The sequence below is a fragment of the Homalodisca vitripennis genome, chromosome 5 (assembly GCF_021130785.1).
Source record: "Homalodisca vitripennis isolate AUS2020 chromosome 5, UT_GWSS_2.1, whole genome shotgun sequence".
In the NCBI taxonomy this organism is placed as follows: Eukaryota; Metazoa; Arthropoda; class Insecta; order Hemiptera; family Cicadellidae; genus Homalodisca; species Homalodisca vitripennis.
In genome coordinates this window covers 182,029,983-182,237,125 of record NC_060211.1, presented here as the reverse complement: position 1 = coordinate 182,237,125, position 207,143 = coordinate 182,029,983, and the positions used below count along the sequence as shown (strand labels likewise).

General features: G+C 33.3%; 5 protein-coding genes across 10 annotated transcripts; 2 read left to right on the top strand and 3 right to left on the bottom strand.

Moving 5' to 3' along the window:
• Positions 1 to 5,654: 5,654 nt before the first annotated feature.
• Positions 5,655 to 11,910, bottom strand: LOC124363285 (nucleoporin NDC1). The gene has a single exon (XM_046818503.1). The coding sequence runs from the start codon at positions 11,561 to 11,563 to the stop codon at positions 9,779 to 9,781; it is 1,785 nt and encodes a 594-aa protein (XP_046674459.1). The 5' UTR covers positions 11,564 to 11,910; the 3' UTR covers positions 5,655 to 9,778.
• A 4,165-nt stretch (positions 11,911 to 16,075) lies between these two features.
• On the bottom strand, positions 16,076 to 32,158 carry LOC124363284 (protein Malvolio-like). Its single transcript, XM_046818502.1, has 10 exons — positions 31,449 to 32,158; positions 26,504 to 26,626; positions 25,124 to 25,350; positions 24,866 to 25,004; positions 24,430 to 24,585; positions 22,905 to 23,063; positions 21,453 to 21,500; positions 20,145 to 20,303; positions 18,903 to 19,126; positions 16,076 to 16,385 (listed from the first exon to the last, which is right to left on the bottom strand). The coding sequence occupies exons 1-10, from the start codon at positions 31,542 to 31,544 to the stop codon at positions 16,103 to 16,105; spliced, it is 1,614 nt and encodes a 537-aa protein (XP_046674458.1). The 5' UTR covers positions 31,545 to 32,158; the 3' UTR covers positions 16,076 to 16,102.
• Positions 32,159 to 45,287: 13,129 nt separating this feature from the next.
• On the bottom strand, positions 45,288 to 100,963 carry LOC124363283 (protein Malvolio-like). 5 transcript variants are annotated; one of them, XM_046818499.1, is made up of 10 exons: positions 100,808 to 100,963; positions 90,012 to 90,134; positions 87,010 to 87,236; positions 54,150 to 54,288; positions 53,270 to 53,452; positions 50,751 to 50,909; positions 49,642 to 49,689; positions 49,035 to 49,193; positions 46,597 to 46,820; positions 45,288 to 45,598 (listed from the first exon to the last, which is right to left on the bottom strand). In XM_046818499.1, exons 1-10 carry the CDS (start codon positions 100,865 to 100,867, stop codon positions 45,328 to 45,330), a joined length of 1,593 nt encoding a protein of 530 aa, XP_046674455.1. In that variant the 5' UTR covers positions 100,868 to 100,963; the 3' UTR covers positions 45,288 to 45,327. The 5 variants fall into 5 exon arrangements, with proteins under 5 accessions (XP_046674455.1, XP_046674456.1, XP_046674453.1 ...); XM_046818500.1 differs by lacking the exons at positions 87,010 to 87,236; positions 90,012 to 90,134; positions 100,808 to 100,963 and adding exons at positions 56,932 to 57,158; positions 60,075 to 60,197; positions 69,331 to 69,487; XM_046818497.1 differs by lacking the exon at positions 100,808 to 100,963 and having other exon boundaries at positions 90,012 to 90,299.
• Positions 100,964 to 108,591: 7,628 nt separating this feature from the next.
• LOC124363282 (polypeptide N-acetylgalactosaminyltransferase 1-like) lies at positions 108,592 to 165,958 on the top strand. Its single transcript, XM_046818496.1, has 12 exons — positions 108,592 to 108,751; positions 112,683 to 112,821; positions 114,350 to 114,459; positions 116,286 to 116,466; positions 128,552 to 128,721; positions 130,333 to 130,500; positions 135,757 to 135,967; positions 154,051 to 154,168; positions 156,048 to 156,228; positions 157,666 to 157,808; positions 158,435 to 158,707; positions 161,570 to 165,958. The coding sequence occupies exons 2-12, from the start codon at positions 112,685 to 112,687 to the stop codon at positions 161,708 to 161,710; spliced, it is 1,833 nt and encodes a 610-aa protein (XP_046674452.1). The 5' UTR covers positions 108,592 to 108,751; positions 112,683 to 112,684; the 3' UTR covers positions 161,711 to 165,958.
• Positions 165,959 to 177,389: 11,431 nt separating this feature from the next.
• Positions 177,390 to 200,587, top strand: LOC124363281. Of its 2 annotated transcripts, XM_046818493.1 has the most exons (8): positions 177,390 to 177,839; positions 181,670 to 181,855; positions 183,945 to 184,042; positions 188,743 to 188,767; positions 189,157 to 189,219; positions 196,265 to 196,345; positions 196,767 to 197,009; positions 198,739 to 200,587. In XM_046818493.1, exons 2-8 carry the CDS (start codon positions 181,808 to 181,810, stop codon positions 198,745 to 198,747), a joined length of 567 nt encoding a protein of 188 aa, XP_046674449.1. In that variant the 5' UTR covers positions 177,390 to 177,839; positions 181,670 to 181,807; the 3' UTR covers positions 198,748 to 200,587. The 2 variants fall into 2 exon arrangements, with proteins under 2 accessions (XP_046674449.1, XP_046674450.1); XM_046818494.1 differs by lacking the exons at positions 177,390 to 177,839; positions 181,670 to 181,855; positions 183,945 to 184,042 and adding an exon at positions 188,217 to 188,367.
• The last annotated feature ends 6,556 nt before the right edge of the window (positions 200,588 to 207,143 follow it).

Genomic DNA, 207,143 nt, shown 5'->3' with positions numbered 1-207,143 from the left:
GGATCAATAAAGAATGCAGAGTAAAATTTTTATGTCAAAAAATAATTGTTAACACATGTTTTAATATTTAACTTTTTTAGTGCTACAGAGTTGCTGTGGTAAATTCTATAATTTAGTGAAAATATACGGATCACATCCCTTAACCCTTTCAGTCCCAATCTCCGGGTAACTGGACATTTTGAAAACATGCATAAATTGCCAACGTCTGGTTCACCGGACAAAGTATTGTCATCATAATCATTCTTTCATTGTTCAACCATTACATAAGGAGTTTCACCAGGTTTAACACAAAATTTAATTGAAGTATAACGCTGCTAGTGTTTGTTATTAATTTTTGGAACGCAAATCAAAAACTTGTTTTGGTAGAAGTTTGTTTACAACTCTCATGGCAATAATAAACTAATACTCAATGTTGATCAGCTGTTTGGCTAAACATATGACTACCTATCAGAGTTACAGTGTTGCCACAAAAAAAAAAAACGGTCTCATTCCTTTATTGACAGATTTGTACATACATTTTTAATCTTGGTAGAAACAATTTTTTTACACAAAATAATTTTTCTCGTGGTTAAAAACAGCATGCTGATATATTTGACAGTGTTGCCAACTCGCAAAACAAATTTCCCTTAACAAATAATTATTCAATTTGTGTTTCAAGAGTTTTTTTTTTGTATTTCTTAAAATTAAATTTTGTAGTTATATGATAGTTTTACATAAAAAATTGGTATTTAATTGCTCTGATTTTGTAGATATATCCGTATCTGCCCACGAAGGGTTAAAATACACCATATTTGTATAATGGTACCGATTGTTAAGGATGTTCTTGTTCCGCAACCTTCAATGTGTTAACTCTTTGTACACTATGAGCAATCTGTAAATAATCTAGGACACATCTTCAGTCACGAGTTATTTAATGCTAGAAAGGGTTAATTAATGTATCTGATTTAGTCATTCAATTAGGTAGCTGGTTTTTTTATGTTCAGAAGCCGGTTTTCAATTGTGTTATGTTAACTATTTTGTTATTAGGTGTGATATTGAATTTATTATATAAGTCATACAGTTGTGTGAGTAATATGTATTATCATTGATACTTTACTTCTTACCCATTAGATGCTTGGTGTGAATGAATATAAACTACTGTTTTTCCCTTTTACTATTATAATTTGATTTCAGATCAGTTATATAACGGTGTACTTAGTTTCATATTAGTATGTTTTGAATATATTAACAAATCTTATCACAAAATGTTGCAACGGTTTACTAAACATTCCAAATTTGGTTACATTTGTGGCACCAGTAGTGATATCATTTTTTCATTGGGAGTGGCGATGGCCAAGTTCAGATCCTGTCTGTGATCTTTGCACTTTTTATCAGCACCATCGACCTTGTACTGTATCGACTTTCCCCCTTTTATGTTTGGTAAGATCCTCACACAGGCCAGTGGCTCATGAGGATAGACAGAATAAGGTTTAAAAGGGGATTGGCCTCTCCTTAAAAAAAAATGTTCCTGGTATGGCCATTGAATCACGCTGCAAGTGTTAGAATGAGACTCCTCTCCTTCTGTGCTCTGGTGACATCTGTTCATGATCTATTTATTACATTTTGCTTAGCTTGTTTGTTTATCTGAGAATTTCCAAACAGTATGTTAATCCAGGCAGGTTGTGTTTGCTCTGCTTGAGACAACTACTGGAGATATACCGAAAACATTCATTTAAATGGGGTTTTGTACTTAATCTCAATGTGTGTTATATGGTTTTGGGGTCTTGAATCAATTACTACCTGAATCCTGAGCAGTATTTATGACATCAGAAAATGCCAGTGCTGAACTTGCATTCCGTGACCTAATACGGTACAGAGGAAATCATCATAATGCGGCCAACGGTTCTGATGCACCAGAAAAAGAAAGTCTTATTAACCATAACGTGAAATGTTTTTGTGTATAAACTATAAATTTCTACATTTTATGGTCTGTTTTGAAATTGAATGGTGGAACATTATGTATGAGTGCACACGTTACTCAAATTTTCTCCAGATGATGAATATACAAAAAGTCATCCAATGTCTTGCTTAGTTCATATAACGATAATGTTATAGTTTTCTACACATAACGTAGCAACGGTGGGAAGGGTTTATTTAATTTGAAGGTTGAATATGGAATCTGACACTGTCACAGACAACCCTGGAATTTAGAGTCATGTTCATCTGAAGATCCAAAAAAGTTGGTGACGAAGAAGACCAAAATGGATTTCAGACACTGAACTAAGAGGAAGGTGGACTGGAGTTAAAGTAAACATTCACATTGAATCAACCCTTCCCACCATAGCTATGTTGTGTGAAGAATACTTGATTGCTCCACCGTGCTTAGAGATGTCTATCACATCGTAGTGCACTCAATTTTATACCTGACGAGACAATGAGAATACCTCTTCACCTAGATTACAATATGTTTTGTAGTCTGGGTGTCTCTGATGTCAAAACGATGTAAAGGTTATTTTGAGCTTTTTCATCACCGCCTCTTTTTGGATCTCTTCAGACGAACATGACTCCACATTCCAGATGCTGCACTAAGAGGAAGGTGGACTGCAGTTAAACTCAACACTTACAAAGTTACGGTGTTGCAATTTGGCATGAATATCTCAAAATGGTGTTCAAAGTAAAAAATGTTTGTAATAGTTTCAAAAAGGTGGATGTTTTAAGAATTTCATACTAAATTGTACAAAATTCAATTTAAAAAAAAGTGATATCGAAAGAGAAGATGTAAAACCTTTATCTCAACAGAAAAAGTGTTGTAATTATTAAATAACTAAGCTAATACATTTTACTTCATATAATAACCTCCAGAATGATGTATAGGAAAAAACAAATTAATAGCAGGTTAAAAACCACGTGTTTTGAAAAAATATGAGTTTTATGACAAATTTCAGAGATCAAGAAAACAATTATATTTTGCCTTACAAATCAATACTGAAAACACTGCATTTAACAAACACTACCTATAGCTATATTAAATATCTCTGAGATCATTTTTCTGTTATAAATGGACCCATCAATAATGTTGAATTTAACCATGGTCAAGAATTCAGTTTAAGTCTAGGATGTGAGAACCAGTTAGCACTGTATAAATAAGCATACAACCTGGTTGTTCTTGAAATTGATCGTCAGCTACGTTTATTATGGTAGGAGGTTGAAATGAGAGCGTATGAAAAGGATTTAAAAATATGAAACGATAATTTTTTCTCTGATTATATTTGTCCTAGCTTGGTACTCTTAAAACAAACTGTCAGACACATAGTTACATCATTGTCAGACTAGATAAAGTAACTGAAAGTCGCCACCTTATTGATCAGCTGGTGCCAATTTAACATTTATTTAGATCTCCGACGGTTGGTTTAAAGTGAATCAAACTAAGAGAAATATGATCGGAGAAAAAGATTTTTATTTCACATTTTGAACCCTTTTTATACCTCTCGTTCCGACCTCTACCAAAGCTAGTACAGCTAGCTGATGATAGAATTTTTCTTGATGGCTATACTGATTTCAAGAAAACCCAGGTTGTATGCAATACAAATTAGCTCTTGCCCTATTTGGTTTCTACCTTATAGTAGTATTAGCAAATAGAGCCAGGTAGTCATACCGCAAGCAAACACTTACAAACTTACGAGCGTAGAGGGTTGGAGCCACTTCAGCATCTGCCGTTTTCTGCCTCAGGTTATTCAGTTATGTCTAAGACTAATGACTAACCAATACTTTATGATAATTTCTGTGTATTTTACGTTGTTAGGTATCATTTTTCTAGCTATGATGCTTACAATTTATATATACAGGGTGTTCACAAAATGGTGTCACAAACTTCTGTAAGTGATAGTACTCATAATTTCAAACAAAAATGTCATATAAATATAGGCCGAAAAATGTCTCGTTTAGCCGCCATTTTGTATTAAAAAATTAGATCTCCAAAACTAGTTAAGCTAAAGAAACCAATTTTGGCATATAGGTTTGGATAGGTAAGAGAAAAATTAAACAAATAATTGTACTATTTACTTTAATATTAAAAAATGGAATCTTTTGAAAATGTTTAGAGTCAAATAACAAAAAGTATAGTTATAAAAGATTGACTAGACGGTAACTCTTTGAAAAATGTTATTACAATTCCAACGGTACTTGTTTCAATGCAAAATCCGTCACTACATAAGCGAGCACAACTACTTTAAATGTACACTTACACAAGCCGGGAGCAGCAAACATTTTGTTTTATGATGGACATTAGCTGCTGTTTTACATAGGTTATACAATTCTACAACAAAATCCGTCAACGCATAAGTGAGCACTGTCACTTTAAAGATACGCTTGCACAAGCCAGGAGCACCAAACAACTGATACCTCTCAACTGTGACTGTGAATAGAGCTCATACTTTTTATAATTCAATTCGTAATATTTATGTGTATGTATTACATAGGTACTTTATTATCTTCTGATATCTAACAATAATTAGATAATGTTATGCAATAACAGATCAAGTACCAGTTTTACCAAAGTGCCAGTTATTGGTTCTATCTGATGCAGAATTTTGTGAGCGTTCTAGAAAAACAAATTTTAATTTTATATTTTTATAAAAAGGAAAATATTTTTTTAATTTAATCACCATATAAGGTTTATTTAGTTTAGACTGTCTTTTTTTGTATTGTATATGTAATTACAAGAATAAAATGTTTTGAAAATGGTGGCTAGTAAATATGTTATTTTCCATTTTACCTCCGCAAATACGTATGTACCAACATTTTGTCTCATCCTTTCTGTATATGGTTTTTTATTGAGAAAAATTGTATAAAATCTTCTTTAAACGGCCAATATTTTGAAACCACTAAAAATGATTTTTTTTCTCCTTAGTTATAATTGAATAAAAGAAATACCCATGTATGGGCATACCTTTAGAGAACTTGTTATTTTTATGTACACCAACAAAATATGCTTACAAAAATATAATCACAAAAAAGATATACAGGCCAGGAATGATCAGTGTTCTGATTGCAATTACAGTATCACAACTGACTGCAATGGTCAGATATACAGATCAGGAATGATCAGTGTTCTGATTGCAATTACAGTATCACAACTGACTGCAATGGTCAGATATACAGATCAGGAATGATCAGTGTTCTGATTGCAATTACAGTATCACAACTGACTGCAATGGTCAGATATACAGATCAGGAATGATCAGTGTTCTGATTGCAATTACAGTATCACAACTGACTGCAATGGTCAGATATACAGATCAGGAATGATCAGTTTTCTGATTGCAATTACAGTATCACAACTGACTGCAATGGTCAGATATAGATCAGGAATGATCAGTTTTCTGATTGCAATTACAGTATCACAACTGACTGCAATGGTCAGATATACAGACCAGGAATGATCAGTTTTCTGATTGCAATTACAGTATCACAACTGACTGCAATGGTCAGATATACAGATCAGGAATGATCAGTTTTCTGATTGCAATTACAGTATCACAACTGACTGCAATGGTCAGATATACAGATCACGGAATGATCAGTTTTCTGATTGCAATTACAGTATCACAACTGACTGCAATGTTCTGATACATAGGCCAGAAATGATCAGGGAAGCAAAAATTAAACAGTAAACATTAAAGGAATAAAAAGGTTTATTTTACAAAAGTAATAATACATAGCAAAGTCGCCACACATTACAGGCTAAACAGTACTGGCTGATAAAATTTCCAAATATGAATAAATTATATAAAATACATGATTCATTCAATTCACATCAATAAACCAACATCCTACTATGTAAATGTCAAAGTTTCATACTTTCATTAGGCCTATATTAGTTTCTTAATGTCAACACTAAGGAACTAATGTTTATACTGGTTATATTTTAAAACAAAGTATATTTTCAATGACACAACCGTAGAAAAGTTACTGAATTTATTCATTTTATTAACCATTTACCATCAGTTGTACATTTAAGTAGTCTACAGTGAAATAAAAGAATTCTCCAGAAACTGAAAAGCACAAGAGCCTTTGTGAACAGAATGAATGAACAGTACTTGATGGCTAATGCTTACAAAATAACTGAGTTTACGTATGTCTTTTCAAGAAGTGCCTGGACTTATTTCTTATCTTAGTGATAAATCACAAAAAAATAAACTTTGTGGATTATATACTTTGCCTGGCACCTAATATTTTTTGATTATTTTATATATTCCCCAACAAAAATGCTTTCTTTCCATTTGTTTCAATGGCTTAATCACACATCAAAATTATCATCCAAATTGTAAACGTATCCGATTTTTTTATAAATATCGGGAGAAATTTTTAAGGTTAAATAGTATTTTTAACACAAGTTTCCGATGATAAATTTATAAGTTGTACATAAGTTTATGAGGGATTTATAAGCATTTTTAAGATCACAGAAATGTTGAAAACCACGAGCGGTGTGAAAAACCCACTACCGGCAAAAGAAACCTACACAAATTAAACAAGTTATGCAGAATACAAGACGATATTTGTTACAAAAAACTAAGTATTTAATCACATTGACACTGACACCTCCATATTACTTCAAGTTTTACATTGCTTAAAATATGCCACTTGTCACCAAAGGACCTCGTCAAAGTAGAAACTGATGACTATACTGTACAGAAATTTTACTTCGCTTGTAAACAAAAAATACCGTTTGTAGCAAGAGACCATCAATTTATCAAAGTGGGAAATAATTCCGTACTATAGCAAAGTTTTACTTTGGTTACAAGATAACCAAAGTGAAGGAGTAACCTTTCCGTTCCTAAATCTTTTGACATCTAAACCCTGCTCATACATGGTAATGCAAACAACACGACATAGAGTATCTTGTTACCAGAAAGCATTCAAAGCAGTAATTAAAATTGTTCATTTGGGTCCAAACTGAATACTCTTAATAGCCATCATGTCTCACCAATAATCCAAACTGTCAAATGTACTTTGTTTTACAACAGGAATATTTGTTCGTAACTTACAACTATTACAAAACCAAAATTATGAAAACTGGTATAAATGTATATTTTAATAAATTTCTTTAAAAACAGCTCACTCTGAATGCCATGGGAACACCATGGGAGTGTTACTGATTTCTTGTTTCACTGAACGATGGCAAATGTCCGGAAAAATCCTGTTTCCTTCACAATCCTTCCATCGTCAAAAATAACCTTCAAACAAAGAACCATGGGAAAATCTAATAATCAACAGATATAAGAGACAAAATTCAAAAGTTTAAAATATTTTTATATAAACTCAAGAGGCATTCAAACACAAAAACACAACAGATTTTGTTTGCTTCAGAGTAACTGACCTGTTATCCAAATAAATAGAAACTATACAAACTATTTTATGATTGAATCACAATAAGTACAGGTCATTATTAATACAGATATTTTTGTTTATGATATATAATTACCGAAGATTGAACATGTTTCTTAAATCATTCAATGAGTAAAGGTTATTATACAAGGTTAGGCCTAATTAAATGATTATTGATAAGACATTAACCGCAACTAACATGTGTTATAACAAAATAACAATTACACAAATAACATTTAGTTCACAATAACAATTATCGGTATCAACAAAGTTAAGATCACCAAGTTTTGAACTACAGAACTTTGTATAAACATTTGGAATTTTGATGAAGTAGTTCATCTCTCTACCATAAAATATGTATCTCTGATCTTGTTTACAGCAAATATTAGAATACAAGATCTTTTTAGGAATTATGGAAACCCAAGTAACACTTAAAATACCAAAGACTAAGTATTTAAAAATGTATGTTGCCCATTAAAATTTTTTTTGTTGCCTATAAGTAAATTTGTTTTAAATGTTTAAACTTATAATGCATTGTATATTATTAACCCTTTAAGTCCCATGTAATAATGTGGTAAGGGCTTATTCAGACCCTGCAGTATCATTACTGGAGTGTTACGGAACAAAATATCTTTGTCGTCACAAATTCAATCAGTAAAAGAAATGGTATGCATTTACCTATTAATTGACCATTTAGGTTATCGTTATTATAATACACTTCATTAAAAATACAAAGAAATTATTAAATAACTAATCACTGAGGAGTTTTGGTGAACATATTATATTGAAGTATTGTAAATAATATAGGCATAACACATTAAACAATAGGTAGGCTATTGTGTTTTCTTAATTACACCACCAAGTTGAAATTCTAATGAACATTGTTTAGTTATAACCTATCTAGAGAAAATAAATTTAAAACAAATTTATATATTTATTAAAAACAACAGTATCCTAGTATATGTCAGACTAAATAAACGGTAATATAAAACTCGTATCAATAACAACTTTTATAAAATCAAGTATCTCTGTTGTTTTAGAAGAATAAATCCGTACGGAAAAATAAACATTTTAAAACACTTTGAGATTTTACTAAGCAGGGGACAATTTTAAAATTTATTAAGACTGATAGCATGAGTATGGATATATTTGGTTTTTTATTGGACCTGTAATAAGATTAAATGTATCTTTCATCTGGTACTGAATTGTTATAGCCTTAACATGTAGTTTTTTAAGAAGTTTTTTTTTTCAAAAATTCAATTACTCAAGAAGAATAAAGAAGGTGTTAATCAGTTAGTTTTATTAACGACAAGGCAAAAATAAAAATATAATATGATGAGGCTTACATTTAAAAAATCGCCACTAAATTGCATGGTAGACTTTTGTTATTAAATACTAGTAACTAGAGTATGAATTAGGCTAATTAAAGATTAAGTAGAGAAAGTTGATTCTGGAAGTTTATTAAAAATTGAAAGTAATATCTAAATAAGATAGGGAAAAAATCACTGAAGTCTATATTCAGCAATTTAAGTTGCTCTGTACATAATTACTTTAGCCTACTATTTTCAATTAACCAGACTATATCTATATACACTCAACCCAAGGTTTCTACAAAGAGGAATTTTCTTCACTTCACTTCTTTAATCCTAGGAAAGCTTAAATCAATATTTTAGTATCTACGATCATATATGGTACAAGGAAAACGAATGTCACGATTACTTATGGTAACAGTTTTGTAGACTAGGTTCACATAATTGTAAAAATTTCATGAGTTTATTACAGCCTAGGAGTTTTTTTAGGGATTTATAATACATACCGTACCACATAGCAGCTCATTTGGCTGCAGATTATTAAAATCAGATACAAACTTTAGATATAGTAATACCAAGAATTAGATTCTCAAGCTAATGTTTTTAGCTAAAACCCATACTTACATATTCAGAACAGTTACTAGTGTCTGGACTTTGTTTATAATTTGTGTAATTAATTTTATACCAAACACAAATTTCAAATAATTTACAGTGTACAATCGATATAAAATGATTTTTCGGCTAAACTGAGCATAAATGAACACATTCTTTGGGACATATAATTAAATTACAACAAAATTTATACTCAGTTTTGAATTTTCACAATATATGAGTTTTAATAATTAGCTTTCAATAAATGGATGTTTAACTGCTTAAGATTAATAATAAATTGCAATACAGTACTTACATTATTTACCTATGTAGTGAACACTTCAAAATTGGAAGAGAAAATCTTTATAGCTAAACCAAAATAAATTAAACAAGTAGTATGGTAATCTTCATATTATTTAAAACAACATTTTGCTATAATAAAGTTAATTTGTAGTTGAATATAAAACAAACAAAACCAGATATGTTGTTTAGACAACTTAAAATTAACTTTTTCATACCTCCTTGAATGCTATGAAATGGTTCATTTGAACTTCGACATCAACTGGTAATTTAAGGTCTCTGATATAGGGACCAAAATTGACAGAAATCCTATATAAACTTCTCTTTACAGACGACCTTAAGAGGTATTTCATTTGAACATCTAGTGGATCATTTGGAAATGACTTCTTAACAATAAGATTTTGTTTAAAAAGTTTGTCGAGAACTTGTTTTAGGGTAATAATTAAGGTAATTATTTCTGATAAGTCTTGCTGTACAATTCCATACCGGTCTTCAGTCAGAGACGCAGCAGCAAGAAATGCTAAACTCTCCACTGCCCAGATCACTGGTTGGCACTGACACAACAGGTAGTTTATACGAGACGTTGGCGATTCCAAAAAGAAATAGGCTACATAAGGTTTCTTGTACAGTTGCTGCAACTTGGTAATCAACCAATTTTGGACATGAAGGAATGCGATTTCAACACCACTTTGATATTCTTTTGGCTTTACATTGACAATGTCCGTGTTCCCCATGGGAGAAGCAAGTTTCCTCATATTATGGGAATGAAAATGAAAATTTGTGACTTCTTCAGCGAGTGGTTTGGCTACTTCTTTTTCAGTACTTGTTGCTTCCTTCAATGTTTGGTTAAGATCACTTGTAAACTGTTTTACTAAATTTGTACACTCCAGGAAAATACCATTCCACGAATGTGGATGACCACCTGGGTGACTTAAAGTAAAAATTTCTTCTCTTTTCTGCTGGCATTTTGCTGATAGTATAAACAAATCCAGATAACCAAGATGGTGCACTATGGGGATGTTTGATTTTTTCAAAGCATCTATCAAGCTCATACAGTTTTGTGAAGGTGACGTGGCCAAGGTAATAGGAAAGCTACAGTGTTCAGTTAAGTAAACATTGAAAAGCAACTCCATCATTTGTAGTGCTACGATGAAAATTGAAGAAAACAGCCACAGTGAAAGTACAAGATTAATATTCATTAGGCCCGTAATTGAATCAATAGGTTCACTGTCCAGCCTATACAAAGTCAATTCAATGAACTTATTTCGAACATAACCTCCATATAAATAGTACAAAATTAGAAATGTAACAGTAGGTAAAATTGACTCTTTCACAGACTTTTGAATGTTTTGTTTCAATGCAGCCTTCATTCTGTAGAATTTATACTGTTGAATTAATGGAAATGTTAAAGCTCTTGATCCAAACATATAGTCATTTGCAAAGTAATACATTCCTAGCCAAATTCCTCCCAACATCAAGAAGAATTTTCTCTCTACCAGGCAAGTTTCAGAGTTTTTATTCATCGTACTTTCATAACACTGTTTTGTAAGGGATTCGTAAGATTTTCCTGATATGGTAATATAGATCCAAAATATAGTAGCACCAATAACCATGTGTAATAACAACAACAACAAATTTCTAACAGAAAACACTTTACATATCTTTTGGAATCGTGTTGAGTGGTAAATTGGGCCAGTTACGTAGTCCTTTTTGCATACCTCCCCTTGAATGTAAATAACAACGACTAGAGTTAGGAGTTTCAACCAAATACTTAATGAAATGAAAGTTCGGAAACAATTTGCAATCCAAGTAAAAGGATGGAATATATCTAAATTCGTGAAAAGAATAAAAACAAACAGTAAAATGAATTGCATAGCTAGGCTCCATAATACTGCCATTCTCATTCTCCAAACATGAGTTTCAGGATTCTTACTATTCTCCGGCCTCATTGAACTAATAACTGCAGTTTCTTGAATCTGTTTCATGGTATTTAGCATGTTATATACAGAATATTTCAGGCAGAGTTCTTTAACCCAAATACGGAAATATATTTGTATACTTTGTAATTTTAATCACGATACCGGTGGGTTTTCAATGTAGGACATGATTCATAACCTACCTTCTTGAAAAGCACACTTTACAACAATAACCTGTACAACCATTTGAATTGAACTTAAGTTAAATGTTGCTTGTAAAATTCTTTCAGAATAACAGCACACGAAAATATAAAAAAATGTTAGTAAATACGTTTCACAAAACACGCCAACAACAATGTATAAATAACGTTGCCACACGATTCCATACTACTTGCATGATCGACGACGACGATACAGTTCAACGAGAAAGATTCAACGGCCTATATTCCCGCCAGCCAGGCAGCCAGCGTCAGGCGACCGTTACAAAAACATGTGATGTGATTATGATAACTACCAACCATTAGAATTTAATTTGTGAATACTAAAATGCTATATACACTACAATGTAATACTTCTACTATATGTGTGATGACAAATATGGGATCATAGGGAAGTTCATGAATTAGTAAACCTCAAAAGATGGAAAATGACAGAAATTAGTTAGAAAAATATAACAAGACTACGTATTGATACACTATTAGACAATAGGCTTTATTTGTACATTCTTAAAGAATTAAAATTGCGTCAAAACAAAAGTATAATTCAGGGATAATACATGAGTATAGTTTTAAGTGTCAAGATTTCATTGCGTTTTCCAATTTAAGAACTCTTCAATTGTGTAAAATGGATGATGCAGCAACCATCTTCTTAGCTCTGTCTCAATGGAATCGCTACTGCTCTGTGATTTGATGTCTTCAGGCAGGACATTAAAAAGCTTGGATTCCATGTACGATGGGTTCTCTGAAAACAGTGCCGTTCTGTGTACTGGTAAGGTAAAATCTGCAGCCCGGTGGGTGTTGTGTGTGTGCAGGTCCCTACCCCGTGTCAAGTTTTTATTGTATGCGAACATTATCACGAAGCATGTATAGAGATACCACAGTGACTATGTAGAGCTCAATAAAGGCATATTTACAAGTTTCTCTAGGCTGTAGACCAGCTAAAATGCGGACACACTTTTTTAAGAATAAGGGTTATTTGTAGATTTGCTTTACTAGAGTTGCCCTATGCTGAAAGACAGTAGCTGAGGTGAGACTCAAAAACGGCATAGTAAGCGGTAGTAGCTGTTTTTAGATCATTTATAGACTTAATTCCCCCTTTACAACATAAAGTCCTGTGGCCAGCTTTTTGCAGATTGCCAACATGTCTAGTCCAATTCAGGCTGTTGTCAATTGTAATACCCAAGTATTTGGCTCGATTATTCAATGTTTGGCAGCATTCCCACCTCCTGTTTTCTGCGACCCATGACGAGCTGCTTACATTTACTCTCATTTACAACTAGATTGTTATTATGGCAGTACTTAACAGCCATCTCCATTGCTAAATGGACTGAGACTTCTAGGCTACCCTAGGTGGAGTCACCGAGGAGGAGTGCTGTATCGTCCGCATACATTATGGTTGTTGAATATTCTTCCAAGTATTTAGGGAGGTCTTTAGTAAATAAAATAAGAAGGATAGGTCCTAAGACGGATCCCTGTGGTGCACCTCTTAAGACTGGAAGCGGTTTGGATCTCACTATTCAATTAAAGCCCTTCTCTGTGTATTTTAGTTCAACCAGCTGTTGCCTGTTTGACAGATATCTATCGAACCATCTAGCTGACATGTCATGTACCGACTGCTTCTAATTTATTCAGCACCTGCACATGGTCAAGACAATCAAATGCCTTACTGAAGTCTAATAGTGTAGTAGTAGTTGGGTTTCCATCCTCCAATTGATCGATTATAAACTCTACAAGGTCCATCACAGCAGTAGTTGCAGAACGCCCTTTTATGAATCCATGCTGATACTTTGTAAGTAGATCGTGCTTAAAAAGGTGATTCGTGAGTCTGGATACGACCACCTTTTCAATTACCTTGGGGAATGTTGATATTAACGATATTGGACGGTAGTTACCCACTTCCCTAGGACTACCTTGCTTGAGAAGGGGTATAACTTTGGCTAGTTTAAGCTGTGCTGAAAACTTTCCTTCTCTAAAAGACATGCTGATAATTAGAGTTAGTGGGTAGGCAAGTTCATTACAATAAACTTTAAGGATCTTAGCAGATACATTATCTTCTTTGGATATGTAAAAAAACAAAACTGGAGTCTCTTGGTATGGGACAATTGTCATAGGGTTTGGTTTAGGATTAGCAGCAAAAGCAGCATTATCCGCTAATTCTATGAACACAGAGTTAAAAAAGTTAGCCATTAATTGAGAGTCACTGATAACCTCACCCATTGGATCGAGCAGTTATATAGCATCTTTTGAAGTTTTCGCTTTCTCTCCTGGTTTACTACTGCCCATATAGCTTTTGATTTAGTGTCAGAGCGAGCAATTTGATTGATAGCTTTCTGGCACCTCAGTGTTTTTAGTTTTAGATCATAGTTCTTTTATCATATTTAGATCATATTTTACCGCCTATACTATGTATGTTATTACGAACTAAACTTTCAGTTCAGGATACCAAAAACTGTTTTTAAAATTAAACATTTTCAGCAACAATTTTAAAAATGTATTGAGGGTTTATAACTGAATGCGATTGAAGGTATATAAAGTAATATGAGTGAATCATAAGCAATTTTTATTTAATAAAATGCTATGTCTTGTCATCAGAATTATTAATAATGCAGTACATACATTCGTATATTGTATATTTAATATAATGGTTAGTTTACACACACACACACACACACACACACACACACACACACACACACACACACACACACACACACACACACACACACACACACACACAATATTAGTTTACGTAATCAATAAAAAGGATGATGATTTTTAAAACAATATATTTACGTAAAATTTACAACACATTTACATATTGAAATTATTTTCTCCTTACTTAAAATGTTAAGCGCTGTTTGGTCAACAGTTAAATGACTATCTTCCGCAGAATATTTAAAGCAACTTATTATGTGAATAAGAGCGGTATGTTGACTTTTAGTAAAGTTCCTACATTGGCTGACTTCTTTGAATTATCTCTTCCATCCTTCAGAAAAGTTCACACAAGATCCTGTACACTAGAACTGCTAATGGTGAACCTCTATAACGGCAAGGCAGTTTTGGCGTAAAGACGATATTTTTTTAAATTTCATAAAAATATAATTGTTATACTTCTACCATCATATTGCACACTGTTTTATCCACAAGGACATGCTCTTTTATATTATATTAAATCATATTACAATCACTTGTTTTTTAATTTTTTTAATTAAGCGGTCTCACAGGAAATATAAAAGTCGGTATTTAAAATGGCAACTTCAATATTGGTTTAAACAAAATGCTCTTAACCCTGGAGCTTTATAGCCTTGACTCTTAAAGTTTGTTAAAAATAGAACATCCATGTCGAATGTTTTTGTTTCAAATAAGTTAAGTAGAGCAGTTATCCAGAAACAGGTTTTGAGCCGGAGCTTAAGTTTTTCATTCAAAGTGCGATCAAAAACCACTCTGGGTTACCATTTATTCCATAGAAAATTCAAACATTGTAGTAGAGGAATGATGATTTTTTTTATAGCTCTATGCATTGAAATTTTTTGCTACTTCATAAGTACGTCGTATTTGGTTCTATTTTTATTCTTATATAAATAAAATTATAAATGGAATAAAATCAACTGGTTTAAATGAGAATTAACAAAACTGGTCATACACATCAGGAACAATTTCAATGATTCTTAGAGCAGCCTTTGAAATATGGTCTCCTAGAACCTAACAGAATATAGAATTTCCCAGCGCCTAGGAATACCCAATATCTGGGATCTCCTAACACTAGGAATATTCAATTTTTTATAAGTGAAAGGTCTTGGTCTTTTTGATCAGGTTTCTGTCATCTGAAATGCTTTAGTACTGGAAGCTTTTGGCTTGGGAGTAGGTTCATGACTTAGAAGTGTCTGACATCTGAAATATCCCAGCCTTCTGAATTTCCAGAAATACGGGAAGTTCCAGTACCAAGTAGTGAGCTCCCTTACCCTGTATGTTTCTGCCATTGGAATTTGTTACATCTAGGATCTTTTCATTTTTGGAAGGTCGCATAATTGTCTCTGAAAATTTTCAGCCTTAAAACTACACAGATACTCGCAGCTTCCGGTTTTTGAAAACGTCCAGATTCTAAGTTGCCAGTCACTGGGAAATCCCGATCTCTATAAGCTTCATACCTCAAGAATTTCCTAGATTCTGGAAACCACTCAAAATTCGGAAGATTTCTACATTGAAATTAAACAGGAAAGGAAGAGATCTTCAGCTTCAAATGTTGAACATGTACAAATCTACCGTCAGATTTTCTAATTCATTCATCTTTAAAGTCTGGATCCTTAAAGATATTTTCTTTTCTGTACATAAACAACAAAATATTGACAGAGGTTGTGGAGGAGCAATAAAGGAATAAAAAACCCAAAGTTATTTATTAAACTTAATCTTTAGTGTCATGAGGAATCCATAGATCTATGTTTTTATTTTTCCACGTTGCATCGTGCAACAAAAGTCTATAGAGAACGGAGTCAGAGGTAGACATGTTGGCCATCATGTGTAGTACCAGGTATGTGCACATGGTGAAGTAGAGAAGAGAGTAGAGGATGAGGAAAGCGAGTAATCTGTAGTCTTGCATGGCCACTTCTAACCACGCGGAGGAGACGAAGTAGACATTGATGGCGATCACTACCGCAGACACTAATGATGTCACAATCTTGCTGGTCCTTGAAAATCAATGCAATAAAATTTAAAGCAATTGCAATTACTATCAATCTAAGAGCTTAAATAACGTTTTAAAGTCGTCACAAAAGGTTTGTCATAAAATATTGCCTATATTTAAAAGTGTAAATCTGCACAGTATGACATATACTCTTTAAAACATTAAGAAATTTAATTTTTATTCATATTTTATATTGAGATATATTCTTTGTAAAGTATTTTTTTTATTAAAACTTGCTGTATCCGTGGCTTCCCACGCAATGTTTTTCGTCCTTAGTCTTTAGTCTACTTGGATATAGCACTTGATTTAATATTATGGTGGCCTATGTATTTTTTTAAACATAAGTGAGTATACATTAGTTAAGTATTATTTGCAGCGTTCATGCTTAAGACGATCTGTGGTTAAGGGACTGAGTCTTATATCAGGTTATGCTCGTATATGAGTTTTTCGGTATCGAATGAATTACATTACTGACGCCACAGGTAATTTGCCTTTTTGTCCGGATCGAGAAAATATAAGCTTGAGACTCATAACCCCACTTCGGTCAAAAAACGTTTATTTTTAGCCCTTTTAATCTACTTTCGTTTTAAGATATTTTTAGTACGATATTTGAGTTTGTCTTTTTGTCCGATGTAGAACGTACATGTACATCTATAGGACTGAGAAGCCTTCTTCGGTAAAAAAGTGTCTAATTTTGGCAGGTTGAATTCACCTCTAGTCTAATGTATTTACGGTGCCAAATTTGAGTTTTCTTCTTTGTCCCGATCAAGACAATATATGCATACGTAGGTCTCAGAAACCTACTTCGATCAAAAAGGATCTACTTCCAGCTCATGGATTCTTCATTCAGTCTAAGATAATTCCAGTGCCGTAGTAGAGTTAAATGAAGAAAGTATACATGCATAAGTAGGACTGAAAAACCTACTACGGTCCAAAAAAATCTACTCTTGATACAAAGAGGAAATTCTTATTAAGTTAATGAATCATTTTAAAATAATAGTATATCATAGATTTTGCGTTTTAGAAGATTTGCTGTTTTACCTACAATTCTGGGAAAGAATGGTTCGATGTGGCACATTAGTGTTGATTAATTTGTTTTTCTTAAAGCCGCTTTAAAAATGCCATGTTACAATGTCAAAGAAGCCAATAATCTTTTATTGTCTTGTGTGCAAACATTCAAAGCTTTTTCGTTAAGGTGGGTTTTATAACAGTGTTTGAATAACAATTTCTAAAACAAACTTTAAACAAACTATTACCATTGCATTAGATGTTTCTGATTCGTCATTGGCGCAGACAGGAATAAAATGTATAAGATAACTTTGTCCCTGTTATCAGCATTCTACCACTGATCAATCACGGTGTACTTAATATTTTCTAAAATTAAAATGTTAAAAATGTTTCAGCAACTTTGACGAACTTCAGCTGAAACATGAAAGAAAGTTTACAAGTGTCAACAGCTGTTTAATGTAAATTAAATTTCTATTGTGAAACATTAATATTATCATTATTTTACCAAATTTTCAGGAAAATCTCGTGATCTTTCTATTCTTGAACTTCAACATATACTAAAAAAAAGCAAAATTGGTCCAGCCGTTCCTAAGATTTGCGCTTAACAACACATTTTGCGATCCTTTTTATTTATAGCATTATTTAAGCAAATTATTGATGATCAAACTTTTAAACAGAGGAGTAAATATAAGGGGCACGATACATGCGATTTTGTCGAGATGTTAGACAATTTTTTTTAAATAGAGATATTTGACTGAATAGACTATTCCTAGACCTAACCTAGACTTTTCACTGAAATTAATAAATAGGATCCGTCAAGATTACTCACTAAGTCTGCGCAGTTCATGTCGACTGGGAAAGGAAGGAAGGAATAAAGCTAGAAAAACTGACAAAGGTAACATGATGAGGTATATACTGACAAATTGGCAAAAAACGCATTTTTAGATCTGAACTAGCTTTTGGAGTATTCAAGTTAAGTGCTTACCAAGCCATTAAGAAATAGTATAGAGATAGACACTGTCACTGGCGACATAGTTTCTCTATGCCATTATTTGGCAAGAATCTCATTAGGGACACAACAACCAGTTCACGAATTGGCTGATGAAGCTAAGTAAAATCCCTTTAAACCAGGTTATCTCCTGTAGGACCTGGTTCATTCAGGGAAAAATTTTACACTTTAGGGCTTTATGGTTGTACTAGGAGTAGATTATGCTATACATCTGAGGTGGCTGCTAAACTTCTTATTTTGGATTGTGAGAGGTTTGAGGTTAGGAGAAGGATCTTATTTGGAACATCACGCCAGGTGATGAACTTGATGCCAATATTGGGCATAATGTCTTAGATATCGTTGAAGGTACAAGGGTTGGCAGCCTTTATTAACAGAACCTAGGATGCCTAACAAGTTTAGTTTGACATGCTAGGGACTAGGAATTCTCTTAACCCCCTTAAACCTAATCTAGGTTCTATCACAAGAAATGTTTAACAATAAAACAAATAAGTGGAGCATCCTTACATGCCATTCACAAACTGGCCCATGAGTCGTGGGTTACTGGTGAACGCCACAAGAGGCAGAGTAGCGAATGGTATCTGAATGCTCATAACAGCATTGAGCAAATCGTTCAAGCCGTTCAGGTCCCCGATGGTGCTGAAGTAGGCTATGAAGAATGTTGGTACGATCGCAAAGGATCGAGTGAACAACACTCTCTTCCACCTGCTCCATCTTAGGTGAAGAAACCCCTACAACATTTATAATCCATTAACATTTCATGAAACACTGACACATTTGGTGTTGTGATTCAATATAAGCACATTGTTATTTATTATGGTATAAGTCACTTCAAAATTAATCTCACTGATGGGTACTTCTTGATAGAAAGATATGTTTACAATTCATTGAGAATCGTATTATTTACTAACACTTTTTAAACACGGATTCACTTAAAGGAAGGTCATTAACTCTACACTCATCAACATTGTGAAGCTCTCGTAGACAGGTTAGAAGAGGTGAACGTAACAACCATAATGCATTGTAGCAAACTTTGACTGACTCTTCTACATTGTAATTATTTATAAAACTTGGAAGTTGAAAGTTGTAAATGAGATTTATCTTGTTCCTTAGAGGGACTAAGTCAAGTGACAAATTAAACCATGAAAAATTAAATAAATTAATGTGTGAGATCTTGTCTGTAGGTTTGTAAGAGGCATTCCACAAGATTCAATACTAGGTCCAGTATTTTATTTTTTACTACTGATTTGCCTCAATATATAGATTAGACATGATGAATTATTTCGTTTGCTGTAAACATAATCTTGATATTTAATAAAGCTTAAGCTTAAACTCTGCCAGTTACACCATAATTTATAAATACTCCATTTTACTTCACAAAAGAATGTTTAAAGTCAACATATTTCACATTTGAATGTTAAACCATATTATTTTATTACTTATCAAACAAATGTTGAATTTTAAAACCTCTTTTGTAGTTATGGTGAATTTTTCTCGATTAATTAGTTATAAGTGTTTTGTCTACAGGATACAGCTGATTTAACAGGTTTACATTAATTTTCAGAAGATGTATTGCAGCAAAACAAAGTTCTTATCTTTCAATTGAACTTAATAAATCTGACTTTAATTGATCCCATGATCTATGCCACTTAGTGCTAAGAGGTTTGCTACTTGATTTGTCATTCAACAAGATCTAACAAACCTCAGTGAATTGTTCAACTTTAAATGCTTAACAATAAGGAAACTAACCTCCATGGCGAGTTGTCCAGCATAGCAGCCTGTCATGGTTGTACCTTCCCCTGCCGCCAACACACCCACTCCCCAAATGTACATTGCCAACAGTCCGTACTGGCAGCCAAGAAATATCCCGCTCTTGTAGATGTTTAATTCCACCACCTCCGTGTTGTTCTAACAATCCATCTAGTATTAGTCACGTCTAATTTATTATCATTTTGGTCAGATAAAAAATTTAAGACTGCCTATATTTTTGAGATGTGAGTTTTAATGCCTCAACGTCCAAAATTTAGAAGCTAAAATAAAAAATGGTAATGATATGCAAAATATTTAGACTTACTTTTGGAATTCAAGTTTGAAAAATTGAATACTGGCAAGGAAATGGCAGGATCTTGCATTTCAACATAGCTACAGAAGGTAACAGTTACTTTTTCGGAATGTTTCAATGTTTATACTTGATTTAAATACTTCAATGAATAACATAATCTATTTACTGTAGGGTTTTCTTCCTAACGTTTAAGTAAAACTTAAATTTTGTCATGAGTTTAGTTTAGTTTTACCCATTAAATCAAATTTTCATTTCTTCCACTTATTAAAAAGCATAGGAGAAACAATAAACTTTCACAATGGTGGGAATATTCAAGTGTCGGTTTTGAATGAAAAGCTGTTTTTTCATCCGTTTAAAATGAAAATAGGTTTTGGAAAACATGTATGTGCCTGTTGACCATAAGTAAAAGAACATACAAAAATATTACAGCTGATAAACGTAATGAATAACCCATTTCATTTGAATTTTATTTTAATGTAATATACAAAAACCTATGTCAGCATTAAACAAGTAATTTTTACTGATATTTAAAAACCATAAGCCATGTTTTAACAAAAGAATTGAATTTTTGTTCAAGAAAAATTTGGCAATAACAGCAATTTGTAATACATTTTTACCATTTAACTGCTTTAACAATTTTAAAATGGCAGAAACCAGCTCTATAATAACATACGTATATATATCTATCATAATAATTGTGCCATGAAAAATTAATTTTAATTTTGTGTGGAAGTAAAATTTTAAAAACATGAAAACCAAACAACGCCTCACTTAAATTTTCCAGAACAACGCCAAAGGACTAGTGATGTACGTTGGCATTTTATTAATCTAAACGCGTGTTGCATATTTACATTAACACAAAAATTAAATTGCTTTAATTTAAGTGATCAGGTACCAAATTTATTCTTTTAATTGCTGTGAAAGTGATTTTAAATGACTTGAAAAAAGCTTTGTTTGTATGAATTGTATTCTATGAATTAAGATTTTCTACTTACTGGAAAAACGTTGGAATAGGGTATTTCACTGCCTAAGCAGATGTTCGCCTGAAATAAAAATGGTTGTTTAGATATAATCATACCAATATTCATAATGTTAAGAATGGCATCTTAATCTAATAGACACAGATTAATAAAAATTAAAAGTTTAATAAACAACAGTTGTTAACAAATGGGAAACCATGCAGAAGTATTGATTGGCTAGATAATGTAGAGAACTCCCCTAAAGAAATTTGTCTCCATTTCTTGATTTGGTTCCCCCAGTGAACAATAATAAAATAAAAATATTTAATGTGTTCAAGGAAATTCGAGATGAGTTACTCTCAGCTTCTGAAGAGTTAGGTATAATTATGTAATTCTCAGGATAACATAAAGTTGAGAGACCTTGAATGAAATATCTTTATTTAAGCATTGTTAATGTACATCATATTATGTTGCTGGAGGTCAATGCTCAATTCTTTACTGGGAAAATCATTTTTTGAAGACATTATCGTAACCTCTTTTTGGACGGGTTTTTGTTTTTGATCAATTATATCTTTAAAATGTAACTAAATCGGTTTATTCAGTAATTAATGTACAGTACTTTTTATTTTTTGAATTCTAAAAGTTCTTTATAAAAACTCAATATTTTGATGAATTAACAGGCAGAGGTATTTAAAAAGATTAGAGGATATAAGTACGGTTTAATTTTAAAATAGAGCACCCCACACCAAAATAGTCCGATGACGTATGAGGCGGTGTTGCCAAGTAGCTGCTGACCATCAGCTGTTCCTGTTATGACAAGCTATGATCACTACTGCCTGTTCGATTTAAATGTTATCTGGAAAACAGATGAATGAAATCAAATGTACGTATACTAGTTTATGGCAACACTTAATGGTGCTTATTGCAACAGATGAGTATCAGTAATTTTTCATGCACTTAGAGTTGGCAACAGTGTTGGTCGTGGCGTGTAAAGGGAGAATGAAATGCAACATCCAACGTTGGACTATTTTTGGGTGGGCTGCTGTAGTGTATATTGTAAATAACTATTGATAACTTTGTTAATTTATAATTATTTAGCATCTACTCAGAAATTCTTTTTCATTTATTATTATTATTACTATTGTTATAATTTATAAAGAATTTCCGATTAAATACTAAATAGCCATAAACTAATAAAGTTATTACAGTTGCAACATTAATCTTGTCCAAAATACAGTGAATTAGTATCAAAAAAATTTCTTTTACCCCAAGAGGGTTTACTTTTAGCTGATTTATTCATGTCAGTTGAACCTAGACTAGGTACAGCTGACAACCTATTAATATTTCTTTTCTGTAATATGTTTTCCTTCCTTCATTAAGATCAAAATAAAACTAATCTCTTCACTTTACTGCAAAATAATAAAGTTTTTCGTAGGGTTCAAGTGAGTATTATTAAAACACACAACAAAGCTATTTTACTATACTCACAACATCAACATTAGTTTTCTGGTATAGTCCATGGGCGAACACTGCCACAATGATGGTATTGATAGTCAGAGACATGGTCAGACCTACAAAACACTCCCAGAAGAAGTAGCTGTTTGCCTCTTTCACTTTTTTGGCCTTTGATCTGTCCACTGCACGAGACTGCAAATTAATTTCATCATCTTTTGTAAGCAGTTTGGAACCTTACATCAACTATGAGTAGCCTAGTGTAAAACAGCAATGTCAAACTTCAGTGGCTTTTGAATAAGTGATGTTCAATAATCAGAACAGTGATGCTTGATTAAATCATTTTTAATATGTATTCTTATACATTGATACAGATAGTTGTATTGTTAACAACAGACACCATCCTGAGTATAATTAATATTTTTTTTAGTTCTGTACTACCTTTTGTAGAAGATATTATTGTATTATACATGATATTGTCTGATGTAAAAGACAATTCCCAGCTGGTGACCAATCATTGCTGTTTTAACTGGACAGATGCTCACAGACTAGTGATTAAGGATAAATATGTAGTTTAACAAGCCATTGGAAAAAACACCAAGACCTTGTTCAAAGCATTAACAACTTACTGGTAGAAGAATATCATGGATTTATATCTGGGATATTTACATTAACTCTCAACATTATATGAAACCTTTTAAAATCTTTAGAATAAGGATGTACAACAATGCTATTAAACTCAATTTTAGATTTTCAAGTATTTGTTTTTAGAGTAAGAACATCACATCACCCACATATATAAATAAGTGGTTTTCAATACCCATAGAGGTAGCTTGATAAATCACTTACACATAGTATATAATGAATAAAATCAGTGTTAGGATGCATCCTTGTGGGACTCCCTTCTGATGGCTGCTGCTTAAGCCATGAAATGGTACTAAATAAGCTGACAATATTTGAATAAGATAACATAAATTAAAATGTTTTATGAACTATTTATCTAAGCAGTTCCAGGCAGTGGAAATTGCAACAATATGAAACTCAGAGCTCAAAATATTAAATGGTTACTAAATATTAATATGGCTGTATTAAGGGAGTCCCACAAGGATACATCTTAAGACTGATTTTATTTATTATTTGTGATTTTACAAGCTACCTCTACAGATATTGAAAGTCACTCATGTATATAATATGTGGATGATATGCATTAACTCCTCCTCTAAAAAAGACTTCTGAAACTCTGGCAGTTGAATCTTATGTATAATCAACAATATACAGGATTTGTCCAAAAAGTTATCTGACCTTCATTTGCTGGGTTATTATAATATGGTGTATTTTTAGGATGTTCTAATAATTTAAAACTGAAAAATCTTTATGAGGGTTTTATTATATCAATAATGTTGACTCTTGTACCTTTAAATATATGATACAAAATCTAATATCTGGTCAAGTAATGATAAAGATGTCTGTTCAACCCTAGAACCACACAAGATCATGAATATGTAATATGTACAGAGTTAGTACTAGTAAAAAGACAAGGTGATTTTCATAACTTCAATACCTTAACAAGTCCGGAATGCAGATAAAGATTGTGAGGCATGATGGTAGAACCGATGATGCCAATGGCTTGCAAAGACACAGAACTGTCACAGTCCTCGCACCAGGGGTACACCAGGCCCTTGACGAGTTCACCCCCTTCTGGCATCGCTTCTAGAAACTGTGTACAATCAAACAAATGAGAGAGAAAGAACGTAAACAAATAATTTCATCATATTTTGAAAGATACAATAATGTTCATCTGACAGATTTAAATCTTGGATCTTCCCATTAGGTATAAACTTATCAAAAAACCCTTTTTATACGATAATATATTAGTAATAATCATATTGGACTACCTTTAAGATTTATTTATTTTTGTGTCAATCTCTTTGTCTTTTCAATTTTATCATGCATATCATTATCTTAAGTCAGAATATATGCAGAATTTTTCAATGTACCTCATATCCAAAAGTGACGACCATGACACCAACTAGGGTTAAAAAGAATAATTCCACCTTGCGCAGACCGTACTTGTCTAGTAGTAAGAACATGAAGGAGTCAACGATGGTTATGACTACTCCCAGCCACAGAGGGATTCTATAACAGAAGTGGTTTAGTGCCGGAAATCGAAATGCCTAGATGAACGATAAAACAATTACACCAAAGCGCATATAAATAATTTATGACTTTTGTTGGACTAAGAAAATGAAACGTACAGTCTGTTGGAGAGCAGGTAGAGTGCGATGGCTGTGCCGATGACCTCCTGCATGTCAGAGCCGATGATGGCCACCTCCATCATGACCCAGAGGAAGAGCCGGGGCAGAGGTGGATACTGCAGGTAACACATCTCAGCCAGGTGCTGACCCGTCACCACTCCCAGGCGCAGAGACAGTCGCTGCATCACCAGTCCAAGAATTGTCGACCCCAGCAGCACCCACAGAATCTACATATGTAAAAAATTTTATTTTCTTGACAACCATAAGTAAGACCTCTATGATATAAAACTGAAGGGAGACTCTTTAAAGGTGAGCTCCAGTTTACCTTCCCCTTAATGCAGCGTCTGGAATTTGACGCTATCATAGACTTGACCCCTGGAATCTGGAGTCATGTTCATCTGAAGAAATCCACAAAAGGTCGGCGACAAAGAAGCTCAAAATGAACTTTTTTCATTGTTTTGTTTAACATCTGTTAGCTGCCAATCCACAACTGAGTAATCACAGTATGACAGCTCTTTTGTCACTCATGGGAGACATTTTAATTTGATCTTTATTTGCACAATTGAGCGTAAAAGTCTCTTTTGTGCATGTAAATATTAGCAGTGAATAAAATTTCAAATAATTAATAACAATGTTAAACTATTAAAATTACACAAACTAACAAGATAACATCCATAGAAAACAAAACATTTAGAAAATAATTAAACAAATGGAACTATTCAATTCTGATTAATTTCTAATTGCCCATTGTATCACATCGTGATCTTCCTTAGGGCTTCCAGAAGGTCACAGAAAGCTCTTTCAAGCATATGCTCTTTTCAATAGGCGTTTAGTGTTTTAATAATATATTGTTTTTTTTAATGTAGTAAAAAAGTGATTTTTGTAATAAGATAATCTGAATTTATTGATTGCTAGGTTTCATTTGTGTCTTGTATAGTAAGGTTGATCTAAAACATTGAAGTTACTTATGAACCAAAATATAAACCAGAACAGTAAATCAAAAGGCTTACCAATGTGAGAATACCACTTGATTGGAAGAACTTCCTACAGCTCTCCCATTGATCTAGTCCCCTAATTCATAGATAGACAAAGATATTGTCTATGCCATGCCCAATTCTTCACCCAAATAACTCACTGTAACCCGGTCTGAGAGTTTTCTTTGAGGCAAATGAAGTATCCACCTCAGGGCAAAACTCGCCAAGATTTTAAGCTGTTTCATAAAATAAAATGGTTTTATACTAAGTATTTTCTCAAATTTGACACTGCAAATAAAATATGACATAGCACATCATTCAATGTATTATTTTATATATTAAATATTATGTCAACATATATTGCATGTATAATGATGAATAAATGTTGATTGATTGATGCTCCTACCTTATACTTAGCCTTGACTCCAGACTGCAGATCTGCCTCGATGTTTCCAGGGTCCATGTAGGCGATACACAGTAACAGTCCAGGTCCTGTGAATGCCCATAGTTTCCGAAACGAGAAGCCATCCTGTACACAAATATCAAATTGAGTTTTAAACATGACAGAGCCATTGCGTATACAAATATCAAATTGTGTATTAAATATGACATAGAGCCATTGCGTATACAAATATCAAATTGTGTTTTAAACATGACATAGAGCCATTGCGTATACAAATATCAAATTGTGTTTTAAACATGACATAGAACCATTGCGTACACAAATATCAAATTGTGTTTTAAACATGACATAGAGCCATTGCGTATACAAATATCAAATTGTGTTTTAAACATGATGACATAGAGCCATTGCGTATACAAATATCAAATTGTGTTTTAAACATGACATAGAGCCATTGCGTATACAAATATCAAATTGTACATTTTAAACATGACATAGAGCCATTGCGTATACAAATATCAAATTGTATTTTAAACGTGACATAGAGCCATTGCGTATACAAATATCAAATTGTACTTTAAACATGACATAGAGCCATTGCGTATACAAATATCAAATTGTATTTTAAACATGACATAGAGCCATTGCTGTACACAAATATCAAATTGTGTTTTAAACATGACATAGAGCCATTGTGTATACAAATATCAATTAATTGTATTTAAATACAGTAAGGTTTGCTGGTTACTAGCAGCAGCATCTCTTGCATGTACAATCACATATGGAGTTAAATCTTCAAGAACATGCCTTTGACTTGGTACAATCAAATATATTTTAAAACACTTAATTTTGCAAAAATATTGGCCAATATAATGTGGGGGGGGGGAGCTTGGTGATCACAAATATATTAATTTAGAAAAGTGTTAAGGGCATTTTCATATTCAGAAGGAAAAATAAATACCATAATTGGATACTTGTATTAACTGGATTTGAAGAAAAATGTGAAAACATATTTCTAAAATATTGTGGTTTTTTTTTTTTTTTTTTTTTTTGCCTGATATAACCATAGTTTAGAATACCAACTCTATGTATGTATCTGTTGTTCATAAGATGTATGTAAAAATATATGGGAACTCTTTTACCTCCAATATACGCTATTAAAAATTGAATTAAAAGTGCTAGAAGTGGGACTGATTTCGAATTTTTCTAATTTTAAAAACCCAAATTCCTTTAATCTTCAGAATTTTCCTTCTTAACTCACTATTTTGTACTCAGTCAGCCAATAGTTCAGTTTAATGTTTGGAATTTAGTAGAGTAACTACATGTTTGTATATAAACAATGTAAACTCCCTGGCAAAAATCTGGGGTAATTATGTTGTTTTTCAAAGTTATCTGGTAGGCAAATTCTACAAATGTTTTTATAGTACAAATTAATTTATATGATTAATTTTACTCTTCCTTTGTAATTTTGGGTTCCCTTATGAGTACTCATGGAAGGTTGTAATCCTCATAACCTCCCTTTGGCTATACCACTGGGGTAATAAAATAGAGTAATTCAAAATTTTCAAATCGTAACTTGATTTTGTTTTTACAAAAATATTTTATCTCATCCTTGAATAATATATTGAAAGTTTAAAGTTTATGATTTCATATCTGATTATAATAATAAATACCACCTTTCCAAAATATAGGTTTTAAATTTTCAATTAAATGCTTCTGGGAATAATAGCAGTATCACAGGATTTTATTTGATCTAATTACTATAAGATCTCTAAAACTTATTTTCAGTTCTTAAAAGATGAGAAAGGTGTACTTTTATTTTAAACCTGCACCAGAAATAAAATAACAATAAAGTGTTATGCATTAGGGATACAACCCACAAAAGTTGGATTTTCTGTTCTCTGTTTCTCTATGTTCATTGCTTCATATGTATATATGTACAATATAAATATGCAGTGTTTTCCAAAATCAATGAAGTGTATTATACAAATTATCATAAATATGGTAGTTATATAGAAAAAGTTCATGTTACAAATATTTCTTTTGAAAGAAGTATTTTTCAGATCACTAATAAAGTAGGGCATCCTGTTAACCTTAAGTTCTGGTACAATATGATAAATCACACCTTATCTTGTAACAGCTGAAGGAGGATAATTCATAGAAAACCATTTTTTGGCTGAGCTTTAGAGAACCTATCACTCGTGGAGCTAAAAACTATTCTTTCTGTCTGTCTATCTGCACAATATCTTGAAAACGATCTTACCTGTAGACTTGAAATTGTGCAGGAGGCTTCATTTCTATAAGGAACACTGAGTTCAATGAAGGGTGCATGTCACTCCATGGGATTTGGCTGAGCATTAGCGAATATTCTTACATTGGTCTTATGGGTAACCATGATGGGAATGAGGAAAAACAGAATAAATAAATTTGTAAACAAACTCAATACACCCATAAGAGATTAAAAACTGTAAAATACTAACACATGTGGCTTAACTATCCCAACACACACAATATAATTTTATAATAACTTGGTGAGAAGACTTTTATTATCTAAACACATATGAAAACCAATTTAATGAACAAAAATGTGAATTTATCATGTAGCAAGATACAACGAGAAATGTTTCTTTAAATTTTTCATGAAACTACAAGAACGAGTTTTATGATGTGTCATTTTTTGTCAAGTTCTTTTTTGAATGATTATTTTTCTGTCTGTCTGTCCATAGGACAACTTGGAAATTAAATAAGTTATAGATTTGAAATTTCACACACAATCTCAGCGAAACCTGTTATGACACCTGTTGTGGCGTACTCCTACTTTTTAGTAAATATATTTCACTAGAAATATCAGCTTTTAAATCTGTGCTCTATACCTCTCTTGAGCCTAATATCTATGACTAACAATATCTTGAGAACTCTGTACTGATAGTGCATATTAACCTATTACAACTCAATTGCCAGTTATCTAGAAATTTACTTAAAATATCAGTACTATACTATGATAAAGAAGATAACTGTTACTTTGTAAAAATATTTTTAATAATACAAATAATGTTGGCTCTAAAATATGAAGAGGAATTTTGTTTACAAATCATTGTCTATCATGCACTATAATATCCTGTTATTGATGTCACAGAAGTTAAAATCTATGATTTCAGGTGATTAAATAAAACTTAAAAAACTGGTATTTTTTAGATTGAAATTTAGAAAAAACTTGGTAGAGCTAGCAGTCCATATTTAATATTTTTATCACTACAGAAAAGATTATCCAGATTTATTTTTATAATTTTGTTTGATTCTGAGTGAATGATTCTCTGATTAACCTTTCAGGACCTGTCCTAATGGTGTTGTGTATCATTGAAACATTAAAGTCGATCTACTATGCACGTATACATCCTCATTTATCTTACAAGTTGGCCATTTATGGTGGGACATCTAAACACATTTAGACAAAATTTTGATACTTAAAAAAAAAAAAAAACACTAAGAATCATTTTAAATTGAGAAGAGTGACTACCCGTAAAAGACTAATTTTCTATTTTAGAAATTCCAACAATACATGGTCAATACATCTTAGAGTCCATTATGTGTGTAGGAAGTAAACTCAACAATCTGGATGCGTGCAGTAATATTCATTCTTATTAGACACAAAAACAACCTAGATTTACCCCAGCACAAACTCTGCTTTTACAAAAAGAAAGCCACATATGCTTGCTAAATTTTTAAATCATTTGCCATCAAATATAAAGAGCAATATTCTGGTGTTTTTAACAAAATATTTGCTGCAGCATTACTGCTACTCACTGGAAAATTTTTCTTAAATCTCAATAAAATATTTACATTTGAGATGCTCAGTAGGCCAAAAATAGATATAAACAATTATAACTTGGACGTCATTTTTAGAAATTAGGTTAAATAATCTGAAATTTAGATTAAATAATATGTACTTTTAAATGTGTTGATACGTGTATATGACATTATTCTTGTAGTACAGACTGAATAAATAAATTTGATTTCAATTCTGAACCATAGTTTCTAGACCACTGCTTCCAATACCAGTGCCCGAGTTTATTGTTGATATAACTATGACTACAAAACACTCAATTTATTATTTAAGTAGGTGAAACCACAGGAAATATAAAACGTAGAAGTCCTACCAGAGCCCTGACCTGGACACTGTGCACCACTAGCGCATTCTGTTGAAAGGCTCTAGCTATTAATTTATGGTAAACGGTGTTGACAAAACGGATAATTTAAATCTATTAATGCATAATAATTTATTTAAAAAGTGGTATACATACAATTTATTTTATAAAATCTGGTAATAGTTTGACATAAAATTGAAAAAATTATTCTTAATTTCAAAATATTTTATTTTAAGTAATAAAACAATATAAAAACAATGCCAATATTGTGGTTAATATATTTTTCTGTTACCCAAATATTTTAATACTATTTAAAAATATTAGTACTATGGAAAACCATCGGTGAAGCCGTGGATTACTGATGATGGTGCATTTATTTGAGAACCCTCTCAAACATGGGACAAATAATTATTTTTCATACTATTTTCACTTCTAACAAAATTGAGACAGTCAGTTTAAACACATAATGTCTTGTTACAGACTGAAAATTTAATATGTCATTTCGAATCATGTTGTTAGAGACTATGTACAGCCACCCCCTCCCCCCAAAAACCGTCAAATTATATTTAAATACAACAGCATCAACAACAAGTTTATAATTTTTAAATTTCTGATAGCTGTACTTTTCAAAACTTTGTTCTCTTTTGAAATTTGAACAGTCGATGACTGCAAAAGTATCTCCGAAAACATTCCAAAACCAACTTTGTATTAGACACTCTATACCTATATAGAGTGTCTAATTTACAAAAACGATCATCATGGACAACAAAGGGGAAAGGTGTAAAGAAAGCATTGTAACTTACATCAGAGTCTGGAATTAAAACTTTGCCACTGTCGTTGCTGCAGCCATCATCGTAATCGTTGGGGGTGTTATCGTCAATGTTATCAGAGACAGTCATGGTCCTTGCGTACTTGCCTGTCTGCACGTAGGCCACTTTCCACTTGACAGTCGACGACTCTTCACTCGTAGAGTCTGCGGCAGGTCTGCTCAATACTTATAACACTCTCAAAGCACCGAGATAAGAAAAGAACTTGGGGAAATAAGAATTATAATCTTTCACATCCAATCGTTAATGCTCAAATAACCATCAGACTTATCGTTCATGACCTGGATTAACTCTCTAAGTTTACAATAGAAGAGACGGTGAAACGGTAAACCAGGCAATCAGTCCGTTGTGTGTACTAAGTGTTATTACTGCCACTCTTCTGCCAGTAATTCCAAATTAAGAATTGCCAGCTTCAATTGGCTGATATGCTGCTATAATTGCAAACCCATTACAGTGCAATAGCAAAAGTTAATTAATCAATATAAATTAATGTAATCAAAATTCCAACAATAACTGAATTGTTTGGAAGGCTCAATAAAATTTTAAGCTGATTATGGCTCTAAAACTGAATGTAAAAATTAAAAAATAAAGGCTCAAAAGCAGTCCTTGATTTTAAAATTTATAGAACTATCCAAAATCCTTTCTAATAAAATGAACAGAGATATTCATTTATTTCTTCGCCTGGAACAAAAATAAAGATCAACTTTAATAAAATATCAATACAGCATACACATCTTAATTATTTTAGAGTACACAACAGAGATTTTAAATTTAAATATTTTCTAGCTGATGCTAAATAAAGTTGAAAGTTCTTTATTTCAAATATTAAGTTTAACAACGAGGTCAGAAATTATAAATATAATCTTGAAATTTATAGATCATAACATGTTTTTTATCATGTTTTTTTATCAAATATATACTTCAAACCTTTTTTAAATTTATCATGGTTTTCAACTATTTAATTACAATACTATAAAAACTTGTTTGTTACAATGGTTTTATTTTTTTCATGTTGTTATCGAAACATGGAACAAAGTTAGATGTATTACCTACAAAAAATTTAAATATGTATAAAAAATCTTTTACACTTACGCGACATCCAAAATTATCGTACTTTTAAAAATAATGATGCAATTTCGACCAAAAAAATTAAAAAATATTATTTTAAATTAAAATATTCTGGAGTGTCTATGAACATATTTTCAATGTTTAAAATACTGCCGGATAATATTGAGAGACTATTAGAAAACCGTAGTTGCATGACTCACCAGTGGGGTATGACTCGTTTTTCTAATAGACAGTGTGACCCACCGGTGAGCCACTCCATTTATAAAGAAAGGCATGTGATCCACCGGTGAGTCACGCTATCATGAACATGTTAATACTTTCTGAGAAAAGTGTACCTTTGTGTAAAAGACACGAAAATAAGCATCAAAGTCACAATTGACTAAACCAGTAATCACTATTATAGTTATAAATCAATCAGAACATTCCTCCACCACATTCATTCAGTCTGTTGTTGCGCTCTTCAGTGTTCCTCAGCAAATATTCTTTTTGTTCTAACAATCCCAGCCTCTCACGTTTTGTGCATCTAGCTAACAAAGCACATTTTTGAGATACTAATTAACTTATATCAAACCTACTACAAAAGGTTACCCTGCTAAAAAATCCATGACTGAAACTCAAAACTGAATAAAATAAAAACCAAGTTCCAAAGTATTCATTCTTACATAAACGTTCTTTGGAATTATTGTCCAAACAATGGAATTTAAACTTTCATTGGAGTTTTGAATTTTGTGACCAAGGACCTTTTGGAAGAGATTGAGGTACACCAAGTTTTTATCATTTATTTTTATGGCAACAACATTATACCTCATGTAGGCTGGCAATTCAACAATAATTGAACAGTCAGTATTACCGCGTATGATTTATATGCAGGCCGGTACTCGTTTAACAATTCTACCAGGGCCTGGGCCCTGCCGGTGCCTGGTCCGGGCCCAGCCACACATCTATTTAAAGGGGCCTTTTCGATAGACGAGGTAACTCAATCTAATAAGTGATTGTAATTTACTACTAAATCTTACTATTGTTAACAAAATAATAAGATTTTGTCAATTGGATAAGTTGTGGTGGGGGGAACCCGACCAAATATTTTTTCCTGGCTGCCAAAGCTGAGAACGGCCGTGATTATATGTCAGTGGTACCAACATAAAAATGGTAATCACATGTGTGACTTGCTTTGGTTTTATTTCTGGTTTGAAATCCATAAAATTGTTTAAATTATATATTTAATATTTATTTTTCATTTTATCACTTCTTGCTTCTCTTTTATTTCTTGTAATAATGATAAGTTTTGTTTAAAACTACTGCAGCTCAGAAAAGACTAAAAATATCTTTCTGCTTGGTCTTGGTCTGTAAATAATCTTTATCGTATCCTATTATAATTTGAAATGCCAATACAAAAAGTAAACAAATACTTGTTAGTTATCACTCTATAGTTTATTCCCTGAATTGATGTAAGATCTAAACAATCGTGTGCTGTAAAATTCAATGAACCAAGTTTCATCTAATGCTTGGAAAATTTATATAAACAAGAACAGTTAGATTAGTTTTGTTGTGAAAAGAATATTCAAGTATCACCTCAAATAGCATCACTTGAAGGCAATCAATCAAATTTGAACATTAATATCAGTAACTACCAGTACAATAATAAATTTGGTACATAATGTAAACATTAATGTATTTTCTGTTGGCATTATAAAAAGGCACTTGTCCGTTTGTTGCACATTATTCCTTTTTGGCAATTAGTTTTATAACTAAGAAGAAGATTTATCTGTCAATTAATTGTTTTGAAATTAAATAAAAATCTCTTTTCATTTAAATTTGAAAACACTGAGTTGTTCTTGCATGTCTAATTCCATTATGTCCTAGGGAGCAAATCTCTATTCCCTTTTATACATATTGACCTTCATATCCATTGTCAAAGGGTTAGTTTTCTAATATTCCTCAATATGGGAGTGTTTTAAGATCAAAAGATAATACGAGGGGTATTAGAAAAATAAGGTTCCCTATGCCGCCGAGACAGAATGCGATATTTTGGGAGAAATCTGGCAACACTGTCTTACTCATCAACTGTCCCTCTCTCTATCCATACCACTCGCGCCTCGCTACGTCCAACAGTGCCGGCATAGCTGCCTTCGAAGATGGAGTTACCTATCGTTGTTACCGCCAGTTGCGAAATTCGTGCTGTGATACGTTTTTAAATGCAAAACTGATTTCATCTATTGAAATTCATCGCCAGTTAATCAAAGTTTATGGGGAAAACTGCATATCTGTTCAACACGTTCGGAAATGGTGTAGAGAATTCAGTGAAGGCCGCATGGAAATTCACAATGAAAACCGAAGTGGACGGCCTTCAGTTTCAGATGGAGTTGTTGAAAAAGTTTAGACAATACTGCTCTACTACTCTTGAAGATCGGAGAATCACCATTCACAGGAACAACAGTAAACTCTGACAGATATTGTGACACATTAAGAAAACTGAGACGCGCGATCCAGAACCGCCGGAGAGGAAGATTGTCCAGTGGTGTGAGGCTTCTCCATGACAACGCTCGACCTCATGTCTCACGTCAAACTCAAGAACTGCTTACAAATTTTGGCTGGACTATTGTGCCCCATCCCCCTTACAGCCCAAACCTAGCCCCAAGTGATTATCACTTATTCTCAAAATTAAAGGACCACTTGGGTGGCCAACGCTTCAGTACCAATGATGAAGTCAAGGAAGAAGTTACTCAAAGGATTGGCGGCAGAATTCTACACATGGGGATAGAAAAGTTGGAGTATCGTCTACAAAAGTGTTTGGACAGAAACGGTGATTATGTGGAAAAATAGCTTAACTTTTACGTGTTAAATTGATGTATAACACTAAGTAGAAATATAGAGCTGTCTATTTAAAAAAATCATGGGAACCTTATTTTTCTAATAACCCTCGTATATACCCACCATTAAGCAATAGGTCTGAAATAAATTGGTTTTAAGACCAAAAACACTAAATAGTTGATTGTGGTTTTGACATGTTCTCGTAACGAAGTCCAACAATCTGGTCAACCAAACCAATTATTGCTAATTTAAGTTGGGCCTTCCACTGATTCTGACTAACCAGGTGACTCTTTATCTAGCTGACTTATGTAAGTCAAGGAACACATTCTTTTAGTACTAGGAACAACATTTGAATCCACCACCTACGGATTTCAGCCTAACAGACTATGCCTTAGGCCGCGGAGACAAAAATTCAAGTAGTGTTTAGTTATTGCAAGGGAACAGGAAGTACTCCAAACAGAGTAAAATGGACAAAGTTGAACACCAAGCTAACACTAGAAGAAATAAAACAACAGGTGATTCAATGTGACATATTGAAAAAAGAAATAAAAATTGAAGATTAACTAAACCAAGAAAAGACTGAAAAATGTATTAAATCTAGTCACCAGGCAGTTTTTATAAATTAGTTATTACATTACCGTCATTGTTGGTTGAGTGGTAGAGAGGGCTAAATAGCCCTAACTCCGCCTCTTGAATAAAGGCATATTTCATTTTCATTTCATTTCATTTCATTTCATTTCATTTCATTGTTAGTTTCTAGTATTATAGTTTGCACCTAGTTCTATTTGTTTGTATTTAGTTTGAAGTGAGTTGTTCACAAACCAGTTATAATGTACTGAGGAACACTAAAAATAAAAGGCATTTTTATTTATTAGGTGTGTTAGGATATGTCAGAGACTGAATCAACAAGGCGTTGAGCTAAGAAAATATTGTGCGTGAAAATATTTGGCATTTTAAACGCTTTTTCTATTTTCTCATTCTACTTCACAGAAAGGCTGTCTTCTTATAGAGTACATATTAGGTCATGTCTTCCGGACTATGAAGTGAATTCTCATCTAGAATTAAAATTTTGAAAATCTTCGATTATCAAGGAGCATTTGTCTTCTCAGTCCAAGGATATCAGAGAACCCAACATTTGATAGGTCCTTTCAGGACTGTGGAGACTTTACCTCTAGGCAAAAAAAGGAGCATTTGGCCTTTTAGAGTTTGAAAGGATAACAGAATTTCTGACGTTTACCTTTGTTATATGTTACAAAACATATAACCCAACTCTTCTTACCTTATGAAGAGGATAGATTTCAATCCTCGAAATGTGTTATATATTTTGTAACATATAACAATTGAAAATATCCAAACCCCTATTATCCTTTTAAACCTTCCATCGTCATTAACACATAGATGTAGCCAGCGAGGGAGTCCACAGTGGTCCAGACCACCCCCCCAAAATTTTCAATTTTTTCAATTACTTTTTTAGTAAACGATCATTATTATTATTGAACTAATCAGTATTACTGACATGTACTGCTGAAATATAGTTCTCAACAAAGAAATGGGTCAAGAACTTTTTAAGGACCAAAATGGTGCCTTACTCTCTGTCCACTACGGGAAAATATCAGTTATCAAAATTTTTCCTAACTACATTCTTTCATTAACTAAACTTAAAAAAAATTCAAGAGTTACTATTGAGCTGTTATAAATGATTCCCTAATGTTTACAAACTTATGAAAATATTATGAAGACAACTGCTAAGCTATCACTGAAAAAATATTTTTAGCCTAGAAAATAATAATGATTTAGTTAAAGAACTCCACACTTATAGATTATAATATGCTTGCTACTTTTGCAACAACAGTGATCTGTTTAACTAGAACGTACTGTTATCAGTTAATGAAGTGATGGATAAGTTAGCAAAGAATTCATTAAGAACTCTTTTATACTAGTGATAAAATCAATAAACTGACATTTACTTGTTTTAAACCGTAAAAAAAGTTTGTTTGGTTTGAAAATCCTCATGCTATGGATTTAGTTTTTAAGTTTTCTTATAAGTTGTGTAACAACAAACCATTATATTTATCAGTTTAACGAGTTAAATGTGGAAGGTGCATCTAGGTACTATTCTGCTATACTAGTTCTCTTCAGGACAGTATTTATCTCACTGAAGGTTTTTAATAAATTGTATATTTTTCTAGCTGTTCTATATTCCATTAAGATAACTATATTTTATAAAATAAAATAGATCTAAAAAAGGAAAAAATGAAAGTTTGAGTTTTACAATATATCTGTTTGTAAATTAAACAACACTATAATATTTCTTAAAACTGTGTCTATATTTAGATATTGATGTCCAAATTTCCAGGGAAGGACTTCCTGACCTAGTGGTTATTTTTTATTTTATTTGTCATCTCCCATCTCTTAAAAAAATGTGTCAGGCACTCAAAACAAGGCATAGTTATTGTATTCTTATAACTGAACAAATACATTATTTTAGTTTGTAAAAACCTTAACTATTATTAAGCAGATTTCCTCGGTATTTATATTTTATTTGCATAAAAAGAGATTTGTATGTTTTACTACTACTAGAGAGCACCTTATTTGCTGTACTCACCAATTCCCTTATGTTTATGTTAATATTAGTTTGATTAAATTATATTAATATGAATTAAAATATATTAATTAATATTAATAATACTAAAAGATATTATAAATAGTATTTAATATTAATATAATATACAACCAGGAAGTAATTTAATTTCTATAAAAATTTAAATGGGTTTTTTATTACAAAAGATTATTTTACTTCTTTCCACTTCCTTTGAGTTATTACATAATGTTCTAACTATTTTACAGGTAAATAATTACAAATTAATTCAATGTGTATATATTTTAATAACAATCCATATTAGTCATTACCAAATTCTCAAAAAGTTAGGAGAAACATCTTCAATATACCATACAGACCAATTTAAACAAAATACTAGGTAAATATAAAAAATAATCTAAAATTTATTTTGCTTAATTTAATTTTTAATGCATAGATGTATAATTACAATTATAGTGGCTATTTAATGACTGGTTAAGTAGTTACCTATAATGATTTGATAGTAACTGTTCTGACTAAATCTAACAAATACCAAGTTATTATGCAAGTTGTAAGTTGGTAAACCTGAAATAATGATTGCAGAGCTGGAATGATCACATCAATCACAGATGACAATACATGATGTGTAGTTCTCTGCTGTGAGTGGAATGGCATACAACTGAGTATGTAATGGTTTAATGAAAGGTAAAATGAGAGAGTAGTGCTAACAAAGAGAAATTAGCAGTGATCCATAAACCATTTAATCTAACACATAACCTCAAAGATCTTTCTCTTTTAAAATACTACATATTTTTATTTTTATAGTTTATTAAATCATACAGTATTATCATGTTAATGTAAAAATACTTAATTATCATACAAAATTAACATAAGTTGACATACAATTATCACAGTATTGGTGGTAAATAAATATGTTCCTTACATATTATATATATATATATATATATATATATGCTCTCAGCTCGTTCAAGCACAACTTTAGTGCTTGTCAAATACTCACTTACGCGTTGATGGATTTTGTTTAAAAAAAAAATACTATTAGAATTGATAAAAATAAAAATAAAAAGTACTAAATACTTGGTATCTTGGACATTTTTTATAACTATACTGATTTGGTTTAAAAAAATTGGTTTTTAATGTTCTACAACTATTTTTTTAGTTTTCGCTTACTTTTCATAACCAATGTTCAAAGTTTGGTATCTGTAGCTTTACTAGTTCTAGAGATAATAATTTTTATAAACAATGGCGGCTAGAGGCTAAACTACCCATTTCTCGACCTATGTTTACAGGACTCTTTATGTTTGAAATCATGAGTACTATCAGGTCACAGAAGTTTGTGACACTATTTTCTGAACACCCTGTATAAACAGAGTACTAGATTTCAGGTGGAACGCACTGAAACCGTGTTTCAGGACATCTCTGAAAAGATAAGCATTTTTGATTTGCACAGGAAACTTTGCTCCTTATAAACGCAACAAACAGTTTTGAGATACCATATTTTCAAACATTTTCTGGAGAAGTCACCCCTTTTCCATTTCTTCTGAGACGATGGAGTACTTCCAGACCCTCAGGGATCACAGTTCTGTCACCTCTATGTTTATAAATCAAGCACTGTATTATGTATAATTTTATTATATACATTTATTTCCTGACTATATATGTCCCATTATAGACATAGAATGGTAGTGTTGTTCTGTCACATCATGTAGTTAAAACTAATTTAGTCCTCTTCTGTAGACTAATAGATATAGTCTTGGCTCTTTAAGAGTTCACGGGTTCAAATCGGGTCCTAACATGAATAGACATGAAATTCAGTGAATATGCTTTAAGCCAGCACAGCTAAGGATTCAAAGGTAGAAAAAGACTTTTTAAATAAAACTAGAAGGCTGTTGATATGTCTTTACTGTACCTGACCCTTGCTTACTTACCTGTGGGATTTCCTTTCCTTCCTGCAACTTTCACATCAACTTGGATTTATCAAATTCCTTGTTGTCCGTATTGCTAAAGTTCATTACTTGCTCGTTAGTTTTATCGGCCACATGTACCTTTTTTCTACTAGTTGAGATATTTATTCCATGGCTCAAGGTCACAAATAGCAATTTTCTATGTAACTATTTCCTTCTAGTATATTTTCCTTCCTCACTGTTACAGTCAATATTATAACTGCAAATAATCTGGCTGCCATTTTTTGTACAAATTGAAATTTACTCAAAATTAAAAATTAATTGTTTTCTCTACAGCTACAGAGCTACAAAACTTAGGACAGACTTACTGAACAAAACATTTAATTTAACACATATAAAGTGACTCGCTACTTCCTTAGGGGGATGGCCCACATGGGGTGAGAAGAAATTTTTAAATTTAAGCATAGGTTGGTATGTACATCAAATTAAAGGTCTTTATTTGTAGAGTACAATGACGCAAACCTCACCTCAAACTGACAACTGAGCCAGAAATGGGAGCCGTTCAAAGATGAATTGAATTTACAATTATTAGGTAACTATAACCAAGGTCATGGTAAATTAATTTATTCAGAAGCAAAACTAGAGCAGTTTATGATTACTGAATCCCATTACAATGGTTTAATCTAGGGATAAAATGACAATGATTCAAGCATCAGTAGTTTATTGTTTACAACGCTTAACAGAAAATTCAAGCCATTTTTGAATCGATCCTATTCCCGACTTGGTTGTCCGTTTGAGGTCAGGTTTGCGGCATTGTACTCTATTAATAAAGATCTTTAATTTTATGTTCATAGCAAATTATGCTTAGATTTAATATTTTCCTCCGACTCTTTGTGGGCCATACCCCCGAAGGAAGTACCAGGTCACTGGAAACGTTTTAAATTAGATTTTTATTCAGTAAGTCTGTACCAAGTTTGATAGCTCTATTTTTAATCGTTTCAAAAATATATAACTGTCCTGGGACTTTTTAGACACCCTGTATAGTCCAAATTTTCATCCCAAAGCAAAACAAACATACACAGATTTTCTGTACTTTTATTATCTAAACTTTGGGTAGTCTTGCTTGATACAAAATCTGTCCGTCCACTCACATTGATCATATCACCATGGTCAAGGCTTTAACACCTTGGAAGAACACAGACACGTTTTTTGTCTTTGCACTCCAGCAAAAAAAGAAATTGTGAGAGAAAAGATTGGACATTGGGTGATTGAAGAGTGTGTGTGTGAGAGAGAGCACTTGTAAAGTAGAGAGGAGGATATCAGTTTATTGTAATAATATACTGTGAAGAAACTATTTTTAGATTCATAACTGAGTAAAACAGTCTTTGTACCTGTTAGGGCCTGCAATAAGAAATCACACTTGACAAAAGCTGCATGTGAAACTCTTAATTTTGGCCCTAAAACTCCAGCCCTTCTATGCTCATAGTAATTGATCCCAGTTAACATTTAAAGTCAATGTAAATTTTGATCATAATCATTGAATTAGATGTTCATAATACATAATACGTTGTTGCTATGCAGATCAACAATCTTTGCTCAAACATGCTTGCAATAATAATTATTGTTATCACCCTAATCATCATAACCATGATCTATAAAAGTTTGATTACGATTACATAAAAACAGTGCAGTAAATAGATTATAAATCTAACCAAAATTTAACTTTGACAAAAATTATATTTTTTACTGGGCCATTTGTGCTATAATGAAAACATGAAATAATAATTAATTACAAAGTTACTTCTTATAAATGTGTAACAAGTTACTTTAAACACTAGTAACTTCATTGATTAAAAAATCTAAAATATCCAAGAATTCAATATTTTTTATTTTAATTAAGATATATCTCAACTTTTTTAAGAAAACGCTATTTTATTTTTGATATTTTCAAATTGCCTGCCATCTTGAAAATGGTAGGAAATTCGTTAGATTTGTAATACCGTAATTTAGAATTTAGAAGGTGAAGTTTCTGATCAAAAGTTGTTTCTATATCTCCTAGTTTACAAGAAACCGATGATGGTGCAGTTTAAAAAACTGCTAGAACAAATAAATGACACAGCAATTAAAGTATGCTCAATTCTATTATAGTGCAAACTTTAAAAACTGATGGATTTTAAATATCAGCAAAACTATCACTCATCACTTTAACCGTTTCCATTTGGCTCATCCTGATGAGTGGATAGTGGATGATCACTTTACAAACTAACATAACTGGGGATTAACTCAAGAGTGTTCTTTGCATTAATTTGTTGTACATACAAAACTCTTGATAACCAAATTTTTTTATTTATCTGGTTTGTGTCGAGATAGCGTTTTTAAAATGGAACTTGTTTACTGTCAGAAACCTTCGGTCTGAAGTGGCTCGTTATGAATTTTATGTAATACACATAAACCTGTTCGTGATGCAACAAAACGAAAATATATCTTTTATTTTTCACAGAAACAAGATTAGTTCAACGACTCGTTCAACAAAGTGATATTATTTGCAGACGATCATGTACAGTACAAATTTCTGCACATTTGATACTTTAGGTTATACATCTGTAGCACAATGCATTTGTATGATGAAATCATTAAAACTCTAATTAAAAATTAAATACGATAAAAAACTTGTCTATAATAAAACATAATGAGTCATATTGTCTATAATTTGTCAGGGCCTTTAAGAATATTTGGGATGCCATAAATAAATCAGTTAATTTAAATTATAACAAATTAAGTATTTGTACCTTGAAATTCTTTATTGTGCCAACCTTTCTACTCATGCATTGTCAATATTATTCTACCATATAATGCAAGAGCCATGTTCTTTGATCAATATAGTAAACATACTAAAATAAATTAAGGATAAAAATACAGTGTTACAGATCTTGTGGTTCTGTATACAGCTGTGATTGTATATGGTTATCCACAATATATACTTGTTGGCTGAGCTTTAGCGAAGCTTATTACTCGTGGGGTGGAAAAATTTCATTTCTGTCTCTCTGTCAGCTTGATATTTCGAAAATTAACGATTTGTAGACTTGAAATTGTGCATGAAGCTTAATTTTTTTAGTAGAAACACCGAGTTTGATGATGATGCATGTCACTCCATGGGATTAGGCTGAGCATTAGCAAATATTTTTGCATTGGTCTTATGGGTAACCAAAGTCAAGTCGGAGCTTCAAGAGTTGTACAGATCGAGGTAGTTTGTTCATTATATTTATTTACTTTGTACAATTTTATTCCATAATTGGGAATTATCTTTTGACTACGCCACTTAGGTGTATTTATGACTTTGTCAATGCATTTTGTAAAATGACAATAAACATTATTCTATTCTATTCTAAGGCAGAATTTTGAGCTCTTTTTTGCAAATCACAATAACCATAATTACAATACAGGAAATAGAGATCTGTTGCACTTTCCAATTCATAGATTTTGTTTGTTTGAGCGTTCACCACAATATTTTGGACGAAAATTATACAATAAGTTGCCAAATAGATTGAAATCAATACAAAAATACAATGAATTTAAAATAAAAGTTTCAGATATGTTACAAGAAAAATAATATCACTCTATTGAAGAGTATATATGTGATAAAATAATTTAGTAACATTATGAATATAAATAAATGCATAAATTTAAACATTTTATTTTATTTTTCTTACTTTTATAATTATAATAACATTGTACACATTTAATTGTATAACATTATACTTAATTAATTAAACTTTTTGACTTTGACAATGTTTCATAACTGATAGTAATATTAAGTCCTTTTTTATATCTTTAAATGTTACCCGTTCTTACAGCTGTGCTGGATTTAAAGAATGTATGTTATGTAAACTGTGACAATAAAGAATTTGAACTTGAATTTGAATATCAATGCCATTGTGATACAAGTCAACCATGTGTGCTGTGTATATCTAGTTTCTCAAGTGATTCATTTTACTGCCTATAGATAGCAGCAGCACTGTAGTGAGAGCTCTGTTCTAAATTTTCTAGGTTATATGCACTGGATTTGATTGGTTCTTCCTCATTGGTCGAAAGCCTTTGCAAGTTGATTCACATTGAAGCCTGCAGTTTGAAGACTGAAGATTGAATCGCTGACTTCAAATGTGTTGCTACTGAGATATTTTGTTTTCAATTTATTTTATTAGAAACTTTTATCATGTTTTAGAGTTAGGTTATTATCTACATAAATATTATTTATAGTTTTTATTTTTCTTGATTTTCTTGAGGGGGTGTTCTGGCCAGAATCCCAGTGGAAGAGCCGCCACTGGGTTTGGTCATCAGTCAGATTACAAAAAACATAAAGCTGTCACCTTTCGTGTGACAATCAAGTATTTAATAAACTAACTGGTAATGCTAGGGGAAGTGTTAATAAGACTTTGTTACTTAACAGTTATTTTGTGTCTAAGTTATTTAATGAGAATATTGAGTTTGTCTCCATTTCTCAACATTTAGTTCAGCTGAAACTAAAAAATTTACATTGAATCGACACTTAGCTACCCCCCAGCTAAGTGTCAATCGACACTTAGCTACCCCCCAGCTAAGTGTTGATTGTGCAGAGAACTTGCGACTCAGTTGCTCTGCCTGGTTTTGGGATAATTCTAAAACATTGCAGTGCACTCTATTGAGCACCTGATGAGACATTGAGAACACTTCTTTATCTAGATTACACTGGATGACTACTAGGAAACCAGACAGAGCTGTTTTAGGTCTACGTGCCCCTGATGTCAAAATAATGCAAAGAATGTTCGTTTTGAACATCACCAAGTTTTTTATCTCTTTAGACGGACGTGAATTTCGATTCCAGGAGTCGAGTCTGTGGCAATTTCACTGCACTAAGAGGAAGGTGAACTAGAGCCAAATTCAACATTCATATTGAATCAACCCCTCCCGCCATAGCTACGTTATTTGTAAATCATTTAGATCTGGATGTTCATGTATCAAAACTATGGTGTTTTTTAATTTTGTTTTATTACTTTTATATAATATTTTCTACTCTTGTGTTGGCTATGTTTATTGCATCATTGTAAGAATTTGTCTAATACCAATTAACTTCTGATTTTTTAAATTATAACAAACAAAACAAAGTTAGTAATTTATTTTGATTATTAATTTTAATAGGTAAATTAGGAATTTATTGTATTAAAATCTGTTTTCACTTCCAAAACAGACAAAACTAAATTAGTGTAGGTAATTTAATTTTATTATTAACATTAATAGATACATTATGAATTTATCGTACTTTGATTGTTTGTGTCTATTTATGTTACTGGCTAAGTACAAAATATTAAATTGAATTGAAAACCATTGCTCTGCTAAATATTAAGGCACTATAACTATATGGATAAATAAAGGTGAAACTTTAAAATCAAAATCATATTTAATTCTACTTAACGTATAGTCATTTATTAAGTCTTATTTACATGGTCCACAACTGCATATTCCGATTCGTCCATGTTGTTTTGCAGAGAAGCGCACGTGAGAGTGCCGTGTTGTCAGCTGCTGTCATGTTGGCAATCATGTGTAGCACAAGGTAGCCACACATGGAGAAGTAGACGAGGCAGTAGAGGGAAAGAGCTGCCAGCAGCCAGTAGTTCAAGAGAGCAGTTGAGAGCCATGAGGAAAGTACGAAGAACACGTTGATACAGATTACTACCACAGATACCACGCTCGTAAAGATCTTGATGAATCTGAGACAGTAACGACCGATCATGTCTTATTGTTATGATTATGAATTATGTACAGGATTAGAAGATAAAAAATAAAGAGGTGTAAGATAGAAATGGAGACTGAAAACTTTGACTGTTGGTAGCATTCAGTTCAATTTCTCAAAAGTTGAAAAAGTTTTTTTAATAGAAGTATAATGAAGTTGTAACTGAAACGTAACATTTTCCAAACATGTTTCCGACTAAATTACAAATTATGTTTCATAAAAACTTTCACAACTAATCTTATTAGAATTCTACTTATATATACCTCCATTCCATCGTCTAAGATATTTCAGAAAAAAATTGTAAAATAAAAAGAAAATATAAAGGGAATCTCCATACTGAACAGTACTAATACTTACATGCCATTAACGAACTGGCCCATGAGTTGAGGGTTACTTGTGAAGGAAATGTGTGGGAGAGTGGCGAAGGGGATCTGTATACTGAACAGTACTAATACTTACATGCCATTAATGAACTGGCCCATGAGTTGAGGGTTACTTGTAAAGGCAATGAGTGGCAGATCTCTATACTGTGGGGATCTCTATACTGAATAGTACTAATACTTACATGCCATTAACGAACTGGCCCATGAGTTGAGGGTTACTTGTTAAGGCAATGAGCGGGAGAGTGGCGCAGGGGATCTGTATACTGAACAGTACTAATACTTACAAGCCATTAACAAACTGGCCCATGAGTTGAGGGTTACTTGTGAAGGCAATGAGTGGGAGAGTGGCGCAGGGGATCTGTATACTGAACAGTACTAATACTTACATGCCATTAACGAACTGGCCCATGAGTTGAGGGTTACTTGTTAAGGCAATGAGTGTGGGAGAGTGGCGCAGGGGATCTGTATACTGAATAGTACTAATACTTACAAGCCATTAACAAACTGGCCTATGAGTTGAGGGTTACTTGTGAAGGCAATGAGTGGCAGAGTGGTGAAGGGGACCTGTATACTGAATAGTACTAATACTTACATGCCATTAACGAACTGGCCCATGAGTTGAGGGTTACTTGTGAAGGCAATGAGTGGCAGAGTGGCGAAGGGGATCTGTATACTGAACATGGCGTTGAGTAGGTCATTGAGCCCACTGAGCTCGGGCAGGGTGCTGTAGAATGCTATCATGAATGTTGGCAAGATGGCAACTGAACGTGTGAACAGTACTCTCTTCCACTTGGTCCATTTCAGGTGGAGAAACCCCTACGTAAAAACAAACTCTTAACTTGCAGATTTCGTAGAATAAAAATAAAAAGTATTTACTTGAGAATTAAGTTGTCTGTTAACTAGAGAAAATAACTTTTTCTAGTATATTAACTTGTAAAATTCAATAATATATTGTTAATTTAAATTAAATCAAAAGATTACAGAGTATCATCGATGATTTCTAAATAAGTAATCGAGCCTTTACTTTTTAAGGTTCGATTATTTTGCACTTTGGCTGTATTTGTCATACATGCATTTAAATAACCGAACAAACATATGACCAGAATACCAAATACCTGTCAAATGACTTGCCATTCATACAAATTTAATTAATGTAAATATAAGTGACAGATACGGCCAAGTACAAAATAATTGAATTGTAATAATTAAGGGCTCTGTGGTGTAGTGGTAACGTATTCACCCAGCAACTGAGAGATCCGGGTTCGAGTTCTGGCGGAGCAAGTACTTTTTGTGATTGATTGTTTATTGAACTTATATTAGACTATTGCCATTTATACAATTTTAATGAATGTAAATCAGTAATCGGTGATGCTAAGCAATCATGCTGTCAAGTTTAGGCAAATAATTTTGTTGTTAAAGCCATTTTAGTTCCATGTGTCTCCTCATTGAGAAATTCACACAAATCAAAAGTGGATGAAAACATTAAGTAAAATAAAACAAAGGTCTAGTCAAAAGTATTGTTAGGGCAGTGGTGTTTGTTTATGTGCCTCCACATTAGTTAAACTCATATTAAATCAAAAAATTATAAATGATTATAAAAGATTTGTTAATATATGAAAGGTGATGGCTAGAGTTATGCTCTCAAAGCTAGGCCAATTATTTTGCTGTGGCAGACATTTTGGTTCATGTGTCTCCTTATTGGTTAATTCACACAAATCACAGTTCATAAAATAAAACCTAGAACTAGTCTTTGTTTTGCTAGGGCAGTTGTATTTGCTCTTGTGTCTAAACATTGGCTAATGGCTGAAATTCGGAGTAGGCCTACTTGTGTAATAAAATCTCGATAAATAACAAAAATGTACTAACTTCTTGAATGTAATGAAAGGTTCCGATTAAACAAATAAGTTTTTTCAGTTTCAATCAAGTAGAACACCATGCAATGAAAATAAGATAATTAACCCCTTCAAATGTATTGTTCTATTATGATTGGTCTGTTCATACTATGGGAATTCCACAAGGGTCTAAATTAGATACTTTGTTATTTTCATAAAAATAATAAATTAGTTTATTTGTCGTAAAACATGTTACATGTATTGACAAAGTCTTGAAACAATCATGAAAAGTCTATTTTGTTAACAGAAAAAAACTCATCAATATTATAGGAAGGGTTCTGTAACAGCCATTCATAAAGTTTATTTAATACATTTTAAGAGAGTGTTTTTCAAGTAAATGTTTCAATTTGTTATGCACTTTTAAGTCAACTACAACATGACAATTCAAAGATTTACTCAGTCAACAATAGTCAATTAAAATGTTTCTGTTTCTGGTGTTGTAATTATGTCTTTTTGTATGGTTTATTAAGTCCTCATTATTTAAAATGTAAACAGAAAAATCAAACAAAAATCAATTAACTATTGTAAGAATTCCTTGGTTAATAAAAACAGGTTTACAATGAGCGAGATATTCAGCTTTACCAACAATTCTAACAGCTTTCTTTTGAAGCACCAGTATTTCCTGAACTCTAGCACTATTTCCCCACAGTATTAATCTATATATCACAACTGACTGAAAGTAGCCAAAATATGCAGTCCGAACATAATTTTCACTTATGCAGCAAGATAAACGTCTCAATAAAAAAATAATTCTAGATAATTTAGTGGACAGAAAATCAATTTGAGATCCCCATCTTATCAATATGAATTCTCAACATTTTTATTACACTACTTTATTCAAGATTAAAACTATTTTCCGGAATTGATTTTAAAGTAAACAAAATGTTTTGAGTTTTAGATTCATTCATTAAAAAAACCTTTTCTTTAAACCATTTTGATGCTTTGTTTATGTTGGTGTTGGTTAATTTCTTTAGTTTATTCAGAATGAAAAAAGTTGTACCGTGAGCGTAGAGAAGCGTATTAGCATAACAGTCAATGTTATGTCATTGATATATATATGATCAAAAGTAAGGGTCCATACTCTGTTAACCTTAAAGTTACGTTAAGTTATATTTTTAAGTAGATTAGTTACCAGTACCTCCATGGTTAGTTGTCCAGCATAGCAACCCATCATGGTAGAGCCTTCCCCTGCCGCCAAAACTCCTAATCCCCAGATGTACATTGCCAGTACCCCATACTGGCAACCCAGAAATATCCCACTTTTGTAGATGTCCAGTTCTACTATCTCTGTGTTGTTCTACACTCGAAACAAAAAGAATTCATATGCAAATAAACTTCAATATTGATTAATGAAATGAGTTATCATTATTTAGGTTATATCAACACTATTCTCTTTTCAAAAATTTGCTAGATTTGTTACAAAAACTGAAACGCTAGGTTTTGGGAACCACCATAAAAATTTATCTTATAAAAAGTATTAGTTCTTAAAAACAATTTTGTGGTGGAAAATGCAACAAAGGATTGTTATTTTCTCCTGAAATGATTGAAAATTTGAACTTTTTGTTTTCACAGAGTTACATTTGATCAGGAATGCTAAAAAAATATTGATGAGTTGTGATAGAAAAATATTTGAGCTATCAAGAAATTAATATTAATGAGATTTAAGCCATTCATTTATGCTGTAAATATTAATAATATATAATATATGTTTATAATATGTTGTATGACATCTATTATATACTTACAGTAAAAATGTTATGGTGAGGAACATCACTGTTAAGACAGAGGTTCATCTGGAAAAATATACGCTTTTAGATTTATTTTCTTGCAAAAATAAATATCTGAAAAGTAGTCTGAGAGTTGCTTCAGGCCTATTAATGTTTTAATTAAATTCCAGCTACACTTTTCTTTTCTTTGAATGGTTTGAAAAATGATGTGAGTTATAATTTCAAATTTGTTTTAAAAATACTTCAAAACCAACTATACAGTATGGCCTTGTTACCGTCAAAGAATTCCACACTGGGTCAGAAAAGTACTAACAAAATCATTAAATATTTTGACCTTACATCTTAAACCAAAACATCTATAGAAAACAGATTGCTCTCCCCCACAAGGCCAAAATATCCCAAGATTTTAGTTTTGTTAAAAATGTTTCAACATGATGAATCAATAAATGAATCAATTTTTGTATAAAAAACATATTTTGTACAGACATTACTATTTTAAAATTCTATATACAAATATGTTTGATTGTATTAGTTACACAGGAGATAAGTCATTCAAACGAAGGAGTTACTCTGAGGTCCAAGGGATTATTTAAGATAATTCTGAGGTCTGACACTAGAACTGTTCCACATAACTTAGACTGTTACAGTTCAAGTATTTACTACCTCAGCTCTACAGAGCACAGTCCTAGCGCTTACTTAGTTCATGCCTCAATTTATAGTGTTGTACGAGACTACGAGTTATCTCTACAACAATTACAATTAATACAATCAAAGCTTAAACTACATACTACAACTAGTATAAAATTCTATTGTTAATTTATTTCGTAGATTTCCAAAATGAATAATAGATAAGTCTAATAGTTATAATTTTCTAAATCCATTAAATTTCTCTTGAGGAAAAGAAGTTAGGCTCTAATTTTTAAGATTAGTGCCTTATAAATAAAAAAAAATTAGATTTTAACCATGAGACCACCGTTTAAATCTAAGAACCAAAATTCATGTAGTCTTATGAACACTTTCCAAGGTTTATTTTACTTTATTTTCATTATTAGACAGGTTGAGATAAGGAGGTCCAATTTCCTTCACCTTACGAATTCAAATTTAAAAATCTGTACATCTAAACTTACAACGTCAGCATTGGTCTTCTGGTAGAGTCCATGGCCGAACACAGAGACCACGATGATGTTGATGGTGAGGGACACAGACAGACCCATCATACACTCCCAGAAGAAGTACAGGTTGGCTTCCTTGATCTTTGATACTTTGGAACGATCCACTGCACGAGACTGTGGGAACATTAATAACAATAAATATCAGTCTTCTGGTAGAGTCCATGGCCAAAGACAGAGACCACGATGATGTTGATGGTGAGGGACACACACAGACCCATCATACACTCCCAGAAGAAGTACAGGTTGGCTTCCTTGATTTTTGATACTTTGGAGCAATCCACTGCACGAGACTGTGGGAACATCAACAACAATAATATTAGTCTTCTGGTAGAGTCCATGGCCGAACACAGAGACCACGATGATGTTGATTGTGAGGGACACAGACAGACCCATCATACACTCCCAGAAGAAGTACAGGTTGGCTTCCTTGATCTTTGATACTTTGGAGCGATCCACTGCACGAGACTGTGGGAACATTAATAACAATAAATATCAGTCTTCTGGTAGAGTCCATGGCCAAAGACAGAGACCACGATGATGTTGATGGTGAGGGACACGGACATCCCATCATACACTCCCAGAAGAAGTACAGGTTGGCTTCCTTGATTTTTGATACTTTGGAGCAATCCACTGCACGAGACTGTGGGAACATCAACAACAATAAATATCAGTCTTCTGGTAGAGTCCATGGCCAAAGACAGAGAGACCACGATGATGTTGATGGTGAGGGACACGGACATCCCATCATACACTCCCAGAAGAAGTACAGGTTGGCTTCCTTGATCTTTGATACTTTGGAGCAATCCACTGCACGAGACTGTGGGAACATTAATAACAATAAATATCAGTCTTCTGGTAGAGTCCATGGCCAAAGACAGAGACCACGATGATGTTGATGGTGAGGGACACGGACATCCCATCATACACTCCCAGAAGAAGTACAGGTTGGCTTCCTTGATCTTTGATACTTTGGAGCGATCCACTGCACGAGACTGTGGGAACATTAATAACAATAAATATCAGTCTTCTGGTAGAGTCCATGGCCAAACACAGAGACCATGATGTTGATAGTGAGGGACACGGACATCCCATCATACACTCCCAGAAGAAGTACAGGTTGGCTTCCTTGATCCTTAATACCTTGGAGCGATCCACTGCACGAGACTGTAGGTACATCAATAACAATAAATATCAGTCCTCTGGTAGAGTCTAGTGAGGGACATCATCCAAAATGTGGACAACAATTGTGGTTGGTGCTAATCATGAATGATATCAGTACGAGTGTGGATACAGTTAATGTGTTTACTTATTATCATATAAGTCATTGCTCAGACTAATGTCACATCCAGATTTGGAAGCGAATAAAACAATCTGATTTGCATTGAAATGTGATATTATGCATTTTTGTATTACAATTCAACCATGAAAACATAGAGTCAAGTCAAAGCAAACTTTATTCGTGAACGTAGAGTACAGAATATGTGTCAATACATAAAAGTAATTATAAATTAGGTTGTCAAATCTCTCCAATTTGAAAATTCTTCAACGGAGTAGAATGTCTTGTCGGCCAGCCAGGTGGTGAGACGTGTCCTGAATGGGAATAGTCTCTTCTCTTCTTTGAGATTTCTTGGCAGTAGATTGAAAAATTTTGCTCCTGCATAGGAAGGTTTTTTGGCAAACACTGCAAGTCTGTGAGATTGAAGGTTGAAATTGACTGCGTTTCTGGTGTTGAGGGTATGGATGTCAATGAATCGTTCAGCATTGCTTGTGAGAATGTGAATGATGGACTGAAAGATAAACAAGGCAGTAACAGTTTGGATACCAAGGTCTTTAAAGGCACTTCTACAAGTGTCTCTTGGTCCCAAGCTTGCTAGCACTCTCACAGCCTTTTTCTGCATTATTAGGACTCTATTCAGATTTCCTGCAGTTGATCCACCCCAAACAAGCAGTCCATATCTTATGTGGGATTCAAATAGTGAGAAATAAGCAACTTTAGCTGTTTGCGAGGTCTGTGACAGCTCTAACTCTTTTGAGCACATACAGGGCAGTACTCAATTTGTTGCAGACCAAATCAACATGAGGTGTCCAAGATAGAGCACTGTCTACAATAATTCCCAAGTACTTAGTTTCTTCCTCCACCTCTAACATCGGGAGCCCAACATTTTCATTTTGTGCTCTACTAAACAGTACTTGCTTTGTTTTTCCTTCGTTTAGAGTAGATGTTGTTCTTACTATTTATTGACTCTTTAATTCAGCACTGTACTGTTGTCAATAATTTGCAGTACTATAAAACAAGTGTCCTTATTAAAGTTAGCATTATCTAAAAATTACAGATAACAGTTCAGTATGGAAGAATTAGTACGATAAAAAACGCAAGTTTGTATTAATATTTCCGGTGACGGCTTGTCCAAAGTTTTAAAACACTAACAAATCCTTATGGAAGCAAATGTAATACTAGTATTCAGTAAGGTTACCTTAACAAGGCCTGAGTGCAAGTAGAGGTTATGAGGTGTGATGGTTGCTCCAATGATGCCGATGGCTTGAAGTGCCACTGATCCATCACAGTCCTCGCACCATGGGGTCACCAGACCTTGCAGTATCTCAGAGCCATCAGGTTTGGCTATCCAGAACTGCAAATCGTCTTGGTTTGAATACATCTGATGGTAAACAGTTACTTTTATTTTAAATACCTACAGCTACCCTACATAAACTGTAAGGTAATGTAAGAATTTGACCTTAGTAAAATACTTTGTGATTACAGATTTTCGGACATTTGCCGTTGTTATAGGTTAAAAAAGGTATAATACAACGTTTCGAGGATTGGAATCTATCCTCTTCGTCAGATAGGAGAGGTATAAATACACATAAAATACCTCTCCCACCTGACAAAGAGGATAGATTTCAATCCTCGAAATATTGTGTTATACATTTTATAACCTATAAAAATGGTAAAAATGTCCAAAATCCTGTTATCCTTTCAAACCTTCCATCGTCAATAATAAACTTCAAACAAAGGACACTGTGATATTTAAATTACTGCTAGTTTTTTGTAAGTTAAGTCTGCTAATCGACAAATATTCAAAGATATTATTCATTAATATTTTACAAGTTAAAAGGTTAGTTATTTTGAAACTACGTTGTTTCGAAACAGATATGTTTCAGTTATCTGATTAAGGGACTTAAAAATATACGGGTAAGTAAAATAGTTACAGTTTCTCAATTTCACAAACAAATCCAGAATAAAAAATTATTAGATATGTTTCAAATCTAAACAATGGCATTCAGAGATGAAATCTAGCACTCTATCAATTTATGAATCTTCTGCAGTGGAAACAAATCTGCAGACACGCTTACCTCGTATCCGAAAGTAAAGATCATAACAGCAACAAGGGTTGCGAAGAATATCTCGAGTTTGCGTAAACCGTATCTGTCCAGCAACAGAAACATGAAGGTGTCCACAACAGTGAGCACAACCCCTACCCAGAGTGGGATACTGGAACATAGCCAAAGCAAGATACTGCAAAAAAGGCTGACTTTAATGACGACTAAATAAAAAACTATCCCTAAGGAACTACGTAATTGATTGCATAACTGAAATTCGTCATTTTTCACATGTATAAAGTAATGTTAATTGCTTGTTAGCTTAACCTAAATACTTTGGAACTGAGTGGATTTGACTGAATTCCTAAAAATAGTCTGGCAATGAGATTGACCATAATAATTTACAGAAGTTTGGAATGCCTTGGTTCTCTTCAATAATGTTAATAAGTCAGTGAAATCAATTCAATATCTAAGAGATTTTGTAGTCTCACAGCTGATTTGAACCAATTACTAAAAATTAAATTGAGAACAATGTTAAAAAATTTAAATACAAACTCTTACCATTTACTTTTTTATTTATTTACTAACAGAATTTGTATAACATAACACAAACAACATTTTCAATAAAAACAATAACAGCAATAATAATAGAATTAATTAATAGATTTAACACTAATCATTTGATCTAACTATAACAAAAATAAATAAAATTAATGAATAATACTGTGACCATTCTTTGAAGCTGAGACAAATCTACAAATAGTGTTTTTTTTTTTAATAAAATAGCAAATAATACAACAATAACCTAGTAAATGTAATATGACAAGCAGTGAAAGTATACTTCTTCTAAACCCACTAAACTTTGACATACTCTTTTTAGGGCATACTGGTTGTCATAAAAGAAGTTGAACTGATAACATAGTTGGTTACCAAGTCGACAACAGTTTTGGAGGAGAGCCTTGCATCTCTTAGTGAAAATGGCATAAGAATAAGTTGGGAGAACAGTTAGATCTTGAAACATGAATGTAAATACGGTTGAGAAGTTCTTAGCAGTTCTTCCAGTTTCCTTGTTACCTGAAGGCCTATTGCCTTCTGGTAAACAAGGAAGAAGAACAAGAGACGCCTCAACGAGGTGGACAGGAACATCAAGGTAGTATCCTATAAAACACCTCTGGATCTTTTCAAGGTATTCAATATGACTTTGTTGATTAGGAAACTATAAGGCACAATAATAGTCAAGAGTAGACTTTGGCCAGGGACTTGTGAAGACCAATTAATTCCTCAATACCATTCTTCTTTGAAGCTTTGAGAATAAATCCATTACTTCTGTTTTCTAGTCAAAAATGGAACCCATATTCCATTTAGGTGGAGAAAGGGACTCATCTCTTAAACCATCTTGCCTAGAGTTTTATTTGAAATAGTATTTATTAATTTTAAGTCCAATGACAGAATCTATCCAGCTAGTCTGGCCAAAGATGCAGTATTCAATTATTCTTAAGTTATACTTCTAAGCACTTAAAAAACCAAATTAAATTTCACAATAGTCAACAAAATTCCAGGAATAATTGTTCTAACAATTCATATCTGCAAACATAGGCGTATCCAGGATTGTAACCTTCCCCATTGATTGAAATATTCAAGGTATTTTTTAACTTGCATTCAACTGAACGTAAACTTGTAGTTGAACCATGTTTCATAGTTGAGTTTTGTTTTTATTTGTTTTGATATTTAACTGTAATAGATGACAAGCAGTGAAACACAAGACTCGTGCGCAACTGTTTGTACGACAGACAACAGACCCAGTTTGAGGGGCGCAATTCTTTGAAAAGCCTAGGGTGCCAGTAAAGTTAAAAACAGGTTTAAAATTATACAGGTTTTTATACAGGTTATTTATTTAAAATTATAATTTTTATACAGGTTTTTATATAGATTATTTATTTATCTATACAAAACATGCTTGTTTTAATAGACTGGTTCAGTCATAATTTTGAAAATGTACATGAATTAATTATTGTTAAAATAGCTTTCCAACTAAACAGGAAATACTCTTACTGCATTATTAAAAAATTAAATACAATACAATTTCCGAAAGTGATTTTTCCCCCTGCAATTGTAAATGAAATAAACTTACACGACTGAAAGCTTACACACAATACATACATTTCTTATATGACTGTTTGTCTTGCCTTCTTTCTGACTAAAATATCAATCACGACGTCAAAAATTAAAAACTTCACAATGTCATACTCCATACTCAACATAACAACAAGATCACATTCTTTGTATTAGAGCCATTTAGCTAAAGGCTTGCCTTCCTGATGTGACTGAATTAGATAAATGGCAAGGAGCATGAGACAAACAAAAACCACAGATGTGGTTTTATATTATCATGTCCCTTTTTTGAAATTTTATTTAGTATGGTGACATTGGAATTGAAACCTCTGTCTCCTTAAAAATTAAACAAGGAACTTCTCATTAATATGAAATAGATCCTAATACAGCCACTGTCGCTTCCACAATTCCCGCCCTTAGGACAAGAGAAACAGCGAGTAATGGCCATGAAATCCTTCAGTCATCTCTTTGAATGGCAAATTTGTAATAGTCTTAACGTAGTTCTCATCGCTTTTATTGCTGACATTAGTCGCACTGTAGCTAAACTCAACATTCACAATTCATATCCTGTAATGGTATTAAAAATGTTACTTCCTTATCCTCTCAAAATTGTACATTTACGAGTTTATAGACTTTATTATCTCAAAAATAAATAAATATTACTGATAAAAAACAACAATTCAGTAAGTTATCCTTCACCTACAGTCTGTTGGAGAGCAGATAGAGCGCGATGGCTGTGCCGATGACCTCCTGCATGTCAGAGCCGATGATGGCCACCTCCATCATGACCCAGAGGAAGAGCCGGGGCAGAGGTGGATACTGCAGGTAACACATCTCAGCCAGGTGCTGACCCGTCACCACTCCCAGGCGCAGAGACAGCCGCTGCATCAGCAACGCAAGCAGAGTCGACAGCAGCACTATCCATAGAATCTGGCAAGGTAATAAATGAAAAAGTAGAAAAGACCAAGGTAAAATGGATGAAAAAGAAGGAAGACCGTGTGAAAAATCTTAAAAATTCAGATGTCTTCAATAAAAATATATTTGTAGATCAATGAATTATTGAATGATCAATTTAATTACATTTTTTGTATTTTAAAAGGCTTAGAGGTTGTTGTAACTGTTTTCTTCTTTGGGAGTGCCTTATGCCATGAATTTAATTATAAAAAATGTTACGATACTGTCATTGATAATACCACTGTCAGCCAGAAAGCTAAAAGCATCGCTGACTTGAGCTTAATGATGATCAAATGAATTTTTCTCTTCTTGACATTCCAAACCATTACAAATCACAATTCAAAGATTTCATCAAATTGTTCTCAATAAGTTAATTAATTGAACCCCTTGTACAACCACCCCACCATAACTTTTGAACAGTTGAGAATTTTACCAACCAACCATTGGCCATTGGGCCATTGGTGGTGGTTCGGAAGTCACCTTTAAGCCGTTGGTCCCCAGGTTAAGTGTTAGAGAGGGCTTCTTAGCCCTAACTTCGCCTGGTAAAATAAGACATTCTTTACTTTACTTTTACTTTTTAATTTTCACATCTTCATTGTGATGTATTATAACATCACACAAAGATGTTTTTGATAGAATTAAAAAGTACCTCACCACCATAATAGGGATGGTGGTTAACTCAACATTTTCAATGTTGTGTTCCCTCGTATATCAAATGAAATGTCTTGATAAGATAAAATCAACACCAAGGATACAAATTTCTGGCTACTCTATCCAAAACAAAAACAGTTCGAAAGGAAATAAAATTCTAACTTCAATTAGAGGCTGAGTTGGATGAAGTCAACTTACAGATCTCTAATTTTCACCTTTTTTCCTGTTTTTGTCTTGTTCTTCTTCATTTATAAAGGCCTTTTAAAATTCATCACAAGATGTCAAAAACAGGATTAATACTCAAAAAATGATATCCCTCCCAAAAATATGGATTTGTTGGGGTTAGTAAAACTTTTTTAACAGTAATACTATGGTGTGACATCTTGTTTTACATTTTAAAGATCTTGATAAAATAAAACTTTGCATATTAAAATAAATTTCATCATAACAATTATTAATTCTTTGATAATTTAATTGATAGAGTTTTCTATAAAGCATTAAAAAAATATTAATTCTTTACTGATTGCTTGTACTGTGAACAGTTTTTAAACATTTTGCTTAACATGGATATTTGCCGTTATTTATTTATGTATCCATTCATAAGAAATGTGACGCCATCATAATTTTATGACCAAATTACATTAAAATCCTTAAAATATAAATTAAAATCAAATAACAATAAGTATAACAAATGAAAGAACAATTTTAAAATATGATATATCATAGATTACTATATTAAGGGCTGTACATTCAATAATTTTGATTGTTGAGTTAAATAATACAATGGAACAATAAATTAAAATATGTCAAATACAAACGATATGTCAATAACAATAAATAATAAATATAATAATTAAAACTTATTACTCTATTAATTATATTGAGTATAACGATTTCCTTAATGGTATTCTATCGATTCTGTTAGAGAGTAGAATGTCCTTTGCTCAAGCCACTTATGTAGATTTTTTTTCTGAATTTACTGGGGGAAGTAATGTTCCGAAGATGTATAGGTAACCTGTTGTAAACTTTCGTCCCCACATACTGAGGTGAACGTTCAAACAAAGTTAGTCTATGCTGTACTAGTTTTATAACAGGTTTATGTCTTGTGTTATGGCTGTGGACTGTTTAATTCTCCATGAACGTATTAATTTTTGATTTTACTGAACATGCTATCTCCAAGATATAGTGGCTTTAAAGTGTTACAATTTTTATACTGACAAAACAGGTTTTTCAATGAACACGTGGAGGTATGCCTGCTAGAATTCTCACAGCATTCTTTTGCAGGATGAAGACGTTATCAACATGTCTAGAGACACCCCATACTTATAAACCGTAATTCATATGTGAGGAGAAGTAAGTATGGTAAACAGCAAGTTAAGTTTTTAATGTTGTTGTTTATTTAAGCATTCTTAAAAAACATTATGGCATTATGGAAGAAAGTTCTTTTGTTAAATTTTAAATGTGTGAATACAAATTTAATTTATAATGAATTTCAATACCAAGAAATTTTACTGATTCTTGGACTGATATTTGAATTCCAGTAGAGTGTATAGATTTTAAGACATTGTTAGGATTAGGGTTTTTAATTCAATTACTTGGGTCTTAGACACATTCATGCAGACCTCATTGACAGAGAACCAATCCTTCAAACAATCGAGTTCTACTAACTGGCTCTACAATGTTTTACATAGAGGCAGTGCTGTCAGCCTTAAAAATCAATGTTGTGTCATCAGCATACTGGTAAACACCCATTTGTGTTCCATCAACTAAATCATTAGCATTTAATACGAAAAGAGAGGGTCCAAGAATGGAACCCTGTGGTACACCATATTTAAAAATAACCCAGTTTAATTTACAATTTTTACCAAATTTTTAAAAATTATTCTTTGTTTTCTGGATTTTAAATAAGAGATAAACCAACCCAAATCTGTATTTTTTATCCCAATGCTTGATAACCTGTATTGTGGGATTCCATAACTGGCACAGTCAAAGACTTTATACACACAGTCAATCAGATCTGAGAACGTTTGACTGAGAACCTTTGTCAACCGGTGCTGACATTTTTACGAAAGCCATTTTGTGTTCTATTTAAATCCATTACGGCTGTAATCCTGTTATCTTGTAATCATTTATTATCAGTAATGAATTTCAAACAAATGATTTTGATTTAAGTTTTAAGGAATATTTGCTTAAAACAGGAAATCTGATATAGTGCAATTGAATAATTGCTAAAGTACATACCTTATACTTAGCCTTCACCCCACATTGAAGGTCATTCTCGATATTTCCTGGGTCCATGTAAGGGATACAGAGCAGGAATCCTGGACCGGTGAAGGCCCACAGCTTGCGTAAAGAGAAGCCATCCTGAACAGAAGCATCAGAGGGGTCAGAATCAGGAACCGCTACGAGACGTTTTCCTTCCTGTCGTGACTTGTCTGATGCTGACATGATAACAAAACTGACTAGAGCGCAACATTCCTGCCTGTTGTCGCGTTAGCTTACTTCAGACAAAGCAAACTCTTGCGTCACTATCTCGATACCAATACGACTCAAGGTCACAAATTAGGCTTTAAGATAGCGTGAAAACCATAAAGTTTTCCTTATAATTTAATGGCTTGCATTGTAACACTATCTACTCTTGAGATGAAAAAGGAAAGTGTTCATTCTCAAATAAAGTGCACCCTTTATTATTTGACTTATTTTGTTTGAGATGGGAATTGAATATTCAATTATGTCAAAATTTAGATCAATCAACATATAGGTATTGTTTATTGAAAAGTAAAGATATAAATTATTTTTTCTATTGCTTAATCATGCATATTTCTGCTTAACATGGTTTAAATATACTCATACAATCCAAACATTTGTAACTTGTCTATAAAGACTGAATTTTTCAAAATATATGAAGGACATTTTATCACCCATCACTTTAAGGGTTATCAGAAATTGTCTTGTTAAATGGCTAAAGCAATTCCTCCTAGGTTTCTATTGAGTAGACAAATATTTTTACATATTTAAGTTTTAATGTTAATAATCCAATGTTTCTGTTTTTAACAATTTGTTATATATATATATATATATATATATATATATATATATATATATATATATATATATTGTTATTTGTTATTGTTATTGGTTTTGTTACTTGTTATTATTATTTGTTGTTATTATTTATTTTAGCATTACGTTTTAATTCACTGCTAAACATAATTTAGAAAATGTTTTAATTTTATATTTATTTGCATTTCTCTAGAAAAAGGTGGTGTTTTGGACTGTAAAAGTAATGGTAGCGTTTTTTAAACCTTATCTGACATTGTCACTGCATATAACATGTGGAACGGCAATAAATGTTTCTTGACTCCACATAAAGCTCTTGAAACATTGGGCTGAAAATATAAAGCTTATTTAAACATATGTGTTACTCCCTCTCTGTCAACTATTTTTATTCCCCAAATTTGATTTTTTTCAGTTCTATGTTATGACAAATGTTTTTTGTAAGGATGATTTTGTTTGAAGTTTTTCTCTTTAAGCCATACTAGTAGGACTTAAAGGCGATTATTATCACCTACCATCTGCTAGTGTGACCTTCAATCGAAAGCCAATAATAATGAAGCATGCTTTGGTTCATGTTGAAAATTTATGCCAAAACCATTTGTCTCATTCCTGACTTGTTCTCTAAAATTAACGCTATCTAATTTTTCTCAAGTATTTTTTACACGCACAAAATTTAACAGAGTAAGATTTAAAGGCATTCAGCTCTGTTAACCTTGCTCAAAGCAATAAATAATCTTATGTAGACAACATGACTCACAAAAGTGACACAAAGATTATAAACAATATAGTCACGGGTTAGTGAGCCTGAAGGGGAGGTTGTTTGATCATCGTAACTGATCATATTTCCAGTAAGTGTAGTTTTTTAATAATATATGTAACAATAGTATAATGAGATTATTTCCATGTTAGTTTTGAGAAATCCAATTGATTTAAACGCAAGAGTAACGATTTATTATGGTATTTTGTATTCAATAATGAAGTATAGAATTTTATGCCAGCAAAGCAGATTTAAGTTTTTTATTCAAAAAAGTGCACAAGATACAAAACTTTTTCTGAAAAAGAGTCTCATGTATGCTCTTATTCCAGAAACTTCAAATTTTCACTGTTCCTTCTTTATATATTTTAAATTGTATTTGACATAAAACAAAATTTAAATTCTGTGTGTAAAAACCAGCATGTTAACTGCTCCTGAAAATGAACTGGTTTTCAATATCCAATCCACAGATTGAAGTTAACTGAGAAATTATCTCATTACTCTGAGAAAACTTTGTACAATAATCTGCGTGAATATATTACGTTATAAATAATATAAATTCATTTAAAGAATCGCTAAAGACTTATTCGTCTAATAAAGTATTGTATAATATTGACGAGTTCCTGTTTAAATCATAGCTGAAAGTCTTTGGGCTATATATTGTAAATTATATTAATATTTTTAGATTGTACAAAATAGATTGATTGTAAAAACTAAAACTCCATTTAGTTTTTAAGATTTAGATTGAAATAACTTGATACCAGTTTCGTATCTTTACTGTACATGTAAGACAAAAATGTGACAATAAAGAATTTGAATTTTAACGAACAAAATAAAAATAATATCGCTAATAGAACGAGTAAAATATTCAAATTCATAATCCCATTCAGATTGTACTTAGAAATGTGTATTGGTAATTTTTAGAGACATGAAAATAATTGTAAAATTCAAAACAATAAACAACCAATAAAGGATAATTGATGTATGAATAATTACCAGCCATGTGCCGCATGTTCTTTGTAGCTGATGCTTGCTGATTATTCATGCACCAATTATCTTACTAACCAAGCATGCCCTTGGTTTAGTATTTGTTCATTCAAACAAATTCACTGCCGTTTACTAATTTGTTTCTTTCTATTCAAAACTATTGTTTACTGTGTGATTACCTTGTAACTGGTTGGTTAACGTTTGGTTTTGTAAGCAAATTCTGCATTAGATTACGGTTTATGAAATACTACGAAAAAGTAAACAAATTCAATAATAAAGAAGAGTAGAAGACCATAATGGTTTTTCTCATTTACCATTTGATGAGACAATATAAAATGTACCATCGAAGATCCTTCCTAATACCGCAGGAGGATTTCTATGTGCTGTCCTTTGGAAGATTCAGGTAATATCGATGATAATAATTGACTACCTGAGGTTAATACTACTTTGTCTCAGCCCTCTAAAGAGAATATTGCCGGGGTCCAGAAAACATAGCAATGAAAAAAGAGGCTTTGTATAAGTTGTTGCATACATACAATATGAGAAAAATAATGTTTTTATTTAATTATAACTCCAATTGTAAAATATGTAAGAGATGCTGCAGAATATGAAAATTATTTTACATTAAGATTGGATTCTAATTTGTGTACAAAATCAACAGTAATATTCTTGAACCGACCCTAGTATTTGTAAAAGTGACTTTTTCCTTGTAAATACTGTATTTACAAAATATTTGCCTACATGGAAATTAATTAATAATTCATACTTGGATATAGTGTTGCTGAAAGATTTGACAAGTAGGTGGGGTCAAGACAATGTGTTACAACTTATAAAAGAAATTATATTTAATTACATTCAATAGAGTAAAAATTGTTAAAATGAGCAAGTCCCAATGTATTCCGTGAAAGTGACATATTTTGAAACAATTATAATGTGTTCAGAACAGCTTATTATTTGTCCAAGAATAACAGGCTCTAATCAGATGAAATTGATGTCTTAAAACTGCAAAAACGTATAGTGGAGTCGGGTTATGTATAAGAATATGCAGCGACCTGTACTAATCTTCTGAGTATATTTCAGATGAATAAAGGTAAGAATTGTCAAAGAATGTTTTTTATTAAGGGAAAATATTTGGTTTTATCAACAAATCAATTACTATGGGTTCAAAACTTATTGTAAAACAGTTGTTACATCAGTAATGGATGAGACATGACTTACTTTGCAATCTAGTTCGCAGGCTTGGTCTTTACAAACAAGGGACTCATTATACTGCACTAAGACTGTATAATAGGCTCCCCAATTAATTGTAAACCATTCGGGTATTGAAACGATTCAGATTATCCCTACAACATTGCCTTCTAGACCGGCCTTTTTATTTTGTTGTTGAATTTGTTTAAATTCAGACAATTTTAACACTTAATTTGAAAAATTATTTCAATTTAAATTTTAAGGCAAATTATGTAATTATTGCTATAATTCTCTTTCTTTTTTTATATTTAATTCATTCATAGTTATTTTAGAATTAGTATGTTTCAACACTTAAGAAATGCTTTAAATTGATTTGACAAATCATATGTTAACTAAGCTAAGTGTTATGTATAGATCTATGTGAGTAAATAAATCAAATCTATTCTGATAAATTATTTAAAATGTAAACTTGGTAAAGAAAATTCCAACCACTCTTTTAATTCCTAGTTCTAATCGAACTGAGCAGGGAAACATCTGGAGTTGTTGCAGGCAACTTATTGACTGTTTAATAAAACATGTCTTTCATGAAAACAGTTATTTGAAGGAAAACATGATTTCTTTCACAAGTCAGAAAGCAAGCGTTTTCTTGGAGAAATAAAAATCAGGCATGGCTAAAAATTTGCTTAAAATGTACCCAGAGATTCCTCCAGGCTAGAACAAAAAATAAAGAAAATAGGGAAGGTTTTAGAAAAAAGATGTGATATGAGTTCCTTCTGACCTCTTTCATTTATACGATACTAGCTGTATCCTGTGGCTTTGCACACTTTTTCGTAAGCTTTGCTCTTGTATGAGCACTTCTGGTTCAAGTTAATTATATTTCCAACGCCGATGTAGAGTTTGCCTTAATTGCCACGATCAAGAAAATCTGTTTTTTTTTTTTACAGCCATTGTACACAAACATGTATTTTATTATAAAGTGGTCTAACACTCAAGCTTTAAGTTCAACCAGAAATATATCTTAAAGACAAATATACAGAACATCATAATTTAGCGCCTTCAAACAAGTGTTTGTTTATTTGATGTACGTAACTGTCTCCTAATTGCAGTTTATAATGTGCAGGTGCTTTGAAAACTTTATTTTGTGCAGCACTGCCTGGTGGTGAATTACATCAATGGGCATAGCATATAAACCTTCTACGTGTAAAATACGTATACAAATTTTTCATAATGATGTCAAATAGTTTACAATTCTAGAAAGGACATACAAACATTCATATATAATATATATATATATATATATATATATATATATATATATATATATATATATATATACCTATATACATATTTACTATTACCATGTAACCATTTTGAGAATGATTAAAACTGAAATAGAAATAAATTGAACAGAACAAATTATACACAATGGCTTTTCAAGGAAGTTTCCATCATTTCAGTTCCTGCTAAATGTAGATTATGAATTAAATTTGGCTGAAATATCCACTGCTGCTGGGTTATTTTTTTCAAAAACATTTTCTTATTCTTTGCATTGTCTAAATTTTAGTTCCTAGTCACTCTATAAGTCTTCATAAGTTTTGAAAACAGAGATCCATGCTCTGCTACTCTAATTGACTTGTCAAAAGCATTTGATAGTATACCACACAAGCTTCTTGTTAAAAAAATTACACAGCTACGGATTAGGGGTAAAGAACTTTTCTTGTTATCATCATATTTAACAAACAGAAGTCAAATTGTTGATTCAGGGTTTTCCGATTTCTCAGATTAACAAAAATGTGCAAGTTTGGTGTACCACAAGGATCGGTACTTGGTCCTTTTTTGTTTATTATAGCCATTAATGATTTTGCCAATAGTATACCCTGTGGCATCAGTTTTATACGCGGACGACACAACTTTATTCAATTTCAAGCAAACACCTTAATGACTTAGTTACATTGCAAAATCAATCTTTACAAATAGCGCTTGAATGGTTCAAAAACAATATGTTGACTGTAAATGCTGGTAAAAACCGAAGAAATATTTTTCTCTTTGGACAACAATAGCACAAAGAGTTCTGTTAAACTTTTAGGAATTCACCTGGATAGCAAACTAAGCTGGGATAATCATACTAGTCAATTATGTGTTAAGTTATCTAGAGTTTATATATTTGTTACGTAAATTAAGTGTCTGTGTTAGTAAAAAAAAATGTTCATTATGTCATATTATGCTTTTATTCATTCTATTATTATCATATGGTATAAATCTATGGGGGAACAGCTGTGGGGTTCAGAGAGTTTTGATATGGCCAAAAAATGGCACTAAGGGTTATCAAAAATACTGGTAGTAGAGAACACTGTCGTCCTATTTTTAAAGAATATAAAAATAATGACTGTTATAAACATGTATAATTTTTCTCCGCTCTAGTCAATGTTAGGGAAAATATTGATAATTATCAGCTAAGACAGGACGTACACAATTATAATACGAGATCTAAGTATAAGCTAGAATTACCATTTGTAAGGCTCAAGAAAGCCCAGGTCACCCATTATTCCATGAACATTTGCACTTTTAATAAACTGCCAAAGGAATGTTGGTACCTTGAACTAAATAAATTTAGATTATTACTCAAGGGTTGGTTGGCAGAAAATCCATTTTATAATATTGAGGAGTACATGACGTGTGACACGAACGCTTTAGCAGGATCAATTTTACAAACTTGATAATAACTGTTAAATTTATTTTATGTAATATTTTATAATGTCTGTGTTATATGTGCTATTTATTTTTGTGTGTATCTATATGTTTATTTATGTATATTGAACAATCTTGTTGTAGATAATAACAAAATGTAACTGACGATGCCTATTGTAATCACTGTATTATTTAATGGAAAATAAACGATCTTTGTATCTTGACCTAAAAGGGGGTTACCAATAGAGATTTTCCGTACCTCTCAGGTAAGCTTAAGTAAGGGAGCCCCCCCCCCCACCCAGAGTATGTTAAATACTGGTAATATTAAAAATTGTAAGTTTGGCAGCCTGAGAACATTATTATTATTCTTATTTTATGCTCTACAAGAATGGCTGTAACATAAGTGAAAATGTACCCTTATGGAGACTGCCTGATAACACAAAAGAATTTCAAGAAAATGAAAATGACACTGCATTAATGAGAATAACAAAGGCGTGGGAAAATGACTATATCTTAAGAACTAAAAGACACTTCCTCCGTCTTTTATCTAGAATTTATACGTGAACAAGAGAATTAACAAATTCAGCCTAGAAGAAAAATTACCAAATGGGTCTTCAAACGGTAAGGAAGAATAAGGTTAACTCTGAGAAATGGTGAGGAAAGGCCAGCACAACAAACCAAACTGGAAAATTGATTTCAAGACTATTGAGAACAGTGCAAGATCGCCAAAAGATTGAATTACTCTGTTATAGTGAGTGCACTGATAAATTATTTGTTAAAACATCTCCAACACACCACCAACTTTATTGAAACTGACAGTTGTGTCAATAAATAATTTAAAGCTGATACATTGTCATGAAATATAAAAGTTCAACACTGACATTAACACATATTGCTATATAAACAGTAACACTCCTATTACTATATAATAATTACCTAAAAATGTATATTATTGCTAAGACACAAATTATTTACATCAGACAAAAGACACAATTCTGTGAAAAACCTCATGTTACACTCAACAAGGAAATTGTAAATTAAATACCAAACACAAAAATCTTAAAATAAATTAATATTATTATTCTGGACCTGTATTATACTACATCATATAGGAATAATTAAATAGATACAAACTTAATATTAGAAATAAATAACACATTTAAAAAGTTTATAAAATAATTGGGTCATCAGTACATTAAAATACTATTGCACTTATTTTTATTATATTATCTATGTTATTGTTTATATTCACTATTATCACATTTATATATTTATTGTAATAATAAACATAATATTTATTAATTCAAGACTTTTTATTGTTATCCTAAAATATTGTCAGTAGATAAAAAAACTTTTAACACAGGTACCAATATTTGAATTTCTACAGCTGTACAAAACAAAATATTTCAACTTTTACCGTGAGCAAGCACACATAAGATTTATCTTCGTACCGCAAATTCCACAAAAATTTCACTGTTCGACCTACGAACACTCATTATAATTGACTAACTTGAAAAACGGTACAAAAATTACAGCTGAGCAAACCGTTCAGAAAGATACAAAGTGGAATAAATCATACTCACGAGAGATAACACCAAAACTAAAACTGTAAACCATATTTTCCTTAAAGGCACCTACTGTTGTGAGAGAAATGTGCTTTATTGATTATCAAGAAATCATCGTATGTTACCTCTTAGTTTGAATGATGAAAACTCTTTGTCTGTTAATAGCATTAAATACACAATGTATAAAGATAAAACATCATCATCTATGTTGTCTACGACCGTAGTCGGTTATATTATTACTATCCGAACATACCATGTATCTTGTTAATAATCTTCTTTAACTCTACACATTCCTAAAACACTGGAAATAGAAAAAATCCATTTACACAATTAGAAATACTCCATATAGTATAAATAGTTATTATTTTTCCTAGAATTCTCAACCAGCAATCAAGAACGTAGCCAGGAAAAAATTTTGGGGGGTCCAGGCAACTGATATTTTCCCATAGTGGACAGAGAGTAAGCCCCCTTTTTGTTCCTTAAAAAGTTCTTGGCCTGTTTCTTTGGCTGAGAACGATCTTTCAGCAGTACATTTCAGTAATACAGATTTATTTAAATAATAATAATTGTTTACTAAAAACTTAATTGAAAAAGTTAAAAATTTGAGGGGGTCCGGACCCCTTGGGCTCCCCTCGCTGGCTACGTAAGGACAGCAATTAAAGGAAAAACACATTAAATTAATTTTAAAATGCTCTACTTTATTTTCTATTGAATAAATGAATTTTTAACATTTTATTTTAGCTAGATTTTATGAAGCATAAGTTTGAATTACTATACTAAACACTATGTATAATATTATATGTATGTATTATTTTATTCATATATATATAATATATATATATATATATATATATATATATATATATATATATATAATAAACATTAACAAATATAATGAACAGAGGCATTTTACATTGATTGCTGATAGTCTGGGGTGTTAAACAAAACAACAAATAATAACTCAATTTATTTATTTTTTTAAGTAGCACTAATTTTATGAACATAAATAAAATAATGGAGTAACCTTAATGGGACAATATTTCCTTATAGTTACAATAAAGGTGGTGAAAACCATAAAACACCCACATTTTAGTAAAAAATATAAAAAAATGAATGTATAAATCTATTTTATATTTTTGTAAATAATATTGATATGATGTTACAAACTACATCAGTCAATACTTTACAATTCACACTATATAGTAATAATTTTGTAAATATCATCATGTTGCAATCAATTAATTCTGTAAATACTTACATTTTTACTGACAGGTATACTAACTGTGCCATCCTCATCTGTGTCAATTGCTGACGCCATGCTGGCGTGTACTCGCGATAATCCTCGGGCAGTTGTTAACTCTCACCAATTTAACTGACAATAGCTCACAAATGTGAGACTTCCTTACATTGTATAGTGCAACAACAATTTACATCTAGAGATGTGAGAGAATTCTCTCCCACGTGGTTATTTGGTTTTGCTAAGAATGATAATAACACGTGTCGTTCAGTTCTGCAATAATGTAAAATAGCTTTATCTATAATTAAGTTTGACACAGACAAGGATGTCACCAAGGGGGGGGGGGGCAGGGCAGCTGCCCCCCCTAGAGATTTTAAAAAATTTACCAAATGTAAAGCATTTAAAGTCTTTGACTTGACTGGTCTTTGAAGTGGTCGAGAAGTTTACAAAAACCCTTGAGAATTATGTTTTAATTAACCGAATCAAAAAAGAATCTGTCGACCACTATCATACTTTTCTCATTCTTCATATCAGCTTGCCCCCCCCCTGGGCCATCGGCTGGTGACGCCCCTGAACACAGACTATCATTCGTATTGAGATAAAGTGCAGTAAATACTTAAAGTTTGATACATAGATGAACTGAAACAACAAGAAAAATACGTACTTTGCCATTTTTTATTTTCAGGCACTGCCTCCAAAATACTGCCGTAAAGTAAATTAATAGCAACACTCAAAATATGGCGTGATTATCTGAAAATATTATTTACATTGTTTATGAACTCTCCGATAATATTTTGGAAATTAGTTCTTCGTACAAAGATAAACAAAAAATTTAATATGATCGTGGGTCAGAAATACTTGGCTTACCATCTGTCATCTGTCTGTACGTGTTTTTGTTATATATTTAGATTTTATTTCAGTAACCATTAAAGATTGAAATCTCAAATTTTGCACAATAAATTATGGTAGTTTTAGTCATAATTAATTAGTAAAGTACATTAATAAAAGTAATAATTTTGAAGATCTAGAACCAATTGTTTATATAGTATAGTGATGATATTTTTAATATTTAGAGTTTACGGTTGGGCTGTATGATACTAGAAACAGCCTTTTTTTATTTAATTTTCACCACTACTTACGGCATAAGCAACATTTTAAAATATCACCTTCATTAGGATATTGACCTATTTAATTATAAAATTGTTTGATGTTGTTTTTTATCGTGTTAAGGATTTGATTTGGATCCATCCAAATGTTCTTTGTATAATGGACTAAAAAGTAGGTTTTTGTAACTTTTTTCAAAACAGTTGAAGAAAATTCTGCCTTGGGGAAAACTATGAGAAAAATTTACACTTTGCTAACTGAACCACACATTTGAAGGATTGTTGAAGAAGCCAAAATAACGATAACATTAATGTAATGGGCAAGAGAATAAAAATTATATAAATATTATTAAAATGAAATAAATTTGTTAAGAATCTTGCAGAATTGACCAGGGGTGTACCCAGGGGGTAATGGGGGAACAATCACCCCCAGATTCTATTTTTTTATAAGTTTTTTAGTCATACAGTATATAACTAAATTAATTCCAAATTATAACAATATGTTAACACATACATGTATACTGTATTTTTTATCCATTTTACTTTCTTTTATTCTGAATAGAAAACAAAAATTAATAATCCTCTGAATGATCCTCTGTTTTTGTTGGAAAATTTTACCGGGCCCGGGCTCTTAGGAGAGCGTGGACAGCCCTGCAACACTTGTACGGTGGCGGGTGGTGGTACATGACAGGGTCCGCCAAAGCTGAGTACGGCTCTGACTAGGAACATTCGGAAAGTGCTGGAAATTAATGGAGAGTCTTTTAGCTCAAATCTCTTCAGTAATTATTAAAATACACTGCAGTTATTTAACCAAGGAACTGAGTTAATTCGGTAAAACAAACATTCAACTAATGTGGAGTCTATACTATTCAAAGAATTTTTAAATTTTGGTATCTAAAATTATTTTTTAACATACACATTTGTTATCAATTAAAAGCTCTACCACTCTAAATGTGTCTTTTGAGGATTTGAAATACGTACATCTGACAACAGACATCTGCTTCACGGGCTTCAGAAGTTCTAATTTTATTCTTATGAGACAAAACACATGTGTTTCTCTGTCTATTAACCGACTTAATGTCAGCTAATTTGTTATAAAAAACTTACCCATTATTTTAAAAAAGAAATCAGTTGGCCCAAGTATACTCTTGTGACGAAACTCTTCCTTTTTACAGCAAATACCTGTGTTAGAAAACATTGATTATAAATATATTACACAATAAGTTACTATTAAACACATGTATATCAAGAAAACTCTGACAATAACAAAAAATACTCAACATTTTAAATTTAATTCATAACAATGAGGTAATTACGACTATGAGATTAAAATGGGTTAAAACTGAACAAAAGATTTAGTATAGTAGTGATATATACTTTTAAGAACTAGTTTTACTGAACAAAACTTATGCCACACAATCTCCACATAAATGCAACTTCTATTCTTTGGAAAGTCAAAACTATAGGTTTTAATGTTTATATTGCAGTTGATTTTATTAACTACTAAAATATTAGATTCCAGCTGCTAGCTGATAAGGTGATTGCAATAGCTTATTAAAAACTATTTTTGAATTTGACATTTCATTTCTTACACTTGCAATTTACACAGAAATTAATTTGAGCTGTTGATGTTAAAAATGTAATTGTTTACAAGTTTGTATTTCATCAAACAATTTTGTACAAAAGGCTTGTTTATTTTTCACATTAGTCTCTGCAGTTTATGAAATTAAAATTGTAAAAACCAAATTATTTTATAAATTTTAATTTTTACTGGCTGTATATAGTTTTTTGTGATTTAATTCAGTAAAATAAGGCAAAATAAGGATGCAACCTCGGAATGAAAGATAATAAGCTAAAAATTTGCATACATCTTTATTTTTATGGTATAAAACTTACCTCAAAAGTCTCATATAATCACGTGTACGCGACTTAAGATATTTAAGGTCAAAAGTCAGTTCTTCTTAATTGTTCCATTGCTTTAATGTTCTTAGTGTAGTCTGAGTAACCATTAAATACAACAACGATACTTCACGCATAATGTGTTTGTAAATATTTGACGTATTTATTTAAAATACTATCAGAGATAGTATCATCTTTATTCCATACAACGCGATGCAAGAGAAATCCACCATCGATGATATACTAAATAAAATAAGTATTATTTAGAGAATATATAATGTATAATTATTATCTATAAATATGGTATATTAAATAATAAACATTTTATAATAATGATAATAATAATAACAATAATAATAGTATTAAGTAATAATAATAATAATAGTAAGTGAATAATTAACAATATAACTCATTTATTTATTGTATTCTACTGGCTGACCTCGTATTATCGTATATACAGGTAAGCCCCTACTCTTTGCGCTGTATCTCAAAAAGGGGTTGAACGTACATAAAATTACTTCAGACAAAAGTTGAAGAGAATTTTCCGTTCTACAATTTCTCTAACCACCTTCAAAGTCATTTAGCGTAAGTGAAACAAGATATTTGCAAAACACTGATTTTTGCGACCTTTGACCTTAATTATCTTAAGACGCGTACACGTGATTATAGGAGACTTTTTAGGTAAGTTTTATACCATAAAAATAAAGACGTATGCAAATTTTTAGCTTATTATCTTTCATTCCGAGGTTGCATCCTTATTTTACCGGACTAATTCACAATGTTTAAGTGTGTAAACATTAATGAAATTACATATAGTAGAAATGGGGGGACAAAACATTGGGAATTGTAGGTACCTATAACATTATCAAACGATTTGATTCTATGATTGATATATTATTTAAAATCCAATAAAAATGTTTTCCAATACAGTACTTAATTATCAAAATATTTCTGAGAGGGGGTCACCCTCGAACCCCCCCCCCTCCTTAAAATGGTAGGCTCATCAATATTACCTTGGAAAACCAAATTAACTTGACGTTGACATTTACTTGTAGAACGTCTACGTAGTTTTTTTTTGAATGTACATTAAAAATTGAGATCGCAATTTGTGACAATGCATAGATAGAGATTTGTTTACATTCAACCATAACAATAGGTATATTAGAAACTTGCCTAATAATAATTGGTTAATTATAATAATTGACCAGGGTTTCCCGCGATTAAAGAAGACTGATCTCTAGACCAAGAAGCGGACTAGATCAAATGATCACTCTGTTTGAAATGGAGACAGTCCTATGGGCGTAAACCAAATGTAGGCTTTAGTCTGAAGTAAATGTGAAAAATAATCTTAGGTTAGTTCCTTAGAGTAGTAGAGATTTCTAGTACTCTTTTTAGTAATCCGTAAGCTCCATCCCTCCACTTGGAGGAGAATCATACTACATGCTGACAATCTATGTGCATAAAGCATTTTTCCGCCTCTACAAAAAAAGTATAATAGGCTGACTGGCGCGAGAATTACCTCTTGGATTTTAAATTTTGAGATGGACCATGGGATGTTCAAAGCCGGCAAGAGCGTTACATAAACCATAGCATAGTCTGGACAATTCCTTATTACTTGAATTAGCAATATTAAACATTTTGTATTATGTATAAATAATTAATTTCTAATAAAAGACAACAAGTCAAATCATAAAAAGTATTACAAATACGAAATAAGACAAAATTATACTTTTGAATCGTAACATTTGGAATTATGTAACAAACTTAAATGCTGAGAGAAATCCAGAAGGTATCAAAAAGGATGGGAATCGACAAAACTTCAAAGCAAGGTAAAACATATTTATTAGATTTGACATTATACTCAATAGAGGAATAAGTATTTTAAATATGACAACGAAGAATATAATTTTAGTACCAGGATTATAATTTGTGTGAATATACGTAACACTTTACAATGCACAATTAGTACTTGGAAACAAATTAATGAATAACGACAGGTTATCTGTTGTCTATTAGCGAAAATTTATAGCTAACTGATAATCTATTTTAGAAAGGAATAATTAAACATGAAATAATTGATGTGGTTGTTATATAAATACTGTCTTTTTCTAATTGAATATTATTGATTCATTTATCGTTGCATCATATTTTGCTATTCGAAATATTTTGATGTCAACAAAGTTAAGCTGGATTTATTTATAAATATAGCTTTGGTAGATTAATATACTACAAAACTAGATTGAATATGAATATTCAGTTTAGCTCCAGTTCACCTTCATCTTAATACAGCGTATGAAATCCGACGCTGTCACATACTTGATTCCTGATTGATCTCCGGGATCTTTCAAACGCCGCACTAAGAGGAAGGCGAACAGGAGCTAAACTCAACATTCTCATTGAATAAACCCTTCCCACCAGATCTACGCTATGTGTAGATTGAATAACCAACTCTTTAAAGCAATCATTTAAAATGTAAAATCTATGGACGAAATATATTAACTATGTCATAATTGCCAATAGTATGTTTGGAGATTCTTACGTACAGTGTTCCCTCCCTGGTCTTCTTGAAAGCAAAATCAAGTTGGTATTTTTACACAATGAAGACATCATGAGCCAAATGTACGAGGCTAGACCGATTATGTAGCTGGTTTATTTCCCTATCGTTGTGTAACGCTTTAGTTGTACCCCAAGTGCTTCGGTCTTGAGATCTAGTAAGTAAGATACAGTACTAGTTTTACTTCTGTAATAAAGCAAGAGGCGTTTTACAAATCCTAAATTTGATTAAAGCCTTGTTACAAGCTGGAACCCGGGTTTTCGGATTTGTTGACAAGTACGCCCAGATACGTCTTCTCTCTTTAGTTTTACAGAGTAGGTTAACCGGTAATGCTGGATCGTGTAGCTAATTCTCTGGAGAACATGTACCAAGGCCACCGTCAAGAGTCCACAAAAATTTGTATGGATTTCCAATCAATTCTTCATTATACAATAAAAGTTTCAGTTCAGAGAAGTCCCAATCGGGGCATTGGCAGTCGAAATGTGAATGTTGGAGTTGGATGAACAAAGTACGGTAAGATTTGAGATTGGTTGTTTCTCTATTAACAGCGGTCTGCATGATCGCTCTAGAGCTCCTGTATAAAGTAATTTTAAAGGAGCCATCAGGAGCAATATCCCAGGAGTTATTTGAAAGACTAAACCACGGACTCTCCTGTCAAAACAGTGTGATTTCCAAGGTCAGAGTAGAGGGCAACATCCAAGGAGGTAATGTTTTGACGTACTAAATATATTTCAAGAGCTCTGGTTGAAAATTGTTCTTACAAAAGCATTTACTCGTAATCTACTACTCTTAGTAAAACACATACACACAATACTAGATTAATTTGTGTATATTTTATATTGTTATTTTGAACTACACTTAGAGGAAATGTAAATTATGTACGCATTGTTATTTGTTAACAATCAGTGATCTTTTATGTTAAGTTATTTATTTTTCAAATCATATTTATAGATTCTTCCAATTTGTGACTACTCCTAGTAGTTGTTAAAGCACTTTTCCAATATTTATTTGTGGTCTCCTGAAGATGACAACTTTGGTTTCGAAAGACCTAGTCCAAAAGTAAACAAATTTCCAATTGCTCATGAGTCTTTATTGATTGTTTTTCTTATTGTTCTTATTGTTGCAGTGTTATTGTAAGTTTTTTGTTTACCTGATTTGTCAAGTTGTTACTTTTATCCAATTTAATTATATTACTTTTTAAAATGGTTTAACAGTTTGAGTTATTAAATTAAATTCCATGCGTCTATCTAAATATTTACCTGTACATTTAGAATTGAAGCGTACTCTTGGACACTCAAGTCTCTGCAGAAGAGGTCTAAATTCCCGAATGCACTAAGGTGGGGCCTTCTTTGTCTCTGGTTCTTGTTGCTCCTGGATTAACAAACTATGAAAATGTAAGTATTGTCTGACAGCGTTTATTTGTGTTGACAATATAGTGAAAACAACAGTAATTATACATATGTTACAGACTAGTTTTATCATGCTATATGTAACAAAATCTGACAATAATAAATACCCCACATTTTAAGTTTGCCAAACTAAGCATTACTAGAAAAATAAAATGAAATACAAGTCTACATAAGATTTGGCATGTTAACACTGACTACAAATTACCGAAAAAATTCTATTCAAACGCCAACAAGTTTAATATAACCTTAGCTAAGTACCTAAAAAAGTAGTTTTGTAGTTAGTTGTATCAACAAAAGTTGCACCCAACTAAATCCAGAAAGCATTTTGTATAGTAAGATATGATGAATTGACTACTTGCTGTGCGGATACCGTTCAACATTCATCAGCTGTTTGTGTTTCTGCTTCTGCTACAAGAGAAGAAACAGAACAAAAGATCAACAAGTTGTTGAACCTTGAACAGTGCATTCGAAACTTGTTTGTTTTTGGATAGATTAGAAAGAATTGCATTTTTTATTCTGATTTACTTGTTCAGATTAATTGAGATAAAAATAGCCTAAATGTATCTTTGAAGTTGTAGTTCCAATTTGAATAATTTTAGTTTGTGATGGCAATGCTAACATTTTGTATAACAAATGCTGTATGTTGCTTTAGCAAAATAAAATATAAGTAAAATTATGTGGTAGGTTAGGTTGAAATTTAGTAGAAATAATTAGCGAAAATTTGAGGCTTATTAAGCAGCTGTCTCAAACAGGCGATTATTTGATACAAGTGTTATGTAGTAACCTATTATTTCAACATATTTGAAATTGTTATTTAATTTTAAATTCTAATGTTGCTGCAAGTTTTAATATTAGTGACTCTCTATTTTCATTTGTTTTAAATGAGTTAGGATAAAATTTAGGTATATTTTTCTCACAGTGATTTGGGTTATCGGTAAGTAATAGAGAGTATTAAAAGTTTGCAAAACTGGATACTTTTAATTTATTTTGTGGTTTTAGTGATATTGGGGAGGGGTACGGTCCAATAAGCGGACCCGGTTTTTTTATATCGAAGAATATAATCATCGATACCTAATATTCGCATATCGAATCATAGACTATCAATCGATATAAAAGTAATAACAATCATATGTTTAAATTAAAATGTGAATTAAATGATAACAAATAAATAATAAATGAACATAACCAAAATCAGGGAAAACTCCTAACTTTAACTAAATGAAACAGAACGAAAACTTTTTTACTAAAGTTGTGTCCACCATTACCTTCTTTTTTTGCATCTGAAGACGACCATGTTAGCTCCTCTGACAGTTACATTTGTTACCTTTCCACAAATATTACATAATGGATTCTTAGGTACTAACCCAACATTCTGAAGCATAAAAAAACATATTTTATCGTCTTTTTAAAGCAATTTCGTGAAGCTTCCTAAGATTGACGGCCATTTTAATACACAATGTTACGTGAAATTGAAAATATTACCTTAATTGTATTATTTGAAAGTGTTTACAGCTGTTCATATAGTTATTTAAGTTGTTAAAAATAATTCATCAGTATCGATTGATTATATCGATGGTTATGATTAAGTAATATCGTTTGCCAATTTCGATATAAAAAAACCGGGTCCGCTTATTGGACCGTACCCTTGGGGAGACTTTAATAAGCGACTTACACTCGTTATTCGATTGTTGTTATCGAACAATTCGATATACTATCCCACTTTTATATGTAAACATCACATACAATAAGAGTTATAAATAACTGTAACAAGAAGAATCTCTTGTATTACAATTTTAAAAACAAATTTAACTAGCCTATAACATTACTAAACAACAAAACTAACTGTGCTCTAGACTTAGACATCAAACTATCAATATTACAACTTATCCAGCTTGATATCAACGAGTAACCGCTTTTGTAAAATGGAGGAAATAATTCTCCCCATGTGTTACCAGGCGCCAAATCCAGATGTTGAAGCCACTTAAACCGTTGTGAGAAATATCTCGCATATTTTCCTCATATTAATCGCTATTTTCAAAGTTTACAAATTTTAGTTACTTCTTGCTGTTTATTGTTTACATTAATATTACTATAACTAATGAGTTCAAATCATATGCTAAGTTAAATCAATTGTAATATCGAATTATTCCTTCGGATAAAAACAATCGAACCATTCGATAACAGCAATTGAATAACAAGTGTAGGCCGCTTGTCTAACCGTAGTATTTGTTATTAAAATATTAACTCCTAAAGTAAGAATGGTTTTGTTTTTATTTACTTCTGATTGAATGCACAAATCTCCACATAAATACATAAATCTTTTAGCATTTCTCCTCGGTTGAGGGATTGTGCTGAATTGTTCATAGTCTAAAGCTCGGTTTACACTATGTAGCAGAGCTATACAGCAGAGCTACATGTAGCACAGCTATATAGCTCTGCTACAAGTACAAAAAGTGACACTGGGGATCTGCTATATAGCAAATTTAAGCCTATTTTCTCTGCTATATAGCAGAAAACGTGCTATCCAAAAGTTTCGGTAAACATCAAAGGGATTCTGAGCTATATCTAGCTCTGCTACACGTGCATTTTTGTTTTAGCAGAGCTAGATGTAGCTGCCCCCTCCCTAGAGGCTGCCGCGGCATCTTTGATGTCACATGTTTTTACTGTGATCTACTCATTTTGTAGTCAGAGTGCTTCTTGTGCAGGCTGTGTTCACATGTTTTTTTGTGCGTGTACGATTGTGCAGTAATGGAGAATCTTTTATCCAATATCTTCTTTATCTTCTTTGCCTTGAAAATATCACAGTAGCTGCGGCAAAAGCAGCGGCTGCTGCAAGAACTACCTTCTTCTTCGGCATCTGGCTGGGAAATGAGAACTACGGTTTCTCCCAAGCTAGATGTAGCTTTGCTACAAGGAATGGCATAAAATTTTTACTTGTAGCAGAGTTACATCTAGCAGAGCTATATATAGCTCATGGAGCTATATATAGCTAATTTTTAATATAGCTCTGCTATATAGCTCTCCAGCTACATAGTGTAAACCGAGCTTAAGGATTGTCTAAAGGATTTTTGAGCTCATAAAATGTGTGCTACAGAAAATGTTTGTACTTAAGATTACTTTTTCTCGTTATAAGTTAAAAATTTTAAAGACCATACTTTTGTATTATATGAAATAGAATGGTAGGATTCACTGGTTAATTTCAAACCAATATTTGAACCACTTGTTGGTAAATTACGATTATAATAAATATTTATCTTAAATATTTATTTCAATTTATAAAATTGTAAAACTTTTCCTTCTAAACCAATATGACGTTTTGAAATATATTAAGACTACAGTTAATTAACCATGTCACTGAAAACAGTATCTTGGAAGAAAAATCAGGATTGACAAATCAGTAGCATGTGCTGGGAGATATCACTATATTTTTATAAATTGTAAAATATCCCTAAAACCCAATATAAAATTCCTGGTCTCAGGGAGTTGATTGGTTTAGTTATATATCTCCTGGATTTTGAGGTGTCATTAGTAAATAAGAAGGTTTGCACATTGTTTTTTTCTAAAATCCAAGATGGTATGAAATTGTGATACTTTGGTATTATTAAGAGGCCTTTATTTTTGAGCTTAATAACAATTGATAAATAGAGAAAAAGTGGACTAGGCCTACTTCTCACCAACATTGCTTCCTTTTGAGATCAGAAAACAAGAACTGATTGTCATAATGACGTGTAATTTTCAAAGTAAGTAAAATAAAATCTGTTTTTTCTAATAATGTAGTCTTTTTAGGTTCCCAGTAAAAAAAAATTCCAAAAAAGTGATCTTCGGATAATACCAAAGTACTGAAATTGTTTTAAAACCCGATGAATGCTAGTGTTCCAAAGAATATCACATTGACTAACTTTTGAACGAGATTCTTGTAGGAATTAAGTCAATTAAGGTATTTTGGAAATGTTGAAGATTCTGTAAAGAAAACTGAAGTATTAAAGAAAATTATTGATTAAGTAAAAGGTAGCTTTAATGTTAAAAGAAAAATAGACTTATCGCGATATTTAAATTTTGAGGTATCCTACTTGAGATTCAAACATTTCCATCTACTTCTTTTCCCCAAAATTTCAATTTCCAATTTTTCGTTCTATACATTGCCATGTATCTATATCCATTTCTAAACCTTTTTTTAATAAAACCATCTGTGCAGTTAATAAAGTACTTTATGTATTGCTGTATTGTACTATGTAAGTGAAATAAGTATCCCAGAACACCTCTTATTACAGCACTTTTTAAAGATGTTTTGTAGTAAAATTATGTTGTAAATGGGTGAAAAGGTACTGTACATTTAATTTTAGGCCCTAATGGACTGAGTTTTACTTTTGCTAGAATGTACAGTAAAATTATGTATTTCCTCTTTTGACAGAAAGTTGTAATATTCTATGTTTGATCAGTTTAAGGGTTTAAGTGTAATTGTAAATGGTTGTATTAAAATGACAAAAAAAATGAAAAATTCTTTATTTTTACAGGTAAAGTTAGGGCCGCATGGCCCTTTCTTACACCTTACCTGCCATCTAAAATACCATATTATATCTTCATATTAAATACCATCCAAAATGTATTACCATAACTGGAACATAATCAAATACCAAAGAGACAATTTCCTAATTTAGTCCTAAATGTCTTGATGTAATTTCAAAACTAGAAATGCATAAGTTGTGTTGATGATAACATTTCACCAAATTACATTGTATGGAGCTCAGCCACATGCAACAACATATCAATACAAGCTCTGAAATTTCTTATCAGCTTTATCTGTATCTAAGCTGTAAATATCAATTAATTTATAGTACTTTTTGGTGCTGAAAACATGTCATCTTGTCCGATTACAGAGATGGTGTCAAGGAGGATGTTTAGACGAGCTGGGGTCTTCATTGTGGCTGGGACAACAGTTGCCATTCTGTTGCTGTGGCACAACCGGGAGCGGGGCCCACCGAGTGAAACACTCAGAGATGACTGGATAGCAGTCAGGTAATAAAACTTGCCCAAATGGGTTCATTTAAACATGCCACTCAGTAATTCTACTGTATATACTAATTTTGCTTTTCTTATTTTTTCTAAAACAACTGTTTCAAAGATTAGTAATGAAAACGCTGTGAAAAAAAAAATTTATTCTATCTTGCAAACTTACAAGTTTCTTTTTTAAGTAATCACCCTTGGTTCTTATTCGCTTTTGCCATCTCTGCCACTTTTCAATCATGAATGCCAGGCCATCTTTCTTGTAGCGTGCTCTCCACAGCATCTGGAGTGGAGTGTTGAGTTCAGGGAACATCCCAATGTCATAAGGAGCCAAATCTACTGCAGGGTGGGGAGGTGGGATGTCTCACCAAACCACAGTAACAGGTCTTGGCACATGGAGACAATGTTGTATTTGCTCCACTGTAATCAGCCGCAGGATCCATCTGATTGACATGCCTCACGTGGTCAAATCATTGTGCTTAATTAAAAACTGATCTAAACATATGGTAAGCTCTCCAACAGTCATTTGTTCAACTTCGTGAACAAAAGCGGCAGCTTTATTCTTTACAACTTTGGTGTGAGACGAAGGTTGAAACTAACGAGATAAAAAGAGAATAATAAACCTCTAAAGCGCTATAATATTTAATACTACTGATTTGCAGCAATAAATAAACCAATACAACAGAGTATTAAAGGACCTAACTTAAAGAAAGTCTTACTGATCTATCCATCAAAATAACTTGATCGCATGTGTTCTTCTTCTATGGAGCAGCCTACTGCCATGCACTTAAGCCTCAAGGGCCTTTTGCGCATCCCGGAAGCACATCATGAGGCCTATCAGTCTATGATTTCCACAAACCGCTGAAAACAACCTATCAGGTCTTCTTGGGGAAATTCATCACCCTTGTCCAAATTACCAAACATGGCATACCGCTCCCTTGCTATTGAAGAGCAATCAAAGAACAAGTGTTCGGCAGTTTTATCCTGCTCATCACACATTCTACAGAGCAGATCCTCCTGAAGGATGCCGACCCTGTGAAGATGCTTCCTCAGGTGACCATGTCCCGTGATCAGACCTATAGCCCGAGAGGGTGGGTTACTATGTCATATGATTGGTTACAAATTTCTTTATTTTGTGACCTTTTTCCTTGCCATCAGGTTACTCAATAGACCAAATGTAAAAAGGTTGTAATTTTATTTTTTAAAACTTTTGACTCCTAGACTACAGTTCTTCCTAGAACCAAGAGGATCCTATGTATCAAGTTTAAATTATCTAGAACCTTTCTATCAAGAATCACTGTGTGGAGTGACAGATGGACAGACAACACGATTTTAAGAAGGCCCTGTTGGGTCCTTAATAAAATGCCAACAGAATCAATTTTCTGCATCTTTTATCTATATTTGTCTATAGCCTACTTTTGTTTGAATCTATGGTAATGGTAAAGGTTATGTCTCTTGAAGCCTTAAATTGTTTGCAAATTATAAGAAACTATTCTGTAACTAACAAATTATTAAAATGAACTATTACTCTGTTCCAGGCTACAGAAGGACCAGCAGGAATATGTGGACCGAAGGGGGGTTCACGTAGTGGTGGGTCATTACATGGGGGACACCAGCAGTTCCAGACATCCTCCTAACCTCACCGACGGTTGGTAGCATGATTTGGTGTTGACAACATTCAGTGACAGAATTGTGGATTTGGAAGTTTTGGTATTAAATACCCGACATAGCACAAAGTACTTTAATATCTGTAGATGATACTCTTTGCTTGCTCTGATCATACTTTGACTGTCGCAAAAAGGGAACAAAAATAACTGTAGATAATATTACTCATTACTCTGACTGGAGTGAGGTTCGGTTTGGGGTTCCACAGGGATCTATATTTGGCCCTCTCTTGTTTCTTGCCTATATTAAGCTATGAAATTCCTAGAAATCTATTTTATATGCAGATTACAAAACCTTACTGACACAAGAAGACAAATCATTACATGACTTGTTCATAAAACTTAAATATCACTTGCACATTTAGAATCATGGTTTAAAAAACAAATCTTAATTACCTAAAACTAATGTCACACACTATTTTAAAAATTTAGTGATACTTTACTGGTCTATCGTACACTGAGGAAGTTTTATCAGTTTGGACCAGGAGCAAGGAGTGTGGCGAGGGTATGGAGGGTTAGGTGAGATGATCAGGCCCCACTGATAAGCATTTAATAAAGAAACAAGCAGGATTTCTACTGCCGGAATTTTCTGCGATACTTGATAGATAAGTCGTTACCGGACTCCAACAAAGGGCCAATTGTCATTAAAACTTTTACTCTACAGTATAGAACTCACATCCAACGAGGTTCTTCTCAGTAATTATTTTTCATCCTGGGAGCATCCAAAATACTCGAGGATCACTCTGAAGCTCTCACTTTCAAGAGAGATCTGTAGAAGTCAGTTAGAAAGTTAAAGAGTAAGGTTAACACCTTATAATAGTCAGCAGGATCAACTTTGGGAGTGAACACAGAAGTCTTGTATACAACAACTGTGTACCTAGTCTAGTCTATTGTGCCTCTTTCTGGTGAAATTGTGTTCATGAGAGAGAAGTCAATGTTCTACTAAACAGAGCAATGAAAATGCAAAATGATACATCCATATGGCTGCCCCCTACTTCAATGACTCGTCCCAGTTCTAGGCAGTATAGCCTCTCTGGATACAAGTAAAATTTAGTACGGGAATTTTGTAAGATCTCGTTCATTTCCAATCCTCCTATTTTACAAGACCTTCCAACTCCAGTAAGCCAGTTAAATTAAGCCACTTCTAGATCAACCTCTAGTTCGATGCCGGCAGCTTTTCTGTTAACTCCAACGGAACATAACTTGTGATTTACTAGAAGACTTGCTAATTTTAGTGACTTACAATTTTAAACTTTTTAACATAGATATAGATTGTATTTATTTTAGGCTCTGTAGGCCTACATAGTGATATTTTTAATATCATATTTGACTTTGTCAATAGAATTTTGTAATTGTTGGACGACAATAAAATGATTCTGATTCTGAAGAGCAAAAACAACATCCTGATGACTGGCCCAACGTAAGAATATGATAGAAAGAGCCTTCCAAGTTGAGAGTCTTTTCATTAATCACTTAATTATTAGAGTTAATGCAGAAATTGAAATGGGGAAAACGGAAAATCGTTCTGAAATTGTAAAGAGTCATATCATGAGTGTCTTTTGTGATCCTTTTCTGAAGGAATAACAGAATTCAATTTGATTAGTCGGGAAGATGTATATTAGCTTAGATTTTAGTAACTAAGGGTACGGGAGATGTTTTTCTGACTTTACTTGATATTAAAACACTAATGTGTTGTGTTCTTATACACAAATATAAAAAATACCTTAGTTCCTTATGTCCGTTAACTTACATTACATAAAATGAGCAGTGGCCATTTTCAACGTAAGCTATAACGTGTTCTAGATACTGATGAACACGAATATGTTCGACCCTAAGCCGAATGAAGGGCGGGATGGGCAGCCCTGTGATCATACCACCTCACCTGGCAGGTCGCATGCAACAACTCTATCACATCAATCGCTTCAAACCTGATTGGCCAGCGATCGCATTCCGCTCAACCGCTCCCTGCCCGACGTGCGCTACGAAGAAGAAGTGAGTTTCTGTGGAATAGTTCACCTGTTTTATCTCGTGTTAGTGTGTCTGTTTTTTTATTGATTTGTCCGTAAATTTTCTTCTGCTTGGTATAATAATTTATTTTTATCTTGTATTTTCTTTATGTTAGGTGAAATCAAAAACATATTCATAAAATAATTTTGTAGAGAGCAATAGCGTTATTTACTTTTAACCACCACAAAACCACTTTTAACCACCACAAAACCACTTTTAAACAAACCACTTTTAACCACCACAAAACAACTTTTAAACCACCACAAAACCACTTTTTTTAACCACCACAAACAATTTTAAACCGCCACAAAACCACTTTTAATCCACCACGAATTTAGGTTTGTGGCAAAAACCTAAACACCAGATTAGTTGCATACTAAAATGCACCAATGCTGTTTATTTCTATGATTTTTTATATAATTATTTAGAGTAAACAATTATCAACTGGGGGGGGGGGGGGTGGGGGGGGGGGGGGGTGGGGGGGGGGGGGGGTGGGGGGGGGGGGGGGTGGGGGGGGGGGGGGGTGGGGGGGGGGGGGGGTGGGGAATTACTTCTGTTTTCTAGTCAAAAATGGAACCCATATTCCATTTAGGTGGAGAAAGGGACTCATCTCTTAAACCATCTTGCCTAGAGTTTTATTTGAAATAGTATTTATTAATTTTAAGTCCAATGACAGAATCTATCCAGCTAGTCTGGCCAAAGATGCAGTATTCAATTATTCTTAAGTTATACTTCTAAGCACTTATAAAACCAAATTAAATTTCACAATAGTCAACAAAATTCCAGGAATAATTGTTCTAAGAATTCATATCTGCAAACATAGGTGTATCCAGGATTATAAACCTTCCCCATTGATCGAAATATTCAAGGTATTTTTTAACTTGCATTCAAACTGAACGTAAACTTGTAGTTTGAACCATGTTTCATAGTTGAGTTTTGTTTTTATTTGTTTTGATATTTAACTGTAATAGATGACATGTAGTGAAACACAAGACTCGTGCGCAACTGTTTGTACGACAGACAACAGACCCAGTATGAGGGGTGCAGTTGTTTGAAAAGCCTAGGGTGCCAGTAAAGTTAAAAACAGGTTTAAAATTATACAGGTTTTTATACAGGTTATTTATTTAAAATTATAATTTATACAGGTTTTTATATAGATTATTTATTCATCCATTCAAAAACATGCTTGTTTTAATTAGACTGGTTCAGTCATAATTTTGAAAATGTACATGAATTAATAATTGTTAAAATAGCTTTCCAACTAAACAGGAAATACTCTTACTGCATTATGAAAAAAATTAAATACAATACAATTTACGTAAGTGATTTTTTCCCCCTGCAATTGTAAATGAAATAAACTTACAAGACTGAAAGCTTACACACAATACATACATTTCTTATATGACTGTTTGTCTTGCCTTCTTTCTGACTAAAATATCAATCACAACGTCAAAAATTAAAAACTTCACAATGTCATACTCCATACTCAACATAATCAAAAGGTTCAACCGAAAATCACATTCTTTGTATTAGAGCCATTTAGCTAAAGGCTTGCCTTCCTGATGTGACTGAATTAGATAAATGGCAAGGAGCATGAGACAAAGACAAACCACAGATGTGGTTTTTATATTATCATGTCCCTTTTTTGAAATTTCGTTTAGTATGGTGACAGAATTGAAACCTCTGTCTCCTTAAAAATTCAACAAGAAACTTCTCATTTAATATGAAATAGATCCTAATACAGCCACTGTCGCTTCCACAATTTCCACGTTTAGGGTGAGAGAGAACAGCGAGTAATGGCCATGAAATCCTCCAGTCATCTCTTTGAATGGCAAATTTGTAATAGTCTTAACGTAGTTATCATCGCTTTTATTGCTGACACTAGTCGCACTGTAGCTAAACTTAACATTCACAATTCATATCCTGTAATGGTATTAAAAATGTTACTTCCTTATACTATCCAAAATTGTATATTTACAAGTTTATAGACTTTATTGTCTAAAAAATAAATAAATATTACTGATAAAAAACAACAATTCAGTAAGTTATCCTTCACCTACAGTCTGTTGGAGAGCAGATAGAGTGCGATGGCTGTGCCGATGACCTCCTGCATGTCAGAGCCGATGATGGCCACCTCCATCATGATCCAGAGGAAGAGCCGGGGCAGAGGTGGATACTGCAGGTAACACATCTCAGCCAGGTGCTGACCCGTCACCACTCCCAGGCGCAGAGACAGCCGCTGCATCAGCAACGCAAGCAGAGTCGACAGCAGCACTATCCATAGAATCTGGCAAGGTAATAATGAAAAAGTAGAAAAAGACCAAGGTAAAATGGATGAAAAAGAAGGAAGAACGTGAGAAAAATCTTCAACATTCAGATTTCTTCAATATAAGTATATTTGTAGATCAATGAATTATTGAATGGTCAATTTAATTAGATTTTTTGTATTTTAAAAAGACTTACAAGTTATGTTAACTGTTTTCTTCGTTTGGGAATGCCTTATGCCATGAATTTGATTCTAAAAAATGTTACAGATACTGTCATTGATAATACCACTGTCAGCCAGAAAGCTAAGAGCATCGCTGACTTGAGCTTAATAATGATCAAATGAATGTTTCTATTCTTGACATTCCAAACCAGTACAGATCACAATTCAAAGATTTCATCAAATTGTTCTCAATAAGTTAATTAATTGAACCCCTTGTACAACCACCCTACCAATAACTTTTGAACAGTTGAGAATTTTTCCATTCCCATTCTTCATTGTGATGTATTATAATATCACACAAAGATGTTTTTGATAGAATTAAAAAGTACCTCACCATCATAATAGGGATGGTGGGTAACTCAACATTTTCAATGTTGTGTTCCCTTGTACATCAAACGAAATGTCTTGATAAGATAAAATCAAACACCAAGAAAACAAATTTCTGGCTAACTTTATCCAAAACAAACACAGTTTGAAAGGAAATAAAATTCTAACTTCAATTAGAGGCTGAGTTGGTTGAAGTCAACTTATAGATCTCTAATTTTCACCTTTTTCCTGTTTTTGTCTTGTCCTTCTTCAATTATAAAGGCCTTTTTAAAATTCATCACAAGATGTCAAAAACAGGATTAATGCTAAGAAAATTATATCCCTCCCAAAAATATGGATTTGTTGGGGTTAGTAAAACTTTTTTAACAGTAATACTATGGTGTGACATCTTGTTTTACATTTTAAAGATCTTGATAAAATAAAACTTTGCATATTAAAATAAATTTCATTATAACAATTATTAATTCTTTGATAATTTAATTGATAGAGTTTTCTATAAAGCATTAAAAAAATGTTAATTCTTTACTGATTGCTTGTACTGTGAACAGTTTTTAAACATTTTGCTTAACATGGATAATTGCCGTTATTTATTTATGTATTCATTCATAAGCAATGTGATGCCATCATAATTTTATGAACTTAATTACATTAAAATCCTTAAAATATAAATTAAAATCAAATAACAATAAGTATAACAAATGAAAGAACAATTTTAAAATTATATTGAGTATGAAAATGTTCTTCATGGTATTCTATCGATTCTGTTAAAGAGTAGAATATTGGCCTTTGCTCAAGCCACTTATGTAGGTTTTTTTTCTGAATTTACTTGGGCAAGTAATGTTCCGAAGATGTATAGGTTAAACTTTAGTCCCCACATACTGAGGTGAACGTTCAAACAAAGTTAGTCTATGCTGTACTAGCTTTATAACATGTTTATGTCTTGTGTTATGGCTGTGGACTGTTTTGATTCTCCATGAACTTGTTAAGTTTTAATTTTACTGAACATGCTATCTACAAGATGTAGTGGCTGTAAAGTGTTACAAGTGTTACAGTATTTTTAGATACTGACAAAACAGGTTTTTCAATGGGCTCGTGGAGGTATGCCTGCTAGAATTCTCACAGCTTTCTTTTGCAGGATGAAGACATTATGGGAGTGCTGATGGCCGAGTGGTCTAAGACGTTGGACTTAGAGTCTGAGTTTAGAGATAGCGCAGGTTCGAAACCTGTCTGTGACAGTTGCACTTTTTATCAGTACCATCGACCTTGTACTGTATCGACTCTCCCCCTTATTCTGTTTGATACGATCCTCGCACAGACCAGTGGCCCATGAGGACGGGCAGAATAAGGCATAAAAGAAGGATCGGCTTCTCCTTTAAAAAAAAAAAGAAATAAGAATGGTAAACAGCAAGTTGAGTTTTTTAATGTTGTTGTATATTTAAGCATTCTTAAAAAACATTATGGAAGAAAGTTCTTTTGTTAAATTTGAAATGTGTGAATACAAATTTAATTTATAATGAATTTCAATACCAAGAAATTTTACTGATTCTTGGACTGATATTTGAATTCCAGTAGAGTGTATAGATTTTAAGACATTGTTAGGATTAGGGTTTTTTAATTCAATTACTTGGGTCTTAGACACATTCATGCAGACCTCATTGACAGAGAACCAATCCTTCAAACAATCGAGTTCTACTAACTGGCTCTACAATGTTTTACATAGAGGCAGTGCTGTCAGCCTTAAAAATCAATGTTGTGTCATCAGCATACTGGTAAACACCCATTTGTGTTCCATCAACTAAATCATTAGCATTTAATACGAAAAGAGAGGGTCCAAGAATGGAAACCCTGTGGTACACCGTATTCAAGGCTACTCCAGTTTTGATTTACAATTTTGACCAAATTTTTTTTATAATTATTCTTAGTTATTTGGATTTTCAATATGAAATAAACCAACCCAAATCTGTATTTTTTATCCCAATGATTGATAACTTGCATTGTGGGATTCCATAATTGGCACAGTCAAAATTGGCAGATCTGAGAATGCTCTGCTTGTGCTGAAATTTTTACGAAATCCGTATTGTGATGGATTTAAATCCATTACGATTGTAATCCTGTTTATTATTTCAAATAATATTTTATAAATAGTGAATTTTAAAACAAATGATTTTGGTTCGAGTTTTAGAGAATATTTGCTTAAAACAGGAAAAACTTATATAGAGCAATTGGAATAATTGCTACAGTACATACCTTATACTTGGCCTTCACCCCACATTGAAGGTCATTCTCGATATTTCCTGGGTCCATGTAAGGGATACAGAGCAGGAATCCTGGACCAGTGAAGGCCCACAGCTTGCGTAAAGAGAAGCCATCCTGAACAGAAGCATCAGAGGGGTCAGAATCAGGAACCGCTACGAGACGTTTTCCTTCCTGTTGTGACTTGTCTGATGCTGACATGATAACAAAACTGACTAGAGTGCAACATTCCTGCCTGTTGTCGTGTTAGCTTACTTCAGACAAAGCAAACTCTTGCGTCACTATCTCGATACCAATTACGACTCAAGGTCACAAATTAGGCTTTAAGATAGCGTGAAAACCATAAAGTTTTCCTTATAATTTAATGGCTTGCATTGTAAACACTATCTACTCTTGAGATGAAAAAAGGAAAGTGTTCATTTCCCAAATAAAGTGCACCCTTTACTATTTGACTTATTTTGTTTGAGATGGGAATTGAATATTCAATTATGTCAAAATTTAGATCAATCAACATATAGGTATTGTTTATTGAAAAGTAAAGATAGAAATTATTTTTTCTATTGCTTAATCATGCATATTTCTGCTTAACATGGTTTAAATTATACTCATACAATCCAAACATTTGTAACTTGTCTATAAAGACTGAATTTTTTCCAAATATATTGAAGGACATTTTATCACCCATCACTTTATTTTATCACCCATCACTATAAGGGTTATCAGAAATTGTCTTGTTAAATGGCTAAAGCAATTCTTCCTAGGTTTCTATTGAGTAGACAAATATTTTTACATATTTAAGTTTTAATGTTAATAATCCAATGTTTCTGTTTTTAACAATTTGTTATATATATATATATATATATAATATATATATATATATATATATATATATATTGTTATTTGTTATTGTTATTGGTTTTGTTACTTGTTATTATTATTTGTTGTTATTATTTATTTTAGCATTACGTTTTAATTCACTGCTAAACATAATTTAGAAAATGTTTTAATTTTATATTTATTTGCATTTCTCTAAAAAAAAGGTGGTGTTTTGGACTGTAAACGTAGTGGTAGCGTTTTTTAAAACCTTATCTGACATTGTCACTGCATATAACATGTGGAATGGCAATAAATGTTTCTTGGCTCCACATAAAGCTCTTGAAACATTGGGCTGAAAATATAAAGCTTATTTAAAAATATATGTGTTACTCCCTCTCTGTCAACTATTTTTATTCCCCATATTTGATTTTTTCAGTTCTATGTTATTACAAATGTTTTTTGTAAGGATGATTTTGTTTTGAAGTTTTTCTCTTTAAAGCCAATCTAGTAGGACTTAAAGGTGATTATTATCACCTACCATCTGCTAGTGTGACCTTCAATCGAAAGCCAATAATAATGAAGCATGCTTTTGGTTCATGTTGAAAAATTTATGCCAAAACCATTTGTCTCATTCCTGACTTGTTCTCTAAAATTAACGCTATCTAATTTTTTCTCAAGTATTTTTTACACGCACAAAATTTAACAGAGTAAGATTTAAAGGCATTCAGCTCTGTTAACCTTGCTCAAAGCAATAAATAATCTTATGTAGACAAACATGACTCACAAAAGTGACACAAAGATTATAAACAATATAGTCACGGTTAGTGAGCCTGAAGGGGAGGTTGTTTGATCATCGTAACTGATCATATTTCCAGTAAGTGTAGTTTTTTTAATAATATATGTAACAATAGTATAATGAGATTATTTCCATGTTAGTTTTGAGAAATCCAATTGATTTAAACGCAAGAGTAACGATTTATTATGGTATTTTGTATTCAATAATGAAGTATAGAATTTTATGCCAGCAAAGCAGATTTAAGTTTTTTATTCAAAAAAGTGCACAAGATACAAAACTTTTTCTGAAAAAGAGTCTCATGTATGCTCTTATTCCAGAAACTTCAAATTTTCACTGTTCCTTCTTTATATATTTTAAATTGTATTTGACATAAAACAAAATTTAAATTCTGTGTGTAAAAACCAGCATGTTTAACTGCTCCTGAAAATGAACTGGTTTTCAATATCCAATCCCACAGATTGAAGTTAACTGAGAAATTATCTCATTACTCTGAGAAAACTTTGTACAATAATCTGCGTGAATATATTACGTTATAAATAATATAAATTCATTTTAAAGAATCGCTAAAGACTTATTCGTCTAATAAAGTATTGTATAATATTGACGAGTTCCTGTTTAAATCATAGCTGAAAGTCTTTGGGCTATATATTGTAAATTATATTAATATTTTTAGATTGTACAAAATAGATTGATTGTAAAAACTAAAACTCCATTTAGTTTTTAAGATTTAGATTGAGATAACTTGATACCAGTTTCGTATCTTTACTGTACATGTAAGACAAAAATGTGACAATAAAGAATTTGAATTTTAACGAACAAAATAAAAATAATATCGCTAATAGAACGAGTAAAATATTCAAATTCATAATCCATTCAGATTGTACTTAGAAATGTGTACTGGTAATTTTTAGAGACATGAAAATAATTGTAAAATTCAAAACAATAAACAAGCAATGGATAATTGATGCGTGAATAATTACCAGCCATGTGCCGCATGTTCTTTTGTAGCTGATGCTTGCTGATTATTCATGCACCAATTATCTTACTAACCAAGCATGCCCTTGGTTTAGTATTTGTTCATTCAAACAAATTCACTGCCGTTTACTAATTTGTTTCTTTCTATTCAAAACTATTGTTTACTGTGTGATTACCTTGTAACTGGTTGGTTAACGTTTGTTTTTGTAAGCAAATTCTGCATTAGATTACGGTTTATGAAATACTACGAAAAAGTAAACAAATTCAATAATAAAGAAGAGTAGAAGACCATAATGGTTTTTTCTCATTTACCATTTGATGAGACAATATAAAATGTACCATCGAAGATCCTTCCTAATACCGCAGGAGGATTTCTATGTGCTGTCCCTTTGGAAGATTTCAGGTAATATCGATGATAATAATTGACTACCTGAGGTTAATACTACTTTGTCACAGCCCTCTAAAGAGGATATCGCCAGGGTCCAGAAAACATAGCAATGACAAAAAAGAGGCTTTGTATAAGTGTTGCATACATATAATATGAGAAAAATAATGTTTTTATTTAATTATAACTCCAATTGTGAAATATGCAAGAGATGCTGCAGAATATGAAAATTATTTTACATTAAGATTGGATTCTAATTTGTGTACAAAATCAACAGTAATATTCTTGAACCGAACCCTAGTATTTGTAAAAGTGACTTTTTCCTTGTAAATACTGTATTTACAAAATATTTGCCTACATGGAAATTAATTAATAATTCATACTTGGATATAGTGTTGCTGAAAGATTTTACAAGTAGGTGGGGTCAAGACAATGTGTTACAACATACAAAAGAAATTATATTTAATTACATTCAGTAGAGTAAAACTTTTTTAAATGGGCAAGTCCCAATGAATTCCATGAAAGTGACATATTTTGAAAACAATTATAATGTGTTCAGAACAGCTTATTATTTTCCAAGAATAACAGGCTCTAATCAGATGAAATTAATGTCTTAAAACTGCAAAAACGTATAGTGGAGTCGGGTTATGTATAAGAATATGCAGCTACTTATCTTCTGAGTATATTTCAGATGAATAAAGGTAAGAATGTCTTTTTAAGGGAAAATATTTGGTTTTATCAACAGATCAATTACTATGGGTTCAAAACTTATTGTAAAACAGTTGTTACATCAGTAATGGATGAGACATGACTTACTTTGCAATCTAAGTTCGCAGGCTTGGTCTTTACAAACAAGGGACTCATTATACTGCACTAAGACTGTATAATAGGCTCCCCAATTAATTGTAAACCATTCAGGCATTAAAACGATTCAGCAATTTTTAACACTTAATTTATAAAATTATTTCAATTTAAATTGTATAGCAAATTATGTAATTATTTGCTATAATTCTCTTTCTTTTTTATATTTAATTTCATTCTTAGTTATTTTAGAATTAGTATGTTTAACACTTAAGAAATGCTTTAAATTGATTTGACAAATCATATGTTTAACTAAGCTAAGTGTTATCTATTGATCTATGTGAGTAAATAAATAAAATCTATTCTGATAAATTATTTAAAATGAAAACTTGGTAAAAAAAAATTCCAACCACTCTTTTAATTCCTAGATCTAATCGAACTGAGCAGGGAAACATCTGGAGTTGTTGCAGGTAACTTGACTGTTTAATAAAACATGTCTTTTATGAAAACAGTTTATTTGAAGGAAAACACGATTTCTTTCTCAAGTCAGAAAGCAAGCGTTTTCTTGGAGAAATAAAAAATCAGGCATGGCTAAAAATTTGTTTAAAATGTACCCAGAGATTCCTCCAGGCTAGAACAAAAAAATAAAGAAAGAGGGAAGGTTTTAGAAAAAAAGATGTGATATGAGTTCCTTCTGACCTCTTTCATTTATACGATACTAGCTGTATCCTGTGGCTTTGCACACTTTTCGTAAGCTTTGCTCTTGTATGTGCACTTCTGGTTCAAGTTAATTATATTTCCAACGCCGATGTAGAGTTTGCCTTATTGGCACGATCAAGAAAATCTGTGTATTTTAACAGCCATTGTACACAAACATGTATTTTATTATAAAGTGGTCTAACACTCAAGCTTTAAGTTCAACCAGAAATATATCTTAAAGACAAATATACAGAACATCATAATTTAGCGCCTTCAAACAGTGTTTGTTTATTTGATGTACGTAACTGTCTCGTAATTGCAGTTTATAATGTGCAGGTGCTTTGAAAACTTTTATTTTGTGGCAGTACTGCCTGGTGGTGAATTACATCAATGGGCATAGCATATAAACCTTCTACGTACAAAATACATATACATACAAATTTTCATAATGATGTCAAGTAGTTTGCGATTCTAGAAAGGACATACAGACAAACATTCATTTATATATATATATATATATAATATATATATATATATATATATATTTACTATACCATGCAACCATTTTGAGAATGATAAAATTGAAATAGAAATAAATTGAACAGAACAAGTTATACACAATGGCTTTTCAAGGAAGTTTTCCCATCATTTCAGTTCCTGCTAAATTGTAGCTTATGAATTAAATTTGGCTGAAATTCCACTGCTACTGGGTTATTTTTTTCAAAATATTTTCTTATTCTTTGCATTGGTCTAATTAGTTCCTAGTCACTCTATATTGTATAAACGTCTGCTATATGTATTTATTTTGGGTGTAGATTTTTTGTAGTCTTGTGCAGACGTCACGGAGAGCAGTCTGTTGATCTTTTATTTTTTTTATGTGAGAGCAAGCTATAAACTGTTTATTTGTGTTTTGCGTATCTGTTATAATGACCAGCTACTTGTTTTTGGTCAGTGACTTCCTAAGTGTTTCATTTATTTGTAAAACATAAATGTAAATGTTGGAAATAAATATTTATTTATTATTTACAATAGAGCAAAACTATTGTTGTTTATGCTAATAAGTTAACACGTTGACTGCAGCAGATGCCCGTGTGCACTTATTAGAACACTTATCACCACTCAGGATAGAGCCACAGTGAAGGTGTAAAAATATAAGATTTTGCAAAACAACTTAAATAAAAATAAAAAAACAAAGATTGTGCTGAGGTAGAGGGTTTTTTTTTAACTCAAACTCAAAAATTCTTTATTTTTTGACAGTCAAGAAGCCCAGTACAAATCATGCAACCTAAACAAACTTGCCAATAACTGAAAATAGTCTCTCAAATAAACATATAAACAGGCGAAGGTGTATTTAGGATGACCTAAAGGCGATTACCACTAGAAATTTTCCGTACCTCTCAGGTAAGCTTAAATAAGGGAGCCCCCCCCCCACCCGGAGTATGTTAAATACTGGTAATATTAAAAATTGTAAGTTTGGCAGCCTGAGAGCATTATTATTATTCTTATTTTATGCTCTTCAAGAACGGCTATAACATAAGGGAAAATGTACCACTATGGAGACTGCCCGATAACACAAAAGAATTTCAAGAAAATGACGCTGCATTAATGAGAGTAACAAAGGCCCGGGAAAATGACTATATCTTAAGAACTAAAAGACACTTCCTCCGTCTTTTATCTAGAATTTATACGTGAACAAGAGAATTAACAAATTCAGCCTAGAATCGAAATTAGCACATGGGTCTTCAAACAGTAAGGAAGAATAAAGTTAACTCTAGAAATGGTAAGAAAAGGCCAGCACAACAAACCAAACTGGAAAATTTATTTCAAGACTATTGGGAGAACAGTGCAAGATCGCCAAAAGATTGAATTACTCTGTTATGGTGAGTGCACTGATAAATTATTTGTTAAACATCTCCAACACACCACCCACCACTTTTTTATAACTGACAGTTGTGTCAATAAATAATTTAAAGCTGATACATTGTCATGAAATATAAAAGTTTCAACACTGCCATTAACACATATTGCTATATAAACAGTAACACTCCTATTTACTATATAATAATTACCTAAAAAATGTATATTATTGCTAAGACACAAATTATTTATTATTATTATTCTGTGAAGAACCTCATGTTACACTCAACAAGGAAAATTGTAAATTAAATACCAAACACAAAAATCTTAAAATAAATTAATATTATTATTCTGGACTGTACTACAGCATATAGGAATAATTAAATAGATACAAACTTAATATTAGAAATAAATAACACATTTAAAAAGTTGATAAAATAATTGGGTCATCATTACATTAAAATACTATTGCACTTATTTTTATTATATTATCTATGTTATTGTTTATATTCACTATTATCACATTTATAATTTATTGTAATAATAAACATAATATTTATTAATCCAAGATTTTTTATTGTTTATCTCAAATATTGTCAGTAGTTAAACATGTTTTAATATAAGTACCAATATTTAAAATTTCTATAGCTGTACTAAACAAAATATTTCAACTTTTACCGTAAGCAAGCACTAATAAGATTTATCTTCGTACCGCAAATTCCCACAAAAATTTCACTGTTCGACCTACGAATACTCATTATAATTGACTAACTTGAAAAACGGTACAAACATTACAGCTGAGCAAACCGTTCAGAAAGATACAAAGTGGAATAAATCATACTCACGAGAGATAACAGCAAAACTAAAACTGTAAACCATATTTTCCTTAAAGGCACCTACTGTTGTGAGAGAAATGTGCTTTATTGATTATCAAGAAATCATCGTATGTTACCTCTTAGTTTGAATGATGAAAACTTTGTCTGTTAATAGCATTAAATACACAATGTATAAAGATAAAACATCATCATGTATGTTGTCATCATGGTTGTAAATTCAGGGATTTCTGACCACACACAGCCCAAATTTGCACGCTCAATGTTTTTTACAGAAGATACTGGTAATGTTAAAGGACAAAAGAGAAATTTTAATGATGACAATATCCACAATTTAAAACTGGCATTGTCTAATGAAACCTGGGAAAGAGTCATCAACTGTAATGACACTGAAATCGCTTATAAAAATTTCTCTAACATCATTACATCAGCACTGAACCAAACATGTCCTTATAAAAAATATAAGCAATGCAAAGGCAAAGAAAAACTATGGGACCCTGAACTGCACACTTTGAGGCAAGAATTCTTAGGCACCAATGAGCGTTTATCTTCTTATGGGCTCATTAGAACACAAGCAGGAAGTTGCTACTAAGAAAAAGAATTATCACTTGAAGATAAAAGAACTCAGACGTCAGTCAACGGTCGACCGAATAGCACGTTCAGAAAATAAAACTAAAGCCCTTTGGAATATTATAAATAATGAAAGAAGAACCAAGAAATCGTCTGTAGGACTGAAAGAACTTAAAATTGACAATAAAACTATCAACGATCCTCAGCAAATTGTGGAACATTTCAACACTGTTTTTACGACCATGGCTGACTCTGCTATTTTAAACAACAACCCTCTAAAGAACAGAAACTCCAATTCCTATTCAGCAGCTTGACACTCGCTCTTTTTATCTCTTTGACACAAACAATTGAAGAAGTCATCAAAACGATCAACTCACTGCCAGCTAAAGTCTCTGCAGGAATTGACGAAATCTCACCAAAGTTGTTGAAGGCTTGTAAACATGAAATAGCCTACCCTTTAACCACTCTAATAAACATGTCCTTCCAATCTGGTAGATTTCCACATCAACTAAAACTATCTAAAGTAATCCCCATTTTTAAACAAGGTGATCAGTCTGAAGCATCAAACTATCGCTCAATCTCGCAAATTTCAACATTCTCTAAAGTTATTTGAAAGATTGTGCTTAATCGTCTCCTAAACTACATGACATACAATAATCTGCTTACTGATCAACAGCACGGTTTCACCAAAAAATAAATCTACATCGACAGCTTTAATTAGTTTTATTGAATACGTAATACATCAAATAGAAGCTAAAAATACAACAACAGCAATATTCTTAGATTTAAGCAAAGCCTTTGACGCCCTTGACCATGAACAACTGCTGACCAAACTAAATACCATGGGAGTACGGGGCACTGAAGCTGAGTGGTTCAGGAGTTACCTAACCTAACCAATAGAGAACAGGTAGTTGAAATCCGGCATACTCAAAACAATAAAATTGCACACATCAGAGATCCAGTCCACTTCCAGTTCTAAGGGGCGTCCCCAAAGGATCAGTCCTGGGTCCTGTACTCGTTACTCTATTTACGAACGATTTACCTAAGTACTTAGATGAATTTGCTACAACTCTGATGTATGCAGATGATACCGTTCTACTTTTAGCCGATAGAACCCCAGAAAACCTGGAGATAGAGTCATTCACTGCAATGAACATGGCAGTACAGTACTGCCATATTAATAACCTGGTAGTTAATGAAACTAAAACCCAGCAACTCATATTGGGCCCAAAAAAGGAACAAACTGTGCACTTGCCTAACATCCAAGCAGCATCAGAGGCAAAGTACTTGGGAGTGACAATAGATGAAGATCTCAAATGGACAACGCACATTGACAACCTGTGCAGGAAATTAGGTACTGGACTGTATGTCGTTAAAAGAATAAAATCAATAAGTGATGTACCCACTGCAAAAACAGCCTACTTTGCTTTATTTGAATCAAACCTTCGCTATGGTCTCCTGGTCTGGGGTAATTCATCTGCAGGAAATCTCCAACGTGTGCTGGTAACACAGAAAAAAGCAGTGAGAAACACTTGCTGACTTACAGCCTAGAGAGAGAGTTGTCGACCAGCTTTTATCAACCTCTCAATTCTGACGGTTGTATCCTTGTACGTGCTGGAGGCAGTAACCTGTGTGCACGAGAGAGGTTTTCCCAGAGGATGTAACACAACATCATTACAACACACAAGACGAGCGACATATTTTCATCTTCCTGGGCATCAACTTTCTCTATTTGAGCAGAAGCCCTCTTACATGGGTTTAAAAACTATGGAACCACCTGCCAGAAGACCTGAAGGGACATGGTGCGGCAAAATTCAAGAAGGAGGTGAAGTTGTGGCTGCTTCAAAATCCATTCTACTCATTAGAAGAATACCTGAACAGAGAGCAAAACAACCAAACTGGACATTTACCTGTAAATTCATTGTTTGTAAACTACGCAATTGTATTTATATGATCTGTAACAAATTTTGACGAGTTACAATTCTCAAAGAATTTGTAAATAAAGAATTTGTCTATTGTCTACAACCGTAGTCGGTTATATTATTACTATCCGAACATACCATGTATCTTGTTAATAATCTTCTTTAACTCTACACATTCCTAAAACACTGGAAATAGAAAAAATCCATTTACACAATTAGAAATACTCCATATAGTATAAATAGGTATTATTTTTCCTAGAATTCTCAACCAGCAATCAAGAACGTAGCCAGGAAAAAATTTTGGGGGATCCAGGCAACTGATATTTTCCCATAGTGGACAGAGAGTAAGCCCCCTTTTTGTTCCTTAAAAAGTTCTTGGCCTGTTTCTTTGTTGAGAACGATCTTTCAGCAGTACATGTCAGTAATACAGATTTATTTAAATAATAATAATTGTTTACTAAAAAGTAATTGAAAAAGTTAAAAGTTTTGAGGGGGTCCGGACCCCTTGGATTCCCCTCGCTGTCTACGTAAGGACGCAATAAAAAGGAAAACACATTAAATAAATTTTAAAATGCTCTACTTTATTTTCTATTGAATAAATTAATTTTTAAACATTTTATTTTAGCTAGACTTTATGAAGTATAAGTTTGAATTATTATACTAAACACTATGTATAATATTATGTATGTATTATATTATATACATATATATATATATATTATATATATATATATATAATATATATATATATAATAAACATTAACAAATATAATGAACAGAGGCTTTTTACATTGCTGATAGTCAATGGGGTGTTAAACAAAACAACAAATAATACCACAATTAATTTTTTTTTTAAGAAGTAGCACTAATTTTATGAACATAAATAAAATAATGGAGCAATCTTAATGGGACAATATTTTCTTATAGTTACAATAAAGGTGGTAAAAAACCACAAAAAACCCACAATTTAGTAAAAAAATAAAAAAATTAAGGTTGTAATAAATCTACTTAACATTTTTGTAAATAATACTAATACAATGTTACAAACTACATCAGTCAATACTTTACAATTCACATTTAAAGAGTAATAGTTTTTTTAATATCATCATGTTGCAATCAATTCTGTAAATACTTACATTTTTACTGACAGGTATACTAACTGTGCCATCCTCATCTGTGTCAATTGCTGACGCCATGCTGGCGTGTACTCGCAATAATCCTCGGGCAGTTGTTAACTCTCACCAATTTAACTGACAATAGCTCACAAATGTGAGACTTCCTTACATTGTATAGTGCAAAAACAATTTACATCTAGAGATGTGAGAGAATTCTCTCCCACGTGGTTATTTGGTTTTGCTAAGAATGATAATAACACGTGTCGTTCAGTTCTACAATAATGTAAAATAGCTTAGATCTATAATTAGGTTTGACACAGACAAGGATGTCACCAAGGGGGGGGGGGGCAGGGCAGCTGCCCCCCCTAGAGATTTTAAAAAATTTACCAAATGTAAAGCATTTAAAGTCTTTGACTTGACTGGTCTTTGAAGTGGTCGAGAAGTTTTACAAAAACCCTTGAGAATTATGGTTTAATTAACCGAATCAAAAAAGAATCTGTCGACCACTATCATACTTTTCTCATTCTTCATATCAGCTTGCCCCCCCCCCCTGGGCCATCGGCTGGTGACGCCCCTGAACACAGGCTATCATTCGTATTGAGCTAAAGTGCAGTAAAGACTTAAAGTTTGATATATAGATGAACTGAAACAACAAGAAAAATATGTACTTTGCCATTTTTTATTTTCAGGCACTGCCTCCAAAATACTGCCGTAAAGTAAATAGCAACACTCAAAATATGGCGTGATTATCTGAAAATATGATTTACATTGTTTATGAACTCTCCGATAATATTTTGGAAATTAGTTCTTCGTACAAAGATAAATAAAAAATTTAATATGATCGTGGGTCAGAACTACTTGGTTTCACCATCTGTCATCTGTCTGTACGTGTTTTTGTTATATATTTAGATTTTATTTCAGTAACCATTAAAGATTGAAATCTCAAATTTTGCACCATAAATTATGGTAGTTTTAGTCATAATTAATTAGTAAAGTACATTAATAAAAGTAATAATTTTGAAGATCTAGAACTAATTGTTTATATACGTAGTATAGTGATGATATTTTTAATATTTAGAGTTTAACGGTTGGGATCTATGATACTAGAAACAGCCTTTTTTATTTAATTTTCACCACTACTTACGGCATAAGCAACATTTTAAAATATCACCTTCATTAGGATATTGACCTATTTAATTATAAAATTGTTTGATGTTGTTTTTTATCGTGTTAAGGATTTGATTTGGATCCATCCAAATGTTCTTTGTATAATGGACTAAAAAGTAGGTTTTTGTCACTTTTTTCAAAACAGTTGGAAGAAAATTCTGCCTTGGGGAAAAACTATGAGAAAAATTTTACACTTTGCTAACTGAACCACACATTTGAAGGATAGTTGAAGAAGCCAAAATAACAATAACATTAATGTAATGGGCAAGAGAATAAAAATTATATAAATATTATTAAAATTAAATAAATTTGTTAAGAATCTTGCAGAATAGACCAGGGGTGTACCCAGGGGGTAATGGGGGAACAATCATCCCCAGATTCTTTTTTTTTATAAGTTTTTTAGTCATATATAACTAAATTAATTTCCAAATTATAACAATATGTTAACACATACGTGTATACTGTATTTTTTTTTATCCATTTTACTTTCTTTTATTCTGAATAGAAAACAAAATTAATAATCCTCTGAATGATCCTCTGTTTTTGTTGGAAAATTTTTACTGGGCCCGGGCTCTTAGGAGAGCGTGGACAGCCCTGCAACACTTGTACGGTGGCGGGTGGTGGTACATGACGGGGTCCGCCAAAGCTGAGTACGGCTCTGACTAGGAACATTCGGAAAGTGCTGGAAATTAATGGAGAGTCTTTTAGCTCAAATCTCTTCAGTAATTATTAAAATACACTGCAGTTATTTAACCAAGGAACTGAGTTAATTCAGTAAAACAAACATTCAACTAATGTGGAGTCTATACTATTCAAAGAATTTTTAAATTTTGCTATGGAAATTTTATATATCTAAATTATTTTTTAACATACACATTTGTTATCAATTAAAAGCTCTACACCACTCTAAATGTGTCTTTTGGGGATTTTAAATACGTACATCTGACAACAGAGATCTGCTCCACGGGCTTCAGAAGTTCTGATTTTATTCTTATGAAGCAAAACACATGTGTTTCTCTGTCTATTAACTGACTTAATGTCAGCTAATTTGTTATAAAAATACTTAACCCATTATTTTTAAAAATAAATCAATTGACCCAAGTATACTCTTGTGATGAAACTCTTCCTTTTTACAGCAAATACCTGTGTTAGAAAACACTGATTATAAATATATTACACAATAAGTTACTATTAAACACATGTATATCAAGAAAACTCTGACAATAACAAAAAATACTCAACATTTTTAAATTTAATTCATAACAATGAGGTAATTACGACTATGAGATTAAAATGGGTTAAAACTGAACAAAAGATTTAGTATAGTAGTGATATATACTTTTAAGAACTAGTTTTACTGAACAAAACTTATGCCACACAATCTCCACATAAATGCAACTTCTATTCTTTGGAAAGTTCAAAACTATAGGTTTTAATGTTTATATTGCAGTTGATTTTATTAACTACTAAAATATTAGATTCCAGCTGCTAGCTGATAAGGTGATTGCAATAGCTTATTAAAAACTATTTTGAATTTGACATTTCATTTCTTACACTTGCAATTTACACAGAAATTAATTTGAGCTGTTGATGTTAAAAATGTAATTGTTTACAAGTTTGTATTTCATCAAACAATTTTGTACAAAAGGCTTGTTTATTTTTCACATTAGTCTCTGCAGTTTATGAAATTAAAATTGTAAAAACCAAATTATTTTATAAATTTTAATTTTTTACTGGCTGTATATAGTTTTTTGTGATTTAATTCAGTAAAATAAGGCAAAATAAGGATGCAACCTCGGAATGAAAGATAATAAGCTAAAAATTTGCATACATCTTTATTTTTTATGGTATAAAACTTACCTCAAATGTCTCATATAATCACGTGTACGCATCTTAAGATATTTAAGGTCAAAAGTCAGTTCTTCTTAATTGTTCCATTGCTTTAATGTTCTTAGTGTAGTCTGAGTAACCATCAAATACAACAACGATACTTCACCCATAATGTGTTTGTAAATATTTGACGTATTTATTTAAAATACTATCAGAGATAGTATCATCTTTATTCCATACAACGCGATGCAAGAGAAATCCACCATCGATGATATACTAAATAAAATAAGTATTATTTAGAGAATATATAATGTATAATTAATATCTATAAATATGGTATATTAAATAATAAACATTTTATAATAATGATAATAATAATAACAATAATAATAGTATTAAGTAATAATAATAATAGTAAGTGAATAATTAACAATATAACTCATTTATTTATTGTATTCTACTGGCTGACCTCGTATTATCGTATATACAGGTAAGCCCTACTCTTTGCGCTATATCTCAAAAAGGGTTTGAACGTACATAAAATTACTTCAGACAAAAGTTGAAGAGAATTTTCCGTTCTAACAATTTCTCTAACCACCTTCAAAGTCATTTAGCGTAAGTGAAACAAGATATTTGCAAAACACTGATTTTCGTGACCTTTGACCTTAAATTATCTTAAGACGCGTACACGTGATTATATGAGACTTTTTAGGTAAGTTTTATATACCATAAAAATAAAGACGTATGCAAATTTTTAGCTTATTATCTTTCATTCCGAGGTTGCATCCTTATTTTACCGGACTAATTCACAATGTTTAAGTGTGTAAACATTAATGAAATTACATATAGTAGAAATGGGGGGACAAAACATTGGGAATTGTAGGTACCTATAACATTATCAAACGATTTGATTCTATGATTGATATATTATTTAAAATCCAATAAAAATGTTTTCCAATACAGTACTTAATTATCAAAATATTTCTGAGAGGGGGTCACCCTCGAACCCCCCCTCCTTAAAATGGTAGGCTCATCAATATTACCTTGGAAAACCAAATTAACTTGACGTTGACATTTACTTGTAGAACGTCTACATAGTTTTTTTTTTAATGTACATTAAAAATTGAGATAGCAATTGTGACAATGCATAGATAGAGATTTGTTTACATTCAACCATAACAATAGGTATATTAGAAACTTGCCTAATAATAATAGGTTAATTATAATAATTGACCAGGGTTTTCCCGCGATTAAAGAAGACTGATCTCTAGACCAAGAAGCGGACTAGATCAAATGATCACTCTGTTTGAAATGGAGACAGTCCTATGGGCGTAAACCAAATGTAGGCTTTAGTCTGAAGTAATGTAAAAATGAAAAAATAATCCTAGGTTAGTTCCTTAAAGAGTAGAGGAGATTTCTAGTACTCTTTTTAGTAATCCGTAAGCTCCATCCCTCCACTTAGAGGAGAATCGTACTACTACTACAGGCTGACAATCTATGTGCATAAAGCATTTTTTCCGCCTCTACAAAAAAAGTATAATAGGCTGACTGGCGCGAGAATTACCTCTTGGATTTTAAATTTTGAGATGGACCACGGGATGTTCAAAGCCGGCGAGAGCGTTACATAAACCATAGCATAGTCTGGACAATTCCTTATTACTTGAATTAGCAATATTAAACATTTTGTATTATGTATAAATAATTAATTTCTAATAAAAAACAACAAGTCAAATCATAAAAAGTATTACAAATACGAAATAAGACAAAATTATACTTTTGAATCGTAACATTTGGAATTATGTAACAAACTGTATATGCTGGGAAAAATATCTAAGAGAAATCCAGAAGGTATCAAAAAGGATGGGAATCGACAAAACTTCAAAGCAAGATAAAACATATTTATTAGATTTGACATTATACTCAATAGAGGAATAAGTATTTTAAATATGACAACGAAGAATATAATTTTAGTACCAGGATTATAATTTGTGTGAATATACGTAACACTTTACAATGCACAATTAGTACTTGGAAACAAATTAATGAATAACGACAGGTTATCTGTTGTCTATTAGCGAAAGCTTTATAGCTAACTGATCATCTATTTTAGAAAGGAATAATTATTAAACATGAAATAATTGATGTGGTTGTTATATAAATACTGTCTTTTTCTAAATCAGTATTATTGATTCATTTATCGTTGCATCATATTTTGCTATTCGAAATATTTTGATGTCAACAAAGTTAAGCTGGATTTATTTATAAATATAGCTTTGGTAGATTAATATACTACAAAACTAGATTGAATATGAATATTCAGTTTAGCTCCAGTTCACCTTCATCTTAATACAGCGTATGAAATCCGACGCTGTCACATACTTGATTCCTGATTGATCTCCGGGATCTTTCAAACGCCGCACTAAGAGGAAGGCGAACAGGAGCTAAAACTCAACATTCTCATTGAATAAACCCTTCCCACCAGATCTACGCTATGTGTAGATTGAATAACCAACTCTTTAAAGCAATCATTTAAAAATGTAAAATCTATGGACGAAATACGTATTAACTATGTCATAATTGCCAATAGTATGTTTGGAGATTCTTACGTACAGTGTTCCCTCCCTGGTCTTCTTGAAAGCAAAATCAAGTTGGTATTTTTACACAATGAAGACATCATGAGCCAAATGTACGAGGCTAGACCGATTATGTAGCTGGTTTATTTCCCTATCGTTGTGTAACGCTTTAGTTGTACCCCAAGTGCTTCGGTCTTGAGATCTAGTAAGTAAGATACAGTACTAGTTTTACTTCTGTAATAAAGCAAGAGGCGTTTTACAAATCCTAAATTTGATTAAAGCCTTGTTACAAGCTGGAACCCGGGTTTTCGGATTTGTTGACAAGTACGCCAGATACGTCTTCTCTCTTTAGTTTTACAGAGTAGGTTAACCGGTAATGCTGGATCGTGTAGCTAATTCTCTGGAGAACATGTACCAAGGCCACCGTCAAGAGTCCACAAAAATTTGTATGGATTTCCAATCAATTCTTCATTATACAATAAAAGTTTCAGTTCAGAGAAGTCCCAATCGCGGCATTGGCAGTCGAAATGTGAATGTTGGAGTTGGATGAACAAAGTACGGTAAGATTTGAGATTGGTTGTTTCTCTATTAACAGCGGTCTGCATGATCGCTCTAGAGCTCCTGTATAAAGTAATTTTAAAGGAGCCATCAGGAGCAATATCCCAGGAGTTATTTGAGAGACTAAACCACGGACTCTCCTGTCAAAACAGTGTGATTTCCAAGGTCAGAGTAGAGGGCAACATCCAAGGAGGTAATGTTTTGACGTACTAAATATATTTCAAGAGCTCTGGTTGAAAATTGTTCTTACAAAAGCATTTACTCGTAATCTACTACTCTTAGTAAAACACATACACACAATACTAGATTAATTTGTGTATATTTTATATTGTTATTTTGAACTACACTTAGAGGAAATGTAAATTATGTACGCATTGTTATTTGTTAACAATCAGTGATCTTTTATGTTAAGTTATTTATTTTTCAAATCATATTTATAGATTCTTCCAATTTGTGACTACTCCTAGTAGTTGTTAAAGCACTTTTCCAATATTTATTTGTGGTCTCCTGAAGATGACAACTTTGGTTTCGAAAGACCTAGTCCAAAAGTAAACAAATTTCCAATTGCTCAAGAGTCTTTATTGATTGTTTTTCTTATTTTTCTTATTGTTGCAGTGTTATTGTAAGTTTTTTTGTTTACCTGATTTGTCAAGTTGTTACTTTTATCCAATTTAATTATATTACTTTTTAAAATGGTTTAACAGTTTGAGTTATTAAATTAAATTCCATGTGTCTATCTAAATATTTACCTGTACATTTAGAATTGAAGCGTACTCTTGGACACTCAAGTCTCTGCAGAAGAGGTCTAAATTCCCGAGAGCCATGCACTAAGGTGGGGCCTTCTTTGTCTCTGGTTCTTGTTGCTCCTGGATTAACAAACTATGAAAATGTAAGTATTGTCTGACAGCGTTTATTTGTGTTGACAATGTAGTGAAAACAACAGTAATTATACATATGTTACAGACTAGTTTTATCATGCTATATGTAACAAATCTGACAATAATAAATACCCCACATTTTAAGTTTGCCAAACTAGGCATTACTAGAAAAATAAAATGAAATACAAGTCTACATAAGATTTGGCATGTTAACACTGACTACAAATTACCGAAAAAATTCTATTCAAACGCCAACAAGTTTAATATAACCTTAGCTAAGTACCTAAAAAAGTAGTTTTGTAGTTAGTTGTATCAACAAAAGTTGCACCCAACTAAATCCAGAAAGCATTTTGTATAGTAAGATATGATGAATTGACTACTTGCTGTGCGGATACCGTTCAACATTCATCAGCTGTTTGTGTTTCTGCTTCTGCTACAAGAGAAGAAACAGAACAAAAGATCAACAAGTTGTTGAACCTTGAACAGTGCATTCGAAACTTGTTTGTTTTTGGATAGATTAGAAAGAATTGCATTTTTTATTCTGATTTACTTGTTCAGATTAATTGAGATAAAAATAGCCTAAATGTATCTTTGAAGTTGTAGTTCCAATTTGAATAATTTTAGTTTGTGATGGCAATGCTAACATTTTGTATAACAAATGCTGTATGTTGCTTTAGCAAAATAAAATATAAGTAAAATTATGTGGTAGGTTAGGTTGAAATTTAGTAGAAATAATTAGCGAAAATTTGAGGCTTATTAAGCAGCTGTCTCAAACAGGCGATTATTTGACACAAGTGTTATGTAGTAACCTATTATTTCAACATATTTGAAATTGTTATTTAATTTTAAATTCTAATGTTGCTGCAAGTTTTAATATTAGTGACTCTCTATTTTCATTTGTTTTAAATGAGTTAGGATAAAATTTAGGTATATTTTTCTCACAGTGATTTGGGTTATCGGTAAGTAATAGAGAGTATTAAAAGTTTGCAAAACTGGATACTTTTAATTTATTTTGTGGTTTTAGTGATATTGGGGAGGGGTACGGTCCAATAAGCGGACCCGGTTTTTTATATCGAAGAATATAATCATCGATACCTAATATTCGCATATCGAATCATAGACTATCAATCGATATAAAAGTAATAACAATCATATGTTTAAATTAAAATGTGAATTAAATGATAACAAATAAATAATAAATGAACATAACCAAAATCAGGGAAACTCATAACTTTAACTAAATGAAACAGAACGAAAACTTTTTTACTAAAGTTGTGTCCACCATTACCTTCTTTTTTTGCATCTGAAGACGACCATGTTAGCTCCTCTGACAGTTACATTTGTTACCTTTCCACAAATATTACATAATGGATTCTTAGGTACTAACCCAACATTCTGAAGCCATAAAAAACATATTTTATCGTCTTTTAAAGCAATTTCGTGAAGCTTCCTAAGATTGACGGCCATTTTAATACACAATGTTACGTGAAATTGAAAATATTACCTTAATTGTATTATTTGAAAGTGTTTACAGCTGTTCATATAGATTATTTAAGTTGTTAAAAATAATTCATCAGTATCGATTGATTATATCGATGGTTATGATTAAGTAATATCGTTTGCCAATTTCGATATAAAAAACCGGGTCCGCTTATTGGACCGTACCCTTGGGGAGACTTTAATAAGCGACTTACACTCGTTATTCGATTGCTGTTATCGAACAATTCGATATACTATCCCACTTTTATATGTAAACATCACATACAATAAGAGTTATAAATAACTGTAACAAGAAGAATCTCTTGTATTACAATTTTAAAAACAAATTTAACTATAACATTACTAAACAACAAAACTAACTATACTCTAGACTTAGACATCAAACTATCAATATTACAACTTACCCAGCTTGATATCAACGAGTAACCGCTTTTGTAAAATGGAGGAAATAATTCTCCCCATGTGTTACCAGGCGCCAAATCCAGATGTTGAAGCCACTTAAACCGTTGTGAGAAATATCTCGCATATTTTCCTCATATTAATCGCTATTTTCAAAGTTTACAAATTTTAGTTACTTCTTGCTGTTTATTGTTTACATTAATATTACTATAACTAATGAGTTCAAATCATATGCTAAGTTAAATCAATTGTAATATCGAATTATTCCTTCGGATAAAAACAATCGAACCATTCGATAACAGCAATTGAATAACAAGTGTAGGCCGCTTGTCTAACCGTAGTATTTGTTATTAAAATATTAACTCCTAAAGTAAGAATGGTTTTGTTTTTATTTACTTCTGATTGAATGCACAAATCTCCACATAAATACATAAATCTTTTAGCATTTCTCCTCGGTTGAGGGATTGTGCTGAATTGTTCATAGTCTAAAGCTCGGTTTACACTATGTAGCAGAGCTATACAGCAGAGCTACATGTAGCACAGCTATATAGCTCTGCTACAAGTACAAAAAGTGACACTGGGGATCTGCTATATAGCAAATTTAAGCCTATTTTCTCTGCTATATAGCAGAAAACGTGCTATCCAAAAGTTTCGGTAAACATCAAAGGGATTCTGAGCTATATCTAGCTCTGCTACACGTGCATTTTTGTTTTAGCAGAGCTAGATGTAGCTGCCCCCTCCCTAGAGGCTGCCGCGGCATCTTTGATGTCACATGTTTTTACTGTGATCTACTCATTTTGTAGTCAGAGTGCTTCTTGTGCAGGCTGTGTTCACATGTTTTTTTTGTGCGTGTACGATTGTGCAGTAATGGAGAATCTTTTATCCAATATCTTCTTTATCTTCTTTGCCTTGAAAATATCACAGTAGCTGCGGCAAAAGCAGCGGCTGCTGCAAGAACTACCTTCTTCTTCGGCATCTGGCTGGGAAATGAGAACTACGGTTTCTCCCAAGCTAGATGTAGCTTTGCTACAAGGAATGGCATAAAATTTTTACTTGTAGCAGAGTTACATCTAGCAGAGCTATATATAGCTCATGGAGCTATATATAGCTAATTTTTAATATAGCTCTGCTATATAGCTCTCCAGCTACATAGTGTAAACCGAGCTTAAGGATTGTCTAAAGGATTTTTGAGCTCATAAAATGTGTGCTACAGAAAATGTTTGTACTTAAGATTACTTTTTTTCGTTATAAGTTAAAAATTTTAAAGACCATACTTTTGTATTATATGAAATAGAATGGTAGGATTCACTGGGTTAATTTCAAACCAATATTTGAACCACTTGTTGGTAAATTACGATTATAATAAATATTTATCTTAAATATTTATTTCAATTTTATAAAATTGTAAAAACTTTTCCTTCTAAACCAATATGACGTTTTGAAATATATTAAGACTACAGTTAATTAACCATGTCACTGAAAACAGTATCTTGGAAGAAAAATCAGGATTGACAAATCAATAGCATGTGCTGGGAGATATCACTATATTTTTATAAATGGTAAAATATCCCTAAAACCCAATATAAAATTCCTGGTCTCAGAGAGTTGATTGGTTTAGTTATATATCTCCTGGATTTTGAGGCGTCATTAGTAAATAGGAAGGTTTGCACATTGGTTTTTTCTAAAATCCAAGATGGTATAAAATTGTGATACTTATTAGATGGCCTTTATTTTTGAGCTTAATAACAATTGATAAATAGAGAAAAAGTAGACTAGGCCTACTTCTCACCAACATTGCTTCCTCTTGGGATCGGAAAACAAGAACCGATTGTCATAATGACGTGTAATTTTCAAAGTAAGTAAAATAAAATCTGTTTTTTCTAATAATGTAGTCTTTTTAGGTTCCCAGTAAAAAAAAAATTCCAAAAATAGTGATCTTCGGATAATACCAAAGTACTGAAATTGTTTAAACCCGATGAATGCTAGTGTTCCAAAGAATATCACATTGACTAACTTTTGAACGAGATTCTTGTAGGAATTAAGTCAATTAAGGTATTTTGGAAATGTTGAAGATTCTGTAAAGAAAACTGAAGTATTAAAGAAAATTATTGATTAAGTAAAAGGTAGCTTTAATGTTAAAAGAAAAATAGACTTATCGCGATATTTAAATTTTGAGGTATCCTAATTAAGATTCAAACATTTCCATCTACTTCTTTTCCCCAAAATTTCAATTTCCAATTTTTCGTTCTATACATTGCCATGTATCTATATCCATTTCTAAACCTTTTTTTAATAAAACCATCTGTGCAGTTAATAAAGTACTTTATGTATTGCTGTATTGTACTATGTAAGTGAAATAAGTATCCCAGAACACCTCTTATTACAGCACTTTTTAAAGATGTTTTGTAGTAAAATTATGTTGTAAATGGGTGAAAAGGTACTGTACATTTAATTTTAGGCCCTAATGGACTGAGTTTTACTTTTGCTAGAATGTACAGTAAAATTATGTATTTCCTCTTTTGACAGAAAGTTGTAATATTCTATGTTTGGTCAGTTTAAGGGTTTAAGTGTAATTGTAAATGGTTGTATTAAAATGACAAAAAAAATGAAAAATTCTTTATTTTTACAGGTAAAGTTAGGGCCGCATGGCCCTTTCTTACACCTTACCTGCCATCTAAAATACCATATTATATCTTCATATTAAATACCATCCAAAATGTATTACCATAACTGGAACATAATCAAATACCAAAGAGACAATTTCCTAATTTAGTCCTAAATGTCTTGATGTATTTCAAAACTAGAAATGCATAAGTTGTGTTGATGATAACATTTCACCAAATTACATTGTATGGAGCTCAGCCACATGCAACAACATATCAATACAAGCTCTGAAATTTCTTATCAGCTTTATCTGTATCTAAGCTGTAAATATCAATTAATTTATAGTACTTTTTGGTGCTGAAAACATGTCATCTTGTCCGATTACAGAGATGGTGTCAAGGAGGATGTTTAGACGAGCTGGGGTCTTCATTGTGGCTGGGACAACAGTTGCCATTCTGTTGCTGTGGCACAACCGGGAGCGGGGCCCACCGAGTGAAACACTCAGAGATGACTGGATAGCAGTCAGGTAATAAAACTTGCCCAAATGGGTTCATTTAAACATGCCACTCAGTAATTCTACTGTATATACTAATTTTGCTTTTCTTATTTTTTCTAAAACAACTGTTCAAAGATTAGTAATGAAAACGCTGTGAAAAAAAAATGTATTCTATCTTGCAAACTTACAAGTTTCTTTTTTAAGTAATCACCCTTGGTTCTTATTCGCTTTTGCCATCTCTGCCACTTTTCAATCATGAATGCCAGGCCATCTTTCTTGTAGCGTGCTCTCCACAGCATCTGGAGTGGAGTGTTGAGTTCAGGGAACATCCCAATGTCATAAGGAGCCAAATCTACTGCAGGGTGGGGAGGTGGGATGTCTCACCAAACCACAGTAACAGGTCTTGGCACATGGAGACAATGTTGTATTTGCTCCACTGTAATCAGCCGCAGGATCCATCTGATTGACATGCCTCACGTGGTCAAATCATTGTGCTTAATTAAAAACTGATCTAAACATATGGTAAGCTCTCCAACAGTCATTTGTTCAACTTCGTGAACAAAAGCGGCAGCTTTATTCTTTACAACTTTGGTGTGAGACGAAGGTTGAAACTAACGAGATAAAAAGAGAATAATAAACCTCTAAAGCGCTATAATATTTAATACTACTGATTTGCAGCAATAAATAAACCAATACAACAGAGTATTAAAGGACCTAACTTAAAGAAAGTCTTACTGATCTATCCATCAAAATAACTTGATCGCATGTGTTCTTCTTCTTCTATGGAGCAGCCTACTGCCATGCACTTAAGCCTCAAGGGCCTTTTGCGCATCCCGGAAGCACATCATGAGGCCTATCAGTCTATGATTTCCACAAACCGCTGAAAACAACCTATCAGGTCTTCTTGGGGAAATTCATCACCCTTGTCCAAATTACCAAACATGGCATACCGCTCCCTTGCTATTGAAGAGCAATCAAAGAACAAGTGTTCGGCAGTTTTATCCTGCTCATCACACATTCTACAGAGCAGATCCTCCTGAAGGATGCCGACCCTGTGAAGATGCTTCCTCAGGTGACCATGTCCCGTGATCAGACCTATAGCCCGAGAGGGTGGGTTACTATGTCATATGATTGGTTACAAATTTCTTTATTTTGTGACCTTTTTCCTTGCCATCAGGTTACTCAATAGACCAAATGTAAAAAGGTTGTAATTTTATTTTTAACTTTTGACTCCTAGACTACAGTTCTTCCTAGAACCAAGAGGATCCTATGTATCAAGTTTAAATTATCTAGAACCTTTCTATCAAGAATCACTGTGTGGAGTGACAGATGGACAGACAACACGATTTTAAGAAGGCCCTGTTGGGTCCTTAATAAAAAATGCCAACAGAATCAATTTTCTGCATCTTTTATCTATATTTGTCTATAGCCTACTTTTGTTTGAATCTTTATGGTAATGGTAAAGGTTACGTCTCTTGAAGCCTTAAATTGTTTGCAAATTATAAGAAACTATTATACAACTAACAAATTATTAAAATGAACTATTACTCTGTTCCAGGCTACAGAAGGACCAGCAGGAATATGTGGACCGGAGGGGGGTTCACGTAGTGGTGGGTCACTACATGGGGGACACCAGCAGTTCCAGACATCCTCCTAACCTCACCGACGGTAATGATTTGGTGTTGACAACATTCAGTGTCAGAATTGTGGATTTGGAAGTTTTGGTATTAAATACCCGACATAGCACAAAGTACTTTAATATCTGTAGATGATACTCTTTGCTTGCTCTGATCATACTTTGACTGTCGCAAAAAGGGAACAAAAATAACTGTAGATAATATTACTCATTACTCTGACTGGAGTGAGGTTCGGTTTGGGGTTCCACAGGGATCTATATTTGGCCCTCTCTTGTTTCTTGCCTATATTAAGCTATGAAATTCCTAGAAATCTATTTTATATGCAGATTACAAAACCTTACTGACACAAGAAGACAAATCATTACATGACTTGTTCATAAAAACTTAAAATATCACTTGCACATTTAGAATCATGGTTTAAAAACAAATCTTAATTACCTAAAACTAATGTCACACACTATTTTAAAAATTTACTGATACTTTACTGGTCTATCGTACACTGAGGAAGTTTATCAGTTTGGACCAGGAGCAAGGAGTGTGGCGAGGGTATGGAGGGTTAGGTGAGATGATCAGGCCCCACTGATAAGCATTTAATAAAGAAACAAGCAGGATTTCTACCGGCCAGAATTTTCTGCGATACTTGATAGATAAGTCGTTGCCGGACTCCAACAAAGGGTCCTAGTCATGGGCCAATTGTCATTAAAACTTTTACTCTACAGTATAGAACTCACATCCAACGAGGTTCTTCTCAGTAATTATTTTTCATCCTGGGAGCATCCAAAATACTCGAGGATCACTCTGAAGCTCTCACTTTCAAGAGAGATCTGTAGAAGTCAGTTAGAAAGTTAAAGAGTAAGGTTAACACCTTATAATAGTCAGCAGGATCAACTTTGGGAGTGAACACAGAAGTCTTGTATACAACAACTGTGTACCTAGTCTAGTCTATTGTGCCTCTTTCTGGTGAAATTGTGTTCATGAGAGAGAAGTCAATGTTCTACTAAACAGAGCAATGAAAATGCAAAATGATACATCCATATGGCTGCCCTTCTTCAATGACTCCCAGTTCTAGGCAGTATAGCCTCTCTGGATACAAGTAAGTAAAATTTAGTACGGGAATTTTGTAAGATCTCGTTCATTTCCAATCCTCCTATTTTACAAGACCTTCCAACTCCAGTAAGCCAGTTAAATTAAGCCACTTCTAGATCAACCTCTAGTTCGATGCCGGCAGCTTTTCTGTTAACTCCAACGGAACATAACTTGTGATTTACTAGAAGACTTGCTAATTTTAGTGACTTACAATTTTAAACTTTTAACATAGATATAGATTGTATTTATTTTAGGCTCTGTAGGCCTACATAGTGATATTTTTAATATCATATTTGACTTTGTCAATAGAATTTTGTAATTGTTGGACGACAATAAAATGATTCTGATTCTGAAGAGCAAAACAACATCCTGATGACTGGCCCAACGTAAGAATATGATAGAAAGAGCCTTCCAAGTTGAGAGTCTTTCATTAATCACTTAATTATTAGAGTTAATCAATGCAGAAATTGAAATGGGGAAAACGGAAAATCGTTCTGAAATTGCAAAGAGTCATATCATGAGTGTCCTTTGTGATCTTTTTCTGAAGGAATAACAGAATTCAATTTGATTAGTCTGGAAGATGTATATTAGCTTAGATTTAGTAACTAAGGGTACGGGAGATGTTTTTTCTGACTTTACTTGATATTAAAACACTAATGTGTTGTGTTCTTATACACAAATATAAAAAATACCTTAGTTCCTTATGTCGTTAACTTGTACCACATAAAATGAGCAGTGGCCATTTTCAACGTAAGCTATAACGTGTTCTAGAACTGATGAACACGAATATGTTCGACCCTAAGCCGAATGAAGGGCGGGATGGGCAGCCTGTGATCATACCACCTCACCTGGCAGGTCGCATGCAACAACTCTATCACATCAATCGCTTCAACCTGATGGCCAGCGATCGCATTCCGCTCAACCGCTCCCTGCCCGACGTGCGCAAGAAGAAGTGAGTTCTGTGGAATAGTTGTTTATCTCGTGTTAGTGTGTCTGTTTTTTTATTGATTTGTCCGTAAATTTTCTTCTGCTTGGTATAATAATTTATTTTTATCTTGTATTTTCTTTATGTTAGGTGAAATCAAAAACATATTCATAAAATAATTTTGTAGAGAGCAATAGCGTTATTTACTTTTAACCACCACAAAACCACTTTTAACCACCACAAAACCACTTTTAACCTCCACAAAACCACTTTTAACCACCACAAAACAACTTTTAACCACCACAAAACCACTTTTAACCACCACAAACAATTTTAACCGCCACAAAACCACTTTTAATCACCACGAATTTAGGTTTGTGGCAAAACCTAAACACCAGATTAGTTGCATACTAAAATGCACCAATGCTGTTTATTTCTATGATTTTTTATATAATTATTTAGAGTAAACAATTATCAACAATATTCATAAAATTATAACCACTAATTATGGATTGATAGTATAAGTGTTTAGAAGTTCTTTATCCAGTCAACTATCACCAAATAACCGTCAGACAACAGTTTGTAAAACAACGCAAATCCTCACGATACTACAAGCACTTCTAAATAGTTGACAAATATCCATAAGATTACACAACCAGGCAGTTTTCAATCTAATAGACCCAGTTAAACAAATAAATTACAAAATGAAAGCAAATCAGTAAAACATTGAGTAATGTGGACTCGACAGTTGTGGTTAAAAAGTTAATAACCTTTAAAGACATGAATATTATGTAAATTTTAATTGCTAATAATTAAATAAATAACGGTGATAGTTTTTTATAGCTGCTAATGTACTTATTACTACTTTTTAGACCCTTTAAAAACTTTGAACAGTGTCTTCACTTTATTGCAATCACTTGTCGTTTTATTCTTACTTCACAATTTAAAGTATACCAAGATTTAATTGAAACCAAATCAACATATTATGTTTTAACTGCCTTGGTGGCTAAATTTTGTATTTAATTTTTATATGTAATCTATTTATATAATTGAAAAGTCTAAAAAATAATAATTTTGTGTTGAAAATCTTTGTCATTTAATAGTACATTAGAATTAATTGTTAGATTATGTTTTATTTATGCAGAATTATAAAATAATTGTTTTATAAAAAAAATTAATAACGTGAATTAAATCAAAGTCATGCCGTTTTATAGTTAAGTTTAGGAATCAGATTGATATTTATCTTCTATTAATAAAATGATTTTAATTTATTCAATAATTTTGCCGTGTTGTGAAAAAATATTAAATTACTTTTTATAAAAAGTATATTCACATAAATAAATTATTTTAATTATAAATGACAAACGCTGTATTAAAAATCACCCATTTTAACAAGGTAAATAAGCTGTAACCAACTTAGGATTTTGGGACACAATTTGTACAAAAGTAAAACAGTTTAATGATTGTATGATTCATAAACCTTGTAAACACATCTCATTTAAGAACATTACATCGTAACTTTGTCACTGACTACTCCTGAATATTGTTAAAATCTCTTTTTTAAGGTTTATTTAACACATTTTGAGCCTGTCACTGCCAATCACTTAAAATAAGGAGGCACTTCAGTTGTCAGTAGTTTACCGCCTCTCACGTTATTACTAATGAAGGCATACTTTGTTGAAAGTAGGACACATCCAAATACACTTTATCAGTGAAGATTACATGAAGCTTTGTAAAACAAAATTGTGAAGAAATGAAACCAATTCATATTGTTTTGACAGGATTTGTTAAGTTCGAGCTTCAATATTAATTATATGATAGAATGTTAACATCCGTTTTTTGAGGTAATTAGTAGCTATATGTTCAAAAGGCAATGGGTAATGTAGTATTTTGAAAAAAATATTTATTATTTGTATACATTAATGTTGCCATCTTCATATTAGTTTCCATATTATGCACTTGTGCCAGCGCTTCCTCCAATTCTCAAAACACTTCTCAAACTCGAACTTTGGGATTGCCTTTAGCTCTTTTAATGCTGCACTTTTCATGCCATCTATACTTGTAATGCAAAAGGTTCTCTTTATTTTTTGAAATACAAAATGTCGCATGGAGCCATGCCTGGAGAATATGGAGGCTGGGTCATCGTTCCAGTACTTTTTTTGACCAAAAGTTCACGAACAAGCAATGAGTGAGTAGGTGTATTGTCATGGTGCAAAATACATGAATTGTTTTGTTACAAATCCGAGTGTATTTTCAGATTTCTTCACTCAAAAGACATTGAACTTGCAGTTAGTACTCCTTATTGACTGTTTGACATTGTGGCAAGAATTAATGTTGCCACTATACCATTAAAATCGAAGAAAACAGTTAACATAAACATAACCTTCATGTTCGACTGCACTTGTTGAGCGTTTCTTTGGTCTTGGTGATTCAGAATGCCTTCACTGGAATGATAGAGCGTTAGGCAAGGATTGAGTTTAGAGGTCATATCCATTCACCCATGCTTTTTCACCTGTTGTAATACGTTTCAGTAATTTTGCTTTGTCTTTTACTTCATTTAGAGACTCGTGAGCAACTTCCATTCGCCGCTCTTGAAACAATATTGCTGTCACATGTTTCATACCCAAAACATTTGAAAAAATTTCATGGTATGAGACAATTGATATGCCAACATCAGTGACTTCTCTGATTGTAATATGTTGATCGTTCAAAACCATGTCTCCCACTTTTCTAACATTTCCAACGGTTGTTGGTGTGCTGGGGCTTCCTGATCATTCATCACCTTTAATCTCTTGGATGTTAATATTGTATATAATTGTTTGGCCGTCAAGATATATCTTATATTCTATATATTTAGATGTTAAGCCATGTCAATAACAGGGTGGCCACGTTTCTGGAATTCATGGAAAGTCATTGAAATTCAAAAGACGGTCATGGAAAATTTCGCAGTAGCTGTTTGAGTTGATATTCCCGAACAGTCAAATCACAGGTTTTGCTGAGTATTTTCGAGACCTACTGGAAAAGGAAGTCCAGGAATCCAAAACATATTGGCTTATTTTTCAAATTATCAGCAGTGCTAGGTCTGGCTGTGGCATCAGTACGTGGGTATGACAACACATGTCATGTACAAATTTATATGATAAAACTACATTTTATTGCTGTCATAAATTACTATGCTTTGTCATACTGACGCCTTACCTAATCAGAATCCACAGTAACGATGACATGACCTCAATACTACACAAATACATAGCAATCTTTCTTGAACTATTTTGACGACCAAGTGCCAAGGGTAATACGCTGCTGGTATTGAACTTCCAACCTCCTTCATAGATATGTGTTAATCCATATTCTTCCTGATTGAGAAATCGCGGCATCAGCACTTTTTTACTTCTTTATAAAAAACCAATAACATCAGAATATTGGTGTCATGGTATGTAAATAAATTAAAATCTATGCGGTTAAATGGATTTTATATTCCTCTATTTCGGCTTGAGGGTTTAATTTTTGCACTGGAGGTGGTTTTGTCTTAAATAAGTCAATAAAGTTTTAAATTACGTAATCTGTGTTAGGAATATTCCACCAGCAATTTCATCTGTCAGATGTACAAATTTTTTTGAGTATTTTTTATTTTATATATATTTACTCCAGAAAGTATTAAAGTGTTTTGAAGGTATGTGTGTTATATTTACACGATTTAACAAACTGTTACGTATCCATTGGCAATAATCAGACAGCAAGAATGTAAAAAATATTAGTTACACATACTTTTGAATACACTAATTATAGTAATATTTAATTTTTTTTAATTTTTGGTTCATTAAACTCAGATATTTCATTTTTAGTTTCATACTAGTGTTGTAAATAAAAACAAGAAATATTATCAACATTTTTATTTGCGAGCTACCCTCCGCCACCCCCCAAGTACAGGCAATACTTGAGTCCACTAAGCTATTATAGAATTTAAGAATTAGTTATAAACAGTAAATTACCAAAATTTTAGGGGGTTAGCGAAAAGTTTACACTGGGGAAAACATCGTTTGTTGTGCAAGTAATTTGTTAATGATATGAGTTCTGGTGCTTTCATTGAAGTCCGGGCCTAAGGACAGATTTAGAGGGTGAGTTTAAAATCTTCTTTATCAACGGACAATTTCAGCTGCATGGGTTGATGTCCCGGCTGCTCACTGACATTTAGTGTTGGTGTCAGATAAAATCTTCTTTATCAACGGAGAATTTTTGCTGCATGGGTTGATATCCCGGCTGCTCACTGACATTTAGTGTTGGTGTCAGTTAAAATCTTCTTTATCAACGGACAATTTCAGCTGCATGGGTTGATGTCCCAGTCGCTCACTGACATTTAGTGTTGGTGTCAGTTAAAATCTTCTTTATCAACGGAGAATTTTTGCTGCATGGGTTGATGTCCCGGCTGCTCACTGACATTTAGTGTTGGTGTCAGTTAAAATCTTCTTTATCAACGGAGAATTTTTGCTGCATGGGTTGATGTCCCGGCTGCTCACTGACATTTAGTGTTGGTGTCAGTTAAAATCTTTATCAACGGAGAATTTTTGCTGCATGGGTGGATGTCCCGGCTGCTCACTGACATTTAGTGTTGGTGTCAGTTAAAATCTTCTTTATCAACAGAGATTTTTTGCTGCATGGGTTGATGTCCCGGCTGCTCACTGACATTTAGTGTTGGTGTCAGTTAAAATCTTCTTTATCAACGGACAATTTCAGCTGCATGGGTTGATGTCCCAGTCGCTCACTGACATTTAGTGTTGGTGTCAGTTAAAATCTTCTTTATCAACGGAGAATTTTTGCTGCATGGGTTGATATCCCGGCTGCTCACTGACATTTAGTGTTGGTGTCAGTTAAAATCTTCTTTATCAACGGACAATTTCAGCTGCATGGGTTGACGTCCCAGTCGCTCACTGACATTTAGTGTTGGTGTCAGTTAAAATCTTCTTTATCAACAGAGAATTTTTGCTGCATGGGTTGATGTCCCGGCTGCTCACTGACATTTAGTGTTGGTGTCAGTTAAAATCTTCTTTATCAACGGACAATTTCAGCTGCATGGGTTGACGTCCCAGTCGCTCACTGACATTTAGTGTTGGTGTCAGTTAAAATCTTCTTTATCAACAGAGAATTTTTGCTGCATGGGTTGATGTCCCGGCTGCTCACTGACATTTAGTGTTGGTGTCAGTTAAAATCTTCTTTATCAACGGACAATTTCAGCTGCATGGGTTGATGTCCCAGTCGCTCACTGACATTTAGTGTTGGTGTCAGTTAAAATCTTCTTTATCAACAGAGAATTTTTGCTGCATGGGTTGATGTCCCGGCTGCTCACTGACATTTAGTGTTGGTGTCAGTTAAAATCTTCTTTATCAACGGACAATTTCAGCTGCATGAGTTGACGTCCCAGCCGCTCACTGACATTTAGAGTGTTGGTGTCAGTTAAAATCTTCTTTATCAACAGAGAATTTTTGCTGCATGGGTTGATGTCCTGGCCGCTCACTGACATTTAAAGTGTTCGTTTCAGCTTAGCCGATTTTAGAATATTCAAAATATTGAACAAATATCTCAGGCCCGGATGGAACATTTATAGGTGTAGTTTATTTCTTGTAGACTGTAGTTTTTTCCTCCAGTGAATGTTTTACTAATACTTCAGATTTTATGTATAGGTCACACTAACTTGGAATTTAGAATGATATTTTGCTGAATGTGTAATAACCATAGTTACTAATTTCAACAATTACATAATAAACATATTAAATATGAATATTTTACAATGATCTCTGTGGCTGAATTTGGAAGCACATGATTCCGGTGATTTGGTGGACAAAGGCTTTGAAGAAGACAATGTTTTATTTTGATTTGTAGAATAAGTTTCTTAACCCTTCAACGCGTTATTTTTTTTTCATGGTCATACCCCCTTCTGCGTTGATTTTTCTGGCGGTTTTTTAGAGATTTTGTGTTTTATAAATAATATAAGCAAATTACCCTAGTTTATAATTATTTTATTATACTTCTATGTTGTTAGGGTTTAAAATTAGCCAAATGAAACAAAATTAACCTACTTTAGGTTAGTTTATTAACTTTACAGTGTTCCCAAACCATTTCAGAACCAAAAGAAAAACCAGGTAGGCCTAGGCCTACATTTAGGTCTGCATCACCTCCTCCTCTTTCAACAACATTGAACTCATTTTGTACTACAATGTTTTCACCTAGCCTATTTTCAATATCATCATCACTATTTTGTCCAAAGTCTAATACTTCAAACTCAGCTTGAGCAAAGTCATTGTCATATCCATCGTCGTCGAAATCTTCATCTGATTCAAGGTTCAAAAGTCTGTAAATTTCACTGTCTCTTTCCACTAGGTGTCCTTCAAGATTACTCATTTTCAATTGATTTTAAAACATTTTACAAAAACGATAACAGTTTTAAAATAAATTCCCTAAAATATGCTAAAATATTTCCCTAAAAGCTAGCTAACCTACAAACCATTCCCAACTCATGTTTATAAAACACAACAAATTGTTCCTGTCAAAACAGGATTTCCTTCTTCAAAACTATATAGTTAGCTTGTAAAACTAATAATAATAACTAAACAAAGGAACATAAAACACACAAAAATATGTCAGTAGAACATAACCATCACACTAACAATGACTGTAAACAACAACAAACGTAAGCTGACAAACGATCGGCTGCACGGCAATGACGTCGTCTTGAATGCAGCTGATTTCTCAGATATTTGTTCTAAAGATCGATTTTTCGAGATATCGACTCAATTAATCGAAAGTTTGAATCTTCTCCTTTCGATTGGTATAAATTTTTCATTGAAAACATTCGATAGTTGTCTGTTACAGCTACAAAAATAACCGACTACTCCATGACGTACTCAGTACGGCAAAACGCGATCTCAAGTGAAAGTGTCATGACGTACCTAGTACGGCAAAACGCGTTGAAGGGTTAAATATTTCAACTGACTAAGATAAATGCCATATATAAGGCTGTAAACTCTCATAATTAATTATCGATTTTGAAATCGAAGTGATTTGTGGGGAGATCAGTGTGAAGTAAATTGCATTTAACATTACTTTAGTTATGATGCAAGTCTAACTCCAAAACTCTGTCATTATTTAACTCTATCGCAATATACATAAAGGGTGGCCACGCTTCTGGAATTCCTGGAAAGTCATGGAAATAAAGTAGGTCATGGAAAGTCATTGAAATTCAAAAGTTGGTCCTGAAAAATTTTGTGGTAGCTGTTTTAGGCTGGTTTTCCTGCTAGCAGGAGTTGCATCCAAAGTGTTTGAGTCAATGTTTACGGATAGTCAAATCGCAGGAAAAATTTCACTTGAGCGTACTAAAATTGGTTGTTTGGTGAACTTTGGTATTGTTGAGTATTTTCGAGACCTACTGGACAAGGAAGTCCAGGAATCATTTGCCTTTGTTTTCTGTGTTGTGTTTGTTTTGTTGTTGTGTTGTATATTGGACGAAAGCATGAATAAAGTTAGCCAGAACAGTAAATGGGTATTGCACTAAGGTATTGGGATCCTGTAAGTGATGAAGTGACCACAAGATATTTCACCTCTGCTTCTTTGACTAAAAGCACTGGGAGCAATTTGATTTTAAAATTCAGAAGTCAATCAAAGCACATAAATGTAGAAAATACATTTCTCATTGTCTATTGATAGACTTAATGTAAATTTAAAGTTTGTGAATGATCTGGAGTAGGAACTTCAGACTGAGAATAATGATGATGATCCTATATTTTTTATTTATTACCTGTGGTTTGCACATCCTCAACAATGTGTTCAAATCAGGGGCTAAGTGGGATCTAGTTAAATTTCTTAGGGCTCTCTACAATTTTTTTTAAGATGTTCCTGCCAGAAGGGAATGTTGTGTACAAGTAACAAAGTCAGACATCATGCTCCCCAAATTTTGTGCCGTGAGGTGGTTGCTTAGTGGAGAGTGTGCAGCTATCAAAATGGTGCCTCTCATGAATGAATACAAGACCCATTTGGAGAAGGACCCTGGTGTTCCCAAACCACCTGATATAAGGTTCATTGCTATAAGGTTATCGCCAGTACACTAGGTGATAAGTTATTGACTGCTAAACTAGCATTTTTCAGTTACATCTCTAATATTTTCAAGCCATTTTTGACAAAGTACCAAGCCGATGAACCATTGGTACCATTTTTGTACACCGACTTGTCAGTTCTGTTGCACGACTTATTAAGTATAGTTTTTATTAAAAAAACTGCCCTCTCTGAGGTTTCTCCTCCAATCAAAGTAGAATTAAAAAATAAAAACACCTTGATTGAACCAAAAAATTTTGAGTTTAGTTTTGGTGTGAAAGGTGAAGTAAAAAAAGTGAAATGTGATAAGCAAGAGCTACTTAAGTTTAAGTCAGAGTGTGTTGACTTTCTGAAAGCAATGTGCACAAAACTTCAGCTTAAATCTCCGCTGAAAAGTGACCTGTGCCTAGCTGTAACACTTTATGAGCCATCCCTTATGGATCACAAAACCGACACTGCTCTGAAGAGACTGAAAAGTGCTCTTGAAATATCACACAGGAGCAATTGGATCAAGGTAAATACATGTGACCGAATCCTGAAAGAGGTGAAGTCGATGGTTAGTAGGGAACATTCAAAAACTCTTCTCAAAGCTTACGAGCATGCAGACAATTTCTGGAGGAAAAATCTCTTGAAAAACAATGCCTCCGATAAATTTAAAGCGTCAATCAAGAAGATTTTAAGTTATGGAAATGCTTTTGTGGACCGAGGTTTCTCAATTAATAAAGAAATCTTAGATGACAACCTTCTAGAGAGGTAGTTTATTTCCCAATACCATGTCTATGAGGGGATCAAGAGAGCTGGTGGAGCAAATAATATCGACATTGATAAGAAGATAATCATGGAATGTCATCAGACCCAGAGCCGGAATACCTCGCAGACCAAAGGAAGGCAAATGTGGCAGCTGCTGGTAAGGAGGAAACCAGGAAGAGAATTCAGGCTACTATCAACAACCTTATGCAAAAAAGGGCTAAGATAGTAGTGCAAAAACAACAAGAGGCTGAAGCCCTCCGGCTAGAAATTGAAAATCTAAAAAAGCAATTAATGTTGTAGCTAATCAAGCAAGTTCTGCAGAAAATGGCTGTCTTAATTTCTTATATTTTTATTAGATAAGAATAATTGTACCACTTTAGTGTTTTTTTTTGACAAATAGTAACTCCAAAAGAATATTGATTTATCATGCTTAGACTGTTATTTTAGGGGTTAGTAAAAATGTTTCTTGCAGATTGAATGATTTTATTTCACTGTATGTTAAAGTTTTATATTAAATAAACCTTATTTGTCTCAAATCCTAAGTTTATTTATTATTTGAAGATTGAAGTATAACATTGTTAAAATAAAAAATTCAATAACATTTTTAATACAAGTTTAAACTATAATTTTGAAAAAACATTGAACTAGAAACTCATTGTGTTCTGAGAGTTGATCATTTAGCCTTTTTTTTTAAAAAAAAAAACCTTACGGTTGACTTTGAATTACATCATGAAGTCAATTTTCACTAAAAAAAAAAAACTTTTGCACTGTTTTCCTCTGTTGCCTTTGATGATTCTTTCTCGATAGGTTATGTTTCTTTTTATGGTAAGAAATTTACTTATTTCCTATATTGTTCCGTCAAAACTGGATAAAAGTTTTTTTTTTCTGAATTATTGTCATCTGGTATTCTCCTAATTGGTTGGAAACATAAGTTCAATTTACAAGAGTTTTTTTTTTATGTTGGAAACAATTTATGCACGGCAGGAGTGAAATAAAGTTTTATTTGGTGAAGGATATCGTTTACTTTGATATGTCCTATTCGTAGTCTGATTATATTCACTATTTCCCATCTGCTGTCTAGTTTCTTGGTACCATGGCAGTAAAGGACTGATAGGTTGTATACTCCTATACCACCTGGCCTTTGTTGTATTTAGTAACAAGTTGTTTTTTTCTTCAAGTATCTTCCACTTTTAGAACGATTTGATGTCAGATAATGGAAAGGCCACGTCTTGAACAGATATTCCATTCATCACTGCCTCTTTTGCGAGCTTGTCAACCATTTCATTATGTTTGAAACCTGCATGGCTAGGTATCCACTGAAAAGTGATTCTGTTCTTTGAGTCTACACAGTTTTTGATTATTTTTAGGGTGATGTTGTCTTCTATTATGCCATCACTGTAGTGATTTGATGGCAGAAAGAGAATCACTGCAGATTAATATGTCACAGTTGGAGAGGTTATTCTCAAGCAAAGAGCACTTGTACAGAGCAAACAGCTCAGCTGTATGAATGAATAAATGAATATTTATTTATTTCCTTATAGATACAAAGATATCAACATACATGCAAAAACAGGAAATGATCTCCACATGGGCATAGCCTGTGTGTGGAGATCGAGACGCGATCAGCAGCATGAATATGTACTCATCAACATTATAATTAATGTAAATCTTCGTATCGAAAAGCAACGTAATGACAACATGATGCAACTTATGTATACTCGTAATATAAGAAAAAACAAATACATCATAGCTACAACAAGCAAGTCTTTGACAATAAGATGACAACCAGATAACAACTGCAGAAATGATAATGGATGATTAATAAATGATAACAAGAATATAAACTTAATATATGTATCTATGTATAAATCTACGTATTTGGTCAATGTTTATATTTCTTACCCACGTTCATGTGTGGTATCAAAATTGCTTTAGACTCATCTGTAAATATTTTTATTCTGTCTTTTATAGGTTAGGTTGATCATTTGGTTAACTGTTTGTTTGAAAACTTCTGGGAAATTATCTTTCTTACTTACAATTTTGTCATCTATTGTATCATTAATCTGTACTGAAATGTTTGCTAGCTGAGGGTAATTTCCCAATCAGTAGTTCTGATAAAAAAAAAAAATTATTTCAGGGAAGTCTGGGATGAAGTTTACCATAGAATCTATTGGCTTTAATAGATTGGAGTCTTTTTACATTTCCAGTAAGGGTTAATGTTAATCAGTAGTTGTATGTATAAGCATTTCTGTCGATTTTGGTTATCAATATCTGTGATTGTTTTATACAAAAGTCTTTCCATTAAAAACTTTCTTCGCAGGTTATGGTCTGATTTTATAGTAACATTTTCTGCAACATAATGATTGACGTTGGTATCTTCGTTTTCTACATTCAAAGCAGCAACTGCCAGTTGAGTTTCCATTTCCATATTCTGGGACTTGATATCTCCACGAGGGCAGTTGGCTGAACCTGTTATTTTATCATTTCCAGCCTACAGTAATCATTTAATATGTGTGTAAATGTGATGTATATTTTAACACAGATATAAAGGATGGAAATTTGAAGGCTGATAAATATCTAACTTAGCCTAGAGTGGTAGAGACATATCACACACCTCAGTTAAACCATAATTGTTTGAGGTTAATCACATTGAAAATGCAATTAAGGTTATTTTTAAACAGGCAATCACAAGTATAAAATGTAAAATCTCACAATTTGATCTACAACCACTCAATTTTCCGTCTTGATCTCGAATGAAGATTTTCTTGAAAATCACTCAAATATTCAATCTTAGCAACACAACACTACAAAACTTCAATGTGAGCCCATATGTTCAAATTAAACATGGAGTAATTCTTCTGAAGAAAAATTTTATTCTCACTCGTGATTTATTTAGCATATTTGTAATGTTACACCTTTCCAGAAATTGTCACACAGTCTGTGTACAACTAATGTTTTATAATGTTGTTCTTATGGTAATAATCACAAGTATAAAATGTAAAATCTCACAATTTGATCTACAACCACTCAATTTTCCGTCTTGATCTCGAATGAAGATTTTCTTGAAAATCACTCAAATATTCAATCTTAGCAACACAACACTACAAAACATCAATGTGAGCCCATATGTTCAAATTAAACATGGAGTAATTCTTCTGAAGAAAAATTTTATTCTCACTCGTGATTTATTTAGCATATTTGTAATGTTACACCTTTCCAGAAATTGTCACACAGTCTGTGTACAACTAATGTTTTATAATGTTGTTCTTATGGTACACAGGTGCAGATACAAGTACACGGATATTTCCGGCCTGCCCACCACCAGCGTGATCATTGTCTTCCACAACGAGGCCTGGTCCACTCTACTCCGGACCGTACACAGCGTCATCAATCGCTCCCCCTGGACACTGCTGGAGGAGATAATTCTGGTCGATGACGCTAGCACTAGAGGTACTCTCTACTGCAGATATTAAAACTTGTACCAGTTACACTTGGGTTGTGTCTCTCAACCATTCTCATTGTTTCTTCCATCTTAGTTATGACAACTCCATTAGGCTCGTATATACTGCATAATTGGTGCAAAGTCTCTAATGTTGTATTTATTAAGTCTTTAGCCGAAGTGATGAAAATTTTTTCATCCTGTTGTTGTTTATAAGTTAGACAACCTTAGCCATTAATTCTGGATTAATAATTCTTAGGTGGTGAAGACCAGAACAAGCAAGGAGAGGAGCTGGTAAAATCATGGATACTGGAAGCAAAAGAGGCCACAGGACAGATACTTACGTTCACTAGATGACTGTTTCAGGATAAGCAGGCAAAGCTCTGGAAAGGATTGTCGCCATCCAGGAGGTGAAGAACAGGACAGGCAATTTAAAGGGGCTGGTGAGAGCAAGGCTACTAGGAGCAAGAAAGGCAACAGGACAGATACTCACATTTCTTGGTGGCTGTTGCAGCATTCTTGGGCAAGCCACTGGAGGAGTATGTGGCCACCCTGAGGGTGAAGACCAAAGTGCTGAGGACAGGCAAACAAAAGAGGCTGGTGAGAGCAAAGCTACTAGGAGCAAGAAAGGCTACAAGACAGATACTCACGTTTCTTGATGGCTGTTGCAGCATTCTTGGGCAAGCCACTGGAGGAGTATGTGGCCACCCTGAGGGTGAAGACCAGAGTTCTGAGGACAGGCAAACAAAATAGGCTGGTGAGAGCAAAGCTACTAGGAGCAAGAGAGGCTACAGGACAGATACTCACGTTTCTTGATGGCTGTTGCAGCATTCTTGGGCAAGCCACTGGAGGAGTATGTGGCCACCCTCCTGGGGGTGAAGACTAGAGTGCTGAGGACAGGCAAGCGAGAGGGGCTGGTGAGGGCAAGGCTACTAGGAGCAAGAGCGGCTACAAGACAGATACTCACGTTTCTTGATGGCTGTTGCAGCATTCTTGGGCAAGCCACTGGAGGAGTATGTGGCCACCCTGGGGGTGAAGACTAGAGTGCTGAGGACAGGCAAGCGAGAGGGGCTGGTGAGAGCAAGGCTACTTGGAGCAAGAGAGGCTACAGGACAGATACTCACGTTTCTTGATGGCTGTTGCAGCATTCTTGGGCAAGCCACTGGAGGAGTATGTGGCCACCCTGGGGGTGAAGACTAGAGTGCTGAGGACAGGCAAGCGAGAGGGGCTGGTGAGAGCATGGCTACTTGGAGCAAGAGAGGCTACAGGACAGATACTCACGTTTCTTGATGGCTGTTGCAGCATTCTTGGGCAAGCCACTGGAGGAGTATGTGGCCACCCTCCTGGGGGTGAAGACTAGAGTGCTGAGGACAGGCAAGCGAGGGGGGCTGGTGAGAGCAAGGCTACTTGGAGCAAGAGAGGCTACAGGACAGATACTCACGTTTCTTGATGGCTGTTGCAGCATTCTTGGGCAAGCCACTGGAGGAGTATGTGGCCACCCTCCTGGGGGTGAAGACTAGAGTGCTGAGGACAGGCAAGCGAGAGGGGCTGGTGAGAGCAAGGCTACTTGGAGCAAGAGAGGCTACAGGACAGATACTCACGTTTCTTGATGGCTGTTGCAGCATTCTTGGGCAAGCCACTGGAGGAGTATGTGGCCACCCTGGGGGTGAAGACCAGAGTGCTGAGGACAGGCAAGCGAGAGGGGCTGGTGAGAGCAAGGCTACTAGGAGCAAGAGAGGCTACAGGACAGATACTCACGTTTCTTGATGCTCACTGTGAATGTACCACCGGTTAGTTGTTTTTATCTTAGATGCGTGATAATATTATAAATTTATTTAATTAATTATAATTTCAAGGAATGATCAACAGTTTCTGTTTAATAATGTCTGTAATATCTGCATTGAGAGACCTAATTAATATTATACAACAACTATAGATTTGGTTTTGCATTAGTAAAGCATTTCATTCCATGGGGTATCTCGAAAATGAATTGATCTGTATATGTAACCCTTTAATGATTAAGGAGCAATCCGTTGTCCTTAGGGTATTTCTCTTGAGAACTGCTTGGCCAATCTGTTACCAGAATGATTGAGTGGTCTTTGAAAAAAAAAAAACTACAGGGTGATCCGTTGTTAAATTATTTTTTGTTGCCATCCTAAAAATGTTCAAACTGTGTTTTAATTTTTCCTTTTTGTTTACATACAAATTTCACAAAGTATATTTATATCAATATCAATGATTTTTCAAACTGTCTGCAAAACAGCTATTTTGAAAGTGGTATTTTTTCGTATCCCTTTTTATGAGACAATAAATATTTCTGGTACTGTAAAAAATAACTTAAACATGTATAGTCCTTTTATAAAACTATATTTCTATACACCTAAGATTGAGTTTGATGATTGAACTACAATAATATAACTTAAAACTATGATTTTTATTACTTTAACATACAAAGTGTGACAAATATTAAAAAGTTATTTGGTTCCTGCATGCAAAAGCGAATAGGGTAGCTTTGAAATCCATCAGAGAATATTGCTGTGTTTACGGAGAAAACATTATGTGTGATGGTGTTGTACTTGATTGGTGTAGAAAGTTTAAAGATGGCCAAACTGACACGATGAAGGAGGTCAAGAACACAAGTCCGTCAATACAGACGGCCTTGTTGAACAAATTGAGAAAGTGCTTAGAAAAACCGTAAATTCACAATAATTGGAATTCAAGAAGTGTCAAGATCTTCTCTTTACTCTATTGTTACCGAAAATTTAGGCTACAAAAAGATTTGTGCTCTGCTGGATGCCTAAGATGTTGACTGACACACACAAAAATTACCAAATGGCTTCAGCTATTGAATTTGACATTCGGTAATCTTTGAACTATTGATGTGATTCACACACAACACCACCACTCACCTTTCTCCGTAAACATGGTACATTCTCCAATGGATTTCTGCTGCACTATTACCTTTGCTTGCAGGAAACGAATAACACTCCTCAATTTACATTTTGCGGGAGAATCGATAGAGGTGGCCATGTTTATATGACTGTAGCTCAGCACAAACTAGCTACTTGAACTCGGCAGTGCCAAGTGTTGTAGCAGGGAAGATGTGTGATTGACAAATGTGCACATTGCAGACCTTCCACGGGTCTGGTCGTCATGGCGTGAACTCGGAAGTTGAAAAAACGGTCCTTGTATATAAAGTTAGTTATTTTTTTAGAAGGATAGAAATGTTTTGGAAAATCGTGGCAATAACAAAAAACCAACCTATGGTTGACTACCCAGAGGGCTTTAGCTCGTTATTGCAACAAAACACACTAAATAAAAATAATTAATCATAGTCCACTTTTTCTATTTCTTACCAATCTCATAAACAGCCTACCCATGGTACATATAGAAGTGAACCTTATCATGAATAGTTACTGCAGTTCTGAAGTAGGATTGACAAATTTTGGTTTCGTTATTTCTACATCTCGTGGGAAAATAATAAATATCAAATCAAATCAAATCTTTATTCACATAACATTGAGTACAGCGATTGTGTCATTTGAATTACAATTGTTAAGTTCGAATTAGGTAAAAAGTATGTACAGTAAGAGTTTACAGAATTTGTCATTATTCATCTTCATTGCTGAGTTTCTCCAATCCAAAAACTCCTGGTCTGTGTATATTGTTCGTTCCAGCAGCCAGTCCATGAGTCTTCTCTTCAGATTCTTCTCAAGGATTCTCTTCATTCTTCTGGCAGACAGTTGTAGAAGGCAGCTCCTCGATAAGATGGTTTTCTTCTCGAAATAGACAGAGATGATGAGTGTCGAGTGCGAAGTTGTGCCTATGCCTTTGTGTTGTATGTGTGGTGGTCTCCTAATCTGGCTCGGCCTATTTTTACTGCATGCATTACTGTTTCAAGAATATAGAGTGCAGTAACTGTCAAGATCCTGAGGTCCTTGAAGGCTTCTCTACATGTCTCTTGCGGCCTTAGTCCTTTTCAGTGTTCTTAAGGCTCTTTTCTGAATTACCAATACTCTTTGGAGGTTTGAAGCGCTTGTCCCACCCCAGGCCACTAAACCATATCTTAGGTGGGTTTCAAATAAAGAGTAGTAGGCTATGATGGCTGTTCTGTTATCACTGACCTGCTTTAGGCCTTCGTATAGCATAGAGACCCATGTTCAGTTTTTTACAAAGTTGGGTCACATGAGGTGTCCATGAGAGATTGTTGTCAAGGACTATGCCTAGATATTTTATTCGAGTTTAGTGTTGTTAGTTCTGGAAGGCCTTGGTAGTCATTGGGAAGTGATGTGTATATCAGTTGATAGGTTTTACTTTCATTCAGGACCAGATCATTTTGAAGGCAGTATTGTTTTGTTATGTTGTAATGCCACATAGGAGTTTATTTCAAGCTCTTGTTCGATTTTTTGGTGGCAACAAGTGGTGCTGTGTCATCAGCAAACATCACTGTCTCACAAAACTCTGTAAGGTAACTTGGAAAATCATTGGTGAGAAGTATGTAAAGTACAGGGCCAAGGACAGATCCTTGTGGGCACTCCTCTTTTCATTGGGAGGGGTTTCAGATTTTACTGTGAGAAGAGTGTTGTTATTCTTGTAGCTGAGCTCAACCAATTGTTTCCTATCGCTGAGATAACTTGTAAACCAGCTGGCTTCTTTTCCAATTATCCCAAGTGCCTTGAGCTTTCCAATTAACAGGTTGTGGTCCAGGCAGTCGAATGCCTTGCTGAAATCGAGCATGACACTTGTTGCAACACATCCCTGGTCTAGTTTATCAATAATGTATTCAATTAGTTTGTACTACTGCAGTTGTTGTTGATCTGTTCTTGATAAATCCATGTTGTCTAGAGGTCAGGAGGTTGTGTTGCTGCAGATGTGCTATAAGTCTGTTCAATATTACTCGCTCTAGGATCTTAGAAAAATTTGATATCAGAGATATTGGTTGATAGTTAACAGCGTCATTTATTTGGCCACTTTTGTACTTGGGATAGACTTTAGCCACTTTTAGACTGTTAGGGAAAATTCCTTCGTCCAGAGATTTGTTTATAAGAGTTGTCAGTGGGGTTTAAAAGTTCACTTTTACAATGTTTTAATTAGCTTTTGAAAGAAATGTCGTCCTCTCCAGCAGATGTTTTAGCTTTCATTGAGTCAATAATTGTTCCTATTTCTTCTTCAGTAGTGTTGTGCTGCTGCAAGTTTAGTAACAAAGTGAGCCTGAATAACATTTGCTGGTGTAGGATTTTGATTCGGTGTTCTATTTTTGTCAAGTGTCTTCTCTGCTATTCTGAAAAAAAAATTGATTTAAAGCATTGGCAATGCTATTGGGAGAATTGTGTAATTCACCTTCAACAATGAAGCTTGCTGGAATTATGGTTGTGGTGTTTTTGTTTTCTTTCAGAGTTGATTACCCTCCAGACAGCTTTTGATTTATTGTCATCCTGCTCTATGAATTCCGCATTTTGCTTCTTCTTAAGTTCTTTTAGCTTAAGATCATACATCTTCTTCCTAGTTGCTGTTTCCCTTTTATCATTTACATCTCCAGTAAGTATTTCTATGTTCAAGGCTTCCAAATATGTTTTTCGTAGTGTCTCACTTTCAGTATCCCATACTCTTTTTGCGTGATTGGTTTTTAATTTAAAAGTTTTTATGTGGGCAAGATATGTCCATCGCGTATTTCATAACGCTGATAAAGGCTGAAAAAAGCTATTTCTGTGCCTGTTTTTTGAGTAACTTGTGACCAGTCTTGGGAGGCTGGGATTTTCCTCACTTCCTCTATTGTATTGTGATTGATTAGTTCTTTTTTTGGATTTGCTGTATTGTCATTTTTGTAAGTCTGTCTTGATGTAGCAGATTTGTGCTGTGTGGGTCAGATAGTCCTGAGCTGATTACTTCATGTGATAGATGGTCCCTCGTTTCAGATTTGTACAGATACAATCAATAGATGTCTGGCTATGATGTGTAATTCGTGTGGGAGGCAGTTCTAGTCTTTTTATGTTGTATCCCTTCTAGGGCATCTGTCAAATTTTGGTTGTCATTATTGTTCGTCAAGTTGTCCACATTAATATCACCCATAATGACTCTTAGATTGTTTATACAGTGTATTTTGTCCAGTTCAGCTGATAATGCATCCAGTGAGTTTTCTAGCCTGCTGTGTGGTGATCTGTAGATTCCCATTAAGTAAAAGTTGGATTTTCTAAATGTTATTTTGAGTAAAATGGCTTCACAAGATAGCTCAGATGATATGTCAGAGATGGATACTATGCTGATTGTATTTTTTAATTTAGAGCTAACAAATACAGCAACTCCTCCCTTCCTGTGGTGAGTTCTGGAGAAGCCCTCCAATGAATTCGTATTCAGGTATCCTGGTGTTTTTTCAAGTGATCACTATTTAGCCCATGTTCTGTTAGAATTATTATGTGTGGATTGAACTTGTGGAGGAAGTGTGTCAGTCTTTCTATTTTTGTTTTTTAGGCCATCTATATTTTGGTGAGCTATTTGAGATTTGATCCTGGGTTTTTTGTTTCATTCCATTATATTCTCTTGTCGTGTTCCTTCCTCTAAAAAAAGTGTTCTCTGTGCAAGTTGTTGGACTGTTGTCTGTGGAAGCAGTGTAATTTGCAGGAAGCACGATACTGTCGGGCAAGCTGTCGTCAAAAATAGTTGTGTGCAGAGATATTTGGTTTATCTGTGATGGAGCATCTGTTAGTCCCCAGCATAACCGTAGTGTGTCCTCATATGCTTCTTGAAGAAAGCAATATTTTTTAGAAAGAAGTCCTCACAATATCGTCGTCAGTGATGGTGTATTACTGATCAAGATCAAATTTACAGATCAGGTCATCAAATTAATTATTTGGGTTAGTGTTGATTAATGTGTAAATTTGAACATTTTCATTCCATCACCACATTCAAAAGTAATGAAGAAGTGAAAACCAAAATTTTTTTAGGAAGCAAAACCATATATAAAATGTGTAATTACAAGTAAAAGTATGTACTATCAACTGAACTTTCTCAATTCTCCACTGCGGTCACAAAACATGATGTGTCCGTAGGCTGGCTGGAGGCGCTGGTAGTGCGAGTAGCAGAGGACAGGCGTCGCGTGGTTTGTCCTGTCATAGACATCATCAGTGACGAGACATTTGCGTATGTGCGGAGCTTCGAGCTGCACTGGGGTGCCTTCAACTGGGAGTTGCACTTCCGCTGGTACACCTTGGGTGCAACAGAACTCAAGGTGCGCAGGGAGGACATCACGCAACCGTTCAGGTCTGTTGCGCACGATAATATTGTGTTATTCAACCCTCGAACCTTTTTGGCGATATGCAGACTATTTTTTTATAAATGTATAAACACCTTTGTTTACCGCAAACCTATGTATATTTGGTATCATTTTGTTCACAATAAACCAGAGAATACTTTGATATGTCCAAGTTGTAAAAACTGGTTCTAAAAGATAAATTGGAGGTGGGAGTGTACCTAGGAAAAATATTTATGTAAATAAATAAAAAAATTTCAAGATAGTTCAAATGTTATAAATTTAGAAGTAGTTGTAAAAAATGTTTAATTTTTAATTTTTTGTTTGTTTTGAAAAATATGTGACATATAGTACATAAACTATAGAAATACTATGTGAAAATTATAATTTGTTATCGTGGGAACATAAATTTTAACGTGTTTGATGTTATAAAACACATTAATTTATATAACAACTCTTGGCCGCCTAATGTAACTATTTCAGTATAAACAGATAAATTTAGCTCAAAATAATTACGAAACAATACCAAGTGCTGCAAAAATAATCGCTACTGTGGACAGATTAATGAATTGATAATTGCTAGTATTTTGTGACTATCACTGATATTATAGTTAACATAAAAGAACTAATAGGCATAATTTCATTCAGCTGTTAATCATGTTTCTAATGGAATATAAATCACATGGTTTTTTGACCATGTGATCACTGTAATAAGTGACAAGAGTGAGTGATGTGATTCAAGACAAAATATACATTGATTGCCAGTTTGAGGGTTATTAGTCAGTTGAGGGAGACGACTGCTCAACTGTTTTTTTTACAAACAGTGTAAATATACAGAATACTAACAAAAAATTAATAACTGTGTCTAATAGTTGTTGAATTTTCCTTGTATTACTAGATTTGTGTTGTTCAATTCAATTCAATTCAATTCAATAATATCTTTATTCACACATTCATCAAGAATGGTTACAGAGTCAACACATGCAGTAAAGATTGATGTCCATCAAGAAGTAGGTAAACTAGTTTAAAACTATTATAAATGCAAAGAGAAAATATCTTTAAAAATTTGATATCAACTAACATTTCTGTAAAATAAAATATATATGAGGAGAAAATATATGAATGCATATACATACACATACATGTCTTAAATAATAGCATTAACAGAATTAAAAAACTCATTCAAACTATAAATTGTAGAGTTTATCAACAGGCTGTGCAGTCTTTTCTTCAGAGTTTTAAGAGTCACATGTTTTGAAGTTTTCTGGAAGCATGTTAAAGAGTCTTGCTCCGCTATAGGAAGGCTTCTTGGTGTAAAGGGTTGTTCTATGCGCTGGAAGGGATATATCATTTGCCCGTCTTGTTGTGTAGCTGTTGACGTCACCAACCCTTGGTAATCTTTCTCTTGAGGCGTGGGTGATTACCTCGATGATGTTATATGGACACTACTGTGAGTATCTCAAAAGATTTAAAAGCCTCTCTACAAGATTCTTGTGGCTGTAGTCCTGCCATGATCCGCATAACCCGCTTCTGTAATACCAGGACACGATGAAGGTTGCCGGCAGATGAACTTCCCCACAGAGTTTATTCCATATCGAACATGTGATTCGAACAGAGCGTGATATGCGGCTTTCAAAGCGATAGAGATACCAATGGATTTTAATCCTCTTCATTGCAAAGATTGCAGAGCTAAGCCTTGAACACAGTTGGTCGGTGTGATTGCTCCAGGAAAGGCCTTGATCCAGAGTTAGGCCTAAGTGTTTTGTGTTGTCAACTCTCTGAAGATCTGGGGGCTCAGTCAAGCATTCTTTTAATCGTCCAGAAGCGAGATATTTTGTCTTTGCAGCGTTAAAAACTAGGTCGTTATTTGAGCAATATTGTTTGTGCCATACTGACTGATATGAAGGTACGAATGTCCCAGGTCTTCAATGGCATTGCCACTCGTTACAAGAACGGTGTCATCAGCAAACATGACTGGGTAGCTTATATTACCCCAAATACTTAGGTAGGTCTGCAGTAAAAAGAACAAACAGAACCGGGCCCAACACTGAACCCTGGGGAACACCTCTTGTAACAGCCAAGGGCCCAGATCTTGCAGTCCTCTCTGTTTCCATCCAGGTTTTGTTTTATTTCAACGACCTGTTTTCTCTTCCCGTTAAGTAACTCTCAAACCACTTGACTGTAGTCCCTCCAAAACCAAGAGATTTAATTTTGTTGATAATTAAACTATGGCCCAAACAGTCAAACGCCTTACTTAAATCAAGGAAAACACTTGTAACTGTGTTTCCTTCCTCCAAGTTGTCAATGATGTGTTCTATTAAATCGGTAAAAGCACTTGTGGTTGATCTTCCAGGGATAAACCCATGTTGTCTATCAGGCAGGAGATTGTTGAATTTAAGGTGGTTTTGAATTCTGGTTAAAATTATTTTTTCTATGATTTTTGAAATAGTTTGGGATTAGGGATATCGGCCTGAAATTTTGTAGCTTCCTTTTTGCTTCCCTGCTTATGAAGGGGATAAACTTTAGATATTTTGAGTTTGCTAGGAAAAATCCCTTGAGACAAAGACTTGTTGATTATATCTGTAATGGGTAAAAATACTTCACCAATGCAAAACTTTAGCAACTTAGAGCTCACGTCCATCGATACCTGAAGAAGATGTTGACTTCAGTGACATTATAGTGTTAAAAACTTCACTGAAGGAAGTGAGTCTCCATTCCATAAGTGAAGTTCCAAGAAAAGAAGTATCACTCATAACAATGGCTCTTGATTGATTGGTTTATTGCAGTAGAGTTTGCTCGGCTATATATGGAAAAAAAGATATTAAAGTGTTCACACAATTTGTCTGGGTCTTCTTCTACCTTTCCTCCAACATCAATCTGCCATCTTGCCCCTGCACTGTCTTTTCTTAAAATTCTCTCACTATTGATGACATTCCAGATGGCTTTAGATTTATTACTTGACTCAGCAATAAGGCTTTCATTTTCTTCCCGTCTTAGAGTTTTTTAGTTTTATATCATACATTTTTTTTCTTGTTAAACGCATCCACTTTGTCTTGCTCACTTCCAGTTTTTTTTTATATTTGTCAAGCAGCCAGGATGAACTCTTTTCTAAGGCTGTTAGCTTCTGGGTTTGTGTAGGGCTAGAATTTTTCCTCTATTTTTTTTCTGTATGCAAATTTTACGTGGACATGTGATGTCAAGGGCTATTGTCAGGGTATCAATAAAGTTCATGTAAGCCTCGTCTGCTGTGGCTGCCTGATAGACTCTGTCCCATGATTGAAGTGACAGGATGTCCTTGAAGTGCTGGAGGTTGTCAGGATTAAATTGTCTGTGAGTAGTTCTAAAAGCTTCATTTTTCTTTATTGGGGCGTCAACGGTAGCAAAGCTGTCCCATATGATCGGAAAGGCCCGTATTTTCCACTATGACTTTTACTCTGTCAGTGTTAAGATTGGTGCAGACAATGTCAATGGAAGTAGCAGAGGTATTAGTGACTCTTGTAGGAGGCAACGGTATTCTGGTTACATCGAAGGGGGCGAGTGCTTCGCATAATGCTACATTTTCTCTTGATTGGAAGCAAGCAATTTACATTGATATCACCAACAATACAAATTCCACTGTTGTCACAAGGAAGCAAGCTGAGGGTATCAGTTAACAGGCCAAGGCATTGTCCAAGAGGAGCACTGGGTGGTCGATATATCCCAAGAATGTAATAAACATGATTTCCTGTCGAATGTTATCCTGATTGAAGACATTTCACATACGAGTTCTTCTGAATGGTCAGCAATATTAACACTCTCCACCTCATTAGCCATGTCAGTGTGCTTGTAGATGGCAACACCACCTTTCCTGTGACTCTCTCTGCAAAAATGCAGTTACCAGACAGTAGTCCACCAAGCATACATTTTTCAAAGTTAATTCACTTAGTCCCAAGTTCTGTGAGGACAACTAAATCGGGCTTGTGGATGTGTAAAAAGTGATTTAATCTATCGATTTTATTGCACAGCCAATCTATGTTCTGATGGAAGATTTTGAATCTTGTCTTTAAATTTGAATTCAGGAAGATTCTGCATCGAGTTTTGCTTCTTTGAGTTGGGTCTAAAAAAGTCTGGGTTTCTGAAGAGTTTGAATTTTGGAGTGGTGATTTATTTGTTAGTACGGGTTGACGGCATAATTTTGGATCCACCGTGACATTCAGTTTTTTTTACAGGGTTTGGCTGGCTCCCTCAGTGGCAGTTTGATTCAGTTTTTTTGGACAGGGTTTTGGCTGGCTCCCTCAGTGGCGGTTTGATTCAGTTTTTTGGACAGGGTTTTGGCTGGCTCCCTCAGTGGCAGTTTGATTCAGTTTTTTGGACAGGGTTTGGCTGGCTCCCTCAGTTGTATGATCAGCACCGGAATAACAGATTATGAGGCCTGGGTTAAGTTTTTGTGGCGGCCCTTCCTCCGTTTTGTGTTATCTGAATGCAGTGCTTAATTTCTAAAATTTTAGGTGTGGGAACTCTTAAAGCGGGAAGCTCAGACCGGTGGGTTATGGAATACACCCCAGGAAGGAGGGGGGCCCTCACCCAGGAAAACTTTTGAAAATTATAACTGTAAACCTTTGTTTTTAGGCCACCCAGACATAATAATACATTCATTTTTATAAAATACCAAGTGATATTTTAATGCTGTTTATTTTCTTTAAGGTGCTTGATTAGGATGTAAGAAAATAAAAACATGAATTTAAAATTATTGAGTTTACTCTCTACTCTACTCTACTCCATTAACACCCTTGTTTGCCTACTTTAAATTTCCCAGAAATATTTGGTTTGATTTCATTGACCATTTTGTTTGAATCAATGAAGCTCGCCAATATTAATTTTTTAATGAATGGTAAAATAAAAACAAATTGAGCCTTATTCACAGTTTTATTTATACACATTACAGTAGTAATAATAATACATATTAATATGTAAATGGATGTTTTGTTAATATAACAGCTTTTTTTTACAAGTTTGCATATTTTACAAAAAAATTGCATACCTTATGGGTACAAAACAATATTAATACATTCAAAATAAACCAACTTCTTGGAAAGGAAAAGGAAGCGTTTAATTACACACAAAATAAATGACACACAGAGTGGAGTAACAACACGGTTTCATTTTTTAAAATTTAGTGTAGTTTTAAAAAGTTAAGGTTGATTATTTTATTTGCTTATTAGTTTATTATAACAAATATGTACGGATTTTGTAGTATAATATTGTAAGGCAATGCCAAGACTGTTGGTAAACTTAGTTTATTAGTTGTTTGTTAATATTTTAAAGTGAAAACTACAAAAGAAAACAAAAACAACAATAACACAAAACTAACTGTAAGTACAAAAAAGAACTCAGAAACTTGAGTTCAGAACACAACTATAAGTTAGGCATAGGCTAGTTAATTTTAATGAAAACTTAATGTTCTGAAATTCTAAAAGATATTTAAAAAACAGATTTAGGAAAAAAAGTTTCCCACAATGCAATGCTGTCTTCATGGTAAGTTTTCTCTGCCCTCGTTGTTTTGACTTGGTGTCAAGTGCAGAATGGTGTCCCTTCGCCAGCCAGGTTTTGACGTGTCGCTCGGGATTGTATCTAGCCACAGGAGGTCCTAGGAGCCTGATCCGCAATAAATCGCAAACAAGTGCTAATGTAGAGTGAAGATCTAAGAGGGAGACATAATTAGATTCATTGCAGAAAAACCCACGTTCACATTCAGCACTAGACACTGCAATACTATTTATGATGGAAATCAGTTTCTTAAACGACGGCGGTTGCTCTAGAATAGTAGGTTTCTCTCCACTTAACATAGGCTTCAGTCCCTGCTTGAAGTGTCTGAAGTCTCTAATTATATCCTGAGAGCTGCTAATCTTAAATCTATCGCAGATTCGCTGGATCTCACATTCTCCGTAGGTGATGGATAAGTCTTTTGGCAATACATGGGGTGGATCACTTTGATGTCATTCATGATTTTGGTGTAGTGTTCAGCCGCATTTGAAGATGATGATAGCAACCCTTGAAGTCAAGTTGTTAGCGAGGCTCCGATAGAACTGTTTTTCTGGAATACTGGGTATATTTGGATCTTACACAAAGTTTAACATCTTGAAACATCAAATCGTCAATAGCAATTTTAGCTTCCACTGAACGTCTACCCCATGTTTTCAACTCGGTTTTTCAAACACTTTGATTAACAGTGTTACATCACTGTGGGCTTGGATAAGGTTGAGGCTTGATTTTTTGAAGCTGTAAGGACAAATCCGATAACTCTTCTAGAGCATCGAACATCAATGCCATGGTTGTGTACAAAAGTTGTAGAAGATAATGTACTACAAAGCCCTTTGTAAGTTGAACGTTGCTTCGAGTCCCTTTGTTTGTCTTCAGATGCTTCAATGAAATGATTGTACAAAGCTTTAAAATCTGTCCAAACTGCTTTCACCGCCATTAAGCTGGAGGCTACCCAACGAGTATCTAAAACACAGCCGATTTTCAACATTTGCTCCTCTAGTCCTTTAGCAACTTCTGCCAACTCCCTGCTGTTTTTTCGGTGAACAACTAAACATGTTTCTAATTTTATCCATGGATATCTTAAAATGATTGATTCCAGCTACTTCTTCTATGGAATCGTGCACGGCAAGCTCTAAAACAATGTTCAAAACAATGCCAAATGAACAAGTTGGGGAACGTTTCAGTAAGCTGTGTATAGCAAGGCCAGATTTCTTGCCTAGTAGCACTGAAGCACACCATCACAAGTTAGAGCAATCATATGGTCTTTCATGAATTCAAAGCTTAGACCTAAAGCTTGTAACTGATTTAAAAGTTCTTGTAATATACCAGCTGATGTTGTGCTATTTAGCTCAAAAAGTGTTAAGAACACTGTCATAGGTTTTGCATTCCCTTTAGAACAGTTTCTGATATAAAACCACCAAAGCATTTTTGTTTGAAACTGAAGTGGCTTCATCCAAAAGCAGGAAAATTTAGAGTCTGACTTTATTAGGCCATTTATCAAGTCTGATTTCATTTCATCAGAAATATGATGAGTTATATTGGAGCAAGCAACATTTGAATGTAGGATTCGCCCCATATCTAAGCCATTCATTATTTGAAGATCAATTTCAGTTTCAAACTCAAAAAATGGCCTATTTAGTTTAGCTTGCTTATAAGCCGTGCGGAAAATGCGCTCAGTTACAATCTGCTGCTCTTTATGCATAGAAGCAACAGCTTTTTTTCATTGTATCTTTCTTAGCTTCAATGAGTATTTTTTCAGCTAAAGAATGAGCTCGAGACCCATGGTGTAAAAATATCTTTTTCCTAAGAGAGGATTGCTGGTCTTTTTTATTGTTTCCCATAAGCTGTAACAGTTCCTAAAACCCACTCTTCGCTAATCTTTAGGCCCTCGTTTTCCTCTGCACCTAGAGTACTCACACTAACGGCAAACGTTGCAACCTAGTTCTCTGTTCACAAATTAACCATGGATTTTTTAGCTTTAAATTCAACAATTTGTTCTTCAGACCAACAAACTGGCTGTTCACCCCTATTAACAAAATCATTATTTTCATTACTAACCTTAGCTTTCGTCTGCATCAGATCCCAAACCCACCAAACCTGGATACTATTTTGACTGACGAGGAAGTCGAAGGGGAATGGTAATCGCAATTATCCTCATTGATCCCGATTGCGTCTTCTTTTTTATCTTGATCAACAATTGAAGTTGTAGTCAATGCTTCCGAACTGCAGTTCTCATTATTTCGCATAACCTTTTTGTTTCTTAGGGTTAGGTTTAAAGAAATCAACAATTTTTCTGGTAGTCATAGTCAATTAGGAAACTATTTAGCTGCACCAGCACTAATAAGCATAAACACGAACACAATCAACGACCTGCACCTCAAAAACGAACTTAAGCGTGATGGGATGCGATGCAACTTGTAACTTAAACGCGAAACACACCAAGGTCAAGTCAACTAGTCAACACACTTGTGATCACTGGGGCGGTGGCGCGGTGAAGGAATGGAGGGGGACAAGGAAGGGGGTGGGGGTGGGTAATTGCTTTGTTATTGAGAGGCGCAGCCGCGCATGCGCGAACTAGGATGACTCGCCCGTCCCACCTTCCTCCTGCCTGATTCCGTGCAAGACTCATCACAGCACAGCTCACAACTGCTTGTAGTACGGGGCGCTTACTATCTGCTTACGAGTCACTCGCAAACAAAGCAATAGCATAATATTGATCCTACCTACAATTTTTTTTTAACTAAAACTTGTACTCGTAGTTTTAAAAGCGTTCCCATTGCGTTCCCACTGAAATTAACCACTGTCTGAATGTAAAGTTATGATCATTTCATTTATATTTCTTCTCTATTTATATTTATAGAGAGTATATGTTACTCTAAATATAACTTTTTTATATTATAATATATTCACTTTATCGCTGTGCGGTAGACAATGATATTCGAATTCTATATACATGTGTTACACCTCGTACCGCCTAGTGGTAAATCCGGCACTGGTCTAGACCCTAAAATTACACACACATAGGGGTAAGGCAGTGAGAGATCACAGGTTCGATTCCTGAGGAAGTCCTAAAAAGTTTGCGAATGGTTTTGATTGTTTTCCCTTAAAACGTTGATAAAATGCTTTGATGATAAAATGCTCTGGTTCAGAAAGAACGTCCACAAACAATATGTGGGTGAAAAGTAAAGCTCTTCTTCCCACGCATATGATGGAAAATCTCGTAATTTAAGTTTATGTTTTTTTGTGTGAATTGTAGTTTGTAAAACCGGTATAGATGCACTAGGGTGTTGACTGAACATCAGAAAACAGCTGCGCCTTATTTATTGTTATTGGCTTTCTGTTATCGATCCACAACTGGTTTTTGTAGCTACTCTGCCATTTTGGACTGTACACTGTAGCATTTGATAGGTATTTCCGTACTGCAAGTGCAACTCTAGAGACAGACGTGTGAGCTTTGTTTTTGTGTAATATTGCTACTAATAGAAGTTCTATTTCGTGGTTGTATCTGTGTTTGTAGTGAACTCTTTTTAGTTTCATATCCAACTTATAAAAATGGCTAACCCAGATTATGAAAACTTTGATCTATCTGTCAGTGACATTATAAAACATACATAAATTTATAAAAATGTCAGGTTTTACATTTTTTTGTCCAACAATAACATCAGAAACCTAAATTCAAATAGAACATAAAACAAATTTGTTTTATTGTATTAGTATGCTAGGATACAGAAATTTATATTTATTGTTCGAATGGTTAAGTTTTTGTTCATTGTATTCTGAAAAATGTTGTTGTGTGATCTAAAAACTAAAAGAAACATTTTGTCACTTTATTTTTCATTATATCACTCAAGAAGAGGCTTACTGAATAGAACAATAATTGTGTATTGGAATTGGGCAATTTATAGGGTGTCCCGTAACTCTCTGGACAAAGGTATACCACGTTATTGCTCAGGTCAAGACAAACATATTTCACCATATTATGAACATGGGTCTCCGATGCTTAGTTTCCCATCTGTCTGTCTGTATGTGTTTTTTATAAAAAAATAAATATCTAAAAACTAATAAGTTTAATTATACCAAATATGGTTCAAATGTTTATGATAACAAGGCCAATTATCAAAAAAATTTAACATGAAATTATCTGTAGTATTTTCAAAATGGTGGTCATTAAAACTTTTTAACTTTTAATATCTTAAAAACCAGCAGTTTTTTCTCAAGAACTACAAGAATAACAGTTTTTAGAGGACATTATCACAAATGTAATGACCGCAAAATTATTTAAATCGAATAATAAATAATTGATTTAGAGCAGATATTGTACTGTGACGAGACATGGCCCACATTGAGGTTCTCAGCAAATATCCAACAATACAAAAACTGAATAAATGGCAGCTCTCAATAGCTGTCAATGAGAGCTATATAATAACTATCAGTGGTCCTTGATTTTATGACAAAAAAATTATTTTGACTTTGTTGAATTTTGTTATATTAAAAATTATAGATGCATTTAAGGTTTAAATAAGTAATTCCTTTGAATAGCTATCTCACAAATCTACATTTTAAAATATATATCTTATAATATAGATATTAATACAAATATAATATTTTTACAATATTCAATTTGGTTTGTGACAACAATTTTGTTGTTTTTTTTACATTAATTTATTTTATTAACATTAATTGAAAACTCTTTTATTTTTGCAAAAATTAACTTATTTATTTGAAATGTATTCATCTTTTATAAACTTATAAATTGTGTAATGTAAATTAATATTACACGATAAAAAAATATCTGGCTATAAATATCGTACAAGTTTAATCCAGTACAAATATCTTAATCCAGTCAGGAGCAGTTTGTCAAAATCAGTAACAAACTACAGAGGTCTCTCTTGTATCTTATCAGTTGTAGTATACAAGTGATGAAGCAAGACGTGTTTGAACATGTTGTTGTCTTGAACCTGTTTGAATTGGAAGGCACTTATCAATTCCAAGAAATCAGCCCACAGGTAATGGGTAGAACTCAGTTTAAAACCTGATGTGGCCTGAGCAGTAACATCTATGCCAGTCCAGCTCCAAGTAAGTTATTGTATCCATTCAATGTTCTTATTTTGTTGCAAATTTCAATTATATTATTATGACAAGCTGAATATAATAAGGCACACTATAAACAGATTTCGATCATTAAAATACAATTTATATACATGCTTTTGACAGGAAATAGGTGATGATTATGCTCTACCTCAAACGAATATGTCTCAGCCTGCCTATTAAGTTTACTCTAGTAGAGAGCTGTATTTTATTTATTTTGGCCTTAACTTCCATTGTGAGTAAAATTTTAAATCTTAGTTTAATTTGGGTGTAATTTAATTTAACGAGTTTGATGGAATGTTGGTTTAATCGGCCAAATTATTATCCGGTCTTGCTCCATGTCTGGAAGAGGTTGATATGAAGTTATGTACTGCTTGTATTATGTTCATTATTTGTGAATAATTAATTGTAAACATTTTTATTAAAATAGTTATTTTCTTAAAGTTTAAAAAGATTTTTAAAACGTACTTAATTGCATTTTGTTTGAAATTCTCTATAAAAGTTTAAAATTGTTGTACAGGGTTATTCAAAAGAATGGTGCAAAATTAAGGTTACTTAGTTGCTGACAAAGTGTTATAAAATCATTAAACATGCACACAAAAAAACATTTTTTTGCATAAAAGCCCTGTAACACATACGCTTTGAGTTAAAAGTTTCAATAATTATATATTTTTGGATTCAGGACAAAATTTTGAATAAGTTATACATTTACATTTTGATGTAAAGCTTATTGCTAAGCAATTACACAACGGAATATTTAGAAAAATAATGTCCAAAAAACATTTTTCTTACATTTTCTAAATAAAACAAAAATATGTTTCCTGGAAACAATAAGATATTGTTATTATAGTGCTCTCCATATAGTTGTGAATACATTGACATATAATAGTTTATATTTGGACTAACAGTTATGAAATGTGATACATTATAAGAAACGTCTGCGAGGCTGTTAAAATAGAGCCGCCAGTACAGAATGACACCATTGCCAGTTCTAGGGTTAATATTAAGAAGTCAGTGATCATTGTAATATATGAAATGTAAAAAATATTACAAAAATATGTATAACATTAATAGAACATATAAAACTTGTTCATGTTAAAGAATTGAGTGTCTTATGTTATTTTAAAGTATAAAAAATAACCATTTAATAGTTAACAAACATACTTTTTCAAGATATATATTCACAACCCGTTGTTAAGAAGTAGTCACTTCTGTCGGTCAAGACTGCCTTTCCATTTTATATATAAATAAATATGTGTGTGTGTTTTTATAAGGTAGTGTTTTGTCTTAAACATGTTAAACAGTTTATCAATGACTACCACAAAGCAAGAAAAAAATGTTTTGTGTTTTTGAGTTTGCTCAAACTCTTGCTGTTCTTAATGTTCAAAACATAGAATAGAATAGAATAGAATTTATTTTTGAAAATATTTACAATAACACATTATATACATTGGTATACACAATGTAATACATCAATAAAGTAACCTAAACAACCAAATGTATACCACAATGTACAAACCTAATGAGCAAACTTAAATAAAAATGTAAACATTCTTGTAAATAAAATTAAATCAAAAAACACACGTAAATTAAAAGAAATATTTTAAAAAATTAACTAGGGCCTCTAGAGGCAAGTGCCTGTGGAGAGGTTCCTTTTATTACAAAAATATTTTTTAGCTCAAAGAAAAATTTCAATAAAACTTTGATTTTTTTTATAAGCTCCTAAAAAAATTGATTAAAAGTGTGCTTGCTGCAGTTACAAAGCAAATGAAAATCCACTTAAATAAATTCAAACTAAAATTTACTGTTACTTTCTTTAATTAACTAGGAATCTATGCAGAGAAGAAAATATAATTTATCAAAACCCAATAAACCACTTCTTTAATGTTTTTGAAAATAACTTTATATTCTCACAACTAATAATTGAAGAAATTATACTAAATATTTTAGGTCCCAAAAAAACAATAACTATTTGAAAAAAATGCTAAGTTAGGCTTTGGAACTGGTATTGGTTCTTGCTTTCTTAATTTGTTTTTGTAATTATTTTTTAATTCTGGTAAATTGCCACTTATGACATAAAATATTTTTAAAACTTTATAAACAAACATATATTTAAGGGGAAGAATATTTAAATCAACAAAAAGAGGAAAAGATTTCTCCATTCTTCGTTTTCGTTTAATCAACCTTATGAATTTCTTTTGTTGAGTTAGAAGTGGCTTTAGATTTGTTTCATAGACTCCACCCCAACAAAATATTCCGTAGTCAAGCCTACTATTGACCAAAGAGAAGTACAGCATTCTTAACACTTCTTCAGTGCAAATGTATTGTAAAAAATAAAAAAATCTTAAAATATTGTTTAGTTTGCGTTTTAAAATTTCAATATGTGTCTTCCAGTTGATTTCTCTATCTAGCATGACTCCTAAATATTTTAAATTTTCGCACTGGGATACTACAGCACAGTTCTGTTGGCACTGAATGTTACTACACAAACAATTGACACATCGATACAAAATTGAATTACTAAAAATTTGCTGATCTGTTTTTAAAACTAAAATTGATGTACTTAGTTTTCTCTGGGCTTAATAAACATGTTATTTTTTGAAAACCACCCACTGCAGTGCTTTAAGGTCTGAATTCATCTCTTGCTCTATATCATCCCAATTATTTTTTACATACGATAAAGCTGTATCGTCTGCAAAAGATGTAATATTTCCATTTAAAATTTGAATCACAAAGATCATTTATGTAGATTATAAAAAGTACTGGGCCTAAAACTGACCCTTGAGGTACGCCACATTGTATAACCCCGAAGTCATTAAAAGAATTATTAATTTTGACACATTGTTTTCTCTTTGTTAAATAGCTAACAAAACCAAGAATAAATATTCCCCCAAATACCACATCCGTATAACTTTTGTAAGAGAATTGTGTGATCTACAGTATCAAACGCTTTTTTAATATCTAAAAATAAACCACTAACTTTCTGCCCTGAATTTATTCCTGTATACACATTATCTATGAAGCTTTTTAATGCTGCTTCAGTATTTAAACCTTTCCTAAAAACCAAATTGATTGTTGCTGAAAAAATTAGTTTTTTCTAGAAGTTTAATTAGCTTTTTTCTTCATTAACTTTTCAAAACACTTTAGCAAAGGTAGAAAGTAAAGAGATTGGTCTGTAGTTATTACAGTCGGTAATTAGGCCACTCTTATGTAAAGGAATCACTACAGCTGTTTTTAAAAATTTCTGGAAAAATACCTTTTTCAAAAACTTAAATTTACTAAATACAATAAAACGTTTTACTAATTTGGGTATATTAAACTTAATTAAAAATGAATTGATATTATCTATTCCTGGTGAAGTACTGTTTTTTAAATCTTTTATTACTGCACTTAAATCTTCAACAAAGACCATGCCCATAAACATAGAGTTGAAAGAGTATTTTGTTTCAAAACAATTTCTATAAACATAAAGAGTCGAAATTTGCAGGTTTGACTCTCTGTATATTTAATTGATTTTACTATAGATAGAAAGAATGTATTAAACTCATTACAAATAACTTTAGAATCATGTACTAAATTACCATTTATATTTAGAGTTTGTATGGGAGTTCTTTTAGCCTTCTGTCCTGTCACCTCATTTAAAGCTTTCCATGTAGCTTTGGAATTACCACTGCATTTCCTAAAAATATTTTCGTAATAATAGTTTTTTATAATTCTTATTTCCATTTGTAATTTATTTCTGTATTTTTTTAAATGTAATTTCAGCTTTTCATTATTTGGATGATTCTTTACTAATTGATACAGTTTGTTTTTATGTATGATTTTTCTGCAAATGTAGTCGTTCATCCATGGTTTAATTTTAGAAGAATTTTTACGATTTTCGGACGTTTGGATTTTACTTTCTGAAATTGATCTTTGAATAATATTATGAAACGTCTCAAAAGCGGTCGATGGGTTTTGGTCATTATAAACCTCCGCCCAGTCGAGTGAATCGAGCCGCGCTAGCAGATTGTCATAGTCTAAGCGGTATGCCGGTGGGGAGGGGTCGGCAGAATCAGCTGTTCCATGACTACATACAAATGATTTATAGTGCAGATTAAAATGTGTAATGTACTGTACATTAAAACTTATTAATGTAAAAGCATAATTAATATGGTAACATTATTTTATGGGGTTTTGTGATTTTACGATTTTTTGTTTGCAAAATAAATTAAGCTTATTTTTGTGTAATATTTTTTAATAACGCTGTATTATTTTCTTAAAGACAATTCTATAAAACAAATGCAAATATACATACAAACAATGCTTTACCAAACTCCTGTATTTTGTACAGTAAGTCATGTACTGTATCAGTAAGTACTATATCTGATATTCATGAAGTAGTGAAACTAAATTATAGATCTCTCAAGTGGAAGTGTGATCAGTTGCTGTAAACTGATTAACTAATGAGATAGGAGCATATTACACCATGTGGCGCATTACATGTTTTGATGATAATACATTCAAAATTTCAAGTAGCTACATGAATAATTATAATTATAAACATGTTAAAATGTCATATGATTGTACTCAGTTTATTTACAAATTTATTTATTCTGCAATTTTGTTCGTTGCCGTAATGGTTACCAGTAAGAGCGAAGTAAAAATATTTTTCTAATGCTCGCCTAACTCCTGTGGAGGGACATGCACTGTCAAAAATGTTTTGTGTTTTTGGTTGAAAACAAAATTGATCGCAATGTATGTGTTCTACAAACTATTCTCAATAAACCACAGAAAAATAACAAACACCAATTGAATTATTATTTTAGAATAATGACTATGTTCTTAATTTTTTTTCTTTGAAGTAGGTAGAATTTTACTCCTGGTTGCATTACATTTTTAATTATTTCCTAGTAGAAAATTGTATCACATATGGAATTTTGTTAGTTTGTTATTGTCTCTCATGTGGTATAATTTTAAAAATCTAAAAATATACCAAGACGGTTCAAACTTGATTTCCGGAGAAAGTTTAATAAAGCTTTTTCCTAAAACAAAAAATTGTTATATTTGTATTTTGTACAACAGTAATGGAGATATCTGTTATATTATTTACATAATTGCCTTAACAATAATTATTGCAATCTTTTAGATCATTATTTTGCAGTAGTTTTTTTTTTGTCAGTTGCAAATTAAAGCATATGACCCAGTATTTTTTTTTTTTTTTTTTGCCTTTAGACATGGCTGCAATACTGAAAGGATAAAAAAAGTAATAACGTTCGGCAATGTAAATACAAAAAAACTACAGAGAGGGAGAATAAGGAGGTTCTAGAATATCAATGGGTGGTTGTTTAAAATTGTTTTTATTGTATTAATTTATTATAACATAAACTAACATAATAATGTAATAATATACTGTATTATAAGGAGCCTGCTAGCTAATCTGGGTTGATAGCCTGCACCTATTTCTTGAAATCGTACAGCTTGTTCCTTCCATCAGAGTTGTGCATGAAGGTGTCTTTCAGTTGTTTATATTCCCTGTAGATGTATTAGAGCATTTAAGTTAGGGAGCTGCGTTTCCAGTCAACTTCCGAATTAGCAAAAAGTGTGATGGTGTCATCTGAGTACATCACTATTTGACAGAATCCATATAACATTTGTAAAATCTTAAGTGAGAAGAAAGGAAAGTTACTTCTAACACTGAACCTTCTGAACACAGTATGGTGACTTGACTTTAGTTGTCATTCCTTTACAGAGTGAATGTAAAACTTACTGTTTGTGTCCTGTTTTGAAGGCAACTGTTGTAAATTGCTGTTAGTATTTTGTTACAGCTGTAACCACTCAAAAATGTTCAAGTTTCTTTGTGACTGAAACAATCAAAAGCTTTCCTGGGTACAATATGTATACTTGTCACATTCTTGTAGGCTATCTTCAGTTCTCTCTATTTAATTTTTAATCACTTGAATAATGGCTGTAGCAGTGGGATTTTTTTCTCAAAGTGTTGGTGTTGTCAAAAGACACACTCGTTGATCCAAATTTTTCAATTTTCTTAATAAAGTTAGAGAGATTGATATGGGTCTTCAGTTTTGCACTTCACATCTTTCTCCTGCCTTATAATAAAAATTATTTTTGAAGGTTACGATTTTTTTTAAAGACTTGTTGATGCTCGTTAATAGTGTACCTAATGTTTTCTTTTTTACAGTGTTTAACTAGGTTTGAGGATACTTCACCTACTCCAGCAGATATCTTTGTTTTAAGTGAGTCAACAGTTTTTGTAACCTTTTTTACTGAAGATTGAGACATTCGTAATTAAGAATTGGATTTGGTTGTAGTGTGGTTTATGTATTTTAGGAACAGAGGGGCTGTGCTGTTGTTTTTGTCTGCAGTAGTGATAAAAGGCTGTTTAGATAATTAGCTATTTATTACTTGTAGACTTTCCATTCATTTTAGACTTTCCATTCATTTGGTATGACAGCAAAGTTTGCATGGTTGTACGTTTTATCTTAACAGTGTTAATACCAGTGGCGTAACTAGGATTTGGCTTTGGGGGGATAGATGAACCTGCTTGAAGGGCACATTACATTGGGGGTATAGAGTAAATAAAAATAAATCTAAATTAAATAGGCCTCAATAAAAGTAAAAAAAATTAACTGCTGTATTTCAAGCAAGTTAGAGTTCTGTTTTACATATATGTTTTTAAAATTTTGTAGACCTTTTGGGGAGTTCTATCCTCTTTATCCCCCCCTCCCTCTTAGTTACACCACTGTCCAACTTTCTGCTTTGTATATGTGAGTAGCAACTTAATGTCATCATATGTATTTGAGCTTTTGTTAAAATTCGCTTTCCTATTTGCTAATTATTTTAAGCTATTTAAGTGTCCCATTGAAATAGAATTAAATGTCTTTAGGTTGTAATTAATTAAAATTTATATGCTTTGTTAATTTTAACTATTTAATATGGTAGTTTCAATAGTGCCCAGATGATAAAAAAACAACAGAGAAATAAAGCAGATAGATTTGTTTTTATTCCATTTTCCTTAAACGGTTCTTACAACTTTGGGTTTATTTGACATAGAGAAATAATAATAGAAACAGACTGATGTGGATGCCACATAGCAACAAACTTGAATGTGTAACATTTATTCCACATGGTATTTCAGTGAATGTGTTAATGTCACATTACTATATGTTGAATCATATTACATTTGAGACAATAAATAATAATAGTCAGTGGCGTATATAGAAAATTATTTCAGAGGGGGCTGGCACACTGGGGGGTTTAGGAGGTGTAAAATACACTCTAAAACCAGGGGCTCAAGAATCCTCCTCCGGGAATTCGTTAAGGTTTAAGACCTCGTAAATGTTTTCTAGCTTAAAACAAACTACTGTGTAGTTTAAATGATCGTCTTTGAAACTTTTGAGGGGGCTGAAGCCCCCTGAGTAACCCCACTATATACAGCATAATAATAGTTGGTTATTATTAAGTAGTATGTGTTTAATCTTGTTGACAGCACTCCAGCGATGGCCGGGGGTCTGTTCGCTGTCGACAAGAACTACTTTTTTGAAGTTGGAGCTTATGACGATCAGATGGAAGTCTGGGGAGGGGAAAACTTGGAATTATCGTTCAGGGTGAGTTTTTGTTGTGTAAAATAAGGCAAGTTGGGAACAGATGTAAATTTAATATGAATGAGATACAGATATTATATTAAAGACAGGTGATATGAGCAGACAATATTTTAAGGGAGTGTTTTAGTAACTTCATGTCATGTGTAGATTTTATGTACGAATTTCGAACATGACAAGTGTAGCATTACTATTTTTTCTCAATATTTTTAGTAGGATATATCTGAAATAATCAATCAGCTGTTTCATCTTTTATTATTTTATATTTGTGTTTATGAACACCAGTTGTGGTCTAGGCTGAATAAAGTGTGAAATATCAGTAAAACTATGTTTCGAAATCTACAATGTGATCTTTTCCTCAGGAATAACTAACCTAACACATAACTACAATGTAGGTTAAAATAAATACAATAAATCATACATGCATTAATCAGGAATCACAATAACTCCACATACACTATCTTTGATACATACACCTAGTAAAAACGAAACACTAATGTTTAAAACCGAACTGAAGAATATAAGCCACAACAGGTCTGCACTGAACAACCAACCACAGAGAACTGACCAGAGGCCAATAGTAAATGGTGATTGTTAAGCAAAAACAAGATGGAAGCAAAAGGAAATGAGATGACCTTTTTTATTTTGGTTCATTTTAGATGAATTTCTGAGAACCGTGACTCCGCATTGGTTTATTAGAACTCTATATTCTGTTTGATACTTTAGGTTTCCTTATTAATTCATTTTTCCGGACTGGTATCCAAAGCTCTCTAATTTCGACTTATGATTGATAGTTGGTCTGATGATTTAATATATGAAGGACTCAATTAATCCACTTTTAAAGAAATTAGGTTCCAAATGTACTATGTTGGCTTCAACCCAACTCATACGATGATCTTCTGACCAACAATGATGTGCAATGTTTTACTTTTCTGTTTGTCCATTTCTCATGTTTTAGTCGTGTTCCTTTATCCTAATATGTAATGGTCTTTGTGTCTTGCCTATGTTTGTATTGTACATCTTGTAAATGTCACAGCACCGGCTGATGGTTTATCCAATGCTTCGTCTGCGGAAATTTTGGTCTTGAAATGCCTGTACCATCATACTTTCTGGAAGTAGTGTAACAAAGTTAAACAAAAGAGATTGACTGGGTTTTTTTACAACACCGTAAACAATACTTCTCTTTCATTTTTTCTCAATAATTAATCTTTCTGAAACAAAGTAATAATTGGCTCTCTTTTACTATTTTATTTGTAACAAATAAATTATCCTAATTACCTGTAACCTATTAATCCAGATAAATGAGGTTATAGGGTAGTTATAAACATTAGGTTATTAATTTATCATTCTTCAGGTTTTTTTTTTATCATCTACTTAAGTAGATTGTTATGAATGAATGTAAATAAATAAAGAGGTCTTTATTTCTAAGTTTATCTCAATGTTTTATAAGTATCCAGATTAATGGATTTTAATATATTTAAATAAATAAACAAATCAATCAGTTAAAGTAACCAAAAGTATGAGAAGACATTACTAACACAGGATATGATATTGAACATGTTAAAATGCTATCCATTCAATGTCTATAGGACAGGAACAGTTGCACATAAAAATGTATGGAATACCAGTTTCAGAGCCAGTTTTATAATTTTATAATATTGTGAATATCATAATAATCTATTGAATTAAATTTAATGTTATTTTGAATCTGGCATTACAAATTGTATCAATTTAATGACATGATTACAAGTACACGGTCAGCTCATAAATAGATGTGTTGAGCAATAATTACTATTCTCAGAAGACGTTATTTGACATAAACGGTGAAATACGTAATGTAGTAGAGTGATATGTTACACAATGAGTGAGAAGTGGGTGAATACAGGTATGGCAGTGCGGAGGCAGCGTGGAGATTGCACCCTGCTCTCACGTCGGCCATCTGTTCCGCAAGTCCTCTCCCTATACATTCCCGGGCGGCGTGACCGATGTGCTGTTCGGCAACCTCGCTCGCGTGGCACTTGTGTGGATGGACCAGTGGCAAGAGTTCTACTTCAAATTCAACCCAGGTAAGGCGAGAAACATATTTACTTTTACTTTTATAAGCCTCTCACTCAGAAACCCTAAGGCAGGAAAATGTACCATTTTAAATTTTAACTAGTATTGGTATATACAACTTCCATTAAAAAATCCTAAAAGAATTGAGAGACCAACGCTCAAAATAATGTTTTAATTGGTTGACTTAAATTGGAATAACCCACATATACATTGATAAAATCTGTAATTGAATGTAATTATACTTTGATGTATAGTTGACTGTTGTATGTGGGTTATTCCTTGTGTCTGATGAGCCACACAGCAATGCCTTTTTAGTAAGTGTGTACCGTTATTATAGTACATATATTATATGGAGCTATATTATATATCATGGAGCTAATACTTCATAAATCAAAACAACTTTTCGGAAATACTGGATTTATTCCGAATTACAGTTCACTCAGAAATTTGACAAAGTTTACAAACTTTAGATTCGATTTTCTTCAAAACTTCACACAATCGAGCAAATCTAATTAAGAGTCTGATCAAAATGAATTAAAATTAAAATGAAACTAAAAATGTATACTTCTCCAAAAATGGTTTAAATTAACAAAATAAAATAAAAGGTTCTCTTCTCAAAATATTCAAAATCAATATAACACAAAACTTGATATTAAATTTACGAACCAAAATTTAATTCACAATACTTCAAAAAATTGAATTAATTCTCAGACTCTGTAAGATGGGAAACTTTAGAAATTTAATTACAACAGTATAAAAATAAAAGATATTAACTAAACGCTGGTACGGGACTTACTACTTTGAAGACTATGGAGGCTGATAGTAAACTAATACGCACTAAAGAAAACTAATAACTTGAATTAAATTTACACCCGATAAAAAGAATTACTCTAAATCCCAAACTATAGGGTTAGAGGAAGAGCTACTGCTTCTCAACAGGACGTGTGCACCTTCTCGTTGTCACTCAAAGACTGATCCCCCCTCTCTCTCCAGCGAGCCGGGTCGGAACGTATCACCGTAGATATCTTCGATCAGCTGATGTACCGGTCTAACTTAACAAACAATGTCCACGCACCGTGTCTAGTTAACAAAAGAGCCTACTTCCTACCGCGATTCAGCATAAATAATTACAACTACGGTACAAGTGTATGGATCTTGAGGAACTTGATTTTGCACCTCAAAAGCAAATGTGTTCCCAAAACAATGCTAAATGAATTTTCTTGGTACATTAGGTTTATATGCCTGATTTGATTAATAAAACAAATTTTTTCTAGCCATATCTATTTTATTTTTTATAACAAAACTGTTGGAGTAAATATAATTATTGTATGCTGACCATGTACGTAAGTTTGAAATGATCAGCAACATAAGCCTTCTAAAGGTCATTAAAATGAGTGAAAAATGAAAGGGAAGTAGCACAGCAGTCTTACACCTAACTCTGTTACCAGATGCTGAGAGAGTGAGACACAAGCAGAGCGTGAGAGCCAGGCTAGAGCTGAGAGAGAAGCTGCACTGTAAGAGTTTCAAGTGGTATCTGGACAATGTCTGGCCCCAACATTTCATGCCCACCAAGGACAGATTTTTTGGCAAGGTACATGAAAGTGGTAATAGACTTACTTATTCAATGAGACAGAAGTTGAGTTTGCACTCATTTGATTGTATTTTTACATTCTGGGGTGATGGCTTGAATTTGTATCTGACCTTCTCTAAGTCCAATTTCATTTTGTCCTGGCAAGGAAAATGGTTTAAGGGTTAGGCTCGTATACAATACCTTAAATATCATTATCAGATAAGGTAAATATTGATCTAGCCTAACTTATACCTTTATACACACTAACAATTAACTTTAATCCATATTGATATAATGAAAACACTACATTTATACATGCTGGTGGAAAATTGCTAAAGAAAATAGGCACTATGGTAACTAAAAAAAATGTATTAATCTTTTATTTATAATTGAACTGCAAACTACTTACAATAAAATAGTCAAAATACCTAGGTCAAAATCTGAGATTATTTGTAATTATTATATCAAAAGAATCTACAAAAGTTGTACTACATATATTTTTTACAATCCAACTTTCATAGATTTTTTATTCTAGTTCAAAATAACCCGCAAGAATTAATTTGGTCTCTATAATGTTTGTTTACCTAACATATATACTGTTGTTGTAATCGTACTATTTACTAGGTCAGTCTATATTGTTCTTGTAGATAAGACACAAAGTGTTAGACAAGTGCCTGGAGAAGCCGGTGGGCAAGGGGAGTTTGAACCAGCCGATGGGCCCCGCCACGGTGGTGGTATGCCGGGACCCTCCCGCCCTCACACAGATGTTCGTGATGGAACGGGGAACGGAGGCAGCCATCGCCACGGACGAGAGCGTGTGCCTCGACGCCCCTGACAAGGATGATCGCAACCACATCCCTCGAGTAAAGGTGATAGCTTGTAGCGGACACCCTCGGCAGACTTGGCTGTGGGACGAACAAGTAAGCTTGCACATCATCCTCGCAATATTCCTTTACATACAGCTTTAGCAAAAACTCTTTACTACGTACTTGAAACTTAACCTTGGGAAACGTCTATAAAAAATTTTTAAGTCTGCGCTGATTTTTCGGTTGGTTTTGCAGGATTTCTGTAAATTTCATAAAATGTTTTATATGTATTAAAGTATTGAATATAATTTTTCATATTATGAATCAGAGAATAAAACCACATAATTTTCAAATAAAAATAAATACTTTCTACAAACATATATTTTATTTATTATTTGATATTTGATTATAGTAATTCTAAAACATAAGATATTTTTAAAGTGTGAAATAGCCAAATTTTACTAAATTTAGTTGTGAACACAAAAATATGTTGTATTTTGGGGTTCATAATTGAAATAACTTTTGTGTTTACAAAGAAAAGAGCAAAGTGACAAATTTTAACTTTTTTGTTGTAAGTGACATAATTAAATGAGCATAATACACTTATTAATCTGTTTATTTCTGTCTTTTTATGATGTTACATGATTTACAACAAGTTTAAATTTTGTACTTAAAAATTAACAAACAACAAATTTCTACGTGAGACTCAAGAAAGTCAATTGTGTAAGATACCACTGATCCATTGATATTCCTGTCACGAATATCACTTGATTTGCAAGGACCATCCATTCTGAAGTATTATAATCAACAGTGTATTCGAATAAATAAACTTCTGAACAAAAAACTAATTTATGTGTTTACAAAAAACTTCTCCATTGAACAAAAGTTAACAACAAAATCACATCAGGGAAAACCACACAGTTTGTCAACTAGAAAAAGGATAATTTGTTGAATTAATTAATTTTATTTTATTTTTAGTGTATTGGAATTTCTTAACTTTACATGCGTTAATGGTAAAAAAGTGAAAGTGCATATTTGATAACTGTTAAATAGAATGAGTGTTAAAAATTGTATAAACACATCTGCATCAATATTTTTTTTAACAATAAATCCTGGTGATTCTAGTAAGAAGTCACAAACAATCTTTGATCCAGCCCATAGTGTACTGAAGTTTCTGGTAGTTATAGTTTGAACGAATAAATGAATGTTTATTACCATATTACACCTTACAAGATCCAGTTATGCTGATAAGACAGATGACAGTTGGAAGTAGAACAATATTAAATAAATATTATTATTGCTACGTAATATAATCTAATGTTATATGATATTCAAAACGTTATTAACAAGTTGCACGTAAAATTTGTTCGAAGATGTCAGACATTAAAATAGTGAACACTGAAAGTTGTCTAAATTTGGCATAATTAATAATATTAAATAAATAATCTAGTATGAGTATGGTATACAAGGGCTATTCAGAAGGTAAGGAACGTTTTGGAATTTTTAAAAACCAAGTACAAGAAAAATATTATATGTATTATGTGCATGTGAAAGAGGGACCAAAATACTACTTTTCTACATAATCACCATACAAATTCAGGCACTTATCATAGCAGTGGACAAGCTTTGAAATGCCTGTGTCATAGAATTCTGCCGCCTGTGATCTCAGCCACTCAGTGTCACGTACCTGGAGCTCCTGATTGTTGTCAAAACGTTGTGTTGCTAGCCAGGTCTTCACTTTCGGGAATAAGTGAAAATCACTTGGGCAAGAGCAGGACTTTAGGGAGGATGAGGAAAACTTCCCAGTTGAACGAGTTCAAGAGTTCTTGTGTACAGTTTGCTATGAGAGGTCGAGCATTATCATGCAAAAGTAAAATTTTGGATGACGACAATTTTCCTCTGCGCTTGTTTTGGACAGCTCTCCTAAGATTTTACAATGTTTGGCAGTACCCCTCAGAGTTTACTGTTACACCACCCTCGAGAAAATCACTAAGAAGAACCCACCCTCGAGAAAATAAGAAGAACACCTTGCCTGTCCCACAACACTGTTGCCATGATCTTCAGTTTGCAGATATTACCTTAGTTATTTTTAGGGTAATTGTGTGCCCCCACCATGGATTGTAATTTGTCTCACAATTCTCATATTTCACTTCACAGGAGTTTTGTCTCCTGTATCGATTCGATCCAGTAGTGCATCACTATGACTGTCATAAGCCTCCAAAAACGTCAAAGCTCCCTCATTTGTTGTTCTTTATGGTGATCTGTAAGCATTGTTGACACCCCTCTTGCACAAAATTGTGGTAGCCTAGCTTCTTTGAAACAACTTCAAACGATAAAATCCGTGAAACTTGTGGGAAACATAGAGAAAGCTCAGTTATTGTGAGACGGCGGTTTTCATGAATCTTTTGGTCAACTTTGGCGAGCAGATGAAGGGCCACAATGCTCGGACGTCCATTCTTCTCTTGATCATGAACGTTTGTTCTGCCATTTGTAAAACTGAATGCACCGCTTCCTGACAAAACTTTCAGTCTTTACGTTGTTCCTGTACACTTCACACAGTTTCTGATGATTTTTTTTGGTGAACAAAAAACGAATCATATACCACATTTCACAATTGGCAGAATTCTCTATTGCAACACACATTTCAAATTTGAATATAAAAAAAACATGCAGCACAGAGATGTTCCTGTTGTCACGGCAGGACGCTGATTGAAGGGGCCGAGCACAAGCACACCAATATCTATGGGATTGGCGTGCATCTGGCAGCATCAGGTGGAAACGTTCCTTACTTTCTGAATAGCCCTTGGTTTATTTATATTAATATAGTTTGAAATTCAATGTGTAATATTCAAAGAGAAAATCTTTTCTATGTTTTTAGTGCATTTGTTAGATTAGTGGGGCTTAAACTTTTGAAAATAGCTGTAAAGTAATTGTAGATAAATAAAGATGCATAAAGATTTAAAATATTTTTTGCAGGCTGCTGCTCTGAAGCATGTCACAACAGGTCTATGCTTGGATACACCAGAAGATGGTTCCGTGGATATCGGATTGGTGCTAAACTCTTGCAACAGGAACCCAAGCCAACAGTGGATTCTAGAGAATGTGCCATGGCACTAGGTTCTGTTCCAATGGGACATATTGGTTCCTTGTCTGCTGACTTCAGTGAAACTTGAATGGCAGTAGATGATGAACTGGTGTTGATGTAAATGAAAAACGTTACGGATAAGATCTTGGATGAATATTATCTCAAGAACCTTGAAGTAGTATCGCTGAAGTGCCTTTGGAAAGTGCTTATTTATTTCCAAAACTCTTAAAAAACAAATTTTATGAATGTAAAGTAGAAAAATATTTTTATATTGTGGTGTTAAAAACACAGTTTAGAAATGGCCTTTCCCTATAACTCTTGGGTTTACCCATCTTCTCATAGGATGTAAGCCTTAGTATCACACATTAACACAAATCAGTCGTACTGAACCTCTCAATTGTGACGTTCAAACCCACGGGAAGGTCATTGTGACCAACTGGGTTATGAATGTCATTGTAGATTTCCAATGGTAACACCTCACATTTGTGCGAGATGGTGTGTGCGTTGCGCCTCGGACAGTGTTCCGGGAATGGAAGTTTCTCAGAAGCATCGTCTATTGGGGTTGGTAAAGCCACTTGACTACTTTGCTGATTGCTCAAAACTCCTACACAGAGTTCATTTATACCTTTGACAGGAGCACAGACTCCTACCACTATGGTGTCATCATCTTTTTGTTATCTATTACTTGCAACGCTACAGGTGCTGCTTAGGAAATCTTTTGTGCAATCTACCACAATTCACATTGACTTACCAATCTTCTTCTGATCTTTAACCCCCATTGGTTTCATGAGGGTGACCCATGTATGTAGAAAAAGGCTTTTCTCATGTGGAATCCCAAATGTCAATGGTGTTTATTCTTCCATGGGTTTGTTTCCTACAGGCATACCATTACTTTTGGAATGCCATTCTTATGCCTGTGATGTCGATGCATATTTATTTAAAACAAGACAGTCCTTATATTAATGTCCATGCTGTTTTTAATTATATATGTATTATAAATTCTTTAATTGTTTTGTTCCTCTCTTATTCCACTTCTCATTGATTAGCTTAATAGGAGGCTACATCTGGCTAGAGTTGCACTACCTCAGGGGTAGGAAAAGCTTTGGACAGTAGCTGAGTCCTGGATAGGCACTGCCGGTTCTGGTTCTTGGTCAGGTTTTTGCTACGGTCCTGTCTTCACTCCTGATTCCACAATGGTTTCCATTGGTTGTTCTGGTCCACTTTTCATATCTAGGGAATCGTGGCAAGCATATCCACCTATCGGGATAGCACCTAATAAGTGGATATGCTTGCAATATTAAAACTAGCTCTGAATTACGCCTCCTGAAATTCTGGAGGTTCGACCTCTAAGGAATTGTGCCAAGCTGTTGGGATAACACCTGTCATCTGGATATGCTTGCAATATTACAACAGGCCCAGAGTTGCGCCACCTCCGATTCTTGGAGTTCGACCTCTAGGGAATCGTGGCAAGCATATCCAGCCGTTGGGATAACACCTAATGAGTGGATATGGTTGGAATGTTACAACAAGCTCAGAGTTATCCCTTCTCCTATTCTTGGTGCTCAATCTTTAGGGCAAGCATATCCATCTGTTGGGGTAACACTTCACAGATGGATACGCTTGCAATATCACAACTGGCCCAGAGTTGCGCCTCCTTCGATTCTAAGGGTTCAACCTCTAGGGAATCATGGTAATCATATCCAGCTGTCAGGATAACACCTGAAAGCTGCATATGATTGCAATATCACAACTGGCCCAGAGTTGCGCCTCCTTCGATTCTAAGGGTTCAACCTCTAGGGAATCATGGTAATCATATCCAGCTGTCAGGATAACACCTGAAAGCTGCATATGATTGTAATATCATAACTGGCCCAGAGTTGTGCCTCCTTCGATTCTATGGGTACAACCTATAGGGAATCAAGGCAAGCATATCTAGCTGGTGGGATGACACCTATGAGCGGGATATGCTTGCAATATCACAACTGGCCCAGAATTGCGCCTCCTCCGATTCTTGGGGTTCCACCTTTAGGGAATCGGGGCAAGCATATCCAGCCATTGGTATAACACCTAATGTGTGGATATGGTTGCAATGTTACTACAAACTCAGAGTTACGCCTTCTCCTATTCTTGGGGCTCAATCCTTAGAGCAAGCATATCCGTCTATTGGGATAACACTTCATGGATGGATATCATTGCAATGATACAACAAGCTCAGAGTTACGCCTTCTCCTGTTCTTGGGGCTCAATCTTTTGGGCAAGCATATCCATCTGTTGGGGTAACACTTCACAGATGGATACGCTTGCAATATCACAACTGGCCCAGAGTTGAGCCTCTTTCGATTCTGAGGGTTCGACCTTTAGGGAATAGTGGCAAGCATATCCAGCTGTTGGGATGACACCTATCAGCAGGATATGGTTGCAATATCACAACTGCCCCGAGTTGCGCCTCCTTCGATTCTGAGGGTACAACCTATAGGAAATCAAGGCAAGCATATCCAGCTGATGGGATGACACCTATGAGCAGTATATGCTTGTGATATCACAACTGGCCCAGAGTTGCGCCTCCTTCGATTCTGAGGGTACAACCTATAGGAAATCAAGGCAAGCATATCCAGCTGATGGGATGACACCTATGAGCAGTATATGCTTGTGATATCACAACTGGCCCAGAGTTGCGCCTCCTTCGATTCTGAGGGTACAAACCTATAGAGAATCATGGCAAGCATATCCAGCTGTTGGGATGACACCTATGAGCAGTATATGCTTGTGATATTACAACTGGCCCAGAGTTGCGCCTCCTTCGATTCTGAGGGTACAAACCTATAGGGAATCAAGGCAAGCATATCCAGCCGTTGGGATAACACCTAATGAGTGGATATGGTTGCAATATCACAACTGGCCCAGAGTTGCGCCTCCTTCAATTCTGAGGGTACAAACCTATAGGGAATCAAGGCAAGCATATCCAGCCGTTGGGATAACACCTAATGAGTGGATATGGTTGCAATATCACAACTGGCCCAGAGTTGCGCCTCCTTCAATTCTGAGGGTACAAACCTATAGGGAATCAAGGCAAGCATATCCAGCTGTTGGGATAACACCTAATAACCTGGCTATGCTTGTGGTAAACCCAGCTGACGCTGTTGTTGATCAGACCAACGTCCCGTTGTCAAATTCTGATATCGATAAATCTGTTATTATTGACATCTGCAGTAGGCATCAGCACTGTGTCTAGGTACAGACACCGGTACTGTTGTGACCAGTAGGCACAGATGTTGGTGCTTTTCTGCGGTACCATCCTCCTGAAACGAGTCTTTAACAATCTCATCTTTGGAATATTAAGGATATGGACGGTTGTTTCTTCGGTCGTGGTGACCCGGAGGGCAGAAGGTCATGTGGCTGACGGATTGCCTGACATGTCCCTTACACATGCAGCAGTTGAGGGAATGTTTTCTGTGGTGCCAGGTAAACCATTGCTTTTTTGCTTGATTTTAGGTATGGAGTGAGCAAGGGAAGAGATGAGGGTGTGGATGTTGGTGGTGTCTTACTTGCAGGTCACAAGGAGTGGGAATGGAGAAGAGAGAGTGAGGGCATGAAGTGGCAACGTGGTGGCTGTGAGTTTACTTCATCTCTTAATTACGTCACTGAAAGTTTTAGCTGGGGTTCCTTGGCCACGAAACTGTACAGGAGCCTTAGCAAACTGCTCTTTGAGCGAGGTTCTTGGCCACTATGGTCAGTGACATTCACCTGCTTCTTGGGCCGTTCCTCCTTTTGCTTCTAGCTGCCATATCTGAGTGACTGGAATAGAAGTATCAGTTTCTGTCGTGTACGGCTGATTTGTGGTCACGTGTAATATTAAGATGTGGTTGTGTACAGAATTGTTATGTTACAAACATACCACAGCTTACTTCCTGAAGGTGTGCGTTTTCACTAGTTGCAACAGAAGGACATAACTCGATTACCTCATTTTAAATGTATTTATTTTAGAAATATGACACCAATTTAATTTTACTTAGTGTTGTTTTAAGGATTCATGAAATTAAGTGGAACAGCCATAATTATTAATAGTATTTTCATAATTTTCGTCTTCTAAATTAGTACTGTATAGCTTTAATATTAGTGTCTGCGAAAGTTGGTAGTACTGTCATGAATATTGTGCCTTTTTCTATACCCATAAAGTAACCTTCAAGGTGATGAACATCACATTTATGATGACTTGCAATGTAAAATACTCTCTGTGTATTAAACGTTTTGAAAATAAAAACAGGCACTTCACTAGAGAACATTCTGACAATTTGGTTGCTCCTTGTCTGATTATTTTAGTTTTCCCTCTGTATGTGATTACATGTAATTTTATGTAAGGGATTTCAACCTACTAATGCTTTTTTCCAGTGTGCGTTATTAGATACTATTACATTGTACAATTTTTAGGATAGTAGACGGTAAAAACGAGGTTCAACTAGTTAGTATAAAATTTGAAAACTGTTGGAATATCTTCACCAAGCGGGGCCGTCCGTATGATTGGTGGTGCTCAGAACAAGCGTAGCCTTGTCTCCCGCCCCCTCCCCACCAATATAAATATAAGAGTGGAATAAATATTTAATGTTAACATTATATTACGTTTAGTGACATTACAGCACTACAATATTTATTAAGGAGCGTATTTTTATTACAATCACGTATTACAAGTAAGCATAGTCTGTGGCTTACATTACCATGCTTCCTGCTTCAGCCTGAAACCGCAGCGCCTCGTTCCCGTTACTTCACCTTCCAACAGTTCTCTTTCAGTTGCATATAACGGTTTCATGAAACCTTAAATATGGTTGAAAATGTTATAGAGAAACACGAAACTGACTTGAAGGCTAAGAACAGAGAATTTGTGATATATTTTTAGGATTCTGGAAATTGCAACCCTTTTAGGATGAGTGGGCTATTTATAGCCTACAAAGTACTTTGTCGGTGCAGACAAGCAGTCTATCTTGCTTTTGTTTGTATCAGGGAACATTGTGAAATCAAAATTCGACATGCTAATGTATCTCTTGTGACCTTTTTACAAATATTTTGAGCTTTCATGGTAATCATGTAGCCTACATCTTTTTTATTGTACAACATCTGTTGCATCACGTAACTCCAACTGCGTCATCAGACAGGCGATTTTGTTGTGTATTTGAGGTTTTTATCCTTATTTTCCAACCAATCAACATCAAATTCTATACTCTTAAAGAAAATAAAGTAAAAATCTTAATAATTTTGTTTTCCACATAGCAATTATTTCTTGTTCTTATAGTATATAATGTTAAAAAAGTTAAACAAAATTCACAAAATAGACAAATTATTATTTAATTTAATTTTGTAGCCAATAAAACTATTAAAAGAGTTATATGTAGGCAATGTTATTTTGAATAATAGGATAAAATATTATATTTATATCTTTTTTAATACTTTACTGATAGTATATTTACAAAAGTTTGCATTTCCCCTATTTTTACCTTTGTCTTCTTTAGAAAAAAGAAGTATGAATCAGAAAAAATAACAAAAATGTTCATCAACATACAAGAGTTAAAATAACCTGATAGTATATCATCAAAGTATACAGGCAAAGAGGAAATTATGAAAAGAAGTATTGCCTCTATATAAAAATAATCAACAAATTTATTACTCAAAAACTCACAAAATTTAATGAATTAAATAAAAATAAAATATAAATGTGACTGATTTATTCTTAGTAGTAGTAGTAATATATTTTAGATACGTTGTGATAAGGCTTTTTATATGAAATATATATATTGAGATTTTACATGACAAAAATAATAAAATCTTATATAACTTTTATAAAATACTTATTACTCTTATTTCTATCCTACTTGACATGAAGGGAATAATGGCAGTGTATGCTGCGTGTTAATTAGAAAATTCCTAAAATATTAAATCTAAAAGCATTAAGCTTTATTGAAAAAACTATTATTATTTTGTTTAAAAGGTTTTGTTAATTTCTCCTTTGAAATAATGGGTTTTTCTGGTGAAATAAAAAAGCTTGTTTAATGACTAACTATAATACAATCTTTTACAAAAGTATTTGTAATATTCAAAACTTATTTAATCAATGCTCAATTATGTGAATGACAAAACATTTTTCTCCAAAACAATTACAAGTATGATGTTCCAAACAATTTCTTAGTGTTTAAAATAATAATATAAATCAGACTTGATTAATAATAGTTTTTCCACATCAAGTTTACATTTAATAATTTAATATTTGTGCTTATTTATGCAAAAATGTATAGGACGCTTTATACTTAAACGTATTTCATATCGAAGAAAGAAAATTGATGAAAGCTTCTTCATAGGCATTATATATTTAGTCAAATATTGGCCTACTTCAGCTGATAAAAGTACACATATAATATTTCCACTCCGCCATTTCCACCATAATTTGTTTATTTAAGTTTATGTTTACAGACTAAAAAATGTGAAATAACGAACCATCAAAGAGTAATTATATATGCTCTACTTATTCTGTATTATCATCGGGTTGAATTTACAAGGTTTTGTCGCGACACAAAGCCAGTGACTTGCAGAAATCCGAGCGTCTGTGTTATACAAATATCAGCGGCTTATCGAACATTTCCATGTACATACAGTACAGGCTCGGTGAAAAATCACAGACCAACAAGAGTGATTATTTTTCACTCTATACGTCCCCATATCGTGCAAAAGTTTGAAAACTTGTAAAATTTGAACCGATGTTATATAGAAATGCAGTACCAACAGTGGAGGTAAAAGAGTTAAAAAATACGTAGAAAGACTCAGTCTGTGAGGAAAATCTTATGAAAGATTGCCTTGGGAGTTAGATAGATCACATTTAAAAATCATATGCTTTATATAATGCAGATTTGTACATAAAAATGAAACACTTTAACTATATATTTTGTAATACTAATATTAAAATAACTGTAAGTATAGAGAAAACATTTGCTTTAGTTTTAACGCTTGTGATATTTTAAGGCATTTAAAATTTCATTTATAATAATCTGATTCGTTATCTAGAATTTAGTTGTTATTATTTTGTTAATATGCATTAGTTTAGTGTACCAGTAGTTTAATAATAAGCATTGCACATTAGAAAGGTGTTAATGTGCCATCACCTGACTCAGGTGTTCTAGGATTCCTTGCTTTTGTAACGTTATTGTCGCTAGGTTTTCTATTACTCTTACAAGGTTGTATCCGGAATAGAGCTGCGTTGGCTAGAGTTTATGTGTGAGCGAATCGAGCTTCAAACTGAGTCTACTGCAGTTTGAAACATTACCTGAGAAGATTTAATCTTTTTTTTAGTTTGTAATATCAAAAAATATAAAAAGGTACCCTTTCAGATTATTATAAAATTATATTTCAAGTTTTTCAAGGTAAACTCTTCCTATATAAAACTTTTATGTTGATTCACTTAGCGTCTTTGAAAAATATTTCCAAAATCTTTATTTCAGAAGGTGCATGAAATGCATGAAAATACGCATACTTTCTTACGATATTAATAGTTTCCTTGAAGTACTTTCTTACCCTAACTGGATGCAATGGCTGGGGTGTCTAGATGTAAAACTGAATTTTTTTTATCTATTCATTGGATCTAACCCTCAAGAGGGTAAAAATGCCCTCCAGTTCTCTAAATCGCCAGAAAGCTGCCTCTTGGTGTCCGTTTTCATTTGGAGGAACAAACGAAATGCATAGAGTAACATGTTAGAAAGTTAGCCCAAGTTATTATCAATAGGTTACTGGTAATTTTAAAATTCATTTGGTGGCTTTCTCTTAAAAAAAAAGAACTCTGTAGAGCTTTTTTCCACAGCACCACTCAGAAGCTGTTAAAAATTAACAGCAGGCTTTTAAGAGGGGTACGTCACAGTAGTACATTTACTTAAACCTTTCATAAAAAAAACCAGAAAATTATATTTCCGTTTTAATTTAATATTACAAAATAAGCTCTGTCCAGCAAAGTTCTATTCAAGGACTATTTGAGTAACTTCTTTTATTCTTAATTTCTCTTTGTATGGAAACAAATATTAAAGTGTTTATCATAGCACTCTAGTTTTCCAACAGTCCTTATATCGTATGCAGCTTATTTGTCATAAGTCGAGTTCTCAAGAATAAAAACACAATTCCTACGCCTAGGTTAATTTATTTTTAAGATCCAAAAAATGTTTCTTATCGATTTTTTCCTACTCTCCCAGAAGGGTTTTGAACTAATGGGAAGTTGAATCATGTTACGAACTAACTTTAAGGGTAACTGATTAGTGTTAGTAAGAGTCGTAGTTGACTTCAAGAGTTTTGGGTTACATTCCGTTTGCCAAGAGTGAATGAGTGGTTGTGAAATTTTATGAACTCGTAGTGTTTAATTAGTAAAGAAAAAACATTTGCGAGTTATCAGCGTAAGACAACTTCCAGTAAATCAGTTTTTAGTTGCCATAAATGGGGCAATAGCAGCTACATTCAACGCTATTGTTATGATATTAAGTGTTAAACACATCACTGTTTTATTTTATTGTTTATACATCATCATAATGAATGCAATGAGGGAGAAGTGTGTAAAAATAAATAACTGGCATTAATTGTCTGGAAAACATTTTTTAATTCACTACTTCTAAAGTTTCACTGAGCTTTGAATATTAGTTCAAAATATTTTTTTGTATAAAAAATGTGACAACCTTGTTCGTTTCTTTTTTAATAGAAAATAGTTCATCTACTTTGTATGGCACTGTAACAATTACTAAAATAATAGTTACAATTACTTACTTACCATGTTAAAAAGTTATAACTGTGTGTTTTTAAGAAGTTTTTTACTAGTTTTTAGCACAGCTTAGCACTTTACTAAACTTACTCAAATAACAATCCAAAATATACAAAATAAAGACGAATGTGTTACACACACAAAATATATATATATATATACACACAACTTGCCCATTTCATTTTTATAAAAGGGTAAAAATGTGTTGTTTTTGCTTACTGAAAAGCTCTAAAAATCTGGCAATGTCAAACAATTAGATCAGTAGAGTTTTAAGACAGGAAAAATAAAGATACAGTAGCATGTGGATAAATTGATAATGCTGATTTCTAGTTAACTAGTACACAAAATACATTGAGAAAGTAAACATCAACCTAAACTTGCATAGTCCAATGTTAGTACTTTCAGGGTTAAAATATTTTTCAAAATTTTTGTTTTAATAATATAGCCTATTTTACATGTTTATGTATTTTCATTGGAACATTATCATTTATTATAATTACATTCCTTACAGTATTTAGCCAAGGGATGAGAGAAAAATAGTTTACTAATTAGTTAAAATATGTTTTCTATCCATTTTGCACATGTTTTTTTTTACTATTGTGTACTAAAAAATGGCATGTTCTATGGGCACTTTAATGTGTTATTGCAAAAATTAGTCAAGAACAAGGTTCTTTCATTTTGGAAATTTTATTAGTAAAAGGAATATTTTGGTTAGAGTCCGATATAACAAAATTTGGAAAAACTCGATTTTTACACATTTCAGGTAGCTTTTAGAATATTGAATTTAGTAGCAAAGATACAATTATGCAAGTGTTCAATTCAAATTCAGCAATCAAAAAAGAAATGTATTAAATAAAATGTTTTTCAAAACTTTCTAGGAATATTCTATATTGGATTATTATCTGACAGTGTTAATAATTTTTTTACTGAAAACTGTATTTAGAATATTTTAGGACTGATTAATACAAGGGTTCACATATATAGTATATTACAATATTATATTTGAAACTTTGCTACATTTGCGCACGACACTGTGCAATGCTTGCTTTCATTTTTACATATTTACGCATTTATCTAGAAGTAGGTAATTTAACCAATCAGATGACGTTTTAAAATGTGGAAGTGCTTGAAAAGTGTAATTTTAGTTTTAATTTGACTATTGTTATCAATTGCATGCAAAAACAAATGAAGTGTTTATGTACGAGTATTTATTATTTCTGTTGAATAATACTCAAGGTAATACTGTGTTCTTTAATTAAATAAAAATAACTGTGATATATATGTTTTGTTTCATTGTACTACAAGATCTGTCGTAATTTTATATGAGTTTGTATTTCTTAGTAAAAATAAATAAATATACATTTTAATTGTTTTTTTTTTTTTAGAGTAACCTTGTGTTTTACCTACTACCACATGTTAAATGAATGAATGAATGAATGTTTATTGTCATATTACATCTTACAAGATCCAGCTATGCTGGTAAGACAGATAACATAGTCAGAAATTTCCCTTTTTTCGGTCTCCCATCGTTAGTACTAATAGATTTAACAAGATTCTAGCTAAAATGATTTGCTAACAAATAAATAAGCTCTATTATAAATAACAGTATTAATATTTTCAGCTATGAATAAATTAACTATAAACTAATTAACAGTATTAAAACCTATGTCAAACATTTATTTTGTAAAACATTCCTGAGTCAGATAACATTAAAATATTGTAGTACACCATAATGTAATGACAATCATTCGTTATACTAATTAACAAATAAAACAATAAAATTAGTTAAATAATTAACAAATAAAACAATAAATTACTAAAACCATTAACAAATAAAACAATAAAATTAATAAAACCATGAATAAATCAAACAATAAAATTGGTAACAATATAACAATATTCAAATAACAAAATGGAGATCAATTATTGAATTTTGTATTATATTAAATTAAGTTTCTTAGGAGAAAACACTTAATCTTCATAACTAAATTATTATGTTTTTGTCATTTAGAAATTCGGAAATCTTGTAGTAAGCCTTTTTGACAAACATACTTTTTATTCTATCTAAGAATTCAACTTGTGGCATTTGTTTGAAATTGTTAGGCAATTTGTTGTAAAGTTTAATACCCATATAATACAAACTTTTTTCAAATATGGCTGTGGTGTGTACAGGATATATTAACAAATTGGTATTTCTAGTATTGTGTTGATGAATAGTTTTTTCTTTAGAAAACCAGTTCAAATTTTGATGAACTTGACTCAGTACTTCATACATGTACACACAAGGGACAGTAAGATTTTTCAGTTTCTTAAATTTTTCTTTACAAGAACTTCTTCTGGATGAGAATGTCATTATTCTTATAATCTTTTTTTGGATTTTTAACACTTTTTCTGTTATCTCTTTAAGAGCTGGCTGTAATGAAACGACCTTCAGTTTCCCCCATAAGGACAATGTTAAACCTTATGCACCTTCACATCCTTATTGTTGATCTTAGAGTTAAGGTAGATATCTCAGTTTAATAATATAATAAATACACATTCAAAAAATTTGGGTGATTTGTGAATTTTATATTTTTTTATACTTAAACAACGAAGAACAGAAAGGTTTGAACTTTTCTCTATGACCAATAAGATTTATCAAAAGACTAAAACGTGTTTCAGTGTTTATTAATAATATTTCAAATTTGACATCCATACTATTACATAAAAATATATTGGTATTTTGTAAAAATCTTTTTGTGTGTGTGTTTTACTCAATCACGTAAATTGCTGAACAGATTGTAATAAATTTTTACTTGGACATTTTTAGGGTCCCTGGTTAAACTATGTCTATTCCTATTTTGGAAATCTCTCAGGGCTACACCCGACTAATCTTGTGAACTGTCTTAACACTGCATTATCCATTATATTTATGGACTTGTCGTAGTCAGCAGATAGTGAATGTGTTTTTAACCGCCTTTCAAGAACAATGAGTATGTTAACCCATACTTACACATTAAACAGGTGATAGTAAATGTTTGTTGTTGTTCATCTCAAAAATGCAGTTAGTTACCTTTGCAAATGTCATGTTATGTACTGGAGCTTTTCTTTGTTTGGGTTTGTTTGTTTTTTTTTTTTTGGAGGGGGAGTATTTAATCGACTATGGTAAAATGGCATCATTTATGATACATCATAAATGTGTTAACTTAAAAGCTAAGGAATTAGACTTAAGTCTCCCTTTAGAATTAGGAGAGGTATTTATAAAAAAATGATCTCCTCCATCTTTAAGCTTAATTTAAAACCGATCAAGAGATTGGAATATTATTTATCTCAGGGTTGTTTGGAATACCTTATAGAAAGAAAATGCTCAGAGTGTTCCTGTTTTTCAAAATGAAATTGTGTGTGAAGGCGCAGGATATATAATCCTACAATTAATAATCTTTGGAAAAGTCTTGGGGGCTTAGCATTGTTTCTATAGGATAAAATCAAGATGGCGACCAGTATAGGTGGCTCTTAAACCATCCTATCCACCAAGCACGTAATAAATAGCCTTTGTTACATCACTATTGAGGCCATGTTCCATAATTTAATCATACAGGGTGACCCATAATAGGAGACAAATATTTCAAAAATTAGTTCATGGCATCAAAATACGAAAAAATCAAATGAATCATTTTGTCTCTAAATGTTTTGTTTCCCACTTGTATGTTTTATAGAAAAGGGGTTTTTTATTCACAAAAAACTATCTAGGTTACAGCACTACAATTTGGTACACATACTGTGAGTATCCTTAAATGCAATTATTCAAATTAATAATTTTATGCCATTTACTGTCTCAAAATGCAACCGTTTTCATCATTCAACACCAAATTTGATGGCAACTGTGGGTTTTTATTGATACATTATGAATTATAAAATATGTGCAATTTAATCACAAAATCAATGGATGCCTGGTTTGTTTAAATCTGTCAGTTGGCTAGTTGATTTTGTGCAGACCAAGAGATGGAAAACAAAGTTGAGATATATATTTTTTGTTGTTTATGTGTTAATTTTGAAAGTAGCCATCCAATAATACAGAATAAAATATTTTTGATTGGTTACCTCTACTACAGACAAACCTCAGTCTTTGACCCAACTACTGAGATGGAGACTCCTGAAATATTTGCAGTCATCACAAGGGGCGGGGGTGGTATATTTAAAGATTTCATTAATATGTATCCAAATGATTTTTTTAAATATTTTAATTGTAAGTGTATACCTCCTGGTTAATATATAGTTATGTTCTTATTTTAAATATCCTTCTGGGCTACACTCCACTAGTCTCTAAAGTAGAAAAAAATCATATCTTGGTCTCTAAAGTAGTATTGACAGTAAAAAAATTTTTATTAATTGAAAGAACCTGTAATCAACTGTTCGGTGTAAACATTATTTATGATAGCACAACTATAAGTTTAATTGATATAATCGCTATTGTGTACCTATTTGTTTACATTGTTTATAGTCTTGAAAGAAAGGTGTAAGCTTGAATGCTTGATAGTAACTACACTTATTATTCAACCTTTTCGGCAACAGTTGTTGAGTACAGAGTTAATATCCACATTAAAAGTTAAGAGCATTAAGAATATTAAAAGTTTTAGTAAAAATATACATATAACTGTAAATGTGGCAAATGTTAAGTACTGTAATACAGATAGCAAAGGCAAAGTCACTACCTATCTCACTTTTACTATAAATATAAAAACCTTTATAAATCCCATCTTAGTTGCCTTTGACAGAAGTAGATTTTTCAGACGTCTGTTTATAATAGGGGCTAACGTAAACTCCGGGCCGGCGCGACGGGTTCCGATGTGACGTCACAAACGATAGCTGAGAAACTAAACTGCATTGACGAGGCAACAAAATTATATCTATTATGTATAATTACGATTAAGAAACTAATTAATAATTAGAAATTTGTGTCGCAACAAAGCTTTTTTATAAAATTTCTTTTCACATATTATTTTGCAGACATATTTATAGCTTTTCTCTTATACTTTCTGCTAATTATGTAATATAACTTTCACATTCTTTGAATAATTATTGTTTATCAGTATGTTGCAAAGTATGGGCACACACCTGTTAACTAAAATTATATGAGATATTTTACACTGAACATGAATGGTTAAATATACATTGTAGCATTCCTGAAGCATTTCTAAAAAGTCTATGTACAATAATTTTCTTTGTGAATCCTTTTTATGGAAACCTTTTTAGTGTACTTCTATAATACACTTCAATAATTTTAAAGTTCTATGAAAATACTCTCTATTTCAGATTTTGGTTTATTCGAACTACCGAGAAATTAATTTTTTTCTGAATTGCAAACCTACAAACTGGAGGGATATTCTTAATATTTCGTGTAATACTGCCCATTACATACACGGGAAATCACTTTTATTGCTTCCAAGCCAAACAAGTTGATTGTAATCTCAACATCCTTCAAATAAATATTAACTTGTAAAAGTGTATGAAAGCAAATTGACAAACTTACTTTAGGAGGCCCCTTTTTATAAATGTGTTGATTTACAAAAGGCTATTCAATTTTCATTTGTTATTAGAATATAAACAAGGTCCTAATTTTACAAGTTGTTTAAATTCTTACTAAAATTACAACAACTATACATTTTATACTGTTTGAAGTTAATTTCGGATTGTCTTTCTTGTCTGTAACATGAAACTGAGTTGATTTTAAAATAATGTAAGAAAAGATCATCCATTTCTCAATTTTTGATCTGCCATTTTAAAGTTATGAACTTTTCCATCTATTCTTTTGACACAATCTTCTCTAACTATGTCGTTGTGAAGAAAACGATCTCCACAAACTACAATTTTATTATTAATAGGTTCGACATTGTTTTTGATAAATAAATCTAATCCATATTTGCCATAAATCATTATTTATTGGAAATCTAAATACCAACTTTAGTTCTGTTCCGTCATAATTAGAATTGTAGCCTGGAACACAAACACTTCCGCGGCATATTCAATCGAATACTCGTATTTTTACAGTATTCACTGTAAAATGATTGAAACAAGAGTATCGATACCAAATGTACTTTGTTTCGGTACAAAAATATCGATACTTTCCTTGTAATTACTTGTATCGGAACAACCTAGTGTTGGGAGAATCGAATACTTTAAAGAATCGAATACAGTGAATTCGAATTCACCCCTGTATCCGAATATGTATTCGAATACTTTTGCTCAGCTGAGCGTTTCTAACAGACAGCTGGTCTAGACCTGTCTTACTTCTTTCCCGCAATCTATTGTTCCTGGGTTATTTCACTTGTTTGTCACGAATTCACCACTGTATTCGAATATGTATTCGAATACTTTGGATTTTGGTGCCTCGTAAGAAATATCTTTGTTTACCTGCTACTTCAGTTCCGCCTGAAAGACTATTTTCCACAGCAGGTCTTGTCACTAATTACCGTAGAAAATAAACTGAAGCCAGAAAACCTCAATAATATTTTGTTTTTACACAACAATATAAAATAAATATTCATATATTTGTCTTTATTGCTTAGAACTGTAACTCTTAAATAATATGTATTTTTAAATTTAATAATTATACAATTAATTATACATTTTTTCAAGTATTAAAATTTGTAATTATTTTTTCAAATTATGAATCTCCCCTAAATTATTCTTTTCAAAGTCTCCATATATATATTCATTTTAAACCTCATATGAATACGAATACAGCTCTTGGATATTTTATTTGAATACTATTTGTCAGAATAAACGAATACTCCAGGTTTGAATTCAATTCTTCCAGAGAAATTGTATTCATTTCAAAAGTATTCGAATCCATTTTGATGTATTCGAATATGTGAATACTCTGGCTGTATTCGAATACTACCCTTCGATTCTCCCATCACTAGAACAACCCTACTCCTTCCATTCAGTGGGCACTGGGACTGAGAAGTTGGCACTTGGCAGTGGCTTCTAGGTTTCTGAATACTGAATAGTTGCACCTTGTTATGACAGTTCAAAATGTTTGACGTAATTGAATATCCCAGGAGTTGTGAATTGCGGTCGGTAATACGGTTTTTGTTGGCTAGGCACAATAAACCAATTGAGATTCATCGGCAACTTTGTGAAGTTTATGGGAACAATGTAATGAGTGAAGGTGTAGTGCGTAAGTGGTGCGTCCAGTTTAAAAATGGAAGAACCAATGTTCATGATGAGCGTCGCAGTGGTAGGCCTAGTCTTGTTAGTGATGAATTGGTGGCGAAAATCCAAAAAACAATCCGTGAAAATCGTCATTTCACTATTACGGAACTTTCAGAACATTTCCCCCACATTTCACGTTCTCTAGTTCATGAAATTTTGGTTAATAAACTTGGTTATCACAAATTTAGTGCGAGGTGGGTTCTACATTTTTTAGGTGCCTGACAACTATACTTTGGTTGACGTATAATAAGCGGCCACCACCATCAAAATCTATTTAGGGTACCAAAGAAAAACTAAACTAAAAAAACATAGTGTAATGATAGTTTAGAAGTGACTAAACTATCAATACACAAACATTCTAATTTTATTATATTTAATAATAGGGCCTAATTAATATTACCAGCTCATTAATGTATTGTATGACTTGTGTATTGGTTTAACTGCTCTTTAATATCGTTCCAAATTAATTCATAGTAAAATCATGTGTATGTTATTTGAATAAGGGTAGGGTACGATAAGCGGACCCGGTTTTTATATCGAAATTGGCAAACGCTATTACTTAATCATAACCATCGATATAATAAATCGATACTGATTAATTATTTTGAACTATTAACTTAAATTATCTATATCAACAGCTGTAAACACTTTCAAATAATACACGTAGGGTAATATTTCAATTTTACACAAGTAATTTTGAGTATTAAAAATGGCAGTCAATTTTAGAAAACATTGCTTTGAAAGATAATAAGACGTGTTTTTCATGGCTTCAATATGTTGGACTCGTACAGAAAAACCCATTATGTGAAATTTGTGAGAAAGAACAACTGTAACTGTGAGAGGAGCAAATATGGTCGTCTTCAGTTTTCCTAATTTTGTTTATAATAATAATTTGTTTGATCACTGTAAATATTAAATTCATATTGTAATTTAAAACATGATTGTTATTGAGGACTATAGATACTTTTATGCGAATATTAGGTATCGATGACTACATTATTCGATATAAAAAAACCGGGTCCACTTATCGTACCCTACCCTTGAATAATTTTAATAGCCACAAGTACAATGTCAATGTACAAGTGTTATTTATGTTGTGGTAATGCAGCCACTGGCTACAGTATAATAAGAGGCCACCACCACAGTACAATCATGTTTATGATTAAACTATAAAAACAAAAATGTTGACACGAATTACGTGTAGGCCGCTTATTAAAGTCTATTTAAATTATAATATAATTTAGCTGTTTTAAATTTAAAATATTAAAATTTATTGATGAATAAAAAACTATCTATGTTATGTGTATCTATAAAACGTAACAAACAAAACAGTTTAACATTTAGTTACTTTTTACTGTTTTTAAGGATAAATGTGTGTGACAGCTAGTGACACAACACATATACTAGTGGCCATTACTCAAATACCATATAAGCGATAGTGATTATACATTGTTTGAATTAATTTGGAACAATATTGTTATTTAATACATTAAAAAGAGCTGATAAACATTAGTTGTAAATTTTTTAACTGTAATTAAAATGTTTTTGTATTTGATAGTTTAAGTATTTCTAATCGATAATTTGGTACACTGATACGATTGCAGTGGTGGCATCTTACTATACTGCAGCCCAGCCACTATATGTCCAATGTTTTTTTGTTACATTTTATAAATATAGCCTAAATAATTTTTAATCATCATTACATTATTACTTTTTTAGGTATTAAAACAGCTGAACTATACTGTAGTTTGAAATAGGCCTACCTGTAAAGTAATTTGGTTCAATATTTTGGTTTTGGAAGTTTAGATTATCATGAATATTGATAATTCGATTGTGCTGGTGGCCACTTATTATACCGCAGCCATATTTTAAAATGAAACATCTCTAATAAATTTACAGCCTAAGGGTATAAAAGTATTTCAGGCTTAACATTATTCATATGGGGCTAAAATCAAGATGGTCATCAGTAACGCAGTAACTGGTCAATTTTAGAATTAGTCATTTCAAATATTTTAAAACATAAAGTATTTTCAGTTTTGCAAGGAAATTATGATATTAATTAACTGATAGGCATATGTGTTATTGTTGATGTACATTTATGAATTTTCTGAATTTATTTCTATGAAAAATAGTACTAAAACCGGGTAGCGGTTTTTTTATATCGAAGAATGTAATCATCGATACCTAATATTCGCGTCTCAAATCCTAGACTATCAATCTATATAAAGTATCTATAGTTCTCAATAACAATCATATGTTTTAAATTGAATATGAATCTAATATTTACAGTGATCAAACAAATTATTATAACCAAAATTAGGAAAACTGAAGACGGCCATATTTGCTCCTCTCACAGTTACAGTTGTTTCTTTCCCACAAATTTCACATAATGGGTTTTTCCACACGAGTCCAACATGTTGAAGTCATGAAAAACATGTCATCGTCTTTCAAAGCAATGTTGTGTAGTTTTCTAAAATTGACTGTCATTTTTAATAATCAAATGTTACTTATATAAAATTGAAATATTACATTAAGAGTATTATTTGAAAGTGTTTACAGCTATTGATATAGATTATTTAATTTAATCGTTAAAAATAATTAATCAGTATCGATTGATTATATCGATGGTTATGATTAAGTAATATTGTTTGCCAATTTCTATATAAAAAACCGGGTCCGCTTATCGTACCCTACCCCTAAAACAAATAAAATTATACTTTTGTAGCAATAATGCATAAAAAAATTCCTCCAGGATCCATCTTTTTATGAGTTTTAGAAAATGTTATCTTGGGAACTAAGCCAATTTGTATTTGCTTTTTCGTGTTACTTGTGCTAGCTATTAATAGGCTGACTTATCCTTGAATACTATTATTGACTTATGGGACATTCTGAATATGAAACAGTACTTAATGCTTGTGTGTACCTTAAGTTTCTCATACATATGGTATAGGAAATAATTCGGTGGCTGTGTTCAAAATATTAATTTACATAGAAATTAAGGTAAATTAGTGCCACTTAAGTAGAAAACCCATTTGTATTAGCAGGTTATATGGATTAAAGCATCAGTAGCAACCAATGACACATTTTTATTCAATTAGGCATGTACAAGTATTTTAAATAGGCTTTAGTGATATTTATAGCTATTTAAATGGTTACAAATTAAACTCCCAAGTCAACAAAAGAAGCTTATTTAAGAGTCAATTTTGATATGCAAGATTTGAGTTGAGGGGTGGAACCCATAGTTTATAATGGGAGGGGGAAAGGTTATATCTACCTCTTCTTTTATGAATATTAGGCTATACATTAAAAGTACAGGGAGTTTGGAGATTGTAGACTTACTTTAAAAATAATTGAATGGATTTAATCACATAAGACAGTTTTCTCTAGTCTTGTAATATTTATTGTTATTTCAGTTGTAATGATACATAAATTTGTTTCGACCCAGGTGGTGTCCAACACGTGTATGATGAACCCATGAGTGTAACCTGAAGCCAATTTGCATTGTTTAAGCACATGTGAAAAATTCTTTAATTGATGTTGGAATTTCTTCCAAAAAAAGAAAACAAATGTAAATCACACCAGTTTTTTTTGAGGTCGAAATGGAGGATATGAAAAGGGTTAAAAATATGGAACAAATACTTTTTTCTCGGATCTTTTTGTTCTTATCTTTACACACTTAACATTAACCGTCAGACACATAAATAATAGTTACATCACCATCTACTAAAAGTGACCACATTCAGGCAAATCATTTGTTTGTGACGTAGCTGACATCGATTCAGCCTTTTATTTACAGATATCCCCTTTGACTTTGTATATCAAACAAGAAAAATTCAACAATGTGGCCTTATTTATTTAAATATGTCTTAAGGTAAATTATCTTAGAAGGCTGTGACTTTGAAATGAAATAATGATTAACCTTAACCAACGAATGCTCTACTACCTTAAAATAAGACAGTAGAAATCAATTAGTAATACTACAAATATTGCAATGCACATAGCTTTAACTTATAATTCCCTTCAGGTCCAGTGAAGAAGAAGAAGAAGATCTGAACTCAATATTCCTGCTGATGACTACAAGCGCAAGCAAGGAAGTGAAGCATTTTCGATCAAGCCGAAGTCGTCTGTTGACGGTGCAGAAAAGCTGCAGGGAGGAATCTATATGCAGAAAAATGGAATTATAAAGTCCAAGCAAAAGGAAAAACTATATGTGAGTAACTGTAAAATTTAATCTCCGTACTACAATGCGTATTTTAATCATGGTATTAAATTAAAAACATATGCCCTGACAAATTTTATCATTTGGTATTTTAACCCTTTCGTTACCCTTCTGTTTCATACACCCTTTAAAAATGGTGTGACTGATGTTCGATTGACTTCTTAGATGAAATTTCTCTACTGACTCCACGAAAAACATAGTCCTTTTCTCAAACAACAAAAATAGGCTCCCGTTTTTCGGTTTGGATCAATCACTGGCAGTTGGCAGCACTGATTCAGAACGTGTGAAAACGGTCCGGCTTCTGTGCCGTACCTCCACCACTGAACGTCAACCTGCAAACGTGAGACGTATACCATCGCTAAAAGCTAAAACCCAGCAACTCATATTGGGCCCAAAAAAGGAACAAACTGTGCACCTGCCTAACGTCCAAGCAGCATCAGAGGCAAAGTACTTGGGAGTGACAATAGATGAAGATCTCAAATGGACAACGCACATTGACAACCTGTGCAGGAAATTAGGTACTGGACTGTATGTTGTTAAAAGAATAAAATCAATAAGTGATGTACCCTCTGCAAAAACAGCCTACTTTGCTTTATTTGAATCGAACCTTCGCTATGGTCTCCTGGTCTGGGGTAATTCATCTGCAGGAAATCTCCAACATGTGCTGGTAACACAGAAAAAAAGCAGTGAGAACACTTGCTGACTTACAGCCAAGAGAGAGTTGTCGACCAGCTTTTATCAACCTCTCAATTCTGACGGTTGTATCCTTGTACGTGCTGGAGGCAGTAACCTGTGTGCACGAGAGAGGTTTTCCCAGAGGATGTAACACACATCATTACAACACAAGACGAGTGACAGATTTTCATCTTCCTGGGCATCGACTTTCTCTATTTGAGGAGAAGCCCTCTTACATGGGTTTAAAACTGTGGAACCACCTGCCAGAAGACCTGAAGGGACATGGTGCGGCAAAATTCAAGAAGGAGGTGAAGCTGTGGCTGCTGCAAAATCCATTCTACTCGTTAGAAGAATACCTGAACAGAGAGCAAAACTAACAACCAAACTGGACATTTACCTGTAAATTCATTGTTTGTAAACTACGCAATTGTATTTATATGATCTGTAACAAATTTTGACGAGTTACAATTCTCAAAGAATTTGTAAATAAAGAATTTGTCTATTGTCTATTGTCTATCGCTTGTGCTGCCTGCAGTGCTGTGCCTTCCATATTCAGTTATCGCCTAATTCTTTGTTGAAGCAAGATGAGTTTCTCCTGTTGATTTACACGTCACTAAACATTGCTATAGCATATGATGGTTATAACTACTCGCATTGATGGAACTCACGTTCATGTGTAGGTGTTCCATGTGTGCTTGGGTGATTCACGTTGTTTTGTATGCCTCTAGGATGTAGCATACTGAGTTGCAAAAGCAATTACCTAAGTACTCGCATTGTTGGGACTTATGTTTTCTTTTCCAAAAGACGATACCGTAAAGGAAAATGACTATCAGCAATTCATAGACAAGACTTTCTGTCGTCCGAATCATCGACCTGGTTTGTTTTTTTCTCCTATAGTTGCTGTTTCTGATGTTTTTTTTGTGCAATTTTCTTTTTTATGTTGGCAATTTTGAGTGTGAACAGTGTGCAGCTGTGAAATTTTGTTTTCTGCTTGGTAAAAACGTCATTGAAACTGTTTTAATGTTGAACACAGTGTACAAAGATGCCACTGCGGGAAAAACTCAAGTTTACAAGTAGTTATCTGGGTTTAAAAATGGTGACATGTCTATAATTGATGACAAGCTTCATCCCAGATGTACATCGACTGCCTGAACAGATGAAGATGTTCAGAAAATGGAAGAAATTGTGCTTTCAGACCGTCAACAGAAGCAACGGTTGCACAAATTTATAAAGTATAATAAAGAGTACTTTGAAGGGAATACGCTTTTTGAATAAAAAAAAAATTAAATACAGGGTGATTCATGAAGTTCTCCCCCCACTTCTACAGCACATTGTACTAGTAAAAATAATTTCAATTTTTTTGGTACCCCCTCGTATAGTGAGTGACAGTAGTATTTTGTTCCAGGATAATGAAGTGGAAAGCAAGAAGCGGAAGACAACCAAAAGTGATCCTAAAAAAGGTGTTTGGAAGAAAAAGACTACAGCTGCCACAGTTGGAGATAGGTAAGGACAGTGAAGTAGCTGTGCTCACACAAACATATTTTTTTATTTTTTGGTAATACTAAAATTTAATGAGATTTCTTCATTGAATAATAAGTCAAAGTCAAAATCTCTTTATTTACAATTTTCATTGAGAAATGTAATGGCGTCAAAAGTTACAATGGTTATGGATAAAGTAAAGGTACAATATATCATTCGTTTCGGTGTATAGAAATTCTTCCAAGGTGTAGAAAGGTCTGGTCATTCCCGTTCAGTGATGTCTTCAAATTCTTCCCCTTCTGAGCCTTGATGTCGACTGGTAGAGCATTGAACAGCTTTCGTCCCATGTAAGATGGCTTCTTTCCATACAGTGACAGATGGTGCGCTGGCAGGATGTAGTTACCAAGCATGTCGAGTGTTATGGTGGTGTACATCTGTTCCTCGAGGGAGTTCATTCCTATCGGCGAAAAGGACCACTTCCTGTATGTATAGAGCCATAACCGTCATGATTCCAAGATCTTTGAAGCCTTCACGACAGCTGTCCCTGGGCCCCAGACCTTTGAGAGTTCTTATAACTTTTTTTCTGAACAATATGAACTCTTTGTAAGTTGGTAACAGTTGTGCCTCCCCATACAGCAATTCCGTATCTGAGGTGGGATTCGAAAAGGGTATAATAAGCTGTTTTTGCTGTGTTTATGTCGCTGATGTGGTGAATTCTTTTGGTGACAAAGAGGCCGGTGTTTAACTTCTTGCACAGGTTATCAACGTGGTGAGTCCATGAGAGAGTTTCATCTATTGTCAGTCCGAGGAATGTTGTGTGTGATTCTATGTCAACCTCTGGCAATGCAATAAATTAAAGACTCGAGGACTGTAAGTTATGTAATGTATAGAAATTACTAGATTCAGCAACCAACAATACAGTGTTATTTATTGGTTTACAAATTGTCCTGTGTTGGTGGAAAAATGGGCTTATATTGAACTATGATTATGGTTTAAAAAGAAAAAATTATTCTTGACACTATGTCAAAATAATGCACTTATATTATAAAATATGTTGTCCACAGGAGATTTTATGCAAGAAATTCCATTTTAGTAACATGAACATTTAATCAAGTTTGGTATTAGGTTTAGGATTGATTTTTAATTTTGAAGGGTAAATTTTAAAATGCAAAATAGAAAATTTTAGATTTTTATGTATGTATAAAGAGGAGGAAGAAAATAAAAAAGACAATGATCTTATTCAAACTTTTGCCAAACACACTTTACTTGAGATATCTGAGTTTGTTCATTTTAAAACTATTCTGGGTGTACAGTTAATTCCTCCTATTAATAAAAAAAATATTCTCTAACCTCCTATAAAACTTATTAATTTTTTTAATTTTACTAAAATTGAATTTTCTTGGTAGAAACCTGTTGATGAAAAGTTTTGTAATAATAAATGCATAACTTATGACACAGTGATAAAAATCTAATTTTTTGTGTGTAGATTTCTACCCCTATATTATGGCCTGAAATTTTCTATACCCTGTACAGAGTAGGGTAACATGTGTAATACAGTGTGTCCATGTACATTCCTGTACCAGCTATTGTATTAAGGTCAGCATACTAAGTTAAGAACGAAAGCATTCTGTAAGTAAAACTGGAAGTTATCCCTTACCATTTACATTTCTTCATGCATATTCTGATTGTTGCTCAGTTAATTAAGATTTATTTCCCAACATTGGTGTTATCAAGGAAAACTGGATAAAAGTGAGTAAAGATCTAACAAGAGAAAATTATATGGACTGTTTAAAAACAGAGAAGGAGCTAATAGCTACAGTTTCAACTTTCACATGTAAGATGAGTAATGTCCTTCCTATGAATTACATGTCCTGGAGTCATCCAAATAAAAACCAAAGTGACAGCCATAGGCACATGTATTCTTCACAACGTAAAAACTACAAGGTTAGTTTTATTGTGTTCACTTTGATCTGAAAATCCTGCATTGCAAAGTAAAAATGTAGATTACTGTCAATAAATACATTAATATTTTAGTTTCATCTTACATATATTGAAACAAGCTTAATTAGTGGTGTATATGATATTAGTTTCATGAAAAAATATTGCTATTGGTTATAACATCTTTGGCAGTAATTGTCAATGCCAAATATACAACCCTATGCCTTCAATATCTTAAGGCATCTTCTTTACATTGTTTGACATCACATAAAGTCTTGCCAATAATATAAGAAAGGGCACAAACTCTATATGAATAATTTTGGCCAATTTCAATATTCACAACATTTTGTAACATTTTATAAAAATGTTATCCATAATAAGCTTGTAAATTTCCTTATTCCTATAAATGTCATCTTTAAAGTCAATATGGTTTTTTTAAAAGGCAAATTGGTGTATGTGTTCTTTAGTATGATGCATAGTTTTCCGCTTTATTCATCTGTAGTTACTATATTGTTTTATCACTTATAATAATCCCTTGTTTGCGCCCCATAAGACCTAAAACCTTCTCCCTGCTCCCCTGGACCTGGACACATCTGGCCCATTTGCAAAAGAGGCCCTAGGTATATTTCTTATCATTGTTATTTTAAATGATAAATTTTGAAAAAATCCAACCTCAGTGATCGGTTATTTCATTACTTAACTGGCTCTAGAGAGAGAGAGAGAGAGAGAGCGCAAGATCTGTTTCCTTTTTATATAATTTCTCTTCACTGTCAAAAACTCTTTTATTGCTAGCAAATAGTAGTCAAATTGTATGTTTTAGTAAGAAAACTGAGATTCCTTAATCCTCCACACTGCAGAACACAATATGATAGAGATCATGACTTGTTACAGCCAACACGTGACGTGCTGCGCTCTGGCATGCACCAACACGTCAGAGTCCTGCACATTAGTGAGTTCTGCCTACAGACCCTCACCTTAGGGAGCAGTGGCTCCACAACATCGACAGGCAGGACTGGACACCCTCTCGGGACAGCATGCTCTGTCAGGTACTCGTCCCATGCAAAACACACAAAGCTAGAGAAAATATGATAGACATCATGAAGTTTACGGAAGCAGAGCAGGGAAGTGCTAGTTGGTGCAATTTGTGTTTGGCTGGGTGAATTTGTCTCAGTTTCATAGCCACCTATTCAACCATTGCGCGAGTGCATACAGCATATACTGTAGCTTTACTCAAGTGGTATGTGGCTGGTCAGATCAAATACATACCAAAGTTTTAACGTTAACCACAAAATAACTAATAGAGCTAAAATTATGGGAGTTAAATTAAACTTAAGCTTGTTTATTTCTGCGTCTAGACATATAAAACAAATTATTTGCAGACATTAACCAAAGTTTTGTGTCTGTAACAATTAAAAATGTTCCGGTTTTGGCGTTTTACTACTAAACTGCAATTTGAAAGTTAAAATTATTCATTGTTAAACCTGTCATTGGAGGCCCAAGCACATATGAAAAAGTTGATGGTAAATGGTCTAATATACTAAAACAATATTTAATTTACTACAGCTTCCTCTTGCACTTAAGAGCACAAGTGGACCGTGCACGATCATTACAACACTGCCCTCAACGGTTTGCGTGTTCCAAGCAGGTGCCAACCGCGGCAAATGAAACAAAATCTATTTAATTAAGTTAAAGTGGTGTTAAAAACAGTTGTTTTAAATTGTGTTTACAAAACTCTTATGGGAGAGCTCCTACAGACTTCACACTTGGTACATAGGTTCCCCTTGGTCCCCGGAAGAACTGTTTAGATTTTGAGGTCAAAAGTTCAAAGAGCAGTACATCCGTCTTGTCTATTTGTGTGGTCATATGTTCTGTCAGGTCCTTTTGTACTTAGTTGTAATGGTTTATTTTTATTAAAATATTCTTCATTCTTCAAGAGCACATTGACAAAAAAAAAGATTATGGTAATAATGCATCTTCTTCAGTAGCCACAATGAAAGTTTACCAATAGGTTTATTGTTTTCTTTGAATTATTAAATTGGTCATTTTAGTCAAAATAATATGTTAATTTACTTTCAAAAGTGTCGTACATTAAAAGTACTGATATTTCATGTTACTTTGAAATGAGATATCATTTATGGCACCAACAAATTAATTTAGCAACTATAGTACCTAGTTTGAGTTTTTCTAAATAAGTTTTTTCATAAATACTTCCTAAAATTATTTTTGGAGTAACATTTGACTCTCTTTAAATATTTCAGATTCATTTTGAGCCAGATCTCTGGGAAGAGGATAAGGACGGCAAGAAGTCACTGAAGCCTGACGCTGTGCCCTCGCTGTTCCTTCATGGCGAAACTATCCAGTCCTGGGTTACCCTAGACAGAGAGGGCAATGTCAAACAACGTCCTTGTCAGGTTTGTTTCAGTTTTTTCTTTTGTGAAAAGATCTCCATATATCTTTTAACTCTTTTGCTGTTAGATAATTTTTTAATGATAAGTGTATGTGCAAAAACAGCCAAAGCTTTTTTTGGTTAAAAAGCATGGTTTTAGAACATTTAACATGCACTTAAAAGTTGTGTGGACAATTTAAGCTGATTATTATAGAAATTAAAAGTAATACTTAATAAACTAAAAACTTAGAGATTTAGTACACAAAAAAAGTTTTTGAAATAGTTCTATATTTGGTTAAATATACTTTTTTATTTCAATAATGAGGATTTGCTACAATTTTATGTTATTTGTAGATAATTTGTTGTCTTTCAATAAATACATATTTTTTTTTATTTTCAGGGATAGAATTACGGAGGAGAAAAAGGTAAGCCCACTCTACAACTAATTTAAGTTCTAAATAAGGATTTTAAAAAATGATATACCTGAGGTTTATGCAATTTAGGTTAGAGTGGTTACAAGTTTTAAATGCTGTCATTTTATAAAGTTTTAAAAACAGTTTCACCCATGTGTGAGCCAGTAGTGTATCTAGAATTTGTGCTGGGGGGACAGATTAAACCTTTTTTTTATTTTGAACATTACATATTGAAAATATGGAAATTGAAAGTTTCAAAATTTGTTCAATTATATAAATTTTGTCTAAATTCTGCTATTTTTTTCTGATGAGCACAAGTACACTTTGTGTATTCTTGCAATTACAAGGTTAGGATAAATTGTGTATTAGAAGTACGATGTAACTGTTTGCTGATGTTTCAGGACTGTGATGAGTCTATCGACATTGAAGAGTCTGATGTTTACATTAAACAGGAACCAGAAATCGTAAGTATTTAGTATAAAACAAATTATTGTACATTACAGATTGTTTATCTGTTATAATCAGATCAGAATGTTTACCAACAATAGATAACTGAATGTTTACTAACAATGGAGCATTTAATAAGGAGCCTATTAAAAAACATTATAGTTTTCTTTTTTAAGTTTTTATGGTATAGTAATTTTTGATATGTTTATTGAAATAACTGAATATACACAACCAAATTACAAAATAATGAATTATTATCTGGAAAGTATAAAATATAAACTACGCATATGTTTCTTGAATTTATGTTTTCATAATATAAGCTGTATCATTATTTAAATAGGTTTTTACGTACCTTTTATTGGTAATCCAAAAATAATTTTGCGTTTTCGCATTTTGATGTTACATTTTCAAACTTTTAAACTCTGCAAGTGAAACATTTCGAATGGTGATAACTTTTTATCACGAACAGAAGTGTTTGAATGGTTTAAACGATTTTTAAAGCTGCGTCCACACTATGTCGATCGACACCATTCGACTTTGTTGATCGACACCATTTCGACTTTGTCGATCGACAATGTCGAACAAGTGTGGACATGTCGCCCGACTTTGTCGAACCATGTGTGTCGAGTCGAACCGAACCCGAATCAGGTCGGTCCGGATCAAAGGCAGTCGAGTGGAAACCAGCAGTGTGGACGTGTCGCTTCGACTTCAGTTCGACTTTTTACAAAAATGAATTTTAGTGACGAAGAAGTTATAAACTTTTATTCTTATGTATCGGGATCGGAGTTACCTATGGAACGCCAGTGACCCGAATCACAAAAATAAAAATAAAAGACATGACGGACTTATGGAAATGGCAGTGTCGTTCGGTATTGAGAAACAAGAAGTGGAAAAGAAGATAAAAAAATTTACAAAGTCAATTTGCCAGGGAAAGGAAGAAAGAAATAGATTCGAAGAAGACAGGTTTGGGTGCTGAAGATACCTACAAAAGCAAATGGTTTGCTTACAAAAGCCTCATGTTTTTATTGGATAAAAACAAACCGAGAGACACACAGGATTCAGAGGTAATTTGAAATCTATAGTAAAAAAAATCACCGAAATGGAAAACTACTGCTGAAATATATTATAATTTATTTTATAACAATAAATTAAAACTTTTTTTATTTAGGGAACCGGATTTGTAGGGATTTAAATATTTTTTTTCTACAGCTCGTAGACCGTTCCTTAAAATTTCATTTACGTTTCATGCAATTCCGTTCCTTAAAATTTCATTTTACGTTTCATGCAATTCCGTTCCTTAAAATTTCATTTTACGTTTCATGCAATTTAGAAGCAAATTAGGCTTTTTTGTACAGGAATAGTTTTAGGAAACATTAATTTCATAAAATACTCTGAACAACGGCGACTGCCGTAATTCTGCTAAGAAGATTTTTCCTGGAACCTCTCCCCTTTTTTGTTGTTTCTTTACCATCCAATATTTTCCAGTTCTCTAGATCATTTTGCATTAACATATTATTGGCCGTTTTATAATTTATAAAAACAAACAAAAATGTCAAATCATTTATCGTATTGGAAGTGCAAATTCCCCTGCTGGAGAGAGAAAATATTCTGCAAACTCATCTCTAATTTTCTGAGCATCAGTACAACTTCTCCTTGGGACTGCAGGCAAGTTATTTATTTGGCTGGTGGCTGGATCTCGCCTCCATAGGCCTGGAATAACTTCTCCTGTCTCAGATAATTCTGTGTCCAACATCCCCGCTGGGCAGTAAACATTTCTTGATCCGCTTTTCCTCAAATAGTTATGCAAATAAATAGCAGCCAATGTCACTTTTTGTTGCTGTATCTGGTTCCAATAACATTGCTTTCCTGAATACACGAAAACTGGAAGACATCAAACCAAACACATTTTCAGAAACTCTTCGAAAAACCTACTTAGTCCGGTAGTTGAATATCCTTTGTTTTGTTCGCTTATTGTGCGATCCGGAGTACGGCTTCATAAACATTAGGAGTAAGTTTAAAAAGCTTCGTCTCCCACAAAGACGTAGGTAATTGGAAGGCTTGAGTGCGGTAAAGGGCTTGGCGAGGGAAGGTGCATCGTGTTGTTATCTAAACATTTATTAAAAAACGTATTATTGAAAACTCCACCGTCGGAAATTCTTCCCTGGCAGCCAACGTTCACATATATAAAATTGTAATTAGCATCAACTACAGCGAGTAAGACAATACTAAAAAAAAAAACCTTGTAATTGAAAAATTCCGAGCCGGAATTTGTTGGAGCTTGAATGCTTATATGTTTGCCGTCTATCGCGCCGACGCAGTTGGGAAAGTTCCACTTGTCGTTGAAAATTTTTGCAACATATTCCCATTCCTCTGCATTTCGTGGCATCTGTAAAGAAGTAAAAAAAAATTAATCAAAATATTTTATTTATTAGGAAAAATAATAAAAATTGCTTTTATAACAGGGGATCTATATAACTGCATTTTTAAAGGGTTCACAAGATCAAGAGTTCGAAGAAGTACTGAAGGAAAATAACGGAGAAAGAAATGTGGGCCAGGCAGAGAAATCAAACGCAGAGGAAAATAATGCAAGTTCAAGTAAACCGCTTAAATCAACATTTACCTCCCCCAAAAAAACCAATCACAAAACGTAAAGTAAGTTCGAATTCTCCTCCGATCATGAATGAGGCGGTTAACATATTGAGATCTATTCAGTCAAAGAGAAAAGACAAAGAGAATATGATTTATTTGGAGAACAGGTAGCTATTAAGCTAAGAAACATTTCTTCACCACAAGCAAGATTTTCCGCCCAACAAATAAATAATTAATAAAATATTATTTGAGGGAGAGATGGGGATGTCAGCTTACTCATACAATGCCCCGCCCGTTTTCAATCAACAACCACCAATGCATACATTACCAAATCATATTTATCAACCCCAGTTATCGCCCTATTCATCAACTCCATCTCTCCAACATCAATCCCACCATATTGATCTACATTCTTTTCTGCCTCACAATCCCCTGCATCCACTCATTCTGATCCCATAATTGATAACTCGGAAGGACAAAGTGACTTTTACCGAAAAAGAGCTCAGCAATTATATTAGATCTAACTTTATATTTAATGTCGACTTTTTTATTTGTATACTTTTCCTTTATTCTTTCCCTTTATTCTTTCAAAAATCTTTTTCAATTTATTAATTTTAAACTCTTTTGCATTTCATATTTTTAAACTTTTTCTAAATCTACATCTTTGAAATGTTCCTAATTTTATATTTTTAACCTTTTTATAATTCTATCTTTTTAAAATGTTCCTAATTTTATATTTTTACCCTTTTTTTAAGTCTCCCTTTTTTAAAATGTTCCTAATTCCATATTTTTAAACTTTTTTCTAATTTAATGAGTTGAAACTTTTAAAAATTGTTAAATTCTTTCTAATTCAATGTGTTTAATGTTCTGACGTAATTTAATTTCAATAAAAATAATAAAATAACAATTGTGTCAATTTATCTTACCTTGACATAATCCTGGAGCGCTTCTATCAGGGCATCACTAACTTCTGGAACTATATATGAAATAGCTTGTTTTGATATCTTGAAGAGGTAACTTAATGAAGTGTATGAATATCCAGTTGCCAAAAAACGAAGCGTTACCCCAAGGCGCTGGCTGACTGGAATTGCTTGCCTGAATTTCGTGTTTTTTTCGATTAATCTTTGGTGCAATCATATTTAACAGATTTTCAAAATCTGAAATTTTCATTCGAAAAAAAATTTTGAATCCGGCATTACATCGGTACTCCAAATTGAGCTCGTCTACATCATCCAGTAGTAAATCTTTAATGAACTCCTCAGTGCTGTACTTTCTTCTTCCTCGAACAAGGCTAGGTCGTACCCAAAGCCTCCTTGGGCGGCGACGACGGTCCAGCTGGGTTAGCAACTGTGGCAATGATAATTGCAGTAGCAGCCGCCACAGCATCTTCTTCATCACTCATTTTTTTAGTTATAAGTAAATTAAAACCACTTCACTAATCTACGAGATGAATGTCGCTCGACACGTCCACATGTACTGGCCAATGTGGACAGGCCGAAAGTCGAACGTGTCGATCGACAATGATGATTGTTATTTTTATACCAATGGGATTGTGCACATTGATTGGGTACCAGAGGGACAGTGAATCAGCATTCTACATAATTGTCCTGACTACCTTACATGAGCATGGAGCGTGGAGAAAACTGAATGCTTTGTTAAAAAAACAGTTCATCATAGTTCTTCCACCTGGATAAAGCTCAATGTTTTGTCAGTCAAGACACTTTTAGCCAAACACAACGTCCCCATCCACACTACTCACCTGATTTGGCTATCTGTGATTTTTAATTATTTCTTAAAGTCACAGCTTTGAAAGGAACGAGACTGTTGCAGTAGTAAAAGAAAAAACAACGGAAGTCATGAACAGGATTTCGGAAAACGATCTGCAGCATTGTTACGCACAATGGAAGGTGGTGTTGAGTCCAAGGTGGGGAGTACATTGAGAGGGATAATATTAAACATTGAGGGGATAATATCAAATTGTGAAAAGTTGTAAATAAGATTTTCTTCAGCCGCAGTCCAGTTTTTTTTTTATAGCCACACCTCGTATCTGTTGTTTAAAGATTACGTAAGATCATTGATGAAATTGAAGATAGCTGATGTAGATTTCCCCTGGTGGAACCCATTTTGCTTGGTAATGAGAATATTATTGATATTTTAAAATGCCAGAAGTTTCTGATAACTTGTTTACAGGTCAGGGAAGTCATGGAAAAGTCAGGGAAAAAACAGGACTGGAAGTCAGGGAATCCGGTCTCAAGTCAGGGAAAAGTCAGGGAATTTCGACGTTGGTCAGGGAAAAATATAAAATCCCTTTACACAAATAAACTTACTGTGTTGTAAAAGATCGTTTAAGTCAATCTTTTTGTACGTGTTAAACTGTGTTCACTTTATTTTTTGCTTTTTTATATTTGCCACCCTGTTAGCCTCAACACCACTTTTTTTCCACCCATTAATTGTCAAAAACCCTGGGGATTGCGTCGAAAACAGTCAGGGAAAAATGAAAAATTTGGTCTGGAAATCAGGGATAAGTCAGGGAATTTCATTATTGGACTCCTGTAGCAATGCTGATAAAAGTTATATGCAGGACTTTGGCTTGATCTGAATTTCATAATTTTCTGTTTTGGCTTAATAATATTACTTCAAAATATGTAAATTTTTCAACTTTTCCAAATTTATTATCACCCAATTGTAAATTTATATTATGTTCTTATAAGTTTTCCTAATTTTTTCTACTTATTATTATGAATTTGTTGATTATTAATCAACTCCAAACCGTACATTTGATCATTCTTTAATTGTTATTTTGTATAAAACAGGAGATATTTCAACAGTATGTCTATATCTCTGATATTTATAATGTTTCAAATAATTTAGTGAAATTGGTGTGCAATGGAGTGAATGTCCCTCTTACCATGTGTCTAAATGCAATGCTTAAAGAGGGAATCTTTCCTAGTAAATTAAAAGTGTAAAGGTTGTGCCAATCTTTAAGAAGGGTGATCATAGAAGTGTTAAATCGTACAGGCCTATCTCTCTGGTACCAGTTTTTTCTAAAGTCTTTGAAGCCATCATTAAAACCCAGGTTAACTTATATTTTGAAACAAATAATCTCTTTAGTTGTAGTCAGTTTGGTTTTAGAGCCGGGATGTCGACAACCGATGCAGTTGGGGGACTTGTTTCGGGCGTCTTGGCTGGTTTCGATGCAGGCTTTGACACCTGCGCAGTTCTATGCGACCTCTCCAGGGCCTTCGACTGTGTCGATCACGACATCCTGTTGAGAAAACTTAAATTCTATGGTGTAACAGGCATTCAAAATTCTTTGTTTAAATCCTACCTCAGTTATCGGCAACAGAACATTTTTTACTAATGGCAATCTTTCCAAATCTTCTGAGGTAAAGTTTGGCGTGCCACAGGGATCAGTTCTGGGCCCTACTTTATTTCTAATTATGGTTAACGATCTTGAGTACAATGTGAGTTATAAATCAGTAATGTTTGATGATGATGTCACTTTTTTACAACAGTAAATAATCAAAATGAAAGAGTGCTTAAACTAAGATGTATGATTGATGAAGCAGATGAATGGTATAAATCAAATGTTCTGTTGTTGAATTTAGAAAAAACTCAAAATATGGTTTTCTCCTTAAGACTTCAAGCTGATTGTAATGATAATGTGGTTAATTTATTAGGTATCACTCTGGATTCAAAGTTGACCTGGCATTCTCATATAAATAATGTATGTAAAAGATTGAGCAGGGTCATATATCTCTTGTACCATTTGAGGCACTATGTAGAAAAACACTATCTTAGAATGGTTTACTTTGCCCTTTTTCAAGGTGTAATTACATATGGACTATTATTATGGGGTAACTGTAGCAGTATAAATGAAGTATTGATTATTCAAAAGAAAGCAGTCAGAATTCTCAACAACGCCCATTGTCTTGAGCACTGTAGACCCTTCTTTATTTGCAGTAAAATACTAACTGTTGTAAATCTATACATTTTATCTTGTCTACTTTTTGCAAAAAATAATGTTAATAATTATGTCCTCAATGAGCATGTTCACTCTCTTATGCTACTAGAAATTCTCACCAAATTCATGTACCTTTTGCTAGGTTTAAATAAAACTAAATTCTCTTATGAAATTGTTAGCATAAGGCTATTTAATAGACTGCACATTTCTGCTCATTATAGTAGCTTCAATAGTTTTAGAAATATTTTATATAATTGGCTGTTGAACAATCCTTTTTACAAAATTGACGAGTTCTTTAAAAGTGATATATCTAGTCTAGTCTTCCAAAGTTAGTCTGTAGGTAGTTTTAACTGTATATGTTAATTGCTTTTATTTGTATGTATCTGTATGACGTAGCCTATTGTACAAATATGTATTTAATGGCCAAATTTATGACTTACTTATGACTCTCTGCTGATATATAAAATTGTTGACTTTGGTACATGTTATAATAATCAGTGTTTGTGCAGGACGTAATGGTGAACTGCGATGAATCGTCAGATCCTTCGATGACTTTCCAGACAACATTCGTTGGGCACAAACAAGAACAGGTAAAACCTGCATTTATGTGTAAAAGTTCATTGTTTGATGACAAAATAAATTGTGAAGACGAGATAAAGACTGAAAATGGCAACTTTCAGTCAGTATATTTTGTTGGCTGACGGTGACTGTGTAATATTGTTACTTCTCCCTACTGCACATCCCTGTGACTTTATTTCACCTCAATCTTTGTCCATGCATGAGTGGTATAATCACATCCCTAAGTCAGCAGAAAGAAATATGCATTTTGTCACCCCAGTGTTCAAATTGTTTTTGTAATTGGTGTAATTTCTATACTATTCCAACCCAGCCCCCTTTCTCCCTATTTGTTAGTGTTCTACTTAATTTCACCATGTTTAATTAGCTCAAAGTTAAAGCTTTCTGGATAAAATGAGAGGGGATACCGAGTGAACATAAGCATTTTGTTGGCAGATTGATGGTATCAAACCTCCAGTCATCACAGTATCATTCCTCCACTCCTATGAACCTGAGACCATAGTTCCTGAAATTGTTCCTGTAGTTATAAAGTCAGAACCCATGGAAGAGGAGGAAGAGACGACTTCTGTTGCTGCAGATGATACCTCCAAGGATGATGAGGATGGAAGTGATGTGGCAGAGTATTCAGGAACAAGTACAAGATGGAATCGCACGCAAGGCAGAAGCATTCACAGAGTGGTAAGATATTGCTAGCTGTCCTCTACAATAATTATGTTTTCAAATGCATCGTGATTCATTTAAACCTACACACTGTGCTCTGAAATCGTGTATAAGTCTTCAGATGCTGTATTTTATACAGAAGCGATAACAATGTTATTGTACGTATTCAGTAGTTATAAAATTGTGGAAAGCAAATAACCTACTTAACAAAATGTTATGTTTAAAATAAAGTCATGAAATTGTGCCACTGGCATGGAATTACATTACAATGCTTTTGTCCCATTACTAAACAGTATTGAGAAATTTGATATAGCAATGTTTGTTCTCCACTAGTTCAGAACATTTTTCAAAATTTTAATTGGTTTAAAAATTGTTTTAAATTTTACAAGTAAAATTAAATAAGAGTTTGAAAATAACTGAGTGTACTAATCTAAAAATAATAATGAAAAAGTAAGATGTGAAACAAGTAATAAATAATCCATGAAGAGATAGACAATGTTGTCTTATCAAGATCGTCTAAGCCTGGAAAGTTTTAGTAGTAGTGTTTAGTCTCCTAAACTGGCTGGGATGGTGATAGAGTGAGTGAGTAGGGGGGTGGAGGGAGGGGTGGAGGGATGGTGGGGAGAGAGAGAGAAAGAGCTAAACTCTCGATCTTAAATTGAGTACACTCTTAACACAGTAAACTGCATTCCATCTGGAACTTTCTCAACCTTGACGGTTGAGAGCAACATTTCGAGTGATTCTCTACTGACCAAGAAACGTGACATTTTGGACTCACAAGTCTGATCCACTTGTCAGGCAACTGATGCAACTCTAGCACTTGTAGTTTACATAGCTAAGTATGCGGAGAAGATGAACCTCTTCTCTGGTCGTGCTCAAGCGTTATCGCTCACAACAGAGTATAAGGAGGGCTATGCAGAAAGTAGATTACATTTTGCTCTGTAGCCGCTAGGGGCGGACTATCACGGCCATTTTGATGTCAGGTCAGGTCGTTTCTCTGTTCAGTGGCTATCCAGCCATGTTAGTGACAGGTTACTGTCGCTCCTTGTTGTTTTACAGTAGCAGTTTAAAATTTTTACGTAATTGATTATCCCAGGAGTTGTGAAATGCGATTGGTAATACAGTTTTTGTTGGTTAAGCACAATAAACCGATTGAGATTTATCGCCAACTCTGTGAAGTTTATGGGGAAAGATGTGATTACCCATTTGCATGTCATTTCATCACTCATGTTTTGTCCATACCCTTAACAATTCTGACGATGAATTACAGCTGTTTTCACGCCTTAAGCGCTATTAAAACAAATAATAGCTTGTATTTCACTATTGGTGGGATGGAGCCATTTTATTTCACTATGTCTTGCCAAATAATGAAGTTACTCAGTGCACAAGTGTGAGGCACCTATCACTGTGGTGTTACAGCGGTAGAATTACAAAACACTACTTACTTAAAACGCATGAATTTTTCCATGTACTACTAGTAATTAAGTATCGTAATCAGTAACACAATGTATGGTGAAATGCATTAATTACCAGGCAAAATAGATTGTTTACGTTTAATGTACATAACTTATAATTAATTGTTAACTGAAGTTTTTATTTGGAGCAAATCTCTCACTGTTACTGGCAAGTAATTTAGGCAGATTGTCTTCCATTTGTGATCTAAATTTTAACTCGGATCATTTTACCTTGTTATATGGTTTGTTATATTCAATAAATGTTTATAAAATTTGTGTTTTCATATTTTCAGATGAGATAAATGGAGGAAATCTAGTAACTATGAAGGAAGAAAATAAAAAATCCACATTTGGGCTTATCTTTGGATACATTTCTGACTCCAGTGGTCTCAACTAACACGGTAACAGCAGCCAACTGGTCAGTGTTGCCAACACACAATTTGCTCCCAGCGATGACCTCTCTGTCCTCTACCAAGGTCATCACTGCACCGATAAACTCACAGACCGGAGACCCCTCGTGAACAAAGAAGTAGTATTTGGTAATGATCCCCACACAGTCCACGGCTACAGTCGGGGATGTGACGGGGGTGAGGCCTCCACAGCCTTCACTTCTCCCTGTCCTAGTTCCGAGTCCCACTCTATCCCTCTCTCCTTCCCCCACCTCACCCCAGGTCACACCTCCCCTCGAGCCCCCCTCGACGGACAGTTCAGAGACTCTCACCATCGCTTGTCTCAGTTCGACGAGAGAACCAGCCGAAGTCTTGAGGTTGGACTCAAGAAGAAAATTTTGGAATTGTTGGATGTTGTAGAGAAACGTAAACTCAACCCAGATAACCTAGCTATAGTGTATTACAATAGTGACAAGAACAGATCGGTACCTGATGAGGAGGGCGACTTGGATGTGGAGGCACCCTCAGCAAAGAAGAGAAAAAGTGGAAAGAATGCCAAAAGATAATTTCAGAAACATTAATCAAATACAAAGCATCAATGTGATACATTTTATATAATTTAAAATTTATGAGAAAATAAAGTATAAACTGTTTTGTTCTGTCACCAATTTAAATTATATTTAATCTACCAGAAAATACAACAATTTTTACAACTCTTTGCTGACAGTTTTAACCTGTCTTGCTTCTTGATTTTTCCAATTAGAATTTCAGCAATAGTCTGTAGTTACTTTATTGGTATTGGTAATGGTAAAATGTTGTTAAAAGCGTTGTGTATAGATTCTTCCTAATGGGTACAGAACCTATCTCTAATGAATAGTTCTTTATTTTCTGTGTTTTCTACTGCAATTTTCACAAAATTGTTTAGAATATCTTTTTTTATAGGGTTATTGCTCTAATTATTACTTGATGATGATACAGATCGTAATTACTGATAGGCTTCACACAACGTCACCTGACACTTGGGACTCTTTTGCATAGCCAATGAAAATTGAGTAACTATCTCATGCTGATTGATGGTTTAACCCTTTGGAGACCAGTCAATATGTCATCATCAACAATTACATTATCGTAAAAACACTGACAACATTGTTGGTATTAAATAACATGATTAAACCAGCTGATGGTGCATTAAATATGTAGGTATATTCAAATAACTTTTTAATAATAAATATAGTTCTTTTTTCGAAATTTTAGGTCTCAGTTTTGGTCTATGAACGCTTAGTGACCATAATTTTTACCTGCATAAAAATTGGGGCAAGGGCTTAACTTTATTCATTCATTACATTGTTATTACCAAAAAACTAAATATGTAAAACAGAAATTCTCAAAAATGTAGTTACGCATCTTTTTATGTTCTCAATGAATTACGGGTTTGTATGAAATCAAATAAAGTTTCCACTTTTATTTACTGAGGAGGTTTCTGGTTATATAATTCTGGAAAAAAATTGAATCTTTTAGACAAGAATTTTTGTCTTGTCTCCAAAGGTTACCTAATATTACAGTAGAATATATTTTTTCTGGAGGTAAATACCACTCTTTTATGTATTTGACTTATAAAACTCATTTACTGTAATGTACATATGAACATAAAATTTATTCAGTGTAACATACTGTAAATATACATTGTAATGTAATTCATAATGAATACTGTAAATAATTGTAAATAAAGTTTGTTACATTTGTTATTATGAGATTCTGATTCTTTATCATTACCCCGGTTGAAACTATACTGTGTATTGTTGGCCATCTTGATTTTACTTCTTGAAGATGGATTTAATAAAAGTCTTTAAATGTATAGTAAAAAGTAGATAATAACTTTGTCTTTGATATCTGCATTACAGTACTGACCAAGCACTAAATACCTTATAATTGCTAAAACGTACAGTTAAAAATTACCTTTACCTAAACTTTTAATTTTCTTATCTGGATATTTTTTGGTCTGTGGTCAATGATGGTTGCTGAAAAGGTTGTTCAAAGTGTTGTTACTATCAAGCCTATGTGATTTCAAGACTAGTTGAATACGACCAAATTTTAAATACTGGTTAAATTAATTAAACATGTCATAAAACCTGTGTTTAGACAGATCAGTTGATTACACGTAATAGGTTCTTTTAATTAATAATATTTGTTTGTTGTAATGTAATTTTATGGGTGTCCCACGAAAAGGTTTAAACGTTTGATTTTATATTACTTGCTCATTTATGCACCGAAAATTTTTAAACGCTACACAACTCATTAAATGGGTTTTAAAAATTAATATTCTGTAAAAATTTCAGCTCTCTAGCAATTGTAGAAACAAAATGGTGGTATTTTGAAAAACTCTACTTTAAAGACAATAAAAAATTGTATTTTTGCTTTTGTTAAATTATTTATTGACATATTCTAATAATTAAAATTATGCCTATAGCACCATTGGGATCTAGTTCATGAAACTCAATTCGGGAACAAACTTTCACACTCATGTCTGAATCATCAAAAGGATTATGGACTAGGTGACTTTTATAAAATATAATTTTGTTTATCTTAATTATTCTCTGTACTGAAGACTTAAGAATCTCAAGTTCAACCTACCTTAGTGATTTCGGTTTACCTGGAGAGCAGAGCATTGATGCCATAATAGTACTTCTCTTTCCTCATTTGATCCTCTAGAGTATGTTTTTAGAACACTTCCAGTTTCTAACAAAAGATTTTTCCACTTAGTTATTGTTGGATTGCTAGGTGTTTCAACTCCTAGGTAGGCAACCTGAAATTGTCTAATTGCTTCTGCAATGTTGCTAAAAGCAGTAGCCCACACATCAATTCACTTTTTGTTCAACATTAAAAGCCATTTCTCGAACTTCAATATCAGTAAAACTGTAATGGAGGAGGTTAGGTTATGTTTGTATAGCAAAATCAATATTTTTCAAACAGCTGTTGTCAACAATGAGCGTTATTAACAGCTGTTCATTAAATCTGCTACTTAGTAATTAAATCAGGTCTTTCAAGAAATGAATTTTTATAGGAAGCAAAATGGTTAAATTTTCAATATGTCACCATTTTGTTTCTACAATTATTAATTGTGTAGAGTTAGAAAATGTTCGGTACATAAATGTGCAAGTAATAGAAATCAAACATTAAAACCTCTTCGTGGGACACACTGTATACCGAGATGTCCCAACACTGTAGAGACCATTGGAGCGTAGCCCAGAGGGATTTTCAAAATAGTAATAGGCCTAAATATTAACAAGAGATGCTAAAGCCCCCCACAGACTGACGAGCATGTTCGCGAGCATGCTCGTGAACGGTGTTGGCGGCGAACATGCTCGCCCGTGTGTGGGGTCGACGAGCATTCCAACCGGCGAGCATGTTGGGCTCGGCGCTCGGCTCGTCGGAACAGGCGAGCCGAGCGCCGAGCCCAACATGCTCGGCCGTCTGTGGTGACGACCAACATGTTCGCGAGCATGCTCGCCGGTCCACCCTCAGCTGGAAGTCTCGGTGTCATGTTGGTCAGTGGGAATTGTTGGTGGGAATTGTTGTTATTTCGGTTGGCAACACTGATGTTTGTCAGTCGGAGCGTCGGAGGGCGGGAGAAAGAGGTCAGTGTGCTGTAGGCTATTGTTCTTGTTGAGGAAGTGGTGGCGAAGTGTAAGCTTGTGCGGTTATAGTGCAGTATTGGTGATTTTTTTATTTGTCTAGTTGACAATATGTCGTTCAGCGATAACAAACCATTTTGGACTGAATTTATAGAACTGTATAGGGAACAGCGGTGTTTGTGGGACGTGAAAAGTCCAAATTATTGTAACAAACATTTACGAAAGGAAAGTTTTGACGTGTTAATAGATAAATGTAAGGAAGTATTTGTGAAAAGCTGATGAGAAGTTCGTCAAAGCGAAAATTGACTCTTTGCGTGCGTCGTTTTCGACGAGAACTAAAAAAATTAAATGCCTCGAAAAGCACAGGGAAGGGACTTGACGAAGTGTATGAACCATCATTGTGGTATTTCGAGTTACTTATGTTTACAACAGATGTGGAAACGGCGAGGAAAGGTTTATCTTCGCTGCAAAAGATAGTTGCCCCGCCCGAAGATTCAGAAGATAACACTGAGATGACGGACGAAAACGTAAGTTGTAGTTTAGTTTAGTTTAAGTTGTAGTGTAGGGCAATTAAATTCATAAAGTAACATTTGAACTACTTTATTATTTTATTGACAATGTCAGATTTGACTCAAATAATTTTACAAACAAAAACTGAAACATATACTTACCAAGAAAGTACAACCAACTGTAGTAAAATGTGCATATATTTATAGTTAAACACATATTAAAAGCAAAGCACATCGTCATTATTTTCCATTTCAATTATTTACAGTGGACCATTAAAGAGGTAATGCATTGGGTTACCCTTGGCTACAACATATACATTACGCCCATCTGTTGTTTATTTTAGAATGTATAACATTAGCGGCGATTTATCATGCGCTCTTGAAACTCTACTTGTCCCTCGTTGTTGTAGAAAGTCCCTGTAGTATTTTCGGATTGGTTCAGCCAGTGATGTTTTCTTTCCCGGACCGATTGCGTTGCTTCATGCCTAAAAGTTGGCGAACATTCTTCCTCCATTCGCCTTCAGTGAGAACTGCAGTTTCCGTGTTTTCCCAGTCTACCGAACCTAGGCGTCAAATAAGTTTGAGCTTTTCCTTCGTAAATAATTGTGGAGTGCGCAGCAAGCTAAAATAATAACTTCAGTGGTTTCCAAGCTCGTCTGATTGTTGTTTGCAATACTTGGAACCTATTTGCTAAAATGCCGAAGGCATTTTCAACAACTCTTCTTCCACGGCAAATACGATAGTTGAAAATCCTTTCATCGTGGGTGATTCCCTTATTAGGGTATGGCTTCATTAGGTTTTTCTTTTAAGGGGAAAGCTTCATCTCCCAAAAAAACAAAAGGTAAACATACATCTCTGTTGTTTGGAAAGGTCGTTGGTGATGGCAAATTCAACTGGCCGTTTTCAACTGTTGCCCAAAATCGGTTTCAAAGAGAACTCCCCAGTCAGACACCCGTCCATTCACTCCACAATTTACGTACATAAATTCATAGTTTGCGTTTACCACAGCCAATAATACAACGCTGAAGAAACCTTTGTAATTGAAGAAATACGAACCACTTCCAGGAGGTTGAAGGATGGCAATATGCTTTCCATCAAGAGCCCCCACGCAGTTTTCTACTTGCCAGTATTTTTTTAAAATCTGTAGCAATATTCATCCAGTCGCTTTCATTCTCAGGCAACTGAAAAAGAAAAAAATATATACTACTATGTTTTGAAGATGTGTCGTTATATAAGTGTACTATTTCCATTGTTCTTTCACAGGAGGCCGAGAAGTCGCCCAGTATCCTGGCTAGTCCAGAACGGAGGTTCATCCACCCCTGCTACGCCTACTAGTTCGCTCTCACAAACACCTGCTCAGAACATCAGATCACAAACATCAGACTCCGCGAGCAATGTACAACGGCGCCAGCGTAAAAGAAAAAATGTCTCGGAGTATGATCGAAAGAAAGAATCAATTTTTGGACGTAGCAACCAACGCTTTGAATCAACATGTTAATGAAAATCAAGCATTTTGGGAACAGTATCGCCTTCCAGCTGGAAGACATGGGATAGACGCCAAAAGATATTTGCACAAAAACTTATTTCAGATGCACTTTTTCATGGTAAATTAGGACATTTAAATGAAAACTCAGTCATTTCACTTAAACAACATACAGAACCCTGACAATTACGGACCAAATTGTTCACGTGGATTCGCTAATGTACAACCTACCACTTATCAATTCCAGGAATACAATTACGGGCAACAGAAACTACCCTTTTTCCCCAGCGATACTTACCACCACAACCACAACAACAACAGGCCGCAAACAATGCAATGTTTGTCAATGAATCTACTGCCGCCAAGGGGTCTTACTACCACTGAAGTAGATGAAGAAAAATTTAGGACAGTTCTTAAAATTCAACTAAAGTTCACAACCAATTACTTATTGAACGTTAATTTTAATGTTATAGTTCATATTGAGTAATACTATTTCTTTTCTTAAGTTGTTTCAATAAATTTGCTTATTAAACTTTGTTTTAAGTCATTTTACTTGCACCCGTTTCACCGTTTTACTCAACTGATCACTTCGATAGTTATTAGGCCTTGTATTATTAGCTGCATTTCAATTCGTATACGGTATAAGATTTAAAAACAAATGTTAAACTTACGTGCAGGTATTCCTCACGTAGAGCATTATAAATTGCAGTGCAGGTTTCTGGTATGATTTTTCCCAGCGACTGAGGCGAAATGGCGCAGCTAAAACTTTAGGTTTTCATAGGTTCTGCCACTTGCTAAAAACTGAAGTGTCGCTGCAAGGCGCTCTTTACAGCTGATCGGCTCCCTCAAAATACTATTCTGTTTCACAATATCTGGAGAAATACGTCTAAGAATGTCTTCGAAACAATCTTCAGTCATCCTCAGGTAATTTTTATAATCATTTGGTTCATTTGATGCTAATTCTTGCAACAGTGACATGTGGCTAAACTGGTTCCTATTTTTAAGCCAATTCTTGCACCATATTTTACGTACCTTGCGTTTTTTCTCCTCCAAACAAACGAAACCCCCACAAAGGGCCACCACAGCGTTTGCAATCCATTTCGCACCCGCACTGCAAAACTTGACTATCACACCGTAGAGAAGCAACAGTATACTGAGCGGCGACGGCGAGCATGTCGCGAGCATGTCCGGTCGTGTGTGGGCAACGCCGAGCATGTTCGCGAGCATGTACGCCAGCATGCTCGCGAACATGCTCGTCAGTCTGTGGGGGGCTTAAGAATGACCATGCAAAATTTGAGTACAATCAGTTTAGTAGGTTTTATGTGATTGAGTAACACACTTACGACACAATTAGATTTTTATTTAATTCATCTACACAAAATTACATTTAAGTAACCCCCAGACTGTTTTAGCTTCTGGCAAATCGTAGGATAACTAAAGTTCCCGATCAGCTGATATCACCTGTCGTCTTGACGGTGAAGGAAGGGGAGGGGGAGGGAGTTCTCTTATCAGCTCACAGATGGCGTGGGCTTACACTTCCGAAAGTAAGTAGTTGATGCAGTCAACTATTATCTAAAATCACAATTGTATCTGGGTCCCTGTAAGATAAACTGCGTCTGTAGTTATTTAAATAATGTTTGTCGAAAAAGTTGTACACATGAAAATAGAGAATTTCATTATCTTTTGAAACAGCTTGTGAATTGTAGTAAACACCTATTCTGTGAGTATGTGCTGTTTTATTACTAACAAAATTGAATTTGTTTTATATGTGTTGCAAAAAAACACAAATATTACAAAAAAATGCGAACATCGGAGAGATTATTTAGCAGAATCCGGGGGGGGGGGGAATGTGATAAATAATTAACTGTTAAGTTGTGTGTATAATAGGTTATAGAGATCGCATTGTGCTATTTCTTTGTTTCCTTCCATAGAGAGGTTTCCTACAGGACAACACTAACATTTTAGAGAAATGAAAAATATATAAAGGTTTTCACTTGAGATGTGTAGTTTATCATGGCATGAGTGAGTTTCATATTTGAATGTGGTAGTTGTGTTGTTATTTCAAATGTGATACAATAACCATTTACAAATGAGAATGTTATTAATCGGATAGTGGATAAGTGAACACACTTAATAATGGAGATTTTTTATATAGAGAGTATGTATGAGATTGTCAGCAATTTAAAAAAAATGAAAGTTTGACACTAGACATAAAACTATTCTGTAGTTTTTTTTAACCAATCTAGCAAAAGGAGAACAAGTGCCGCTACTGAGGTGTAAGTGTCCACACAGGTTGCCATCACATGGTCCTGGGCGGGTAGTAATTTCGGAGAACTATTTACAGGTAGAGAAGAAGTGGATCTCTTTCGACACCTAGTAGCATCGGTCCTCCCCGCCTGTAGTCACCGCGGTCTGTGTATATATGGCGACACCACACGCTCGCACTCCACCGAGAACTAGAAATTGGAGCGTTGATTTTCTCCCACAAAATTAACGAGCTTTATCTATCTTACAGTAAATTTACTATCATAACATAAGGAAGATTAAACTATAGCTCAACACGATTTAAATTAAATTGTTTTACAAAATGGTGAACTAATGTAAATAAATTTTTATTGTACAGTATAAAGGAGATTTCTATTTTTGTAATGAAATGAGTATTTACAGGAGTTAAAAAAGAAGGGC

Coding starts and splice junctions, on each gene's coding strand:
- LOC124363285 (XM_046818503.1), bottom strand. CDS start 11,563: ATGCTAAATACCATGAAACAGATTCAAGAAACTGCAGTTATTAGTTCA.
- LOC124363284 (XM_046818502.1), bottom strand. CDS start 31,544: ATGACTGTCTCTGATAACATTGACGATAACACCCCCAACGATTACGAT. Junction 25,005..25,123: donor TACCTGCTCTCCAACAGACT/GTACGTTTCATT, acceptor CTTCTGTTATAG/AATCCCTCTGTGGCTGGGAG. Junction 16,386..18,902: donor GGCCAGTTTGTGAATGGCAT/GTAAGGATGCTC, acceptor TTGATTTTCAAG/GACCAGCAAGATTGTGACAT.
- LOC124363283 (XM_046818497.1), bottom strand. CDS start 90,218: ATGTCAGCATCAGACAAGTCACAACAGGAAGGAAAACGTCTCGTAGCG. Junction 87,237..90,011: donor GGGTGAAGGCCAAGTATAAG/GTATGTACTGTA, acceptor TTACCTTGCCAG/ATTCTATGGATAGTGCTGCT. Junction 54,289..87,009: donor TATCTGCTCTCCAACAGACT/GTAGGTGAAGGA, acceptor GCTATGTTCCAG/TATCCCACTCTGGGTAGGGG.
- LOC124363282 (XM_046818496.1), top strand. CDS start 112,685: ATGGTGTCAAGGAGGATGTTTAGACGAGCTGGGGTCTTCATTGTGGCT. Junction 116,467..128,551: donor CCCGACGTGCGCAAGAAGAA/GTGAGTTCTGTG, acceptor TATGGTACACAG/GTGCAGATACAAGTACACGG. Junction 128,722..130,332: donor CGATGACGCTAGCACTAGAG/GTACTCTCTACT, acceptor TGGCTGTTGCAG/CATTCTTGGGCAAGCCACTG.
- LOC124363281 (XM_046818493.1), top strand. CDS start 181,808: ATGCAGAAAAATGGAATTATAAAGTCCAAGCAAAAGGAAAAACTATAT. Junction 184,043..188,742: donor GCTGCCACAGTTGGAGATAG/GTAAGGACAGTG, acceptor TTTTATTTTCAG/GGATAGAATTACGGAGGAGA. Junction 196,346..196,766: donor TTGGGCACAAACAAGAACAG/GTAAAACCTGCA, acceptor TTTTGTTGGCAG/ATTGATGGTATCAAACCTCC.